General features: G+C 43.2%; 4 protein-coding genes and 1 long non-coding RNA gene across 16 annotated transcripts in view; 4 read left to right on the forward strand and 1 right to left on the reverse strand.

Annotated features, from left to right (window-relative positions):
- Window positions 1-27,427: 27,427 nt before the first annotated feature.
- Window positions 27,428-125,988, forward strand: LOC129706360 (plasma membrane calcium-transporting ATPase 1-like). Of its 5 annotated transcripts, XM_055650618.1 has the most exons (22): window positions 27,428-27,924; window positions 67,868-68,266; window positions 90,061-90,258; window positions 94,303-94,560; window positions 96,100-96,225; window positions 100,040-100,153; window positions 102,468-102,506; window positions 104,111-104,269; window positions 105,702-105,916; window positions 106,879-107,121; window positions 107,528-107,769; window positions 110,901-111,132; window positions 112,933-113,112; window positions 113,197-113,284; window positions 115,244-115,350; window positions 115,526-115,717; window positions 119,471-119,684; window positions 121,330-121,541; window positions 121,637-121,744; window positions 122,404-122,586; window positions 122,817-122,903; window positions 124,796-125,988. In XM_055650618.1, the coding sequence occupies exons 2-22, from the start codon at window positions 68,065-68,067 to the stop codon at window positions 125,126-125,128; spliced, it is 3,732 nt and encodes a 1,243-aa protein (XP_055506593.1). In that variant the 5' UTR covers window positions 27,428-27,924; window positions 67,868-68,064; the 3' UTR covers window positions 125,129-125,988. The 5 variants fall into 5 exon arrangements, with proteins under 5 accessions (XP_055506593.1, XP_055506589.1, XP_055506590.1 ...); XM_055650614.1 differs by lacking the exon at window positions 122,817-122,903 and having other exon boundaries at window positions 27,435-27,924; XM_055650615.1 differs by lacking the exons at window positions 27,428-27,924; window positions 122,817-122,903 and adding an exon at window positions 28,724-28,932.
- Window positions 102,517-140,727, reverse strand: LOC129706362 (uncharacterized). The gene is made up of 3 exons (XR_008725042.1): window positions 140,117-140,727; window positions 108,316-108,454; window positions 102,517-103,099 (listed from the first exon to the last, which is right to left on the reverse strand). It is a non-coding gene; the product is annotated as an uncharacterized LOC129706362 (long non-coding RNA).
- Window positions 140,728-140,827: 100 nt separating this feature from the next.
- poc1b (POC1 centriolar protein B) lies at window positions 140,828-187,699 on the forward strand. Of its 8 annotated transcripts, none has more exons than XM_055650619.1 (12): window positions 140,828-140,987; window positions 142,842-142,926; window positions 146,798-146,969; window positions 148,722-148,901; window positions 151,471-151,578; window positions 152,205-152,320; window positions 153,718-153,851; window positions 155,339-155,407; window positions 158,896-159,048; window positions 163,286-163,372; window positions 177,124-177,333; window positions 187,006-187,699. In XM_055650619.1, exons 1-12 carry the CDS (start codon window positions 140,973-140,975, stop codon window positions 187,102-187,104), a joined length of 1,428 nt encoding a protein of 475 aa, XP_055506594.1. In that variant the 5' UTR covers window positions 140,828-140,972; the 3' UTR covers window positions 187,105-187,699. The 8 variants fall into 8 exon arrangements, with proteins under 8 accessions (XP_055506594.1, XP_055506598.1, XP_055506595.1 ...); XM_055650623.1 differs by having other exon boundaries at window positions 177,203-177,333; XM_055650620.1 differs by lacking the exon at window positions 187,006-187,699 and adding an exon at window positions 175,676-175,836 and having other exon boundaries at window positions 177,124-177,327.
- A 12,746-nt stretch (window positions 187,700-200,445) lies between these two features.
- On the forward strand, window positions 200,446-208,891 carry LOC129706363 (dual specificity protein phosphatase 6-like). The gene is made up of 3 exons (XM_055650627.1): window positions 200,446-201,508; window positions 202,817-203,245; window positions 207,369-208,891. Exons 1-3 carry the CDS (start codon window positions 201,118-201,120, stop codon window positions 207,674-207,676), a joined length of 1,128 nt encoding a protein of 375 aa, XP_055506602.1. The 5' UTR covers window positions 200,446-201,117; the 3' UTR covers window positions 207,677-208,891.
- A 78,783-nt stretch (window positions 208,892-287,674) lies between these two features.
- The window catches only part of stab2 (stabilin 2), a 109,387-nt gene continuing 108,703 nt past the window's right edge, over window positions 287,675-288,358 (forward strand). The window contains exon 1 of the mRNA XM_055650629.1: window positions 287,675-287,852. Coding sequence (XP_055506604.1) covers window positions 287,781-287,852 — 72 coding nt within the window. The 5' untranslated portion in view covers window positions 287,675-287,780. The remainder of the gene's footprint in view (window positions 287,853-288,358) is intronic.

The following is a 288,358-nucleotide window of genomic DNA, read 5'->3' on the forward strand; positions in this document are numbered from 1 at the left end:
CGCGAAACTCCTCCGTAAACACTGCTTGAAGAACGTAACTGCATTGTCCTGTCATGAGTGTCTTTAGTTAAAATATAATTTTTGTATTATAGGCTGTGATTATAGAGTCATAGGGCCACAAGGTCATACAGCGTGGAAACAATCCCTTCAACCGAATTTGCCTCCACCGACAACATGCCCCATCTACACCAATCCCATCTGCCTGTCGTCAAGTTGCAAAGGGTGTAGAAAAGATTTACCAGATGTTGCCAGGACTCGAAGGCCTGAGCTGGAGGGAGAGGTGGAGGACTTTATTCCATGGACTGCTGGAGGATGAGGGGTGATCATCCTCCTGTAGTATACAAGATCAGGAGAGAAATAGATCAGGTAAATGGACAGAGGAGGGGAATCGTGCACCAGTGGATATAGATTTAAAGTGAGGGGGGAAAGATTTAGTAGCAACCTGAAAAGTAACATTTTTACACAAAGCATGATGGGTGCATGGAACGAGCTGCCAGAGGAGGGAGTTGAGGCAGGTACTACCATAAGGTTTAAGAGATATTTGGACAGGTACATGGATTGGATTAGTTTAGAGGGTTATGGGCAAAGTGTGGGCAGGTGTGACTAGTGTAGTTGGTTGGCATGGGCAAGTTGGGCTGAAGGGTTTGTTTCCACGCTGTATGACGATGACTCTATGACTGTGCACCCATTTTGAGGGAGCGGGTGGAAATGGAAAAAGATGCACTCAATCCTCAGCAGGAAGGATCCTCTTATCTTGCCTGAAACATTTGAGATTTGATTGCAGCTGTTTACTGAAGATACACAACAACAAACCTGAGATAGGCTCACCTAATATTGTATTTCGCTTGCCAAAAAATGTTGCAGCTTTAGAGGCCACTGCACTTATTGTGGATCATTATTATCTTTGCAAATGTCTGTTAGCTCCCAGCCACAGATGTTTAATTTCATATTTGTGGCATTCAAGGCTTTGGTTTATCCTCCTGTTAAGCTCCTCAGAGGCCAGAGCTCATGACTGGCATATCAACATACCACACGGGCACCGAATCCTTCTCTGGGCTATCCCGGCTGCTAGTGGGAGTGGATTCCGATGCTATGGGCCTGCCTCGCTACGTAACCCACCATCCCACTATCCTTACCTCACACCCTTTTGTTTCCTTTTCATCTCCAGCCCTTGTCACTCACTCCACTCATCGGCCAAGCAACCCCCCCCCCCCCCCTCACCCGTAGCTACCGATCACTCGTAGAAACAAGGAACTGCAGATGCTGGTTTGTAATTTAAAAAAAGGGCACAAAGTGCTGGAGTAACTCAGCAATCCATGCGACATCTCTGGAGAACATGGAAAGGTGACGTTTCAGGTCGGGCCCTTTTGTGTATTAACCATCTTATGAGTCAATTTTGGTTGAGTCAATTCAAATAAAAATTAGGCAAACAGACTGCAGATGCTGGTTTGTAATTAAAAAAAAGGGCACAAAGTGCTGGAGTAACTCAGCAATCCATGCGACATCTCTGGAGAACATGGAAAGGTGACGTTTCAGGTCGGGACCCTTTCTCAGACTTCAGGGCGGGAGTCCGTGTCAAGAAAAGTCCCAACCCAAAATATCTTCACCCAAAGCACCTCAGATATGCAAATCCTACTCCATTCCAGGGTTTGGTTTGCACATTTTTCTTTCTCTTGTTCTCATAGTCACACAGCACAGAAACAGGTCCTTCAGCCCAACTTACCCACACTGACCAACATGCCCCATCTACACTAGTCCCTCCTGCCTACATTTGGCCCATACCCCTCTAAACCTATCCTATCCATTTACCTATCTAAATATTTCTTAAACATTGTGATAGTACCTGCCTCAACTACCTCCTCCGGCAGCTAGTTCCATATATCCACCACCTTTGTGTAAAAAAGTTACCCCTCAGGTTCCTATTAAATCTTTCTTCCCACACCTTAAACCTATATCTGTTCTTCCAAAGGTTTTTTTTTAATTGTCTTCACCTATGAGACGTACACGTTCGTCCTCTGTTTGGTCTGTTAACATTGGTAACTTGTCTGCAGAGCTGACAAACAGCAGACAGTGTAATGGGGCAGATAACATCACTAAAACAATCAGTCTTCAATTGTTGACACAAACCAAAGTTGGCCACATATAAGTGCAACTGCCCTCAATTCAAGCCAATCTTTCACATTTGTCTGTGTAGGAAACAACTGCAGATGCTGTTTTAAATCGAAGATAGACACAAAATGCTGGAGTAACTCAACGGGACAGGCAGCATCGGTGGAGAGAAGGAATGGGTCCTGCTCTCTCCCCCTTGCGTATGACAGAAGCCACTCCCCGATGCTACAGCCTAAAGTTCGTCGGACAACTTGTTCTATTTGATCTTATCCCAGAGACTCACAGCCAGCAACAACTTAGCCCAGTGGTCCTCCAGAGGATGCGGATCAACGCAGTCGGGACACAATCATATAAGTTTATGTATATGGGTTTAATCAGTAAAGCTTTTCATATTATCACTTTAGGTTTACAGGTGAGGGGGGGGGAAATATCTCCCGCAATAAGATTATCTCGCAGAGAATGAGTAACCCTCCCTATTTTTTCTGCAAGAAAATAGTGTGGTAGGCGCAAACTCGCGACCTTCAATCGCTGAACGTTTAAAAACGCTAAAAATCTTCCATTTTGAAAGCCGGGTATATGTCTGGTCCCATAAGACGGATAAGAGTTGGATATGGTTCAATCCAAAGGCAGGCAGGATGGGACTAGAGTGTAGACGGGAGGCAGGCAGGTGGGACTAGTGTAGACAGACATGTTGGTCGGTGTGGCAAGTTGGGCTGAAGGGCTTGTTTCCATGTAGTATGACTTTATGAGTCTATGACTCTTAAGCACTGACATGTTTGTTAGGGGATACAAGGAATGGTCAAGTCGTCAAGTCAAGTTTATTCGTCACATACACATACGAGATGTGCAGTGAAGTGAAAAGTGGCAATGCTCGTGGACTTTGTGCAAAAAAACAAACAAACAAACAAACTACAAACAGAATGGAACAGAATCACATTTTCTTTTACATATTAAATATTGTGGGCGGAAGGAAAAAGGGAAATTTAAAAAAAAAACAGTAGAGTGGTACAGTAAAGTTAGTCCCTGGTGAGATAGGAGTTTACAGTCCTAATGGCCTCTAGGAAGAAACTCCTTCTCAACCTCTCCGTTCTCACAGCATGGCAACGGAGGCGTTTGCTTGACCGTAGCATCTGGAACACTCCGTTGCAGGGGTGGAAGGGAAGGTGGTAGATGCTGGTTTACAAAAAATGCACAAGATGCTGGGGTAACTCAGCAGGCCAGGCAGCATTTGCGGATAGGTAATGTTTTAGGTCAGGACACTTCTTCAGACATTCTTTATTTTTTACTTATAATTCTGAATTTAAAAAATACTATAAAGCTGTATATTTGTTTTTAATTTTACTTTTAGAGATAATGTGGAAACAGGCCCTTTGGCCAATTAACCTACAAACCCACACGTCTTTGAGATGTGGTAAGAAACCAGAGCACCCGGAGAAAACCCAGGTGGTCACAGGGAGAACGTGCAAACTCCGCACAGACAGCACCCGAGGTCAGTATAAAACCCAGGTCTCTGAATGCTGCAAGGCAGCAACTCTACTGCTGCACCACTCAGCCCTATTGTTCCCTTTGTAACAGTTCAGTTTAGTTTACTTTAGTTTACTTTAGTTTACTTTAGTATAGTTTAGTTTAGTTTAGTTTAGTTTAGGATAGTAACGTTTAGTTTAGTTTATTGCCTCATATACCAAGGTGTGGTGAAAAGCTTTTTGTTGTGAGCTATCCAGTCAGCAGAAAGACTGTACATGATTACCATCGAGCCGTCCACAATGTACTTATGCGGAATTCAGCGAAAGATAAATGTTTCATTAAATGTTTAAAGTCCGGTAAAGTCCGATTAAAGATAGTCCTAGGGTCTCCAATTAGGTAGATAGTAGATCAGGACCACTCTCCAGTTGTTGGTAGGATGGTTGTATGGATGCACTGTGTCTTTATATTTGTATATTGTGTGCTGGAGTCCTTAACAGGAACAGTCTAGAGATAATAAAAAGCATGAACTCAGGATATACTGCTTGACAAATTAAACTTGTGTGTGGCTGCATGGCACATGATACAACATTTTCCACAGAACTTTGACCAATAAACAAAACAAATATTTGTCAATGTTTTAGCTTGGGTTGTGAATACCAAAGCCATGGTTATCTTATCTAAACTGCAACGTTCTCCTGACACTGGCAAGTGGCATGTTGGTACCTTTCTGCATCAAGAACAAGGGCGGCACAGTAACGCAGTGGTAGATTTGCTGCCTCACAGCACCAGAGATCCAGCTTTGATCCTGACCACAGGTGCTGTCTGTGCGGAGTTTGCACGTTCTCCCTGTGACCGCATGGGTTTTCTCCGGATGCTCCGGTTTCCTCCCACAATCCAAAGACCTGCAGGTTTGTAGGTTAATTGGCCTCTGTAAATTGCCCCTGGAGTTCACGGGGTGATCGCTAGTCAGAGCGGACTGGGTGAGCCAAAGGGCCTGTGTCCACGCTGTATCTCTAAACTAAACTAAACTAAAGTGTAGAAAAGAACTAGGGTCCGGGGTGATTGTTGGTTGGCACAGACATGGAGGGCTGAAGAGCCTGTTTCCACGCTGCATCTCTAAACTAAACTAGTCTGAGCTCAGATCATGTGATTATTTCCAAAGTCCGTGCCCTATCTCAGTTATCTCGATCTCTTGCAGAACTCTTAATGGGCTCAGATTGTAGCTCGCTGACCCATGTTTCCTGGCTGTGATGAGTTCAATCCGGCATGTAATCTCAGCTGACCCTTCAAAAGGGATGGAGAAGGGTGGCACGGTGTATATGGAATTACCGGGAACTGATTGTGGAAGATCAACCATGATCATATTGAATGGCCCACTCCTACACCTATTGTCTATGTATTTATGTATCTATGTATCTATAGCTATGTGAGAGGGGCAAAGTTTAAAGGAGATGTGCGGGGCAAGTTTTTAACACGGAGGGTTGTGGATCACGTGCAGGCAGAGGTGATTCGTTTAAGTTGGCAATGTGATTGGCACGGATATTGTGGGCTGGATGGCCTGTTCATGCGCTGTACTGTTCTACGTTCTATGTGCACACTTACTAAAGCTTTGCTCCCTGCCACAAGATAGCACTCTGAACAATGCCGCAATCCATCAGCACCACACTGGAATGTTTGTTGACACCCACAACACAGGATGTTGTTACTGCTTTTTGAAAAAATGAAACACACCCAAATGAACGGAGCCTTTTCGGAGAAGAAAAAAAGTTGTTGAGGATTAGTGAAAAGAGCTTCAGCGGTCCGTGTGTAGCTTCCTCAGTAAGACTATGGTAAATGGATCATTGGGAAATAAAATCAAGAATAAATAGCAGAGAAAGAGGCAAGACCCACAAGCAAGTGCAGCCTGGCTGGTTGACAAGAACGATTTTAAAACTTAGACAGTTAATGAGATAATAGAAGGGTAGGTGACAGCATTGCAAATTAAACACTGTCTGCTGCAAACAAGGAGCCTCATGAGTTCGACATCCTTTTCCGGCTTCATTCTTTCCATATTCCAAACAAAGCTGCTTGGCATCTTAATCTCACACAGCATCTCGCCCTATCTCTTCCCGGAATGAATGCCTCAGCCAATGGTTTAGATCTGAGCCCTCGTTGCCCTGGCACCGAGGCCCTCCAGGGGATATGGGGAGAAGGCAGGAACGGGGTACTGATTGGGGATGATCAGCCATGACCACATTGAATGGCGGTGTTGGCTTGAAGGGCCGAATGGCCTACTCCTGCACCTATTGTCTATTGTCTATTGTCTAATTAACCAATGTCTTTGGAGTGTGGGAGAAAGCCGACGATCTTGGAGAAAACCCATTCGGTCACGGAGAGAACGAACCAACTCTGTACAGACAGCACCCATAGTCGGGATCGAACCCGGGTCTCTGGTGCTGCACCACCATGCCGCTTTTAAATGTCCTTTGGTGCTGGAATTTAACGCTCGTTCTGCAGGTGTGGGCTTCCCCCAGTTGCTCTGGTTTCCTCCCATATAGCAAATGCATGCTGACATGTCAATTGACTACTGCAAATTATTTGTTGGTTTAGATGATATTGCAGAAAGACCTAAAAGGCAGCTGATGGGCCAAAGGTGAGAGAGAAAACCCTTTAATGTGGCGTCACAGGTAGATAGGGTGGTCAAAAAGGCTTTCGGCACATTGGCCTACATCAGGCAAAGTATTGAGTACAGAAGTTGGGACATCATGTTGCCGTTATACAAGATGTTGATGAGTTTAGGAGATAGTCAGGTCATTATCACGTTCCAGTCACGGGAGCTAGCTTTGTGCAGTTTGGATGTTGTAGGTGCTACCTTGCAACAGCAAACTGTTTATTGACTGTGAGATCAAGTACATGGATGCATTTGGACAAATATAGGGATACACCTGGGCAAGTACATGGGTAAGAAAGGTTTAGAGGTATTTGGACCAAACACTGGCAAGTGTGACATACAAATTGGGTCAATGTAGACTCGAAATGCTGGAGTAACTCAGCGGGACAGGCAGCATCTCTGGAGAGAAGAAATTGGTGAAGTTTCGGGTCGAGACCCTTCTTCAGTCTGATGTCAGGGGAGTGGGCGGGACAGAGATAGAATGTAGTCGGAGACAGTAAGACTGGTGGGAGAACTGGCAAAGGGGGAGGGGATGGAGAGAGACGGAAAGCAAGGGCTATTTGAAGTTAGAGAAGTCAATGTTCATCCTGCTGGGGTGTAAGCTACCCAAGCAAAATATGAGGCGCTGTTCTTCCAATTTGCGCTGGGCCTCACTCTGACAATGGAGGAGGCCCAGGACAGAAAGGTCAGGTTGGGAATGGGAAGGGCAGTTAAAGTGCTGAGCAACCAGGAGATCGGGTAGGTTAAGGCGGACTGAGCGGAGGTGTTCAGTGAAACGATCGCTGAGCCGCACTTCGTCTCGCCGATGTACAGAAGTTGACACCTGGAACAGCAGATATAGTAGATGAGGTTGGAGGAGATGCAAGTGAACCTCTGCCTCACCTGAAAAGACAGTCGGGGTCCTTAAATGGAGTCATGGGGGGAGGTAAATGGACAGGTGTTGCATCTCCTCCGTTGCAGGGGAATGTACCTGGGGAGGGGTGGTTTGGCTGGGAAGGGACGTGTTGACCTGGAATTTGTGGAGGGAACGGTCTCTGCGGAAAGCAGAAAGGGGTGGAGATGGGATGCTGTGGCCAGTAGTGGGATCCTGTTGGAGGTGGCAAAAGTGTTGGAGGATTATATGCTGTATGCGACGGCTGATGGGGTGGATCATGAGGACAAGGGGGATTCCTTGTTGCAAATGGGGGGAGGGGGAGTAAGAGCAGAGATGCGGGATATCATGGAGACCCAAGTGAGAGTTATAATGGAAGAGGGGAAGCCCCGTTTCCTAAAGAATGAGGACATTTCCAATGATCTAGTATGGAAAGCCTCATCCTGGGCGCAGATGGAGGAATTGGTAGTAGTGGATAGAGTCTTTACAGGAAGCAGGGTGGGAAGAAGTGTAGTCTAGATAGCTATGGAAATCAGTAGGTTTGTAGTAGATGTATAATTGGGGCATGTTGGTCGGTGTGGGTAGTTGGCCCATGTTGATGGGTATGGGGAAGTTGGGCCGAAGGCCTGTTTGTGTGCTGAATGAATCTATGACTCTATTAATGTTGAGGGTGAACTGTGGACACTACTCATCTACATAAACACTGATGATATTTTTTAGAAAAGATAAGCCTTCGGGTTGATTTAATAAGCTCCTTAAAATTATGAAAGGTGATGTAGAGTAGGTGTACAACTCATTCAGTTGCAGCTCAGCAGAAAGGCCACGTTGAATAACGTGGGTGGTGCAGGGTAGTGAATTATAAAGCTTTTCTCAACCTTTACTTTAGCATTGCACAAATACGCTGTGTTGCAAGATAAATGTGCATGTAATTACTGTTGATGTTGATTCACGCTGTTTGGGATACTGTTCTAAATACTGCCGTGACATTCTTCAGAGTTGCTAGCATGGTTATCAGGGGGACTATGCACTAATGAGCAGTGTGGGCTGGGTCATTGTGGGGTCACTGTTTGGTGTGATGCTTCTCTTTCCTCCAAACTTCTGCTGTCATCTCGCTTCATCTCACTGCGGCACATTGACACAGCTGGTAGAGCTGCCGCCTCACAGCGCCAGGGTCCCCAGTTCGATCCTGACTGCGGGTGCTGTCTGTACGGTGTTTGCACGTTCGGGCGTTCAATGGTTGAATGGTTCGCTGTCCTCTTCTACTGTCGTTATCACCAGATCCATGCTCCCGGTCTTTGGTCTTCGGGGGACGAGCAGGAGTCTGCTCGGCGGTCTCTCTCTTCCAGGTCGTGGTCCGCTGGGTTCTCCGAGCGGGGGCCGGCTCGGCGGCTTCACCTGTAGGCCGCGGTCCGTAGCGGTAAGCATGAGGAGGTGTCCAAAAGCTGGCGCCTGGCCTCAGCACGGTAGATGTCTGCTCGCCAGATTGCAACGGCACCTCCCTTGTCAGCCGTCTTATATGAACAGAGGGTTGTGCAATGAGAGGGAGTGAGATTGGAGTGGGTGAGGGGAGTAGAGAAGTCAAGATGGTTGGTGTCCACTGGCATGTCTTCTCCCCACCCTGCTATCTTGCTACCTCACCCTGCTCACATTAGTGGAAACATCCTCTCCACACCCACTCGATCCAGGCCTTTCACTGTTCGGGTAAGTTTTAATGAATAAACGTCCCGAACTACCTGATGCCCCGAGTACCTAAGGCTGGCATTACGAGCCACTACAAAATATCGACGGACTCGCTACGGACTCCTACGGACTGGCTACAGACATTCTCCGAGTTTGTATCAAGGGGAAAACTCGGGAGAATTCATGAGTAACTCGGGAAAGTGGGACAGGGGCTTAAAGTTCATCATTGTAAGTAAAGTTCTTGCAACTGATCTGATCATGATCAAAGATTAGTAGTGGGGAGCTCGAAGAATGCCGGTAGAAACAATTTGTATTGAAACTGTACACACAAAACAAGGATTCAATCGCACCAATACTGATTGATAAGATCAGCTGTCAGGTGGAACTGGTATTGCTGTTTCTGCTTTGTAACTTCCCATCAAAGTGGAATTTCCATCAACAAGAGATCATAGTTAACCAGTTACCGGGGCTATTTACACTTCAGCTCTCGTCATGATTCATGGCCCACTGAATCTCTCCTTCCCTTGATGACGAGTTGTTGACATGCCCCTGGGCCTGCAAAATCAAGTCTCACATATTTGATTGAGTTTTTTTGAAGGGGTGACCAAGAAGATTGATGAAATTTAGCGAAGGCCTTTGTCAAGGTGTGGCATGGTAGTTAGATGATATGGGATCCAAGGCGAGCAAGGAAATTGGACACAATTGATGGTAGGAGACAGGTTTAGGTTTAAGTTTAGGTTTATTATTATCATCACATGTAACGAGGTACAGTGAAAAGCTTTTTGTTGTGCGTGCTATCCCAACAGGGCCGCACAGTTGCTTAGCGGTAGAGTTGCTGCCTTACACTGCCAGACCCAGGTTCGATCCTGACCGCAGGTGCTATCTGTACGGAGTTTTTTACGTTCTCCCCCTGACCGTGTGGGTTTTCTTCGGGTGCTCCGGTTTCCTCCCACACTCCAAAGGCATACAAGCTTGTAGGTTACTTTCTTTCAGTAATATTGTAAATTGTGCCTAATGTGAAGTATAGTGCTGGTGCTCGGGGTGATGGCTGGTCAGCACATACTCAGTGGGCCAAAGGGCCTTTATCAGAGTGGGGGAACCAAGAGCCAGCGATCATAGGTTTAAGGTGAAGGGGGAAAGATTTTATAGAAGGGTGTATGGAACAGGCTGCCAGAGGAGGTAGTTGAGGCAGGGACTATCTCAATGTTTAAGAAATATTTAGATAGGTACATGGATAGGACAGGTTTACAAGGATAAAGGCCAAACGCAGGTAGGTGGGACTAGTGTAGATGGGACATGTTGGTCGGTGTGGGCTAGTTGGGCTGAAAGGCCTGTTTCCACGCTGTAGGACTCAATGACTTGAACATGAATGTATGTGACTTGGACAGTAAAAGAGGGTTGTCTACGTTGATGGGATCTTGATCATCTAGGCCAATGGAACAAAGGCAGATGGGTTTTAATTTTCATAAACACGTGGTAGGACATACCAGGGCAGGACTTGCACAGTAAATGGTAGGGCCCGGGGAACTGAGAAACCCATAGATGAAGGTAGATAGTTCCATGGAGGTGGTAGCCCAGGCAGATAGGATGGTGACAAAGATCTTAGGGTATTGAGCACAGGAGATAGGATGTTAAAACTGTACAAGATGTCGATAAGGCCTAATTTAGAATTCTGAGTACGATTCTGGATGCCTTGTTACAGGAAACATGTCGTTAATCTGGTGGAATTTTACAGAGGCCAATTAACCCGACAAACCCTCTTGGATGTGGGAGGAAACCAGAGCACCTGGTGGAAACCCACGTTCTCTAGAGATGCTGCAGACTTGCTGAGTTATTCCTGCACTTTGTGTTATTTTGAGATCAGGATCGAACCTGGGCCTCTGGCATTATGAGGCGACAGCTCTACCTACTGCCCCACTGTGCCGCCTCTAAATTTGTTAAATTTATCGTATCTACCTGTTCAAGTGGATGTAAAAGATTCATGTGTAGGAAGGATTCATGGTGTTCTTTAGTAAAAAACAGGCAATTTTTCCACTAGGCCTAGATGTGGTTTTTTATCCATTTAACATTTTTCCTTTGAGTGATAATAACCAAGGAAAATCACCTATCACTCATTGATAACTTCTACAAACACTCACATAACAGCCGTGTTCAAAGCCTCACAATCTACTCAGCTGCTCCCCTTAAACCATTCCACCTTCCCCCACCACCTCACCTCCCCAACTGCCTTGTCAGGCCGCTCATTGCCCAAAGACTTGGAGCAGAAGCGAGTATTCCGCAAACCCAATGGACTGCCAAATGCAATATGGATAGGAAAGGTTTAGAGGGATTGGGGCCAAATGTAGGCAAGTGGGACTAGTGTAGATGGGGCATGTTGGTCGGCATGGGCAAGTTGGGCTGAAAGGCCTGTTTCCGTGCTGTATGACTCTTTGACTACTCCATGAGCTTTGGGACATAGTGAGGACATTACAAGTTGTTCTACTGTAATAAATGAGCTATTTCCCTAACCTAATTAATTAGCAGAAAAATAAGTATCTTGTCGGCTTGTTAACATAGAGTACAGCCCGACCTCATTCTCCTCTCATGATCCCAAGAGGGAAGAAAGTTTTCATTTTAACCCTAATTAGTACAGCATTACTCACATTTCCCTGTGTGTATTTAAAGCAATGTACATCTAAATTATTCAATAACCCAATGATTATAATTTGCAGCAAGACTGGCCTTAACTACTAGAAGGTAGAAACAAGGAACTGCTGATGCTGGTTTATAACGAAGGACACAAAATGCTGGAGTAACTCGGTGGGTCAGGCAGCATCTCTGGAAAACATAGATAGGTGACGTTTCGGGGCGGGATCCTTCTTCCTTGATATTTCAGATTGTGACCATTCTTTGAAGAAGGGCTTCTTCCTGCAATGTTCTATGCTGTGTTATGCCTATGGATGCATGTACATGACGGTGTGCGTGTATGAGTATGTGTATGGATCTGCAATGTGCATGTGAACATATTTGTATGCATGTTTGTGTGCACCTGTATATCCTTCAAGTATCGTCATATTTGTGCGTGTGCGCGCATGGGTCTATGTGTCTATTTGTGCCTGTGTTTGTGTGTGTGTGTGCATGTGTATGTGTGTCTGTGTGTATCTGTGTGTGTCTGTGTGTGTGTATGTATGAGGGCGTATATGTGTCAATATGTGTGTGTGTACGTGTATATGTTTGTGTGTGTGCGTGTGTTTGTGTGTGTGTGCATGTCTGTTTCTGTGCATGCATACATGTGTGCGTGTTCATATGTATGTGAGTGTGCGTGCGTGTGTGTGTACATGCATATGTGTGTATGCGTATTTGCATACATGCGTGTGTCCGTATTAGGACATATTTAACCTTTAACCTAATATCTTTTCTCTCCTGTAGCTAACATGCATTAATCAATTCAGGCACCAACAATAACATTATTATTTAATGTCACCCAGCAAGTGTACAACTTTGCCATATAATCTGTTGCAGCCTTTACTGGAGCCTAGTGTGAAAATAAAACAGTGATAGGATATAGGCCATTCTGCCCCTCCAGCATCTTCTGCCATTCAATAAGATTCCATGTTCCATATTAGCCATGACACAGATGGAAACCATTTGGCCCATGGAATCTATACTAGCTCATAGACAAGCCACATTCCCTGCACTAAATTTCCCTGCAACCTAGTTTCTCTACATTCTCATCAAGTCCTCTAAGATTCCACCACTCATCTTACACAGTGGCCAAATAACTTACCAACTCGCACATTTCTGGGATGTGGGAACACCTAGGGGAAACCCATTCGGCCACCAGGAGAACGTGCAAACTCCTCACAGACAACAGAGGGCTTCGGATAGAACCCAGGTTGATGGAGCTATGAGGCAGAATCTACCCACTGCCCACCCTCCCCCCAACTATTTCCCTGCGGCTATGTTTAAAATCTCTCTGGCATATTAGATCAATCTCAATCCTGAGGAAATATAAGCCAAATTATACACCCAGTACATGTGATCTAAACAAGTTAAAAAGAAATTATTGGAGACAGTCGGTGATGTATTTTCTGGTAGACCAGATCCCCATTTGAAGCTTGGAGGCAAAAGAACACAGCAGTTAAATGCTGAAATAATGAACATTATATAAAATGATGAGCATCACAGATAGGATAGACAGCCAGAACCTTTTTCCCCGTTGGTGGGAATGTCCAACACTAGAGTGCGTAGCTATAAAGTGATAGGGGAAAAGTTGAATGGAGATGTGCGGAGCATGTTTTGTATGCAGAGGGTGGTGGGGGCTTGGGACGTATTGCCAGGGGTAGTGATGGATGCAGTTATAATAGTGGCGTTTAAGAAGATTTAGATAGATTTGCAGGAAATGGAGGGATATAAATCACTTGCATCAGATAAGATCAGTTCAGCTGGACATCATGTTCGGCACAAACATCATGGGTTGAAGCGTCACATCCTATGATGTACTGTTCTATATTCTACATTAACATTATTGCAACGTGTAACACAACATACTGATGAAGGGTTAATTAAACATGTCCTTTAATGTAGATCTTTCCACCACTTTATTTGGAACTGAACTTCCCACATCAGTTCTAAATTCCCCATTATAAAGGGTAATTTTCTCCCCATGCTCTTAGTGGGAACCTGATCAAAATGATTATAAGGATGTACAAAAGAAAATGATGTTCCGCATAACAAGTTTGATTTCCCAGTCTGAGCATAATGTTGTACAATTTCCCATGCAATGTTAGGTTATTTTGGTGCAAGTCCATGCTTTGGGAGTGAGTCAAACTCAAATCCTGCAGTGTCTAAGATATTTCATGCAGCAGACAAACTAAAAGTGCATTCCGCAATGATGCCAAGTTTAACTAAATCTCTGCCTGCACGTGATCCATGTTCCTATATTCCCCGCACTTTAAACACCACTATCATATCAGTCTCCACCACCACCCCCAGCAGCACGTTCCAGGCACCCACCCTCCGTGTACAACTACTTATAACCATATAACCATATAACAATTACAGCACAGAAACAGGCCATCTCGGCCCTACAAGTCCATGCCGAACACATTTTTTCCCCCTACTCCTCTACTTGCACCACACATTTCCTTTAAACTTAAAAAAAGACACAAGTGCTGGAATAACTCAGCGGGTCAGGTAGCATCTCTGGAGAACATGTATACGTGACATTTTGGGGCAGGTATTTTGAGGGTTTCAAGGCCCTTCTTGAAACCCTCCTTTAAACTTTGCCCCTCTCATCTTAAATCTATGCCTTCGAGTATAATCATCTCTCGTACTATACCTTTGAGAACTTTCCTAGCACAAAGGATAGTTTATTTAATAACAAGTGTTAAGAAATATAAATGACTTTGTGTTCAGGAACTGGAATGGTTTTTGTGGAGGGAATTATCATTTTTCATTTCAGCGTAACTAAGGAGTCATTTTAACAAAGTAAGTAATTTTGAATTTTTTTTGTAAGCTATCCCTACATTGGGTTATTCTTCAAAGATATTATTAATAACTCTCCTAACTTTTTTTTCACCACACCATCTACAATTTTAGAACATGCCATACTTTTCAATACAAATCAAACTCAATAGGCGGTATGGTGGCACAGCGGTAGAGCTACTGCTTTCCAGCGGCAGAGACCCAGGAGATTAGTTTAATTTGGTATCATGTTTGGTCCGGACATTGTGGGCTGAAGGGCCTGTTCCTGCTCTGTATTTTTCTATGTTCCACGTTTATTATTGTATGAATGTAATGCTGGTTTAAAAAATATAATCTGATATACCAGTTTTTATGTTAAGGAAGAATGGATTGAAAAGTTGTTATCTAGGGTTTGTTTAAGCAGGCATCATGTTCGACACAGACCTCACGGGGCAAAGAGCATCTTCTAGTGCTGTGCATCATTCTACGTTCTCTGGTAAACGGATAGTTAATTGTTTCATTAGGGCAGCGGATCATAGATGTTGACTGTTCATCACATATTGACAGGTCAGCCACTTGGTTTATGCTCAGCAGCTGACTGGAAAAAATTCTCGTGCCTTAACCACAAAGACGGCATCACTCAGACTTTGTCTACTTGGGCGAGTGTGCAGGCTGGAAACTTTAGGTTGGTGTTTTAATCTAAGATATTTTAGGCCTGAAGTCTTAAGACCTTACTTTGGCACCTTAGTCAAGCATAGCAGAATGGCTAATGTGGATTTAAAGCAACTTTGGCCTGCCTCTCGTCTTTTCCAGATTTCTCCTCGTACATTCAGTCTGAAGAAGGGTCCCGACCCGAAACTTCGCCTATCCATGTTCTCCAGAGGTGCTGTGTGACCTGCTGAGTTACTCCAGCACTCTGTAAACCAATAGTGGCTTTATTGTCAATGTTCCCTTTAAACCCATGATATTGAAGAAAGGCTTGTAGTGTGTGTCTAGAACCTGAGGATACCATCACACAGATTCCTTCTTCATGACCTCTAGACTTCTCAAAGAGGTTTACTGTCACCGAAAATGTCTTTGAGGGATATTCTTTGCATAAACGTTGAGATCGCAGTTGCTGATTAATGCATGATTTAAGTAATAAAGCTTGAGGAATTAATATTGCTGTGTCGCCCAGTCAGAATACCCTGCATTTCATTCAAATAGTGCCAGGGAATTTTCACATCTATTGGAAAGTGCAGAGGCCACAGTTTACTTCTCATCTATAAAGCAACACATCCCAAGTGAGTGCTTTCAGAGTACAAGTGAGTGCTTTCAGAGTACTGTTTGGAGTACAGCAGGGCTGCCACAGAGGCACAGCAGTAGAGTTGCTGCCTTACAACTCCAGAGACCCAGGGTCGAACCTGATTGCCGATGCTGCCTGTAAGGAGTTTGTACCTTCTCCAGGTGTGTTTTCTCTGGCTGATCCGGTTTCCTTTCCACACTCCAAAGACGTACAAGTTTGTAAGTTAATTGGTGTTGGTAAAATTGTCCCTAGTGTGTAGGATAGTGCTTGTGTACGGGGTGATCGCTGGTTGACGCAGACTCGGTGGGCCAAAGAGCCATTTTCTGCGCTGTATCTCTAAAGTCTACAGTCTAAAGTAACGAGTACCAGGCTCTCTAGAATCCACAGATTAAAATACATTTTCTCTTTAACATTGACCTGCCTTACTACAATTCATTGATTTAGTCATAGAGTCAAACAGCATGGAACCAGACCCTTCAGCCCAACTTGCCCATGCTGACTGAGATGCCCTGTCTACGCCAGCCCCACCAGTCTCGTTTGGCCCTTATCTTTCTAAACTTTCCTATCCATGTACCTGTCCAAACATCTTTTAAATGTAGTTACAGTACCTGCCCCAACGACCTCCTCTGGCGTCTCGTTCCATATATGGCTTGGAACCAGGCCCTTCGGCCCAACTTGCCCATGCCGACCAACATGCCCCTTGTACACTAATTAGTCCCACCTGCCTGCATTTGGCCCATATCCCTCTAAACTTGTCCTATCCATGTACCTGTCCAGATGTTTCTTAAACATTGCAACATTGTATAGGAAGGCACTGCAGATGTTGGTTTATACTAAAGATAGACACAAATGCTGGAGTAACTCAGTGGGTCAGGCAGAATCTCCGGAGAAAAAGAATGGGTGACGTTTCAAATTTGGACCCTTCTTCTGTCCTGTTCTATGTTCACTCTGGGTTCTCTCTTATATGTTCTATGTTCTATGATCTATAGCAGCACTCAGTCCCCATTGATCCAATAATAAACCACTACCAATACTAATGATCCCCGCTTCTACGGCAAGCTACCGACAACCGGCGACCCATTAGGACGTCCACCTACGACCACACCTACCACAACCTACCACAACCTACGACAACCTGCGACCACCCGTAGCAAACTACGACAAGGTAAGACAATTCAGCCGCTGCTGCCCGTCGCCGGTTGACGTTGGTAGTCACCAATGGATTTCACCAAAGTCAGCACCGGCGACAACCTACATCATCCAGTCAACAACCTACGAAAGCACCTAGGTCAGGAGAAGTCAAGCTATGCTCATTGGCATCAAGCCAACTGTGGCGGAAAAGTTTAAAACATTTCAAAATCCAGCGGCGACCAGAAAAACACTACAATTCTTTGGGCAACTGAGGAGACTACTCACGACCATACAGGCGTCACCCCCGGCGACCATGTGACGACAGCCTAGTCGCCTGTAATCGCCTAAATAATTGCCTAAGTGGGACAGGGGCATTAAACCTCTGCTTTAAATGCAACTCATGCCCCCAGAAACTGTAAATCTTAAGTAAGTTCCGTTGTAAAGTGCCCTAACATTCACAGAGGAGAGGACCAAGGCCTGATTCACAGTGGAGGAGACACAGTGGTGGACCAAGGCCTGACACAGTGGAGAATCACATTCCTTTTCATGTGATATGGGAATTTAGTGCTTGAATAATTTTCCAAGTAAAGGGCCATTAGTTGTCATTGTGTGATGGAAAAAAATGACGGATGAAGAGAGAGATCAAAACGTTAACATTTTGAGCTTATTTTGGTTTTGTGAACATTTTTGCTGAATTTGTACATTTATATAACTTCTGCAATTTTCATTCTTCCATTTTCTCACTGTCTCACTTTGCAATGGGTGATATTCGGTGGCAAAATGTTGCAACATTAAGAGAATAAAAATAAATAGTTCCAAATCTAACCAATGGAATAGCTCAGCTGTTTGCCCACTTGCCTCAGAATTATGAGTGCAGGTTCATGCCTGACTCCAATACTTGATAACATATATTAAAAGGACACTTCAATGTACTACACTTACTACAATGTACTACATGAGGACACTGAAGCTGGATCTCCGCAGGAGAATTTCCAAGGCTCAAAACCTTTGTCAAAGTGCTTCCCGAAATATGTCAAAAGTTGGATGCGAGCAGATGATCACACATTGTTCACTTTCAATCACAAATCACCAGAGACTGGGTTTCCCATGACAAGTGGCTCATCCGTCTCTCTACAGTTTTTATAAAGTCTGTACAGCATAAACCATGGAGTATTTTAATTGGATTCATAGAGTCATACAGCGTGGAAACAGGCCCTTCAGTCCAACTTGCCCACACCGACCAACATACCACATCTACACTAGTCCCACTTGTCAATGTTTGGCGCATATCCCCCGAATCCTATCCTATCCACGTACCATTAGACTTTAGACTTTGGAGATACGGTGTGGAAACGGACCCTTCGGCCCACCGAGTCCATGCCGACCAGCAATCTGCCTTTATGTACATTAACACTATCTTACTTGTTAGGGACAATTTACAATTTTTTACTGAAGCCAATTAACCTACAAACCTGCATGTCTTTGGAGTGTGAGAGGAAACCGGAACCCCCAGACATAACCTACGTGGTCATAGGGAGAACATGCAAACTCCGTACAGACAGCACCCATAGTCAGGATCGAACCCAGGTCTCTGGCGCTGTGAGGCAGCAACTGTTCCACTGCGCCACCGTGCCACACTAAATATGTCAAAACCTAGCTAAATGATTCTTAAACATTGTAATAATCCTTGCCTCAGCTACCTCCTCCAGCAACTTGTTCCATATACCTTCCACCCTTTGTGTGCAAAAGTTGCCCCTCAGGTTCCTGTTAAACCTTTCCCCTCTCTCACCTTCATCCAGACAAAATCCCCATATACCTCATTGAATGCAGTTAAAACATTAATAAGAGTCAAGTCCAGAGTGTTTTATCGCTATATGTCCCAAATAGAACAATGAAGTGCAGTGTATATATACACATACTCACAAGTACACACACACACTTATATATCTATATTACTAAAAGTCTGATCTTGACCGCTTTTGGCCCACTGTGCTGCGATTTCCAAGAGAACGCCACCACCTATGGCCGTCATTTTTGGCCACCTCGCTCAGAGCCCCCCTCCGCCATCCGGGACCGGAGGATTTTTCCCATCGATGAAACATCAGAGAGATATTAATGTTTTTTTTTAATTTGCCATTCTCTCTACTGCCCCCGCTGGCGGCAGGGGGATGGGACTATAAAACCCGGACGTGTAGTCCTTCACTCAGTCTCTGCCAGATCCAGGAAGCGAGAGGGTCACAGCTCTCTGAGCTGCGAATAACACTGAACGCACGTCTGCTCCACGGTGAGTCCCCTCGATGCGGTTATAAAGTGGCTGCTGCCCAATTGTTTGCCAGGCAATATTGGAATTGTTGGAGAGGTGGAATATTGCGTTGGTGACCAGCCCCCCTGTGTGATGCTGGGACCCATCGGATCCCACTTAGTCTAGTATATATATATATATATATACATAAACACATACTCAAAAAACACACAATGGTAGTGCAATAATAATAATAATAGTAGTCTATTGTAGTTCCATTGTTATTCCAAACAAAGTTTTATGCACTGTGGCAAATTACTCAGGGTTCCCTTAACAGCACATGCCTGAGTCCCACCTTTGATCTTAACATCAGTATTGAGTATAGTTGGGAGGTTATCTTGTAGTTATATAATGCCCCTATCCCACTTAGGAAACCTGAACGGAAACCTCTGGAGACTTTGCGCCCCACCCAAGGTTTCAGTGCGGTTCCCGGAGGTTTTTGTCAGTCTACCTGCTTCCACTACCTGCAACCTCCGGCAACCACCTGCAACCTCCGGGAACCGCACGGAAACCTTGGGTGGGGCGCAAAGTCTCCAGAGGTTTCTGTTCAGGTTTCCTAAGTGGGACAGGGGCATAAGTCGTTGGAGAGGCCGCAATTGGATTATTGCGTTCAGTATTGGTCACCATTTTATCGGGAAGATGTTGTCAAGCTGAACATGGTGCAGAGAAAGTTTATGAGGATGTTTCCAGGACTGTGGGAGGAAACCGGAGCACCTTGAGAAAACCTACACTGGTCACAGGGAGAATGTACAACCTCTGCATGGACAGCACCGGTAGTCAGGGTTGTACCCGGGTCTCCGGCACTATAGGCTGCAACTCTACCGCTGCACCACCGTGCCACCCTAGGGAGTGTTGGGGGAACTTTTGAGATGACAGCAAGGGTTGGAGGATTTTGGCTCATTGCCCTCCAAGGAAAATTAAATATACATTAAGGTCAGAATGATACGTGAATGCTAGGAGAAGTTCTGACATTCCGATGTCTCTGCTGTCTCTGCTCCATCAAATGGTGAAGATTGTAGGTTGAAATGGCTTTGAAGACATATCAGCCCATCAGCCCATCAGCCCGTCTGAAGAAGGGTTTCGGCCCGAAACGTTGCCTATTTCCTTCGCTCCATAGATGCTGCTGCACCCGCTGAGTTTCTCCAGCTTTTTTGTGTAACCTCAGCCCATCTCACCTGTTACCACCTATCACATGCCTTTGTCTTGCCCACACCTCTCTTCCAGCTTTCTCCTCCCTCTCCTCAACCAACCACCCGCCACCACCACACTTAACATGAAGAAGGGTCCAGACCCAAAACATTACCAATCCACGTTCTCCAGAGATGCTGCTGACTCGCTGAGTTACCCTAGCACTTTCTTAGTATGTTTCATTGGAAATCAGCATCTATAGTTCCTTGTATCTCTGGAGATATGATGTTATTTTACACCATCAGGTCAGAGACCATGGCTCATGTTCATGTGCAGGTACTCTAGTTGGGCATGGGAACGCCGCAGTCGTTTTTTTCACATTGGGTGAGATAAACAAGTGAGATAGATGGCCAACTTATTTGTTTTTGAGGTATTTGGTTATCAAGAATTGTTGTGCAGACAATTCTCTGCTCTTCAGATACATCTTCTCTGCAAGGTAATAGATGGGACATCCTGTTCGGCATGGGCCCGTTACCATGCTCTATGCTTCTGTGCCTCTAGAGAGTAATCTTTCAACCCACTTCTTGTCAAGAGTCCACCTAAATACCTGAAAAATAGATAGCGGTCCTGAGCTATCATCTACCTCATTGGAGACCCTTGGACTATCTTTAATCGGACTTGATCTGGCAATAAACATTATTCCCTTCATCCTGTATCTGTACACGTTGTACATCTTGATTGTACTCATATCTAGTCTTTCCGCTGACTTGTAACAAAAGGTTTTTCACAACACCTCGGTACATGTGACAATAAACTGAACTAGGACTCTACCTACACTACCCTTCAGGAAAGAGATTTCCAAAGAATTGACCTCCAGGAGAAAAGAAAATCACCCTATTTCTATCTTAAATTAACAATTCCTAATTCACAAAAGATTCCTTTAAATTAAACAAATTAACCAAGCAATCTGTAAAGCAACATGCTATATAACAATTCACATTAAGTAGATGTCACATTTGTTTTTCTTTAAGAGAAATAGTGACTCACTATACAAAAATAAATGACTATTCTCATGGATTTTAGCAAACTCAAGTAACATGCTTGCTGATAAGATCACTGCTGCCAACAAAGAGCAATTAAATTATAAACATTGAGTGTAAAGGAAAATAGGCTCTATCACACAGGAAATGTTTGATAAATAGATAGAACCATACAGAGCTAAGTTCAGTGCAGTAAATTTTGAGACAACAAAACAATCACACTAGTGGAAACATACATCAGCTGATATTCCGGGGCGATTTTTCCAACACTAATTGCCCTCAAATACATTACTTTTGTCTTCCTTAGCATGATTTCTCTTGCACGTGCAATTTAATGAGCTACTGCAGCCAAATCCAAAGATGTACAGGCTTGTAGGTTAATTGGCTTACCTACAAAAAATTGTAAATTGTCCCTAATGTGTAGTATAGTGTTCATGTACGACTTGATCACTGGTCGGCATGGACTCAGTGGGCCAAAGGAAGGAAGGAATACTTTATTGTCACATGCGACTAGGCACAGTGAGATTCTTTGCTTGCATACACAATGTATACAAATAGCAGCCACCTACGGCGGTGACAAAGATACAAAGCACGGAGGCTCCTCCTTTTGTCCCCCCCACCCCAACAGTTCTGCCACGCCGGGTCCTCCATTGTTCTTCCCCTCTCCCGACACGGCGGTACTGCACGCTCTCAATGACCGTTGACCGCGGGTCGACCACTGAGGCCCCATCGTCGCGAGACTTCACCGCCGCCGCCGCTTCACAACCGCCGATGGATCACTGCTGCTGACACCCCACTTCACGCCTCCACGGTGCCGACCCGAGCCCCAGCCGCGGGCTCCATCGGCCGCTCCGCCGACCCGCGAGGCCATGGCCGGACCCCGACCTGGGCTTCTATGCGGCAATCCGGGAGGCATCGAGACCACGGCGCTTCGATAAAGGCCTCTGGCCGCATTCCCAGTCCACAGCCGTGGCCCGTCAGGAAGCCTTTTCCGTGCTCTATCTCTAAACTGTAAAGTCTAAAGTCCATGCCCTTTAGTCTCTGATCTTTCCATTCTGGGAAAAAATGGTTCTGACTACCCACACTAAATATGCCTCATAATTTTATATATTTCTATCAAGTCTCCCATCAGCCTCCGACACTACAAAGAAAACATTCCAAATTTGTCCAACCACTCCTTAAAGCTAATGCCATCTAATTTAGATAGTATTCTGGTAAAGCTACGCCTCCTAGTCTTTCACCTTTCCACTCTGGGGAATATGCCTCGCATAATTTTATACTTCTACCAGGTCTCTCTCCCCTCAGCCTCTAATGCCATCTAATCTCGGTAGTATTCTAGTACATCAATTCTGCACCCTCTCCAAAGCATTTTGGGCAGGTTTTTTTTTACTTAAGTACAGACAGAATGGAATGGGGCAACGGATTGCAGGTCAGCTAATCCTCTAGGATGAAGCAATGTATCATTGAAGAGGCGGAATGCTTAGAACTGCATGTGTGGTCCACAGATCAGCGCAAAGTTAGGAATATTTGGTTGTCTATGTATGTCAAATATCTGCAGGACTGGAGAGTTGGGGGGGATTGAAGATTGGAAGTAGTTAAGGGCAATTAATATGAAATATTTTCCCAACAATTAGCTGCGTGAATTTAAAACCAGATGCTCGGCTTGAAAAATTAATCACATTAGCTGGGCTCAGGGGAGGAGTATTTTACAGTTACTTTCACATTGTGATAAGTGATGTGCTACTGATATCAACTCTGCTTGCCTGGGACATGCATAGTTGGCAGTTACCATGTCCCTAGGCTCTCCTCTCCCCATTCCCGGAAGTATGAATGTAAACTTGCTTGGTTTACTCAATCCTGCAGGGTTGTTTTTCTTCGGGTTTTTTCCCCCACTGACTTGCTTCAGTTGGTGTTAAGGTCTTCAGAGGTCAGTTGTTCTCCTCTCGTGGGGCTTCTGGTTCTGCAGTGTGTTATGGGTGGCAAGCCACTAGTGGGTTGAGGCAAGTAGTCCTGCTGCCTTGCTGTTCTAGTGACCTGGGTTCAAACCTGGCCTTATGTTCTGGTCTGTGTGGAGATTCCCCTGTTCTTTTTTTAGAGATACAATGGGAAAACAGGCCTTTCGACCCACCATATCCCTACTGACCAGCGATAACCCATATGCTCGGGGCCATTTACAGAACCCAAAGGCAAGGCTACTAGGCATAACCAAGGACGAGTCTCATCCCAGTCATTCCCTCTTCTGCCCTCTCCCATCAGGCAAGCGGTACAGAAGTGGGAAAACGTACACCTCCAAATTCAGGGACAGTTTCTTCCCAGCTGTTATCAGGCAACTGAACCATCCTATCAACAACCAGAGAGTAGTCACAAGCTACTATCTACCTCATTAGAGACCCTTGAACTATCTTTAATCGGACTTTATTGGACTTTATCTTCCACTAAACATTATTCCCTTTATCATGTACACTGTGGATGGCTCAATTGTAATCACATATTGTCTTTCCGCTGACTAGGCTAAACTAAACTTAACTACAAACCTGCACTTCTTTGGAATATGGGAGGAAACCGGAGCACATGGAGAAAACCCATGAGGTCACACGGAGAACGTACAAACTCAGCACAGACAGCTACCGTTGTAAGGATCAAACCCATCACTGGCGAAGTAAGGCAGCAACTCTACTGTTGTGCCACCCTTAGAAAATTCCACAGTTCAGGAAGCTTGGTAGCTCTCATTTCCTTCCACATCTAAATGACTTTGTATTTGTTTGAGTTGTTTGATACAGAACGGAAAGAGTCCATTCAGCCCACCGTCCACACTGACCATCGATCACCCTTTCATACTAATTCTATGTTATCTGTACCAAAGTACAGTGAAATTCAACTTTTCCATACAGTTCAATAAAAAAAATCTTAATTTACATTGGCACAACCATACTTAAGTACAAGTGTGCAACAACAGTACACGAAGGCTGCTACGTTTCCGATGCCATTTTGTGTGATTTTTAAGTCCAACATAGTTAATAATATAGATTCTTAACTTTGGCATGAAGGCCCATTTATTGGGTCGGAGTTCTCCCCGAAACTAGAGTCCTCTTGATCTTCTCTAGAGTCCCCTTGATCCTCTCCCTCCTTCTTCTTCTTTTCGTGTCCATCTTGTTACAAATGTTGACCTAAGTGTCATCGTCCATCCTGAAAAGGGCGCAAGCTTCCGGCGACAATCAGTGGAAGCCATCAATTGTCACAATAGATGATGGTGGTAGCAGAATTAGCTCAGGATACTTCCAGTTTCCAGCCCCGCGACGTGGATGCTTCTGCTATGGGGCCATCTCTCCCTTAAATGTTTTCCATTGTCACCTTCCTTACTTATCGGATTCCAACTCTAGTGGCCACTGTGTCTCTGCTCACCATGCTCCAGCCTCTGTATCCTTCTACACCTTTCTCTCCCCTCACCTGGTTCTGCTGCCTTCCTTTATTCCTTTTATTCCCCTGACTGCTTCCACCCATTTCCCACCTGCCTCTGCCTACCAACCCTATCCCTTCTCCTCTCCTACCGGCCTCCAACTGTCCATTATCCTTCATCCATAATACCCTAAGACATAGGAGCAGAATTAGGCCATTCAGTCTATCATGTCTAACCCACCATTCAATTATGGCTGATCTAGTCTTCCCTCTCAACCCCATTCTCCTGTCTTCAACCAGTAACCTTTGAAGCCCTTTCTAATCAAAAATCTAACAAAGTCCGCTTTAAAAATACCGAAGACTCAGACTCCATCATGGCAATCTCATCACCCTCTGGCTAAAGAAATTCCTTCTCCTTTTTTGGTCCATCTGTCACCTCTCAGTCCATCTCCCCCCTCCTCCTCCTCCTCTCCTCTCTCTACTGACCACCCTCCCTCTCCACTCACAATGCTGATGAAGAGTCTAGACCAAAACGTCAACAATTCCATTCTCGTTCCCCCTCCACAGGTGCTGAATGGCACGCTGAGTTCCTCCAGCAGTAAGTATTTTGCTCCAGACTACAGCATTTTCAGTCTCTTGTGAGTATCAGTGTTTTGTTTCAATGTTTGAAATATTTTAAACTGGTATATTTTATGTTATGTTGGTTTATATTGATCGGTTGAATGAGAGATACAACAAGGAAACAAGCCCTTCAGCCCACTGAAACTACGCTGACCGTCGATTTCACACTAGTTCTATGTTATCCCACTTTTACATCCACTGCCTACACAGTAGGGACAATTTACAGATGCTAATTAATCTACAAACTGCGGGAGGAAACCTGAGCACTAGGAGGAAATCCACCTTGTCACAGAGAAAACATACAAACTCCACGTAGACAGCACCTGAAGTCAGGATCAAACTGGGGTCTCTGGAGTGATGATTAAATTCTATTCGGATTTTTCATTTCAAAAATAATTTGTTTCATTTTTAAAATGAAAAATCCGAATAGAATTTAATTCATGGACTGCATATCAGTCCTGATTAGCATTACACATAATAGAAAACATTCACCTTTTGTTTTATTTGGAATGCAATATTAACATTCATTGTAACGTTTGGTGCAAAAGATCAAATGACTTAAAATAACAAATGTTCTTTGATAAAATGCATTGTGATTAAAAACATTTTCCAATACACAGTATAACACCTTTTTGCCGTTCATTGTGAGAGATGCCAAACAGGATAAAAAATGCTTCCTGATTTTCTTTGGAGGCGAAGATTCCAGACAATAGGGCAAAATGAGGAGCTCAAGATATTGCATTCCCAACAGATCCACCCACTGGCATAATCATTTATGGATTATTGACTTCTTCTCAAGAAGTATGACGAGAATGGAGAGAACATTAGCTCCGTGCAATATTGAAGTCAATGTAGTTTAGTTCATTTTATTGCCATGTGTGGTGTCATTAGCTTATTGTCAGAGGGTAGTTGAGGCCAGTTCATTGGCTATATTTAAGAGGGAGTTAAATGTGGCCCTTGTGGCCAAGAGGATCAGAGGGTATGGAGAGAAGGCAGGTACGGGATACTGAGTTGGATGATCAGCCATGATCATATTGAATTGCGGTACAGGCTCGAAGGGCCGAATGGCCTACTCCTGCACCTAATTTCTATGTTTCTATGTCAGGTACAGTGAAAATCATTTGTGGTATGCTAACCAGTCAGCAGAAAGACCATACGTGTTTACAATCGAGCCATCCAGTGTACACATACATAATAACGGGAATAATGTTTAGTGTAAGATAAAGTCCAGTAGAGTCCGATTAAAGAAAGTCAGAGGGTCTCCAGTGAGGTAGATGGTAGCTCAGGACCGCTCTCTAGTTGTTGTGCTGTCATAGTCATACTCTTTCAGCGTGAAAACAGGCCCTTCGGGCCCAACTTGCCCATACTGGCCAACATGTCCCATCCACACTGGCCCCACCTGCCTGCGTTTGAGCCATATCCCTGTAAACATGTCTTATCCATATTGATAGCCACCGTGAGGTATTTGGGGGATCGAATCTGGTCAAATTTAGGTAATACAAAATAATGGCAGCATTTTTTTTAATTTTAGAAATGACCCGCGATGGTGGCACGTTAGTGTGAAGCGAGCACTCCAACGTTAAAACACTTGGCCGCTGCTGAAAGCAAAATGCAAAATGCAACCCCGCGCACCGCGTGGTCTCGCCTGTCAATCATCTTGCCGAGCACGCGGCTCTCGGGGCGAGGGGGGAAGGGATGACGTCATGGAAAGAGTTACGTCATTCATCCCACCCCGTCCAGCGGCCCGACCAATGTCGGCGGGAGCTGCTCCCGGCCCCGCCTCCCGGCCGCTCCACGTTCCATCCGGGTGGCGGGGTGAGGGAGCGGGGGCGGGGCGGCCGGCACGTGACGCGGGTAGGTCGGCGGCGGGGCGATGGGGGGGAAGGGGAAGGACGGGCGGCCGCTCGGCGACTCACTGACTGACTGAGGGAACGAGTGAGTGAAGGGCGGGTTGGATTGGATCGGGGACTCCTTCATCCACCTGTTCGCGGCCGGAGGGGGTGGGGGTTGGGTGGAAATCAGTCTCCCTTCATACACAGAGGGAGAAGAGAGAGAGAGAGCACGACAACCGCCGCCTCGCCTCCCGCTTCCTCACACACACCGTGGGGGCTGAGGTTGGGCGCCCGCCTGGGCCATAGGGGCCTCGTATACCCTCCCCAGCCCCCACACCCCACGCACCAGAATACACTACCCCAACCCCTCAACACAGCCCTCACACAACCCCCCCCCCCCCCCCCCCCCCATCATCACACAAGCTTCCACCCACCTCAATACAATACCCCCACCCCCTCAACGCTACTCCTCACGCCATTCCCACCCCCTCAACACAAGCCCCACAACTCCACCCCACCCTTTTAACGCACTGTCTCCCACCCCCTCAATAAACTCTTCCCCTTCCCAACACGCGTGCCCTGCCCCTTCCAGACGCCCCCCCTCAACATTCTCCCCTTACCCCCTTCAATACACGTCCCCCACCCCATCTATTTCCCAGCCAGTGCTGCTCCTCCATCTCCCCCCCCCGCCCCCCTTCCTATTTCCAAGCTCAAGCCAGTGCTGCTCCTCCATCCATCCCTCCCTCCCGCATTCACAATGTGGCGCTGAAGCCGGACCTCGGGGCTCGATCTCACTTTGCAGGGGGGGAGGAGGTATCCCAAGCTTTCGTTCTGCCCCGGGGTCCGAGAGAGAAGGGGCAGGAAGAGGTGGATGTGGAGGGTCCGGGCTGGTGAAGTCGTGCCAGGAAGATTTCTTCCCTCCAGCCACTTTCTTTGCAGCGGGATTATCCACCAGGATTCTCTCCACCAGGTAAGCCGCAAATAGCTCTGTTTCTAAAGCAAGCATGCCATTTATTCTCTCCCCCTGTCCCTGGATTTGTACTGGGGGAGAGTTGGGATGCGTCCTCGGTGCTATTGCACCCGTGTCACCCATTGCATGTTCCATGTGCGCAATGTAGTTCTGCAGATCAGATAATTATATGTGCAGTTTATTTACTGGGTTTTGCAGATTATATCTTTATTCCTATTAACTTCAGATGTCATGTAAGCTATCTATCCCGGTTAATGTCCAAATACATTGCTGATTAAAGCCAAACATCCTTTGACCTTGAATGAAATTGGTTCAATTTGCACCCACCCGACTTGTTGTGATCTCTGAGCCCGTTTTGGGATTTAGCTCCATGTCCAGTCGCCACTTGTTGTAAGCGGGATAGAGGCATGAAGGCGATGGGAGGCGGGCGGGGGTTTCCCTCGCCTCACCTCGCGTGTCGTTTAATAAAACCAGTTCTGACTTCCATCTGATGGATCACTCATGGCAGCAACTGTACGCAAATGCATTCATCATAAGCTTTCAAAGATTGCTTTTCGTGTGTATAGTAAAATCAGTTGAATTGTGGTGTGCAGCCGAGGTGTTTTTTTAGAAAAGGCTTAGTCTGTGCATTCACAACTTTGTATCTTGAATCAGTTAAGTCTCGTGTTGCGATTTCTTCCTTCAGTGGGGCTGCCCCTCTGACCAACTTTACCCCCATGCCACCCCCCCCCCCCCCCCCCCCCCCCCCCCCCCCGCCCGGCGAAAGGCAACAGGCGGTATCCTTGTGATACCTGCACTGGTTTCGCATCCTCCTAATCATCCATCTTGTACCACCAACGTCTGTAATTATATCCGTATTTATAAGACGTAAGTTCCTTCATGAATCATCTCCGAGCAGGGCGAATGGCCCGATGTTAGTTCAGTACTGACGGCTAAATGTTGAGCTGTGTTGTGGCTGTGTTGTCCAAGTATTGGGTATCATTGATTCGTTATCGATCTTACTGTGCGGTAAGTATTTTACTGATATACGTTTCAGTTTTACCAGTTGTTTGGAAATATCCTTGATTAAGAACGGCATGGAATACGATGTCTATCTCTATTTTTTATTGTTAAAATGATTATACAATTGCTTGCATATCTAAAACACAATCCCGGGCTCTACGTAACCTTGAACAAGGCTATTTTTAAAATATATATGTACGGGGTTTTTTTTAAGTATGCTTTTATGTCTTGTTCCCGAGCGTGGAAAATGTGTTGTCGGTGATATCGACATTTCTAGACGCATTATGATTATAGCCCCACTTGCTGAGGAAGATGTGCCATCTAGAGAGTGGTGCCTGCATTTGTCATTTTCATGTACATGTAGTAATTTGTAAGTTTCTGGAGAAACGATGATTTTTTTTAAAAGTTGGAATCTATATACAGATTTTGTCTGTGTAATTGACTATTGACCATCCAAATCGATGAGTGAGGGAGTTAAGGACAAATGTGTCGGCATGTGGTATACAAATTCAATAAACTTGATATTTACTGGTGAGGCACATGGTCTTTTTTTTGATAAAATTAAACACCAGAGTCAGTAGTTGGATCCCATGACCAGTAACCTTTCGAGATCAGTTGGATTATTTTAAATCTTATTTTCTATTATTGGAATTTTTCCTCTCAAACGTCCACACCACTATTTTGCTGGAATTAGTCCACCATCAATCATTGATCGCACACAAGGACAATCTGATTCCAGAGAATGTCCATGTTCACTTGTAAATGCAAACAGTGTTGCTTCAGTCATGTAACTGTGCTACGATTACCGAAATAGATAAGGCTAAGTATTTTGTGCTGAATAAAGGATTTGGTATCACCAGGTCGTGATCTTTCTGTATTTAAATGCTTGATGTGCAAATTTGGCTTTCCAGCAACGGGTAAATTTGTTAAAAGCCATTGATTGTGCTTCAGGTTATTTAAATTAACTAGCATCTTATACGGGTGTTCCCTTGGACTAACTGTCATTCAGTAAAATTAATGAATGGTGCTAACTATGTCTCAACCTCAAATTCTCTTAGGAAATATTGGACTGCATGTTTGAATATGAATGATTTTCTGAACCAAATATAATGCTGCACTCTTTGCTTTTAGTTTATTCATTTATTTCTGTAAAAGTTTTACAAAGTGAGAATGTGTAGTTTGAACAAACAATATTCAGTTATAATTTGCATGAATTTCTAAATGCCTGTAATTCAACAATAACTCATTTTACCCTGGTTTGTGGCTTTTTCTCCCCTGAATCCATATTTTGATATTAATTACAAGTGTTTGGCATATAGATCTTGCATTGAAAACCACCTTGTTTATTTCAGTTATGTCCATATAAAGTAATGAAACTAAACTATGTAACCTTTTTTTATACTTCAGTTGTTTCAAACATTCTCTGAATTTCCTGACAATGCGTCTTAAATATGTTTAGCTTTTGTGACAGAACTGAAATCGGTTCATTTCAAGTCATCATATTAACGCACCCACTAATTTGAAAACTTGCTGTTTCCTTGAGGCCCATCCCTGCTAAAATTTACTGTTTTATTAAAAAGATATTTGGGTTCTGGTGGAAGAATTTGTATTCGTTCTGCATCTCAAGTAATTTATATTTCAATCACCAGCAGACTAGATTTCATAAATGTAAGTGTGAATTTGACTCTGTAACTGACAAAGGTGGACCATATGAAATTGTATAGTATGACACTAGTTCTGAAGATTGAGTTGAGTTTGTCACGTGTACTGAGGTACAGTGAAAAGCTTTTGTTGCATGCTAACCAGAAAACCAACAAAGGCTTTTCATTGTACACGTGACAATAAACTAAACTCAACTTTGATTAAGTTAATTCCCACAAAGTGAATGTACATGATGGCTATAAATCTCATCAAATTGTAACTTTTGCATACCTAAGGTCACCCCTAAATATCTAATAATATTTTAACTCTTAGAAAACCAAACTCGGTTAAATATGGTGTCAGAATTATAGCTAGAAAAACGAAATCCATTTCCAGAATATGACTTGATAGACTTCTTGAAATCAAAACTGAAGTGACAACAGACAATTGAATGAATACATTCATTAGCTACAGTGGACGGTTCACTTGTAGACTTATCCATTGAAAGGGCTAGAACTATTAGCTAAATCTGTAGACTAAACAGACTTGCCTTAAAATGTTAAATAATTGAGCTCCAGTGCAAAGATGTACCTTTATAAGGTGACTGTGCACTAACTCAAAATGTAATCACTTTTTCACAAATAAAAGTGAAAAAAACTAAGTATGAAATGCTGACTCACTAATTTTCCAATTCTGATTCTAGAATTGATGTATAAAAATTGAAGTGAAAGTCCAAACAGCGTTGTATAAAATCAAATTACAATCACAAGTACTTGGATCGGTTAACAAAAACATTTACTGTTTATGCAAAAGCTTTCAGTTTTTAAGTTTTAAGCCAGGGCAAGACTACCGAGATAAAGGAATGAGAAATAAAGTGCGAATTAGCCTTAAATGGTAGATACAGGTACCCAAGTAGTAGCAGAATTGAGCTAACAGAATTGGCAGATTTATTTCTAGGTACAGCAAAAAAAGTTTTTTTTGTATGTGCACTTTGTAGGAATTGGATACAATCTTTATTTTTCTTACTGGCAATTAATGTGTACAACTACAGAATGGGTTTGTTCCTTTATTCTATCCCAACAATATGCAATAGGTGGTTTTATGAACCATTGACATGACCAGAAAATATTTTAACTGAAGTGAAATGTTAAATTAATTAACTTTACATCCTCACGGTTCGAACAGCGAACTATTTGGAATTCAATCTTCCCACCACTGATTATTGGAACAATGAGTACAAACGTGGGGGCAAGAATGGTTCAACTCAACCTGTTGATGTCTCCACCTTGGTGAATGACACTAATGCCATTGGAAAGTCAGTAAGAATGAATGAGTGGTCTCTGAAATCTAGATGCTTGGTCTTATTCGTCATGCATGACTTTTGCTCAGTCTCTTGTTCTTCCATTTGAATTTTCTAGTAGTCATTATATAAATAAGCACCATTTCCCCAGTTTTGATGGATGTACAATGGAGGTAAAATAAAGCAAAAATTAAATTGCATTGCTGATGCCACGGACCAATCCATTCCAACAGCAGCCCTGCGGCACATGTATGATGAGTAATAATTTCTAGTAGTGAGTCAATTCCACTGGATACCTTAACTATCTTTATTCTTTCAGAAAATGGATGAGTTTCCAATTGTGCTCAAGACTAGATCATGTTGCTGATCAGATTTTGAACAAAGACTTTCTTCTTTCTCCTCACTCAACCCATCCCACAACAAACTTACGTTGTATATTGAATTCTGGCATTAAAAAAATGTCTAAATGTAAGACCATATGCACAGTGATTTACTTTCAATTAATGGTGTTTATTGTATATATAACTGATAGGGTCCATTGGTCTCAGCTTTTGGCCATTTTATTCCCTGTTTCTCGAACTACCCTGAAATGTGCTTTTAAAAATATCTCCACTTAACTCTTGCCTTTCTTGCCACTCTAAAGCTAAACATTACTAAAACAGGAATAATGCCTTGCACATCTTATTCAGGATAAGGCCTCAGTAACCCGTCTAATTCTTCCTCCATCTACTCACTAAATATCAGTGGATGATTGTGGAATTAACAATTAAAGAGTGTAATGCGAAATTTGTAAGTGGACTGTAGCTGAGCTGCCGAGTATTATGACTTGTGTCATGGGATAATGCTTCTTCTGCATTGTTCCAGTGACCCAAATTCGATTCTGACCTCTGGTGCTGTCTGTGTTTCACTATGCACTTTGGTTGGTTTTCTCCCACATTCGCAGGATGTGTTTTGGGTTAAGATCCAATGTGCTGGAAACTCATCGGGTCAGGCAGCATCTCTGGAGTGTTTGGGTCGGGACCCTTCAAGCTGAGGAAGGGTCCCAACCTGAAACGTCACATAGAAACATAGAAAATAGGTGCAGGAGTAGGCCATTTGGCCCTTCGAGCCTGCAACGCCATTCAATATGATCATGGCTGATCATCTAACTCGGTATCCTGTACCTGCCTTCTCTCCATACCCCGTGATCCCTTTAGCCACAAGGGCCACATCTAACTCCCTCTTAAATATAGCCAAGGAACTGGCCTCAACTACCTTATGTGGCAGAGAATTCCACAGATTCACCACTCTCTGTGTAAAACATGATTTTCTCATCTTGGTCCTAAAAGACTTCCCTCTTATCCTTAAACTGGGACCCCTTGTTCTGGACTTCCCCCAACATCGGGAATAATCTTCCTGCATCTAGCCTGTCCAACCCCTTAAGAATTTTGTGAGTTTCTATAAGATCCCCCCTCAATTTTCTAAATTCTAGCGAGTACAAGCCGAGTCTATCCAGTCTTTCTTCATATGAAAGTCCTGCCATCCCAGGAATCAGTCTGGTGAACCTTCTCTGTTCTCCCTCTATGGCAAGAATGTCTTTCCTCAGATTAGTAGACCAAAACTGTACGCAATACACCAGGTGTGGTCTCGCCGATTATGTTTTCCACGGATGTTGTCTGACCCGCTGACAGGAGAATCTGGAAAGTTGACGGGCATATGGTGGGGGGGGTGGTTTGTACATGAATGGCCAAGAATGCTCTGATAGTTAACATAAACTCAGCGGGCTGGATGGCGTGGTATGCTGTGAGAAACATAACATGAGTGAAAATTGGGAGGTTGTAGGTTGTGCATTTTCATCTTTTTTCCATGAACATTGTGGTAATTGAGGTGGCACTTTAAGTTGAAGAAAGGAAGTTAATCTTTGGATGTGGTTATTCCAGTCCAAATGACCTTCCGTATTATGAGGGGAACCTCTGAAACTGCAGCAGTCTAGATTTCTCTTGTGCGCAATGAAAGGTGGAGTCCACTTTCCATTTATAGCTAAACAAGCTGAACCGGAGATTCATGCTTTATCATCGTGATTTGTATTTTTAGTCCGTGGAAATTAACGAGCTGGCTCTAGAACGAACCACACCAGTATGTATGCCCAGGTGTAATGGAATTTCCATTTGGATAGTGCTTTCTTGGGACAATTAATTCAAATCATTCATGTTGACTACATGACAATTTCCAGTACCAATTTGCAGAAGTTTACAATGTTTCATATTAACATGTGGCTTTGAATTTTTTAAATGATCATATTTGAAAATATTTGCTCATAATGGTCTGCAGGTAGAGATGGATTTTGTGAAATGCATATTACACTATGGTCAGCTGCTTGGTTTTAGTTGTAATACTTCCCAATCTGAGGTGCCTGTGTAGTTGGGTGGCACTTTGTTTGCATTGTTTGCTCTTAGATGGTGAATACTGTGAAGTTACTTGAAGGCAAATCACCTATGTTGTGCTTAGTTTTAAATTTAATTTTAATACTGGTAAATACTTGCTCAAAGACATTGTTGGTGCCATTTTGGAAGAAACATTCTATGCTAACTATTTTGTGTTTCTATTTACGTGCCCGTTTTCAAATAGAATGGCTTTTAGACATGTTCCCGCCTTTTCTTGAATGCAATGAATCACTGATCAAGTCTGCAATTAGTTTGCATGTTGTCCAAAGAATCATGTTTGCAGATCTATAGATCAGGATGAGGCTTTAGGATATTGTCCTGCCAGCCACAACTATTCATCCTAATTCCACTTCGTTTACACGTTTTGTGGTTCATAGCCCTTTAGGTTACAGTAATCAAATGGATCTTTAATGAAATTAAAGATTCTGTCTTTACCAGTCATAGGGGTAGTGAATTCCATATCCCAGCGCTGAAATAATTTCTCTCCAATTCTCTCCACTAATTCATCCAGCAATTCATTCAAATGTGTGTCCCTAGTTATTGACCTTACCTTAGTTATTGAGAACCATCCTTTCAATAAATAAATATTTCTAGCCAATGTTGTCTTGTAGCAAGAATACTGCAGTCCTGGGAGCATCCTTGGAATTCTCCTCCTTATTAGCCTGGGTGTAATACGAGTAAAGAAGCTGCCTTGAGTGTGACATTCCCACTGTCTCGTGGAAATTGTTGGCCCGGGATGGCTTGAACTGGAGGTATTGCATTTAGGATGGCACTGAGAACCTCAAGTTTATTCATTCTAAACACACATTCTAAATTCCAGCAAAAGTGGTGGAAGAAGCACTAAACCATCCCAGTGAAGCCAGTAGATCCCACCTCAGAATTAGAATTCAAATGGAACTAAGTCTTTATTGACCTCAATGTTAGACATAAAATGCTGGAGTAACTCAGCGGAACAGGCAGCATCTCTGGAGAGAAGGAATGGGTAACGTTTATGATCGAGACCCTTCAGACAAAATTCAACAAGTCAGTGGAGATGTGGTTTGGCCTGATGCTGGGTCTTAACCCAAATCAAACAACCCTCCTTCCACCTCTATAGATGCCGCCCAACCTGCTGTGTTCTCCAGCATTTGAGGCCCTTCTTCAGACTGATGTCAGGGGAGTGCACGGCACGGAGATAAAATGTAGTCAGAGATAGTAAGACTGGTGGTAGAACTGGGAAGGGGGAGGGTATTGAGAGAGAGAGGGAAAGCAAGGGCTATTTGAAGTTAGAGAAGTCAATGTTCATTCTGGGAAATGTTCATATTGGAGGAGCAGCGCCTCGTATTTAGCTTGGGTAGCTTACACCCCACCCCGTAAGCTACCCAAGCTAAATATGAGGCGCTGCTCCTCCAATTTGTGCTGGGCCTCACTCTGACAATGGAGGAGGCCCAGGTCAGACTGGGAATGGGAGGGGGAGTTAAAGTGCTGAGCAACCGGGTGATCAGATAGGTTAAGGTGGACTGAGCGGAGGTGTTCAGCGAAATGATCGAGCCTGCGCTTGGTCTCACCGATGTACTGGAGTTGACACCTGGAACAGCGGATACAGTTGATGAGGTTGGAGGAGGTGCAAGTGAACCTCTGCCTCACCTGAATGGAGTCCATGGGGGAGGTAAAAGGACAGGTGTTGTATCTCCTGCGGTTGCAGGGGAAAGTACCTGGGGAGGAGGTGGTTTGGGTGGGAAGGGACGAGTTGACCAGGGAGTTGTGGAGGGAACGGTCTCTGCGGAAAGCAGAAAGCGATGGAGATGGGAAGATGTGGCCAGTGGTGGGATCCATCCCGTTGGAGGCGGTGAAAGTGTTGGAGGATTATATATGCTGTATGCAACGGCTGATGGGGTGGAAGGTGAGGATAAGGGGGACTCCTTGTTGCGAATGGGAGGAGGGGGAGCAAGAGCAGAGCTGCGGGATATCAAGGAGACCCTAGTGAGACCCTATTTATAATGGAAAAGGGGAACCCCCGTTTCCTAAAGAATGAGGACATCTCTGATGACCTGGTAGACACACAATGCTGGAGTAATTCAGGGGAACAGGCACAATCTCTGGAGATCTCAATGGATTGCCAAAGGAGAGTAATGCAGCGCTGTTTCTATAATCTGTCCTAATTAGTGCTTTTCACTTTTTTTTACCAATGCCTTCCTTCTCTATAATGACTAAAATTACTTTGGATACTCCACTCATTAGCCTACTGTCTTCAGGGGTAAATGGATATGGATTCCAGTGATCTACTACTACTTATTTTTAATTGTCACGTGTTTTCTATTGCCTTGTTTGGTATTTGAGATTCCCAAATCTCTACTTCTCCAGATTTTTTTTGATAGTTTTGACCACTGGTCTACAGCTTTCCCTGAGTACCAAACACAGTATCTGTAAATTACTTAATTGTTTCGCTACATTAAATCTAAGTCCTTATATTTCACCAAAGCTGAATTCTGCGGAAATTTTGGGTAAACAGCCTTGACAAACCTATTCTGTTGCTATGCTCTGCTTTCCTTTCCATTGCTGTCAAACTTGCCAGTTTGTCTGAACCCATGAGATTTTTTTAAACTGGTGTGGCAGATGAATCCTTTCCAAAGTCTTGTTGAAATCATGTTGACAACATCAAATATGTTACCCTCATTGGCCCTGTTGTTACTGAGTTCCGCTACCTTTTCACGGATCAAGGCTTCATGGCCACACCCATGTCCTCTACACAGGTAGGAGGAGCAGGAACGCTGACTAATCGATCAATGCTAAGAAATAGTACAATGCTATTGCTTCGCTAATCCAGATGAGTGAGCCATGGCAACAGTTTTCATGATCTGTTTTATTATTCCTTCTGCAATACTGCCTTATGTAGTACTGCTTTATTAATGGTTAATTTAACAAGATTTTTGTTGCATTTGCAATAGGTATTATAAGATCTAATTTGTTACAACTTCTTTGGTTTCAAAGAAGAAAATCCCTGGGATTTCAATTGTTCTTTTCAGGGCTGTGTATTAATGACTTATATTGGCTATGCTGTGGTTACTTTGGATCATACAAGCTGAAGGAAGGTATGTCTGTGAGACATTGTACACACAAAGAGAATATTAGTCGTCAAGTGAAAGTTTTGATTGGGTGCACCAAACCAGTTTCGGATATGGGCATGTTTGAATAATGTACAAAATGGCTTAATTGATGGGTTTTTTTTAGCTGGAAGTACTATATTGTTTAACATTTCTTGGCCCTGATGCAAGTGGGAATTGCTCTATATTCAGAATTCAGATGTCCTAACAATCAGTGAATTTGTTCCTCTTTTAATCTATAAAGGTAAAAACCATTTTAAACCAAATGTTGCTTCAGGCTCCTTGGCACTTTTGCGATGTTTTGGATTTAATGAGTTTTCACACAATGTAGATTATTGAAGATCATTAATTTCTGAATTACTTTAAAAATGAAACATTTAACAGTGTGCAGATCAGCATGCTGTGATTGGATCTGACCCATTGGTAGCTAATGCACCATTTGCTCTGAAGGCCAATTTTTATCAGTGCAAAATCTTGAGTGAATTAGATAACTCGCTGTTCCATTGGTGTCAGTAAAGATGAGTCGTAAAGCCAAATCTGCAGTTGCATGTTTGTCTCATCTGCTCATTAATAATTGAAATGGATCAGTCCATATCATATTATTTGATCCATCCACTCTAAATGTGCTTGACAATGAATGGAAAATGATTACACCAAAAACCAAAATGAACAAAACAACTTTGATTACTTTGTGATGACTGGCAGGGACCTAATGTTCAGTTAATTTTCTCTAGTTTAAAACAAAAATTATGATCTTGTGGTTAACTATTATTATAATCGTGTGGCATATTTCTGCCTAAAATTCTGTCATACTGAATGAGTGTCATGTTAGTTCAGAGCTCCAAATGCGTGTAGAGTTTCATGCAGTTTCCACTCATGTTTATTATATGAAATGCAAGCTCTGCTGTTTTGCCCAGGTCAAACATATTAGAATCCTTAGAACTGATAATATTTTGATCATTTAATTGAGGGGACGAGTAGTAAGAGCATTGGTAAAACAAGTGCTCCTAGATTAGTAAAGCAGGTTAGAGAACTTCTGACTGTGGCTAGATATTATGTAAATGATGTGGAAGTGCTCAGTGGTAACTCTGATTGATCAAAGTACATGGTTAATTTCTTTTACTGATGTATTTCACCTTGAGCTGAATACAAATACTTATTGCTCAATACTGAATTTTATTTTCTGATAGAGGTTTGTAATGTTTGAATATTTGATTTTTACTGGTTACATTCAATATGCAATATTGAATATTTGATTTTTACTGGTTATATGGAGTCAGATACAATTCAGTAATGCGCCCCTTTGCTCACCAAGTCCCCATTCACTGTCGTACTCATTTGCAGTGATCTTATTCCTTTTAAGTTTTCCCCACATTCTCTTCTGCTGTCTTCTCTCTGTTTTACTCAGAGTAGGAGAATCAAGAACCAGAGGACCTAGGTTTAAGGTAAGACGGGAAATATTTAATTGGAGCTTAAGGGGCAACTTTTTCACGGAGGTTGGTGGGTACATGGAACGAGCTAACAGGTGGTTGTTGAGGCAGGTACTATAACAACATTTAAAATACATTTGAGCAGGTACCAGGATAGGAAAGGTTGAGGGGGATATGGGCCAAACTTAGGCGAATGGGACCAGCTTAGAGGGGGCACATCGTTTGGCATGGGCTGAAGGGCCTACTTCCAGGCTCTAGGACTGCTACTTGGAGGAAATCCATTGGGTCACGGAGAACATTTTAACTCGGCACAGACAGTACCCAAGGTCTGGATTGATACTGGGTCTCCAGTGCTGTGAGGTAGTAACTGTACTAGCTACATCATTGTGCCTCCTTTGATTTTTAAATAGACCAAGTGGGACCAGTTGGGTCAGTGTCACACGGGAGGCACAATATTCCACCACTCACCCATAGCCCCCAACTGCGCAGGGTCGGCTCATTTCCCCTTATTCACCCTCTATGTTTTTAGATTTTAAAAAAATCCACTTGCACTTGCTGCCAGGAAAAAAAATCCAATTGCGCTTGCTCCCAGGACTCAGTGACCTGTGATTTGCAACATTGTTATGGGCAGGGCCAGCAATTGGATTTGGATTTTTACAGTGAGAAGTTAAGTGAAAAGTTAAATTTGTAAAGTTTAAAATGTGAATAACTTGTAAATTATACCATCAATCTGAACGAAACTTGATACCACACACCACAGGACAATGGTGAGCACTATCAATTCAATTCAACTTTAATGTCATCGCACAAATACAAGTATCAGTACAACGAAATGCAGTTTTGCGTCAGTCCGTAGTAGTTGTACATAAAGAAAACAAAAAAAATAGAAAGAGGGAAGATACAGAATAATCAAGAAATACAGAATAATTAAACAATTCTGTACCGTGTACCGTTTTGGCATAATTCAGGGCATGTCATCGTGTACCGTTTTGGCATAATTCAGGGCATGTCTCACACACGCACACAGACAGCCACGCATGCAAACAGACACACAAACAAACAAGATGAGAGTTTTAATAATATAAAGTAATATATAGATAAAATAAGATGGGGGTGGCAAACGAGTCAGATCAATAATAAACTATAGAGTAAGTAAATCCACAAGCCTCCACGACAATCTTATTTCCCCCTTTTTTCCATTTTGAAATTTAAATTCCAGAAATATCTTTACTCGGTGCGGACTGTTGTAAGTTGATGTTACTGAACCAGCAGACAATGTTCGGCAAATAGTGCAGTGGACATTTAAATGTTAATGTTTTGTGCTGATATTTGGTTTAGATGCTGAATTGGAAGTAGACTAATTTGTAGGTAGACACAAAATGCCTGAGTAACTCAGCGGGTGAGGCAGCATCTATGGAGAGAGGTAATTGGTGACGTTTCGAGTCGAGACCCTTCTTCAGACTAAAATAATTTGTGGTCGGTTTCGGCCAGAAAGTGGAATGTGTTACAAACTTGTAAAGTTTTTTGCAGAAAATTAGCAACATAGTTTGGAAATTGGATGTTCACAATCTGTTACTTGTGCATTTTATGTTTCAATTCTTGGGGTGATTCCATTAATGGCATTATTAGCACAATCAAATATTTTTGTTGCAATTTTTGTGATTTACGATTCTGTTCGCGCCTCCTTTGAAGTGGACGTCTAGGTTTGGCATTTTGCAGTGGTTTGATAGTCATAAATGTTTTTTGGTTTTTTTTCGCTTGTGTATCAGATCATCACATTGTGCTTACATTACTTGCGTTTCCTCATATATAGTACAGGCAGGAAATCTTGTTCTTGAATAGAATTAGAAATAAGCTAAAGTTCTGACATGTTTGTGTTCCATTTCAGATCATTGAGTTAAACTCCATGGCAAATTATCCATTATTGCTGACATTGCAGAAACTTTAAGTATAAAAACTGATGAGTTGCATTTGGAAAAGCACGGACTTATTGGGGATAATAAGTATAGCTTTGTGTAGAGAAGGTCCTGCTCAAATTAGATTTGCATTTTTCAAGTGAGAAAGACAATTGATGACGGTAGAGCAGTAGATATTATCTATATGGACTTGAGTGAAGCATTTGATAATTGGTCCAGAAGGCATAAAGGATCCATGGTCGTTTTCTTGCATATGGCGTGCACAGCCTAAAGTTGTAGGACAACTTGTTCTATTTGATCTTATTTGATTGTGCATACCAGGTTGATTGCATTTATTGAAATGCAGGGTGGACCACGTGAAGGTTGCAATCTCCCACCCCAAGGGATCCATGGTGAGTTGGTATATTGGATATAAAATTGGCTTGGTCATAGAAGACAGTAATTGTGGAGGGGTGTTTTTCTTATTGGAAGTCAGTGGCCATTGGTATTCTGCAAGTTTCTGCTGGGTCCTATGTTTGTAATATGTGATCTGCAAGAAAACGTAGGTGGTCTAATAAGCAACTTTGCAGATGACACAAAATTTGTGGAGTTGTGGATACTGAGAATGCTTATTGATGGATACAGCAGGATATAGAACAACAGGTGATTTGGATAGGGAAATGGTGGGTGGAGTTTAGATAAGAGAGAGAAAAAAACAGGCCTTTTGACCCTTCCGTGCTGACCCTCAATTCATTTACACTGATCCTACACCAATCTCATCACCTCTTCCCAGATTCTACCACTCAGCTACACGCTAGGGACAACCTTTTTAACAGAATTTGGACGTGTGAGATGACACATTTTGAGGTTGAATGCAAGAAGAAAGTATACAGTTGAACATCAGACCATTGATGTATGAAGAGATCTTGAAAGTGACCACAATAGTGGTTAGTGTGGTAATGAATGTGTACCGCATACTTGTCTTTATTGGTCGGGGCATTAATTATAAAATCCGAAGTCATTTTGCACCTGAATAAAACTGGTTAGGCCACATTTGCAGTGTTGTGTGCAGTTCTGGACACTAGGAAGAATATGAAAGCTTTGGAAAGGGTGTAAAATAGGTTTGCTAAATGTGGCCTGGATAAGAGAGTATAAGCTAAAGGAGATGTTGGACAAAGTCGGATCTTATTTGTCTGGATTGTCAGAGGCTGAGGGGGCGACCTAATTGAAGTGTATAAAATTGTAGCATAAATAGCAAAGATAGTAGGTCTTTTGCCAAAGTGGAAATGTCAAACTGGAGGGAATAGATTTAAGATTGGAGGAGGAAAGTTGAAAGCAGACTGCGAGACATAATGGTAGGCGCCTGGAACATGCTTTCAGGGGATGTGGTGGAAGCAGATACAATAGCAACATTTAAGAGGTACAGGTGCACAACCTTTTATCCGAAAGCCTTGGGACCAGACACTTGTCGGATTTCGGACATTTTCGGATTTCCGAATGGAAGATTTTTAGCGTAGATTAGGTAGGTAGCGCGGGCGGCTTGAAAAGTCTGGAGCGGCTGCCTCCTCCCCGGAGACTGGGGAATCATTGTAAATCATTGCATAAATGTTAGTCAGTTAGTTTGGAGGGATTTTATGTGGTGGTGGTGGTGGGGGATGGGGTAAAGGGGGAAACTTTGATTCTTAGTCCCCTACCTGGTCGGCGACTCCCAACATCGCGGAGCTGGGGGCTCCGTCCGGCCGCGGGCGGCGCCGGTTGGAGCTCCGACCCCGGCAACTCTACCCCTGGCTGCGAGACGCTCCAAATCCAGCGCCGCCCGCGGCCGGACGCCCGCAGCCCCAGCTCCGCGAATGTTGGGAGTCGGATGCCCGCAGCCCCAGCTCCGCGAATGTTGGGAGTCGGCGGCCACAGCGCTTAGTCCCCTACCTGGTTGGAGAGGCGGGGAGCGGTCATGCCTTACCGGGTCGCCGTGCAGTATGCTCCGCAGCGCTGTGGCCGGCAACTCCCAGCTGGGGCTGCGGGCGTCCAGCCGCGGGCGGCAGTGGATTTGGAGAGCTTCGCAGCCAGGGGTAGAGTTGCCGGGGTCGGAGCTACAACCGGCGCCGCCCGCGGCCGGACGCCTGCACCCCCAGCTGGGAGTTGCCGGCCACAGCGCTGCGGAGCTTACTGCACGGCGACCCGGTAAGGCATTGACCGCTCCCCGCCTCTCCAACCAGGTAGGGGACTAAGAATTAAAGTTTACCCCCTTCACCCCCCCTTCACATAAAAGCCCTCCAAACTAACTGACTAACATTTAAGCAATGATTTGCAGATGTTTAAGTGTCTCTCCGGTCTCCAGGGAGGAGGCAGCCGCTACAGTAGTACAGACCTGGGTTGACCGTGGGTCGTTTCGGGTCAAGTTTGGCGCCAAACTCGAGCTTTGGTGTGCAGACGACATCCTGGAAAAAATGGCCGGTTTTCGGAGTTTTTCGGTTTCCGGAACTCCGGATAAAAGGTTGTGCACCTGTATTGAGGAAGGCATGTGACCAGGCAAGGAATGGAGGAATACAGATCATACATAGGCAGATGATATTAGTTAGGTTGGCATCATGGTTGGCACACATGTTGAGCTGAAAGGCTCGTTCCAGTGCTGTATTGCCCATAGTTCTGTAAACCTCGAAGTAATCTTTAAAATTAGGACTCGGACAATTTTTCATCGGATTTTACTGCCTTGCACTAAACGTTATTCCCTTTATCCTGTATCTGTTCACTATGGACAGCTTGATTGTAGTCATGTGTAGTTTTTCTGCTGACTGGATAACAAGCAACAAAAAAAGCTTTTCACGTTATCTCGGTACACGTGACAATTAACTAAACTGAACTAGTAATTTTTGGGGCCCACTTCATTCAGTGGCAATATGTTGCATTTATGTTGAATAAAAGTACCTCTGTTTGTTCTCCAGATTTCTTATCCGTTAATTGATTAAGGTTTGCAATTTTACCATTCAAGGCAATGTTTTCTCAATGTGATTCCAGCACTCAACCACACTATCAACAATTCACAATGACTGATTAACTTACCCTTTTTTCAATGTGGAAGGAAACTCCACTACTCCAATCTGGGGAATACACACAGTCAAATGGCGAATGTGCACACTCCACAATGGAAGTGCCTGAAGTCAGGACCAAACAAGGATTACTGGATTTGTGAGGCAGCGACTCTACCCTTGTTCAGGATACAGCACTTGCATCATTTGTAAACAATAAAATTTCCTGTGGAAGGCACAGATGACAGATTAATGGGATTCAAAATCATGAACATTTCTTAGAGGACTAAAAGATTTAAAAACATTGTTTTATTGGTATCCTGTTGAACTAAACTATCCTAACGTTGTGTGTGACTTATTTAACTAAAGGTTGAATATGGAGCCACAAAGTGCCAATAGAAGTGGTTTAGTTAAGTTTATTTTATTGTCATGTGGGTGAAGTGAAACATTTTTGTAATTGAGGTTTTAGTGTTATTTTAACTCTAAACCAGACAACTTACTTGCACAAGACCTGGGACAGAATATGAAATCAGAAATTTAGTATTGAATCAAAATGTGGTGGGGAAAGAATATTATTCAATTTGTGGGAAGCTGATAAAAACTACGGTATGATGTATCTGGTGGAGTAGGCTCAATTCAGACCGGACAAGCAAGTTGAACAACTAGAGTTGTAGTAACTGTCAATATTAAATTATGAATCCCTCCTCAAAGCACATTCCCAAGGGACATTTATAAATCCCAGCCTGTCGAAGCCAAAGCAAAGTGCAGTGAATTGAACAATAAGGAGAGTGTTTGATTAGGATTGAACAGAGCTAACAAATATACATGAATATCCGTTTGGGTAAAACCAAGTTAAAATTAAGTTGTATTTGAATCTTAAATGGCATTTAGGAAATCTGAAATGTGTTAAATGAACTTGTAACAATATATTGGAATAAATCTAGGAGATTAAACTTCATAAACTGCACAAATTAAATGACAGAAAATAGTTTAGTGAAAGTAATTGTTAAAATAGAAGTGAAAAGCATCAGAGGATTTACTTTCCTGGAATGGACATTATGATACCAAGGAATAGATTACTTAAGTTTATTTCGCGTAAATGAGGTTAATCAGTAATTAGTCCTCTTGGGGTGATTCTCAAACTCAATGAGTAATTGTGATACGTCTGAATCTAAAGCCTTAAACTAAAAGATAATTTGTAAATTATCCACATTTGAACATATATCATCGGCTTGAAACATTAACGCTGCTTCTCTCTGTAGATGCTGCTTGACCTACTGCATATTTGTAGCACTTTGTTTTTGTTCAAGAAATAAAGTTTTTAAAAGCAACCTGTCATGATAGATTGGGGGAAAAGGATGAAAATTTGGCAGGCTAGAGCTATCAACATAAAGTAATTTATAATTCCCAATGAATGCATACATATTTCACTCAAACTCAATGAGATAGCATTTTCTACATTTGACTAAGCAAAGCGATGTGAGGATTACTGGAAGAGGCTTGCAATGTGGACAACTCCAGTAAACCAGGGGCTTGGGCTAATTTTGTAAACCAGTATGTCTATAAAAAATATAGCCTTAGAAACCAGCATGAAAAAATGTATAGAAATAGATTATTTACAATCACATTAGCTTTTGAAGTATGTGGGATTTATTAAAAGCTGATGCAAAAGTTTAAAAATAGCTTTGATGTTTTAAGTATTTCAAATTTTCATAGAGATGGAGAAACGACACCTGAAATTGGTTTCTGTACTTGGGATTTAATGAGGCAAGAACTGAGTGTAAATGTTACTTATAAAAAAGTATTAGAGAAACCAACCAAGAAACAACAGCATTCCCTGAGCGTGCTGGCCTGTGACCTGGAATTTTAAAAGGTAGTTGGTTGCAGAGATACTGAATGCATTTGTTGTCATGTTTCAATCTTAATTGAGGAACTGGAACTGGTGAATCTGGATGTTGTACTGTGTTTGAAGATGGGGGGAGGTGTGGTTGAAAAACCGGTTTACAGGTCTGACATGCTGGAATCTACTATTAAGGTTCATAAGGCATTTAAATCACGTTTGGCATGCTTTCATAGAGAGGAAATAGTTTTTTTGCAAAAATGGACAACCACGGGGGGAGCAAAAATGCATGCATGGGTGATTAAAAGGCAGTCATCTTGAGGCCGGTGGGAGAGGGTACCGGGGTCTGATCTACTTGCTGTGCCATCCAGGTTGGCTGCGGGAGGTGATCCTGGGGCACAAAGGAGGACGGGTGAGGAGAGGACGTCAGTTGCTTATTGTCCAAGAGAAAGACAATGGCTGGAGGCCTTGCTTGAATTGGGCACTGCTCATCACAACTAGAGCGTGTACTGGACTTAGAGAATAGCACCAAAACATGTATCTCTTGCATGAGGGCTCAGTAGACTACTTCCATACAACTGCTAATCGGGGATGATATGGCAAAACTCTACTGGACTGCTTGTAGGCAAAGAATTTCACTATGCATTTGCACTTTGCACGTGTGACAATAAAGCACCATTGAAGCATTGATTTTCGTCCACCGCAGAAGCTCATTAAGCCCACCAGTCTATGTTAGCTCTTGAACATTACCATCGGTTGCAGCCCCCTGTAATTTATTCTTTCTCATGTACCTCAATGATTTGGAATTTATATTAAGAATTACAAAGAACTGGGGGTGATGAAGTTATTTGGACTATGTGGAGCAATCTGGAAAAGAAAGTCGTTAACAGTTTAAATAGAGATGGATAAATTGAGTGGGTCAGAGGATAGATAAATCTGAGAAGATGCAGAGGTAGAAGAGGGAGTGGGCCATTCACTCCATCATGCCTGCTCTGCCATTTAGTAACAACATGGTTGATCTTCAGTGCTCCTTCAATTGCAAATTACAAATTTTCCACCTTTGGATGGGATCCCTAAATGAGATTATCACAGGTTCTTGTATAATTGGAGATGTATGTCTCTATGCTTGTCCTCTCATACTTCTGCAAACATATCATTTGCCTCCCAAATTGCTTGATCATCCATTTCACCACCAATTTCCATTCGGCACTCAAATTCACCTGGACCATTTCTGACATATCTCTACCATTTCTAGATCTCACCATCTCCATCGCAGGCAATAGACTACTGACCGACATCTACTACAGACCCACTGACTCCCATAGCTATCTGGACTATACTTCTTCCCACCCTGCTTCCTGTAAGAACTATCCCCTACTCCCAATTCCTCTGTCTACGCCGCATCTGCTCCCAGGATGAGGTGATCCAGACCAGGGCATTGGAGATGTCCTAATTGCTTAGGGAACGGGGATTCCCTCTTCTATTGTAGATGAGACTCTCAACAGTGTCTCCTCTATATCCCGCAGCTCCGCTCTTACTTCCCATCCCCTACTTGTAACAAGGACAGAGACCCCCTTGTCCTCGCCTTCCACCCCATCAGCCGTCACATGCAACATATAATCCTCCGACATTTTTGCCACCTCCAATGGGATCCTACCACTGGCCACATCTTCCCATCTCCACGCCTTTCTGCTTTCCGCAGAGATCGTTCCTTCCGTAACTCCCTGGCCAATTCGTCCCTTCCCACCCAAACCACTCCATCCCTGGGTACTTTCCCTTACAACCGCAGGAAATGCTACACTTGTCGCTTTACTTTTTCCCTCGACTCCATCCAAGGACCTAAGCAGTTTTTCCAGGTGAGGCAGAGATTCACCTGCACCTCCTCCAACCTCATCTACTGCATCCGCTGTTCCAGGTGTCAACTTCCCTACATCGGCAAGACCAAGTGCAGGCTCGGCGATCGCTTCGTCCAACACCTCCACTCACTTCGGCACTTCAACTCCCATCTAACATTCCGAATCTGACCTTTCTGTCCTGGACCTTCTCTATTGCCAGAGTGAGACCCAGCGCAAATTGGAGGAACAGCACCTCGTATTTCGCTTGGGTAGTTTACACCCCAGCGGTATGAACATTGACTTCTCTAATTTCAAATAGTCCTTGCTTTCTCCCTCCTTCCCTTCCACCATCCCAGGACTCCCACAAGCCTACTGTCTCCGCCTATTCCTTTCTTTTTCCCGCCCCCCCCCCCCCACTCCGACATCAGTCTGAAGAAGGGTCTCGGCCCGAAACGTCACCTATTCCTTCTCTCCTGCCTCACCTGCTGAGTTACTCCAGCATTTTTGTCTACCTTTGATTTTTCTAGCATCTGCATTTCTTTCTTAAACAGAAGCACCTTGTTCACTTTGCTATTTGTGTGGAAGTGCACACTGATCAACCTAAGCAGCACTACCTTTCAAACATACAAATTAGGAGCTGCAGCCCCCTTCCCTCCTCCAAAGAAAATCCATTGTATCAAAAGGGTGAGCAGCCCATATTCAAACATTGACGGGGAGTGGGAATATAACCAATCTAGTTCTAAAGTGGGCGACATTATGTTTCATCTGACTTGTCCATGCCCATATACTTGCCGATTCTTGGTGGGATGGATATGCAGAGGATTCAACCTTGGGCTGAAGATGCAGCTGGAACTAGGGGCCACCTATTTGATGTGATGAGATTTTCTTGGGGAGGTGGCAGGGGAGAGATGTTACTGCTACTAATTTGCACGTTAGTATTCACTTAGCCTGTCTGTGTATCCCTGGAGCTCTTCTGTATCCTTTCTACAATCCACCCTTCTTTATATCAGTAGCAAACTAGGATTATATTATGAAATAAAAATGTACTGCAAATGCTAGTTTACACCAAAGATAGACGTAAAATGCTGGAGTAACTCAGCGGGGCAGGCAGCATCTGGAGGGAAAATGGATAGGTAAATTTTGGGGTCGGGGTCTTTTGTCTGAAGATGGGTCACCTGAAACCTCGCCTATCCATTTTCTTCAGAGATGCGGCCTAACTCGCTGAGTTATTTCATTACTTTGTGTCTATCTTTAGGGTTTTATTACACTTATGTCATTCATTCAAAGCATTGAGGTTAATTGTGTAAAGCTGGAAGCCTAGCATCGATCACTGTAACACTCGTACAGCTAACTTTCTGACCTTCCTAGCCATTTATTCCCACGTTTTGTCAATAACTATTCACAAACCATGCCAATCCATTGCTCCCCCCACCCCATAGCAATCATTATGAAATGATTTAATTTTTTTTTTGCATGTTACCTCATAATGAAAGGCCAGGATAGAGTGGATTTGGAGAGGATGTTTCCACCAGTGGGAGAGTCTAGAACCAGAGGTCATAGCCTCAGAATTAAAGGACATTCCTTTAGGAAGGAGATGAGGAGGAATTTCTTTAGGATGGTGAATCTGTGTAATTCATTGCCACTGAATGCTGTGGAGGCCATCAATGGATATTTTTATGGCAGAGATAGGCAGACTCTTGATTAGTATGGATGACATGGGTTATGAGGAGAAGGCAGGAGATAGAAACATAGAAATTAGGTGCAGGAGTAGGCCATTCGGCCCTTCGAGCCTGCACCGCCATTCAATATGATCATGGCTGATCATCCAACTCAGTATCCCGTATCTGCCTTCTCTCCATACCCCCTGATCCCCTTAGCCACAAGGGCCACATCTAACTCCCTCTTAAATATAGCCAATGAACTTGCCTCAACTACCCTCTGTGGCAGAGAGTTCCAGAGATTCACCACTCTCTGCGTGAAAAAAGTTCTTCTCATCTCGGTTTTAAAGGATTTCCCCTTTATCCTTAAGCTGTGACCCCTTGTCCTGGACTTTCCCAACATCGGGAACAATCTTCCTGCATCTAGCCTGTCCAACCCCTTAAGAATTTTGTAAGTTTCTATAAGATCCCCTCTCAATCTTCTAAATTCTAGAGAGTATAAACCAAGTCTATCCAGTCTTTCTTCATAAGACAGTCCTGACATCCCAGGAATCAGTCTGGTGAACCGTCTCTGCACTCCCTCTATGGCAATAATGTCCTTCCTCAGATTTGGAGACCAAAACTGTACGCAATACTCCAGGTGTGGTCTCACCAAGACCCTGTACAACTGCAGTAGAACCTCTCTGCTCCTATACTCAAATCCTTTTGCAATGAAAGCTAACATACCATTCGCTTTCTTTACTGCCTGCTGCACCTGCATGCCTACCTTCAATGACTGGTGTACCATGACACCCAGGTCTCGCTGCATCTCCCCCTTTCCCAATCGGCGACCATTTAGATAATAGTCTGCTTTCCTGTTTTTGCCACCAAAATGGATAACCTCACATTTATCCACATTATACTGCATCTGCCAAACATTTGCCCACTCACCCAGCCTATCCAAGTCACCCTGCAGTCTCCTAGCATCCTCCTCACAGCTAACACTGCCCCCCAGCTTAGTGTCATCCGCAAACTTGGAGATATTGCCTTCAATTCCCTCATCCAGATCATTAATATATATTGTAAATAGCTGGGGTCCCAGTACTGAGCCTTGGGGTACCCCACTAGTCACTGCCTGCCATTGTGAAAAGGACCCGTTTACTCCTACTCTTTGCTTCCTGTTTGCCAGCCAGTTCTCTATCCACATCAATACTGAACCCCCAATGCCTTGTGCTTTAAGTTTGTATACTATGGAGATGGGGTTAGGAGGGACAGATAGATTAGCCCTGATTGAATGGCGGAGTGGACATGATGGGCAGAATGGCCTAATTCTGCTCCCATCACTTAAGAATTTACCAAAGAGCAGGTACACCACATCCATTGGTTAGCCCTACTCAATTCAACTGTTAACAACCTTAAAACCTGGTTATTATCATCATCATCATCGGCGGTCACTCAAAACGAGTATGACTGTCCTCTCCTCTCCATAGGGTTGTCTACTTGTGGGTCTGCAGATGTCTATAGAGGCCGATCCGTGTTCCACACACCTTGGTGCAATGTGGGCAGTGGAGACTGGTGGTGGTTAGTAGTTGTCGAGTCCCCTTCCCTCTCCTACGGTGCTGTTGCTTTGTCTCTGCGACATGGCGTAGTTCCATTTCGTGAAGTAAAGCTCCTTCCTGCACGGATTTCCTCCAGGAGCGCCTGTCCAGTGCAATGTGCTCCCAGTTGCTTGATGTGATGTGGAATTTCTTCAGACTGTTATTGATGTTGTCCTTGAAGCGTGTGTTTGGCCTGCCGGGGGCTCGCCGACCTTTCTTCAATTGAGAGTACGGGATTTGTTTAGGGAGACGTGTGTTGGACATGCGGATGACATGGCCAGTCCATCGAAGGTGGTGATGCTGGTCATGTTGGCTTCCTCCAAAACGCTGATGTTTGTGCGTTTGTCCTCCCAGCTGATCCTCATAAGGATCTTTGATGGTATTGTTCCAGAGCTCTCAGGCACCTGCTGTAGGTGGTCCATGACTCGGCTCCATAAAACAGGGTGGAGAGGACAACGGCTCTGTGGACCAGCAGTTTTGTTTGAGCCTTTTGGTCTCGATCTTCAAAGACTCTTTTCCTGAGTCTGGCATAGGCTCAGCTGGCACAACTCAGGCGATGGTTGACCTCAGAGTCAATGTCAGCTTTTGAGGAAAGAATGCTGCCAAGGTAGGGGAAGTGGTCAACGTTTTCAAGAGTGGTGTTGTCCACTTTTATAGTGGGCTGGGTAGACAGCTGTTTGGGTGGAGATTGATGTAGGACCTGGGTCTTCTTGATATTTAAGGCTAGGCCCATGGCTCTGTATGCCTTGGCAAAGGCATTCAGGATGCCCTGGAGGTCTTCTGCAGTGTGTACTGCAATGGTGCAGTTGTCCGCGTACTGAAGCTCCACGATGGCGGTGTTACTGACTTCACTCTTGGCCTTCAACCTATTAAGGTTGAAGAGCCCACTGCCAGTTCTGTAGAGGATTGGGATCCCCTGTGGCAGCTCTTCACCAATGAGGTGAAGTATGGCAGCAATGAAGGTGACAAACAGGGTGGGTGCGATGATGCATCCTTGTTTGACCCCTGTTTCCACAGTGAAGGGCTCGCTCAGAGCCGCAGTTGCTGAACACTGTGACCGACATCACCCTCACACATTTATCACTCCCTCATGAATAGATTCTACCCTTTCCCCCCCCCCCACTCGTATCAGGCCAGTTGGTCGATAGTTTATTTTCCTCTCTGTCCTTTAATCTGCTGCCCTCCAGCCATCCAATGTGGTGAACCATTCATGTTTGGAATTTTGGAAGATTGCAGTCAGTGCATCCATGATTGCACCGCTGTCACCCCCTATGTTTTCAGGGTGTAGTTCTTCAGGTCTTTGGCATTTATTGCCATTCAGCTTTTTCAATATTTTTTATTACTAACATTAATCCCAAACTGATTCAAATAAAGACCCTCCAAATGGAATAGCTCCCTCCCTCTGCCTGTTCCCCATAAATTGAAACTTGTTTCTTCCACATCAATCTTCGAGCTCCGTGTTCACTTCTCTGATATTTACTCTTTGTTTTGCATATATAATTTGGACAATAATCCAGAAGTGTTACCTTTGTGATTCACCATTTTAATTAGCACTGTGGCTGCTCAGTCCTTCAACAGAGCCACACTCAATGTAATGTATGACAGGAAGAATGGAAAAGCAAAATATGTTCAGGAGATATGATTAGCCTTGTACATCATTAACTTTCAGGTACTTTTGAAAGGATGATGTTCTCTGTTATAAGGTGTGAGGTTTCAGTAAATAATCCTGTTGTTAATGAATTGTTCAAGGTTTTGAAGCTAAACCTGGAGTATTGAGTGCATTTTTACTATTCTTAATGACAGATGGATATTTGCATCTCAGATGAGGTAATGAATGTTCACGAGATTGGTTCCTAGGTTGAGGCTTATGCTATGAGAAATAATTTGAACCAGACAATGCACTACCTTGAAGTCTGGAGAATTTATGCCATTAAAAATTAATTCCAAAATTTTTTAACCAAAGAGATGTTTCTTGCGACTGCAGAGCCCGGACTCAGCAGCTGGAATTAATACACTTATAATTATATTCTAAATGTATCCATGAAAACATTTAGAGCATCAGAAAATAGGAGCAAGAGTAGGCCACTTGCACCCTCAAGCCAGCTCTGCCATTTAACATGTTCATGGCTCATGTCCTCTTCCATGTCAGTTATCTAAAGGTTTCAATTCTCTGATCTTTCAGAATATGTTTCTGCTTTAATACCCCTAATGATGCAGCCTCCACAACCTTTTTCAGCAGGGATTTCCAGAGACTCTAAGAACAGAAATGTTTAGTTGAATTTATTATTGTCATGTGTACCAAGCTACAGTGAAAAGCTTTTTGTTGCGTGCTATCCAGTCAGCGAAAAGACTATACACGAGTACAATCAAGTTGTCCACAGTGCACAGATACAGGATAAAGGGTATAATCTTTAGTGCAAGATAAAATCCAATTAATGATTGGTCGAAAGTCTCCAATGAGGTAGATGGGAGGTCAGGACCGCTCTTTAGTTGGTGAGAGGTTGGTTCAGTTCACTGATAACAGCTGGGAAGGAACTGTCCCTGAATCTGCACGTATGTGTTTTCAAATGTCTGTACTTCTTGCCTGATGGGAAAGGGGAGAAGATGAAGTAACCAGGTTGAGAATGGTCCTTGATTATGCTAATGGCCTTGCCGAGGCAGCGTGAAGAGTCAATGGAAGGGACGTTGGTTTGTGTGATATTCGGGGCTACTTCCAAAACTCCCTGCAATTTTGTACGGTCTTGGGTAATTCCTGGCTGTGTGGATCGTAGCTCTATGCTAGCGTCGCATTCTATCTCGGGGTAGGGTCTTACTGGACTCCTGAGTGCATATCGATTGAACAGATTCCCTTATTGCATTTAGATTTATGTGCAATAAATTTGATAATATTCTACCTTTAAAAATGGGTGATTGGATATCAATGATGTCCCTAATATTGATGAGCGGTTTCTGCACATGTGGAGCTGGGGTTGGAAAGTATCACCAGCAGACCTAGTTTAGATTGCCAATTACACCTCAAGGGAAAATTGTATAAAAAATGTGTGGCAATGCAATGAACCTGGAAATGAGATTCAGATTGCTACTGCAAAGGCCTGCCTTGGACATGTGTCAGTTTCCCAGTACAGGTGCACAACCTTTTATCCGAAGTTCCAAATAACGAAAACCTCCGAATAGCGACATTTTTTCAGTCCTTGAAGAAAGGTCCTTGAAAACGTTCACCAAGGGCGGCCCGCAGAGGTGACAGCGGAACCTCCGGTCGGTCCTCGAAGAAAGGGGAACTAAATCCCCATTCATAAAAGAGAAGGTGAGGGTATATTGCGCGGGAGGGTTAATAATTGACAATCTGCTGCTGCCTGCCCGCTGAGTTAAAAAGTTCCCACGGTACACTCACGATACACAGTGGATCGTGAGTCGTGCATGAGAACTTTTTAACTCAGCGTGCAGGCAGCAGCAAATTGTCGCTCCCTTAAGTTTCACCCCACCTACACCCCTCTGCTTCCCGGCCATGTGTGTGACCCCTTCCCTCTCCTCTCCAGCTCCCCGCCCATTGCACCGGCGCGGGGGGTTTGCACTGTCTTCACGTCGGAGCTAGTGCCAGTCACCGGAGACGTCAGGACCAACGGGACACCGGCCCCCAGGCCCACTGCAAGCACGGAGATCCCAGAGACCCACAGCCAGCAGCAGCCCAGCCCCGCTCCAACTACAGAGGAACACGCTCCCCGTAGGGACCGAAGCTGATGGTGTGCAAGGTGCGTCTTGGTCTTGAGGTTGCGGATGAGGGGGCGCAGCTCAGGCTGTGACGTCTCCGGCCACCCCCTGTACAGAAGCTGAGACTGGGAACTGTGGGGTTGTTTGCAGTTGCAGAGGGAGGGGGCAAGGGCGGTACAGTTCCCAGTCTCAGCTCCATTCCAGGGGGGGGTGACCGGAGACGTCAGGACCAACGGGACACCGACTGCAAGCACGGAGATCCCAGAGACTCACAGCCAGCAGCAACTCTAGCCCAGCCCCGCTCCAACTTCAGAGGAACCCGGGTTGCGGATGAGGGGGCGCAGCTCGGGCTGTGGGCGAACTGCCACTTGTCGCTGTAGCGGCGCATCGGGGAGCGGGTTCCTGTTGGTCCTGATGTCTCCGGCCGTCCCCCTGGACAGGAGCTGAGAGACGTCAGGATCACCAGAAGCCGCTCCCCGATGCGCCGCTACAGCGACAAGTGGCAGTTCGCCCACAGCCCGAGCTGCGCCCCCTCATCGGGACACCAACCCCAGGCCCACTGCAAGCACGGAGATCCCAGAGACTCGCAGCCAGCAACAACTCTAGCCCAGCCCCGCTCCAACTCCAGAGGAACCCGGGTTGCGGATGAGGGGGCGCAGCTCGGGCTGTGGGCGAACTGCCACTTGTCGCCGTAGCGGCCCATCGGGGAGCGGATTCCTCTGGAGTTGGAGGGACAGGGAGACACAGCGGCTTTTGAGAATGGTGGGCAATCACTTCCAAAGTTCTGCCCACACAGTCAGTACACCTCTCCTACACTTGTCTCCCGCACTAAGATTATCTCACAGAGAATGATCCCAGCCTAACCCTCCCTATTCTCTCCTATTCTGCAAGAAAAAACTACATTGAAGACTCAAACTCGCGATCGAGTAACTGCCGGGATCGAGGCGCAAACTCGCAACCTTGCGGATATGAGCCGAGCACTCTACCACTGAGCCAGCCGTTAAAATCTACGCTAAAAATCTTCCATTTCGAAAGCCGAAAAATTCTGAATTACGAAAAGTGTCTGGTCCCAAGGCTTTCGGATAAAAGGTTGTGCACCTGTACATGCTTCTGAATATTTCTTTCCAGGTAAACCATACAAATGCTAATAGTTTTAACTTAAATTCCTTTGTAGATTTTCACCGGTGACTGATATAGCAACATGAATGCAATGTTTGCAGTATCTTCCACTGTGAAAACTGATGGAGACTATTAACTCTTTCAATTTTCTTGTTACCCTTAACTTTACCAACATTTTGTTTGTTGTTTAGATGGTAATGCTCATGTGGCCATTCTTCCTTTTTATATACTTAAGTATTTTCTGCTTATTTATTGTTAAGTTGCCCTCGTGGCTTATTTTCTGCCTTTTTTGTAATTTGCTGGATTTTGAATTAATTCCAATCTTCATGTTTACCACAAACTTTACTGGTTTCCCCAGGCTCTGAACATCCAGTCAAGTGATGATTAAAACCAGTTATTAATGCATTGATTTTTACACGTGCATTATATGTTGGTTTAGTTTGACGGTCTGACCAGTGTCTTTTTTTGCTCAACTTTCTAGGATCTGCAGTTTTTGCTCTTGTAGTTTTTACCTCCACCTAATTGGGCTAAACATCTGACCCTATAATGCATCTCACAACTAATTTCATAACATATTAACATTACTACCCACAAACTTTTCCTTCCTGCCTATCCTTCTAAGGCAAATATCACTGAATATTCTTGCAACCATTGATAACCAAAAATATCACCTTGCAACCATTTCTCCATAATGCCTGCCAGTTCATACATACCCTTTTATTGTTATTTGTGCCATAATTTAATCTTCATTACATTCTTTAGTCATTTTTGCCTCTTTTAAATCATAATCCATTTTGTATTATGGTCCTATTCCCCCATATTCTTGCGTCATAGATTTTCTATTCGACCTTAGCCTTCAGACGCCTGTAAGAATGGTTTATTTTCCATTGATGCAACTTCAATTCAAGAACTGTGCATGAAGGAACTGCAGATGCTGGTTTGCAGCAAAGATACACACAAAATGCTGGGTAGACAAAAATGCTGGAGAAACTCAGCGGGTGAGGCAGCATCTATGGAATGAAGGAAATAGGCAACGCTTCGGGTCGAGACCCTAATGAATGATGTTGAGACCCTTCTTTAGACTAAGACTCTCAGTCTGAAGAAGGTTCTCGACCCAAAGCATCGCCTATTTCCTTCGCTCCATAGATGCTGCCTCACCCGCTGAGTTTCTCCAGCATTTTTGTCTACCTTTGATTTTCATGCATTTACAATAGACAATAGGTGCAGGAGTAGGCCATTCGGCCCTTCAAGCCAGCACCGCCATTCAATATGATCATGGCTGATCATCCCGAATCAGTGCCCCGTTCCTGTCTTCTCCCCATATCCCCTGACTCCACTATCTTTAAGAGCCCTATCTAGCTCTCTTGAAAGTATCCAGAGAACTGGCCTCCACCGCCCTCTGAGGCAGAGAATTCCACAGACTCACAACTCTCTGTGAGAAAAAATGTTTCCTCGTCTCTGTTCTAAATGGCTTACCCCTTATTCTTAAACTGTGGCCCCTGGTTCTGGACTTCCTCAACGTCAAAGTCAAAGTATCCTTTATTGTCATTCAGACCTTTCGGTCTGAACGAAATTTTGTTGCCTTGCAGTCATACATATAACAAAACACACAATAAACAAAAAATTAACATCCACCACAGTGAGTTCACCAGCTACCTCCTCACTGTGATGGAAGGCAAAAGTCTTAAAGTCTTTGTCTCTTCCCTCCTTGCTCTCCCTCTGCGCTGAGGCGATCCAGAGGGAGAGTAACATAGAGAACATGTTTCCTGCCTCTAGCATGTCCAAACCCTTAACAATCTTATATGTTTCAATAAGATCCCCTTTCATCCTAAACTCTAGAGTGTACAAGCCCAGCCGTTCCATTCTCTCAGCATATGACAGTCCCGCCATCCCAGGAATTAACCTTGGAAACCTACACACCACTCCCTCAATAGCAAGAATGTCCTTCCTCAAATTAGGAGACCAAAACTGCACACAATACTCCAGGTGTGGTCTCACTAGGGCCCTGTACAACTACAGAAGGACCTCTTTGCTCCTATACTCGACTCCTCTTGTTATAAAGGCCCCCATGCCATTCGCTTTCTTCACTGCCTGCTGTACCTGCATTCTTACTTTCATAGACTCATGAACAAGGACCCCCAGATCCTGTTGTATTTCCCCTTTTCCCCACTTGATGCCATTTAGATAGTAATCTGCCTTCCTGTTTTTGATGCCAAAATGGATAACTTCACAGTTATCCACAATAAACTTATAACTTAATAAACAATATCTGCCATGTATCTACCCCATCCCCCAACCTGTCCAAGTCACCCTGCATTCTCATAGCATCCTCCTCACAGTTCACACTGTCACCCAGCTTTGTATCATCTGCAAATTTGCTAATGTTACTTTGAATCTCTTCATCCAAATCATTGATGTATATTGTAAATCTGCAGTTCCTTCTTAAACACAAAATGCTGGAGGAACAGGCAGCATCTCTGGATTGAAGGAATGGGTGATGTTTCGTGTCGAGGCCTATCTTCAGACTTAGAGTCTCAGTCTAAAGAAGGGTCTCGACACGAAACATCACCCATTCCTTCTATCCAGAGATGCTGCCTATCTTGCTGAGTTACTCCTGCATTTTGTGTCTATCTTAAATTCAAGAAGGTTCCGATGGCCTAAGCCTTGTATAGGTGAGTCTCCGCATGAAATAACATTCCGTTATCACACTTCCATTTAAGCTTTTCTAATCATGAGATGCAATGAAATTCTTGCCTTCCTCTTCCCCGTTTTTTCACAAATCTCTGGTTGCCACTTAATGTTGCTGTTCATTTGCATGCAGTATTACTACTGGGAGTAGGAATGAAAACAGTAGCTTCTGTGGTGCACCTGTCACGCACGTAATTATTTGAAACTGCATTTGAAAATGTCAAAGGTACTTGCTCGTCCAGCAAATAAGCAGCAAGAAGTGCAGACGGTTGAGGAAGTTGAGTCCATCCATCTGCAGTACATCTACAAAGTGAATTCTGCATATTACTGATGAGGGTCCCTTTTAGCTTATTAAAACAATTGATCGAATTCTCTGCCACAGAAGGTAGTTGAGGCCAGTTCATTGGCTATACTTAAGAGGGAGTTAGATGTGGCCCTTATGGCTAAAGGGATCAGGGGGTATGGAGAGAAGGCAGTTACAGGATACTGAGTTGGATGATCAGCCATGATCATATTGAATGGCGGTGCAGGCTCAAAGGGCCGAATGGCCTACTCCACCTATTTTCTATGTTTCTATGATGCAAACTTACAAAAGATTTGGACAGATCAAAGTATGGCGAAAACTAGCTCTCAAGTCTGAAACAAAAATGGAAATTCTATAATTTTTTATAAATTAACCACTATTGTTTATTTCAGCTATGCATGAAAATTAAGCTAAAATATATAGATCAGTCGTTGAATATAAATTGGCTTCTTAAATCTGGTTTGGAGCTCGAGGAAGAGGAGATGGGAAAGTGTATTTGTTTTTATTGATTGGTTACTTATCCCTTTCTGATATTTGTCAAATTTGATTCATAGAGCATTGATCTTATAATTTATTGGTCATTTCTTTGTATCCAATAATGTCAAGATTGGATCACTTTGGAGATTTACAACAGTTGAGAACTAAATGCAGTGCTCTAGACAAGTTTCGTAGTAAATGATGTCACAAAGAAAGTTAACACTATCTTGTCTCTGTGCTACCAATTTGAATTCATGCTTTTATAATTCACAGTAGACGGTAAATTAAGTGGTTTGTGCAATCTAATATCTGGTTTTGCGTTACTTGGTCAAACTGCAGCAGCTAAGCTAGAACAACTTGAATATCTCAATTATTTAAGATTTGCAATTCTATCTGACAGTTCAGATTTTAATACATTGAGTATAAATTTGCTTTAAAATCTCTCATGCAAACAATAATCTTGTTGAGTGGCCCAATTCCTATATCATTCTAGAACTGTTAGCACACAAAGAATAATTAACGTGGATCTAAATTTGGTGACAAGTTTATTTTGACAGGCTAGATGTTAAGATAGATGAACAGTTTTGTCAATGCCGAACACTTCGCCTTTGTCCTCTTCTTACTGAACATTGCATCTATTTAGTGACTTCCAATTTTAACAACTTTAAATAAAGGAAAGGGTTATTTGCTCATAAGTGTGGCCCATCTACCCAGGCTAAAAAGTGCATTATTCATGCCTTTGGGATCAATTTTGATAGTTGTAAATGATCCATTAAACCATTTCTAGAATAATACCGTATTTTTGCCTTGAAGCTTTTCCATTTTTCTTTGTCTTAAGGGTTGCAACATTGAACTGTAATTATAACCCAATGGACAATAGATTTTTCAGACCTTGGATACACTAATTAGGTTAACTTTTCTGAGATATACAAACTATAGACCTTCTCTTATAATGAAAGTGAGAATAAATTGCGCAGGAAAATAAATAGTTAAGTAATCTTAACTGAATTTGCTGAATTAAGATTGTTAACACTTTATACTTATTCTATGAATCTAGATTGGAAGAATCAATTTAGCATTCAATTTTTCAACATGTCAGATGCCAAGCATATATTTGCAACATGCTTGGAATTCTTGCTGGATTGCTTGTTAAGTGTTGATACATAGTACCAACAAAGTGTAACATGTGTTATCTGGCATTGAGTTCATGTTTGTACTTGAACCTTATTAGTGAAGGATAAATATAAATAATATTCCAGTCATGTAATCAAACCGTTCCTAGTAAATTATGTATTTAATTGTATGTTTCCATATTGAATGTTAATGCTCAAGCACTTTCCATTCAGACCATGTTACCTTCAGCAATAGGGTTACACTTATATAGCAGGTGGAGAAAAAAAATTGCAGATGCCGGAAATCTGAAACAAAAACGGAATGCTAGAAGCACTCGGGAGTTTCAGTAGTGGAGAGAAAAGCAGTGTTGAGGCCACAGATTAATGACCCTCTTTTAGAACATCGACTGTTTCTCTCTCCATTGCCACTTCACCAATATTTTTGTTTAATATATATTTGCCTTCTGTCTCCACAACATCATTATTGCATCAATTTAAATGTTGCATCAAGCTTTCAACTTTACCACCTTTCTATATATTGTTTTGTCTGTGCTCTAAATAATTAGATTGAGACCAAATACATTCAAATAAGTACAGTGCCCTCTATAATGTTTTGGACAAGGACCCATCATTTATTTAATTGCCTCTGTACACCACAATTTGAGATTTGTAATAAAATATATCACATGTGGTTAAAGTGCACATTGTCAGATTTTAATAAAGGTCATTTTTATACATTTTGGTTTCACCATGTAGAAATTATAGCAGTGTTTATACACGGTCCCCCCCATTTCAGGGCACCATAATGTTTGGGACATAACAATGTAATGTAAATGAAAGTAGTCATGTTTAGTATTTAGTTGCATATCCTTTGCATGCAATGACTGCTTGAAGTCTGCGATTCATGGACATCAGTTGCTGGGTATCTTCTCTGGTGATGCTCTGCCAGGACTGTATTGCAGCCATCTTTACAGAGGATGCCATCTCAACAGCACTTCACTCCGCCCTCTCCCACCTCGACAACAGAGACATTTACGTAAGAATGCTGTTCATCGATCATAGCTCAGCATTCAACACCATTATACCCTCTAAACTGATCACCAGACTCGGTAACTTGGGCATCGACCCCTCCCTCTGCAACTGGATACTGGACTTTCTAAGCAACAGACCCCAGTCTGTTAGGTTAGACAAGCACACCTCTTCAACCCTCACCCTGAACACCGGCGTTCCACAGGGCTGTGTGCTGAGCCCCCTCCTCTACTCCCTCTTCACCTACGACTGCACACCTGTACATGGTACTAACACCATCATCAAGTATGCAGATGATACAACGGTGATTGGCCTCATCAGCAACAACGATGAGCCGGCCTATAGGGAGGAGATCCAGCTCCTAGCAGTGTGGTGCGCTGACAACAACCTGGCCCTTAACTCCAAGAAGACCAAGGAGCTCATTGTAGACTTCAGGAAGTCTAGGGGCAGCACGCACACCCCCATCCACATCAACGGGACGGAGGTGGAATGTGTTTCCAGCTTCAGGTTCCTGGGGGTCAACATCTCCGATGACCTCTCTTGGACCCACAATACCTCAACTCTGGTCAAGAAGACTCACCAGCGTCTCTTCTTCCTGAGGAGACTGAAGAAGGTCCATCTGTCTCCTCAGATCCTGGTGAACTTCTACCGCTGCACCATCGAGAGCATCCTTACCAACTGTATCACAGTATGGTATGGCAACTGCTCTGTCTCTGACTGGAAAGCACTGCAGAGGGTGGTGAGAATTGCCCAACCCATCACCGGTTCCTCGCTCCCCTCCATTAAGTCTGTCTGCGGAGGGCGCTCAGCATTGCCAAGGACTGCTCTCACCCCAACCATGGACTGTTTACCCTCCTACCATCCGGGAGGCGCTACAGGTATCTCCGTTGCCGGTCCAGCAGGTCCAGGAACAGCTTCTTCCCTGCGGCTGTCACACTACTCAACAATGTACCTCGGTGACTGCCAATCACCACCCCCCCCCCCGGACACTCCTCCCACTTGAAACATAAGTCTATGACTGTATGCATGTAAATAGATTTATTTATTGAAATCATATTCTATGTCGCTCTTCCAGGGAGATGCTAACTGCATTTCGTTGTCTCTGTACTGTACACTGACAATGACAATTAAAGTCGAATCTGAATCTTTAGCTTATGCTTGTTTTGGGGGCTAGTTCCCTTCAGTTTTCTCTTTAGCATATAAAAGGCATGCTCAATTGGGTTCAGATCAGGCAATTGACTTGGCCACTCAAGAATTTACCATTTTTTAGCTTTGAAAAACTCCTTTGTTGCTTTATCAGTATGTTTGGGATCATTGGCTTGCTGTGGAATGAACTGCCGGCCAATGAGTTTTGAGGCATTTGTTTGAACTTGAGCAGATAGGGTGTGTCTACACACTTCAAAATTCATTATGCTACTACCATCAGCAGTTGTATCATCAATTAAGATATGTGAGCCAGTACCTTCAGCAGCCATACATGCCCAGGCCATAACCCCCCCACCACTGTCTGTCTCAAATGAGGTGGTATGCTCTGGATCTTGGGCAGTTCCTTCGCTACTCTATAGTTTGCTCTTGCCATCACTCTGATACAAGTTAAGTCATGTCCCAGATGTAAATTAAGTCCACAAGACCTTTTTTCCAGAACTGTGGTTGCTCTTTTAAGTACTTCTTGGCAAACTGTAACCTGGCCATCCTATTTTTGCGGCAAACCAGTAGTTTGCATCTTGCAGTGTTGCCTCTGTATTTCTGTTCATGAAGTCTTCTGCAGACAGTGGTCATTGGCAAATCCACACCTGACTCCTGAAGAGTGTTTCTGTCGGACAGGTGTTTGAGGATGTTTCTTTATTATAGAGAGAATTCTATTGTCATCAACTGTGGAGGAGTTCATTGGCCTGCCAGTCCCATTGCAATTAGTAAGCTCACCAGTGCTCTTTTTAATGATGTTCCAAACAGTTGATTTTGGTAAGCCTAAGGTTTGGCTGATGTCTCTAACAGTTTTATTCTTGTTTCTCAGTCTCATAATGGCTTATTTGACTTTCATTGGCACAACTTTTGTCCTCGTGTTGATAAACAACAATAAAGGTTTCCAAAGGTGATGGAAAGACTGGAGGAAAGACTAGGTGCTGCGAGCTCTCTTATACCCGCATTAAAGAGGCAATTAAACACACATGAGCAATTACAAACACCTATGAAGCCATGTGTCCCAAACGTAATGGTGCCTGAAATAGGGGGGACTATGTATAAACACAGCTGTAATTTCTTCATGGTGAAACCAAAATGTATAAAAATGGCCTTTATTGAAATCTGACAATGTGCACTTTAACCACATGTGTTTTTTTACTATTACAAATCTCAAATTGTGGACTACAGAGGCAAATAAATGATGGGCCTTTATCCCAAACATTATGGAGGGCACTGTAACTGGAACATGCTTTACGACAGCTGTAGAGTCCAAAATAGTGCTTGACGCCTTCCACAAGCAACTACCGGAGTTTATTTTAATAACCTAGTCTAATGCAAAACACATCAGTCCCATCAAATATGATGTAATCGCGTTTAATACTCATAATTGCATAACCATTTAAACTCTAATGTTTTCTTTCATTTGCATTATCATTTGAATGTTAAACCGGCTCACATAATATACAGAGTTCTGTAATTAATGTTTTTCTGTCCAATGCGGCTACCAGTTCAAAGTTGTGGTTTGCTATCACTGACTAGATAGAATTTCATTATTTTTAAATAGACCATGGAAAGAAATTAATCTCTCCTCTACTTAACTCCAGGCACTGACTGATTCCTGGTATAGGGCTTTTAATGTACCTAATATTGTGGACTGTGAAGTGGGCCTTTGTACAGCTACACTTAATCTTAAGGGTATTGCATTGAGGTGGGTTTATGATGGTCTGTGACTAAGCACTATTTTGGAAGAACTCTACCCCTGTCACATGGGGTATGCCTCAGCTGATGTGATGCATCAATCAGATTTAAATATAGCATGGCCCAGATGTAAATTAAGTCTTCCTGCTCTGGGAGTTGGATGCTCAATCATATTATTTGTGCATTGGTGTCAGTTTTTTTGTGAATATAGAGAATGATTTGCAAACAGTAAGCTCTTAGAAAGGGGAATAACCAGAATTTAAAACTATGTTGGTTAAGGGATAAACAGTTATGTCAAGCTGTGGATAGTTCTTTGCTGTTTGTGTGATCATGGGTGTAAAATGACGAGTAGATGGTTTCTCAATTTTATGCCACAACCAAGAGTGCAACACTCTCTCAGACGGCACTGGTATCTATCTGCCAATCTGGCAAGGGAGGAACTTGAACCTGCATCCTTTTCAGATGTTTCTGTTCATTAACTGATCTGAAGTGGAAATATTTTCTAAATATTTAAGGGTTTGTAGGGGAATTTTATTTTTCTCATCGATGACAAATGACAGGTTTAACTAGTTGATTTAGTTTGCTATTTCTGCCAAATAGCAGTCTTAGCGATACATTTTCAATGCCACATATCCAAGGGCTGAATGCCAGAAATATTCCAATGGTTAGAGGGTATTGAAGGGAAAATGTCCTTATTCCCTCAGAAATGCTCCAAATTGTGTTTATCGTTTTTTTCCTCGTCAAAAATTCTTCTCGTCGTGAACTGAAACTAACAAATATTGCAAAATCTATTCAGACAGGATGCATGAAGAAAATGTTTATTTAAGTCATTGACGTTTCTCTGATATAGATGTGTTTAAAGTGCAGTAAACACTTCAATTCCCCCGCAGTTAACACTATGGAATCTACCTGCTTTTCCTGTGACAGTTCAAAAGTGGGGCAGGAATGTAGGAAGTAAATAGCAGGATAGTCAAAGGAGTGTCAGTGGATGTGGTTTACCTGGATTTTCAGAAGGACTTTGATAAGATGCCGCACGTGATCCGTCTAAAGGAAATGAGACCCCATGATATTGATATTAACATGGATAGCAGGTTGATAGGGAAGGGGAAGATATTAACATGGTTAGCTGGAAGGCAGAAGGCAGAGAGTGGCAATAAAGGAAGCGTTTTCTGGTTGGCTGCCGGTGACTAGCGATGTTCCGCAGAGGTCGGTGCTGGGGTCGGTACTCTTGGTGGATATAAATGATTTAGATGAGGGAATTGAAGGTGGAGAAGTTTGCAGATGATGTGAAGATCAGTTGAGTGGCAGGTAGTATAGAGAAAGGAGTGTCTCTGCCGAAGGACCTGGACGGGTTGGGAGAGTGGGGTGAGAAGTGGCAGATGGAATACAGCATAGCAAAGTGTGGAGTCATGCATTTTGGGTAGCAGGAATAAAGCGTCGATTATTTTCAAAATGGGGAGAGAATTCAGAGGTGCAAAGGAACGGGAGTGCTGATGCAGGATTCCCAAAAAGTTAATTTGTAAGTTGAATCTGAAGTAAGGAAGGCGAATGCAATGCTAGCGTTTATTTCAATATCAAAATGGGGATGTAATGCTTAGGGGCCTGTCCCACTTGCCGATTTTTTTCGGCGACTGCCGGCATCATTGACTGACGTATCATGTCAGTGAAAAGTATGCAGCATGATGCAGCGTGACAACATATGATGCGGCGGTGAAGTGGTGTGACGACATATGACACGGCGTGATGGCGTATGATGCGCAGTGTTTTTTCAAGTGTGGCAACTACTTTTTTGTCGCCGCTGGATTTTGAAATCTTCAAAATCTTTTGGCGACACTGATATGACGCCGGCAAAATAGCCAAGTAGGACAGGCCGTTTAGGCTTTAAGGCACCGGTCGGACCGCATTTGGAATATTGTGAGCAGTTTTGGGCCCCATAGCTGAGGAAGGATGTGCTGGCATTGGAGGGGGTCCAGAGGTGGTTTACGAGAATGATCCCAGGTATGATAAGGTTAACATGTGATAAGCGTTTGATGGCACTGGCACTGGATTCACTGGAGTGTAGAAGGATAAGTGGGGACCTCATTGAAACGTACCAAACAGTGAAAGGCCTGGATAGAGTGGATGTGAAGACGATGTTTAGTGGGAGTGGGAGAGTTTAGGACAAAAGGGCACAGCCTCGGAATAAAAATAAATATCTTTAGAAAGGAGATGAAGAGGAGTTTCTCTAGTCAGAGGGTGGTGAATCTGTGGATTTCAAGATCCAAGTCGAAGGATATTTTTAAGGCAGAAGTTGACAAATTCTTGATTAATAAGGGTGTCGGAGGTTATGGGGTGAAGACAGGAGAATGGGGTTGCGAGGGAATGATAGATCAGCCGTGATTGAGTGGTGGACTAGACGATGGGCCAAATGGCCGTATTCTGCTCCTAGAACTTACGAACAAATTTAAATGAAAAAGAATGGCTGTGGGAAATATAGGCAAATACAAGTCCGTTCACATTTAATTGAAAATCAATAAAACTGCAGGTTCTGAAAATCTGAAATAAATGCTGGAAACAATACAATAGGATAAAACTTTATTCATTTCATTCCCGAAGGGAAATTGGTCTGCCAACAATCACAACACACAACAAGTTTTATTTTACACTTTAATTTGAATTTGTAGTATTTGATTTTTTGTTTTTGAAGGTTTAAGTTTCTGAATGTCAGTTACTGGAGTTATCTGAGCTCTTCAAGTTCTGACCCATAACTTTTTATACAACTGCTAACGTTTGTTCTGTATTTCTAGCTCTTCTGTTACTATTTTTTCCTTTCGTGGTCAATATTTGTGAGAGATTAAAAATTCTTCCAAAATTTAAAGTTGGAAATTCAGATTCATTCTGATATCATCTTCATCTAAGGAATTTATAAAATGCCGATAATTACAAAACCAACTATAACCATTTTTTATATTTTTAGGAATCCTACGCGAGTCAGATAATATTAACCATAATGAAAAAGATAGCTGAATCACTCAGTGGGTGAACTATTTCAAGTAATCAGGAACAAAGCTTGAAACATTGATTCCAGAGTTTTAACTGATTTGCTTCCTGCAGTTGATCCTTTTCAGTATTCAATATTAGTTATGGTTACTTGCCGTGCCAAAGGGCCCTGCAGTAACCACTATTTTTAGATCGGTCAAGTTTATTGTTGTATGCACAAAGATGGTGAGATGGAGGTACGATGATGAAAACCATGTTTTTGCAGCAGCGTCCTTGGCACAGACTCAAACGCACAAAACCAAATTGTATACATTGTACAACATTTCTTAATAAATTAAGATTTTTTTTAAACCTTTTTTCATGATTGAAATGATATCTAAATGGTTCAGTTAAAAGGAAGGATACCTTCCCAGTGGAAAATTAAGGCACACCCTTCTGTCACACTAAAATGCCCTCCAGATAAATGTATGCACAATCAGGAACAAGTGAACACCTGTCGGATATGTGTGGGGTAATGTGAAAAGAATGTTTTCAATATCTTATGCCTCCTAATTAAAGGACAGTTATGTTAACGCAGCCCTGCAAAGGTAGTTGTTGAGATGTGTTGAGTATTAAAATGCCCCTGAAAAGGAAATAGAACTTTAACTCAATAAAGGCATGTCCATGTGCAATTGGTTTTCAGATTTGCTTTTCACTCCTGCAAACCCCTTATCAAAACCTGAAGACATCATCCAGGTGATTTGATTGCTCAACATTTACCCTTTCCTTGACAGCCCCCTATGGATGGAAGGGCAAAATCGTTACTGACTTCTCAACTGATGGCTTGGTTGTTTAAAGGTCCAAAATATAATACTTTCACTTTCTCCCCAGCCTCTCCAAATTGCTGTGGTATTCTTGTGTGCAAATATTAATTAAATTTAACCTTTTTATTTTGTAGACTTCAATCAAAGGATTGTTAAAGTGAATGAACATGGAAACCAGTCATCGATCAAACACTGGAATTTTTTTCGGATAATGCAGTCTGTTTACTGATCAACTCTTACTGGAGGAATTGCATCTTCTGGAGTCCAACATTTGCCTGGATTATTGCAGCTTTCTTTTGAACCAAGATTTTGCATTTAAGGATTTTTAAAAATGGGTGACATGAATAATGCAGTAAAGTACCTTCCAAGCAAAACAACAGATGATCGCCAAAGTCAATCGTGTTTTGACTGTACTCTTGACGAGCTCCGTGATCTTATGGAACTGCGATCTATGGATGCTGTACAGAAAATAGAAGAGTGTTATGGAAATATGCAAGTATTTTGTGCAAAGTTGAAAACCTCACCTGTAGAAGGTAATCTTTTCCATTCTATATTCTGTGTTTCAAAGCCAGGTTTTCCCAGAATGGAGCTGAACAATTCAAAAATTAACATTATTTACTCAAGGCATTATTGCGCATATTTTATTTAACAACATTGGAATCCTGCTTTTAGATTTGCAGGTGGTATTTAGTGTAAAGACCAGAAAATGACTTGATTTGTAGATGTGTAGGAAGGAACTGCAGATGCTGGTTTACACTGAAGATAGACACAAATGCTGGAGTAACTCAGTGGGACAGGCAGCATCTCTGAGGAAAAGCAATCGGGGACATTTCAAGACACGACCTGAAATGTTAACTATTCCTTTTCTCCAGAGATGCTGCCTGACCTGCTAGGTAACTCCAGCATTTTGTCTATTTTTGGCTGTAATATATTTCATATCTATTTGATGTGAAGATTTTATTGACATAAATTCCCCGGGCGTGTTCATGAAAGTAGTTGTGGTAGGCAGCCATTCACTTGGATGATTTTTCAAATGTTGCTTTCATGGACAATTTTCTTCAGTGAAAATACAAAGCTGTAAATTATTCCTATCATAATTCTAAAGATTATCAAATGTGGAGTGAAGAATTGCATCTCCCTTTAGTGTAGTGTATTCTTTATATTGGTCACATTTAATTCTCAATCTAGTCATAAAACTGCATTTGTATCGCCAGTCCTTTGGCCCCTTAAACAGTAGTGAGACAGCTTATATACCAAAGGCAGAAATAACATCCTTTGAAAGTGATCTGTCCCTCCCTGCCTTACCATCGGTTAATCGCAGCCTTTGAAACTATGCTCATTTAAGTGTTTCCACTCTGTTCCATCATGAACACAACTGATTCTGGCCATTAATTTGAAGCATTAACATTATCTCTCCACAGATGTTGCTGACCTGCTGAACAATTACACATTTTCTGTTATGAGATGTCATGCATTTGCAAGATTTTACATTTACATTTATCTTGTTCTCCAAGGATTTATCGTTGTTTATCTCCCATTACCATCCCAAATGTTCACCTCCCTGCAGTCAATTGACTTTACCATCTAAAAGTGGTCAGTTTCCACATTAATGTTGACAATATTCATCTTTCAACATCTCCCACTTTCTAAATTACCAAAAGGCATGCTTGCAAATACTTGATGAGCAGGAATTATTCTGATCAAATTTGAGAAAATCAAAGTTGCCTTCAAATCTTGTCAGAATGTTTTTCTCCAGCCGCGAACAGCATCCCTTTGCCTGGTGTTTAAGACTTCCTGTTAAGTCTTAAACACTAACCTTGGGCCATGATGAAGATGGGTGTATTAAAAAAAGTAATCTTGGTAAGAATGTTAACATCAGGAAGCGTATATTAAGAGCAGAGTTAGCATGCTGTTGCAGCTAAGTGGCCTGCATTTGAGGTTTTCATCTCAAACCAGTTTCAAGCCAAGTCTTTAAAGATACAATGCAGAAACAGGCCCTTCAGTTCCCCCCCCCCCCCCCCCCCCCCCCCCCCCCCTCCCCCATCACCCTATATAATAGCACTATCCTACACACTAGGGACAATTTATAATTTTTACCTAAGCCAATCAACGTACAAACCTGTACATCTTTGGAATGTGGGGGAAGCCAGAGCACCTGGAGGAAACCCACGTTGTCACAGGGAGAACATACAAACTCCGTACTGACAATATCTCCAGTTGGGATCGAACCTGAGTCTCTGGTGCAGAAATGCAGCAACTCGACCACTGTGCCTCCCTGATTCATTCCAATTGTTTCTTCCTTTGGTTGTATGAGATTGTAGGTGGCATGATTAGTAAATTTGCAGATGATACTTAAATCAGATAACATATGTTCCGAAAACAAAACAATGGAATTCTTATTTGCAGCAGCAAAACAGGCCCGTAAACACAGTACTGATTAGGTTATATAAAAAGTTTAATTAATTAAAAACAACCCAAAAAAGCCTGAATGTCCCTAGTGTATCTAAGACAGTTTGTAGTTTAGTTAGTGTTTGATGGTTGTTGGGCAGAAGCTATTCCTGAACCTGGAGGTCATTGTGGTGTAGTGGCCTGGAAGAGTTTGTGTTATAAAATATACAGGATATAAAAACTGGGAAAATGGACAAGAAAATGGCAGATTAAATTTAACTCTGCCAAATGTGAAGTGGTGCATTTTGTGAAGTTAAACCAGAGCAGAATTGGGAAGTGGTGTTGAACAGACGAGGTCTGAGTGCATAATTCTCTGAAGGTGGCGACATAGACAGCATGGAGAGGAAGGAATGTGGCATGTTTGCCTTCATCAGCAGAAGTATTGAGTTGGGATGATATCTTTCAGTTGCACCAAATGCTGCACTTATGTATAATTCTGGTCACTACACTAGGAAATGGAAAGAAGTTAAGCAGAAAAGGTGCAGAAAAGATTTGCAAGTGTGTTGACTGGATTGGAGGGCTTCTTATTGAAAGAAATTGGATAGACTAGGTCTGTTTTCCTTGGAAACCAAGAAGGGGTTTCATGATCATGTTTTTGTATAATTGTTGCACAGTGTATTGGATCTCCTGGGAACTGGTCCATTGCCAAAATTCATCTGAGGTCCACTGCCTCCTGGATTGAGTACAGAGTGCCAATATCATTGAGCCTCTCCATTCTCAAGCTGGGCAATAAATATACCCATGTCACCTCACTACTTCCCCATCTCAGATTTTGCTAGGCTTTGCCTTGTGTTAAAGTTGAAAGATATTCTATGTTTAAGTGCCTCTGGCATTGAGGAAAAAACAAAACTAAAATTATAAATTTTAAGATATAAAACTTTGTAACAAAATTTAAATATCTTGATTTTAAATATCTGCGGAGCCCCTTAAAAATTCTATGCCTTTTCAGATATAGTGTAGGAGATGCAAGGAACTGCTGATGCTGGAATCTGGAGCAAAGCACAGTGCTGGAGGAACTCTGGGTCAGGCAGCATCTGTGGAGCAAATGGACAGGTGACGTTTTGGATTGGTGCCCTTCTTCAGGGTTGTGTGACAGGCTAGAGATGAAGAGGGGACAAAATGGTGTCAGATAAGGAAAGAAGATGAGTGAAATGTAAAGCCAGAGCGAAGGATATAGGTGGAAGGGGATGGGGTCGGTGGGGGGGAAATGGGAAGGTAGTGCAGGATCAGATAATGCTGGGGACACCAGTAACACTGAGGCTTCTGGGTAAAGCTCAACCATAGAGTATAATGACAGGTGGTGACAGATGGCCCTCCTGGCCTTGAATTGGATTCACGTGCGTTTGAGACACATTTCTGGTGGTAAAGCTGAGCACCAGCAGTATCCATAGGAACCAGCAGCCACAGCCAGGAAGAGTTAGCTCAGATTTCTGTTACCAACTTATCTGATATTATTTGATATTCAAATTTGTCTGTCTCTCTGCATCACAATGCATTTGATACTGCAAACTTGGAGCAGAGAGCTTTTGCAGTTTAATCTTTCAATGATCATCACATTTTCAATACTGTGTTGCACAGAAATTGTTGCATATATTTAGTTGGATCCATTTGACATTGGGGAAAGATTGCACAAGCTTAAGGGGTCTGAAACCCCCGAACTGCACTGAGGAAGACTTAAACTTAAACTATTCACAACTCAAAATTGTCTCTAGGAAATTAACAACAGGTCCTCTTCTCGTTATGGCAGGGTTCTGTTCCTGCGAACCGTTCATAATCTGGACCGATTGGAATCAGAAATATGGATGCAATTGTATTTTCAGGCAGCAGATGATGTTCTCAGTAGCCAGTGAAGCCTTCCAAACGCTCGCTCCTGTGTGTAGGCACTACATAGGTTGGCTGTTTGTATCCTGGGGAGGATCTGTACTCCCTGAGCACAAAAAACAGGGCCAATCTAATGTTGCTACTTGTCACCTCATCATAACATATCTGTTAGAATTATTATCGAGCAACCATTAACTTTGCTGTTCAATTTGAGCTCAGTCAAGGCTACTAAGCTGCACAGTTTGTTGCATGCTTTGTCCAAAAAAGTTGTATTCCCTAAATGAGATGAATGTAATTGTCCCTCAAACCACAATTTCACTTCAGTATGGCATCAAGGAGCCTGAGTAAAATGTCAAGTCTTGGAATTAAGAAGCACTCCCTCCAATGATGAGGTCACAAATTAGTGAAAAACAAGTTGGTTGTTTCATTCTCAAAATGCTGCAGGAGATCCTTTTATTATCGGTCGTCCCGTCTCAGATCGCTTTTGCAGGCCCCTGGATTACTCGTTTAATAACACAATCTCTTTACTGTTATCTGTGAAGCCAGACACCACTTTTAATGTGTAGGAAGGAACTTCAGATACTGGTTTAAACCAAAGATAGACACAAAAAGCTGTAGTAACTCAGCGGAAAGGCAGCATCTCTGGAGAGAAGGAATGGGTGACACTTCGGGTTGAGTCTGAAGAAGGTCTATCACCATTTTTAATGTGGTCTGTTGTTAAAGTTGGGCTTCATTCTTGTTCTACTTCTTCCCAGCCTGAATTCAAAATGGTATATTTTTAAACATAATCTGGTTGCTGCTTTGCAGAATTAAATTTTCCCCGGTAGCATTGTTCTGTCATCTCCTGTGCTTTCCTTCAATTTGTCATCTTACTTTTAAGATGTTCAATTTCAATTATTTGCATCCCTCATCTCCTGGCTTTCATCAGTGACCTAGATCTTTAAATTCCTAAAGTTTTAAGCCTTACCAAAAAACCTGTTTAGTTTTGAACGTTAATTTTATTTTTAATTTTATTTTTCACTGATTTTTTTAAATTTGCCTGCCAGTTAACCAATTTCCCCTGATGTTTCTAACCATTTTAACAGATAAAAAATGGTTACACAGCCTTTTGAAATTATTGGCAAAGTATTTATCATATGTGGGTATAAGAGACTAGAGTTTGAGTGAATGCAGAGACCCGTGTATTAGCTCGGCCATATTTAAAGCAAAACACTAAATTGAATTATTTCTTTATTCAGATGGAGGTTGATGGGCTTTAACTATAGGAAAACAAGAGGACTATCCCATTCATTCTGAAGATAGACACAAAATGCTGGAGTAACTCAGCGGGTCAGGCAGCATCTCTGGAGAAAAGGAATAGGTGACGTTTCGGGTTGAGACCCTTCATTAGACCTTTCATTCTGCGACACCTCGTACTAACTGGTGGTCACCTATTTCCTCTTTGTAGCAAATACAGAATGGGAACCCCATAGATCTGCAAAATGTAAAAGCTAAATTCTGGAGATTGTGGAAATCTAAAATTATTGAGCAGTTCAAGCAGGCTCTGTGGGCAGAGAAAGTTATTTCATCTCAAATGATATAGATATTTTAAATATATTGCCATAATTTGGAGACAAATTAATAGCATCAGTCATTGTATATTATTTCAGAGAGCAATGCACATTTATTGGGTATTGTGCTTATAGCAGGACAATTGATTAATCCGTTACTGGCGTTCAGTAACGTCTGATGGTGTTGCCTACAGGTGTGATATACAGCCACTTTTACTTGACGCTACCACTTAGTTAAATTTGCACCGATGGGCAGAATTGAGTATATCTGATCCATTGTAGAGTGTAACCTGCTCCCAGATTGCCTTCAATTTTCCTGCTATGATGGTTGAAACAGCTGCTTCTCATTACAGTTGTACCTTTTTGGAGGTTTTGGCCTGCTTGATTTTTGGTACAGTTCGTATCTCTTTCTGCTTTGGTAGCACAGGCTTGCAGTTCGTGTTAATTTTGCATCAGCCTTCCCCTGTTTAAAAGCCATTTTAAAGAATTTGTTTCCAGCCATCGGTCTTCCAGGTTCACTGACAGATTCACTCAGTTGTTTTCTCAGCAAACCAATAAGGTAATATTTTAGATTTACACCAATTTGTATGGATGGAGTTTAATTTTAATGTTCTAATCTGGAAGGACAAACCAGACAGCATAGCCACAGTAAATGCTACAGCTCTGGGGAGTGTTGTAAAACAGTCCTTGGAATACAATTGGGTCTAAAAAGTTTTGAGTCCTCGACTTCCTCATTCAAAACTGATGCAATTATTAAGAAAGCACATCAGCACCTCTACTTCCTGAGAAGATTACGGAGAGTCGGTTTGTCAAGGAGGACTCTCTCTAACTTCTACAGGTGCACAGTAGAGAGCATGCTGACCAGTTGCACCGTGGCATGGCTCGGCAACTTGAGCGCCCTGGAGAGGAAAAGACCTCAAAAAGTAGTAAACACTGCCTAGTCCATCATCGGCTCTGACCTCCCTTCTATCGAGGGTATCTATCGCAGTCGCTGCCTCAATTGAACAGAAATTTGTATATGTCATTTTTGGCCTTTTTAATTTGAATCCACTATTACATGTAGGTGATTAATCATTGTTTGAAACTGCACCAAAACTGTCATCTTCAGTGCCTTGGCACTAAATTTTGAAAGTAGAATAAATCATTTAATCTTCAATAAGTGTGGAAATTTGTAGACTGTCATGTTATTGCATGTCACAAATATTTAGTCACAAATATTTAATTGCATGAAAGGTGCTGATATATTCCTGGAGAAAATAATCCCTGATGTGTTGTAAAGCAATGCCTTTCTTGGTTTTCCAATCTGTTCTGGTCGCATTTTGGATAAGGTGGGTAGAAATCCTTCCATGGCCAGGTATGTAAATGTAGAAACAGGATATGTTCCTGTATTTTCAGGGGATTTGTGTGAATTGGACCATAGTCTTCATGAATACGTTGCTAAAGGTCTGTGTTTTCTGACTTGGATATTGGGAGATCTGCCACAAAGCTTTGGTTTTCCACTTACTATCTCAGGATCAACCCTGGCAAAGAATTGTGCTTTTATGCAATGGGGATGTCCAGGGCGAGATTTTTATAATGGAGCAAGATTTTTTTCCCCACAGGATGGTGGGGGCCTGAAAAGCATTGCCAATGGTGGTGGTAGTGGAAGCAGAAGCTTTTAAATAGGTACATGTATTTGCAGGGAAAGGAGGTACATGGATCACTTGCAGGCAAGTGAGATCAGTTCAGCTAAGCATCAAGTATGGTACAAACATGTGCTGTACTCTTCTATGTTCTATGTATGCAATGCAAAGAGAAAAATACTATAGTGGAAGAGCATCAGAGGTTTCCAGTTACAGAGTGCAAATTTAAAAAATGCTTCCAGTGACATCTACTCTTTCAGATGGCTTTTGCCTTGACAAATGCTGTTCTTTGGATCCAAAGTTGGATGCCTTTAAATACATAATTTTGTATAGTTCTACGTTCCACCATAAATATTATTGCATTTTAATTATTGCACATATACTGTCTGTGTTGTCATCTTTGTCACCAGCAAATTTGGATATGTGAGTTTCTATTCCATCACCTGGCAGAGTGCAGAATACATTTATGATGGTTAGAAACATAGAAAATAGGTGCAGGAGGAGGCCATTCGGCCCTTCGAGCCAGCACCGCCATTCATTGTGATCATGACTGATCATTCCCTATCAATAACCCGTGCCTGCCTTCTCCCCATATCCCTTGACTCCACTAGCCCCTAGAGCTCTATCTAACTCTCTCTTAAATCCATCCAGTGATTTGGCTTCCACTGCCCTCTGTGGCAGGGAATTCCATAAATTCACAACTCTCTGCGTGAAAAAGTTTTTTCTCACCTCGGTCTTAAACGACCTCCCCTTTATTCTATGACCGTAGCCCCTGGTTCTGGTCTCGCCCAACATTGGGAACATTTTTCCTGCATCTAGCTTGTCCAGTCCTTTTATAATCTTATATGTTTCTATAAGAATCCCCCTCATCCTTCTAAACTCCATGTTGCCCTGACTTGAGGGCCTGGTCTATAGGGAGAAGTTGGGATAGCTAGGATTTTATTCCCTGGTGAATAAGGGGTGATCTTATTGAGGTGTGTAAAATCATGAGGGGAATAGATAGGGTGAATACAGAGAGCAGAGTATTCGAAACATAGAAAATAAGTGCAGGAGTAGGCCATTTGGCCCTTTGAGCCAGCACCGCCATTCAATATGATCATGGCTCATTTGGCTCATAGTTCATGGATCATCCAAAATCAGCACCTCGTTCCTGCTTTTTCCCCATATCCCTTGATTCCTTAAACCTGAGCTAAATCTAACTCTCTCTTGAAAACGTCCAGTGAATTGGCCTCCACTGCCTTCTGTGGCAGAGAATTCCACAAATTTACAACTCTCTAGGTGTAAACGTTTTCCTCATCTCAGTCTTAAATGGCCTACCCCTTATTCTTAAACTGTGATCCCTGGTTCTGGACTCAACCAACATGGAGAACATGTTTCCTGCATCTAGCCTGTCCAAACCCTTAAGAATTTTATGTTTCTATAAGATTCCCTCGCATCCTTCTAAATTTGAGTGAATACAAACCTAGTCGACCCATTCTTTCATCATATGACAGTCCCGCCATCCCAGGAACTAACCTGGTGAACCTACGCTGCACTCCCTCAAAAACAAGAATGTCCTTCCTCAAATTAGGAGACCAAAACTGCACACAATACTCCATAGATGCTGCTGCACCCGCTGAGTTTCTTCAGCATTTGTATGTACCTTCGATTTTCCAGCATCTGCAGTTCCTTCTTGAACACAATACTCCAAGTTTGATCTCACCAGGGCCTTGTACAACTGCAGAATGACTCTATACTCAAATCCTCTTGCTATGAAGGCCAACATGCCATTAGCTTTCTTCACTACCTGATGTACCTGCATGCTTACTTTCAGTGACTGATGTACAAGGACACACGCGTCTCGTTGCACGTGCCGTCTTGTTCTTGCCACCAACATGGATAATCTCACATTTATCCACATTATACTGCATCTGCCATGCAGGGCCGGCCTTAAGCCAATTGGACCAATTGCTCCCAATTGGGCCCCGCGCCTAAGGGGGCCCCGCGCTCCCCGGGTGGAGGGGGGGAGAGTGAGTGGAGGGGGAAAAGAAAGAGGTAGACGGGGAGGGGGGTGTGAGGGGTGAATGGAGAAGGGGGAGGTGGATCATTCCATCACGGTCCAGGGGCAGCGCTCCAGCCCCACCAGTCGCCGTGCTTCACGCACACAGCTCCGGCTCCATCCCTCTCTCTCCCCAGGGAGACGCGGTGAACAATACCGGGAGGGCCGGGCCGGTGTTTGGAGTAACGTTTAGAAGCCTCGGCTCACACCCGCCCGCCCGGACCCCAGCATCCGCTCCCGCCACCAGCCCTCTCCCTCCCTCCCTTCTGTCCTTCCCTTCCCTCCCTCCCTTCCCTTCTTCCCTCCCTCCCCTCCTTCCTCTTCGCTTTTCCTTCTCTCCTTCCCTCCCTCCCTTCTTCTCTCCTTCCCTCCCTCCCTTCTTTCTCTACTTCCCTCCCTCCCTCTCTCCTCCTCCCTCCCTCCCTTCTCTCCTCCCTCCCTCCCTTCTCTCCTCCCTCCCTTCTCTCCTCCCTCCCTTCTCTCCTTCCTCCCATCTCTCCTTCCTCCCTTCTCTCCAAAGATCTCCACTATAGGATCTTTGCTTCTCTCCCTCCCTTCTCTCCTTTCCATACACAGACAACTAACACATACACAACTAACACACAAACACAACTAAGTTAGGATGGGGCTGAAGCCCAACATTTAATGCCTGGACTGGTTTTACACCAATGGTTATTGTTTTTCCAGGATCTAGTTAATTAAATTACTTTTTTTTTCCATTTCAGTTACTAAAACAAGTGGTATTGTAACCATGTACTTTTCAGAGGTGATCTACAATTTTGTTTGTTACTTGTAGGCTTACATGTGTGCAATTTAATATTAAAATGTAGCTTAGATCTGTTTGGTCCATTAACTCGCAGGCACTTTTTAAGCGCACATTTTTATTACTTTCAATTCTACCATGGAGATATAAATTCTATAATAGACTTTATTTCTATTTCTATGATTGTACAGACCTTGGCTGGGAACCTGGGGCTCACCAAAATTGTTCCCAATTGGGCCCCGCACCTCCTAAGGCCGGCCCTGCTGCCATGTATCTGCCCACTCACCCAACCTATCCAAGCAACCCTGCAGCCCCATAGTTTCCTCCTCGCAGCTCACACTGCCATCCAGCTTTGTCATCTGCAGACTAATTCCCTTGTCTAAATAGTTAATATATATTGTAAATAACTGGTGTCTGCGCACTGAGCCTTGCGGCACCCCACTAGTCACTGCTTTTTTTACCCAGAGTAGGGGAATAAAGAACTAGAGAACATAAGTTGAAGATGAGAGAGGAAAAATTTAATAGGGACCTGAGGGGCAATTTTTTCACACAGGGTGGTGGGTATATGGAACACCCTGTGTGGACAAAGTTGTCGCTCAGGTTCCTATTAAACCTTTCCTCTCTCACCTTTAACCTATGTCCTTTGGTTCTTGATTCCCGTACTCTGGGTAAAATATGGAATGAGCTACCTGAGGTGGTAGTTGAAGCAGGTACTGAAACAACATTTAAAAGACATTTGGACAGGTACATAGATTGGAAAGGCTTAGAGGCACATTGCCAAACGTGGGCAGGAGAGGATCTTGGTCGGCATTGGCAAGTTGGGTGGAAGGGCCTGTTTCCATGCTATATTGACTCTATAACTATATTAATAGATGGGTTCTGCAGGGCACCATTAATCAGATCTTAACAATGAATACCCTTTGTTATCTCTACTGATGTGGTCAATGATTTGTGTAATACCAACATTAGTTACTAATCTATTATGAGTAAACTTATCAAATGCATTTTCAAAAGTAGACAAAAATGCTGGAGAAACTCAGCGGGTGAGGCAGCATCTATGGAGCGAAGGAAATGGGCAATGTTTCGTGTCGAAACCCTTCTTCAGACTGATGTGAGTGTGGGGAGGGGCGGGTAGAAGAAAGGAAGAGGCGGAGACAGTGAGCTGAGGGAGCGCTGAGAAAGAGAGGAGAAAGCAGGGACTACCTGAAATTAGAGAAGTCAATGTTCATACCACTGGGGTGAAAACTGCCCAAGTGAAATATAAGGTACTGCTCCTCCAATTTACGGTGGTTCTCACTCTGGCCATGGAGGAAGCCCAGGACAGAAAGGTCGGATTCGGAATGGGAGGGGGAGTTGAAGTACTGAGCCACCGGAAGATCAGGTAGGTTAATGCGAACCGAGCGGAGGTGTTGGGTGAAGCGATCGTCAAGCCTACGCTTGGTCTCACCGATGTAGAGCAGCTGACACCTAGAGCAGCGGATGCAATAGATGAGGTTGGAGGAGGTGCAGGTGAACCTCTGCCGCACCTGGAAAGACTGCTTGGGTCCTTGAATGGAGTCGAGGGGGGGAGGTAAAGCGACAAGTGTAGCATTTCCTGCTGTTGCAACGGAAAGTGCCAGGAGAGGGCGTGGTTTGAGTGGGAAGGGACAAATTGAACAGGGAGTTACGGAGGGAGCGGTCCCTGCAGAAAGCAGACGGGAGGAGATGGGAAGATGTGGCCGGTGGTGGGATCCTGTTGGAGGTGACGAACATGTCGGAGGATTATTTGTGGTATGTGACGGCTGGTAGGGTGGAAGGTGAGGACAAGGGGGATTCTGCCCTTGTAACGAATGGGGGGATGGGGAGTGAGAGCAGAGTTACGGGGTGTAGAAGCAACCATGGTGAGAGCCTCATCTAGAGTAGAAGAGGGGAACCCCTGTTCCCTGAAGAATGAGGACATCTCCGATGCACTGGTTTGGAACACCTCCTCCTAGGTGCAGGAAAGTTGTTAAGGGCAAGGCGGAGGAGAGTGTCAGTACACTGGGATTGGTTGGTTCTGCGGTCGAGGAAGAAACGGAGGGCTGGTGGGGGATGGAGGTGTAGAGTGACTGGATATCCATGGTGAAGATGAGGGAATGGAGGCCTAGAAAACGGAAGTTATGGAGTAGAGTAAGAGCGTGTGAGGTGTCTTGAACATAGATAGGAAGGGATTTAACCAGGAGGGATAGGATGAAGTCGAGGTATGTGGAAATAAGTTTGGTAGGACGAACAGTGGGTCTGCTGGGACCGTCAGGTTTGTGGATTTTGGGAAGAAGGTAAATTTGTGTCTTGCGGGGCTGGGGAACGATGAGGTTGGAGGCTTGGGAGGGCAGGGAGCCGGAAGTGATGAAGTCAGTGATAGTGCTAGAGATGGTGGCCAGGTGCTCGTCTGCAGGGTCATGGTCCAAGGATAAGTAGGAGGAGGTGACTGAGAGTTGGCGTGTGCCTTGTACAGATCAACGTGCCAGACTACCACGGCACCTCCCTTGTACATAATAGCCAAAGGCGTTGCTGATTCACTGCTTTTATTTGTGCTTCAGTTCTTCAGGGCTTCAATTCTGCTTTACAAAACTATGCTGAAATGTATAATCTGAAAAATCCTAAGGTGTCCATTCATTCATTTATTTCTGAAGAGTCATCAATCCAAAACGTAATTGGATCTCTCCAAAGACCCTACCTGCATTGTGTAGTATTCACAGCATTGTGTACTTTTTTTTAATGTTTCCACCATTCACAGTATCTCACCTTTATGTTAAATATAAACTAACTTCCGAACAAAAGATGTTGGGCCTTCTGGAGTATAATTTCCTGTTTTCCCTTCCCCCTTGCTTTATATGGCAGTGATAATGCAGTTCTTCAGAGCGAGGACATCTGCGATGATGTCCATTTTCTTAAATCCTGATGTGAGAATCTAGGAATATCAATTTATACGGCTGCTATTATACTCGTATTTTGTTTTGCATTTGTTACCTTTGGCGTGCCCTGTCCTTGATTTAGTATTTTTAATGTCGTACATACTATTCTTTCAATTTTAATTTTGCTCATCATTGGCAATTTCTTTGCATTCTCTGTTTGTGATTCTTGCCTACCTACCTTATCTGTTGTTCTTGGGATATCTTCCTGTTGCCAGAATGTGGTGCTAGTTTTCACTTTTGCCTCTGGTTTTGATTTGCCAATCCTTGACTTTTACTTATTTGTGGCTTTTTTTTAAGCAAGATATTGACTCTTGCACAAATGCTGGCTTTGAAAATTCTTCTCAAACATAAGAAATAAACGTGTGGTAAACCATTCAGCCCCTTATACCTTTAGCACCTTTCATTAAGATCATGGCTGATCATTTGTCTGCTTATCACACCAATTCACTAATCTTTGATTCCACTAATATTTTTTTTTTAATCTATCAATCTGTCTTGAGTATGCTCATTGAGCATATGCTCATTTCTGCTCATCTGCTATGAGCAGAAATCCCAAGTATTCACTACCATTGATATGAAGGTAGTCAGTCGTCTTATCTGTCTTGAATGGCTAATCCAGGGCTGGGGAACCTTTTCATGTTGGAATGCCGCATTAAGTTAGCTGCAATCTAATAAGGCCGCATCGAAGAAACTTCAATTAGATATACTTCAAAATGTACATTATTTTGTAAAAATCTAACTACTATGTACTAACTTCAAGAAAATGAAAAAAATATTAATTCTAAAGTTAACTAACCTTTTAATGACTTTGTTGTGACTGCTTTCTAGAGTCGCATTAGAACTAAATCATGAGTTAATAGGTGTTAAAATAGCCCTCATGACTTACTAATGTTTTAATTGTGACCGTCAGTCGGGGAGGATTATTTGTTGAATCTTTTACTCTTTGGTATTTTAAATACATTCATTTTAAGATTAAAATAAAAAATAATAAGATGAATAAAAACATTACTAAAAATAAAAGGATTTGTTCTACAAAATTTGGATTCATTCAAGGGGCCGCACTTAATGGCCGTAGAGGTTTACAAAATTGTGAAGGGGCATAGATAAGGTGAATAGTTGGTCCTTTTCCCTGTGTAGTAGAGTGTAAAATTTATGGTGAGGGTAAAAATGTAAAGGGTCCTTGAGAAACAACTTATTCAAAGAAGATGATGGGTATATAAAATGAGCTACCAGAGGAAGTGGAAGGGGCAGTTAGAATAGCAATGTTTAAAGGACATTTGGGCGTGTACATGGATAGGAATGGTTTTGAGGAATGTGGGCACATGGGGCTTACGTAGATAGGTAATTTGGTCAGCTTCGACAAGTTGGTCCAAAGGTCCTGTTTCCGTGTTGTATAACTCTGAAATCTAGATGACCCAGTCAAGGAAAATGTCACCACATCTTCCTGTAAAAATGTTAAGTTTTCATAAGATCGCATCCACCAAACACTCGATAAAGCTGCTCTACCTATATCTCTGCACATAAGACAAACCTACCATCCCCATTCAGTGAACCTTTGTGACACACTCTTTCATGCTTGTATCCTTCCCCGAGTTGGGAGACCAGGCACGTACACAATTTTAGAAATGATTTCCTAAGGGCAATATATAATTTGAACAGATTTGTGCATTTATAGATTTCCCACATACATGCCTTGAACATTGATCATCATGCACTTGTATTACATTAATGAATAGATTATTGTGTTTTGAATCTGCTATTAATTCTAATTTGGCTCATTTTCAAATATGGGACGTTGCGGAAAACAGCATCTCTGAAGAGAATGAATGGGTGATGTTTTGGGTTAAAACTGAAGACTGAAGAAGGGTCTTGACCTGAAACGTCACCCATTCCTTCCCACCAGAGATGCTGCCTGTCCCGCTGAGTTACTCCAGTATTTTGTTTCTATCATCGATTTAAACCAGCATCTGCATTTCCTTCCTACACATGTTGCAGAAAACTCCTTAGTACAAAAGTTCTGTTTTCTGCTTATCCCAATGTGATACATGTTCTTTACATCTGGATTTGTAAATTTTGCCATGCTCCTGAGCTTGTCATGGGCTGGTACTTCCAGTAGCCATAAAACCTATTTTAATTATCTTCCCTTAAATTCTACGATCTACCTATTCTCTCCCTCATGACTAAGGCCACTACTCTTCACTACTGAAGAAGGGACCCAACTCAAAAGTCATCTATCCATATTTTCCAGAGATGACGCACAAACTACTGAATTACTCCAGCATTTTCTATCTCTCTTTATTATAAACCAGCATCTGCAGTTCCTTTTACTACTGTTCATTATGCTCTTGCTAATGGCCCTGTACCACTGTACGAGTTCATTCAAGAACTTTTTTCACACAGAGAGTGGTGAATCTCTGGAACTCTCTGCCACAGAGGGTAGTTGAGGCCAGTTCATTGGCTATATTTAAGAGGGAGTTAGATGTGGTCCTTGTGGCTAAGGGGATCAGGGGGTATGGAGAGAAGGCAGGTACGGGATACTGAGTTGGATGATCAGCCATGATCATATTGAATGGCGGTGCAGGCTCGAAGGGCCGAATGGCCTACTCCTGCACCTAATTTCTATGTTTCTAAGAGTTCTCCTGAGTTTGCACTGATTCGAACTCGGAGATTTACGGTAATGGCCACTCGTAGGTACTCGGGGCTCTCGTGGACATTTTTCAACATGTTGAAAAATCTTCACGGGTCTTCCCGAGCTTACCGCGTTTCCCTGCCGTTAGCGTTACGGGCCGCTAAGAGACGTCCCAAGCTCAGACGTACCCACTAAGTACATTCTACATGCTTCCACGAGTTTGATTTTTTTTAAATTCGGGAGAGCTCTTGAATGAGCTCGTACAGTGGGTCAGCCCCATTAGTATTCGTGGAGGTGTTTAAAATTTGTTTTAGTTAATTTCTGTTCCTTCCTATCTTGAGCCATATCTCAGTAAAATACACCAAATTTTATATTTCAAGATGACATTGCTTTTATAAAGTACACGTCATTTTGCAAAACTTCGATATGTCTCCTGATTAAATTTTGCATCTTCTGGTTTACCTTTCTGGGTCCACCAGGCCAGTCCCCTCAGGATCCTGAGAATGAGGTAGAAAAGTGCTGTAATGGGATGATTTCTAAAGGTTGATGTCAATAACAGACCTATAAAATGATGGGTAGACAAAAACAGTCAACCATCAAACGCCCACACCACCCAATGCGGACGGTGGAAGAAGTCGCTGCCAACCTGGGTAAAGTCACAAAATATTTTCTGTCCTAGATGCAAAGAACTCATTTTGGCAAATGCCAGTAGACCACGCATCCTCCATGTTAACCACAATCGCGACGCCCTTCGGACGCTACCGTTTTTAACGAATGACATTTGCCATCAATTCAGCCAGTGAGGTATTCCAGCGTACTATGGAACAACTCTTTGATAACTACGCATGTTACATAATTGTAGACGACATCCTGGCCACTGGACGCAATGTACAAGAACATGACTCAAACCTGAAACAGGTCTTGGATCATGGCAGAGAGATAAATTTCAAACTCAACCCTCTCAAATGCAGGTTCCGGGGTTGACAAAGTAACTTATGTGGGCCACGTGTTCACCAACAACGGGCTTAAACCAGACCCGTCTAAAACCATTGCCATCAATGAATTGCCAGCACCTACGGACGTAACTGCTCTGCAACGACTCTTAGGCATTGTAAACTATCTTGGGAAATTCATCCCAAACATCAGTGAGCTATCTGTCTCGTGGCGACAACTGACCCGCAAGGAAACGCACTGGTCCTGGCACCAACACCAGCAGAGGGCATTTGAAACCCTCAAAAACAACTAATTTCTAGCGCTCCAACCCTTGTATACTTTGATGCCAAATTACGCGTCACCCTTACCTGTGATGCCTCCCAGTATGGACTGGGCACTGCTTGTCTACAAGACAACGGAAAGGGCTCCAGACCAGTTGCCTATGCCTCCCGTACCATGATTGACACTGAACAGCGCTACGCTCAAATCGAAAAGGAGCTACTCACAGTAACCTTTGCCAGCAAGAAATTCATGGACTATATCTTTGGCAACCCGATCACAATCAAAACCGATCACCAGCTCCTAGTCGGTATCCTCAGTAAGCAGATCCACACGGCACCAGCGCGCTTACAACGCATGATGATGGAACTGCAGAGATATGACATCAGACTAACCTACAAACGTGGTAAGGACATGCACTTAGCTAACACCCTCTCACGGGCACCTCGCCCAACCTGTGAAAAATACCTATCTGATGATGTGCATGAAGGGTACACGGTTGTGATGGTCTCCTGCCTCCCATCTGCCGGTTTAGACATCTTAGTGTCACAAACAGCTGCAGGGACTTCCGGCGGCGTCATGGAGAATTAAGGCGCGGCATTGAGCTTCTCCCCCGTAAAAAATTGTAAAAGCCGTTTTAAGTCAGCACCGATTTTAAAAAAACTCACCGAAGTTGCCTGGTGTTGTATAAGGGTGATATCATCAGAAGAAGACGTGAAAATCGGGGAGATTAATGGTGAAATCGGGTGTTTAAATGAGTTTAAATGAGCAGAGATAATCGTTCAAGGGCGCCGTGGCTGGCCAGACAAACAGCACCACCTGCCATAAGCTGTCCAACAATTTTCCCCAGTCCGTGCTGAACTGGTCATTCAGGATGGCGTGATAATGAAAGGACACAAGGCAGTCATCCCGAAGTCTCTTCACAGCAAGTACTTCGACATTGTCCATGGGGGCCATCCCGCTGCAGAAATAACTCTTCAACATGCGAAAGGAATGCTGTTCTGGCCAGACATGGCTAACTACATTCTAGAAAAGGTTGCTGCCTGTCTGATCTGCAATAGCTTGATCCCGCACCAACAGAAGCAACCACTCGTCTCGCACCTCACGCCGGACTTACCCTGGTCCACAGCAGCAGCTGACATCTTTGAGTGATGCGGCAAACAATACGTGGTTCTAGTTGAATCCTACTCAGGATGGTTTGAAATCGACCTGCTCAGAAGCCTGACCACAGCCATGATCATTCAGTCTTCTCTGTCCTCAGAGCCCCCCTAAAGCTACTCAGATAATGGACCTCAGTTTTCCAGTCTGCTCTTCAGGAATTTCACGAAAAGTTGGGACATTTACCGCATCACCAGTAGCCCCGAGTACCAGCAGTCCAACGGCCTGGCTGAGCGCACGTTAAAAGTGCAAAGAAACTAATGGAACGCTCATATAGGGCCGGCTCTGATGTTTATCTCGACTTACTCAACCTTTGGAACATCGTCCGTGATTATAGAAAAATAGAAACATAGAAATTAGGTGCAGGAGTAGGCCATTCGGCCCTTCGTGCCTGCACCGCCATTCAATATGATCATGGCTGATCATCCAACTCAGTATCCCGTACCTGTCTTCTCTCCATACCCTCTGATCCCTCCCGGCCACAAGGGCCACATCTGACTCCCTCTTAAATATAGCCGATGAACTGGCCTCAACCACCCTCTGTGGCAGAGAGTTCCAGAGATTCACCACTCTCTGTGTGAAAAAAGTTCTCCTCATCTCGGTTTTAAAGGATTTCCCCCTTATCCTTAAGTTGTGACCCCTTGTCCTGGACTTCCCCAACATCGGGAACAATCTTCCTGCATCTAGCCTGTCCAACCCCTTAAGAATTTTATAAGTTTCTATAAGAAATCTGTTTCTATAAGAAATCATCTCCTAGGATCTGCAGCCAAACGGCTCATGTCGCGGCGAATCCGCTCCACTCTGCCTTTGGCCAAGCAACTACCAGATCTACAAGTTAGTGCACCGTCAGTTATCCAATCCCAGCTCCAACGCCGCCGCATCATACAAAGAAAATACTATGATAAAACCAGCTCTCCGCTTCAACTGCTCAACAAGGGACAGGTCGTTCGCTTGCGGCCACTCCATGGTTATGACTGCCTCGGAGTCATTCTGGGGTCCACTGCGGAACCACGCTCGTACTTGGTCAGTATGGTCAACGGCATTTATCGGCGAACCCGCCAACACCTCCTTCCAGTTAATGAACCAGCACCTCCACGTCCCTACCTTGACCAGCCTGCCGGTCTCCCCTCACGCTCTGCGAATGCTGCTCCAGCGATTCCTCTGCCGGTGCCAGCACCATCCCTGCCTTCCCCGGTGCCCCAATCTCCACCGGTGTCTTCTCCGCATTCACCTGATATGAGACTTGTTTCCCCAGTGAAGGATGAGGTGTCTGCTGGAGGTTATTATCGTACACGTGCAGGTCGTGTCTGCAAGCCAAACCCGCTAATTGGAAAATTTACTGGCTATACCTGAACTGTGCATGGCCTGTTTAGTTTATGTGCTCTCATATGCAGTAAAATAATAAACGCCGCATCTATGCTTGTGTTTCATATTTACTCCCCTGACCACCATTTTCTTCTTTAAGAGAAAGGATGTAGATTGACCTTTATTAACCCTTATTAATTCATGCCATTTATAACCTTCACTACACAAATATGCATGCCACCTTTTACAGAGTATTACGGTACTCACACAAAGACTCCCTCGCTCGGGGCCAGTTGATAAGCGAGACGCAAGCAGCAACTGACTGTTGAAATGCTCTAGTGTACTCGATGAAATAAAGTTGGACTTTATCATGAATGTGTTTTTATTCATTGGGCCACCAATAAACAACAGTGGGCTTGTGGGAGAGCTGGGAAGGGGAGGGGAAGGAGGGAGAAAGCAAGGACTATCTGAAATTGTAGGTCAATGTTCATATTGCTGAGGTGTAAACTACCCAAGCGACATATGAGGTGCTGTTCCTCCACTTTGTGCTGGGCTTCACTCTGGCAATGGAGGAGGCCCAGGACAGAAGATTCGGAATGGGAGGAGGAATTGAAGTGCTGAGCCACCGAGAGATCAGGTTGGTTATTGCGAACTGAGCAGAGGTGTTGGACGAAGCGATCGCCAAGCCTACACTTGGCCTCGCCGATGTAGAGAAGTTGACACCTGGAACAGTGGATAGATACAGTAGAGGTTGGAGGAAGTGCAGGCGAATCTCTGCCTTGCCTGGAAAGATTGCCTGGATCTTTGGATGGAGTCGAGGGGGGAGATAAAGGGACAAGTGTAGCATTTCCTGTGGTTGCAAGGGAAAGTACCTGGGGAGGGGGTGGTTTGGGTGGGAAGGGACGAATTGACCATTTGATATATTTGTTTGAGTGTGATGAGTCAATCAAAATGGTATATTTATTTGAGTGTGAGGAGTCTTTCATGGCCTGGCTGTGATGTCCTTTCCTGTCTTAATTGTTGGGATAATCTATTGACCAGCTTCCTTTGTATGCCCACAGATTTCCATGTGTAGTTTGGCAATTCTTTCTCTCATCTTGCTTCCCAGTCCACCAGCTTCTCCATCTCATTTGCCCTGATGAGGTGGGTTTATGCTCCATGGGTATTGCCAGATTTGCTGATGATTTCCAATATTTTCTTCTTTTTTTTTGCCAACCTCTGCAATTTTTTTCTTGTGGGAGATTTTGGCAAGAGTACGAAGTTCTTCACTTAATTCATGCTGCTTTTGATCCTGTTTTTGGGTTAAGAAGCATTTGTTTGTGGATGGAGTTGTGACATCCGACTGAAAGTGAATATTTTCAATCTATCACTTTTCTTGTGAACCTTAGACCAATTTTTTTAATTGAACTCTGGATGTTAAGATATGCTCGGAAATATAAAGCTACTTATAACAAATGTCAGGTTTCAAAAATTTGGGAGAGCCATGTTGATTACAAAAGAGAAAACTGTTGGCAGAGAACATTTGAGAAATGTAGTGTTGGCATAATACCAAAGTGTAGACATTTGCACAGAAAATGGGTAGTACATAGAGGATTGGGACTTAAGGACAAACATTGGAACATCTAAGAATGCTGAGTTTTGTACCTTACGACCAGGAAAAATGGTGTTCTCAAAGTAATAGTGAAGGAGATAACAGAGACGTTAGATATGTGAACAATTCATGGTATGGAGCTATTAGAGCTGGTTAATTGTTGGCTGATCTGAGAGTAGTAGAGTCACCAGGATCAAATGGGATGCATCTGATGGTGCTGAGGGAAATATGGAAGGAAATGACAGGTTACTGGCATTTATCTTTATGCTGTTTGGCGAAAGGGGTATGGTGCTAGAGGATTGGACTGTGGTGAATGTTATTCCCGTGGTCGAAAGATGGAGACTGGGTAAGCCCAACATCACCAGACCAGACAATGCCATCTTGTGGGGGAAAGCTTTCAATAGTCACCTGGAGGAAAATGATTTGGTTAAACAAAACCAGACTTGATTTTAAGGTAAACTGTGTTTGATAACCTTTTTCTAGGTAAGGTATAGAGTGGAGGATGAAGCACTGGATGCGATGGCCATGGATTTCCAGAGAGCTTGTGATGAGGGCTGTGTAAAAATAATTGAAGCAAGCTGGATAAAAGGGATATCAATAGAATGGATAGGAAGTTGGCTAATTAACAGTCAACAGAGATGAATGGTTGTTTGTCAGGCTGGAGGATGGCATTTAGCGGCATTCTTAAGATGTTTTGACATGTAGTGATAACCGAGACTTTGGGGGTGTGTCCAAGCCACAATCTAAATTTGCAGATGAGGCAAAACCTGCTAATGCTATTTGCAAAGTGATAAATTGAAGCAAGATATAAATAAACTGGTAGATTGAGCAGATTTGTTGCAGATGGAAGCTTAACATGAGTGTAAACTGATGCATTTTGACAGGTAGAATAAAAGGCAAAAAGGGATAATGTTCTAAAAGAAGTGGGAGAAGAGGGACTAGGTGTATGGTACAAAGTCATCGAGAGTAACAGGGTAGAATGAGAAAATGGTTAACAAGGCTCTATGGCATAGAAGACTACAGCCCAGATCTATACTGATCATCAACTACTCATTCATACTATTTCCAGTTTTGCAGCACTTAGCCCGTAGGTTGCTCTGCCTTATGCTGCTGTGTAAAATATTTCTCCTTATGTAGTTTGTCAGGTCAAAATTGCACCTTTCCAATGTTCATTTTAATGGTGGCTTGATGTTGTTGATTGTTCCAGGAGAATGTGTGAAACGTTACCCACTTATATTTTCTTCTCTTTCTCCACAGGGTTATCTGGTGATCCTGCAGATCTCAGCAGAAGGCATCAAGCTTTTGGGGAAAATTTTATACCACCTAAAAAACCAAAAACTTTTCTTCAGCTAGTATGGGAAGCTCTACAAGACGTCACCTTAATTATTTTAGAAATTGCAGCCATAATATCGCTAGGCCTTTCTTTCTATAATCCTCCTGGAGGGAAGAATGCAGGCAAGTATTTAAACTGTTTTAACAATTTGCAACTAAAATATTAATAACAAATAGTAGTGCAGTGATAGGGCTTCTGCCTCGCAGTGCCAGAGACCTGGGTTGATCCTGACTATGGGTGCTGTCTGTGCGTAGTTTTCACATTCTCCCTGTCACCACGTAAGTTTTCTCTGGGTGCTCCCACATTCCAAAGACATGCAGGTTTGGAGATGAATTGGCTTCTGTAAATTGCCCCTAGCATGTAGGATGTGAAAGTGGGATAACAGGACTAATGTGAATAGGTGATCGATGGTCAGCATGGTGGGTCGAAGGGCCTGTTTCCACGCTGTATCACCAAAATTAAAACAAAACTATATGATGTCTTCGCTGACTCTTTAACCCGATATTTTGTGTTCCAGAAAGAAACTGAATTTCTGGATTAACCATCAGAATACCTCGGTATATTTTGAGTACCATGTTCTAAATGCAAAAAATTGATGCAGATAATGAATTAGCTCAGTAATCTGCTCCCAACAGTTCTGCTGAATGCTCAAGTGTTAACATTAACTGGAGATATTTGTGCAGAGAGAGGGAAGAAAAAACGTTTTGGAAAATTATCCGGTATTATTGCATGTGTTAAATGAGCCCGTACTGATTTTGTGTTTCTCAATTTGCAAATTGACTTTTTGTTGAAAATCACTTTCAAATTAGCATTGTGCTCGAGCCATCCATTATCTGAAAGAATGTTTTAAAGGACGAAAGGATGTCTTTAGGAAATAAGTAGTTCTAAATGTCCAACAGATTTTAAATGTCTTAATATTATTTACGGTCTTATACCATCACTTTATTTTGGGAGCATGTCATAAAATATCCAGGTAAACAGAATTAGGATTAAATTACTAGGAAGTACTGCAAATAATAATCACTAGGCAATAATCTAATAGATGTTATATTGACTTTACTTATTAAACTTAGGCATTTATGAGCACATTTGCAGACCAACGATAACCAAACAACACTTTATATTCATTCTTAGGATGTGTGCAATGATGATGCTAATATTTTATAACCCATCCATAATTACCTGTGAAACTAAGTAATAATAGTCCACTTGAAGGTGAAGATGTTTCCTTATTCGTGGTCTGCAAATCTATTTGTAAATACCTTTTCAAGTTTAATGTCATTTTAACAGTTATTTAATTATTACCTTGTGATTAACCTTTGCATCTTATGTATTTGTTTAAGATAAATATGTGTATGACACATAACCTGAGTGTTCAAGTACAATATTTAAAAGAAATTTGGACAGATACTTTGATTGAAAATAATTGGAATATACAGCATGGAAACAAGCCATTCAGCACACCGAGTCCATGCCGACCGTTAATACCCCTTCATACTAATTCTATGTTATCGCACATTCACACCCACATACTCGGAGCAATTTACAGAGGCCAATTAACCAACAAACTTGCACGTTTTTGGGATGTGGGAGGAAACTGGAGCACCCGGAGGAAGCACGCACCATGCTCATTTTATGTTATCCCACATTCGCATCCACTCCCAACACTTGGAGCAATTTACAGAGGCCAATTAATCTACAAACTCGCACGCCTTTGGAATGTGGGAGGAAACTGGAGCACCTGGAGGAAACCCACAGGTTCACGGGGAGAACATGCAAACTTCACACAGACAGCACTCAGTCAGGATCGAACCCAGGTCTCTGATACTGTGAGGCCGCAGTTCTATCAGCAGTGCCACTGTGCAATCCCTAACTTGGATAGGAAAGGTGTAGACTGATACAGGCCTAAGTCGGGTAAATGGGATTAGAATAAATAGGCATTATGGCTGGCATAGACGCTGGGCAGAAAGGGCCCCTTTGGTGTTGTATGATTCTCTGAATGCCTCAACAATACTTCCTGGCTAAGGAGTGGATTGCGATCTGAAAATAGGCAATGCCGGAGTAACTCAGCAGGTCAGGTAGCATCTCTCTAGAACGCGTGTCGGTGATGTTCTGGGTCGGGACCGTTCTTCAGACTAATTGTAGGGGTGTGAAGAAAGTTAGAAGAAAGGGGCAGGACAAAACCTGGCAAATAATAAATGGATACTTGTAAAGGGAGAGGAGGACGGATGAGAGACATATGGTTAGACAAAAGTCAGCGATGAAAAGATAGAAGATGTTAGACAATAGGATTGAAGAGCTGCAAATTGTGAAGCTAGAGGGAGAATATAGGTGGAAGGGTGTGGGGTACAGGTGGAGAGGGGGGGAGAAGGGAAGTGGGTGGTTTTGTAGTTATTTAAAAATAGAGAATTCAATGTTCATACCGTTGGGTTGTAAGCTACCCAAGCGGAATATGAGGTGCTACTCCTACAGTTTGCTTATGGCCTCACTTTAGCGGAAGGCGCAAAGGGGTGGGGATGGGAAGATGTGACTGGTGGTGGGATCATATCGGTGATGGAAATGGCAGTTCGATGTGGAGGCAGCTGGGGTGAAAAGTGAGAACGGGTGAACACTATCCATGTTCATCAGGAGGCGGGGATGGGGGGAGCAGAGAGCTCCTGAAGAGTCACAACCCAAAGAGTCACCTATCCATGTTCTCCAGAGATGCTACCTGACCTGGTGAGTTACTCCAGCACTGTCTTTTGTAAATCACGTCTGCAGTTCCTTGTTCACATTCTGGAATGAGATCTGAAAGCATATTCCTGGGCTGGAATCAAACGTTGCACTGTACAAGTGGAGGGATGTGATCTTGGATTTGGCTTTGAGAAATGAATGATACTTTGAAAGTTGAAATTTGAACACCTTGCAAGATTTGCACATTAGTCCTCTTGGTGGCCAACAGTTCTACATTGAGTTCTTGGTAGTTGAAAAGCATGACAGGAGATGGTACTCACAAATAATGATGAACACCTCCAATAGTTTGTCATTACTTGCCTTATGTCAAGAGGTGGAGGAGGCTTCCAGGGTGATTGCCCTCCTGATAAACACGATTGACAAATCTAGTCACTATTGGATCTAAAGATATTCATACAGTCCTAAAAATTAACATTGAGGTTCAATCAACCGAGAAGAAAGCCTGAAAGAAGTTGTTCTCGCGAATGGGTGGTGTTTTGGAGCAGACTTTCAACAATCCCCTTGGGAAAATGGGTCATATTGTTTAACTTTGCATGTGTTGCTAAATTTAATCAGGATTCATATTTTTGGTGCCATGGTCTTCAGTGTGATTTCCGAAATATTTCATAATTCAGTGTTTTCTGTGCCGGGTTGAATATCCTCTTGCTGATCTTCCTGTAATCTTGGTTATTTCCTGCTTGGTAATTAATATATCTTGGTTAAAAATGACTGCTTGCAATTTTTTTTATTTGCTCGAGGTAATTGAGCATAAAAATGATATACAGTTCAAATTAAATTATCAAGTGTGCCAAGGAAATTGAGCTGTACTGCCTATTACCAAATTCTGCATTAAAAAAAAAAGTTTTTTGTATTGATTGAGTGATTGAAAGATACAGCATGGACACAGGCCCTTCGGCTCACTGTCTTATCGATTGCCCACTCGCAATAGTTCTGTTATCCCACTCTTGCATTCACTCACACAACGGACAATTTAGAGTCAAATTTATTTAATTCTTTTGTACCGAAACAGAACAATGAAATTCTTACTTGCAGTAGCACAACAGGTTTGTAAACACAATTAACCTACAAACCCGCATATCTTCGGGATGTGGGAGGAAACTGGGGTACTCAGAAGAAAACTATGCAGTCACGGGAAGAACGTGCGAACTCCACAGACACAGCGACCAAGGTTAGGATTGAACCTGTTTCTCTGGAGTTGTGAGACAGCAGCTCTACCAACGGTGTTATCTAATCATTGATTTAACTAATGTCATTAAGATAGTATTTGTTAGAAGCTCCGCTGTGTATTAATATTGTTAAATTGTCGAGCTCAAGTTTGTGATAGAAATGCAGTCGACTATCAATTGATTTTATTCATGCTTGTAGATTCTGCCATGTTTGTATCTTGTGCATGTGTAATCTATGCTTATGTATTGCTTATGTTCTTTCTGCAGCTTGTGGTAAAGTTACACATGATCATGATGATGACCATGAATCGCAAGCTGGTTGGATCGAAGGAGTTGCCATTCTTGTTTCTGTTATTTGTGTGGTGCTGGTTACAGCTTTCAATGACTGGAGTAAGGAAAAACAATTTAGAGGTCTACAAAACAGGATAGAGCAGGAGCAGAAATTCTCAGTGATAAGAGGTGGCCAAGTTATCCAGATACCTGTGGCAGAACTGGTGGTTGGTGACATTGCTCAAATTAAATATGGTAATTAAAGTTCTTACTTTTTACTTTAAAATATGAGGTTAAATTAAGAAATGATATTTACCAGAAACTATGTTGTATTGAGTCTGTCACCCGCTGCTTATATCTGTCACTGCTTATATCTGTCATTATTGTTTGTCATCCTAGTTTAGTTCATTGTTATGTGTACCAATGCACAGTGAAAAGATTTTTGTTGCGTGCTATCCAGTCAGCAGAAAGACTATATATGATTACAATCAAGCCGTCCACAGTGTACAGATACACGATAATAAGAATAACGTTTAGTGCAAGATAAAGTCCAGTACAGTACAATTAAAAGATAGACCCAGGGTCTCCAATGAGTTCGCTCAGGACTTCTCTGCCTTATATGTATGGCTGTAATAAAATAAAGGGAGCTGAATAGGTTGCAATTTGAAGATTCTCGTGCATTCATTAGTGTTAAAAATAAATCCCAATAACAGTCAAGGGACAATGGGACTTAAAATAATTCCTACCGGCAAAAAACTCAAGTACCAGGCAAGATCTATTGCCCTGGACCCCTGCCTGGTGATCTTAAAGGAAGTGGATGCATTGGTTGTAATTTATTAAAGTTCCCTGGAGTCTGGAAAGGTATCAGAAGATTATAGCTGCAAATGTAACACCATGAGAGGAGGAAGGCAGGAAGCAAGGAACTGATGAATCCACTATTCTGGAGGTAAAAATCGAGATGTTTAGAAAATTATAACACCCAAAATCAGCATGGTTTTATGACATGGTTTTATGACAAATTAGCTAGAGTTTAAGGATGTAACAAACGGAGTGGAAAAGAGGTGCAAGCTGATGTAGTGTTTGAAATTTCCAGAAAACATTAGATCAGGTGCTACTAACAGTTGCAGCACAGGATAAGGGTGTGCCAGGTTGGAGTGGATATATGTATTCTGATAGGTGAGCCCTCGGTTCAAATTGGTCTAATGTCTGATTCATTCATTCGTAGGTCTGGGAATAAAATTAGGTGAAATAAACTTCCATTCAATGCACAAGACTACTATGCAATTATTGTAACCTTCGTGCAACGTTTGATTTGTAGAGCACATTTAATGATTATAATGAAAAGGATGCTATGTATCTATGTTGGTTAACATTGGCCAGCTGCCTCATTGGAACTACAGTGAAAACCTTGACTTGGAAAAGTTAATATTTCCAGATGAAATTCTAATCCTCATAGGCTACTAAACATATGATATGACTGCCTTGTTTGCTTCAACTCCGACCACCCTAATTTGTCAATCTCATGCTCACAAAATGCAATCCAAGTCTTCAAAATTTCTCTGCTGCTGTTGCACGTGCAGATGACCATGTTAGCATATGGTTGCAGACTGTAGGAAAACAAATGGATTGCTTGTGCTAACATTTTAAATTCTCATTTTTATTTTGTCTGCAAAGTAACATCAAATTTGATATGTATTGGAGAATTGGGGAACATTGTAATGGGCTGAACATGAATTGTAATAGATGGTTAAATGATGAACTAAAACTAGAAGTTTGTGGCTTTCTGCATTTCAGGTGACCTCTTACCTGCTGATGGTATACTTATTCATGGAAATGATCTAAAGATAGATGAAAGCTCGCTTACTGGAGAGTCTGACCATGTGAAGAAACGCCTAGACAGAGACCCGATGCTGTTGTCTGGTAAGAAGATATACCATCCGGCTTTTGGTAGGCTGGGAAATCATCTCTTATCATGGTAGACCACAGTTAGAACTAACTAATCATTTGTCTAATCTAACATATTAATTGAGAACTGAGTTACAAAATAGCTTTTTGAAGAGAGACACAAAATGTTGGGGTAACTCAGCGGGTTAGGCAGCATCTCTAGAGAAAATGGAGAGGTGACGTTTCGGGTCGGGACCCTTTTGACTGGTTGAGAAACGCTGCTCTAGGAACTAGTATTTCAAAGGGAACAATGGCGCCCACAGAGGTTGGGCCAAGAGATTATGAGCCAATTGTTGATTTAGTGACAATGTCATTATATGGCACCTGCATGTACTGTATAATACAAAGCAGAAACTAAACTGCTGGAGAACTCAGCGAGTTGGGCAGCATCTATAGAGGTGGAAGGAGGGTTGTTTGATTTTGGTTAAGACCCTGCATCAGGACAAACCACATCACCCATTCATTCTCTCCAGAGATGCTGCCTGTCCTGCTGAGTTATTCCAGCTTTTTGTGTCAATATGTTGTTGAATTTCTCCATCAGTTTGTTTCCTTGCTCCAGATTTGCAACATCGGCAGTCTTTTGTCTGGTTAATACAGCTTTTACTGTATTCTTTTGGAAAGGGGACCATTAACTTAGGAAGAGGTGTTTACTGTTATTGAGATAGCATAGCTATGACAGAAATATCCTTATGTACTGGATAAGTATTAAACTGTGCTGGTTCACTAGGATTCTCTGCTCCAAGAAAAATAAGGTGGTTTGAGAGTGCCATGACAACCTAAAGAAACCATTAAAGGATGAAGTGACACTCTCCTGATTTAGTTGAAAAGTAAATGCTTGGGTATTTAATAAACTATCTACAAGAAATAAATGGAGACAACATTGCTCAATTGGAAAAGGCCAAAGTGGAGTAACCAGAAACTATTGGATGGAAATGCTGACGAATAAAACGGTCCAGCAAAATGTAAATTTTAGGATGTATTAGACCAAGTGGGACCTTTGGACCGCGTTCCCCAAAGCAATATTTCACCACTCACCCTGTTCCCCCAACGTAACCCGTTACCCCAACGCAATATTCCACCACTCACTCATAGCCCCCAACTGCGCAGGTGCGGCTGATTTTCCCTCATCCCCCAGCACTCCATCCCCCTCCTCTTCACCATCCCTCTTTTTAAACTAAAAAAAACCAATTCCACTTCACCTGCCCCTGCCAGTTACAATGTTACAAATGACAGGACTCGCTGTCCTGTAATTTGTAACATTGTAACGGGCAAGGGCAGCAAGTGGAATTGGAGTTTTTACAGTGAAAAGGTTTTTTTTAAGTTCAAAATGTGAATAACGTAAAATAAAACATCAATTTGAACAAAACGTTGATACACCACACCACAGGACAATGGTGAGTAAGGTGGTCCAAAAATTTTAGCGCTATTGTGTACCGTTTTGGTGTAATTTCAGGATCACACTCATCACACAGACAGACAAACAGACAGAATCACAGACATAATAACAAGATGAGAGTTTTAGTAAGACAGAAGACCCTCAACAGACAGACCTTGCCCTTGGTGACTGAGTGTTTCAGTTAAGCATAAAATGCAGCAAAGACATTTGGAAAGCAGAGGAGAAAATTTATAGAAAAACAAGCACATTTAGAGTTGAGTGGGAGAAAATTTGAAGGGAAATTGCAGGATATAGTTATTATTGTGATGATCTCATTTATTTGGATTTGTGTCTGCATGCCTTCACTAAATGTGATCGGTTATTTTTTAAAGCTGCAGCATTTAATTTTCTAATGCTTCCCAGCTGTGACTGCTCATAAAAGGGTGCCATTATATCAAAGATAGTTTAACTGCATTCCTCTTAATGTAGATATTTCCTTTCAGAGGCTCTGTAGTTCTCTATTTTGGAAAAATCTTTCTTCCATCGTCCTCTGGATTTCATCCCACCTGTTAGCTGAGGCAACACTTGTTCATGGAGTAAAATAATGTTGATTTATTCTGCTCCTTCAATCCCTGCTGCTTGCCCTCCACGAGTATCCGACACTGCTGCACATTGTGGGCAAAAAATTATCGCTCTTGTAACAGATGTTCCAAGAATTTGTCATGCCAGGTGGCAGCATAGTTGGATCACTGACCTCAGCAGGAATAAGAATGAATTGAAGATTAAGGACTGCTTTGAGAAGAGAAGTTGAAAAAAAACCCCTACTTCCATTTGTTTCCATCTGTTGCTGGCCCTGATTTTTTTCTGGGCGTTTCCCACCTCAGTCTTCACCCCCCACCCCCACACACACTGTCTGTCTGAAGAAGGGTTCCGACTCGAAAAGTCACCTGCTCTTTTTCTCCAAAGATGTTGCTTGACCCGCTGAGTTGATCTAGCACTTTATGTCTAGTTCAGTTTTGTATTAGTACTTGATAAGAGCAGTCTTCAGAAATAAAGCAAATGCATGGAAGCAAGGAATGAAATTGGGAACTTTATTGGGAACTCGAGGGTTGACATGGACATCCCAGGCTCCAATAATCTACGCTACACACTGGAGCCAGTTTAACGATGAAATGGAGATACTAAATTTTCAAAATTCCTTGAAAGCAAGAAATTGCAAGGTGGTGAACATTCTACCCTGTTCAAAAAAAAAAAGAAGGCTAAGACGGGTAATTACAGACCAATTAGCCTAATCAAAATTGTTTTAAAAATAGTAGGACACCGATTAATGGCCTAATTGTGTGGGCAATTATAGGCAGTTAAAAAGTGTTTTGATAATGGAATAAGTAAGTCAATTTCCGGACGATTTGATGACAAAGTGGATTGATGGAGCGGGAGCATGAAAAAGAGTTCATCAGTTTTAATTGCTGAATGGTTAAAAATTATTGAATTTTGGAACCGGATGGTGGACTGAGTGGTTTTTGGATTTGCGATCTCTGACTTCTGTAAATTTTGAGAAGTGTATGCTGCATACACTTCTCAAAATGTACAGAACAATAAAAGAAAGTGAGCTAACAAAGGTATGTTCTAGAGCAAATTTGAGGATAACAATGTCAACTATGATAGTGTTTCTTTACTTTGCACCATCCTCTAGTGTGCCCTTTACCACAGTCTAAATAACTACTACCTGTTCGAACACAAACATTATTTGATCTTTTCTATAGCTTTTTCGTTTTGAAATCTTAAATTAAATGTCCTATGTTCAAGTTTGGGGTAAAATAATTAATCTGTAAGAATGTACTTAATCTTGTAGTTTGATCCCTTTACACTTGCTGTTCTGCTTTTCAATAATGAATATGCATTGTAAGTGCAATTAGAAGTTTATACAAAACTTAACGACCCAAAATGTCGTCATCTCCAGAGATGCTGCCTGACCCGCTCAGTTACTCCAGCACTTTGTTTTGGTAAACCAGCATCTACAGTCTCGCGGCTCCACTTAACATCCTGTACCTCAACATGCCTTTTCTCATCAAACGATATTTGTGATGTTTACTATTATTCCTTTCAAAATGTAGTCCAATAGTTGTATTCAATTTGTGCATGGTTCATGTTTCTCATGAGCATTTGCCTCTATCAGCATGACATTAGTTTCATAGTTATCTATATGTTGGCTTAACTAGACAGAATTATCCTGTCAGCAGTAGCTGAATCCTGCAGTCCTGCACAGTTCGGAACTAGGGGAATTGATTTCTGCATTCAGCTCATTGTATTAAGCAGGGACCTCTGAGTTTGTTGCAACTATTTAATATGTGGTAATAGATTTGCATGAATCTATCTTTGTACTAATGGGTGGTTCTAACTAGGGTCTATTTTCAGGTACCCATGTAATGGAAGGATCCGGGCGAATGGTGGTCACAGCAGTTGGTGTGAACTCTCAAACTGGAATCATTGTCACCTTGCTAGGGAGTGGAGACGAGGAAGAGAAGAAAAGTAAGTGCACTGATTGCTCTGCAACTGTTAATTGGGCATCAGGTTAACAGGGTACTCTAATGTACATATTTTGGATGTGATGTTTAACTTTTAAAAGATGTTTTTTAGTTGCAACATGTTGCTGAGGCATTTTATCAGTGCTGAGGGACAAAACAAATATTTAACTCCAAATGCTAAGCCTGTCAACTCTGATTCAAAAGCACTAATTCTGTACTTTGGCTGTTCTCCACATTAGTCAGGCAATCACAGTACAGATAAGTGCTGGAGGCCTGACGGTAAGGTGAATAAATTCGGGGGCAAGGATATGTACGTATGACAGGGATGTTAGTGCTGTTGCAGAAACCTGGTTAAGGAAGGGACAGAATTAGCAGCTTAATGTTCCAGGGTATAGGTTCTGCAGGTGAGATTTAAAAGAGGTGCAGGTAAAAGAGGGAGGGGGAGTTGCTGTACTAATTTAGGAGAACATCATGACTGTCATTTGATATAACATTACTGAAGAATTGTCCAGTGGGGCTGTAGGGATGGAGCTGAGAAATAAAAAGGATGATCAGGTTTTTGGGCGTGTACTACAAGCACCCAAATAGCCAATGAGAATTAGAACACACATACCGGGACATTGCAGACAGCAACAAGACTATTAGGATGTCATAAATGGGAATTTTAACATTAAACTGCCAGTCCTTTCCGTCTTTCAGCCAAGTGGTAACTATCACTTTATAGCAGAACTATTTGTATATTTTTGTTGGTTAGTTCTGTTCCATTCTGTTTTGTAGTTTTTTTTTGTTGCACAATCCGCAAGCATTCCCACTTTTCATTTCACTGCACATCTCGTATGTGTATGTGACGAATAAACTTGACTTGACTTGAGTGGTGTACTTTAGGCATGGTGATGCATTTGTTTACAGATCAAGCTCCTGAAAGTCTACATTAGCAGCACTTCTACATGAAATGCATATTCCTCTTAGAAACGCACACACTCGGTGATTTGAGCCCAGGTGTAATTATGGAGATACACCCGGACTAAATTCTTCACAATTTTCTCCAACCAAAATAGCTGAATACGTTCACAGTGGATTCTGATTGGCATTTGAATTATAGAGGAGTCACTGGATATGGGGTGAGATTGGGAATGTGTTGAAGCCAAGAATGGATCAGTCATATCTCATTGAATGGCAGAGTGAGCTTCAGTAGCTGATGCCCAGCGGCAGTTGATTATATTTTCATATGTCTATTCTTCCAATAATCAAAGGCGGCACAGTGGCACAGCTGGTGGAGCTGCTGCCTCGCAGTGCCAGAGGCCCTGATCTTGTGGTGGCTGTGTGGCGTTTGTTCATTCTCCCTGTGACTGAGTGGGTTTCCTCTGGGTGTTCTGGTTTCCTCCCACATCCCAAAGACATGCGGGTTTGTAGATTAATTGGCTTCTGTAATTTCGTCTTGGTGTACAGGAGTGATAGTGTGATCGATGGTTGGCAACGACCTGGTGGGGCGAAGGGCCTGTTTCTACGTTGTATATCTAAACTGAAACACTAAAGAGAGATTGCCTCATAATGGGGTTAGCCATGCATGAATTGACTACATGATACTGGGCCTAATTCAATACTTCAGGGGTTCCCAACCTTTTTTTGTCCTGTTTACCCCTGGCAACTTTAATAGCACATAACAATGTTATTTCATTTATTTGTGAACAACTAATGATGAACAGATACCAGAACCAAACATAATCAATCAGTCAATGAGAAAAAAAATGTACAAACCCAGAATCAACAAATGGAAACCTTGCAATACTTTATTTGTCTTTAAAATTGCTGAGGTTGTGGGAGATATTTCTAATTGCTTTATTTCCCCTTTTACTGCAAGGCTACTGAAACAGCATTATAGAGGTTACTAAAGACCATTTAGCTGAATTTGGAAAAATCTGACTTCCTGCTTCTGTCAGCCTTTTTCCTTCCCCACCTTCCAAACATTAGTTCAGACTTTGGCTGCATTTGTCCTTGCAAGCAATATGCGAATGGTAGGGAAGTAGTAATTGACTATTAATAAGTAGAGCTTTCAAATTTTATGTGCAAACACAATTATTTATTCAGGCCTATATCAACATCTCAATTTTTTTAAATAATTGGAGCTAGGAAATGGGTAATTGGCCTCAATTTGAATACGTTGTTTTGCAAGGATGAATACATATATGATATTCCATTAACTTTCAGGATAAATAGTAAATATTTAGTATTTCATTTCCTATTTAACACAATTAAATAACTTATTGAATAAGTCAATGTATAAATGGAGTTAATACCTTTCGGTTGTTTTCACTTAGATAAAAAGCAAGACCGAACGGTGGAAAATCGAAACAAAGGTAAACATTAAATTATCATTTTAATATTTGTTTAAGTGCACCAGGATACAATGAGAGCCAGACTTGGCATGTTAATGTGGAACATTATTTATGATAGTTTTTTCAGGAACATGTTCATGTGGCAAAATGGATCAAAGTTTGTACCATGACATTTAAAAGAAATACTGTCCACCAGTTCACATGATATTGTTTTATTTAGAATGTTCCTCTCCTGACGTCTAATTTAGGCAAATACAAAGTGTGCTTCCCACATATTCCCAGATGGGAATTTCAGAGTACCAAGTTGGAACAACTTGTGTTTCATTGGAGTTATTATTCCTGTTATGTTTAGCCATAGGTCCTCTTGTCAATGCTGCGACCTTACTTCCTCCTCTTCCCTTGAACCTCTCCCTCCCACCATCCTATGTAAGATCTCCTCCTTTGTTCTTCAGCCCTAAGATATTTACTCACCTGCCCTGTCCAGCAGCACCTGCCTCGCCTGAGAATGCAGAGCTAGAGTGATAGCTGGTCATCCCGAGGCCCACATAGGATGGAGATACATTTGTTAACACGTAGAATTCTGATGTATTTGTGATCCAGATGGCTCAGCGCGCCTAAATCCAAAGAAGGGCAACATTTTGAGTTCTGTTATTCATTTACAGGTCTTTCATTGATCTTTGCATCGATTTAACAGAAGTTTTTGTTGGGATTTAGTCTCGTGTTACAGTTATGTACCATCCAACTGTAGAATCTTAATGTGCCAAAACAAAGCCATTAACTTTGTGCCCAAGTTTTACATCTTTCTGGATAATACTGTAAATGCCCTCATCTTCAAGTTCTTGATCTTTAAAAAAAGTTATGAAATCTGCCATCACCTGTGTATCAGGTGAAGCATTCTGAATTCTTGCGATTTAAGATTTCTCATTTTGACCTAGCTCTTATTCCATTTATTTTTGACCTGGCATTTTGCCATTGATTTCAAGGAAATTTTTCTAGTCTCTCCACTGTGCCAAGACTTGCACTACATCATGTTTTAACATTTTGTGTTCCAAGGAGAGCTGCCCATTACCAAGCTCCCCTCTTAATTTGTGCTGCTCCAATCTGTCTTAGACTCAGCAATAGCAGAGTTCAAGATAGTGTGCTTTTGAAAATTAATGAAACTAGTCATGAAAATGAGAGAGAAAATGCACATTGCCTGTGTGCATGGATGTATTTAGCTGTTATTTCACCACATGGTCTCACTAGCCAAGGGCATTATTGGAATGCCATCATCAGATGGAGTGCCATGGTTCATTAATACCTTTCAAGACTAGTAAAGGCTGTTATTGGTTAACAGACCATGTTTGTCAGGAGATAGACACAAAAAGCTGGAATAACTCAGCAGGACAGGCATCATCTCTGGAGGGAAACAATGGGTGATGTTTCGGGCCGGGACTGAAGAGGGGTCACGACCCGAGACGTCACTCATTCCTTCTCTCCAGAGATGGTGCCTGTCCTGCTGAGTTACTCCAACTTTTTGTGTCTTGCTTCAGTTTAAACCAGCATCTGCAGTTGCTTCCTACACATGTTGGTCAAGAGGTTCAATGATTTATTTCAGGAATGGAATCTTCATGTTTTTTTTTCAGCTAAAGCTCAGGATGGGGCAGCTATGGAAATGCAGCCTTTGAAAAGTGATGAAACGTGTGATAATGGAAGTGAAAAAAGTAAAAAAAATCTACCCAAAAAAGAGAAGTCTGTACTTCAAGGAAAGCTAACAAAACTGGCAGTTCAAATAGGGAAAGCTGGTATGACAATTGTCTTCTATTTTAAAATCGCAAGTTTTATTCTAATTTTGTACAGAATTATTTGGGTTGTGATTCAAGTTGTCTGAAATGTCTTAACCTGAAATGTCTTAACCTGAAATACATGGGAACATTTTTACTTTTTTGGGGCGGGTTAACACATGTTGAACTGATTGCAGAATTTAGTTTAAAATTCAGTCGATTATTCATGAATACACATGATTTTTAGTGAATGGAATTAGTACAGCAGTGACTCTTTAGTTTGGCGTTACAGCATGGAAACAGGCCCTTTGGCCCATTGAGTCGATACCAACCACTGATCACCCATTCACACTAGTTCTATGTCATTTCACATTCTCATCCATTCCCTACACACTAGGGCAATTTAGAGGACAATTCACCTACAAACCTGCATTTCTCTGGGATGTACGAAAAAACTGGAGCACCCGGAGGAAACCCACGCGGTCACAGGGATAACATCCAAATTTCACACGGACATCACTCGAGGTCATGGTGAAACCAGAATTTTTGGCACTGAGGCAGTAGCTCTACCAGCTGTGCCATTGTGCCGTGACAAATGGTGACTCTTTCAATTCCAGCAGCCACATGTCATAATACCGGAGTTAATCTATTTGCATTCTTACCTCAATTACTGGTGAAGTCTGTTTCCTCGGCAGGGCTGGGGCTCGGCATTAGAACTAATTAGAAGATAGCTATTTAAAGGACAACAGCATTGCTCTCAGTTCGCATGCAACTCCTTGCTATTAAACGTATCCCTAATAAAAAGTGCATAATAACAGCAGCCCAAGGAAGAGCCCTGACCCAATATGTCACCTATTCATTTTCTCCAGAGTTGCTGCCTGACCCGTTGAATCATTCCAGTCTTTTGTGTCCATCTTTGGTAGAAACCAGTATCTGCATTCCCTTTTTATTATGTGATAAAAAGTGGGTTGTTGCATTCAATTTAATGTTAATTTTCATGCACACGTATCCCAATCCTCGAAGATCCCTGGAGAACTCTCCTTTCAGCACTATAAAGTATTTTTCCATGCAGCAGCATGATCCTATCTTTAATATCCACACCCCAGCCCCTTCCCATGGCATCATTCTGTACAATGGTAGGCAATGCCAAAACCTTCCCTTTGATCTTGCCGCCCCTCTCTGCTCTTCACAATATCCAGCTCCACTGCGTCAAGTTGGAATTAATTTACTTGTATTTCTGAGCATAATGTATTCACTGCTCGATGCAATTTTCCCCAAACACTGGTAAAATTTCAGATTTTCCATCGCTGCTATATTTTGCCTGTATAGAAATGTTGACTGTTATTTTTGCACATAGTGGTTATAAAGTTTAACATGCATGAACACAGCAGCGCCGCACATTACAGCGTGTTTATAATTTGTGTTGTAACCCACTTCTATTTTTCTTTCTTAGGATTGGTGATGTCTGCTATGACCGTTATAATTCTTGTTCTGTTTTTTGTGATTGATACGTTTTGGATTCAGCACGTCCCTTGGTTGACTGAGTGCACACCAATTTACATCCAGTATTTAGTAAAATTTTTCATAATTGGTGTTACTGTCCTGGTTGTGGCAGTACCAGAAGGTCTCCCCCTTGCAGTTACTATCTCTCTGGCATATTCAGTAAAGGTAAGCTGTATATCTATACCTTAGGTTGCTTGATTTAAATGTGCACATATGGTTTTCTCTCTCCCCCCCCCCACCCTCCTATATTTATTGTTGTGACTATACCTATCTGATCCATTGTCAACCATGTTGTCTACTGCAAGCTTCAAGTGTGATTAATCCAGGAATTATTTGATTGAGCAACAATCGTTGGTTTCTGTTCTAGCCTAACCTGTCCAGGCATGGAAGGAAAATCTTTCTTTAAAGCAAATTTTCATTTATAGTGTCATTTCTTAGCTGTGAAGGCCAAGCCAATGGGCATTTTCAAAGCTGAGATTGATAGGTTCTTGATTAGTAAGGACATCAAAGGTTACAGGGAAATGGAAATGGGATTGAGAGGGAAAGAAAGATCAGCCATAATTGAATGGTGGAGCAGACTCAATGTGGAAAAATGACATAATTCTGCTGCCATGTCTTATGATCTTATGAAATCTCAATTGGTCAGTGTATTTCCACAAACCTTAATGTTTTAGTACAAGTCATCATGGAATCTGAGTGCCTTTTTTTCTTGGTCAAATCTAATCGCATCTTGTGTGTTGGGCTATATGCATTTTGGAATTGTCTGCATTTTGAATCCTTGAGACGTAGCTTTGCACCCCATTTAACGATGCAATCCACACCAGTGAAGATAGGAAAATGCAGAGCTGAGTGAGCTGCAGAAGGTTCTTTAAGTATATTCAGGACTGAAATTGAGATTTTCTTTTAGATGACTGGAAAAGAATGGAATGGGCCGCAGGGAAAGTGGAGTTGAGGTAAATCATTAGCCAGACTCGGGATCCTGTTTTTATGTGGTATTAATCCAAATTTGTTTAAGGTGTAAATTACACCTGAGCAGACTTGTTCCTTGAAGATAACCATGAATTTAAGTATCAATTTGTACATTTTCTTGCATATGGATCATAATAAATATAAATCTCTCAATACAGAAAATGATGAAAGATAATAACTTGGTCAGACATCTGGATGCCTGTGAAACCATGGGGAATGCAACAGCTATATGTTCAGACAAAACTGGTACCCTTACAATGAACAGAATGACCGTGGTTCAAGCACATATTGCGGGCGAATACCACAAGACAATTCCAAATCCAGAGACTCTTCCTGAAAATGTTTTGGACAAGCTTATTGTAGGAATAGCTGTGAACTCTGCTTATACTACCAAGATACTGGTATGTTGATACTGGCATATCTTACAACTATCACTTTAAGTGTAAAATATTAACCACTTAAATTAATGCCATGAATGTGCTTTCCCAAAGATCTAGTGCTTTATTGAATAGTACAATCTTGTTTTCAAATCTTTGTATTTAAATTTCACGAAATTTCAGCCTAGTGGAACTTGAATTAATATTCTTTAAATTAGTTATCCAGTTGGGGGATTAATGTTCCAGCCCAAGAGCAAATATTCAATGATTTGCAGGAAATGTAAATTGCATTCTGTAACTGTTTAATACATGCGCTTAAATTTTTATTCTGGTGCATCATGTAACATTTGTGCACATGTTAATTAACTTAACTTGGATCAAACCCTTTCAAATTGAATACATCAAATGTATTATTGATCTAACTTCACAGCCATCCGAGAAAGAAGGTGGCTTGCCACGTCACATTGGCAATAAGACGGAATGTGCCTTGTTACAATTTGTATTGCAATTGAAGAAAGACTACCAGATAATTCGAAATGAAGTTCCAGAAGAGAAAATGTTCAAAGTCTATACCTTCAATTCTGCACGGAAATCCATGAGTACAGTGCTGAAGAATCCTGATGGTGGTTTTCAAATGTTCAGCAAGGGTGCCTCTGAAATTGTACTTAAAAAGTAGGTAAAAGAAGGTACTATAAGTGTGTGTCTATAATTGATGTTAGAAAATAGAACAGTGCGGTACAAGGGCAGGCCCTGAACAAGAACGTGCCAGACATGATGCCAGGACCATCTCTTATATATCTGCACATAATCCATATCCCTCCATTCCCTGCCTATCCAAAAGCCTCTTAAATGCCACTATCGGTTCTGCCTCACCAAGCACTCCCAGCAGTGTGTTCCAGGCACTCGACAAATGTGTTTTAAAAATAATTTGCCCTGCACATCTCCTTTAAATTTTGTCCCTCTCACCTTAAAGATATGCCCTTTAGTATTTCATTTTTCCATATTATTGAATTTCTGGAGGAAACTTGAATAAAACGGTGATCAAGGAATAATTTAAACTGCCATTTACAATGTAAAATTGAGAGCTAATCCAAGATATGCAAACTATATATAAGACACTGCCTCTATAAAATATATAAGACACTGCCTCTAAACCACTGTGGGCCACTCTCATTCCATTTCCTTCATACATAATTCAATAAAGCACCAATAACCTACTTTGGCTATTTGGAAGACCTGATAGTTTGGCATCTGGTTCACCAGATAATTGTCATTCCATTCTCACAAGACCCTCAGCTTCCCAATTCCTTATGATCGCTGGGATCACTAGTGCATTTGTTAATCCGCCGTCCAACATCTATACAAAAAAAATGGTTGGAGTATTAATAGAAATATCATAAAATAGTCTAGACAATTTCTTGATTCAGAATTAAGGTCCCAAGTAAGCAAATTAGTCAAGGTTTGCTGCAATCATTTATATTTCTGCAATTGATATGTTTTTGTGAAGAACATGATTCATTCAGCCTTGTGCAGCAAGTTAACTACGTTAACTGATGATTGTTTGCTGTACCGTCCAATTAAGTCAACTGATGATGAAGATGCTCTCCAAAAGGATCTCGATACTATGGTCGAGTGGTCACAACAATGGGGCATGCAGTTCAACCCTTCCAAATGTGAAACCATGCGTGTCACCAGAATGAGGAATCCAGGCGTCACATCCTACAACATACTCGGTGTCACCCTTGAAGAATCCAAACAAACCAAGTATCTTGGCATCAAATTTCAAAATGATCTACGTTGGAATTGTCAGACTCATCATGCAACAGTGAAAGCAACAGGTGTCCTAAACTTCCTGAGGCACAACTTTCATCATTGTTCAGCTTCTGTCAAGGAGAAGCTGTATTTCACCCTCGTTCGACCTCATTTGGACTACGCAGTTGCAGCTTGGGACCCATACACAGATAAAAACATTTCATCCATCGAACGTGTCCAAAGACAGGCCGCTCGATTTGTTACTAACACCTATGAGAGAGAAGCGAGTGTCACCAAACTTCTGAATTCTCTGAGGTGGAACCCTTTCCAAGACAGACGTGAAGCTCACCGTTTGACCTGTTTTTACAAAATGTTAAATGGTCAGCTAGATATAGATCACAAGACCTACACCAACCCCAAACCAATTAGGAGCAGACGAGGGCATTCGATCCAATTTGTGATCCCAGCTACAAAGACAGATGTGTACAGTAATTTGTTCTTCCCACAAACAATTAAAGCATGGAATAATCTCCACCAAACTATAGTTACCCAACCAGATGCAACTAAATTTAAAGTAGCACTTTCTTCCCAATAACCCTTTCTGGCTTAATTCCTCCCTTCACCACCTCCAGTTTAAATTCCAGTTGGAATATTTTGGAGGACCAAGTAACCAAGAACCAAGAACTAGAATATCTTCAAATCAACCTTCTCTCTCCAAACCAAATATTCATAATTTTGTCAGATTGTCTTTTAAACAATTGAAGTATGAACCTAAAGACATTTTGAAACCTTAACTTTACAAACTGAGATGGCTGTACATTTGGGGAAAACCCCAAGGTGTCCAGCTGTTTAATACAAAGGCCAGACTTAAATTGAGTTTCAAGAAAATCAACACTTTGGAGATGTTGAGCAGAACAAAGTACAGGAGGAACCCAACGGGTCAGGCAGCATCTGAGGACGGAATGGAAAGGTGACATTTTGGGTAGGGATTCTACAGACTAAATGTAGTAGGGGGAGAAAGAGGTGGTGGTGGGACAAAGCCTGGCAAACGATAAGAAGATGTAGGTGAGGGAGAGGTGGATTGGCAGATGGGTGGAATAAGTAACCTGTAAGCTAGAGGTGAAAAGTCGACAAATGGGTGTCGGGTAGGGAGCTAAGAAAAATGAAATGTAAAGTCGGTGTGAGGGATATAGGTGAAAGGGGATGGATAGGGAGTGGGAAGAGGTGGGGGATAAAAGGGATGGGAGATGAGTATACAAAGGAGGAAAAAGGGCAGGGTGACTAGGGAGGCAGGAGATGGTGGGAGAAATGGGTTGCACATTATATTCCAATTATAAAAAATGCTTAAATGTACAATTCCCATGGGTTCTTTCAATAAAATACATGCAGATTTTGGAATTTGGAATATTTAGTGGAGCCCTCTGGCCTGGCGTGACTACTGATTCTCCAAAGAATGGTTTCCTTTCACTGGTATTGGACATTGCAAAATAAGTTTTTAAAATGCAGTCTCCTAATGTCTTTCCACACTTTAACTGTATCTCAATTTTTGCACCTGCTTCAGACAGTGTTGCTAATTATTTCCAGATCATCCACTGATTGCTGTGCATTGATCCCAAGCTCCCAAATTTAACGTCCATTTCATACTGACTGTTTTCTTTCAGCCATTTCATGGGAATATGGGGGAGAGATGCGAGGGATTGTCATATGCATTAGAATTGCGCACAAAATACATTATTGTACATCACAGGTTATTCTATTCAAACTTTTAACTTGCAGAACTAAATTCCATCTTGCTTATTCTTGAAAAAATAACTCTTTTAAATTGCAAATCTTTATGAAATTGCTTAATATTCTTACTTTTTTTGCATATGAACTCTTTATGCACGAATACGGGATAAATAATATGTTAAACTTTTACTAATCTGCGTGAGAACAGTGGCATTTTCTGAACATTAATATATGGCTTAGACATAATCGTACAAGATCAGAATGGGCATCTTTCTGTTGGCTGTGGTAAAAAAATGTTTTTAAATTATACCAATTTCTGCCAGATGTTCTAAAATTCTCGATGAAATGGGTGAAGTCAAAGCTTTAAAGTCCCACGAACGTGACAATTTAATTAAGGATGTAATAGAACCAATGGCCTCTGAGGGATTGCGCACCATCTGCTTAGCATTTAGAGAATTTGACGATTCTCCTACGGATTGGGATAACGAAAATGATATACTTTCTGGCCTCACTTGTATTGCTGTAGTTGGCATTGAAGATCCCGTAAGACCAGAGGTAGGTGAACTGTAAACGTGTTTAACGTAATGCAGGCTGTATGGGGTATAAACACGTCTTTTTGAGAGGAGGGAATTACCCAAATGTTGACTTTGAAAATATGCTCTATATAAATAATATCAATTCTTTCAATATTGAGACGAGCAGAATTAATGTCTGATATTATATCCAGTAATTTCCATTATTTGATCTTAATTTTCTCAATGATCTACAGTTCAACGTGGAAAGATTTGAACTTTAACTTGGCACACTTTTCGTCTAGATCCTTTTTGCTTCAATGGCAAAATAAAAGCTATAAGTATAACATTTGAACCACTGTGCTATGTGATACAAGTGTAAGAAGCTGATCATAAAATGGTGAAACGAGCATTATTTTATTCTCATGTACATGTAAAAGAACATGAATTTATGCTTATTTGGTTGGGTTATTGCAGTGTTTTCTAAAAATGTCGCCTCCACAGACATGACGCAAACTAATTTGCAGATAGCAATCTTTTGAAGGATTTTTTTAACTTAATCTGTACTTGGGTGTGTTTCTTTAAATTTTCTTCAATGATGATTAAAATATTCATTATCAATTTTTTAATGTAAAATTTGGACTTGAAAGATTGTATTTTCAACAGAATAAGGAGGCAGTGCTAATTATGAATTGAAACTAAGTAAAGATGCGTGCAGAAAGTTTGAATATTGAAACTACATTTTCCTAATAAAAGTTTGATTATTAAACATGCCTGATCACAGCAACGTAATATCCTGAAAATAAACCAAAGGAAAATTAATGAACAGCCTGATAAAGCCTGACAGCTGAATCAGAGGCCTGACCATGTTGGAAAAACCTGTTCTCTTTATTGTAAATGGGCAATTCCCTGCACCTGTCCTCTAATTGCCCCATTCAGCATCAGACCATTGAGCTTAGTCATGCAGCTCATCCTATTTCTGCAATGAATCTGTCTTTCTCTTTATTTAATTCAATGCATGCACATTTTGAAGTACGACAAAAATTAGCCGCTCTTGCCACTGTCGAGTAAAGGCTGAATGTTATTGATTACACTATATCTGCTATTGTTGGTAGCATTACTTTGAAACGGGCTTCTCTAAAAATGTATTTGTGCCACTGTCAGTAATAGACCGAGGACCTTTTACATCCTCTGTACACAAGACTATAACTTTACTATGAAAATTTAATGCAAGTGCATGAATGACTTGAGGAATAAATGTTTCTCATTAAGAATTGATCTTCGGGAAGTATTCAAGGGATATAGTTCCCGAAGATCATTGCTCACTATTGACCTCTGTAAGATTGAGTATTGCACAAGGTGCTGATGTAACTCGTTACATACCTTGAGATTGGAATTTCAGCCCTTACCAGTGGAATAGGTGTTGAGTTCCCAATGGGTTAAATGGACACAAGTAATGTGATGGAAATTATTTTTGGGCCTATATCGCTGCAGCATGGTGGCACAGCAGTAGAGTTGCTGCCTTACAGTGCCAGAGACCTGGGTTCACTCCTGACTATGGGTGCTGTCTGTACAGATTTTGTATTCTCCCTGTGACTGCATGGGGTTTTTTCTGGGTGCCCCAGTTTCCTTCCACAGATTTACAGGTTTGTAGGTTAACTGGTTATGGTAAGAATTGTAAATTGTCCCTAGTATGTAATGTGTGCTAGTGTAACGGGGATCGTTGGTCGGCGCGGACTCGGTGGGCCGAAGGGCCTGTTCTCTGTATCTCTAAACTAAAATGACTCGAGTAAAGTGTGAAGTTAAGCTTCGAGTTGAAGTCATTGATTCGTCCTGCCTGCAGGTTCCAGATGCCATTAAGCAATGCCAGAGTGCTGGTATCACAGTGCGGATGGTTACCGGTGACAACATTAACACGGCTCGTGCAATTGCTACAAAATGCGGCATTTTACAAGCGGGCGATGACTTTCTGTGTTTGGAGGGTAAACAGTTCAACAAACGCATTCGCAATGCAAAAGGAGAGGTACACAATCAATGAAATAAGTGTTAAAGTGTCTTATTCACTTGATGTTGATATTACAAAATAGCAAATACTTAATCATTTCAGATTGAGCAAGAACGGATAGACAGAATCTGGCCCAGGCTGCGTGTCCTTGCAAGATCATCACCCACCGATAAACATACTTTAGTCAAAGGTAAATCAAACATTGCAGGTTCTACATTTTCCTGTGGATATTGTTAATAGGTGAGCATTGTGGTTCTGAATGAGAAGGTAGATATTTGAGACGGTGTATATTCTTATTTAGCACATTTGCTTCAATTGGCATGAGGTCCAGCAACAACCTGTAATTTTATTGCGCATTTTATTGTTCATAAACGTTTATTGGTATTTCACTGTGCACTGGTGGTTATGGTAGCATTTAAGGTGCTTTTAAACAATCTTCAGGGATCTGATTTGTAGGAAGGTTAAATTTTATGGAGGGAATCCTGGGCAGTCAATAATAACAGAAGGAACAGCTGTCAGTGGTCAAGTCCTGTAATGGGGTGAACTTGTGAATAGGATGGTTATTTTGGGACTTAGAAACAAATGCCAGTTCCGGATGGTGAGGGTTTCTGGGAGCTTCTCAAAATAAGCTACAGGTTTCCCAAATGAAAGTGCACCAGGACGTTAAGTGAGTCAAACATGAGCCTAAAGCATTGGCTCCAGTATTTGGTGGAGGAGTATTGAGAAGTGGCACTAAAACTGTGTGGGTTAGAAAACCGATGAAGTAAATTGAAAACATTAAAGCAGGGGCTGGTTTCTACAGCTGGAGCAAAATGAGGAAACAATGAGATGTGGTAGCTTGGGTGTTGATGGAAGAGTTCTGAAAAATGGTTTGTGCAACAATGAAAAGGAAGTTAAAAAACAGCAAGGCGGAAGTCATTCGACAGTAAGAAAGAAAAGAGGATGACAATAGTTTTCCATTGCTTTAATGTAGACTGAAACCATTCCCAAATATGGAGAGAATAATCACTTACTTTCCCAGCTGCATATGTGGGAATGAGATATCCTCATTTTAAATAAAAAATAGAATATTCTCTGGTCAAGAAGCATCTGGAGAGAGAAAATAATTTTCATTTCAAGTCAAAAATATTCATGAAGAAGCATTAGAAGTCTGATTATAGAGGAGGGTGAATGGTGAAGAAAACAATGTGACAGGATGGAGACCAAAAGGCAGTGTTTAAGGCTTGTTCATTGCTGCTGATCTGAGAAAATGAGAGGACCTTGGCCAAAAGGTCATCAAATTCCTTTAGTATTCCATTGTGCAGAGAATATACTGAACTGCTGAACATGTGAATAGATTTAGATTTGCTTACATGCGCAGAGATCCTCCTAGTTTCCATGCATTTAATAACAAGACTGCCACCTGGTGCAAATTATACCATATAAACAATTGTAAATGTAATGACAGCTAACTAAAAGGCAAAGTCATGTGATCTAAAGGGCATAAGTAGAACTGTCAAATGCAGTTTTAAAATTTTCAATCCTGGGCTTTGGCTAATTGATCCATTTGAGGGACGACTACCATCATTTGATGAATGGGCAAGCGTCGTTAATGTCATTTTTTCTTTAACCAATAATTTTCCTTTTATGGTGCAGTTTTTATTCACTGTTTCATACATACATGTAAACAATTTTCCAGTGCTACAGGAAAATATCAAGACATTTAATTGTTCAGAAATAATAGCTATTGAAAATAGATAGCTTTCTTGTTTTTTGTTTAATCGTAACTTAATTTTTTTAACTTTTAAAACTGAGGTACAGCTGTATGTTGTCCAAAAAAGGCCATGTAGTCATAGAATTTGAGCCCATTCAACTTTGCCTGGTTGCTAATTGAATTGCTAATGGAAATCAAAACTTAAAACACTAATTCGTAAACCTGTTTCATGGGGAACAAATCAAACATGTCGAACTCAGGATGGGATGTTGCTGAGGCTGGGAGTGAAAAGTTTTAGACAAATTATTCAAACTGATGCTTAGTCTGCTTAAGATGGATGTATAAACAGAAAATGCTGGGACCTTTCAAGTCGTACAGCATCTACTGAAGATCCTTTATCAGAACTGACGACAGCATCTTCAAAAGAAATTAATATTTTTTTATTTTCACTTCAAGGCATTATTGATAGTACTGTGATGGAACGAAGGCAGGTTGTAGCAGTCACAGGTGATGGTACTAATGATGGGCCAGCGTTGAAAAAAGCTGATGTTGGATTTGCCATGGTATGTTCTTAAAACAAAACGTGCATTATAGCTGTGTTTTGGACCTTTAAATTAATCTTGGATATTGTAAAATGTAAGAATGCAATACTTTAAAAACTCAATGGATTTCTTCATGCAATGTGTTCCTCATCACAGCATATAACTAGTTATTTTAGCTGTTACTTTCTCCCCCCAGGGTATTGCTGGAACAGATGTGGCCAAAGAAGCCTCAGATATTATTCTAACCGATGATAACTTCACAAGCATTGTCAAAGCAGTAATGTGGGGCAGAAACGTGTATGACAGTATTTCAAAGTTTCTCCAGTTCCAGCTAACTGTCAATGTTGTGGCAGTGATTGTGGCATTCACTGGTGCTTGTATTACACAGGTATGTGGGGAAAAGCAAATATGCAAATATACTGCAAACCTTTCAAGACTGTTAAAGATTGAAGGCCCTAGAGATTGTACTTAGTTTGTCTGTGGTAATAGATTTTCAATTAATTCAATTAATGGTTTGTCTTGTAAATATTTGTACTCAGTATTAACTGGACAGCATGAGAACCATGACTAATAAGCACATGTCACTCACTGAGCAGGTCTCCACCATTCTTCCCCAGTCTGATTCCATCTGAAAATCAGCCCTTCCACCTGGATCCACCTAATTCCTGCCTTGCCCACAACTCCATATACTGCCCATCTACCCTGTATTATTTCAGTCCAGATGAAGGAGTCAACACAAAATGTTGACTGTCCATTTCCCACCACAGATGCTGACTGACCCACTGAGTTAATCCAGCAGTTTGTTATCCTTGTTTATGCCCAATCTGTGTAAATATAGCAATTCCAAATGTCCTGTAAATCCGGCAATGAGACACTAAATATGTATCAATAACAAGAGACACAATACTAAGCAAATTATCCTGACCTGAATAAAGGGCTTAAGCTAGGCTGGCCTGACCTGACCCAAATCTGAATGTTTTATCAGAGGCACAGCTGACACATTGTCAGAGTTGCACAGCATAGAAGCAGGCCCTTTGGCCTGGTGCTTATATGCCAACCATAATTTATATCTATATTAAACCCATTTACTTGGATTAATTCCATATCTCATTTGACATGCTTGCCTTCATTGGGAAGAATATGGAACACAAAAGTTGGGACATGTGCAACGTTGTTAGTGAGACCAAACTTGGAAGTACAGGTGCACAACCTTTTATTCGAAAGCCTTGGGACCAGACACTTTTCGTAATTCGGAATTTTTCGGCTTTCGGAATGGAAGATTTTTAGCGTAGATTTTAACGGCTGGCTCAGTGGTAGAGTGCTCGGCTCATATCCGCAAGGTCGCGAGTTTACGTCTCAATCCCGGCAGTTACTCGATCGCGAGTTTGAGTCTTCAATGTAGTTTTTTCTTGCAGAATAGGGAGGGTTAGGCTGGGATCATTCTCTGCGAGATGATCTTAGTGCGGGAGACAAGTGTAGGAGAGGTGTACTGACTGTGTGGGCAGAACTTTGGAAGTGATTGCCCACCATTCTCAAAAGCCGCTGTGTCTCCCTGTCCCTCCAACTCCAGAGGAATCCGCTCCCCGACGGGCCGCTACGGCGACAAGTGACAGTTCGCCCACAGCCCGAGCTGCGCCACCCCAAGAACAAGACGTACCTTGCACACCATCAGCTTCTGCCCCTAGGGGGAGCGTGTTCCTCTGGAGTTGGAGCGGGGCTGGGCTGGAGTTGCTGATCTGGGATCTCCGTGCTTGCAGTGGGCCTGGGGGTCGGTGTCCCGATGAGGGGGGCGCAGCTCGGGCTGTGGGCGAACTGCCATTTGGCGCCGTAGCGGCCCATCGGGGAGCGGCTTCTGGTAGTCCTGACGTCTCTCAGCTCCTGTCCAGGGGGGTGGCCGGAGACGTCAGGACCAACAGGAACCCGCTCCCCGATGGGCCGCTACAGCGACAAGTGGCGGTTCGCCCACAGCCCGAGCTGCGCCCCCTCATCCGCAACCCGGGTTCCTCTGGAGTTGGAGCGGGGCTGGGCTAGAGTTGCTGCTGGCTGTGAGTCTCTGGGATCTCCGTGCTTGCAGTCGGTGTCCCGTTGGTCCTGACGTCTCCGGCCACCCCCCTGGACAGGAGCTGAACTGGGAACTGTACCGCCCTTGCCCCCTCCCTCTGCAACTGCAATCAACCCCACTCTCCTGCAAGGGCGGTACAGTTCCCAGTCTCAGCTCCTGTACAGGGGGTTGGCCGGAGACGTCACAGCCCGAGCTGCGCCCCCTCATCCGCAACCCCAAGAACAAGACGTACCTTGCACACCATCAGCTTCTGGAGTTGGAACGGGACTGGGCTGCTGCTGGCTGTGGGTCTCTGGGATCTCCGTGCTTGCAGTGGGCCTGGCAGTCGGTGTCCCGTTGGTCCTGATGTCTCCGGTGACTGGCACTGACCTGCTGGCATCGCCGACGTGAAAACAGTGCAAAGCCCCCGCGCCGGTGCAATGGGCGGGGAGCTGGAGAGGGGAGGGAAGGGGTCACACATATGGCCGGGAAGCAGAGGGGTGTAGGTGGGGTGAAATTGAAGGGAGCAACAATCTGCTTCTGCCTGCCCACTGAGTTAAAAAGTTCCTACGCAAGACTCACGATACACTGTGTATCGTAAGTCTACCGTGGGAACTTTTTAACTCAGCGGGCAGGCAGCAGCAGATTGTCAATTATTAACCCTCCCACACAATATACCCTCACCTTCTCTTTTATGAATGGGGATTTAGTTCCCCTTTCTTCGAGGACCGACCGGTTCCACTGTCACCTCTGCAGGCCGCCCTCGGTGAACGTCTTCAAGGACCGAAAAAATGTCCGCTATTCGGAGCTTTTCGTTATTTGGAATTTCGGATAAAAGGTTGTGCACCTGTACTGTGTGCATTTTTGGTCCCCTGCTATAAGAAGGTTATCATTAGGTTGGAAAAAGTGCAGAAGAGATTTACCTGGATGATACCTGGACTTAGACATAAAATGCTGGACTAACTCAGCGGATCAGGCAGTATCTCTGGAGAAAAGGAATAGGTGACATTTTGGTTTGGAACCCTTCTTCCTTTTCTTTTTTTCCAGACCTATTCCTTTTCTCCAGAGATACCAGTCTGAAGAAGGGAGGTACACAAAATTGCTGGAGAAACTCAGCGGGTGCAGCAGCATCTATGGAGCGAAGGAAATAGGCAACGTTTCGGGCCGAAACCCTTCTTCAGACTGATGGGGGGGGGGGGGGGGGGGAAAGGAAGGAAAAAGGGAGGAGGAAGAGCCCGAGGGCGGGGGGATGGGAGGAGACAGATCGAGGGTTAAGGAAGGGGAGGAGACAGCAAGGGCTAGCAAAATTGGGAGAATTCAACGTTAATGCCACCAGGACGCAAGCTACCCAGGTGGAATATGAGGTGCTGTTCCTCCAATTTCCGGAGTTGCTCACTCTGGCAATGGAGGAGACCCAGGACAGAGAGGTCGGATTGGGAATGGGAGGGGGAGTTGAAGTGCTGAGCCACCGGGAGTTCAAGTAGGTTATTGCGGACTGAGCGGAGGTGTTCGGCAAAACGATCGCCCAACCTCCGCTTAGTCTCCCCGTCTGAAGAAGGGTTCTGACCTGAAACATTACCTTTTCTCCAGAGATGCTGCCTGACCTGCTGGGTTATCCAGCATTTTGTGTCTATATTTGGTATAAACCAGCATCTGCTGTTCCTTTCTACACATGTTACTTGGATTTGTGGGCTAGTGTTGTTGGGAGAAGTTGAATAGGATGGAACTTTTTTTCTTTGGAGCGTTAAAGGCTGAGTTGTGACATTATGGAGGCTAAAGTGAATGCCAAGTTCCTTTCAACAGAGATGGGGATTCTAAAACTTGACGACATTGGCAATAATAGGAGAGATTTAATGGGTACCTTGGGCAACTTTTTCATTCAGCAGGTAGTCAATATCTGTGATTAGTTGCCAGCTGCAAGATAAAGCACTAAACATTACAACCGTTATCTTGTATCTGTACACTGGACAGTTTGGTGGGAATCTTTTTTCTGATTGGATTGCCTGCAAAAATAGCTTTTCCCTGTACCTGTGTACACATGAAACATTTGTTTGTTCTCTATTTCACCTGATGTAAATTTTAATGCTTGGCTTTTTTTAGGATTCTCCTTTGAAGGCTGTGCAGATGCTTTGGGTAAATCTAATCATGGACACACTTGCATCACTTGCTTTGGCCACTGAACCTCCCACAGAAGCTCTATTACTACGGAAGCCTTATGGCAGAAATAAACCACTCATCTCCCGTACCATGATGAAAAATATATTTGGTCATGCCATCTACCAACTTGTTATTGTGTTTACACTCTTGTTTGCTGGTAAGCAAAGGGCATTAAACCTTAAGTCTATGTTTAGAATACGTCACTTGTTGCATTTTGATTAGAAAATAGTTCCAACTGAAATTGCATCTGGGTTTAATATCTAAACTTGCTAAAAAGCAATGTATTACTTGTCTGCATCATGTTTTAACTGCCTGATTGGTACAGAAATAGTACTCTGTGACTGTAAGATGACAAATTAATGATGGCATGTTAGTGATGGTAACTACAAGGTCTGAACTTCCAGACCTCCTTGGATTTGAGAAGATTATAGGGTAGTAACTAATTCTAGGGCAAATATAAAAAATACGAAATGTTGGGCAATTAGCCAAATATTTATGGGGAAATCTGTAGAACCTGAAAATGGTAACTAGACTCAATAGTAAAGGTTTTGAGGCAAGTTGTATATGACAAAACTTGTAAAAAGTTAAGGCTTTGACTAGCAAAGCAGATAAGGGATGGTGAGAATGTGGAATACCTGAAATGGCTCAAAGGATTTGATACAATGACATTAAGATGTCATATTACTGCCCATTGGATTGTAGGTAATGGTGTTAATCAAAGATTGATTAACCATAAGGCAAAAGTTAAAGCCGCCATTTTCAGGTTAGTGCATTCTATTTATTTTATTTAGTAGATTGTCACAAACATTGATGTTTGGGCCTCGGCTACTTAGGATCTTTATCGATCATTTAGTTGTGGGAGGCAGATGCAATATATCAAAGTGTGCTATCAATACAAAGATTGTTGACAAAGGAACTGAGAGGATAAAGCAAAGGAATGATAGTTAATTATAGTACAGCTAATGCAGCTGCCCAAGCTTCAGTGATTTGGGTTCAGTCATGGGCATGGAGTTTGCATGTCCTGCATATGACTGACTTTCTCTCTGGTTTCCTCTCATCCCAAAATGCAACATTGGAGAATAAACTGGCCATTGTAAATTGTCGTTCTATGCTGCATGGCAATGAAGGACAGGGAATTGTGGATGAGTTATGTGGGTAAATGAGCAATTATCCACTAAATGAGAAACAAAAGTAGTTTTTTTAAATATTGTTAAATATCACAAATCAGGGATTTGACTGTTCTTGGGCTTGCACAGATCATGGAAAATTAACACGCAGCTTGGGAAAACAATTTAAAAGACATATTGTATGTTATTTACTGGTATACACCTTTGTTTCAGCTGTATCTGAAGTCAATGTACATCAAAGGACAGATTGCAACAAAGCATTGCAATAGATTTTGGAGATAGAGATTGGAATGAGAAGCAATCCTATTTAAACAATTCTTTGAGTTTAACAGGGTAGATTCTATGTTTAGCCATTTAGGACCAAAATCAGATGTTTAGGATTACAGATGCTTAATATATTTAAATCTAATCTGTTTTGGGTCATCAAGTAACATGGGGATAGGGTGAGGAAAGTGGTGTGAAACTAAATCAGCCATCTTACTTGAACGATGCATCAAGCTAGATAATTGTATAGTCTATTTCATTTACGATGTACCTGCTTCATTGCAGCTGTCAACATTCTCCTCCTCTGGTCATCTAGTTCATCTTACAGTTGAATGATTTTGTTATATTGTTTGGTTTGCAAATAGTGGCATCTTCAAAGAAAACATTTCAAATATGACTTTTTTGATTCAGGGGAGAAAATATTTGATATTGACAGTGGAAGAAATGCTCCTCTTCAGGCTCCCCCATCAGAACACTATACAATTGTATTTAATACATTTGTTTTGATGCAATTGTTTAATGAAGTGAACGCTCGCAAAATTCATGGTGAAAGGAATGTTTTTAATGGAATTTTCAAAAACCCAATATTTTGTAGCATTGTACTGGGAACATTTTTGGTACAGGTAAGTTCGTTAGTTATGACCACCTAATTCTTGTTTCATCAGCTTCTGAATTTTGGACTGTAAGTTTACATTTTAAATCCATGATTTTTTTCCAGATCCTAATTGTTCAATTTGGTGGGAAGCCATTTAGTTGCACTGAACTATCGATTGATCAGTGGTTATGGTGTGTTTTTCTAGGAATGGGAACACTTCTCTGGGGACAGGTAAGCATTCTGATTTTGGAACAGTTCTTTATTTACCATTGCCTTTACAAAATATGGCGGCGTGCTGTGACAACATCTTGCCAGCAGCACAACAGGACAGGATCAAATGTAAGAATTCTAAAATTATTTGGCACTATATTGGGGTATCTTATTTATTGGCGTTGTTTTTTTGTCTATTATGCTATCTATTGAGTACCGTGTTTAGACCTGTTGTGCCGCTGCAAGTAAGAATTTCATTGTTCCATTTTGGTACATATGACAATTAAACATTTGACCTGTCGTTTAGTTTAGAGTTACAGCATGGAGATAGGCCCTTCGGCCCACTTAATCCCTGTTCACTAGCACTATCCTGTACACTAGAACTATCCTACACACTAGGGACAATTTACAGTTTACAAAAAAGAAATTAACCTACAAACCCACACGTCTTTGGAGTGTGGTAGGAAATCAGAACACCCGGAAAAAAACTCACAGGGAGAACGTACAAACTCCAAACAGACAGCACCCGTAGTCTCTGGCAAGGTAGCAGCTCTACTGCTGCGCCACTGTGTCTCCCTGCTTCTAGTTTAGGAGTAGATTTTGATGTGTTATTAATAGCAAGTGAACATCAAGCTGCTGAGTTTTTTTGTTTGAGATGAATGTAAGTATTCCTGTTGCAGATGATTGCTACAATTCCAACAAGTCGATTAAAGTTCCTTAAAGAAGCTGGCCTTGGCACACAAAAGGAAGAGATTCCAGAGGAAGAACTGGAAGAGGATATTGAAGAAATTGACCATGCAGAGAGAGAACTGCGTCATGGTCAAATTTTGTGGTTTAGAGGTCTGAACAGAATACAGACTCAGGTATGAATGCCATGATTAAATCATTCTTTTTCGATATTGGAAAAGACATGGGCAGACCACCCCAGATATTTTGCTTATTAACTACAACTCTGCAACTATCCTGTAAAACACTTTTAGTTATAATTTCTGCTCTTATATATTATAGATCGGATGGTTTTCTCTTTCTGCCTTTCTCTCTCTTCTCTCTCTCTTTCAATGAACAAGCTGTCACAATCTCTGGTTCCTTGCAGATGGATGTAGTGAATGCTTTCCAGACTGGAACTTCCTTTCAGGGAGCTCTAAGGCGGCAGCCTTCCATCGCCAGCCAGCACCACGATGTAACAAATGTTTCTACCCCTACACATGTAGTGTTTACAGCTGCCACTACTGCTTCTACTACTGTGGGGTGTGAGTTAGTTTCTTAGTGCATGAAATTAACATTTCCTGAACCACGTGCCTAACGTTTCTCATTTTTCCTGTAGTACCCTCCAAACTTCATTGTTTCAGTCTGTTCATGCAGCTTTTCTTAACATGATCACCAAATCTTAAGGGTTTATTTTTTTTAAGTCGAGAATCTTAAACAAAAGCATACTTATGAAACTTGAGAATGTATACCTGCCACATTTCCATTCAGTTAGATTTCTTCAGGAAAAGATTCAAATGTGCCTGTGTAAATGTTTTGAGTATAAGCCCATATTTGGAGACTCTAGTAACACCTCAGCAAAGTATAAAGTGACGTTTCTTTGACAGTTCTATAAATCTACTCTTGAAGGGTTTTAATCTCTGCAGCTAAATTACATCTGATTTAAATCTGGAGTGTGGCCATTGCTTTCTTTTTCTAGGATTACTTATTTCTGTTACAGAGCAAGAGGGCCAAACTGACATCTTTTTCTGTATCTTTTTATAGCGTTTGATGTGTCTTCCATTATGAAACCCGACTCCTCTAGTTTGTTCCATGTACCTTATGTGCCTGTTGTTAAAATAACGTTAACACAATGGAAAAGCTTCAAATTTACATAAGCTCATGGCGATAAAGCGCTAACAATTGTACATTACTGGATCTGTAATACTTCAGTTTAACATCAGATTGGCCATATTCTTGATTGCATTGACAATTTGAGGTGTCTGGTTGCTTGTGCTTTCTTCCACCTTAGCTTAACGTTCCACCTAACTGTTAAACAATATTGTTCCAAGAAGAAAGAGACTAAAATGAATTTGTAGCAGTAAAATGAGAGCGTCTCTGAACTCTGCGGGTCGGGCAGGATTTGGGAGGGAACCGTTTAGTCAACATTTTGGGGTGAGACTCTTACTGGATGGACTATGCAGCCCATTACTGCCCCCTGCCCATTTCCCTCTACAAATGCATCCTGACACTGAGTTCCTCCAGCTGCTCTCTTATTAATGCTTAAATTGCTTTTATGTTGGCCATTTTTAAAAAAAAATCTCCAGGTCCAATAGGTTAAGAATAGCAGTAGCAGAAAGTAACCATCTTTGCTCCCGTCAAGGAAAATGTGCCTGGAATAATGTGCCTTCGTACTTAAATGCTATCTAATGGAAATGTGTGGTCTTGATGCTTTCCTCAGTGGTATGTTCAAGATCAGAATTCATTGCCAAATATGTACAAAGAATATTGTCATATTTTAATGTCTGTAAAGTTTGTGTCCTTTTGTCTTATCCTCTGATCATATTACTTTCAATACAACATTTAGCAGGTTTAAAATTTGAGCAAATAGTCTTGGGCATATGCTTAAACACTTACACAGGTTGCTACTTAGGGTTTTTGCATGTCTCATTTTCTTAATGCTGTGTTTATCTTAGGCTTGGCTTTTTATTCATAATCAGTGGCATCCTAATCCCACGCATGAGGTGATCCTGTTTTGTAGCTCATATTTGTGCATTTTAAAACATTTTTGGTCTTCAAAATGAGGTGTGTGAATCTTTGGACCAATAAGTATTGATGTATTAACTGCTTTGTTTGTATTTTATGGTACATTGGCTTAAATCCTTTCAACAAGGTGACATGCTTTTTCAAGATTTATTTATTGCTCTAAAATGGCTTCCCAGTTTTTTCTAGTTCAAGCTTCCACTGCATACTGCACGATACAGATTTCACGTGTGTTGCTATGTAACTGTGGATTTCAACTGACAATGCACCTTAATCATATTTTGGCACGTCAAAACCATCCACGTGTTTTTTGAAATGACTGACACGGTGCATTTTGTCTTGCAGCTCAGAGTGGTGAATGCATTCCGTAGTTCTTTGTACGAAGGATTAGAGAAACCAGAAAGTCGCAGCTCAATCCACAACTTTATGACCCATCCAGAATTTCGAATAGACGATTCTGACACACAGATCCCTCTTATTGATGATAGTGATACTGAAGACGGAACACAGAAACAACCTGATAGCTCTCCTAAATTATCTATCAGCTCTCCTAAATTATCTATCAATGAAAACAACAATGCTGTTGACAGTGGGATCCATCTTACAATAGACACAAGCAAGTCTGCTACCTCTTCAACCCCAGGGAGTCCACTACATAGTCTGGAAACGTCTCTCTAGTGCGAATTGAATGTTAATATAAACGGTCTAGTGAGTTACAGGAAAAAAAACTGGTTCCTTTTACACTGTGTGATTGACAAGATATTCTTGTCTTGGACTTCAGCAGAAGACACACCGAGAATGTAGATACTTTTAAGCTTTCTGCCAGACTATGGGTGCTTTTGGAATTCAAGTGACGCACAAACCTGGTATAAAAATGACTTGCTTTGAGGATTTGTTCTGTTACAGAAGGATAAAAAAAAAAAAATCAACTTTAAGAATTGTCCTGAGAGTGTGTTAGCTGAACATTTAGTTTCTCTTGATTTCTGGATGGTGTTTATTTTGCCCTGGCTCATTGAATCTTTAATTTCTGCTACTTGGCTGTTAATATTTTGAATTATTTATGTTCTAAAATGATGCAGTTCTGTTTACAAGGTTTGTAGATACTTTTGTTTCTGTTTGTAGGTAGAAGGCTTCCTGACATATGATGCAGAGAAACTAATCCTTAATACTACTGTATTTTCAGGAAAAGGGTGTTTCTATTGAAACTGTACTAAATATGCCTGTGATTTACTTTGTTAAATACTGTAGATAAGAAAAGCTAATACTTGTAGCCAAATAGATAACACTACTAAAACAATGCTGAAATATTGTAACAGTTATGGCCCCTTTCCCAGTGCAGCCCCCCAATATTTACAAGGATTTTTCAATGATTGTTTCAGAATCTAGTTTCTCAGTTTTTGAGAAATTAACTGCATAAAGAATCTTTCCTTTCAAATAAGTAAGGGTGAAATGTCAATTGGAAAAATACATCCATGTATAATGAGATGCTTCAGAGTATTTGTCAGCTCATCAAATGGATTAAATCAAATGCATCATTATCTTTGTCTGTGTTTGTCCTTGGATATTAGCTTAAACTTGGTGAGATACGAACAGGATTTTATTTCCCTAGAAAGTTTTAGGCACTTTCCTTCAGCATAAGGGAGGGCTGTTTGAATAGTGTGTACTATATTATCTTCAACTTTTATGATTTTAAATAACCCTCTCATTTAAAAAATAATCAAAATGTTGTAAAACCCAACGCTGCATCATGCAATGTACCAGGATAATTGATTTCTAAGAGTAGATAACTCCCTTCTACATCATGGTTTCAATTGATAAAGATTGACATGGAAGTAATCTAATATGGCGCATTTGTGATGCATACAACTTTTTTCCCCAAAGATGTGGGTGCGATAATTGGCAAGAGCACATAACTGCAGCGTACCTGGGGCAGGAAATAATTCCAAACTACTTTGTTGCTGTCTTGTTCGTTAGTGTAATTATTTCCTCGAATCCCCCACTCATTCAATATTATACTTTTAACAGATCTAATTTAGTACAATTTTAATCTGTAAAAAAAATATTTGCAGCAATGGGTTTTTGGGGTGGGTGGGGGAGGTTGGCTGTGGGGGAAAATGATATGTACAGCTGGATTTTCTGTTGCGAATTTCACATTTCCTGTGTCCAAACTACTTTTAAGATTTTTTTTAAATTATGGAGTATTGAAAAGAAAAGGTTGAGTGAAATAGTGTCTGATTTTTGACATTTACAGTAATTTATATTACTAATGCCAACAGTGTAAATTTTAGAACCAAATCATTAAATGTTTAAAGAAATACTAACAATAATGTCATATTTTCCTTGTGTCAGATGTTTTTAGTCTGTGTATCCAAGGAGCAGAGATACAATGTTTGCAATAGAATCTTTAGGTAATTGACCACAGGGATAATTTCCTTATTTAAACAAATTCTCTATTCCCTGTGGCTGTCGTGAAAATGTTATCCTTGTATAATATTTATTTCAGTAATTAAATGGTGACTGGATAAGAGTTTGTTAACCACAAATCAAGACTTAAATCAAGACAACTGTACATATTTTATCTCGAACAACAAGAAGATCTTGACTTTGTGATGAATGGTGAACATTGTGTAGTTATATTCAAAAGTTGCTAATTAATTGACAGGACAATTCCCCCTACCCAACATCTCCCTGCTTAATTATTTATAATGACTCCTGATCCAGCTATATTCCTTAAAATCTGTCCTGCCTTGCTACCTCTATGCTCTAAAATTCCTAAACTACTGATTCGCTATGTGTTCCATAAACAGATCTGTTGTGGCTTAAACCTTTGCTCACCTGTCCTAATATTTGCATGCCTTCAAGTCTAACTTTTCCTGAAAAGCACCGGGGGAATTTTGCTCAACCACATTAAAAGCGTTCTAAAAATGTCTGTTAATTGTCCCTCTCTTATTTAATTGGATAATGTTGTTCATTTGTTCGAAACAATTATATTAGTTACTATTTTTAAATGGTCTATTTAAACAGTCATGTGCTCAAATTGTTGCCTGTATTATTCATTACATTCTTCGTTGCAGCAATACTTTTATCTGAGGCGTTCAACGGATGTCCAGTTCGGGCTTAGCATAAGATCCATGAAAAGTGTTATGTGCGGGGGGGGGGGGGGAGGAGAAGTAGATAGCATCCCATTTCCCATATGTGGTTCTCAATTTGATGTGCAAAGGAATACACCAAAGATTACAGAGGGCACATGGGGCTTTAATGATATTTTGGATAGAAAGTTTACACGGTATAGTCAACATTGGCTAGTGAGCTTTTACCAGTCCTGACGACAGCTCCAACCTAAAAATACAGACGACCTGTGCTTTGGAGGGTAGGTTATTTGCATTGTTACAAAAATGATCTGCACTGTCAGCTTGTGCCTCGTGAGTTGAAAAAATATTAGTTTTGTTTATTTACTTTTGCAAAATCTGTGAACAAATGTTATTGTCTCTTATATTGGATATTGATTTGTGAAGTTTGTGTGGGAGAATTTCCAAGACCCGAACAGCAGTAATTTGGTATGCCTGTTGTGGCCCGTGAAATAATCAGACATTTCTTGGGGGTGAAGCATATTTCAGCATGAATTAATGAGGCTTTCAAATAAATTGAGAATATTCTATAAAATAGCACCGCACTTCAAAATTAAATGACAGTAAAATGCTTGGGACAACCTTGCAACAATGCTAAATGTGTAACTGCACGGAGCACAAATATTCAACTATCCTGTACAAGTTGCTCTTCTGATGGTTCTGGTTAGTCTGAGTGAAAGTGGAACATTTGTTTAAATGTCTAAAACCTGGCATTCTTGAATGAGAGGCAGTTGATTGTGATATTCTAATGGTAGAAAAACTACAATATCTGAAGATCGGTTTTAAGATTTTCCATAAGTAAATTGGGCATTATTGCCAACAAAGCACTAATTCAGGCTTTGTCACGTTGACACCAAGTTATGTAATTCATCTGCAGGTACTAGTTAATAGATCATTAGTAATGTCACTTTATGTAGAGTAAAAGTTTACAGTTATTTTCAACCACTTTAAAAGTGGAAAATTGTCCTACATTATGGCATAACTGTAAATTAACATTGTACACAATATAGAACCAATAAATATCATAGCAGCAAAAATCGGAACTCTTGTTCATAAAATCCCCACAAAAAATTGAAGGTATTGTCAGGAAATGTTGTACCACATGATCTAGATTGCACATCTTTAAAATCCATCTTAATGATCAGCTACATTATCATTAATAAAGCACAGTTGTGGCTATGAGCTGGCAATGAAACTAAGAACAACTCATTGCCTGATCCAGCTGTTTTAATTATACATTGTAATTGCAGCCTCACAGATATAAACAAAGCTGAATACTATAGGTTTTAAGAAATTGCTTTCAATTGGTCAAATTCCAAAGAAAAGTCGGCATTTTTTGAAGGCATTATTTGGTTTGGAGAAACTTATCAAGCACGCGTTGCAGGTACAGGGTACTTAGAATGTGTAGATTTTTGAAATGCATGTTACTTTAACGGTATAGTTTAAACATTCATATCTGCGATTATGAATTTGCATACTCTTATGGTGGGACATTCAATGTTTCAACTGTTATTCCTAAATGCCCTTAGTGTGTCCTTAAAAAAAAAAAAAAAAAGGCGGTGACATAGAAACACAGGAAATAGGTGCAGGAGTATATGATTCGGCCCTTCGAGCCAGCACCGCCATTCAATATGATCATCCAAAATCAGTACCCCGTTCGTTTTTTTTCCCCAACATGCCTTGATTCCCTAAGCCCTAAGAGCTAAATCTAACTCTCTCTTGAAAACATCCAGTGAATTGGCCTCCAATGCCTTCTTGTGGCAGAGAATTCAACAGATTCACAACTCTGTGTGAAAATTTTTTTCTTCATCTCAGTCCTAAATGGCCTACCCCTTATTCTTAAACTGTGACCCCTGGTTCCGTACTCCCCCAACATCAAGAACATTTTCCTGCATCTAGCCTGTCCAAACCTCTAAGAATTTTATGTTTCTATTAGTTTTCTTCTCATCCTTCTAAATTCCAGTGAATACATGCCCAGTCGACCCGTTCTTTCATAATGTCAGTCCCACCATCCCGGGAATTAACCTGGTGAACCTACGCTGCACTCCCTCAATAACAATAATGTCCTTCCTCAAATCGGGAGTCCAAAATTGCGCACAATACTCCAGGTGCGGTCTCACCAGTGCCATGTACAACTGCAGTAAGACCTTGCTCCTAAACTCAAATCCTCTCGCAATGAAGGCTTTCTTCACTGCCTGCTGTACCTCCATGCTTATTTTCAGTGACTGATGTACAAGGACACCTAGGTCTCGTTGCACCTCCCCTTCTCCTAATCTGACACCATTCAAATAATAATCTGCCTTCCTGGTCTTGCAACCAAAGTGGATAACCTCACATTTATCCACGTTATACTGCATCTGCCATGCTTCTGCCCACTTACTCAACCTATCCAGCCTCATAGCATTCTCCTCGCAGCTCACACTGCCACCCAACTTTGTGTCATCCGCAAACTTAGAGATGTTACATTTAATTCCCTTGTCCAAATTGTTAATATATATTGTAAATAACTGGGGTCCCAGCACTGAACCTTGCCGCACCCCACTAGTCACTGCCTGCCATTTTGAAAAGGACCCGTTAATTCCTACTCTTTGCTTCCAGTCTGCCAACTAGTTATCTATGTCATTCCACTACACCCAATACCATATGCTCTAATTTTGCACACTAATCTCTTGTGTGGGACCTTGTCAAAGGCTTTTTGAAAGTCCAGATACACCACATCCCCTGGCTCTCCCTTATCCATTCTACTTGTTACATCCTCAAAAAATTCCAAAAGATTAATCAAGCATGATTTCTCCTTCATAAATCCATGCTGACTTTGACCAATCCTGTCGCTGCTTTCCAAATGCGCTGCTATAACATCTTTAATAATCGACTTCAACATCTTCCCCACTACCAATGTCAGGCTAACTGGTCTATAATTCCCTGTTTTCTCTCCCTCCTTTCTTTAAAAAGTGGAATTACATTGGCTACTCCATACCCTCCAGTCCACAAGAACTGATTCGGAATCGAGAGAACATTGAAAAATGATCACCAATGTATTCATGATTTTTAGGACCACCTCCTTGAGTACTCTGGAATTTTTTTTTTTTTTTTTTTTTTTTTTTTTTTATTTTTATTAGAAGTACGGTAAATTACAATTCTACACAACACATATATCTTGATACATTTTTTATACCGCTTCATTTTTTTTTTTTTTAGAGCTTTAAGAAAAAAAGTAGAAGTTAGGAAAGTAAAGAAAGTGCAAGAGAATCGTGCAGTGCGAGAGTGTAAGGAAAAGAAAGCCCCTTAGGAAAGAAGTTAGAGAAGGAAGTAAAGTGAGAAAATAGACCCTAGAAAGAAAAGAAGGAGAAAGTAGAAACAATCGCTCTATTATAACATTAAACTCCGCAGAGAGGGGACTACCAACCAAGTCTGTTTTTGTTATTTTACCTCCCGTTACCAGGTCCTGATTCCGCTTATTTATATATTTGGTTTTTTTTTAGATTACTATTGCACCTCATACTTGTAATAGGTCCAGAAACATAGACCACGTCTTTTGAAATTGGTCTGCTTTACCTGCTAGGAGGAATCTCATCTCTTCCAGGTGTAATGTTTCAAACATATTTGATATCCACATTTTTATTGTTGGTGTCGGCGCATTTTTCCAGAATTTAAGTATAAGCTTTTTTCCCATTATTAGCCCGTAATTAAATAAATTCTTCTGAAACACGTTTAATTCAGGGTTATCTTCCGATATTCCGAAGATAATCCATTCTGGTTTTGGTACCAGTTTTATTTTGATCAACTTTGAAAAAATATCAAATATTTCATACCAGAATTTTTGGATTTTTGTACAAAAAACAAAAGAGTGCGCTATGGTAGCTTCTTGACATAGGCATTTATCACAGATTGGTGAAACATTAGGGAAGATTTTATTTAATTTAGTTTTTGAATAATATAATCTATGTAATGTTTTAAATTGGATGAGCGTATGCCGTACGTTGATCGAACATTTATGCACCTGTAGTAAATGATTATCCCAGGTCCCTTTTGAGATTTTTATAGCTAATTCTTGTTCCCAATCTTTTCTAATTCCATCTGTTGTGGGTATTTCTATGTTTAAAATGATGTTATATAAGTACGATATTAAATTAGCTGATTCCGCCTTGGTCTTCATTGCTTCATCCAATAAGTCGGAAGCCATATTATGATAGTCTTTTGTGTATTTTTTCAAATAATCACAGATTTGAAGATATTTAAAATATTGGTTATTTTTCAAATTATATTTCAGTTGTAGTTGTTGAAATGACAGTAAATTCCCTAATTCATACAGATCTTCGAGCGTTTTAATTCCCATTCTTTCCCATTGTATAAATGATTTGTCTATGATTGATGGTTTAAACGATGGATTATTGACTATTGGTATTAAAAGAGATAGGTTTCTTAATTTTAGAGTCTGTTTTATTTGTTTCCATGTTCTTATTGTGTTATGTATAATTGGATTTTTATTATAATTTTTATTATTCAAATTTGTTGGTGAGAGGATGATCGCTCCTATATTACTCGGGGAGCAGTCCCCTTTTTCCATTACCATCCAGTCCGCCTGCTGTGCAGAATTGTCCAGCAGGTGAATCATATTTTTAATATTTACTGCCCAGTTATAATACATAAAATTAGGGAGCGCTAGACCCCCAGCTCTTTTCGTTTATTAAGGTGTGCTATTTGTATTCTATGGGATTTATAATCCCATATAAAATTTGTAATGTCTGAGTCCAATTTTTTGAAAAACTTTTTTGGGAGGTATATAGGTATTGATTGAAATAGGTATAGAATTTGTGGTAAGAAAACCATTTTAATAGCATTTATTCTGCCTATTAAGGACATCGGAAGTGTTTTCCAGAATTTAATCAGATTATTCAATTTCTTGAGTAAAGGATTATAATTGGCTTTAAACATATCCTGGTAATTTCTAGTAATTTCAATTCCCAAATATTTGAATTTTTCTGTGGCTATTTTAAAGGGAAATTTCCGAAGCTGTGTTGAGTCTTTTTGTTTTATCGACATAATTTCACTTTTGTTCCAATTTATTCTATATCCTGAAAAGGATCCAAAGTCCTCTATTAAGTTTAATATGTTTGGTATACTAATTTGTGGTTTTGTGATGTACAGTAGTACATCATCGGCATATAGGGATATTTTATTCTTTGAGTATTTTGTATTATAACCATAAATATCCGGATGAGTTCTTATTTTTTCAGCAAGGGGTTCAATTATCAAAGCAAATAGCAGCGGTGATAATGAGCATCCTTGTCTATTGCCCCTTGATAGTTCAAATTTCGAGGATAAGATATTATTATTTAATATTCTAGCCGTAGGTTTGTTATATAATAGTTTTATCCATGCGATAAAGTTTTCTCCCAATTGGAATTTTTGCAATACTTTAATCATATAATCCCATTCTACTTGATCAAACGCTTTTTCTGCATCCAGTGAGATAATAGATAACTCTTGGTCGTGAGGTTTATGTGAGTGCATTATGTTAAGCAAACGTCTCAAATTATTAAATGAATGTCTCTTAGGTATAAATCCTGTTTGATCTCCATTTATTAATCTACTAACGTACCTGCTTAATCTACTGGCTAGTGTTTTCGCTATTATTTTTTGATCCTGAGTACTCTGGAATGCAGACCATCAGGCCCTGGGGATTTATCTGCCTTCAGTCCCAACAGTTTGCCTTGCATCATTTTCTGACTAATGTGAATTCCCTTCAGTTCCTCCCTCCCATCCTCGGTCCCCTAGTATTTCCAGGAGATTGTTTGAGTCTTCCTTAGTGAAGACAGAACCAACGTACTCGTTTAACTGTTCCGCCATGTCCTTGTTTCCCAATATAAATCCACTTGTCTCTGACTGTAAGGGACTTACATTCGTCTTCACTGATCTTTTCCTTTTTACATACTTAAAGAAACGTTTACAGTCAGTTTTTATATTCCCTGCAAGCTTGCTTTCGTGCTCTTTCCCCCCCCCCCCCCCCCCCCCCCCCCCCCCCCCCCACCCCCCCCCCCCCCCCCCCCCACCTCTCTTAATTAACCCCTTTGTCCTCCTCTGTGGAGTTCTAAATTTCTCCCAGTCCTCTGGTTTGCCGCTTCCATCCAATTTGTATGCCTCTTCCTTGGCTTTAACACTATCCGTGACTTCCTTCGTCAGCCACGGTTGAGCCTCCCAGTTTTATTTTTCACCAGACAGGGATGAATAATTTCTGGAGTGCATCCATGCGGCCTTTAAATCTGTGCCATTGTATCTCCACTATCAACCCTTTAAATATAATTTGCCAGTCTTTCCTAATCAATTCCCGTCTCATACCTTCAAAGTCTCCTTTATTCAAGTTCAGGACCCTCGTCTCTGAATTAACTGTGTCACTCTCCATCTGAATGCAGAATTCCACCATATTATGGTCACTGTTGCCCAAGGGGCCTGGCACAACAAGATCGCTAACTAATCCTTCCTCATTACACAATACATAGTCTAGGAGGGCCTGCCCTCTAGTCAGTTCCTCTATATTCTAGTCAGTTCCTCTACGTTTTGGTTTTAAAACCCATCCTGTATACATTCCAGGAAATCCACCTCAGCACTTTTACCAATTTGGTTCGCTAAATCTATATGTAGATTGAAGTCAATGCTGCTGTTTATTTATCAAAATAAAATAAGGCCATTTTGGATATGAGTGTGCTGAATCTTAAATTCTCTACTCTGCAAGGCTATGGAAGTTCATCCATTGACTATATTCAGATCAATAGATTTTGGGGTATTGAAGGAAACATTGAATAAGGGGAAAAGGACAGGTTAAGCTAAAAGATCAAGATATTACTGAACAACCAAATCCTCTTATTTTGCACTCTGATTTTTATCCTTTGAAGTAGAAAATGTCCATTCTTAGGTCTTGCAACAGTGTTCAGTTTCAGACCAAAGAAAATTCAACTTATCATTTGTTTTTGTTCACAGGATATAGATCTTCACAGGAAAGCCAAGGCATCCATTTCTATCCGACCAAAAATTACCCTAAAATGAATTGTTTGCTGAGCCACTTAAGAGGGGAAAAAAAACAGAACACTGTCAGAGGTCAGGCAACATCTGTGGAGGCTAAAGCTTAAGTCAACCCAAGATGCCGCATCACTAATTTAATGCTTCACTTCGTCCTTTGAATTAAATTCCATCTGCCATTCCCTTTGCACACTTTCTTAGCTGAGTTTTATCTTGTTGTAACCTCCATTGGCCACTATAGTCATGGAGTGATACATTGTGGAAACAGGCCCTTCGGCCCAACTTGCCCACACTGGTCAACAGGTCCCAGCTACACTAGTCCCACCTGTCTTGCACTTGGTTCATATCCCTCCAAACCTGTCCTATCCATATACCTGTCTAACTGTTTCTTGAACGTTGGGATAGTCCCAGCCTCAACTACCTAAGTTGGCAGCTTGTTCCATACACTCACATTGTGTGAAAAAGTTACCCCTCAGATTCCTATTAAATCTTTTCCCCTTCACCTCGAACGTATGTCCTCTGGTCCTCAATTCCCCTACTCTGGGCAAGAGACTCTGCATCTACCCAATCTTTTCCTCTCATGATTTTGTACATCTCTTATTAGATTTCTCCTCATCCTCCTGCGCTCCAAGGAATAGAGACCCAGCCTACTCAACATCTCCCTGTAGCTCAGACCCTCTCTAGTCCTGGCAACATCCTCGTAAATGTTCTCTGATCCCTTTCAAGCTTGACAACTGTGACACTAATTTCTGATATTACCAGCAAAAACCTGCTAATTATGACACCTACATTTCTATACAAATCATATACAACCTTATGGCACACCATCGATCATAGCCTCCAATCTGAAAACAACCCTTCACTACCGTGCTCTGCTTCCTATCATCAAACTAATTTTGTCTCAAAAAAAAACTTGAAATCAAATTTGAAACCGTTTCCCATATACAAAACCGTGCCAGCTTTCTCTAATTGCTCCTTGCCATTATAAATGTAAAGAAATCCTCAGGGTCTATTCCAATAACTTTCTCATCACTGATGCAAGGCTCTGAAAAATCAGTTTGGGAAGGTGATTTAAGATGACATGGGAGTAAAATATAAAGCCATTGTGGATGGAGCACGGATATTCCGTAAAAAGGCTGTCCGCATCTGCTATTCCCACACCACCCTGTCTTGGCCTTCGTTGTTATAAAGAGACCAGGTGTAAATTGGAAGAACATCTCATTCTGCTTGAGTAGCAAACAATCCAAAAACATTGAATTCTCTCTCTCGCACATATGTATATCCACCTATTTTATTTCTTTTGTTCAGCTTTCCCTTCCCCCTCCCTCCACTGTGTTCTATCTGCCCATTCTCCATCTGGTCTCACCCACTAAGACTAATGTATACTGGAAATCTTTCATATAAATTTATCATTAAAAAAATCTCCAGACTTACGAGTGGTGTGTGGAAAAGTAAGTTTTCTATCATTATGCTATTGAGATGTATATTTTGGCGAATAGTAAAATATCCTGACAGCTTACACCCACTCCCTTTCAATAGGATATTGTCAATTTGCTGAGGCTGATTATGTCCAATTAACAGCGAACAATTATGCCATTCCTTGGCTTGCATCTGAGTAAAATGTAATTCAAAACCCACGTATGGTTTGCAATTTTTTTAATAAATTTAAAAAAAAAAAATTTTTAATAAATTTTGATTCGGAGGCATTTTCTTTCTGTATGAAAACCCACTTGAGAACCACGGGCGATTTTAAAATTTTACAGCCAGATTTATCGCTACTGAAACTTTTTAGATGCCAAAGGAATCAAGAAAAAACACAAATAATACCTTACTGTTGTTGAAATGCAGTGAGCAAACGCGATAATTCCCTATATTTTAAATCTCGATATCTGCACGGCCAATGTTTGGCTGTTGTTGTCCCTTCAGCTCTTGCTTCTATCTACCATAATTTCTCCTCACTTTTGGAATTCTTAAGAAGGATAAATGTCTCTCATGCTTATCCCAATTTCCATAATTACAGTGCAAAAATTGACCATTTTGGCGGGTTTTAAAGGGATCGCTACGCTGGAAACTGGTCAGTGCTTACCTACAGTTCATCGCGTGTACTCCAGTTGGTGTGGCGTAGCACCAGTACAGGTCACGGGTCATGGCGCGACTGCCGTGCAACCTCCCTATTCTTAAACTGTGACCCCTGGTTCTGGATTCCCCCAACGTGGGAAACATTTATCCTGCATCCAGCCTGTCCAATCCTTTAATAATATAATACGTTTTCCATAAGATTCCCTCTCATCCTTCTAAATTCCAGTGAATAGGGGGGGTTGCACGTAAGGTGACTGGGTCATAGGCTTGATGCACGGAGCCGCTCAATCCACCTGGAGGACATCGCAGCTTCCGGTATATGTTGTTAATACACGAGACGTGTACTTTCCTACCTGTTAAAAACTACAAAAATGTAGAATGTTTGCACTGTAAAAAATTGTGGAAATCGGGGTAAGCGTAAGAGACATGTACCCAACTTCAGAATTCCAAAAGTGAAGCGAAATGAAGGTAAAGAGAAGTGACAACAACAGCTAAAGTGCTTGGCAAACATTGGGCGTGCAGATATCGAAATTGAAAATATTGGGAATTATCGTGTTTGCTCACTGCATTTCATCAACAGTGAGACATTATTTGTGTTTTTCTTGATATTTTTCTTTGTTATCTAAAATGTCTCGGAAGTGATAAATCTGGCTGTAAATTTTGCTTCAGAGGCATTTTGTTTTTGTAAGTAAACCCACTTGAGAACCACAGGCGATTTTAAAATTTTACAGCCAAATTTATCACTACTGAAACTTTTTAGATGCCAAAGGAATCAAGAAAAAACACAAATAATGCCTTACTGTTGATGAAATGCAGTGAGCAAACAGCCAATGTTCGCCAAGCACTTTGGCTGTTGTCCCTTCAGCTCTCGCTTTTATATACTGTCATTTCTCCTCACTTTTGGAATTCTGAAGTAGGCTAAAATTGACTATTTCGGCGGGTTTTAACGAGCCAGCTACGCTCAATGGTCAGTACTTACCTGCAGTTCATCACGTGTACTCCGGTTGGCATAGCGTAGCAACAGTATGGGTCATGGGTCGTGACCCGACTGCCGTGCAACCTCCCTATACAAGCCCAGTCGACCCATTCTTTCATCATATGTCAGTCCCGCTATCCAGGGAACTAACCTGGTGAACCTAAGCTGCACTCCCTCAAGCAAGAATGTCCTTCCTCAAATTAGGAGACCAAAACTGCACACAATATGGGGGGTAGCACATAAGGTCACTGGGTCATAGGGCTTGACGCACGGAGCCGCCAATCCATCTGGAGGACATCCGTAACTTCCGGTATTTGTTATTAATGCAAGAAACGCATACTTTCCTACCTGTTAAATGCCAAGATCTTGAATATTTGCGCTGTAAAAAATTGTGGAAGTCGGGGTAAGTGTGAGAGACATGTACCCAACTTCAGAATTCCAAAAGTGAAGCGAAATTAAGGTAAAGAGAAGCGAGAACTGAAGGGACTACAACAGCTAAAGTGCTTGGCGAACATTGGCCGTGCAGATATCGGAATTGAAAATATTGGGAATTATCGCGTTTGCTCACTGCATTTCATCAACAGTAAAGCATTATTTGTGTTTTTTCTTGATTTCTTTGGTATCTAAAAAGTCTCAGAAGTGATAAATCTGGCTGTAAATGTTGCCTCAGAGGCGTTTTCTTTGTGCATGTAAAAACCCATTTGAGAACCATGGGCGATTTTAAAATTTTACAGCCAGATTTATCACTTCTGAAACTTTTTAGATGCCAAAGGAATCAAGAAAAAACACAAATAATGCCTTACTGTTGATGAAATGCAGTGAGCAAACGGCCAATGTTCGCCAAGCACTCTGTCTGTTGTTGTCCCTTTAGCTCTCACTTCTATCTACCGTCATTTCTCCTCACTTTTGGAATTCTGAAGTAGGCTAAATGTCTGTCACGCTTATCCCGATTTCCATAATTATTTACAGCGCAAAAATTGACAATTTTGGCGGGTTTTAACGGGCCCGCTACGCTGGAATCAATGGTAAGCAAAGATTAAAGGGGAGCTCCTCTATAATCTTTGATGGTAAGTGCCTACCTGCAGTTCATCGCGTGTACTGCACTTGGAGTAGCGTAGCAACAGTACGGGTCATGGGTCGTGACCCAACTGCTGTGAAACCTCCCTATAGGGTGATTTCACGAAAGGTCACTGGAGCGTAGATCCGCACCCACGTGACCGAAAATCTCAAGTGGAGGACATGCTATACATCCAGTACATGTTAGTGAATGGGAAAACACGCACTTTCCCACCCGTTAAAAACATCGAAAACGGCCAGTTTTTGAGCTGCAATTTACTGTGCCAGTCGGGGTGACCATGAGGCACAGCTACCTAGATTTTCAGTCCAAAAAAAAGATAGAAACTAAGGTAAATTAAAGAGGGAGCTGAAGGTGCCAATCCAGCGGAAGTGAACAGCGGACATTTGCCGTGGAGATTTAAAGGTCCAAAATATCAGGAATTATCGCGTTTGCTCGCTGAATTTCATCAATAAAGATAAAAAAGTCAATAATGCCTTACTTTTGATGAAATGCAGCGAGCAAACGTGATAATTCCCGATATTTTGGATCTTTAAATCTCCACGGCAAATGTCCGATAAGCATTTCCGCTGGATTTGCACCTTCAGCTCCCTCTTGAATTTACCTTAGTTTCTATCTTTTTTTAGGACTGTAAATTTAGGTAGCTGTGCCTCACGGTCACCCCAACTGGCACAGTAAATTGCAGCTCAAAAACTGGCCGTTTTCGATGTTTTTAACGGGTGTGAAAGTGCGTGTTTTCCCATTCACTAACATGTGCCGGATGTATAGCATGTCCTCCACTTGAGATTTTCGGTCACGTGGGTGCGGATCTACGCTCCAGTGACCTTTCGTGAAATCACCCTATTCTCCAGGTGTGGTCTCACCAGGGTCCTGTATGCCATTTGGGTTCTTCACTGCCTGCTGTACACCTCCCTTTTTCTTAATCTGACACAATTCAGACAATCTGCCGCCTTGATTGTGGACAGCAAGCAAAACAAGATTATCACTAGAGCTCCCGATGGTGCCGCGTTTTAATTGGCGAGAGCAAGCGTTGACTAGTCGCCCGTTTTGCCGAGCACTCAAGACCTGCTAGATCCCCGTTGTTAATCGTTCACAGTTCACTTTTGACGCCTGACTCCAGCTGAGTTACTCCAGCACTTTGTCTTTTTTTGTAAACCAGCAAATACAATTTCTTGTGTCAAGAACTTTACTGCATCTCGGTGCACACAATAAGAAATCAATATCCATTCATCCCCCCCCTCCCCTATGAAGCCAATCATGTTTTCTCAGTTCTGAAGATGGACCTCGGAACTGAAACCGGCAATGACCAATGGCCGATTGTTTGGAACATTTTCTGCCTCTAAACATGCTAGGAACCAGTTTTACCATGCTAGAAAACAATTTCCGCTTACCATCGGGGATAGGGCAGCGCCCCGTATTAAAGTAGACACAAAATGCTAGAGAGTAACTCCGCAGAACAGACAGCATCTCTGGAGAGGAGTGAGTGACATTTCGTGGCGCGACCTTCAGAATTATTAAAGAGATGTATTTTGTTTTAATCGTTCAAGTATGTCCTCCAGTTCAAAATGCATGGGGGAAATAAATTGGCAACACCGACGGTGAAATTGTTGACGTCCTGTTTTTTTTCATTTCAATTTTCCAGTCTTCCAGTAATGTGCCGGCCGAGAGTCAATGGCCGATGCCCAATCCCAGCGGTCCCTGCGAGCGGGAAGGTGTTCTATCGAACCTGCTGGACTGCGGTAGATGATGTCCCGCATCTCTGCGGATTGACTTCCTAGAAGTTATTTTAATCGTGTTTGCTGTTTTGTCAGACAGCAGCGTCTGATTTTAATAGCCCCTTCTCTCCGACGATGGCTGGTTTGCTGAACCCATCTTTTGTTTGCAAAGTTCCCCCTGCGAATGTTTGACGAGGGACCTCGGCGACCTTCCGTGGATTATCCTGAGCTGGGAGCCAGTGCGCAGGCGTGCCTTGCAGCCGCCTGCCCAACCAAAGATCTTTGTGCCCAACTGCTCCGCGGTTTGAATCTGAGCGGCGGCCGCACGCGCGCTATGTGATGGATGTGGGGGGGTCAGGCGGCGCATGCGCACGGGCCGCCGATGGGACAAGTCCTCACCAAGATGGCGAGCGCTCGGCGGAGGAGGTGAAGGAGAAGGAGAAGGAGAGCGAGTGCGGCTGACACCGCGAGTTCGAGACGGGCTGAGGACTTATTAAACTCACTCTCACCCTTACCGCACCCTTTGAATGACATGGCCTGTGCCCTGGTAAGGATGAAAGAAACAGAAAATTCAGGATCGGAGCCTTCATGACAGCAATAGTGGGGCCATTCTGCCCATCGAACCGCGACTGGCCCACTGTTTTGCTGCCTTTCCATCAGCCTTGTCGGGTTTTTGCCACCTGAGTCTTTCTCAATTCCACATTCAATTCCTCATTGATATCCCCAACATACATTCGCGCAAGGTAGATGCTGCACGATCAATAAAAAGTTTGATTAGGATTTCAAAGCGTCTTTGCTTGTGCTGGTGAAGATGGCAGATTTCCTTCTTTGTGGAACATCAACCAGATTTGTTTTTGCAACAAGTTGGTTGTTAATTTTTTTTTAATTTAAAATTTAATGTTAATTTTGGAAATATGAAATGAATAGGAAAAATGCTGGGAACTTACACCTGGAAGAGAAACAGTTAATGTTTAAGGGCCCGCCTGACCACCCTTTTGCAGCTGGAAGAGAAACGGTTAATGTTTAAGGGTCAATAATTATATAATTTAAATAATCCAGCTTGTGTGTTTGGTTCAGTGTTTGTGTACTGATTCTGTAACTTAAGCATTCTGTGGTTAGTGGATTGCTCCACATAGATGTCCACATAGGTGTCCATATAGATGTCAGGAGACTGTATTCATGAAGTTCACTCTTAATGTTGGATGTACAAAGGTGACAGGAATGGAATAGATTCCTTGATACCCCTGCGGTCAAGTCCTTAAAGCTCACCCATTGAACTTTATGATTAAATATCCTACATAGCACTTCTGATTTCAAAATATTTATTATTTCTTGTGATATAAATTCTACTGGCAAGAACATCAATTATTAATCCTCCATGATCTCCCTTGAATGATTTGCTAAGTCATTTTAAAAAGCATCCGAATTTGAGACAACCAAGTTGTTATTGGTCTGGAGGTTTTAAAGCAACAATCCAATGTTTTTTTAAGCCACAATTGAGTGGCCATGGCATAATAATTACTGATTACTATCTTTTCAATTTTCCAAGTTTATTTAATTCCCCATCTGTTGTGTTGATATTTTAATTTGTACCTAAGATCATTAATTGCACTGCTGGGCTCATAATCCTATTAATGTAGCCACGATAGGGTACCCATTTGGCTTTACCTGTCAAGGGAACTTATTAGTAATTGACAGGAAGGACCATGTAAAATATACGATTAAATATGTTATTTCCCAATGTATCAGTCATGTGGCATGAGACGTGTTAAAGAAGGCGAAAATGTTATGCATAGGCCGAAAACGGTGAACATACTCAACATGTCAGACAACAGCAATGGAAAGAGAAGCTGTTACTATTTCTTAGAAAAAAGACACTTAAGTGCTGGAGTAACTCAGTGGGTCAGGCATTAGTTCTGGAGAATATGGATAGGTGACATTTTGGCTCGGGACACCTTCTCCAGAGAAACCCGACTTCATCTGTTCTCAAGAGAGGCTACCTGACCTGCTGAGTTACTCCAGCACGTGTTTTTTTTGTTAAGCAGCATCTGCAGTTCCTTTCGTATTAATTTTTCTAATTATTGACTTCATTGGATATTGTGTTCATGTTTGTAGAATAGGTACTGGTTATTATGCATAAAAATAAACTTTCAGATGCTCATATTTCACACGTAGATGATTTATTTGGAGATATACGGAACTGCAGATACTGAAACCTTGAATAAAATCCAAAGTGCTGGAGGAACAGCTAGTCAGCCAGCATCCGGGCAGATTTTGTTTCAGGTCTGGACGCTTCTTCAGACTGATTGGAATAGAGAGGGAGAAAGCTGGAAAAGAAAGGTGGGGTGGGGCAATGAAAATTGATAATCGAATAAGGCATATTTGTGTTTTAATATCCTAGGATGATCCAAGCTTAGAGCACAACTTTAAAGGTCATAAAGATGTAGTTACAAGTGTTGATTTTAATCCAAACAACAAACAACTGGGTAAGTAAGTATTGGACATTTTGTTTTATATTTGAAATTTCATTGCATACTTCACTGTGAAACATATTGATGGTTGTTTGCATTTTTGGGTTTCCTTGACTATTTTGAAAAATGTTGTTACCCCCCGACCCATGACTTCTCTGTATTCAAATGATGTTTAACATATCAATGATTTTGATTGCTTTTGTATATTATTGTGGTGCTCAGTAATCTATTTTTTTGGTGGACAATTTGACATTTGACATGTTGCTTCTTTGCTTCTGCCTTACCCCAATTTTTAAATCAGACTTATGATCACCCTCCAAACCTCAGCCTTCATTACCCTGCCAATTCTAAATGAGAAGTAGTTTAAATGCTTAATTTATTTAAAGTTGCTATACTGTCAAATACATTTGAACATTTTCTATAACTTCATTATGTTTCACAGTGAACTATGCAATGAAATTGCTAGTTTGCATGAAGCTCACAGAGTAAACAATATAATTACAGTAATAAAAAAAACATCAATAAATAAAATAAAGTGCAAAACAGCAGAATGGTGCGAGGAAATTACTCTCTATTGCTATTGTGCTGCGCCTCTTCCCTTCTGCCTTGCCCCAATTTTTAAATCAGACTTTTGATCACCCCTCCTAACTTCAGCCTCCGAAACAATTATTCGTAATCTAATTGCAATTATGTATTAGTGGCATTGAACCTTAGTCAGCAAAGCAAATAAATGTATATACTGATGAAAATTACATTAATGGTTAGTAAACGTAATTGTATTCTATTTTTAATGGTCTGCCAAAGAGCAATAGTAAATGGAGCATATTGTTTTTAGTTTTTTTTTAAATAATACATTATTAGTCTGGTTGCCAACAAAGTAATGGATAACAGTGCATAACAAGAAATGATTCACAAAATGTTAATGTCATTTTCTTTTTCTAATTCCTTGACCGTTTTATTATTTGGCTACTGCTCATAGAAAATACTTCAGTGAGTGGTTACATTGCAGGATGAGTTGAAAACAAAGTTCAAAGAACAACATTTTGAGGATGGTTTTGGTAGTGAGACATAAAATATTGAGAGAAAAATCATACCAAATGGCAAGGTAGAGAAATGTTGGGGGTATCCAGAACCAAGGGCCACACAGAGAGTTGTGAGTGTGTGGAATTCTCTGTCTCAGAGGCCAGTGGAGGCTGGTTCTCTGGATGCTTTAAAGAGAGAGTTCAATAGAGCTCATAGGGATAGCAGAGTTAAGGGATATGGAGAGAAGGCAGGAACGGGGTACTAATTGTGAATGATCAGCCATGATCACGTTGAATGGCGGTGCTGGCTCGAAGGGCCGAATGGCCTACTCCTGCACCTATTGTCTATTGTCTATCAATATAATTTGATGCCTGAAAAAAGAATATGTGGTCTTAGCACAATCAATTCTGGAAAAGTCCTCTTTGTTAATATCTGGAGACCAATACATAAGTTGGGAGTGGAAACTAGGAACTGCAGAATGTCACCTATCCATGTTCTCCTGAGATGCTGCCTATTACCACAGAGACTCCAGCACTCTGTAACTGCATAAATTGAGAGAACTGCTCCACCTAATGGTCAAGCTGCAGCTTCATAGAGTTTTTGTGCAGGAAAGAACTGCAGATGCAGGTTTAATTCAAAGGTAGACACAAAATGCTGGAGTAACTCAGCAGGACAGGCAGCATCTCTGGAGAGAAGGAATGGGTGACGTTTCGGGTCGAGACCCTTCTTCAGACTTAAACATCGCCCATTCTTTCTCTCCAGAGATGCTGTCTGTCCCGCTGAGTTACTCCAGCATTTTGTGTCTAGCTTCATAGAGTTGAATGTACTCCAATTTCCTTCACCATCCACTGATGCATGCAGCCAGATTTAAGAGATGCTTTAACATAGGTTGGAATTATTCTGGGAATCCCAATTGCACATCATTCCTGGTTCCTTTATTGTCGCCAGTTCTAAATCTTGGACTTGCTCCTTCTCCCATGCATTGTGAGAATAACCTCATTGGAAGAACAGCAATGACTCACTAACAACTTCTCAGGAGTTAGTTAACTGCATATATATATATATATATATATATCCAAATCATTCTGGGCTTGTACCTATTTTAGAATTGTGCACTCAATTTGCATTTCTCAGCATTAAATTTTATCTGACTATTTCACTAGACTGTGCATATCTTCTTAACTGTTCACTACACATACAAGTTTTAGACATCTGTAGACACTTCATTATACGTTTCTCCCAGTCCAAAAAAAATCAGCCTGACGAAGGGTCACAACCAGAAACGTCACCTGTCCACAGCCTGCTGAGTTCTTGCACTTTGTATCTTGTTTATAAACCATCTTCTGCGGTTCCTTGTTTCTCCAAAAATCTATATATCTCCCGTTCACTATACAATTCTCTATCCATGCTGTTGGAATCTCTTTTACCATATGGGCTTCCATCTTAATTGTAAACCTGTTATGTGGCATTTTACTAAAAGCCTTTTTAAGTTCCACACATACCTCTGTTATTTTATGAGAAACCTCTATCAACTTTTAACAAATCTGTACTGGCTTTCTCTGATCAATTTCTGCACTTGTCCAAGTGTCTGCTCATTCTAATGTATAATAAATTAAACAACACCTAAACAACACCTCTCATATCCTTCAGCACTACATATGAATTATTGTAGAAAGGGTCAGAGAGGAACATATTTGTGCCTTTCACAATCTTGGGATGTTGCACTGCGAGTAAGAACCAACACATTTTTTCGATATGTGGTCACTATTATGTATTATGCCATTGTGCATACAAAATTAAAAATTCCCTTTAAATAAATGGCACAATCTATAATAAATTGTGATAACACTTCTATTCTACCTAAAGCCTGAAAATTATCAAGTTCATCTGATGTAGCATGTGATTGGGCAAAATATCGTCGAGCCTTTGGGTGTTTTGCAGAATAAGGCCAAGGAAAATACTTAGCAAACGAGTATCATGTCTTGCTGGGAATCATTATACTTTCTGTAATTAATATAATAAATACAGTAATAAATTGTAAGACTTATTAACGAGGACTTGAATTGCCTTTTAAAACACTTTTGATCTATTATATCAAGCACTCAAAGTAATTCACTCATCCATAAAATATACAAAAGAGGTGCAGAGATTTTCTTTGTACCATTTCGCCTTTAAAAAATTCTGTCATTTTAAAGGGGTTTTTGTACATTTTTCTTCTGCATTGAAAAAACGCAACTGCATTGTGTGTAAAGGATATACAAATTTCTCCGCAAGCATTTTTCACCTATTTTCATCAGTACATTCCACTCAATTGATTATTTCTAACTGTTTAAATGGATGTTTAATCTATTTTTGTGGTCATCTCTCTGTGAACTAGACTAATATGAGACTGTCCTAGTCTAGTTATATGTTTGCTCAATCCTGCTGTAGAGGAAGTGGGCATACTGTTGTAGCATTCTGAACAGAATTTGTGAGGTTTTGTTTTTGCAATTAGATAAAAGACAGCATAAATTATTTCCTACAATAACAAAATGCTCAAATTGTTTAGCTGAAACTGTGATTGATTATAAGGAGTCATATCAAAAATCATGAAATACTAATCTTGTTATAAAAAAGAACGTGATGGAACAACTCAGCAGATCAGGCAGCATCTGTGGTGAGAGTGAAACAGTTAACATTTAAGCTTGATGACCTGTAAACAGAACAATCGGATGAAAAGATTTGATCTGAATTGTTTAACTGTTTGTTTGTCTGAGGATGTTGCCTGACCTGCAAGGTACTTCTAACATTTTCTTATTTCACATTTCCAGTTTCTTAAGTTTTTGCTCTTCTAATATTGATTTTTTAAAATATTTTTCTGAAGCAACTACCTCATTTGATAAGCACCTTATGATATGGAACTTGAAACCTCAAACTCGAGCCTACCGATTTACAGGACACAGGGATGTTGTGATGTGCGTCCAGTTCTCTCCATCAGGTCACCTGGTGGCATCTGCTTCACGAGATAAGACTGTTAGACTCTGGACTCCAAATATGTGAGTAGAGTTACTGATCCTTTATTTAATAATGTGGTACAAATGCATTTTAGGTTGTAGTTATTTTTTTTACATATAAATAGCAGATTTCCCCAGGTATTGTTCATGGCAAGTTATAGGTAACACTTCTAAACTGAAATACTGTAAAGTGGAATGTTTTCAAACTTTCAAAAGAGTGGATCTCAAGGCATTGCTTGGTGTTCCTTATCTCTCAGGCTTTATTTTTCACTTTGCTTGCCTCTTATTTGTACTTGAATTCATTTTTATAGAATGTAGACATTGTTGACAAGGTTGGCATTTATTGCAACTTCCTTATCACCCTCGAAAGTGGCACATTTGAAATCCTTCAGTTCTATTGCAAGGAGTCTCTTGCTTGGAAAAGATACAAATTAACTTGAACCAGATGCACTCATCGGCCTTCATGATCTTCTGCCAGAAGAGGTTAAAGATGGGTGGTAGTCGGTTGGACAGATTATCTTATTTTTCAGATATTGCAAGAAGGAAGATGGTATGTAGATTAAAGGGGAACTTGTAAGTGCTAATGTTGCTCTGTGCCTGCTGCCCTTCTCCTTCTTGGTGGTAGAAGTTTTGTTTTTGGGAAACGTTGTGGGCAGTGGTGCCCAATATTCATGCATTAATAGACAGTATAAAGTGCAGACACTGTGTGGAGGGATTGAATGTTTAGATTGTATGAGAGTGAAGTTGATGCTTCATCCTTTATGGAATTTAACTTATTGAATGTTATTAGAGTTGCCATTATTTTATGTGTGATATCACTCGTCAGTGGATAGATTCCCCTGCCTTCCCCAACACCCCCCTTCCCCAACATCCCCCCCCCCCCCCCCCCCCCCCCCCCCACACCCACATCATTACTGCCAGCTACATATTGTCTGCATTTTTACCAGGGTTCCTTGATGCTATATTTAGTGAAATGCCAAAAATCAGGGTTGAACATACGAACAAATGGGACTTGCTGCTTGCTCATCTCAGATATGTGCCTCTTTTTTTCCTCTCTGATTTCACTTTCCTCTCCCTGTGTCCCTCTTAGTTCTATGGGAGCAATGAATCGAGCATTGAATCGAATCACATTGGATCACATTTGGTGTAAATACTCGATTTCTGTTCACTGTACATTAATGTCATGTCAATACTGATAAAACATGTTTTCCAATCGCTTTGTAATGTTCATAACTAATTATTTTAAAGTAATGCCTAGATCCTCTTTAATAAGTGTTTGCTTTTGACATGGTTATGCTGGCTTATCCTTGCAAGTCAGTCCTGCTGCCTGATCCACTGACTTACTGCAGTATTTTCTGTAAACCAGCATCTGCAGTTCTTTGTGACTATTGTTAAGTTTTCATGTCAGTACAAGTTAGTACACATCTCTCTATATTCCTGATACTTATTACATTATAAGAGTTGAAAGAATGATAAATTGTCATATAAGTATTCTAATTAATATTACAGCTATGTTTAGATCATGAACCTTCATTTAGTTATAAAAGGCACAAAATGTTATTTTATTGTGAAAATATTTATCCACATTGTACATAAATGTTTTGAATATGAAAATAATAAATTGAAGTAATAGTAGTCATTTCCTCAAGTATAATAGCAGATGTTTTCTTTTTTTTTAATGTTTTAGTCATTGACTTGACATTTGCCCAAATTGAAAACAGTTTTGACTTTCCTACATTATTGGGTTGTTCGACTTTAGAAAACACTGAAGTGATTTTGATATTGTTTGTTTAGTAAAGGTGCATCAACTGCATTCACAGCCCACAGTGCCACAGTTCGCAGTGTGAACTTTTCCAGCGATGGGAATTTCCTGGTTACAGCAGCCGATGACAAATCAGTAAAGGTGTGGAATGCTCATCAGCAGCGGTTTTTGTTGTCCTTTAAAGAGCACAATAACTGGGTGCGATGTGCAAGGTATGTTTCTGTCAAATAATGGCTGACCTAGTGAGCTTTACATGGATAATATTGAAAATTGTTCATAACCTAGTTTGGTAGAGGTCCACCACCGATTTTCCGGCAACCCTTTGTTCCAGAGCAATTCTGGATTACCCGTTTTGCCAGACCAACAGAGATCACGGAGACCAAGAGGAGCCGGAACGGTTCGCCTAGGCTGCCGAGGGCCCGAGATGCCGGCCAGCAAAGTTGGCCTCGGTAATCGACTATGCGAACAGATCTGGCTGCTCTGGTTGGGCCCGAGACCCAGCCGCAGGGGCCAAATTCAACCCACCAAACGGCCACGGAAGTCCCAATTAGGTTGAGATTGGCCGCCTCACCCAGCCTAGGCACCACATTAGGCTCCCATGGAGTAATATGAGCATTGAACACTAGATGGCACTTGCTTTTTCGATCTCATTTTCTAATTAGCTTAATTAATTAATGTGCAACTTTTGGCACTGACGAGTTATGACTTCCTTCTCAATTATATGTTATCTAAATCTTTGCTAAATTTCAAGTTGTTCCCAGACACGGGTCACGAAATTCTAGACACCTTTTCGATGCTCGGCCCACAACTGGAATGTGCAGTAGAATGCTCAACTAAGTGCAATGCAATGTCCCTAATGTTTACAGAGTTGTGTCCATTTTTTCTTCCCTTCATAATATTTTAGTTATTCCATTTCCTAAACAAGAATCTAGCATGTTACTAACTGGTATGAAAATTGTGCATTTGTTTTATTAGTATTTTTAACTTGGAGGTTAACTGAACATAAAGTTCTTCAAGAATGTAACAAATAACCATATAACATATAACAATTACAGCACGGAAACAGGCCATCTCGACCCTTCTAGTCCGTGCCGAACACATAATCTCCCCTAGTCCCATATACCTGCGCTCAGACCATAACCCTCCATTCCCTTCCCATCCATATAACTATCCAATTTATTTTTAAATGATAAAAACGAACCTGCCTCCCCCACCTTCACTGGAAGCTCATTCCACACAGCTACCACTCCTGAGTAAAGAAGTTCGCCCTCATGTTACCCCTAAACTTCTGTCCCTTAATTCTCAAGCCATGTCCCCTGTTTGAATCTTCCCTACTCTCAGTGGGAAAAGCTTTTCCACGTCAACTCTGTCTATCCTCTCATCATTTTAAAAACCTCTATCAAGTCCCCCCTTAACCTTCTGCGCTCCAAAGAATAAAGCCCTAACTTGTTCAACCTTTCTCTGTAACTTAGTTGCTGAAACCCAGGCAACATTCTAGTAAATCTCCTCTGTACTCTCTCTATTTTGTTGACATCCTTCCTATAATTAGGCATCCAAAATTGTACACCATACTCCAGAATTGGCCTCACCAATGCCTTGTACAATTTTAACATTACATCCCAACTTCTATACTCAATGCTCTGATTTATAAAGGCCAACACACCAAAAGCTTTCTTTACCACCCTATCTACATAAGATTCCACTTTCAGGGAACTGTGCACAGTTATTCCCAGATCCCTCTGTTCACCTACATTCTTCAATTCCCTACCATTTACCATGTACGTCCTATTTTGATTTGTCCTGCCAAGATGTAGCACCTCACACTTATCAGCATTAAACACCATCTGCCATCTTTCAGCCCACTCTTCCAACTGACATAAATCTCTCTGTAGACTTTGAAAATCTACTTCATTACCCACAACCCCACCTATCTTAGTATCATCTGCATACTTACTAATCCAATTTACCACACCATCATCCAGATCATTGATGTACATGACAAACAACAGTGGACCCAACACAGATCCCTGTGGCACCCCACTCGTCACTGGCCTCCAACCTGACAAACAACCATCCACCATTACTCTCTGGCAAGTCCCATTCAGCCACTGTTGAATCCATCTTGCTACTCCACCATTAATACCCAACCATTGAACCTTCTTAACCAACCTTCCATGAGGTTGCCAGAGAATTGCCAGAGGGGCACCTGAAGATGTAGATGTTTGAATTTCCAGGTGCAACGTCATGGAGGTTTATAAAGTCCTTGCTCTATTCTCCAGTAAATCTCTGCTGAACTGTTATGCACTTCAAGTTTTATATTTGTATGGTTTATGCTATGCAAACTTGGTACATCAATTTTATTCAATATTTCTTTGGTGACGAGTTAACATTCTTTAGACTTTAGAGATACAGCATGGAAACAGACCCTTCGACCGGCCAAGTCCGCACCAACCAGTGATCACCAGTGTACACTAGCACTACCACTTTGGAGTGTGGGAGGAAACTCAAGCTCCCAGAGAAAACCCAAGCAGTCACATGGAGGATGTACAAAATCCATACAGATAACAGCGGTAGTTGGGGTTGAACTTGGGTCTCTGGCGCTGTTAGGCAGAAATTCTACCAATGTGCTGCTGCACCAGCAATTCTTGTAAGCAAGTGTTGTTAAATGTTTAATTGTCTAAAGAGACCCACATTTAGTGGTATTCAAGTGTAGAAGTTATTGTACATTTTTTAAACAATTACTAAATTCTGATTGCATTTCAAATGCATTATTTTGAGCAGGTTCTCCCCAGATGGAAGGCTTATAGTTTCCTGTAGTGATGACAGAACTATTAAGATCTGGGACACAGTAAGCAGAGAATGTATCAATACTTTTACAAGTCATGGAGGGTACGTTTATATTCTTTTATACTCAAGTATTTCCATATAGTTTCGTTTTGAGAGATGCATTGGATATCTCATGGCATTACTTGCAAATACCTGATTTTAATGTTCAGCTGCTTGCCTTGCTTTGCTCATTAAACCACTGTGTAGGAAGGAATGGCAGATGCTGCTTTTTACCGAAGATAGACACAAAATGCTGGAGTACCTCAGCGGGACAGTCAACATCGCTGGAGAAAAAGAATAGGTGACATCTCCAGTTGGAAAAGTACCGACACGAAATGTCACCTATGCTGCCTGACCCGCTGAGTTGCTCAAGCATTTTGTACCTATTTTCTCATCAAACCACTGTTGTAACTGAGCAAAACCAGGTAATTGGACCTATTTTGCAGTTGATCCATGTATGATGGAGAATTATTTGTTCTTTTTGGACTCCAGGTTAAAGTACTGATGTTTCATAAAATGCTTTTTATTCTGTCTTGGTAACACTTCCAACATGATTATATCTAGCTGTCCATCCATAATACTTGCAGTATTTTGATACTGCTAGTAAGGAGCCAAACTCTTGCTATTTACTGCATTATGCTTGCCTGTTTACTAATATTCAAAATATTGTGCTATTTACTTTAACCTAGGTTTGCAAACTTTGTGGACTTTAACCCCAGTGGCACATGTGTAGCTTCAGCAGGAACTGATAATACTGTGCAACTTTGGGATATCCGGATAAGCAAACTTCTACAACACTATAAAGGTGATTAATTGATGCGCTTAGTTGGTTTTACAGAACTTTTATGTGAATATTTTAAAAATATGAATCTTATGTTTGTAGCATTTGCGACTAAATTGTTTGCATCTGGGTTCACACATTTCTGAGTGCTTTGTTGCAGAGGTGTTAATAAAATGATGAATGTATGCGATTATAAATCAGTTTAATATCCTTTAAATAATTATCTCCATATATTGCAGTTACTGATCAAATCTAAGTCAGATTTCCATTGAGAAGTTTTCAGGATCTTTTTATTGCCAGTTTCATTTCCTTGTGTTATTATTTGTTTTAACACCATTTTCTTCTGTCCAGCATCTTTACTCTCTGTACATCCTCTGCACATACACTCTATCTAGGCCTTCCAAGGGCTCCAAACTACTACTATTTATAGTTTGTATGAGTGTTTATGTAAAGTGAGTAATGTGAGGGGGAGGTGGGGAAGAATTCCAGCAGAAATGACAAGAAGGATGTCTGCATGTGAGGCAGAGAATGGAAAAGGCAGATGGGAGGGATCATTCTGAAAGAATGGGAGACAGATTATCACGGTAATTTTGGCCTAACCTTCAAGGTTTTATGGCAAAGTTTAATGTTGTAGCATCAGTGAATGTACTATATTAAAATGAATAATTTGGTCAATAGCACCTTGCTGCTTGCTGTTGGTTGTTGAACATTAAAAATAGCTCAAACGTGCTCTTCAAGTTGAAGCTCGCGTATACCAACTAAGGTACAGTAAAATTTGAGTTACCATACTAAGTGAAAAGAACACAATACACACATAAAATAAATTTAACATAAACATCCACTACAGTGGAATCAACATTCCTCACTGTGATGGAAGGCAATAAAGTTCAGTCATCTTCCTCTTTGGTCACCCGTGGTCGGGGCCTTGAACCCTCCGCACTTGCCGTTGCCGATGGTCCAATGTGCAAGCCCTCTCGTCAGGATGATTGAAACTCTTATATTGAGAAATAAGAGATCTTTGAGATTCCAAAGGAGTTAAAAATCTTTTAAAAGATAATTGCATCATTAAGTAACATGCCAAGTAAAACCAAAACAGCATTATTTTTGATTTTATATTAAAGAGTAATTAATGAATCATTACGTATATGTTTAAAAACTCCTAACTACTCCCAATTTTTGCAATTGCATTATACAATAGGGGTTAGAAGGGTTGCTACTAGATACTGTGCATCTAGTAATGCATCTGGTCGCAGAGGTATATTAAAGATGTCGGTAAATGGAAAGCCGCCTGGGACAAATGCAGAAATATGTGCTAAAATATATTGAGATGCAGATGTATTGAAAAAAATTGTAGCCATTGACTTATTCAAAAAGTTCACCAAAGCACTTCAAATTATACTGACCGTCACTTTTCCAAACAGTCCACAGTGCTTCAGTGAACTGCTTATCTTTCCATCCTTCTGGTAACTACCTTATTACTGCATCCAGTGACTGTACTCTCAAGATCATGGATTTATTGGAAGGACGACTATTTTACACACTCCACGGACACCAGGTAAAAATAATGATACGTGTAAAGATGCAACCTTTTTCAATGACCTATTGCAGTTCTTCAGTTTCTAAGCAATGTGTTGCTTATTTAGTTTTAACTTAATTGTGTTAACTGTTAAATCAAACTCGTCATTTATTGTATGAATCATTAATCAATGGAAAGGTTGTGTCGTGCAGTTACAAGAACGCTGTGTAGAATTTGTACGAAGTGCAAATTTACACATTATTGTGCACATTAGTGGGCACCTTGTGTGGAGGGCCAGTGGATTTTTATGCCTGGCTCCTGTAATAAGAAAGTGGTACATGCCTTTGTGCACGATGAATCTTATATGCACAGAAATCCATAGAGGGAAAGAAATAGATCACATGTGGGAGACAATTGAGAGGCATCCAGTCAGGAGCACGTCAGGAATGAGGACAAGGGCATTCAAATAGGGGTGTTGTGACGTAAGTGATTTTATCATGTATTGCAAAGATATAAAGAGGTGCATAGGGACGGACGGACTGGACTATATGTGCAAACGTGCACCAGCAAATAGAATGTGACTATAGGATAAAATTAATGGTTCTATCTTAATGCACATGGCATTCATAACAGGAGAGATATCAGTGGCGCAGTAGTAGAGTTGCTGCCCAGTGCCAGAAACCCAGGTTTGACCCTAACTATGGGTTTTGTATTATTTTGTGGAAGGACATTCCTCCTATTGAGGGAGTGCAGCATAGGTTTACAAGGTTAATTCCCATATGGCGGGACTGTCATATGCTGAGAGAATGGAGTGGCTGGGCTTGTATACTCTGGAGTTTAGAAGGATGAGATAGAATCTTATTGAAACATATAAGATTATTAAGGGTTTGGACATGCTAGAGGCAGAAAACATGTTCCCGATGTTGGGGGAGTCTAGAACCAGGGGCCACAGTTTAAGATAAGGGTTAAGCCATTTAGAACGGAGATGATGAAACACTTTTTCATACAGAGAGTTGTAGTCTGTGGAATTCCCTGCCTCAGAGGGAGATGGAGGTCGGTTCTCTGGATACTTTCAAGAGAGAGCTAGATAGGGCTCTTAAAAATAGCGAAGTCAGGGGATATGTGGAGAAGGCAGGAACGGGATACTGATTGGGGATGATCAGCCATGATCACATTGAATGGCTGTGCTGGGTCGAAGAGCAGAATGGCCTCCTCCTGCACCTATTACCTATTGTCTGTCTGTACAGAGTTTGTACGTTCTCCCCTTGACCGTGTGGGTTTTCTCGGGGTACTCTCATTTCCTCCCACGTTCCAAAGACGTACAGGTTTGTAGGTTAGTTGGCTTTGTTAAAATTGTAAATTGTCCCTAGTGTGTGGGATAAAACTGATGTATGGGGTGATCGCTGGTCGGCCCGGACTCAAAGGGCCTGTTTCTGCACTTTATCTCTAAAGTCTAAAATAAAGTCCAAAGAGTAGACTTATTTGCAAATTATGCATTCATCCTAACAAATAATTTTTTTTTGTAGGGTCCTGTAATTGCAGTGGCATTTTCTAGGCAAGGCGAATATTTTGCTTCTGGTGGAAGTGATGCACAGGTTTGACACTTTGTTTCCTGTAACTAATAATTGCCCTTATTTCAGAAGTATTATAATTATCTGATATCTGCCTTTCATTTCCTGTGCACATTAACTTTACTTCCTTTCTCACGGTGAGTGATGGTTAATAAGGTTTGTTGCTAATCTGTTAAGACACTGACATTCCCGTCCATTGGTTGAAGGAAAATTGAGCGGTTCTCAGCAAGAAGTCCCAAGCAGGAATTAGCCTAGGTCTGTCAGCATTTCACAACGTCTGCTTGTAATGCTGACTGGCAAGAATGCAACAAAATAGCTTTTCACTATACCTCGGTACACTTGACAATAAACCAAACTAAACTAATACGCTGTCATAGTTAAAAACTTATGGATTCAGTTGTTGTGCTTTAAAATGTTGCAAACTTCTGTATGTTTAGTTGTATTGTTTGTAGCTTCCATTTCAAAATAATGTAAACTACCTGAAACGTCCCTCTAAATCCATTGCCCCCAACTCTCAGACCTGTTTGTCTCCATTGAATTAAATGCATTTATCTTTTCCAGATAGTATTTCATGAGGCCCCAGTGACACAGCAAGCTGCTACTTCACAGCTCCCGAAACCCAGGTTTAATTCTGACCTCAGTTGTCATTTAGGAAGTTTAGTTTAATCACATTCTCTCTGTGACCATGTGGGGTTTCCTCTAGTGCTCGACTCCCATTCCACACCCTGCACAGATTAATAGTTTAGTTGCCCTGTGTAAATTTTCTAATATGTAAGTGGGTGGTAGAATCTCGGAGGGAGTTGAATGAAATGTGGGGAGAATGAAATAGGATTAGTGTCGGTAGACACAAAATGCTGGAATAACTCAGCGGGGCAGGCAGCATCTGTGGAGAGAAAAAGACACTGAGTTACTCCAGCATTTTGTGTCGACCTTCGATTTAAACCAGCATCTGCAATTCTTTCCTATACTAGGATTAGTTTAAATTGGCAGCTTGATGTCAGCACTGATGCAAAGGGCTGTTTCCATGTTGTATGTCCAACAAAATGAAATGTTCAAGGAGTCTGTGATAACATTGTAAATTGAATCATTAGTTGACAAAGCAGTACAAAACGCACACCAATTACATGAAAATCAAATGAACTGCAGACGTGGAAATCTAAATCAAGAAGAGAAATTACTAGAAATACTCTGAAAGTCAGGCTGTATTTGAGGGATTAGAAACAGAGTGAGCATTTTCAAGTTGGAGACCTTTCATCGCAACACTAATGGTAGGAGCTCCAGTTGTGACCAGTGAAGTCTTTTGCCCATAACTCTGAAATCCATGGTACTCATGGGCAGAAATCTTGGGGGGGGGGCTATCCCATTTCCCCCCCTCCCCCCATGTTTTGAGAGGTGGGGGGCAATCCCCCCCCCCCCCATGTTTTATGAATCGCGTTGCAGCAAAACCTTCTCCACAGCCTCCAAAGTCAGCCAGCTCCAAGATGGTAAATTCACAGGCTCTGCGATCGGAGCCCTCAAAGTCGATTCCAGTTGGAAGCTGCCAGCTCCTAGAATCTAGCAGCCCAGGACTAGCTGCAGTTCCCAGGTCAGCTTGCCCCGGGACTGGCTTCCCACACTCCAAAGACTTGTAGGTTAAGTGCTTCAGTAAATTGTAAATTGTCTCTAGTGTGTCGGAAGGTGCTAGTGAAAATGAAATGAAATGAAATGATTCAATTTATTGTCATTGTCAGGTACGCAGAGACAACTGCATTTTTGCCCCGGGACACAGGGCGTCGCTGCCCACACTGCCGCCAACAGACTTGTAGGTGGGTTAAGTGCTTCAGTACGAATTGTCCAAATTCGAACCTCTAGTGTGTCAGGATGGTGCCCATTGTGTACAGGGTGATTGATTGATGATCGGCGCAGAAACAGTGGACCAAAGGACCTGCAGTTCCCAGGTCACCTGCGCGCCCGGGTCGGCTCGCCTGCCCTGGGACTGGCTGTAGCGTCCAGGTCGGCTGGCAGGTCTGGCTGTAGCGCCCAGGTCTGCTGCGTGCCCCGGGACTGGCTGTAGAGCCCAGGTCAGCTCACCTGTCCTAGGACTGGCTGTAGCGACCAGGTCGGCTGGTAAGTCTGGCTGTAGTGCCCAGGTCGCGAATACCGGATGATTTTGGGTTACGGGCTGGATCCGGCCCAGGGGCCGTAGGTTGCAGACCCCTGTCCTAGATGTCGGGCCCCCATGTTTTTAAAGCGATTTCCACCCATGATGGTACTTGTAACATTTACTCTTGATTAAACCAAATCTGATACTTCAAAGCTAGTTGCAGGACTTTACTGTGGGCCTCATTTGTTGCATTCCTACAGGGAATATGGTTGAACAATATCTCTTTAGCTGATCAGGGGGTAAGAAGAGTGGCAGTCTTCAGTTGTCGCATTTTCTAAGCCATATGACAAGCTTACTAAAGTTTTTGCTCCACAGCTGACTTTATCATTTCAAAATGTTACGAAGGGGCAGCACAGTGGCGCAAATGTAGAGTTGGTGCCTGATAGCACCAGTGACCCAGGTTTGATCCAGACTATAGGTGCTGTCTGTATGGAGTTTGTACGTTCTCCCTGCAACAACATCGGTTTTCTCTGGGTGCTCTGGTTTCCTCCCACACTCCAAAGGCGTACAGGTTTGTACGTTAATTGGCTTTGGTAAAATTTAAATTGTGCATAGTTTGTAGTATAGTGCTAACATACAGGATGATCGCTGGTTGGTGCAATCCCGGTGGGTCAAAGGCCCTGTTTCCGCACTGTATCCCTAAATTTGAATTCTGAATTAGAATGGAGGGAACACAAAGATCTGCCAAAAAAGATTAGCTAACTTTGCTGCCCTTTGCTATTAAAAGTGGCATTTTCTGCAACGGGTGGCTCTACCAGCAGAGGGCAGAACATTCCAATGAGTGCAAACTCTTGAAATGCAACTGTATATACATAATTTATTTGGGCTATGAGTTGTGGGAAATCTAAAGCTAATGAAATCCCATGTTCAGTGCACTAAATGTCAGAAATATTAAGGCAGGATGTGGAGAGGTCTAAAACGGGGGAAGGAACTGCAGGTTCATTGACCACACCAAGATATAGAATTCTAAATTGGTGAGAGTAGATTTTGATGTGCTGACGGGAACTAACTGAAGATTAGTTGAAATACTGTTTAAACTTCTACCTTCATGTGGTTAAGTTTTTAATTAAGTTGTACACACAATTTATTTCCAGTATCATCTAAATACACCTACACACATTTTGGTTATTGATTTCTTCTTTGTTTTTGTCACTCGTCAGGGTTAGTCAAGGTTCAGTCCAAGCTACTTGCAGAACATCTTAATGTCACATACAGCTGTACCCAGTTGTAATCCCATGATTTCTTAGTATCCTCCAATGTCTTCTCATTACTTTTTCCTAATTTTATTTTCTGATTTGTTTTATTTTCCTAAACTTTAAACCAGTTGTTGTTTGCATTACATTCTGCCAGCAGTTTCTTTGTTTTGCAGGTATTGGTATGGAAGACACATTTTGATAGTATTCCTTACACAGAAGCCTTGAAACGCAATATTATGAGAACAAATCCTGATCCCCCTCCTCACATTACTGACATTCACCCAAGAATTCCTCACCGGCATACTACCAGATCTCAAACTATACAGGTGATTATATAATATTGTCAGTCACAGAGAGACATTTAAAGAAATAAAACTGTATGAACCTAATTAATGTAGGCATTGACTTTCTGAGACACTGTGCATCGACACTCGTAGAGTCATACAGAAACAGAAGATAGACATAATAGATAGATAGATAGATAGATAGAGTAACTGAGTGGGTTAGACAGCATCTCTAGAGGAAAGGAATAGGTGATGCTTTGGGCGGGAACCCTTCCCTAGTCTGAAGAATGTTTCCGACCTGAAACATCACCTATTCTATTTCTATAGAGATGCTGCCTGAGTTGCTCCAGCATTTTGCATCTATCTTGGTGTAAAACCAGCATCTACAGATCCTTCATACACAACACATGAACAGATCGTTCAGCCCAATTTGTCCATGTCGAACACTTTTTATAGCCGCTAGTCCCATTTGCTTGTGTGGGGCCCATATCCCTTTAAATCTTTTATGTACCTGTCTAAATTTCTTTTAAACGTGTCCAGTGTACCCACCTCTACAACTTGCTCAGGCTTCCTATTTCACACCTATGAAATATGGAGTGAGATATGTTATGTTTAAAGCAGACAGCCAAGCTGTAAGAAAGTACCTTTACAATGAATGGTAGGGTCCTGCGGGTGTTTTCGACCAGAGGGATCTAGGAGTACATAGGTCCCGAAGGTGGCATCACAGGTAGATAGGATGGTCAAGAACATGTTTGGAGTCTCGAGCTTTCATCAGTCAGGATATTGAGCATAGAAGTTGGGACGTTAGGTTACAGTTGTACAAGATGTTGGTGAGGCCACATTTGGAATGCTATATTCAGTTTTGGTCACCATGCTATTGGAAGTACGTAATTAAGCTGGAAAGAGTGCAGAGAAGATTTATAAGGATATTCCCAGAACTTGAGGGTCTGAGCTATAGGGAGAGATTGGGTAAACTAGTATTTTATTCCTTGGAGCTCAAGAGGCCGAGAGGTGATCTTATAGAAATGTGTAAAATAATGGGGAAAATAGATAGGATGAATGCACAGAATCTTTTACCCAGAGTGGAGGAATCAAGAATCAGAGGACATAGATTTATGGTGAGAGAGGAAAGGTTTAAACGACAAAGGCAAAACGGTTATAATGGGTGACTTCAATTTACATATAGATTGGGTGAATCAAATTGGCAGGGGTGCTGAGGAAGAGGATTTCTTGGAATGTATGCGGGATAGTTATCTAAATCAACGTGTAGAGGAACCAACGAGAGAGCAGGCTATTTTAGACTGGGTATTGAGTAATGAGGAAGGGTTAGTTAGCAGTCTTGTTGTACGTGCCCCCTTGGGCAAGAGTGACCATAATATGGTTGAGTTCTTCATTAGGATGGAGAGTGACATTGTTAATTCAGAAACAATGGTTCTAAACTTAAAGAAAGGTAACTTTGAGGGTATGAGACGTGAATTGGCCAAGATTGACTGGCAATTAATTCTAAAAGGGTTGACGGTGGATATGCAATGGAAGACATTTAAAGACTGCATGGATGAACTACAAAAATTGTTCATCCCAGTTTGGCAAAAGAATAAATCAGGGAAGGTAGTGCATCCGTGGATAACAAGGGAAATCAGGGATAGTATCAAAGCGAAGGATGATGCGTACAAATTAGCCATAAAAAGCAGCAAACCAGAGGACTGGGAGAAATTCAGAGACCAGCAGAGGAGGACAAAGGGCTTAATTAGGAAAGGAAAAATAGATTATGAAAGAAAACTGGCAGGGAACATAAAAACTGACTGCAAAAGTTTTTATAGATATGTGAAAAGAAAGAGATTAGTTAAAACAAATGTAGGTCCCTTGCAGTCAGAAACAGGTGAGTTGATCATGGGGAACAAGGATATGGCGGACCAATTGAATAACTACTTTGGTTCCGTCTTCACTAAGGAAGACATAAATAATCTGCCGGAAATAGCAGGGGACCGCGGGTCAAAGGAGTTGGAGGAATTGAGTGAAATCCAGGTTAGTCGGGAAGTGGTGTTGGGTAAATTGAATGGATTAAAGGCCGATAAATCCCCAGGGCCAGATAGGCTGCATCCCAGAGTACTTAAGGAAGTAGCTCCAGAAATAGTGGATGCATTAGTAATAATCTTTCAAAACTCTTTAGATTCTGGAGTAGTTCCTGAGGATCGGCGGGTAGCAAATGTAACCCCACTTTTTAAGAAGGGAGGGAGAGAGAAAACGGGGAATTACAGACCAGTTAGTCTGACATCGGTAGTGGGGAAACTGCTAGAGTCAGTTATTAAAGATGGGATAGTAGCACATTTGGAAAGTGGTGAAATCATTGGACAAAGTCAGCATAGATTTACGAAAGGTAAATCATGTCTGACGAATCTTATAGAATTTTTCAAGGATGTAACTAGTAGCGTGGATAGGGGAGAACCAGTGGATGTGGTGTATCTGGACTTCCAGAAGGCTTTCGACAAGGTCCCACATAAGAGATTAGTATACAAACTTAAAGCACACGGCATTGGGGTTCAGTATTGATGTGGATAGAGAACTGGCTGGCAAACAGGAAGCAAAGAGTAGGTGTAAACGGGTCCTTTTCACAATGGCGGGCAGTGACTAGTGGGGTACCGCAAGGCTCAGTGCTGGGACCCCGGCTATTTACAATATATATTAATGATCTGGATGAGGGAATTGAAGGCAATATCTCCAAGTTTGCGGATGACACTAAGTTGGGGGGCAGTGTTAGCTGTGAGGAGGATGCTAGGAGACTGCAAGGTGACTTGGATAGGCTGGGTGAGTGGGCAAATGTTTGGCAGATGCAGTATAATGTGGACAAATGTGAGGTTATCCATTTTGGTGGCAAAAACAGGAAAGCAGACTATTATCTAAATGGTGGCCGATTAGGAAAAGGGGAGATGCAGCGAGACCTGGGTGTCATGGTACACCAGTCATTGAAAGTGGGCATGCAGGTGCAGCAGGCAGTGAAGAAAGCGAATGGTATGTTAGCTTTCATAGCAAAAGGATTTGAGTATAGAGCAGGGAGGTTCTACTGCAGTTGTATAGGGTCTTGGTGAGACCACACCTGGAGTATTGCATACAGTTTTGGTCTCCAAATCTGAGGAAGGACATTATTGCCATAGAGGGAGTGCAGAGAAGGTTCACCAGACTGATTCCTGGGATGTCAGGACTGTCTTATGAAGAAAGACTGGATAGACTTGGTTTATACTCTCTAGAATTTAGGAGATTGAGAGGGGATCTTATAGAAACTTACAAAATTCTTGAGGGGGTTGGGCAGGCTAGATGCAGGAAGATTGTTCCCGATGTTGGGGAAGTCCAGGACAAGGGGTCACAGCTTAAGGATAAGGGGGAAATCCTTTAAAACCGAGATGAGAAAAACTTTTTTCACACAGAGAGTGGTGAATCTCTGAAACTCTCTGCCACAGAGGGTAGTTGAGACCAGTTCATTGGCTATATTTAAGAGGGAGTTAGATGTGGCCCTTGTGGCTAAGGGGATCAGAGGGTATGGAGAGAAGGCAGGTACGGGATGCTGAGTTGGATGATCAGCCATGATCATATTGAATGGTGGTGCAGGCTCGAAGGGCCGAATGGCCTACTCCTGCACCTAATTTCTATGTTTCTATGTTTATTAGGAGGGCGTCCTTTTCACGGATAGGGTGGTGGGTATATGGAATGAGCTACCAGAGGAGGTAGTTGAGGCAGATACTATAACATACTGATGAAAATAGTATATTAATGAAATTTAGACAGGGTCATTGAAAGAAAAGGTTTGGTGGAATATGGGCCAAACACTGCCAAGTGGGACTAGCATAGATTGGTTATTTTGCTCAGCATGGGCAAACTCGGCCGAAGGGCCTGTTTCTGTGCTCTACGACTCTATAGATGCCATCCATTGTAACAACAAGTACCAGTCAAGAACCTACACTTTCAATTATCATTCTTAGACAGTCCAGCCTACTCAGTAACATGTATAAGACAATTAAAATAGCTAATAAACGTTACGAGAGACCTTAGTAGTAGAGTTTATGTAAAGATTTCTGTGGGGAGCGGAGCGATAGGGATCATGTACAGATCGGTTTATCTTGCATTATATTCACCATAGACATTGTGTACCCATGGGCCTGTTGTTTTACTGTATGTTCTAAAAAGCAACCATACTTGCAAACTTTGTTTTGTTTGTTTGTGACATTCTGGCAAATCTTCTGTAACTGGAGTGTTTTTGTCAATTTTGGCATATTCAACTGGCCAGATCAATCCCAGGACTGATGTAGCTGACATGCAGACATCCAATCCTCTGGTGATGGACGTTGGAGCAGGCTTTGTCTCTAATCACCAGGTGAGTATGTGATTCCACATGTGAACCTTTTAATGTATTTGGGAGGTGATAAATGGAAGTCCAGATTCAACTGTTACATAAACATAGGTTTACATTTTGAGTAAAATATTCCTTTTTATTGTTTTCAGTCAGTTATTTTCAGACACTAGGTTTTTATAGCCAAGCTAGTCCCATTTGGCTCGCCTTGCTATAGAAGGACATCATTAAGCTGGAGTGCAGAGAAGATTTACAAGGATATTGTCAGAACTTGTAGGGTCTGAGCTGCAGGGAGAGGCTGATCAGGCTAGAACGTTATTCCTTGGAGCGCTGTAGATGAGGGGTGATCTTGTAGAGGTGTACAAAATCATGAGAGAAATTGATTGGGTAAATGCACGGAGTCTTTTGCCCAGAGAAGGGGAATCGAGAACCAGAGGACATAGGTTTAAGGTGAAGGGAGAAATATCCAATCGGAATCTGAGGAGTAATTTTTTTACACAAAGGGTGATAAGTATGGAATGAGCTGCCAGAGGAGCTAGTTGAGGTAGGATGGCTTAGATGGTTATGGGCCAAGCACAAGCAGGTAGGACAAGTGTAGATGGGGCATGTTGGTCGGCATGTGCAAGTTGGGCCAAAGGGATTGTTTTCACGCTGTATGACTGACTAAATGGGAGTCCACATTCTGTTACATAAGCATAGGTTTACATTTTTAGTAAAATATTCCATCTCGTAATTAATTTTTATTGATTTGTAAGTTATTTGAGCCTTCTCAGATGATTATGTCCAAAGGTGGTCTATATGTTTTCAGAGACACAGTCAATAAATTTGAGCTTTTGGGCAGTACAACAAAGTTCCATTAATTTAACAGTTTTGTCTCGACAAATGTCCTTGACTCTGCTGGAAAACTAAAAGCAGCTTTGAGCTTCCAAAGGCAATGTTAAGGACAAGCTTATACAAAGACCGTGCAAAAGAGGGACAAGAGCAATAGAATCCTTGTGATTCTGATTCACTATGGTATCCAATTCCATTACTTAAAATAACGTTTTTTTGTGGGTCGGTCTGTGACATGAGGGCTCGAAAAAGAGCTGGAAAACCCATCTGTTCAATAAGTTGGGCTTCACTATTCGTAGTTGTTGTAATTTTCTATTTAAATGTCCCGGCAGTCATTGGGTTCCTGGAGATAATATTTCTGAAAAAATAAAAACATTTTTGTCTGGAAAGATTAAGGTTTAAGAAAATGTTCCCAATCTAATATTTAGGATAAAAATAGTACTTCTGTCATCTCAGTGGAAAAAAAAATTATCAGATCCATAAATTTTACACAGTGCCTCAAGTATCAAAAGATCACTTGTATCATTGCATGTGTCACCTGAAACGTCCAATATATGCACTAGAATTTTTACAATACATTCATCTAACTGAAATATGCTTGCCATCTTGTAAAACGCTGCAGATTATGACTGCTAGTATTTGTAACATTCCAAAATCAACAATAGTAAAGCTTCCATCAATGACCATGTTGAGAAACATTAACCATGTTTTATAAAACATCTATACCAATGCACATGGCAGAAAGGCAGATGGATATCCCTGCCTGAAGTAAGTTGTTATGGACTGCAGTCTGGTAGTGCAGTAGTTGAGGCAGGCATAAACTAGACACAAGGAAAGATATCACAAGAAGAAATTAAAGTGCTGGAGTAACTCAGCAGGTCAGGCAGCATTTCTAGTGAACTTTAGGTTCTGCGATGTCACCTATCCACGGGGTAGAATGTATAAAGTAAATGCTAGGCACTAAGTTGATATCATACTCACCACCAGAGGAGATGAGGTATCAAGTGTGATTAATATGTATAAGGACATTTAGACAGGCATTTAGATAAGCAAGCAAAGAAGAATATGGTTCTAATGCAGGCAATTGAGATGTGATATTGTGGGCTGCAGGGCCATTTCTGAGCAGTACAACTCTGACTATGGCAGATGAAGATTTTGTTATAGGTTGTATTTTTGGCAGGGTAATACTATACTTTGGTACAATTCAGCATTCTTTCAAACCTTTGCATTTGAAGGCACAAATACATCCTCTAACCAATTAATTATTTTCAGCAAAACACAAAGTGCTGGAGGAACTCAGCAGATCAGATGGCACCTGCTGTTGGAATGGATAGGTGATATTTCATTAGTCTGAAGAAGGCTCCCATCCCACAATGTCACTTACCCATTCCCTTCACAGATGCTGCCTTCTCCGCTGAGTTTTAACTGTGTTTTGCTCAAGATTGCAGCATCTCCAGTTCCTTGCATCTCATTTTTTTAATTAATACATTTTACATGGAACATCTACCAGCTGTGTGATTTTACAGTTGCGCAGCGAGGGAGAGAGGGGAGGGGGTGGAATGGAGGGGGGTGTTGGAGGAGGGGAGAGGGGGGTGGAAGAGAGGGGGTGTAGGGGGGGGAGGAGTGCAGGGGGGGGGGGGCAGAGGGGGGGAGAGGGGGGAGGTAGAGAGAGGGGGGAAAGGGAAAGGGGAGAGAGAGAGGAGGGGGTAGATAGGAGTGCAGTAGAGAGGGGGGAGGGGGAGGGGAGGGAAGAGTGAGGGGTTTTGGAGTAGGTGAGAAGGGAGGTGGGAGAGAGGGGGGGGTGGAGGGGGTGAGGGGGGGAGGGGAGAGAGAGAGGGGGAGAGAGAGAGGAGGTGGTGAGAGGGAGAGGGAAGAGAGAAGAGGGGGGGGAGGAAGTTATGCGGGGTGGGCAGTTATGGGGGGGGGGGGGGCAGCTGGGCTGTGGCCGCACTCGGATGTCTCAGCATCTCTCAGGTTGGCCGTCGGATAGTGAGTTATGCAGGTAGGGAGGGACAGTTAAGTGGGAGGGGGAGGAAGTTATGGGGGGGGGGGGGGGTGCGGCTGCACTCGGGTGCTGGTCGGCATCTCTCGGGTTGGCCGTCAGATTGCGAGTTATAGCCTATGGGGGGGGGGGTTGGGGGGCGGAAGTAACTCAGCCCTCGGGTGGTGAGGGCTGTTGGTGGAGCGGGATGTGAACGCCCCTCTCTCTTTCTCTGCCTCTGGGAGGGGTAGAGGGTAGAGGCAGCAGCTACCGAAGTCGTAGAGCACAAGCCTCCCCATCAGGAATCTGGCCCGAGGTAGGCTGCGGGCGTCGTTGACCAGAGCGAGGCCCACAGCGTTCTGAGGACTGTGAAAAACAGCGGTGGGCCAGCAGTGCACTCACCAGCGTAACAGACGATTGGACGGGGGAGATGGAGAGTATTCAAAAGCAAGCCAGTGACCTCCCGTGACCTCAGGAAACCTCAGGACCTGCAGAACTTGCTCGTTCTTTCAGCAATAACGACCGCCTCCGTCATGTTGTTGAACTTCAAGAAGCCCAGCGGAGTGTGCTGGACGACTTGATTACGTGTTCATGGGCTTCAATCTACGTAACTGGCTGCCCATTGAAAAGACTGCGCAGCTGGTCGCGAGGATCAAAGGCATTGTGACGTCATGCAACAGTTATATTTTAAAACAATTTTAGTTATCAACTAATATCAACGGGACTGAGGTGGAGCGCGTCTCCAGCTATAAATTCCTCGGAGTGCATATCTCGGAGGACTTGTCCTGGTCCCTCAACACCTCCAAGCTGATCAAAAAGGCACAGCAGCGCCTTTACTTCCTTAGGAGGCTCAAGAAAGCCCACCTGTCCCCCCAGATCCTGACCAACTTTTACCGCTGTACCATAGAGAGTATCCTGACCACCTGCTTCACGGTATGGTACAGCAGCTGCACTGCTGCGGACAGGAAGGCACTACAACGGGTGGTGAAAACCGCGCAGCACATCATCGGTGCCCCGCTCCCTGCCATGGATGCCCTCCACCGAAAACGGTGTCTGAGACGGGCTGGGAAGATCATCAAAGACCCCTCACACCCCAACCATGGACTGTTTGCCCTCCTCCCATCAGGGAGGCGGTACAGGAGCCTCAGGTCACGTACCAGCAGGATGAGGAAAAGCTTCTATAACAACACAATCACACTGCTGAACTCGCAGTCCCGACGATAGATTTCTCTGGTCCCTCCGTCCCCCTTTGTTTAATCATTCTGTATTTCCTGATTATTCTGTATCTTCTCTCTTTCTATTTTTTTCTTGTTTTTTCTCTTTATGTACAACTACTATGGACTGACGCAAAACTGCATTTCGTTGTACTGATACTTGTATTCGTGCGCTGACATTAAAGTTGAATTGAATTGAATTGAATTAAAAACTCGGGAAATAATTAACCACATTTTCAGATGAGGAGATTTTTTAATTCACGAGGGAAATCTCTACCGGAATATGTAAAAATGTCTCCGTTACCGCGTTGGGTTTTGGGGGAGATGTGGCTGACAACCGAACAAACAAACAAACAATCGAAGAGAGTTTTATATATTATATAATATGATAATCATCAATTTTTTTTAACATATGATATGCTTCTGGATTTAATTGATCAATCTTACAAGATACAAAATACATTTATCTTAAGTGGAGTACTGAAATTGCAGCCTAACTGCTTTCTCTGAGGGGGGACCGAGCAAACTCAAGATAGATTCAAAGTGTTGGAGTAACTCAGAGGATCAGGCAGCATTCCTGGAGAAAAAGGATGGGTGACGCTTCGGATGGGAACCCTTCTTCAACTTCACCCATCTGCTTTCTTCAGAGTTGCTGCCTGACCCCCTGTTACTCCAGCACTTTGTGTGTCTATCTTCGGTATAAACCAGCATCTGCAGTTCCTTCCTACACATTTTGTCTGCTCCTAATCAAACTAATTTGTCCAAGCCTATTTTGTAATTTTGCCCTCGTCCTTTAGATGGTGCCATTAGATTACAGACTCAACCATTCACTGGTTAGAATTTTCCTTTTAGCAAATGTCTGTAACTTTATGCTTTGATGTTTTCATTGCTTCTTGCTTGGCTTAATTTTATAAAGTTCAGATAATATCTTAATCTCGGGCAGCTGGTTAAATATCCATATAACAGAGCAGTAAGCTTATTTGCAGTTTCATTAAATTTACAGAACAGGGACTGTAACTTGTAACTTCCTGCTCAATATTGTGCAAACCTATTAACAACATTTTACCATTGAACAAGGTAATGTTTAACAACAAACAATTAAGGGATACGATATCCAAAAGTGCTAACTATTTATTGTTAGCCCTATCCAACATTCACTGCAACCACCCTGACCATGTGTAGTTAAAGAAACAAATCAAGTTAAAGGAAAATGCTTTTAATGTAATGCAAATACTTATTGAGCCTACAATATTTACAGTTCTTTCACTCTGCATTGCACCACAGTTTATAGTTGATGGCATATCTTCCTGCAGATACCCAATCCATCATATTTGGTCGTTTGTCCAAAATTAAATGTATTTCTGAACTCTAAAAATAATTCTAAAATTATTTTTACTATTGGAAATTTAAGTTTAACTCCAAACTGATAAAATTAAAAATTAGCAATAACAAGGAACTGCAGATGCTGGTTTATATTAAAGAAATACTCAGATTCGATGCTGGTGCTCTTTGTACAGAGTTTGTACATTCTCCCTGTGTACAAGTGTAGGTTTTCTCTGGGTACTCCAGATTCCTCCCACACCCCAAAGACATACAGGTTTCTAGGTTAACTGGTTTCGGTAAAAATTTGTAAATTGTCACAAGTGTGTAGGATAGTGTTAGTGTACAGGGTGATTGCTGATTGCACGGACCCAGTGGGCCGAAGGGCCTGTTTCCAAGCTGTATATCTAAAGTAAAGTCTAAAGACGCAAAGTGCTGGTGTAACTCAGCAGGTCAGGCTGTATCTCTGGAGAACTTGGAGGTGACGTTTCAGGATGTCTGAGGAAGGGTCTCGAATAAAGATTTCCCTTGAGTCCCAGTAAAAATCTGTTCACATGAGAATCCACAAGACCAATGGGGGGAAGACTGGTGACCTTTTGGAAATATACCACATGGATGTTTGTTGTATTAAATGAAGCAACCTGGGGTGCTTTGTCAGTGTTGTTTACAGTTTATTATTGAAGTAAATTAAAGGGAGCTTCATAGTGAAACTCCACCTGTGGGGTAGCTGCTTGCTAAAACTGATTCCCAAAATCTGAAGTCATGCCTTTTTACCCAAATTGTTGCCTCCTTGTAAGGTTTGCCGAGGTTCAAAAATAGTTGTGGGCTGAAGGAGCTGTTTCCAGAGGGCTAATATGGACATTGTGGGCCAAATGGATTCTTGGGTTGGCAGCTCAGTCACTCAAGCCTGTTTTGCTGGCAGCTCACTCACTCACGGCAAGTGTGCTTCTGGGTTTTTTAGTCCCTCCCACCAGAAGGGGCGTGGCCATCATGGCGTGATTGACAGGAGAGAGAGTTTCAACATTCTTTAAACACTAATAACTCTTATTTTTAATCGATGGGAATAATCCTCTTGTCCTGTGCAGTAGAGGGGGACTCTGAGTAAGATGGCCAAAACTCACAGCCGTAAGTGGCAGCATTTTTTCTAAAATCAATATACAGAACAACTGGAAGTGGTCAAGATCTGACTTTTAGTAATATAGATTTAGGTTATAGCGGACCAAGGCGTCCTTTTGTGGTGGTGATTGGAGGTCAGCACAGTATGGACAGTGGAAATACGGCGGGAAGAGAGCGAGCAGTAAAACGCTCGTGAAGACCATTGCATTGGGCAGGGTCTGCAGCGGCTGCTTCAAAGCGAGGTCCCGGGGCTTTTGTTGCTCCGACCTCTACTTCCGCCAGGTTACCCAATGAGCTGCCGCCACATGGCAAGCTTCTGATTGTGGTGCGGAAAGAGCGAGCAGCATGAAGGGGGCATGAGTGCTGAGCATGTCGCTAATGCGCCGCGTGTGTGGACGGGAGCTCTATGGCTCCCCAGCCTATGAATTCCCATTGATTTAACCCCCTCCATGCCACTCTTCTTCCCACCCAGCCGTCGGTTAAACTAATTAATATTTAGCCCCATACTCGATTATAGTGAACAATCGCCAATAATGGACACCAGTCCCTACATGGTCACTGAGAATTGTGGACGCAGCCCAGACGATCCTACAAACCAACCTCCCTTCCATTGACTTCATCTGTACTTCACGCTGCATTGGCAAGGCCATCAGCATAACCAAGGAGAGTCTCACCCTCTTCCCTCTTCTCTCTCCCAACATTCAAGAGGTACAGAAGTATGAATATGCCCACCTCCAGTTTCTTCCCAGCTGTTATCAGGCAACTGAGCTATCCTAGACAACTAGACAGTGATCCTGAACTATCTCTCATTGGAGACTCACAGACAATCTTTGCTGGACTTTATCTTAAACTAAACTATATTCCCTTTATTATAGTCTGAAGAAGGGTTTCGGCCCGAAGCGTTGCCTATTTCCTTCGCTCCATAGATGCTGCTGCACCCGCTGAGTTTCCCCAGCTTTTTTGTGTACCTTCCCTTTATTATAGCTCGTTTGTAATCATGTATAGTCTTTTCATTGACTGGTTAGCACGCAAGAAAAGTTTTTTACTGTACCTCGATACACATGATGATAAGCTAAACTAAATTGATGAAGAGTCTCGACCCGAAACGTCGCCCATTCCTTCTCTCGAGAGATGCTGCCTGACCCACTGATAATCCAGCATTTTGTGTCTACCATAAGCTAAGCTAATCTATGCACGGTTATAGCGAGGGTTTACTGTATATACCTCAGGTGTACTGATAAGCAGAAGGGATTTTTTATGGAAAAATGTCAAAATGAATTTCTGATATTTCCATTTAAATATACAGCATTCTTCAAGTGGTCTGCACTTCATACTTTGATGTTAAATTCAGCATCACTACTTTGCAAGACACTCAGTTTGTATGTGTCAGCTTTTCCTCGTTTTTTTGAAAATATCGTTCTTTTGTAATTTCCTTCTCGTGTGACCTGAAACCTTAACTTTAAGTTCTCCATTTTTTTCTGTTAATGCAGATGTAACATTTGTTTCAAGAGTACCATTATTTGCAGGTTTCTTGCGCACTCATTTCAGTGGGGGAGGGGAAACATTTAATTCTGATGCCTGCAGTTATTGCACAGATTTCTCTTGCTGTGTGGAAATCCAAGCGCAGATCAAGTTGCTGAAATGTATTTCTGCTCCTTCATTTCCTTTAGGTACCAGCTACCCCTGACCTCGGATCTGAGTAATCACAAATAGCCTTCATTAGAATCTATAATAGCAACTTATTCGACCTCGAGATACCCAGTCAGTGTCACTTCTCCCCATAGCTGATGTGAGGCATTCGAAGAATGCGCAATAAGTCCTCAGCTACACAGTCTGCGGCAACTGTTCCTTCCTCTCTTCCTGTTTTAAAAGTGACTTCCTTTCGGGAGAAATGTACCCCAAGGTATGCGGCTGCAGACTTTCCACACAGGAAATGGTATCTATATGGTGCTGACAGCAGTGTGTTTTTGTCACTTGGTCTGCTTAGCCTATAATGAGCTTCCTGATGACATAAAAGATGATTTACTAATCTTAAATACCATTTCCATGACAACTGGTTTTTAAGAGTTTTTCAGAAGCTACTAAAGTTAACACCTAACAGTTGTTCAGCACATCATTGAGTGGCTTTTTTGTGTGTGTGTTATTAGATTCACAAAGCTACCACTGCTTTTTGGATGTTTATTTGGACCCTCAGTAGAGTCCCAGAGTCGTACAGCAGGGAAACAGGCCCTTCAGCCCAATTTACCCAGGCCGACCAACATGCCCCATCTACACGGGACTCACCTGCCCACGTTTGCTCCATATCCCTCTCAACCTGTCCTATCCATGTACCTGTCCAAGTGTTTCTTAAATGTTAAAAGTAGTGGTTAAAAAAAAATACCCTCTGAATAATGAATTAAAGTATGTTATTTTGGTGGGATGGTACTGCTGTGTTACATACCAAGGATTAATTAGCAGGTTTACACTCTAAATCATTGAATGATTAAATTATATGCATACGGACTTGCATTTTGAAAGAGATGTCAGCTATTACAAAAGGTAGTTTTTAATCTGCCTTTTAGAAACCTTTCATATAACTACGCAGAATATTAAAACTCAAGCCTACCTTCTTGATTTTAATTATATTTAATGACACACAGGTGAAGTCGAATCAAGTGAAAGTTTTAATTTTATCAGAGTAGGAATATAAGAAGGTTTACTGTCTCGAGCCATTGGGAAAAAGATTATTAAAAAGTAAATTTTAAATCATTAGTTTGAAGGAGGGAAATGTATTCGGTATGCAGGTAATTATAGAAAAATGCCATACTGACTTTTTCAAGAGCTGTTGCAATATTTCCATGCATTTCTCAAATGTTTCACTCATGAAGTATACTGCCCCTTACTATTTCTGTCTACTTTTGGCTTGATAAGAATTTCTGCAATTTTTGAACATGCATCCTTCCTGTGCCGTTATTTTTAGTGTCAGTTTCTGCTCGAGTGTTTCCAACTGGGGTGATTCTCACCTTTGACGTCTTTCATCTTTCACTGAAAGTAGTGTCTTAATCTTGACACTTTAGAGTGATATAACTTTGGGTTGGTTGTTCTTTCAGTTCAAAGACTAAAAAAAACTGCAACAATATCTGCTTTCTTGGGCAGTGATTTCTTCCCATGGTTCTTCTAAAGTATAAATCTAAAGCAAAACTTTTTGCACTAATTGTAAAATAACTTATTCATTCATCAACCTATTTTTTGTTAAAGGGTCAGCACAATTCTGTGCATTTAATGAATATTTAATTCATTTGCAACAAGTGAGCTTAACGAGAGAAAGGCCACTGTTTTGTTGTTACTGTGGGAACATATTTTAGACAAGAACAATCATTTCCGCTGCTTCTTAACAGGATAATTTATTGAACATTGAGATTTCTTTTGACAGGTGATGGTTTTTCCTGGCTCTTAATCCTCACCATTTCTATTTATATGTGTAGAATCAGAGAAATTTAAGATCTAGAAGGAGATTATTCAGGCCATGTGAGCTGAAAAAGGGCTATCCGGCTGAAACCCATCTCCCAACTCTGTAGAGCTTGGCACGTTAAACTTTACTGGAGATACTGCATGGAAACAGGCCCTTTGGCCCACAGAGTCGATGCCGACTAGCATCACCAATACACTAACACTATCCCTCACACCAGGGACAATTTACAATTTTATCAAAGCCAATTAACCGACAAACCTCTATGTCTAGAGTGTGGGAGGAAACCGGAGCAGCCAGAGAAAGCCCACGCTTTCATAGGGAGAACGTACAAATTCTGTACAGCTCCCGTAGTCAGGATTGAACCCAGGTTGCTGGCACTGTAAGGCAGCAACTCTGCCACTGTGCCACAAAGTATGACGTTTTTAACCACTCAGAGGTAGTAGATTTTTGGAATTCACTACCACGGAAAACTGGGGGCTCATAATAAAGATTTTTTTGAGATATCAGGGTTTGAGTTTAGTTAATTGTCACGTGAAAAGCTTTTGTTGCATGCTAGCCAGTCAGTGGAAAGGTAATACATGATTACAATCTGTTCAGGGTTGTTCTCTAGTTGTTGGTAGGATCGTTTAGTTGCCTGAGGAAGAAATTGTCTGTGAATCTGGAGGTGTATGTTTTCACAATTCTATACATTTTGCCTGATGCAAGAGGGGAGAAGAGAGAGTGGCCATGGTGCGACTTGTCCATGATTCTGCTGATGGCCTTTCCGAGGCAGCGTGAAGTGTAGATGGAGCTATTGGGTTGCAGAGTTAGTGCAAGAGTGAAAAATCAGTCAATGTTATTTAATAGTATTTCACTTGGGTAGCTTACAACCCAGCAGTATGAATTCTCTAATTTTAAGTAACTTCATCTTACCCTCCCTTCTCCCCTCCCTCCTTGTCCCCTTCCTCCACCCTAGTCGTGTTACTAGTTCCACAGTCCTCCACATTGTTTCTCCTGCGATCACACCTTCACTAGCCAACAATGGACCTACCAGGCACCGCCCTACCTGAGATCATTTGCGATTAGCCCTGATCTGGTCCTGGTCTTTTCTCACCTCTAGCTCTTCTCCCCCCCCCACACTCCCCACTTTCAACCTGAAGAAAGGTCCCGACCCAAAACGTCACCCTTTTTCTCCGGAGATGCTGCCTGACCTGTTACTGTAGCACTTTGTGTCTATCACTGGGAATATCAGCATCACTATTAAAACTGAAAGAGAATTCTAATAAAATTGCAAAGTCTAATGTGCCAAGAGCATTTTCCTGCATAAAATGTCCTTTGTGCTATCCTGGTTTATTGCCTGGCTGCTGAACTGTGTACAGTGGATGATGCTTAATTATTGTTTCAGAAGCACAAGTTACTGTGTCACTACCACACAGTGAGATTCATCTTTTATGCCTGACAGGAAACAATATTAATCAATTACTGAGAGATCACCGTGATATCATATTTACAGAAGCTACCAGTTTAATTTCCTGCATGACATCCGGCTGGTAATACTGTGGTAATAGCTTCCTGTGTTGATACATCAAGCATGCTTTGTGTCTTGTTTTTCTCCTTTTCTGACTCGCAAGCAATCCCACAAAGTCTACCAGCTATGACTGTGTTTGGCTTAGTTATGTGCCTTAGCTTTCTTAGCATTAAAGGAATACCTTCACATTATTTTTAGTTTAGAGATATTGTGTGGAAACAGGCCCTTTGGCCCGCCGAGTCCGTGCCAACCAGCGATCCTCACACACTAACACTATCCTACACACACTAGGGACAATTTACAATTTTACCGAGCTAACCAGCCTACACACCTGTATGTGTACGTAGTGTGGGAGGAAACCGGATATCCTGGAGAAAACCCACGGAGAGAACATACAAACTCCTTACAGACATAGTTGGGATCAAACCCAGGTCTCTGGTGCTGTAAGGCAGAAACTCTACGCTGTGCCATCATGCCGCCCCAATTTATTTGCCACAGAGTTGGTACATAGGAGATTTTAATAACCTTCCAAATTATTCATGAACACCTTTACCAGGACATTTCTCTGAGATATTCACATATTGTAATGTGACACTGATACAAGAATTTGAAATAAGCAGAAATATCAATCCAATTTTGAACCTGGAGTGAATTGTATACAGTATGCTCTCTCTGCAGTATGTATTCCTGGGCATTTTGATCTAAAGGCCAGCATGGGCGATGCAGTGGTTCAGTTGCTGCCCCAAAATGGGCTCTTACAACTTGCCTGCAATAAGTACAAAGAATCCTTGTACACCAGATAGTTTTTATGCAGTAAACCGATCTCTTTTTAAACCTAGTCATAGAATGAGATACAAATGTGTTGTAAATATAAATAGAATTTTATGGAGCTGATTTTTTTTTTCAGGAAGGCACTGGCACAGCGCTGCTGCCTTACAGCGCCAGAGACCCAGGTTCAATTCTGACTGTGGGTGCTGTCTGTACAGAGTTTGAACGTTCTCTCTGTGACCACGTGGGTTTTCTCCGGGTGCTCTGGTTTCCTCCCACACTCCAAAGACGTGCAGGATTGTAGGTAAAATTGCAAATTGTCTCTTGTGTGTAGGATAGTGCTTGTGTACATGGCGATCACAGGGCGGCATGAACTCGGTGCGCTGAAAGGACTGTTTCGGTGCAGTATCTCAACAGTAAAAATATAGTAAAAAGCTAGTCGAGCTGTTGCCTCACAGTGTCAGACACCTGGGTTCGACCCTGACCTCAGGTGCTGTCTGTGTGGAGTTTGCATGTTTTATTTAATTTAGTTTAGAGATATAGCATGGAAACAGCCCCTTTGGCCCACCGAGTCCCCGCCGATTAGTGATCCCCGCACAGTGACACATTCCTACACACATTAGGGACAATTTACAATTTTATAGAAGCCAATTAACCTACAACTTGCACATTTTTGGAATGTCGGAGGAGACGGGAACAACCGGAGAAAACCAACACGGTCACAGGGAGAACGTACAAACTCAGTACAGACAGCACCCGTAGATAGAATCAAACCCAGGTACCTGGCGCTGTAAGGTAGCAGCTCTACCGCTGCCCCACTGTGCTGTCCATTTTTTGTTGGCTGGGGATATTAAATTTATTTCTGCCTGGTATAAATTCTATTCTTGTCACATTATTAAACACTCAAATAGATAAACATAACATCAGGCAAATCATGAACGGAGGCTCAGTAATTCCTTCCCCAGATTGTCTCATCCCTAAAACTGGCTCTTGCAACTTGCCTGCTATAAGTACAAAGAAACCTTGTACACCAGATAGTTTTTATGCAATAAACAGATCTCTTTTTAAACCTATCCACTGGATGAGATACAGATGTGTTGCAAATGTAAGTAGAATTTTTCAGGAGCTTTTCATGGAATGAAACGGAAGGACTCAATCTGCCAAAGAGGTTTGCTAACTTTACTGCCCTTTGCTATTTACACCAGCGTGGGTTTTCTACAGATGCTCCGGTTTCCTCCCACACTCCAATTACATACAGGTTTGTAGGTTAATTCACTTCGAGAAAAAATTGTAAATTGCTCCTAGTTTGTGTAGGATAGTGTTAGTATACGGGATGATCGTTGGGCGGCGCGGACCTGTTTCCGCGCTGTGTCTCTAAACTAAACTAAAGCTACAAAGTTTTCTATGCATACTGTGAGCTTTGTTGCTCAGTTTCCTCCTTCGCCACATTTCATTCAGTTGCGAAAATTGTTTGATGTGGTTTGAATGTGGACATCATACAAGAAGACAAATGCTTTGGCGTACATTGCACTGCAGTGTAGGAATGATGTTTTCCTTGTCTTTTCCCCCCCTGTCAACTCATTGCAGTCAAGACCGGTGGAAACAAACTGGGGTTCTCTTTCAACGGACCAGGTGCACAGATCTATTGATCCTCCTTTGATTCCAGCTAGCTCGCATAGAATGTGCCCTGCTAACAGTGAACCCGCAAGCCACTCTCAGGGGAACAACATGGGTGTCTCGTCAGAACTCACCCGAACATTGGGGCACATTGTAGACCAGCTGGACATTTTAACCCAGGTGAGTCAATGTACTGTTGAAAAGGTCAACTTCGGACTGTTTGGAAAATGTCTAATATTTACATGTTGTATTTGTGGATAACTTTTGATGCTTAATTGTTCAAGTACATCAAATCAAAGGGTCATGCAGCATGGAAACAGGCCCTTCTAAACTTCGGCCCAGCTTGCCCACGCCAACCAACTTGCCCCATCTACACTAATCCCACCTGCCTGCGTTTAGCCCATATCCATCTAAACCTATCCTATCCATGTGCCTGTTCAAAAATTTTGTAAATGTTGTGATAGTACCAGCCTTAACTACCTCCTCCGGCAAATGGTTCCATATCACCCATTGTGAATGTGGAGTAATAGAAGAGAAATAAAAAAAGTTGCCCATCAGGGTTACCATTAAATCTCCCCCTTCACCTTTAAACCTGTGTCCTCTGGTTCTTGATTTCCCTACTTTGTGCATTTACCCTATCTATTCCTTCAATTATATTATACACCTTTATAAGATCACCCCTCATCTTCCTGCACTCCAAGGAATAGAATCCCAGCCTGCTCAACCTCTCCTGTATAACGCCCTTGAGTCTAAGCAACATCCTCGTAAATCTTCCCTTGCCAGCTGCTCTTTTGTGGAGGATAGAAGTGATGATTTGATATTCGGTAGTGGGGATTTTGGTGAGGAGATACATGGAATTGATGAAAGAAGACAAAGTGCAGGAGTAGCGCAGAGGGTCAGGCAGCATCTCAGGAGAACAAGGATCGGTGATGTTTCGGATCGGGACCCTTCAATAGATTGATAGGTGGATCTGAGATGTCACCTTTCCATATTCCCCTGAGGGCCTATACAGTATAGATACTCTATGATGTAACTCTGATCTAAACAAAACAATCCAGAACATTTTTGTAGTCCTATGTTGCAAATGACCATGACTACCATCCTGAATTGTTGCCAATTGGAAATTATGATTTATTGGATATGTGCAAGTACTCTTGACAGCAAGGGACATGCTAGATTAAACTTTTGTTTAATCTAGAAATTGTTTCCCTTTTCGAATGAGTGAATGAATGAATTTAATTTAGTTTATTATTGTCATGTGTACCGAGGTACACGGAAAAGCTTTTGTTGTATGCTATCCATTCAGCAGAAAGAGTATACATGATTACAATCAAGCCATCCATAGTGTACAGATACAGGACGATGGATATAAGGTTTACTGCAAAGATAAAGTCGATTAACGATCGTACAAAGGTCTCCAATGAGGTAGATGGAAGGTTACGACCACTCTAGCCGGTGAGAAGACGGTTCAGTTGTCCGATAATGGCTGGGTAGAAACAGTCCCTAAATCTGGAGGTGTGCGTTTTCAAACTTTTGGACCTCTTGCCTGATGGGAGAGGGGAGATGAGTGAGAGACTCGTCTTTGATTATACTAGTGGTGAGGCCGTGTCAGGTGAAGGTGGAATCAATGGAAGGGAGGTTAGTTTGCGTGATGGTCTGTGCTATGTCCATAATTTTCTGCAATTTCTTTGTGGTCTTGGATGGAGCTGTTCCCAAACCATGCGGTGATGCATTCTGATAAAATAAGTATGTAAATTCCCTTTGCTAAATTGACCCCTTCCACACCCTCCTCCCCTTCCATCCAATCCCTCTATCCCCTCTTCTATTTTTCCACATCCCTACCATTCCTCCTTCTACCTGACCCCTCTCCTCATCCTGTGTATTCTATAGGAGCCCTCCCCATTCCTATTTAAATACTTTTGCACGCCACACTTTTCAGTTTTTTATTTGTAAAAAAATTTGAAAACCATGTATCATTTTCCTTCCACTTCACAATTATGCAACACTTTGTGTTGGTCTATCACATAAAATCCCAATAAAATACATTTACGTTTGTGGTTGTAACGTGACAAAATGTGGAAAAGTTCAAGGGGTATGAAAACTTTTGCACCCACTGTATGTAAATGTAGGAAAAGTCCATCCAGCAGCGTATAAAAGCAGCGTTCTATCTAGGGATGTAGTGGACACACAATGGAAAACACATGCCTGCACGAGACACAAAAAATGAAAATACTGGAAGCAATCAGCAGGTCAAGCCATGTCTGTGGGGAGGGGAACATAGTTAAGGACTCTTCATTAGAGCTGGAAAAGTGAGAAAACAAATGTGTTCCACGCTGTAGAAGTAGGAAAGCTGGAGAGAACAGAAATAATATCAGCTCATCCGCAAGTTGTCAAGGTAGTTTGTATAGATTCATCCAGCACAGAATAAGGCCAGTCGGCCTGCACCTAACTCAGATCCCGACACATCCTTCTTATTCAAGTGCCTTTTAAATGTTGCAATTGTATCCACATTTACCACTTCCTTTGACAGCTCGTTCCATGTCGCACCACCCTCTGTGTGAAAGGGTTGCCTCATTAGCCTCTTTTTAATCTTTCCCCTCTCACCTTAAACCTAATTCTAGATTTCCCTACCCTAAGAAATAAATGACTGCTAGTAATTACTGCTACTTCAAGAGTGTTTATTGTCATATGCCACAAAACAGAACAATGACATTCTTACTTGCAACAGCACAACATATATGTAAACATAGTAATCTGTAAACACCTCGAAGTTGTGGTGTTTGATAGTCTGATGGCTGTAGGGAGGAAGCTGCTCCTGAACTTGGACATTGCAGTTTTCACGCTTCAATATCTGCTTCCTGATGGTGGGAGTGAAATCAGAGTGGTGTGGCCAGTGGTGTGGGTCTCTGAAGATGCTGGCTGCCTTTTTGAGGCAACGACTCTTGGAGATCCTTTCAATGGTGGGGAGGTCAGTATCCGTGATGGACTGGGCAGTGTTCACCACCTTTTGCAATCTTCTTCGTTCCTGGGCATTCGAGTTGCCAAACTAAGTCATGATGCAACCAGTCAATATACTCTCTACTGCCCCTACTGCCACTCATGGTTATGTATACTTCTGTAAGGTAACTCCTCAGCCTCTTATGTCCATGGAACTTTCATCAGGGAAAGGTGGCTGTAAGCTCGGGGTTGTTCGTGCAGACTGATTGCTGAACAAAGCAGTCACCTCATCTGTGCTGTTCTCCAATGCAAAGGACACCACATAGTGAGTAATGACTAGAATTGTAAATGAAATACCATTTCACCTGCAAGGACTATTGGAGTCTCTTGTCTCTATAATCCAACGGTATTTTTAACGGCATAAACTTTCATTTGATTAACCTGGTTTGAATTTAAACTCCCTGGTCCCTGAAGATGCATTTCAATAAAGGGACTAAAATAGGTTTAGTTTTAGAAATCCAATTATTAATTAGTTGAGTTTATTAAGACACTGAGGTACAGTGAAAAGCTTTTGTTTCGTGCTAGCCAGTCAGCAGAAAGACTATACATGATTACAATCAAGTCATCCACAGTGTACAGAAACATGAGAAAGGGAATAATGTTCAGTGCAAGATCAAGTCCAGTAATGTCCAATTAAAAATCGCCCAGATGTCTATAATGAGGTAGATAGCAGCTCAGGACTGCTCTCTGGTTGTTGGTAGAATAGAAACATAGAAAATAGGTGCAGGAGGAGGCCAATCGGCCCTTCATTGTGATCATGGCTGATCATCCCCAATCAATAACCCGTGGCCTGCCTTCTCCCCATATCCCTTGATTCCACTGGGCCCTAGAGCTCTATCTAACTCTCTCTTTTTAATCCATCCAGTGACTTGCCCTCTGTGGCAGGGAATTCCACAAATTCACAACTCTCTGGGTGAAAATGTTTTTTCTCACCTCAGTCTTAAATGGTTTCCCCTTTATTCTAAGACTGTGGCCCCTGGTTCTGGACTCGCCCAACATTGGGAAAATGTTTCCTACATCTAGCTTGTCCAGTCCTTTTATAATTTTATATGTTTCTATAAGATCCCCCCTCGATGGCTAGATGGTTCAGTTGCCTGATAACAACTGGGAAGATACTGTCCCTGAATCGGGAGGTGTACGTTTTCACACTCCAATACCTCTTGAGAAAGTTTGATTGTTACGCAAAAACAAAAAAACTGCAGATCCTGAAATGCTTAGCAACACTCAAAGTGCTGGAGGAACTCAGAGGGTCAGGCAACATCTGTGGAAGGAATGGGCAGGTGAAAGTTTGGGTCAGAACACAAACCTGCGAGTCCTGCTGAAAGCTTCATGGTTTTTCTTTTGGATTTTCAGCAGCAGCAGGTATTTGCAACAGATTTTTTCGTTTGTAATTTTGCAAAAGAGAAAGGAGGATTGATGAATGAATCCAGCAGCAACCAAGGGTTTCGGCCCGAAACGTTGCCTATTTCCTTCGCTCCATAGATGCTGCCGCACCAGCTGAGTTTCTCCAGCACTTTTGTCTACCTTCGATTTTCCAGCATCTGCAGTTCCTTCTTAAATATTCACAGAGGCTGGCTAGGGAATGAAGTAGGTGATTTTTTTTCCCCATGGTTAAAGAGTTGATAATTGGTGAGGAAGTTTCCTGTGGGAGTTTCTTATTGCATCTAAAAACCTGATAATTGGCAAAGCTGTTCCTTCAGTGATTAGCTGCAGATCTGTAAACCAAAATGTTGTCTAGCGCATTGCATTGCTAATTAAATTGTGTTGCAACAGTGTGTCTTTTATTGAAATTATTGGAGTTTAACAAAGTAGGCAAATATGGCTTGGCCTACCATTAAGTTTTCATGCGATCTTACCGATGTGTTTTACAAACTACCTACGGAAATCTGGATAACCTGCTAGTTGGTTTCAAGATCAGTGGAAAATTGGCATTGGGTCAAAGTTTCAATCAAAATTGCAGAAGGAAAAGGAAAATATTCTCCTCTCTATCTCTAAACTTCTTGGGCATTCCCTCAGGATTCGCAATGAGTAAAACTGACCACATTCTAATCTTGTACACATCAGAAAATATCATCGTGAAAATTCCAGTGTGTGGTTTCCTGCTTCTGTTGTACCTTTGCACAAGTTAGATTGATTTTTTTCCTCCTACCAAAATGTGATTAGTAAAGCATAAGGATCATTAGATAGACACAAAGTGCTGGAGTAACTCAGTGGGTCAGGCAGCATCGCTGTAGAAAAGGAATAGGTGACATTTCAGGTCGGAACCCTTCTTCAGACTGCAAGACAGTCCAGTGTGGGGGGGGGAGGGTGGGGGACTAGAGATGCGAAAAGACCAGAATAAAACATGACCGGACCTCAGGAAGGGTGGAGTCCACAATGGCCCATTGTGGTGGGGAGGGGGAAGGTGGGAAGGTGTACATGGGGTACTAGGATGCGATCAGTGGAACTAGTAGCCCCTGTCGTTAGCTGAGGTCATCTGTTGCTAGCCCTGTGTTGTTTTGGCCTTTTCTTGCCTCCAGTTTCTCCACCACACCCTCCTCCTCACCTCCAGTCTGAAGAAGTGTTCCGACCCAAAACATCACCTATTCCTTTTCTCCATGGATGCTGCCTGACCCGCTGAGTTACTACAGCTCTTTGTGTCTTTCTTTGGTATAAACCTCTGTCTGCAGTTCCTTCCTGATATAGTTCTGCCAATGCTCTGCTTATTGTTCCTTAAATGTATTTCAGAGGAACTTATCAAAAATTCTGGTGGTCAGTGTAACTGTAGCAGCTAACTGGGAAACTAGATTAATACACTGTGGAAAGAAGTCCTCTGGCCCAACTCGTCCATACCAACCATGCTTTATAACTGACCTGGTCCCATCTACTTGCATTTGACCCATATCCTTTTAAACCTGTCCTCTCTCTGTTCCCATTTGAGCGTTATTTAAACATCGCCATTGAAAGCCTCTTCAGCTTTCTCTGGCCGCTTGTTTCATATATGCACTGCCATCTGTGTGAAGTAATTGTCCCTCCGTCTTCCTCTCTAACCTTAAACCTACGCTCTCTAGTTTTGGACTCTTCTAACCTGGGGAAAAGATTGTGACCGTTCACCTTATCTATACCTTTCATGATTGTGCATACCACTGTAAGGTCACCCTTCGGCCTCCTATACCCCAGGAGAAAATCCCAACCTATCCAGCCACACCTTATAACTCAAGCCCTCGAGTCCTGATAATCCAGATTCAGGGACAGTTTCTTCCCGGCTGTCATCAGGCAACTTAACCATCCTATCAACAATTAGAGAGCAGTCTTGAGCTACCATCTACCTCATCAGAGATGCTCAGAGTATCTTTAGTTGGACTTTACTGGACTTTATCTTACACAATACGTTATTCCCTTTATCCTGTATCTGTACACTGTGGGCCGCTCAATTGTAATCATAGTCTTTCCGCTGACTGGATAACACACAACAAAAAGCTTATCACTGTACCTCAGTGATTATAAACTAAACTAAAACTGATCACCCTGGTAAATCATTGCTGTGCCCTTTCCATCTTAATGACATAATTCCTATAGTTAGGTGATCAGAATTGTGCACACCACACCAAGTTTGGTCTCACCAATGTCTTGCATATCTACTAACTAAAATAAAACAAAGAAATAGCATTATAAAACAAGGCACTATGGTTTTTTCCCCCCATTCAGTTGAAATCTAGATTGTTATATTTAGTTTTTAGCATTTAAGTTTTGGAAAGATGTCAAACAATACTTTTAAGTGTTTGTAGAATTGGTCTTCTAAGGTGGACCAGGTTTGAATGAGTTAAATTATTTAGAGAGACCTGGAGTGTTCTCTTTGAAAAAGAGCAGGCGAAAACTAGATGGAGGTGTTTAAAAATCACAAATAGTTCAGATGGAGTAAAAAGGGAGAAACTATTCCAAGCGACAGGAAGCTAGATCATCAGAGGGGCTAACATGAAGGTAATTCATAAAAGAGTCAAAGCCAGCATAAGGAAACATTTGTTTTTACACAGCAAGATGAAGACTCTGCCTGAAAGAGTGATGAAAGCAGCTTCAGTAATAACTTGCATAAGAGAATTAAATCAACATTTGAAGGGAGACAATTTAATTCTTTCTCTTCTGTTGAGAAAGAAGAGAGGAGTGGGAAGCATTAACTTGCATCAAAGAGGCAGGACGTGTGGGTGTGGCAGCCTAGGATTGAATGAAATATCCTTTGCCGCTGACTCATTGAAACTTTTATCTGCTTTAAAGACAAAGTAGGTGGCTGCACTTGGACTATCTAGTTTTCAACATCTGTCAAAGATTTTAGGACTATTATGTTGCAGGGTTTATTTCTCAGAGTATAGGTTCACAGCCGATGCTGAAAACACTGCTGGTCAGAACACAAGGCTTTCACTTTCCTTTAGAATTATTGAGTCAAGCCATGAAGAGGCAGCTGCAATATTTTGTCCACATTACTCAGGGGGGGTCAAGAAAACCAATGGAGTGACAGTGAGATAACCAGCATGCCTTGTTCAAGGATTCCTGAACTTGTCAGCACTGGTAATTAGAATGTAGCTCCAATCATATGGCCAATTTTACCCTGCGATCTCAAGATTCCTGGCTTTCATTAAATGCTTAATTAGACCACCAAGGTATGACTGAGAAACCTTTGTGGCAAAACGTATTGCCGAATATTAAGCCTATTCAGTTTAGAAGGAAGGGGGACCTCATTGAAACATACCGAATAGTGAAAGGCTTGAATAGAGTGGAGAAGATTTTTCCACTAGTGGGAGAGTCTATGACTCGAGGTCATAGTCTCAGAATTAAAGGACGTTCCTTTAGGAAGGAGATGACGAGGAATTTCTTTAGTCTGGGGGTCTATAATCTGTGGAATTCTTTGCCACAAAAGGCTGTGGAGGCCCTCTATGGATAGTTTTAAGACAGAGATAGATAGATTCTTGATTAGTATGTGTGTTGGGTTATGGGGAGAAGGCAGAAGAAAGGGATTAGGAGGAAGAGATAGGTCAGCTATGATTGAATGGCGGAGTAGACTTGATGGGCCGAATGGCCTAATTCTGCTTCTACCACCTACGACCTTATTAAGGCATGTGTTGACATAGGGAATATTCCATGGTATTTGGAAAGGAGAAGTTAAGAAAACTTCCACTGAGCCATTGGGCGGAATGGTGGCGCAACTGTATTGTTGCTCCCTTACGGAGGCTGAGACCAGGTTTGACCTTGACTATGAGTGCTGTCTGTACCTTCCGTTTGTTCTCCCCGTGACCATATGGGTTTTCTACAGATGCTCCAGTTTCCTCTTGCACTCCAAAGACGTACAGGTTTTTACATTAATTGGCTTTGGTTAAATTGTCCCTAGCGTATAGGAGAGTGCTAGTGTGATCATTGGTTGGCGCAGTCTTGGGGGGGCCCAAGGACCTGTTTGCACGCCGTATCTCTAAGATGTAACCACCCAATAGAAGGAACCAGTGTTGCTCAGCCGGGTCGGCGTGGGGAAATTGGGTCACAGGCAGGGCCGGATTAAGATCCATAGAGGCCCTAAGCACTTAAAAGATTTTGATGCCCCCATATATGTGTAATTCAAAATATAAACAATAATAAACTATAAAATAATTTTTTATTTTTCAAACATGAAACAAAACTAACAGTAAGATGGAAAATAATGTTTCTTTTTGTATACTTCTACTTTATTTATATTTGAAAAGTATTATACTTCCGATCATATAAACCACTTTGAATATTATTTTAGCAAGTTTAAAGTGATTTCTATTGCGCGGTAAACCATTTTCCATTTCTGTGGTGCCCCTCTTCCCTTGATGCCCTCAGCACGTGCTTATTTTGCTTAATGGTTAATCCAGCCCTGGCCACAGGGCATGATTCCGTGCTGTATGACACATAGGAGTGATAAATGAATGGGATACGGCAAGCTGGAACACAGCTGAATTTCCAAAAACTGGTTGGAGAAGATGATTGTGAAGGTAGTGGTGAAGCCACATCTCGGTGTATCCGGCTGCCCATTGATCTACCCATGAAGTTGTACTGCATGCTAGCTTTCATTTTGCTTCGTAACTCTTACACATCTCCTCTCTCCGATCTTGTAGTCTCTACAATCTAGTGCATTTTTAACAGCAGTAACTTTCATTTGATTAATCTGTCTTGAATTTAAACTCCCTGGTCCCCGTAGATGCATTACAATAATGGGACTAAAATAAATTAAGGTGAAAATCTAATTAAGAAGGTTCCATTGTTACACAGCGACACAAAGGCTGAAATCCTGAGGAGCAAGTGCTGGAGCACCTCAGCAGATCAGACATCATCAGTGCTGTCCATCTCCCTTCACAGATGCTGCCTGACCCACTGAGTTCCTCCAGCACTTTGTGTTTTGCTCAAGGTCCATTGTTATACTGATTTTGTTTTCATCTTTATGTAAACACTTGAGGAACTCGGTGGCGCAGCAATAGAGTTGCTGTATTAGGGCGCCAGAGAACCGGGTTTGATCCTGACTATGGGTGCTGATTGTGCAGAGTTTGCTTGTTCTCCCTGTGACCGTGTGGGTTTTCTCCCGGTGCTCCAGTTTCCTCCCACACTCCAAAGACGTATAGTTTTTTATGTTAATTGGCTTTGGTAAAATTGTAAATTGTCCCTAGTGCATAGGATGGTGTTAGTGTACGGGGTGATCGCTGGTCAGCGTGGATTCGGTGTGCCGAAGGGCCTGTTTCCGCACTCTGAATAAATTCCTTCTAAAATTGGATGATATGAATCCTCTGCCTTTCTCACACCCAAAGTAGGCACCACCACCTTATCCTCTTCTACACTAAACTGTGCAAATAACTAATTATTACATTTTGTTTCCAGACTGTATCGATCTTAGAACAGCGTCTAACATTGACTGAAGACAAACTCCAGGAGTGTCTAGACAACAAAAAGACTGCGCTGCAAGAAAGGCCACCATAGTTAAAGTTAAAAGTTGCAAGCGATCTACATTTTGAGCCGCCTGACTTTCTATTTTAAGTAAGACTTCAACATCAAGTTTTTCCATACTTACGTGGATTCCACGTGGGAGACTATTGGATCCTGGCACTGAGAGAGTGAAACAGCTTCTACCAAACCTTTATACCAATTAATTAACCTGTTTGATATCCGTGTCCATAATGCTTTGTAATTTTGATTTAAACTGAATATATGGAGTGAATTGAAGACTTGAGTGCTTCTCAATCATGACTTTTCCTTCTCAGTATTGATCACCTCCTCCATATGGAGAATACAAAACTATTTGTTGTCTCATATAATGCACGCAAGACTCCATATTCTGATGCACATAATCAAGGAGAAATCTAAAGTGCACCTGAGTGTAAATAATTTTCCATATGTTTCTACACAACTACTTGAAAAATTCATTTTGAAATTTTATGTATTGATTTGTAAGTCAAATTAATGAAAGATTTTGTATTAAGTGTCATAAGCTAGTGGTGTTTCCGTAAAACACTTCCTTTTTATGCGACTTTTATAATAAAAATGTGCTATCGTGAAATACATTTCCAGAGAAGCAGAGGTTTTTGTTTGGGAAATTTTCACTGGTGTTTGAATTGCTGTTAATTGACATAAGATCATTGGTTGCATTGCACCTTTTTTTCATTCTCGAGGCTAAAATTGTGAGTTCCTGTCATACTCCGACCATCAGTACACAGAAGTCCAGTCTTAACGTCCCAGTGCAGCACGGTAAGATATGTGCAGAAAGGAACTGCAGATGCTGGTATATACGAAAATAGACACAAAGTGCTGGAGTAACTCAGCGAGTCAGGCAGCATCTCGAGAAAAAGGATGGGTGATGTTTCAGGTCGGGCCCCTTCTTCAGATATCTTTCAGTTGCGACGTTAAACTGGAGATTCATCTGCTGCCTCAGTTGTTATAAAGGATTTCATGGTGATGCTCAAAAAAAGATTAGGGAAGTGATTACCAATGTTCTTGGCCACTGTTATCCCTCAGCGAAAACAAAGGACGATTAATTACTTATTGTGGAGCAATGGAGAAAGAAAGAACACATTGTTTTTTGTTTCAGAGAAACAGCGTGGAAACAAGCCTTTCGGCCCACCGAATCTACGCCAACCATCATTCACCTGTACACTAGTTCTATATTATCACACTTTTGCATCCTACACACTATGGGTAATTTTACAGAAGCCTATAAACCTGAACGTCTTTGGAGTGTGGGAGGGAACCGGAGCACCTGGAGAAAACCCACGCGGTCACAAGGAGAACGTAATAACTCTGTACAGACAGCACCCATAGTCAGAATTGAACCCGGGTCACTGTTGCTGTAAGGCAGCAACTACTGCTGCTCCACTGTGCCACCCCATTTAGACACACCGATATATGGATCATGTACAGGCAGGTAAGAGTTAGCCTTGGCATCATGCTCGGTACTTACGTTGTGGGCCAAAGGGCCTGCTCCTGTGCTGTACTTTGTTCTATTTCACACAAACGACTTGTCTTAACACACCGGGTTTTACTGAACATAGCTGCCAAGATAGGGGCAGAAGCTGAAAACCTGAAACAAAGTTCAGAAAATCGTCAAAACGATTAGCTGCTCTCAGAGGGAGGAGCTGAGTGAACGGTTTGGGTGTGGATTCTCAAGTCGCCACTGTCCTGACGTGCTCTGATCGTTAACTGCAAAAACCACAATCTGTTTGCTTTAACAGTAATTCGCCATGTCATGTTACAATGGAAAAATGGACACACAAATGCAAATGATGCTTGCAACAAGTCAACACTGTGATATGATAACGGCAGTAAATGGAATCTAGGGAAATCATTTTGCTGTTCCTCATTTTTCATCAAGCTTTGCAATCCATGACTAAAACGTCCCAGTATATTGACCCAGTAAATGTGCTGTTGTTGTAATGTCGAATCTATTTGTGATGTCAAGACCCAGAAAACTTAAATTCCTGTAATGTGCACACTTGTTTGATGCCTGCCTGTAATGCGGGCTCTAACCCATCATCTTTCTAAACCCATGATAGACACAAAATGCTGGAGTAACTCAGCGGGTCAGGCAGCATCTCTGGAGAAAAGGAATAGGTGACGTTTTGTTTCTAAACCTATTTCTGCGTGTTAGAACACGAAGAGCAGGAATTTCCTTTCTCCACTCACCAGCTTATGCATTTCCACCCACTGAAAGAGGTGGTCAGGAAATTGCAGAATTGATGGGGATTGGGAAAATGGGATGTGTATCGTTGAATTATTATTATGTGGCCTCTGTTGGAACAGCAAAACAGATAATCCCGCAAGGCTCTGGAACCAATGGTGCTGGAAAATCAGTGGTGGACCCGTAACGTTAATGGGGCCTTTTCTAAATTTATTTACAGTGGCAAGTTGCTGTTAAGATGCACACTTCCACTACATCTTGAACTCAGTCTGATAGTCCAGTTACTTCATGTGACAATCTGAACTCATGACCAGGCTAGGGAGGCCATGAATAAAACTCGCTGCTATTCATTAACGCGGAGGTTTAGCTTGCACATTATTGGTTCGAAGTTTATGGTCTTAAAGGTTGCATAAAATCTGATCCTAATTAGTGCTCCAAAGTAATACATTGATTTTTGTGTAGCTCCATTGGACCTAGAGTATACTTTTCAATGATAAATGTATCCAAAACATCTTTTAAAGTTGATAGACGCAAAGTGCTGGAGTAATTCAGCGGGTCAGGTAGAAACTCTGGAGAAAAAGGGTTGGTGATGTTTCGGGTCAGGACTCTTCAGACTGAATTCAACGCTCATACCACTAGTTTCTAAGCTACCCAAGCGAAATATGAGGTGCTATTCCTCCAATTTGCATGGGGCCTCACTCTGACGAATGAGGAGGCCCAGGAAAGAAAGGTCAATTTGGGAAGGGGAAGGGGAGTTAACATGTTTAGCAACTGGGAGATCCACTAGGCCTTGGTGGAACAACCACAAGTGTGCGGCGAAACGCTTAATCTCGTTGATGTACAGGAGCCCACCTCGGGAACACCGGATGCGATAGAAGAAGTTAGAGGAGATGCACGTGATCCTCTGTCACACATGAAAAGGCTGTCGGGGTCCCAGGATGGAGATGTGGGAGGAGGTATAAGGACAGGTGTTGTATCTCCTGCGGTTGCAGAGGGATTAGTTTAATTGTCATCCAGATTCTATCATTCTCCTGCAACTCGCCTTGAACCCACTGCAATTCTTTAGGTGAAGTTAGCACATTGTCGGCTGTGGAGTGTCAGCATATTGATGCAGCAACACCAATATGATCCAAGGTCAGGATTCAATGATACTTTATTGTCATGTGCCCAGGTACAGTTTTGCATAAAATCCGGTAACATATTCGTAGGTTCTTGGACCAAATTAGGCCATTCACCCCATCAAGTCTTCCCTGCCATTTAACCATGGCTAATCTATCTTCCCCTCTCAACTTCATTCTCCTGCCTTCTCCACATAATGCCTGATACCTTTACTTAAGCATGAATCTGTCAATCTGTGTCATAAAAATACCCAATGACTTGGCCCCAACAGCCGTCTGTGGCAATGAATTCCACAGAATCTCCACCCTCTGAGTAAAGAAATTACTCCTCATCACCTTTCTGAAGGTACATATTTTTATTCTGAGGCTGTGCCCTCTGGTCCTAGACTCTACAGCTAGTGGAAACATCCTCTCCACATCCACTGTATCCAAGCCTTTCACTATCGTACAGTATACAAAAAGTCGCCAGATATCTGGTGCCGACAGTTACAAAAGATTCATTGATGCGGCTAACCAGGCCTGGTGCTGCATGTGTCCATATGCGGCCGGCCCTTCCACCATGTCCCCCCCTTTGTTCTCGGCGGCCCCCTCAACAGGCCCCACCTTCATTCTCAGTGTCCCCTCCGCCTGACCCCCCGTCCTCAGCGGACCCCCGTTGGGTCCCCCCTTTGTCCTCTGCGCGCTTTGTACAAATCTACTGCGCTCGGTAAAACGACACACACAAGGCAGGGTGCAGCAGTGATGGAATGTTTAAGGTGTGCACAGGATGACAGGCAAGAGCACTGCATGGAACTGGGGCGTGTAATTGATATGAGGGCAGTCTCACCATTGAGTTTAAGTAGTAAGAGAGAAAGAATTTAAATTCATCCAGTGTCTTGTAATTTCATTGTCCTATCAGGGACACATGACAATAAAACCCTCTTGAACTCTTAATTCTTTCCCAATAAGTTCATAGGTGAGGATTTACCTTTCGATGTATGGTCATTTTTTTATGGCATGGCTAAATATAACAATTATCTGCGCACGGACTGGTTCAGCAATCAATAACAAAGTAAATCGTATCCTGACTAAGGGTGCTGCCTGTCTGAATTTTGTCCGTTCTCCCTGTGACCTGCACGGGTTTTTTCCAGGTACTCTGGTTTCCTCCCTCTGTACTACAATGACATACACGTTTGAGGGCTAATTGGCTTGGTAACATTGTAAACTGTCCCTAGTGTGTAGGATAGTGTTAGTGTATGGGGACCGCTGATCGGCACACACTCGGCGGGCCGAGGGGCCTGTTTCCCTTCCGCCCACATTGCCCATGCCTTCCATTTAGCCCATTTCCACCAACTACATTTGCCTACATATTGGCGCAGCAGTAGAGTTGCTGCCTTGCACCGCCAGAGATCTGGGTTCGATCCTGACGTCGGGTGCTGTTTGTACGGAGTTTGTACATTCTTCGTGACCGCGTGGGTTTTCCCCGGTTGTCTACTCCGTTTCCCTCCCACATACCAAAGATGTGTTTGTTTGTAGATTCTTGGCTTCTGTAATCTTCCCTAGTGTGTAGAGGGTGGATGAGAAAGTGGGATAACATAGGATCTAGTGTGCGGGCGATTGGTAGTCGGGGGGTGGGCTGATGGGCCTGTTTCCACACTGCATCTCTGAAGTCAACTAGACTGTACCTTGTCTATTCATGTGCCTATACAAACGTCTCTTAAACACGATGATTGTATCTGATTCCACCACCTCCTCTGGCAGCTTGTTCCGGTTCTCAGTGAAAATTTCCCAGGTGAAAAATTCCCAAGTACAATGGACCTGAGGTTGGTGAATACCGCAAAGAATATAACCTTGCCTTCATTTGTACAGGAGAGGCACAACATCAAAGAGTACCTGGGACACTTCAAAGGGAATGTCCGTTGTGAATGAAAGAACCTTCTTTCTCTATCTCCTTCATCTTGTCAGGAATTCAAAATATTCTGCAGGTTATTTCACCAACAATGGTTACCCAGTTCTTTGATCAGCAGAACCTGTTTACTGTTTCCTGATTGCAGTTGAACAATTTAATTCAAGCATTTCCCTCAGTCTCTCTTGCCTAGACTCTTCTATGGTGCATTTGCAAACTCGGTGCTTGAATTTAATGCCGGTTGGGCTGAGAAATGGGGATGAAACATTTTGAGTCATAAAGTCATTGAGCACGGAAACAGACTCTTTGGCCCATCTCATCCATGCCGACCATCTAGGCTAATCCCATTTAAATCAATATCCTCTGGTTCTTGTGTAGGAAGGAACTGCAGATGCTGCTGGTTTATACCAGAGTCTGAAGAAGGATTCCGATTCAAAACATGGTCAGTGCATTTCCTCTGCTGAGTTTTTCCAGCACTTTGTGTCTTTTTTTGTAAACCTGCATCTGCAGTTCCTTGTGTCCCCTGGATATTGAAGATAGACACAAAAAAGTGGAGTAACAGTGGGACAGGCAGCATCTCTGGCGAGAAAGATTGGGTGACGTTTCTGGTCGAGACCCTGATGGTTCCACTCATGGTAGTCTAAAAGGAGGGGACATAATAACATGATCCCATGCTGGATATTGAGGTGCTCAGAAACCTCCTCCTGCAGAAGCAGTAAAACCCTGGAACTCTCTACTCCAGTCTGCAAATGTTCTGAGAACCAGCACCAACGAGATGGGCTGAATGGCCATCTCTTGGGTCATGTTGAATATTAATTGCATGAAAATCGTAGAGCCAATTGGGGGAAGCACTGGAATGATGAAATCTGGAGCTGACGAAGGTGGGGCATAGTTTCAGCAACAGAGCAGCACGCAGGTGAAGCTGGTGGAGCTGCTGCCTCATGACGCCAGAGACCAAGGTTCGATCCTGACCTCGAGTGCTGTCTGTGCGGAGTTTGCACGTTCGCCCTGTGACCACATGTGTTTCCTCTTGGTGCTCCACTTCCCCCACCCCTCACATCCCATAGATGTGTGGGATTGTAGGTTAATTGGCTTCTGTAAATTTTCCCTAGAGTGCAGGAAGTGGATGAGAAAGTGGGATAACATAGACTAGTGTGAACAGGTGGTTGATGGGCCGAATAGTCTGTTTCTACGCTGTATCTCTAAACTAAACTGAATTAAACTGAACTGCTCTCCCCTCTCCCCTTCATTTCCACTGGTCGCATCCTTGTTGTATCCCTCTTGTTATCACACCTTGCCCAGCCAACAATCAGCCATTATGGAATCTGCCCATAACCAGTTACCGGTTGCCAGCCTGGTTTGTTCTGGCCTTTCTTCACCTCCAGTTTATTCCATCCCCTCCCCCCACCTCTACTTTCCGACCCAAAACGCCACCTGTCCGTGTTCTACAGAGATGCTGCCTGATCAGCTGAGTTACTCCAGCGTTTTGTGACCATCTTTGGTATAAACCAGCATCTGCAGTTCCTTCCTTGCCATGGCATTTCATTTGCTGGGTGATCTTACTGAAAGATGTAAGGTCCACATGCCTGGGTGGACATGTCTACGCCAGTGAAGGGACCTTGAACATGGTAAAGGGGGAGAGAATTCCTGTGGGAGAGAATAAATCCTTGGATTTCTCTGCCCCAGAGAGTTGTGGAGCTGAGATGAGTTGTGGAGCTGAGATTAGTAGTCATATAGTCTTACAGCGTAGAAACGGGCCATTCGGCCCAATTTGCCCACACCGGCCAACATGCCCCATCTACACCTGCCCTGCCTGCCTGCCTGCGTTTGGGTCATTGCATCCCTCTAAATTTGTCCTATCCATGTACCTCCCTAATTGTTTCCTAAACGCTGCGATTGTACCTTAGTTTCTACTTACTTTAGTGATAATGTGGAAATAGGCCCTTTGGCCCACCGAGTCCACACCGACCATCGATAACCCTGTACCCACCCAACACGCTAGGAGGTGATTTACAGAAGTCACTTAACTTACAAACTATCTTCGGTATAAACCAGCATCTGCAGTTCTTTGTTTCTACCCAGGAGGAGACTCTCGAAGAAAACCCACGAATTCACAGGGCGAATGTACAAACTCCGTGCAGACAGCATCCGTAGTCAGAATCGAACCCGGGTCTCTGGAGCTATGAGGCAGCAACTCTACCACTGCGCCACGGTGTCGCCCCAGTTCGTTGCATCTACAGAAGACATTGCCGTTTGTTTTGGTGAGTGTAAATTCAAACACCTCCAGGGACGTGGCAGAACACACAAGTTAAACGTCCTGCGCTTTAATCCGCCAGAAGGATGATATCCTGGCAAGTTTCGTTTGAACTTGTTTACACACAGATCCCTCCCCTAACACAACCCTGACTATTGGAAGGGATGGTCGTCACCTATCCCCTTTCTCCGGGGATGCTGCCTGACCCCGCTGAGTTACTCCAGCACTTTGCGTCTATCTTCGGTATAAACCAGCATCTGCAGTTCTTTGTTTCTACCCAGTCAAATGATTATAAAGTTACACAAAAATGCTGGAGAAACTCAGCGGGTGCAGCATCATCTATGGAGCGAAGGAAATAGGCAACGTTTCGTCCCGAAACGTTGCCTATTTCCTTCGCTCCATAGATGCTGCTGCACCCGCTGAGTTTCTCCAGCATTTATGTGTAACTTCGATTTTCCAGCATCTGCAGTTCCTTCTTAAACACAAATGATTAAAGTTCCTTGTCTTTCATGCTTTCTAACCGCTTTGAACCACACCGCAGCGGGAAGTGGCGCAGCTTTGTGCTTGTGTGTTCGTTAAAAAACAAAACAATCTTATCCTCCCAAAATATAACAGGTCTCCCTTAGAGCTAGTATGGAGTTTGTGGAACATGGGCTGTCGCGTGGAATCAAGAACTCCCATCTCCAATCGAATTTGTGTTGTTCGCTTTAATAGATTTTTGACGCGAGCCTTTGGATGTTGAAGACTGTTTAATGAAAAGACAATTTGGTATTAAACTAACTAGTGTGCGATCAGAGTCCATTTTGTCCCAGCCTTCGATGATATCTGCTACAGGATTTAACAGCATTAGGCGAACTGAAAACAAACGTATACCACAAACAGAGTTTTCTGGAACTATACATGATAAGCGATTCACCGTGTCCCAGGTGGGGAGCATCGATATTCGCCGGTTGTTGTATCATTTAGAGTGTGGAAACAGGCCCTTCGGCCCAACTCGCCCACACCGGCCAACAATGTCCCAGCTACCTTAGTCCCACTTGCCTGCATTATAATTAGGTTAAACGTACAGGGTCCATGGACATGTATCCAACGGAACTGGCACTTCCTCAGGCAATATTAGTTACAGTATTGCTACAGATACAGATCTGTTACAGATGCAAAATTAAGATTTACTACACCGGACACACACACACACACACACACACACACACACACACACACACACACACAATCTGTGTGCAATTGAATTCTAAAGTGTAAGGTGACAGAAGGCACCTTACACTAGAATCAAACCGACTAAAGGTTGATGCAAACAAAAAGTGTAGGAAGGAACTGCAGATGCTGATTTACACCAAAGATAGACACAGAATGTTGGAGTAACTCAGCGGGACAGGCAGCATCTGTGGAGAAAGGGATTAGGTGAGGTTTCGGATCGAAACCTTTTTCCATCTGAGTCAGGGAAGAGGGAAACTAGAGGTAGGAAAAGATTCAGAACAAATCAGAGCCGGCACCGATGACCAAGGAAAGGTGGAGCCCACAATGGTCCATTGTTGTCTGCGGAAGAGGTGATAACGAAGGGATACAATGATGCGAACATTGGAACTAGTAGGCCAACTATGGTGGAGGAGGGGGAGGAGAGAGGGAATGCAGGGGTTACTTAAAATTAGAGAATACAACCGCTGGATTGTAAAGTGCCCAAGCGAAATACAGTGTCCTCCATAATGTTTGGGACAAAGACCCATTATTTATTTATTTGCATCTGTACTCCACAATTTGAGAGTTGTAATAGAAAAAAACATATGTGGTTAAAGTGCGCATTTTCAGATTTTAATAAAGGCAATTTTTATACATTTTGGTTTCACCATGTAGAAATTACAGCTGTGTTTATACATAGTCCCCCATTTCAGGGCACCATAATGTTTGGGACACATGGCTTCACAGACATTTGTAATTGCTCAGGTGTGTTCAATTGCCTCCTTAATGTAGGTATAAGAGCGTTCTCAGCACCTCATTTTTCCTCCAGTCAACCCTTGGGCTTACCAAGATCAACTGTAGGAATAAAGAGAGCACTGGTAATCTTACTAATCGCAAAGGGACTGGCAGGCCAAGGAAGACCTCCACAGTTGATAGAAGAATTGTCTCTGTAATAAAGAAAAAACCCAAACACCTGTCCGACAGATCAGAAACACTCTTCAAGAGTCAGGTGTGGATTTGTCAATGACCATTGTCTGCAGAAGACTTCATGAACAGAAATACAGAGACTACACTGCAAGATGCAAACCACTGGTTTGCAAAAATAGGTTGGCCAGGTTACAGTTTGCCAGGAAGTATTTAAAAGAGCAACCACAGTTCTGGAAAAACGTATTGTGCACAAATGAGATGACGATTACCTTATATCAGAGTGATGGCAAGAGCAAAGTATGGAAGAGAGAAGGAACTGCCCAAGATCCAAAGCGCACCACCTCATCTGTGAAACACAGTGGTGGGGGTATTATGGCCTGGGCATGTATGGCTGCTGAAGGTACGGCTCACTTATCTTCATTGGTGATACAACTGCTGATGGTAGTAGCATAATGAAATCTGAAATGTATAGACACATCCTATCTGCTCAAATTCAAACAAATGCCTCAAAACTAATTTGCCGGCAGTTCATTCTACAGGAAGACAATGATCCAAAACATAGTTAAAACAACAAAGGGGGTTTTCAAAGCTAAACAATGGTCAGTTCTTGAGTGGCAAAGTCAATCACTGGATCTTAACCCAATTGAGCATGCCTGAAGAGAAAACTGAAGGGTACTAGCCCCCAAAACAAGCATAAGCTAAAGATGGCTGCAATACAGGCCTGGCAGAGCATCACCAGAGAAGATACCCAGCAACTGGTGATGTCCATGAATCACAGACTTCAAGGTCATTGCATGCAAAGGATATGCAACAAAATACTAAACATAACTACTTTCATTTCCATGACATTGCTGTGTCCCAAACATTATGGCGTCCTGAAATGGGGGGACAATGTATAAACACTGCTGTAATTTCTACATGGTGAAACCAAAATGTATAAAAATGGCCTTTATTAAAAACTGACAATGTGCACTTTAACCACATGTGATTTTTTTCTATTACAAATCTCAAATTGTGGAGTACAGACGCAAATAAATAAATGATGGGTCTTTTCCCCAAACATTATGGAGGTATGAGGCGCTGTTCCTCCAATTCGCGTGTGGCCTCGCTCTGACAGTGGAGGAGGCCCAGGACAGAAAGGTCAGTGTGGGAATGGGAAGGGGAGTTCAAATGTTTGGCAACCGGGAGATCGCGAAGGCATCCGGCCTTAACTTCCTTGCTGTAATCCCATCTCTGTGAAGCCACACCCTCCAACTCCACTGAGACCAAAAAGCAATCTGAAGCTTCCATTTATCACAACCCATTGATAATGTCTTCCCGAATATCTTAACATGCCAATGTAATTGCTGCCTTTTCTTCAAGACGCGAAGCCTTGTGTATTTCCAACTGACTTGATAAGGACGAGTAAAATAAATCTTCCTGGTTTCAGTAGAGCGATTTTTAAAAGGAATATCGTTTGAATTATTCTTTATGTTTTTTTAACCTCTGAGTTAATACTATAATACTACACCATTACATGCCACACGGGACCACACACACACAGACATACACACACATGCACACACACACACACGCACATACACATTAACACGCACACACAGACGCTGAGAATCCATGGATTTGCCAGGATTCTTCACATTGGAGAAAAATACACCAAACTACTGTCACACGGAGGTCCCAACATTTCTTTGGGTTTTATTTAGAGTCAACAATTAATTGTTATTTGCTTGTAACATATCTCGGGTTATGTGGACTAAAGGCTGTCGGATATAAGGGACGCAAGGGGAACCACTTGCTTTCCACACAACGCCAATAAGCCAGACAAAACAAGCTTGTCATTCAGTATTACGCTGAGAATTTCACCGCAAGGATCAGGTAATATATGATACCGTCCAACAACTCCCTTTAATGTCAATTTTTTTTAAAGCGCCGTGCATTGTCATTGTTAAAAATAAGATATTTTAAAATTGCATTTGGAAAAGAAAACTTCGTTCTGGTCAAGAACCTACCTAGAAAACCAGTGCGTTCTCGTCCAGCTCCCCCCTCGCTGTACAACCCTGCACTAAAGTGATTAGCAGGTCCGAATGACACTTACATGTATGACAATTCAGTGTGTTTCAAATATCTTTTTACACCAACGTGTAATGCACGAAAACAGTTTCAATGCATCACACAGCAGCGATTTAAAAACGGGATCGGCGTGTTTTTTCGATTATATTTCGCCTTTGGAATCGAATCGAACTCTTAACAATGAAAAGGGAGTACTATGAACATCACCTCTCGGGCGTATAAAACACAATGAATGTTCATTTTCCAAATATTTAGGGCTACGTTTATAAATAATAAGATTCTCGCATCTAGTCTTGAAAATAAATAGTGATTTATACATGTGTGTGAGATGGTGGGGGAGGGGTCGGGGCAGTCGGTGCAACGGGAGCTCAATGCAGCGAAATCCTTCAATGGTTTTTTTTTTAAAGATCCCCATTCAAAAAAAAGGACGCCGTGCGGATTCAGGAGAAGAAAGCACGCTGGCGTTTCCTGTCAAAACAGTATCGCGGGCACCACCGTGGGCTAACGCTCTTAACCGCCGTCAATTAATTTGCATTGATCATGATCATGATGTCCGCAGTTATGTAATTAACAGCGAGGAAGTCCCCCCGTGTGAGAGACAATGTTATTTGCATCAATTGAATGTTATTGAATGTTTTTTTTAATCAATGTGCCAATTCATATTTTTTTTGTTTTGTTTATTATTGTCACATGTACCGAGGTCCAGTGAAAAGCTTTTGTTTGCGCGCTACCCAGCCAAAGAAAAGACTATACGTGATTACAATCAAAAGGACACAAAGTGATGGAATAACTCAGCAGGTCAGGCAGCGTCTCTGGATAACATAGATAGGTGACGTTTCGGGTCTAGATCCTTCTCTGGAGATGTTGCCTGATCCGGTGAGTTACTCCAGCACGCTGAGTCCTTTTCTGTATTGACCAGCATCCGCAGTTCCTTGTAGACACAAAGGGCAATCTGAAGAAACAAAGAAAACCCGGTCTGAAGAAGGGTCCCGACCCGAAACATCACCGACCCTTTCCACCCACAGATGCTGCCTGACCCGCTGAGTTACTCCTGCACTCTGTGTCCCTTTGTGTATTAACCAGCACCTACAGTTCTTTTTTCTACATGAATGAAATCAAGCCGCCCATAAATTCATAAACACTACAGAAGAATTAGGCCGTTCGGCCCATCGAGTCTACCCCGCCATTCAATAATGAGTGATCTATCTCTACCTCCCAACCCTATTCCCTTGCCTTCTCCCCATAACCCTGGACATCCTTACTTGACAAGGATCTTGTCAACAGTGAACAGATAAAGGGGACAGCATTTAGTACAAGGATATAAAGTTGAAAATGTTGCTTAAATGTTGCCTACATGTTTGCTCCCTCTTTTGCCCTCTTTCTTTCTTTCTTTCTTTCTTTCTTTCTCTCTCTCTCTCTCTCTCTCTCTCTCCTACTCCGTCCCCTCCCCTCCTGAGTGAGTGGGGCTTTTTGAGAGCAAGGGATCGAGAGAACGGAAATTCCTGCATCCAATTAAGGAAAACAAATCCTCCCCTCTCTCTCTCTCTCTCTCTCTCTCCCCTTTGTGAATGGCATTTCCACAGCTCGTTTGCATACACACACTCCAATCCGGGTCGTCACCCCGGCAACGCGGTGACGACAGAAGACAAGGGCGAGGACTGATTGGCCGGTGCAATGTATCCATCTGCGGTGGGCGGGGCGAGGCGGCGGGTTGTTTCTATTGAAGAAAAGCGGCGCGGCGGCTGCGGGCCGAGCGTCGCGGCGCCAGCCAGGGTCATTGAGAAAAACACAGGCAGCCAGCAGCGCCCTGCCATTCACATCTCGCAGCCCATAGATGCAACCCGCCTCGCTCTTTCTTGAGGGAAATACAATTTTCTTTTAAAGACAATTTTTTTTTTTTGCAGCTGAAAATCAATTTGCTTTTAAGTAGAACATTTCTACAATTTAGGTTTTATTTCAAAGTAGGGAAGCAGACTAATTTTGCAATTGTTTTAAGGACGATTTTTGTTCAGCTGATAATTAATTTTTCTTTGCTTTGAAGCAGAACATTTTTTGCAATTTCGGTCTTATTTGCAAAGTAGGGAATTGGATTCAATTTTGCAATTATTTTAAAGCCGATTTTTGTGCAGATGAAAATTGATTTTGCCTTTTTTCTTGGCTTTAATTTGCAAAGTAGAATTTGTTTTACAATTTAGGGTTTATTTGCAAAATAGGGAATTGGACTCATTTTTAGCAATTCAGGTTTAATTTGCAAAGTAGGGAAGGAAGGTTGTTTGTGGTAGGGGAGGTATCTAGTTTATTCCATTGATAAAGTCGACAGGTTGGCGGCGGCTGTTTTGCTTCAGCTGATGATCGTTCAGTGATTTCTGCCCCCATGTTAGAGAAATTTCCCTGTTGCCCGGAAATGGCGATCTGCAAGGCGGCGGGCTGGCTCCACGACCAGCTGGTGCGGGGCAGCGACAGCCTGCTGCTGATGGACTGCCGTGCCCATGAGCTGTACGAGTCCTCGCACATCGAGGCGGCCATCAGCGTAGCCATCCCGGGCCTGATGTTAAGAAGGCTGAGGAAAGGGAACTTCCCCGTCAAGTCCCTCATCTCCAACCACGAAGACAAGGAACGCTTCGCTCGCCGCTGCAAGACCGACATCATCCTCCTGTACGACGAGAACTCGGCGGAGTGGAACGAAAACCTCTACACCACCTCCGTGCTCGGCCTCCTACTGAGAAAGTTAAGGGACGAAGGTTGCAAAGTGTTTTGCTTGGAAGGTAAAAATATCCTCTGCACCAACCGTATGCTGGAATATAATTTTGTTTTATTTAATAGCTGAAAAAAAAAGAATGCTTTTTATTCAAAAAGTAGAATCATTATAGCCGTTTTCAGCTCTGAAAACTTGGCCCTCTTTTGAAAGAGAAATTGGGCTAATTTTCCAGGCACTTGGCGACCTTGTAGATTAATGCACTTTACGTTGTGAGTAAATCTGTGTTGACTGTTACATGTAAATCCTGATTGTATCCTTACCCCAAATAGATGAAATTGTGTGTATTATTCCCGGAAATGGGAAATCTATTGTGCATTGAGGGAGTTAGGTAGAGCTCTTAGGGCTAGCTGAATCGAGGATGGGGAGAAGGCAGGAACGGGGATACAGATTGTGGATGATCATCCACGATCACATTGAATGGCGGTGCTGGCTCGAAGGGCCGAATGGCCTACTCCTGCACCTATTGTCTATGTATCTATGTAACGTACAATGCAATAAAATGTACTAGAGGGAGGGGAGGAAGTAGAGATTGTTTCTACAAATTAGTGGAGCTTTGATTGGGGGTTTAAAAAAGACCAGCAACTTTTTAACTGGGCATTGGATACATATTGTAAAGAAAACACTTTTATCAAGTGGAGAGTGCAAGGGGCTAGTACAGTAGGAAGAGGGCAGATGGCCCCAAAGAGTGCTCTATATTCAATGGTTCATCAATGGTGCTTTATTGTCACTTGCATGGTGTGTAAACGCACAGTGAAATTATTTTCTTACAAACAGTTCAGTATCACCATACCACCCCAATTAGCAAGTGTACAGCAATAGTCTTTAAGAAGGAACTGCAGATGCTGGAAAATCGAAAAATGCTGGAGAAACTCAGCGGGTGCAGCAGCATCTATGGAGCGAAGGAAATAGGCAACGTTGCCTATTTCCTTTGCTCCATTGATGCTGCTGCACCCGCTGAGTTTCTCCAGCTTTTTTGTGTACCTTCGTACAGAAATAGTCTACTGAGCCCGCATGCAAGAGGTGACATGTTTGCTGCCATTTTCCAAATCCAGTCTACACTGGATACACTGTCAAGGAAAGATTATCATGTGGAGAGTGGAAGGGGCTAGTATGGCAGTTAGAGGGTGATTGGCCTCCGTGCTTAATTATTTGATACATATTGTAAAGAAAACATTAGAAAATGGAGAGTGAAAGGGCTAGTACAGCGGAAATGGGGCAAATAGCCTCAAAGGTGTTTAATTGTGTGTGCTGAGCAGTTCTGAGGCAGCGGGCTGGTTGTAACGCGGCTGTTGCTGTGTGTTGTTTGTGTCCACAGGTGGATTCAGTAAGTTCCAGGCGGAGTATCCAGCACACTGTGAGACCAACCTGGAGAGCCTGTGTTGCAGTATCTCCCCCACCGTGCCCGTCCTCGGACTCGGCGGCCTCCGCATCAGCTCCGACTCCTCCGACATCGAGTCGGACGCACCGAGCAGCGCCACCGAGTGCGAAGGTAGTCCTCTGTCCAACAATCACCAGCCTCCCTTCCCGGTCGAGATCTTGCCCTACCTGTACCTAGGCTGCGCCAAGGACTCCACCAACCTCGACGCTCTGGAGGAACACGGGATCAAGTATATCCTCAACGTCACTCCCAACCTCCCCAACCTGTTTGAGAACGCAGGCGAATTTAAATACAAGCAAATCCCCATCTCCGACCACTGGAGTCAGAACCTGTCCCAATTCTTCCCAGAAGCAATTGCCTTCATAGGTAAGAAACCCTGTTAGAAATCTCTCCAACCAGTTGCTTTCTCCGCGATTGTCAATCTTGTATGTCTGGGCAGGGACTGCAGATGCTCGTTTACACAGAAGATAGTTCAAGTTCAAGTTGCATTTATTGTCACATGCACCGTTTGGTACAGTGAGATTTGATAAACACAAAATGCTGGAGTAACTCAGCGAGTCTGGCAGCATCTCTGGAGCGCAGAGAGCCAATGTTTCGAGTCTGGACCCTGTTTCGTTTTCCGCAGATGCTGCCTGACCTGCTGTGTGTTTTCACAGTTTAGTGTTCTTACTTAAGATATACAGCATCGGCAATTTTTGGTTTGATTTTAATTGGGTGGGTAAGGATGGTTTATAATTCTACTTCTGTGCAGCAATGTGGGTTGCAATGTATAAAGCTTGTATAGTGGGTACGTGTAGATGTAACTAGGCGATCTCCCAGTTGCCAATAGCTTTAACTCACCTTCCCATTTCCACACTGACCTTTCTGTCCAGGGCCTCCTCCACTGTCAGAATGAGGCCAAATGCAAATTGGCCTCATTTATTTGCTTGGGCAGCTTTCAACCCAGAAGTGTGATATTGATTTCTCTAACTTCAAATAACCCTTGCATTTCCCCCTCTTTTTCTCCCCCCCCCCCCCCATCCTAGTCGTCAACTAGTTTCACTGTCGTACTGTTGACTGTGTAACTCTCTACCACCTTCCCCACAGCCAACAGTGAATGAAAGACCAACAGTGAATGGCCATTGTGTGTGGGCTCCACCTTCATCGTCATTGCTTTTGCATATCTTTCATTCGTTTGTTACTATGTACCTTCTATATCTCTCGTTTCCCTCTCTCCTGACTCTCTGTCTGAAGAAGGGTCTCGCCCCAAAACATCACCTATTCCTTTTCTCCAGAAATGCTGCCTGACCCGCTGAGTTGTTCCAGCTTTTAGTGTCGTACCTAGATGTTTATATTGTTGGGCCATACTAATGACAACAATTCACAGTTTGTAATAAGAACAAGTAACCCTTTGCTAACCCAAACAAAACACGTTTGATTTTCCACAACTCTTGTCATTACTAAAGAAAAGGGAAATTGGAATAAGCTTGTACCGGAATTCTGGGAAGGGTGTAGCATATCCTTTATGTTGTGTCAAAATGTTCCCATTTGGCATTCAGTGATTGGAGTGTATCTGCACAAACTGTGGGAATTAGTCTGATTTAGAGATAGTGTGGAAACAGGCTCTTTAACCCACTGAGCTGCACCAAACAGCCCTGTACACTGCCACTATCTCACACACTAGGGACAGTTTACCTTTATTTTTACCAAAGCCAATTAACCTACAAACCCGCACGTCTTTGGGGTGTGGGAGGAAACTGGAGCGCCCGAGAAAAACCCACGCAGGTCACCGGGAGAACGTCCAAACTCCGTTCAGACAACACCCGTAGTCAGGATCGAACACTGGTCCCTGGCGCTGTGAGGCAGCAACTCTACCGCTGTGCTGCCCATACTTGTGGACTTGAAATATACAAAATACTCCACTGTGTCCTATTCTGGTGGTCCCCCCCCCCATTAACTTGAAAGGTGGCACACAACATAAAGGATGCGTTTTAATATATCAATATATCTCAGTGATATCTTCTGTTATTGTGACCCAATTTTCAGCCATCAAAATTTAACATCCACAATGGCATAAACCAGGCCAGAAAATAAATGAGCTTGCATTTAATTGCACAGCTCAAATGTACCCTGTTCTGAGTGTTTAGTTTATATATTCAGCAAGGAAGCAGGCCCTTCGGCCCTCTTAGTCCTGGCAGACCAGCGATCCCTGCACACTAGGGACAATTTACAATTTTACCAAAAGCCAATTAACCTACAAACCTGTAAATCTTTGGAGTGTGGGAGGAAACCGGAGAACCCGAGGGAAAACCCACGCAGGTGACGGGGAGAATGTACAGACTCTGCCCGGTCATAACCCGTAGTCAGGATCAAACTCTTAACACTGTGCCACCCATTTTGAATGGTGAGATCTTAAGCAATTTTGTTTTGACAAAAATATGGCTGGCAGACCAAATGGATTGCAATCGATAGCATTAAACAAGTTCTAAAAGGATCTCCGCAGTTTTATGTGCAGACAGCATAGTTATAGTTTTAACCAGAACCAATGTAATTACAATCCCCGAGGCGCGTCCTGCCGTTTAGGGCTAATTTGAGTCGGGGCGGAAGGAATTTCGGCTAGAAGCCACAGAGAAACTAATCTAAAGGCATTGTAATGCATTTCCTCCGACAAAGGAAACCATTTTCAGGCAATGTTGACATCCTGTTCCTGTTAATGGGCCTTGTCCCCTGTGACTCTCTCTCCTGAAGCGTCTGAATGCCTCTATTGTGAGGACAGGCGCAACTGTTGGGAGAATAAGTTAATAAACTCTAGAGGCAGAGAGTGCTCGACACAGAAGACATTCACTGCCATCTTGCAAACTTTCTATTGAAAGGTTTGCGCACAGACATCTGAGCAGTGGAAACTAAATGCACTTTTTGTTTTGTCGGCAGTAACCCACACAAAACCGCAAGAGGATTCCACATACATTTTTCAAAGTTGCAGTGTGACCTTTGCAGTCACTGGCTTTCCAAGGCAGTGCTTCACATTTCACTGTTTGTGAAATTATTTTATTTTTGCAAGGCATTTCCTAACCAACCTGAACGTAAATTATGCTGAAGATAGACACAAAGTGCTGGAGTCAGGAAGCCTCTCTGGAGAAAAGGAATAGGTGACGTTTCGGGTTCTTCTTCTACTTCAAACCCATAAATGATGCTGTTAGTGGGCCAAAATTCAGAGTTACAACGGCCTCATTGGAGACCCTCAGATCATCTTTAATTGGACTTTACTGGTCACCAAACCTTTGTCCCTTTATCCTGTATCTGTACACTGTGGGCAGCTTGATTGTAATCGCACGTGGTCTATTTGCGGATAGACACAAAATGCTGGAGTAACTCAGCGGGACATGCATCATTGCTGGAGAGAAGAAATGGGTGATGTTTCGGGTTGAGACCCTTCTTCAGACTCTGGTATATTTGCGGACTGAACAGCACGCAACAAGAAAGCTTTTCACTGTACCTCGGCATACTTAACAATAGACTAAACTAAATTACAAGTCTGAAGAAGGGTCACCTATCCACGTTCTCCAGAGACTCTGCCTGACCCGCTGAGTTACTCCAACACAGCTTCTTTCTTTGTAAACCATCATCAGCAGTTCCTCGTTTCTATAAGTTACTAGTATTGTGACGTGTCTGTGAAGCTGAGACTTAAGTGGAAGTTTTGATTGAGAGGCGGGAGAAGGGGGAAGAGCTGAAGTAAATGTGAATTAAAATGTAGCCTCAATAGCTGTGGGAGCACATGTTTTTGCAAATCCTCTGGAATTGTTAAGGATTACGTGTATTTTCGTTAAATACACTGAATTACTGTGAAAAGATAGACACAAAATGCTGGAGTTACTCAGTGGGTCAGGCAGCATCTCTGGAGAAAGTAGATAGGTGGCGTTTCGGATCGGGACATCTTTGGGATGTGGAAAGAAACCAGAATGGTTGGTGGAAAGCCCTGCTGTCACAGGGAGAATGTACAAACTCCGCACTCAGCCGGCACTCCAGGTCAGGATCGAACCCATGTCTCTGGTGCTGAGGCAATGGCTCTACCAGCTGCGCCACTGTCGCGTTATCAAACATAATTAACGTGACTTGTTTTGCACGGGCGGTACAGTGGCAGCACTGCTCTACAGCGTTAAAGACCCGGGTTCGAACCTGACTGCAGTTGCTGTCTGTACCGAGTTTCTACGTTCTCCCTGGGACCTCGTGGGTTTTCTCTGGGTGCTCCGGTTTCCTCCCACACTCCAAAGACGTTCAGGTTTGAAGGTTAATTGGCTTCTGTAAATGACCCGTAGTGTGTAGGATAGTGTTAGTGTACAAGGTTGGTCGCTGGTTGGCACCTACTCGATGGGCCGAAGGGCTGTATCTGCGCGGTATCTTTGAAGTGTGATGAAGTGAATGTTTTGAAGCTTTGTTGGACCCGCTGGAGTCGTCTATGCTGTGACTGCCGCTGACCTTGTCTTTGTGTTTCTCTTTGATTCTTCCTCAGATGAAGCTCGTAACCAGAGCTGCGGTGTGTTGGTGCACTGCCTGGCCGGCATCAGCCGCTCGGTCACCGTGACCGTGGCTTACCTGATGCAGAAGCTCAACCTGTCCATGAACGACGCCTACGACATCGTGAAGATGAAGAAATCCAACATTTCCCCCAACTTCAACTTCATGGGGCAGCTGCTGGACTTTGAACGAACCCTGGGCCTCAGCAGCCCCTGTGACAACCGGGTGACCGCTCAGCCCCTCTACTTCAGCACTCCCACCAACCACAATGTCTTCCAGCTCGACGCACTGCAATCCACTTGACCCACAAGCTAAAAGCCCATGGGTGAAACCGGGCAGGAAAAATTTTAACAGTCGGATCACTGACACATGAAGGGATCGGACTGGCTCTGGTAAAGACAACTGATCTTGACCAAGCAGCCTGTTGTGAAAGAGGGCGCACCCCCCTGACATTTGACTTTGAGGCCATCGATGGTTCACAAAGTTGGTTGGAAAAGTGCAGTGGCTGAAAGCTTTGCAGTCTTACGAGAGGACAAAAGGGCAAGTCGGGCGTAGCCCTTGTGCCCCTGACCCCTGCCCTCTTCTCCCGTCCTACTCACAGCTAGATATATGTCTTCATTGAAGGCTTTGTTGATTCAAGCTGGTAGGATAAAAGTCTTTTTTAAAAAAAGCTTTTGGAGAGTTCTGAAACTGGCCACACTCTTTGTTTTTTTTTGTGTGTACTCGTGACCCTATCGAGTATCTCGCAGCATGTTTCTGTATATATTGTCTATACAAATCCAGTTTCACAACCAAATGTCGGCTGAGATACTGATTTAGGATGGAGTGTTTAATATTAGAGAGAGTAACTTCTTTGTGAGGTATCTGGTTGAATTGAATCCATTTCACATGCTGACTAGTGGACTGGAAAACCGAAGTGTATAAATAAGTATTACCAATGTTATGTTTTGACTGATTACTAGGACAGTATACGCCAAAAAAACATTTTCTTTATGACTGTTCTGCATTGATATGCTCCTATCTATCTATCTATATCTATCTATGTGAGAGTGTAATTTAAAACTGCATCTTGATAAGCCCCTTATATTTTGTCTATTCTAAACTGAGGGCCTTGGTTATGTGTGTGTGTGTGAGTGTACATAGTGTTGGTGTTTTCTTGCTTCCGAATGAATAGACTGTTCTTTGGTTACGGGGGGTGGGGGCAGAGTATTTCTTGGGATTTTAATTTGTAATTTTGGACAATGCGCAAGTCATACAGTGTGTTACCTCTGTGCAGACTCTTCAGGGAAATTAATCGTGAATGCAATGGATTTTTTTTCCCCTAAGTCTGTATTTAAAACTGGAAAGCCAATACTGTATGTACACAATGCACTTGCTGTAGTTTGGTAGCCAGTGAGAAACTGTCGCCGATTTCATTGTCACGAGAGGCTTAATGTGAAATGGGGATTTATTCTAAGAATGATTGATTGTATTATTATACTAAGTTATTAATAAATAACTATTTTGCCTATATAGAAACTCACACAAGTCTTGGCCATTATTTGATGAGCCATCTCCATGGATATATATGGTGGGTGCATGAACAAATGCAGAGGAGGTAGTTGAGACAGGTACCATAAGAGAATTTAAAATACTTTTTTTTAACATTTCCAAAACTAAACCTTCAGAATAAAACCTCTTCAGATGTTTTCAGTGTCTATACATTCATTAGTGACGTATTGGGTACGTATTCGGTAATGTTCACAACTGTGCTTAAACCAAAGATAGACACACAATGTTGAACTAACTCAGCGGATCAGGCAGCATCTCTGGAGAAAAGGGAAACGTGACATTTTGGGTTTGAATCCTTCAGACTGTCCCCGTTCCAGGCGTACGTGGCCCCATCCCCCAACTGTATCCTTTTTTTGTTGTTGTTGAAAACGGACTGAAAGGAAGGGTCAATGTAAACAGGGGTATGTGTACTGCTTTGCTTCCTGAAGTCGATCACTATCTTCTGTGTCTTGCTGACATTGAGAAAAAGGTTGTTGTTCTGACACCAGGTCACGAGCTTCTCAATCTCCTTCCTGTATTCAGTCTTATCATTATTTGATATCCGGCCCACAATGGTGGTGCGAATTTGTAAATTGAATTAGGTTTGTACGTGGCTGCACAGTCGTGGATGTACAAGGGGTAAATAAAGGGGGCTGAGAAAACAACCTTCTCTGGAGCACCAGTGTTGAGGATCCCCTCACGTAGCCCCTTGGAGTGATATCCCTTCCCTTGTGAGAGGGCTGTCCCCACCGGACTTGATGTGCGGCACCTGAACGACCCTAGACTGTGGTCCTGGACAGATGCATGCATAGGAAATGTTTAGAGGAATACGAGCCAAATGCAAGCAAATGGGATTAGCTTGGATGGGGCATCTTGGTCAACATGGGCAAGTTGGGCCAAAGGGCTTGTTTCTGTACAGTATAACTATGACATATCTCCAGGGATATGTGAAATTGCACAGGTATAAGGAAGCTTCAATGGTTAGAAACTAACAGCAGTAACAGTAAAGTCTGAGTAAGGGTCCCAACTTCGGTGACCAGTTTGGGGAAGTGGATGTGGGCTGGCTTGTACGATGTGGCATGTGTCAGCGTCCACTGCCGCAGGTTCTTGTGCGCCTGTTTGAGGAAGTGGCTCCTATTTTTAAACTAAGGATTGCAAATGAAAGGGGAAGACCAGGGCATGGGTGAGAGGAGACAACGGCAAAGCAGGAAGATTCTCACAGCTGACTTTATCCTGCACTAAACGTTATTCCCTTTATCCTGTGTCTGTACAATGGGCGGCTCGATTGCAATCATGTATAGCCTTTCTGCTGACTGGATAGCGCACAATAAAGAGATCTTCACTGTAACTTGGTACACGTGACAATAAAACTAAATATCAGGCAGAGAGCCGGAGATCTGTACAGCACTGAATATAATCCTCCAGTCCATCCAATTTGTCCCGTCTCTCTCTTGTAGCTTAGTATAGATATAGAGTGGAAACAGGTCCTTTGTCCCACCAAATCCATGCCACCCAGCGATCACCCGTACACTAGTAGTATCCTACATACCAGGCACAGTTTGCAGAGGCCGATTAACCTTCAAAGCTGCACGTCTTTGGGATGTGGGAGGAAACTGGAGCACCCGGAGGAAACCCATGCAGTCACGGGGAGAACGTACAAACTCCACACAGACAGCACACGTAGTCAGGATTGAACCTGGGTGTCTGCCGCTGTGAGGCATCAACTCTACTGCTGTACCACCCTATAGTCTTTCTGGATGGCATCCAACAAAAAGCATCACAATGTACCTCTGTACGCGTGACAATAAACCAAACTAAAGATCAGGCCGGGAGTTTGAGGACAACAGCATCGCTCGAGCAGAGTTTGTGGTGACGTCTATGATGAGAGCTGGGGCCTCCCGACAACACAGGAAACTCATTCAAGCCTGCAGTCATGCACGCCGACTCACACAAGTGCATCCTCACAAATGGAGACATGCATGCAAATGTATTCGCACGCACACATGCAGTTCTTGCACCAGTTGACACATACAGATGATGGGCATATACAAACACCAAGACACAGACCAACACAGAGAGACATGTGGGCATGCACATACATACATGCAGATATACCAACAGATATACACACATGCCACATACAGACACACACCTATATGCATACAGACATACACTAACACACACACACACAGCCACACTCTACATACAGACACATACACACGGACACACCCCACATACAGACACATACTGCACACTCACCCCACATAGATACATACACACAGGTACGCACACAGACACATACACACAAAGACACTGAGATACAGTTACATGGACCCACAGACGTGTGCACACATTGATACACAGACATACATACACATACAGTTAAACACACACACAGAGATACACGGACAATACACGCATTTTTTGCCCCCTCCCTCTACTTTCAGTTTGAAGAAAGGTTCCGACTCAAAACGTCACCTGCTGTTTGTCTCCAGAGATGCTGCCTGGCCCGCTGAGTTACTCCAGCATTTTGTGTCTATCTTCGGTACACACACAAAAACAAACACAGATTGATGCACAAAAAGAGAGTGACCGAGACACAAATATACACCTTTGCCCTCATGGTCATGAGACACATGCACCAACACAGGATGTAAACTAACCAACAAAAGCCAGTTTATGATGAATATATGATGCCATCTCTCTGTACTTTAAGGTCTTAGCTCTCAGGCGTATTCATCATCACATGCATCATCCGCCAGTGGTTAAACAAGGCCACTGGTTGATCTGGAGGTTCAGACTTACAAGTGTCTACAGATTTCCAATGGTAGACATTAGCACTTTATGAAATGCCTTCACCAGTTAAATGCAGTAGCCTTAAAGAGACAGGCCACAATAAACACCTTCAGCCCACCCTTCACCACTATGCCACGTGTAGTTTACTTTAGAGATACAGCATGGAAACAGGCCCTTCGTTCAACTGAATCCGTGCCGACCAGCGATCACCCTGCACACTAGCACTATCCTACACACTCGGGACAATTTAAGGGCCTGCCCCACGATGCGAGTTCACCCAAGAGCTCTCCCCGAGTTTAAAAAAATCAAGCTCGTGGTACCTCATCACGAGCATTTTTTTTACTCTGGGAAATATTTCACACTGTTGAAAAAACTTCACGAGTTTCCTTGTTTCCCCGAGTACCTGCCGTTAGCATTACGAACCGCTACGAGACATCCACGAGCTCCGACGTACCCGCTACGTACATTCTACGTAATTACCACAAGTTTTCTTTTTTTTTAACTCGGGAGAGCTCTTGGGCAAACTCATATCGTGGGACAGGGCCTTTACAATTTTTACCAAAGTGAATTAACCTACAAACCTGTACGTCTTTGGAGTGTGGGAGGAAGCCGGAGCACCCAGAAAAACCCATGTGGTCGCAGGGAGAACGTGCAAACTCTGAACAGACCGCACCCATAGTCAGGATCGAACCCGGGTCTCTGGCGCTGTGAGGCAGCAACTCTACCGCTGCGCCACCGTGCCACAAACAAGCTTGTTAACAATTCACCCAAAGTGCAGTTTCCTGCTGTTTACACTTGTGTGAAATTATCTTTTTGTTTAAGTTTAATGCTAATAAGTGTGAGCTGCTACATCTTGGCAGGACAAATCAAAATAGGATGTACATGGTAAATGGTAGTGAATTGAGGAATGCAGTTGAGCAGAGGGATCTAGGAATAACTGGGCCCAGTTCCCTGAAGGTGGAATCTCATGTAGATAGGGTGGTAAAGAAAGCTTTTGGTGTGCTAGCCTTTATAAATCAGAGCATTGAGTATAGAAGTTGGGATGTAATGTTAAAATTGTACAAGGCATTGGTGAGGCCAATTCTGGAGTATGGTGTACAATTTTGGTCACCTAATTAAAGGAAGGATGTCAACAAAATAGAGAGAGTACAGAGGAGATTTACTAGGATGTTGCCTGGGTTTCAGCAACTAAGTTACAGAGAAAGGTTGAACAAGTTAGGTCTTTATTCTTTGGAGCGCAGAAGGTTAAGGGGGGACTTGATAGAGGTCTTTGATGAGAGGGATAGACAGAGTTGATGTGGATCAGCTTTTCCCCACTGAGAGTAGGGAAGATTCAAACAAGAGGACATGACTTGAGAATTAAGGGACAGAAGTTTAGGGGTAACATGAGGGGGAACTTCTCTACTCAGAGAGTGGTAGCTGTGTGGAATGAGCTTCCAGTGGAGGTGGTGGAGGCAGGTTCGATTTTATCATTTAAAAATAAATTGGATAGGTATATGGACGGGAAAGGAATGGAGGGTTATGGTCTGAGTGCAGGTAGATGGGACTAGGGGAGAACAAGTGTTCGGCACGGACTAGAAGGGCCGAGATGGCCTGTTTCCATGCTGTAATTGTTATATGGTTATATCTGCGTTGGCACTTTCAATTACATTCTTGAAATGGAGAGGATGGTCCTTAAGGAAACAGGAGAACAAAGGAGGTCCCTTGATACGGGTTAATACACCGTGCTCGGGTTAATACACCGTGCTTGGTAACACAAGGTTTTGCATTTTTATAGCACCTTTAATTCAAACAAAAGTATTCCAAGGCTTGTCATGGAAGTTTAATGAAAGAAACTTTGATGACGTGCCACATGAAAAGATATTAGACCAGCTGGCCTACAGCTTAGTGCGAGTGGTAGGTTTTAAGAGGAATCTTAACAGAGAACCGTGAAGGTTTAGAGAGGAAATTGCAGAAATTAAGCCTTTGGCAGCTGATGGCAATGCAGGAACTAGAGCGATTAAATTTAGAGATGAAATAGAGGCTGATTTGAGGTGGAAACAAGGACCGTCAGATGCCTGTAAATACAAAACTGGGCACAAAGTGCTGGAGTAACTCAGCGAATCAGGCAGCATCATCCGAGAGTGTACTTTAGTTTAGAGATACAGCGCGGAAACAGGCCCTATGGCCCACCGGTCCATGCCGACCAACGATCACCCCGTTACACTAGCACTATCAGACACACTAGGAACACATTATAATCTTTACCAATGCCAATTAACCTACAAGCCTGTACTTCTTTGGAATGTGGGAGGAAACTGGAGCACCGGGAGAAACCCCAGTCACGTAGCCAGCATCTTCAGTGCCCACATCGGATTCTTCATGAGGCAAACAAACGCAACAATGCATCAGTGACAGCATTTTCTTTTGAGCTGCTGTACTCAATGCTGTAGTCGTACTGTGACTGGGGAACTGCCCAGCGCTGCATCCTCGAGGCTGCCATTGTAGGTATTGCTGACCGAGGACCAAGAATAGTGAGAAGTGGCTTATGTGCAGTAACCAGGGTGAATTTCCTGCCCAACAGATACTGATGGAACTTCTTAATCCCAAAGATGATACCAAGAGCTTCTTTCTTGATTTGTGCATAATTACGCTCACTCTTGGTAAGTGTGTGTGGTGCAAATGCTACAGGCTTTATTGTCCATGTTCCATTACATGTGAAATCACAGCTCCTACCCCACAAAGAAATGCATCACAAGCTAACTCGTGATTTGTATGGAAGTAAACAAGTAGTGTATCACTGGTCAAACTTTTCTTACATGCATCATAAGCATTTTGTTGCTCTTTGGACCATTCCCATTTTTTATCCTTTTTCAACAACTAGTGAAGCGGAGCAAGCTTTGTTGTTAACTCGGGTAAGAAGCGCGAGTAATACAGTACCATACCCAGGAAGGAGCAGAGTTGAGACACATTCTCAGGGCTGCCAACTCACATGCATTGAGCGTGAGAGTCACGCATTTCACAAAATTCTCACGCTCTCACGCTGATCACAAATTTCTCATGCTCAAAAATCTGCAGGTGCTGGAAGTTCAAAATACAGCAAAAATTATTTTAGAGGCGAGTAAAAACCATGAGGGGAATATGTAAGGTGAATGCATAGTCTTTATCCCGGGATATGTGATTCAAGAATTAGAGGGCTTTGATTTAAAGCAGGGCTGTCATACTACCGGCCCACGGGATGATTTGGAGGAAAAAAAAAGTAGTTTAGTTTCTCCCCTGCAGATGGTGTGATGGGTAAGACATGGCGGTGGTCCCAGCACTGACCCCCCCTCCACCTCCACCCGAGGCACCGCTCACACCTCCCACCCTCACTTCCGGCGGCTCTGTGTCCGTCGGATGCCCTGTCCACACCGCATGGAGTTTTAACCCCAGCCCGGAGCCAGGTGAGCATCTCCAGAACCGCGGGGATGAATCTCGGGTTAAGGCTCAGCTCTGATGCCCAACCCCCCCCCTCCCCGGACCACAGCTGGACACAAAGCACCTAGGCCGGCCCACATTCCCATGGGGTGGGGGGGAAGAGACGTGGGGGGGCCAAGTCTCCGGATGTTGTTGCCGCTTCACTGACACACCCACACACTGGCACAGACAAGGTTTAAAGGGATATGGGCCAAATGAGGATAAATGGGACTAGTTTAGAAAGGGCATTATGATCTGCATGGTCAAGTTGGGATGAAGGGCCTGTTTCCATGCTGTAAGACTATGACACACTGTAGAAAGGGTGCAATTGCTCTGGAGAGGATCCAGGAGCAATTTATGAAGATGTTGGCAAAGCTGGAATTGGTTTTCACTTTGAAGAAAGATTTGATAACTGGGATTGTATTCTCTGCAGCAACAGAGGTGAAGAAAATACTTAGTTGAGGTGAATAATAATATGAGAATAGGACCCGTTTCGCTTAACAAAGAGAGTTGGAAGGAACTGCAGATGGTGGTTTAAACTGAAGATAGACACTAAAAACGAGAAAAACTCAGCAGGACAGGCAGCATCTGTGGAGAGAAAGAATGGGTGATGTTTCAGGTCGAGACCTTTAGACTGAAGAAGTTGAAAATCAGCCATAAAACACAGTGACTGGAGATGGGTGTTATCCAACTAAGGGCAGAAATCAGAATCATGTGTTCATCTTTATTGACGTGGCACCATAATAAATATATTACAGAAAAAATAATTTCATGGGGTGGCACAGTAGTAGAGTTGCTGCCTTACTATCACATGGGTTTTCTCTGGATATTCCGGTTTCTCCCACTTCCAAAAGAAGTGCAGGTTTGTAGGTTAATTGGCTTCTGTAAATTGTCCCTTGTGTGTAGGATAGATTGCTGGTCGGTATGGACTTGGTGGGCTGAATGGCGTGCGTGTGTGTGTATATATATATATATATATCTCTTAATTTCATTGAACCATATACGATTGAATATGTGGCATTATTTTTGTCTTGTTTCTATAGTCAAAGGGGGAGGTCGATTGATTGATATATATACACATATATACACATACATATATACATATAATGTAATTTAGCCTAACCTTATTCATACCTAATCCAAATTAAAGCATAAATGGTGCATTCAAGTGTAAGTTAAAAGACTCGCTACAGTATGCATCAGATTGCACAATTTCAAGCTGAAAAATGCAAAAGCTCCCTCCAGTGAGAGTGAGGACACCCCCCTCCCAAACCCTCCCCCCCCCCCCTCGGTCGCTACACTCCCTCTCAATTTCTCACTCTCAACTCTCACCCACTGTTGGCAGCCATGCATTCTGTGGCGTGCCTGCGTTTGCTATAGCTTCAATCTTTCCGTCACTGGTTTTAGTCCATGTTGATCCACTTTCAAACACAGATATGCACATTTGCTTCTTTTCAATTTTATATTGTAATCATCTAGCCGCTTCAACACTTCACTGAGTATCTCCAGATTCTCCTCAGTAACAGTCACAATCAGCAAGTCATCTTGATTGCTCAAACAATGTGATGTTCCTTGCAGAATCTTGTCCATCTTGGACAATCTTGGAAGATTTTTGGTGCCGACTTCACACCATAGGGAATACAGCCCATGTGTGTGTTTACCGTGAGGTACTGCTGGCTCTTACGATCAACATTTAGGTGAGCATATGCATGTGGCATTAGATCTAGCTTAGAGACTACCTTGGAACCAACATGTTCAGCATATAAATCTTGTGAGGTTGGTAGTGGATACTGTTTCTACTGCCTGGTTGATGGTCACGTTGTAGTATCCACACAATCTCACTGTGTTGTCCGCTTTGTAGCCCAATCACTGAGATCCGTTTTAACCAGTACACCATTTTGTTCCAACTTTTTGATTTCAGCTTCCTACAGTGGACAGGTTCCACATCGGGTCGAATTCTGAAGTGTGCTTGCTCACCCTTTATGCTACTGTAGCTGTCATTGAACATAGCATGATGTTTCTGCAACAACTGATCCAGTTGCGTTTGTGCTTTGACTTGGAATACTGATCCCCAATCCAGTTTCAGTAAGCGCAGCCAAATTTTGCCCATCAACGTTGGCTTATTGACATAACTCGCGACAACTTTTGGCAAGTTCAAAGTCTTGCCTTTGTGTTGTACATCACAAACTATCTCTCCACATGCCTCCAACACTTCTCCAGCTTTCAGCTGAATGTTTGTTTCTGTGATAGGCATATTGCTAAACTTGGATTCATTGGTGTCTTTGCTTATAATCGTGCAAACAGCAGTGGTATCAAAGCACATAGTGAAGTATTTATTGTTCTCTTTGACCTTTGTCTGAAAGTCTTCCTTTCCAGACCCACCGTTCGTAGTATAGATGCTGTACAGTCCAAGTTCATTATTTTCCGACTGTTATTCAAGGTTGTGAATCCCACGCATTTGGTTTTGTTGAGTCTTTTGTTTGGCTTTGTCCTGTGATGGTGCTCTATGCTGATGCAATATGGCCTTTCCGATGACAGTTCTAGCTCAGAGTCATTGAACTGGCACTTATTTGCTTTGTGTTGACCATTGCATCAATAGCACGTCTCTGCACTTTTCCCAGAACTTTGCTGTGAAGGCCTTTCCCCCCCTTGTCTTGACATGCTTGTGTTTTGGAACTGCCTTTGTGCGAGTATGCACAGTGTATTTTTGCAAAAGAAAGAACACCCACACGGGCAACAACGTGTACTGAAAACCTGTGCTTTTTTCTATCTTACTTGAAGAACTCCATAGTGAACACACAGGTATTGTAGCAATGAAAGTCTACAGCCAGAGGTTGCATGTATTGGCCAGGATTGGACAATGACATAGAAGCAATGCAAACAAATGTAGCACCTGTCAGAGTTGTAGAAGTAGGCCTGCCCAAACCCCTTTGCAAACATGGTCTTGGCCTACTCGACCTTTTCAGAGGGATCATGTGAATTTTTGTGAACAAGGGAATAATAATGTTCTTGTTTTGGTAGATAGTCACTCAAAGTGGATTGAGGTGGTATATATGGGTACAAACACAACAGAAAGAACCACAGATTCATTGTGGTCTATCTTTGTGTGTCATGGATTACCTGAAGAGCTTGTCTCTGGCAATGGCCCCCCAATCTGATGCTGCATTGTTCCAAACTTTCATGAAGCTAAATGGTATGAAGCATACCTTAGTGCCGACTTACCATCCGGCATCTAACGGTGCAGCTGAAAGGTCAGTCAGGATAGTCAGAGCTCTCAAGAAACAAGTTCGTGAAGGGAATTCAAAATTCAGTATGTCGCAATGGCTGGCTAGTTTCTTACTGAAATATCGTACCACGCCACAATTGACCACAGGGTATATGCCAGCTGAACTTGTCATGAAATGAACTCAGAAGTAGACTGCGTTTGGTTCTAACTAACATATCTCCGAAAGTGGAATGCAAACAAACCGATCAGAAATGTCATTATGGTGGAAGTCAAAAAGAACCTAGGTTCATCACAGATGATCAGGTCTGTATTCTCAGCCCCCTCTTACAAAACAAACAAATGGAGGTGGGAACAGTAGTTGAAGTGTGTGTGGTACCAGGAGGTACTTGTTTAAAATTGTAGTGTGTGTTAGAAGAGTGTATACAAACCATATGATCCCAGGTAGTGATGAACTGATACAAGAGCACAGTATTGATGAAGATGCAGATCTGCCAGACTTTGGTATTATTCCAAGTTCAGATGTAAGAGCATATTCTCCAAAGAAAGTAGAGACAAAGATAAATGATCCCGACTCTCCTTTAGAACTACCAACCCGGCACTCCCTCTAAACCACTCAGGAGATCAGAGAGAGTGCGTAAACCAGTCATCAGATCAACAGGGTTGCCAACATTGGGTGAGAGTTGGGAGTGAGAAATTGTGAGAGACCAAGCCAGAGGGAGCGAAGCCCCCCTCACACTGGTATAGAGTGTTTGCTGTTTCAGCTTGAACTTGTGCAATCTGGTGCATACTGTAGTGAGTCTTTTAACTTACCCTTAGATCCTCTGTCCTCCAGTACTTCTGGGAGATTGTTTGTGTCTTTCTTAGTGACTGATCCAAAGTACCTATTCAACTCTTCTGCCATTTCCTTGTTCCCCATAATAATTTCAACCCCGTCTGCCTTCAAGGGACCGACATTTGACTTTGCTACTCTTTTTCCCTTAACATAACTAAAGAAGCTTTTACTGTCCTTCTTTATATTCCTGGCCAGCTTCCTTCCCCTCGTACTTCATCTTTCCGGCCCGTATTGCCCGTTTTGTTTCCTTCTGTTGTCGTATGAAAGTTTCCCAATCCTCTGGCTTCCGGCTACTCTTTGCTGTGTTATACATCTTTTCTTTTAGTTTTATTCTATCCCTAACTTCTCTTGTCAGCCACAGTTGCCTCCTACTCCCCTTAGAATCTTTCTTCCTTTTTGGAATGAAATGATCCTGCATCTTCCAGATTATGCCCAGAATTTCCTGCCATTGCTGTTCCACTGTCATTCCTGCTGGATCCCTTTCCAGCTCCTCCCTCATGCCTTCATAGTCCCCTCTGTTCCACTGCATCGCCGACACTTCCGATTTAACCTTCTCCTTCTCAAATTGCAGATCAAAACTAATCATATTATGATCGCTATCTCCAAGCAGTTCTCTTTATCAAATCTTGTTCATTGGACAACACTAAATCCAGAATTGCCTTTTCACTGGTCGGCTCCATTACAAGCTGCTCTAAGAATCCATCTCGGAGGTACTCTACAAACTCTCTTTCTTGGGGTCCTGAACCAACCTGAATTTCCCAGTCTACCTGCACATTGAAATCCCCATCACCACAGTGGCAATACCTTTGTTACACGCCAGTTTTAACTCCTGCTGCAACTTACACCCTACATCCGGGCTACTATTTGGGGGTCATCAATTAGTGTCATCTTGCCTTTGCAATTCCTCGCAACTCAATCCACAGTGACTCGTTGCCTCTGTCTTCCCTCGCAATTAGGGGTTTGAATTCCATCAAGCCTAACCAGCAGAGCTATCATCCCCCCTTCCCCCTGCCCCTCCTCCTCTGATCCCCTCAGGGCCTATCTAACTCCTTCTATAGGATAGCCAATGAACTGTATACCCCTGCAGATATTAAGTTCCCATGCCTGATCCTCCTATCCCCCCCCCCCACCCCCCCCCCCCCCCCCCCCCCCCCCCCCCCCCCCCTATTATTTTTAAAAACCACCCGTCTCTTGCCTAAATCCCCCCCACAATGTCAGTTATACTACCATCCCTCCAACTGAGCCTCAAGCACCATCTACTTTCATATTCTTATACTTTGCGCATTCATGGAATATACATAACCATTTTTTCAGCATTCCTAAAGTCACGCTTACGCATTCTCTTCTTTCACATCGATCCCTATTACTTTGCCCGATTTTCTGCACCCTGTCCCCTTGAGGCATTTTCTGCAGCTGTCCGTGACATCCTGGATCACCATCACCGGAGGCAAACCCGTTCCTCGAAACCCGTTTGTTGCGCAGAATCCCCTGTCCATACCCCTCACAATGGAGTCTCCAACTTGTGAGCTATCTTTGTCGGCCCGTTACGTATTCTGCATTCCGTCATTAAACTATCCCAACCTTTACTGAACCTGTTCATAAGAGGTCCCTTTCCATGTTTCCTTCCGTTTTGACTATCCATTTAACAATCATACTGTAGGACCCTCCCCCTCAGTTTCTCAGATGAACCCGAGGTCATCCACTTGCTTCTTCAGTTCCCCAACACGGCCCTTCAGGAGCTCTACCTGGATGCACTTCTCACATTTGTAGCAGCCAGAGGCACCAGCGATGTCCTTGACCTCCCACATACTGCAAGCATTACACCGAATCAGCTTGCTTGACATCTCCTTCCTTCGTCTCTCCCGCTCCAGCATTTGGTGTGGCAACCTCCCTCAGCCTCCTCGTCGAAGACTCGCAGCAAAAGACTTGCGCCTTTCTCACAGGGCACTTCCCTCGACAGGGCCACACCCAGACACAACCGTACCCCTTGAGCAAGTCATGCTTATATCAGATGCTAAATTGCCTAATTTACCAATCTTCCAATCTAATTATTCAGCCAATCCCCACACTCACCCCTAACCTTCCTCTGATGAGCTTGGAAGTATGAGCTTTGTCCAACACTCAAAGACTGTTAAAGTGCTGTTTGGCCACTTTTTAAACCTGCACTCAAGACTCACCAAGTCCAGCCAACGGTCGTTCTCACTGCTGCTCTCCAGCTTTTTGCGTAGCCTCCTCTCCTCAGCCTCCTCGCCGAAGACTCTCAAGCCAAAGTCATACTTAACTCACAAGGCCTCTGCCGCTCCCTTAGAGCAGCCTTGCTTATATTGACTGATAAATTGCCTAATTTACCAATTTACAAACCAAATTCCTCAGTTTAAAAATGTTTTTCACCTGTGACGTACTCATCTTTCCCACGGGTTTCAGCCAATCAGCTCTTCTCCTTGCTTCTCTTTGTTGCTGCTTGTCCAAGATCCACGTAAGCTCTGGGCTAATTCTGGCTGGTTTTTTTGCGCTCTTTTCAAACTGTTTTCCCCCTCTGACTCACCTATGACTCACCTTTCCCACAGGCTTCAGCCAATCAGCTCTTCTTCCTGCTTCTCTTTGTTGCTGCTTGTCCAAGATCCACATAAGCTCTGGGCTTATAATGTCCCTGTCCCATTTAGGAAACCTGAACGGAAACCTCTGGAGACTTTGCGCCCCACCCAAGGTTTCCGGAGGTTTTTGTCAGTCTCCCTACCTGCTTCCACTACCTGCAACCTCTGGCAACAACCTGCAACCTCCGGGAACCGCACAGAAACCTTGGGTGGGGCATAAAGTCTCCAGAGGTTTCCCTTCAGGTTTCCTAAGTGGGACAGGGACATTAAGCTCAAACCTATTACGTTCAAGTCCATAGGTGCTTATCTAATGCAGTAATCTTTTATGGGGCACTTCACGGACCAAATTTTGTATAGCATAATTTGCTACATCCGTTGGCTTCCTTGTTATCTAACATGATAGTTACTTTGTCAAAGAAATTATCAATTAGCTGAACACAATTTCTCATCCATAAAATTATACTCGCTCAGCTGCATAAGTATTCTGTTACTATTTCTTTCATTTTCCTAACAAACTGTCCTGAAGTCATTTTCACCCTCAATACTTTCAGTATTTTGCTGTCTTCCTTTCAGCTGGGACTTTTCCGAAATGCAAAGTCCAATAACTATATATTTAAGCAATAATATTCTATTTAATGTGATCTTGTGAGTACATAATATTTTCTGTGGTATTCATAACACAACAATGATGAAAAAGATCTTTGTTTTGATTGCACCTACCAACATGCATACATTATCATATTAAAATTAATATGTACTGAGGGCAAATTTTTGTTCCAATGCTCCCCATTCCCAATTACTTTTACATTGAAATCCAAGTGAAGTTTAAATGGCATCAGAAAAATAAAACCTCCGGAATGGATGATATTCATTACATGGTTGGTAGTTTCAGCACAATTACTATATTAAACTTTGAATCTGCAGATGTCCTGGTTCAAGCTAAAACTAAAGACAAATAATAACCTCCTCACACATTCCCCTGGAAGTATCTCTGTCACTCCTTTAAAATATGCCCCTTCTTTGAACAAGCTCTTGTTGCATCTGAATCAGTTTCCATCTGATTACACTCCTTGAGGATGTTCATCTGCGTGTTCAATGAATAAAACAATGAGATTGGGGACATTTCTGGACTGCTGGACATTGGGGGGGGGGATTAGAAATAGTCAGTGAGGTAACAAACATAATAGTTGTATTATGCATGTAAATTGTAAATTGTCCCTAGTGCATGTAGGATAGTGTTAGCGTGCGGAGATCGCTGGTCGGCACAGACCTGGTGGGTCGAATGGCCAGTTACTGCGCTGTATCTCTCAACTAAACTAAACTAAACTTTGTCCGGAACAAAAAATATATGCAGAGCAAGAACTGTGGAAAAGTTCTCCCGACATTTTCCCCGGCTATATATATATATTAATCAGCGTTGTATTTGGTATGGTTCACAGAAATATCATTCTATCCGGCACTCTTGCCACTGATGTGGCTCCCTGGGGTGATATCCCTTCCCATGTTTGAGGGGGGTCCCCACCGGAATCTGCCACTCAATGTCCAGCAGCGGAAGTCTAGGGCCCTAGACTGTGGTCCTCCCGCACAGAGCCTTGGCGTTGGCTGCACCGAGCTTCAGTGCGTCCCTCAGCACGTTCTCCTGCAGTCTGGAGCAGGCCCGTCGGCAACTTTCCCCGATGGACATCCCGCTCTGCTGGGAGGTCAACAAGTTTCAGGCCGACCAAAGAGGCCTCAGACTATTTATCTCCCATTCAGCGATTGTTCAAAGTGCTGAACAGAGGGCAGTCTTGTCTGAAGAAGGCTTTTAAGGATGGAGGCAGAGTGCAATCATTATAAAGTGACAAATTACGCCAAATACTTCAAACTGACAACCTTAAATGATTATCCTGAAAATGTCCCTTCAGTCTCACTGCTCCTTAGCCTCTGCTATTCAATCGCTTCTGACCCACCGTTGCCCTTTCCCCCACCCTTATCCACTCTAATTCTCTAGTTAACTGCCTCCAAACCATTACAGCCCTTTTCCTCAATTGCTCCAAGCTGTTTAATGACTTTATAGGCCAGAGGAGAGGGTGAGTGAACCCGGCCTTAATTGCCGTTTGTTGTCCAGTAGTTTCAAGAGTTACAGCTTCAGACACCAAGGGTGTAGCCAGACTGACTTTAGCCCGAGGTCGGGAGCATACAAGAGCCTGGCTCCATCAACCCATAACTGTAAGTAGTGGGCAAATGGAGGCTGTCTCCACTTTGAGCTGCCAAAGCTGCAGAGGTTATACGAGGCCATCAGTCATTACAAAAAACGGCAGAGCACTAATCACTACTGACAGGCCATTTAATGGATAACATTTTAAAACCAATTTGGAAAATTCCCATCTAGCGAGGGAATAAAATGCACAAAAGCGCTTCATATTGGTGGAGGGGGCATCTGTGAAGTGGTGTACAAGAACACCACAGTGGGCGGTACAGTGGCGCAGTTGGTAGAGCTGCTGCCTCATAGTGCCAGGTTCGACTCAAAATGGAACCTGCTCATTCCCTCCACAGATGCTGCCTGTCCCGCTGAGTTCCTACTTTGTGTTTTGTCCACAATTCCAGCATCTGCAGTTCCTTTTTCCCTCAATTCTCATATTAAAACATCTTAGATGGAACATTTACCAGCTCTGACAAATTACAGCAGGGTTTGCGATCCTGATCCGGGATTCTGTATATGGGGAGTTTGCAAGTTCTCCCTGCGACTGCGTTAGGTTTCCTCCAGGTGCTCCGGTTTCCTCCCACATCCCAAAGGTGGTGGGTTTGTGGGGTTAAATGGCCCTCTGCAAAATTATCCCTGGTGTGTAGGGAGTGGATGACTGTGAAAGTGGGATAACACAGAACTAACGTGAATGGGCGATTGATGGTTGTCGAGGACTGGATGGGCCGAAGCCCCTGTTTCCCGGCTGTGTATTTCAATCAATCCCTCTAGTATGTAGGGTGTGGATGAGAAAATGGGTTAGCAAGTGGGAGAGTTTAGAGATACCACACAGAAACAGTCCCTTCGGCCCACAGAGTCTGCGCTGACCAGCGATACCCGTACACTAGCACTATTATCCTGCACACAAGGGACAATTTACAATTTTTTTTTCGGAACCCAATTAACCGACAAACTCGCACATCTTTGGGATGTGGTGAGAAAACCCACGCGGTCAGGGGGAGAATGTACAAACTCCGTACAGACAGCACCTGTAGTCAGGATCGAACCTGGGTCTCTATTGCTGTGCCACCGTGATCCAAGATGCCCCTAGTGGGACATCGTAATCAGCATGGATGGGCCGAATCTGTACGGTATGATTTCATGTCTCTATCTATCTCTGTGCTAAGTCACTGGACCGGAAGCTCCATTTTAATATAAGCATCATTTAGATTTTCTAGAGCTCCAAGGAACTTTCTGATGTGAGGCTTTGCGGGGTTGGAAGGTGAAAGTTGTTATTGTTTTGTCCTGGGTCTAATGCCCAGACTCATAAAGCCAGCAACGTTACTCCAACATTAGCTCTCACTTTCAATACAAGGAAACAGAACCTTTCCCCTGTGCCCCAGGGTGTGGCTGCCATCACTGGAGACTTCATGCTGTCGTCTTTTCTAACGAAGGAACGTTGTTGCTTTTACTAAGTGACTTTAGACTTTGGACTTTAGATACAGCATGGAAACAGGCCCTTTGGCCCACCATGTCTGCGTAACCAATGATCACCCAGTACACTAGCACATTCTTACACACTAGGGATAATTCATAATTTTACCAAAACCATTTAACCTACACACCTTCATGTCTTTGCACATCCCCAATCCTTTCCACTCGTCACTTTAATTTCATGTTTCGTGTATTCTGTATTTTATGGCAGATCAATTTCCCTCCTGGGAAAAAATAAAATTCTATCGTATCATATTGTCTTTGGAGTGTGGGAGGAAACCGGAGAAACCCATGTGATCACAGGAAAAAGGTCCAAACTCCATACAGACTGTGCAATGGGAGATAGTTACAGGTTGGGGTGAAACGGTAGAGGACGTGGTTGATAGGTTAATGTTCCCAAAGAGTTGGCACTAATTCACCAAGCCAGCTGACATCTTCCTGGCTTACACCATTTTGCTGGTTGTGACACAGGGGACAGAGAAAAGGGAGCAATTGGGGGAAAGGGAGTTTGTGAGTTGGTCTCTTAATTTAATTCACGTTGACTTGTTCTGAGTCCCTCATTGGTTTTACCAAGGGTTGGTTTATAATTACAGTTCCTAGTTTTGGATTCACCAAGAGTGGAAAGTAGAGGAGAGTGGGTGGATGGAGGCAGCGAAGATGGAGGCGATGGGTGAGGAGTGAGGCCAGCAAGAGAGGAGAGGGAGCCGGGGTCTGGTTGACCGTGGACTCGAGGTCGGCTGTGGGAACAAAGGCGGAAGGGCGAGGAGAGGTATGTGGCATCCAAGGAAGGAGATGGCTGGAGGCCCTGCAACAGCCTGGGGCTCGCCTGGAACCGGCTCCGCTCATGACAACTACTCCGCGGACTTTGAAAATGGCACAAAAACATGGCGCCTCTTGCATGCGGGCTCAGTGGACTGTTTCTGTACACTTACTAATCGAGGATCGGGAGTATGGCAGTACTCTACAGCACTGTTTGCATGGAAAATAATTTAGCGCTATGCACGTGACAATAAAGGCTCCATTGAACCATTGATTTACTCTGCTTTTGATGTTAAATCCTTCATTTGGTCACCACGCAACAATCTCATTTGAAAGGAATTCTGTCCTGTTCTGTCTTACCTCATTCATTTAATCTACTTCTTAATCAATTCAATGGGATTCCTTAAGATAAAGCAAGTTCCGCCCTTGTCTAATATAAACAATGCTTGGGACAAGTAAGATACGAAGAAGGGTCTCGACCCAAAACGTCACCCATTCCTTCCATCCAGTGATGCTGCCTGTCCCGCTGAGTTACTCCAGCATTTAGTATCTATCTAGGACAGACTTCTGAGCTGCTGCGTTTAATGCTGTGTTTCCTGGCCAGGATCGTCCGTGGGTCACTAGAGCTGTGAGGCAGCAGAATTTTCCTTCACGTCACTGTAAAAGGAGCTCTTTGGTCTTCCCGAAACTTGTTGGTCACCAAGCGGAGCGAGATGTCCGTCGGGGAACGTTGCGACTGGCCCGCTCCAGACTGCGGGAGTACGTGCTGAGGGATGCTGGGGGGAGGACCACAGTCTAGGGTCCTTCCGCTGCTGGACATTGGGAGGCAGGGTGTGGTGGAGACGCCCCTCAAACAAGGGAAGGGCTATCACCCCACGGGGCCACAGGTGTGGCAAGGGTGCTTGGTGTAAGGATAGTTGGTGAACACTACCGAATATAACCTCAACAAATGAGCAAACGCTGAGAATGTGGGGAGAGGTTTTGCTCTGTTCTAGTTTTGTATAGATTTCAGTTAATTCGGAACACAGTTTACTTTCGGAAAAAAACCCAGTAAACCTGTCCAGTACCAGCGGGCCGACAGGTTCTGACATTTGGTTTGTGCGCTTGGCCAATGTTATGAAGCCACCATGCAGGATTGCCACCCAGCGCCTCGAAATCCTAATCCCGCCTAATCCCGCCTAATCCCGCATTTCCTATGATTCCTGGGGAGATTGCAGGGAAACAATCCAGTGCAGCATTGTCACGTCTTGTCAAGAAGGGGCTCTTCCCACATTGTATGAATCTATCAAAGAGAGACACTAAAAGCTGGAGTAGCTCAGTGGGACAGGCAGCATCTCTGGGTGATGTTTCGGGTCGAGACCCTTCTTCGGACTGAAGGAATGGGTGATGTTTCGGGTCGAGACCCTTCTTCAGACGGGGAATGAATCTAGCAATGTTTACAGTCATACAGTGCTGATACAGTGCTGCCTATAAATGCTTCTGAGTTAACTACCTTTGCGTCAGCAGCAGCATTTTGAGGCGAGATTCACTGCCCTTTCCGTGAAGAAGTACTTCCTGGCAGCATTCTTGAATTAAAAAAAGGACACTGTTTTCTAAATGGGGAGATAAATCAGAAATCGGAGGTGCGAAGGGGCTTGGGAGTGCTGCTGCAGGATTCCCAAAATATTAATTTGCAAGTCGAATCAGTGGTAAGGAATGCAAACACAATGCTAGCATTTATTTCGAGAGCAGTAGAATATAAATCAGGAATGTAATGCTGAGGCTTTATAAGGCATGGGTCAGATCGCATTTAGAGTTTTGTGAGATGTTTTGGGGCCACATATCTGAGGAAGGATGTGCTGGCATTGGAGAGGATCCAGAGGAGGTTTACGAGAATGATCCCAGGAATGATTGGGTTAACATATGTTGCGTGTTTGTTGACACTGGGCCAGTACTCGTTGGAGTTTAGAAGGATGGAAGGGGTGCCTCATTGAAACGTGCCAAATAGTGAAAGGCTTGGAAAGGGTGGGTGTGGAGAGGATGGTTCCACTAGTGGGAGAGTCTAGGATCAGAGGACACAACCTCAGAATAAAAGGATGTTCCTTTAGGAAGGAGATGAGGGGAAATTTCTTTAGCCAGAGGGTGGTGAATCTGTGGAATTCATTGCCGCAGAAGGCTGTGGAGGCCAAGTCAATGGATATTTTTAAAGCAGATATTGATAGTTTCTTGATTAATACTGGTGTCAGGGGTTATGGGGAGAAGGCAGGATTTGAGAGGGAGAGATGGATAGATCAGCCATGATTGAATGGCAGAGTAGACCATGGGCCGAATAGCCTAATTTTGCTCTGAAAACTCATGAACACAGGAACAAAGTGCTGGAGTAACAGGCAGCGTATCTGGAGCACATGGAGAGGTGGTGCCTCAGGTCCCTCCTTCAGATTGAAGCGTCACCTATGAGTCTGAAGAGAAAAGGTAGAGTTGCTGCCTCACAATGCCAGAGACATATGCTAGATCCTGACTATGAGTGCTGTCTGTGTGGAGTTTGCATTTTGTCTCCGTGACGACGTGGAGTTCCTCTGGGTGCTCCTGTTTCCTCCCACATCCCAAAGATGGGCAGATTTGTAGGTTAATTGGCCCTCTGTAAATTGTAAACGGATGAAAGTTGGATAACATAGGACTGGTGTGAACGGGTGATTGGTGTGGACTCGGTGAGCCGAAGGGTTTGTTTCGGTGCTGTAGCTCTGAACTAAACTAAACTAAACTAAAAGTGGGTCCCAAGCTGAAATGTCACCGTGTTCGCCAGAGATTCTGCCTGACCCACTGAGTTACTCCAGCACTTTGTCTCCAGCACTTTGTAAACCAGCATCTGCAGTTTAGTTTAGTTTGGTGATACAATGCAGAAGCAGGCCCTTCAGCCCACCAAATCTTCACTGACCAGTGATCCCCACACACTAACACTATCTTGGGACAATTTACAATTTTACCGAGCCAATTAGCCTACATACCTGTACATCTTTGGAGTGTAGGAGAAAACTGGAGCGCCCGGAGAAAATCCACGCAGGTCACAGGGAGAACGTACAAACTCCATACAGATAGCACCTGTAGTCAGGGTCAAACCGGGATCTCTGGCTCTGTAAGGCAACAACTCGACCACTACACCACCATGCTGCCATGTTGCTTAGATCGACATCATCCTTGAATAGCCCGACTCCAGTCTTAAGGTGATGTACTTTCACTCTGAACTCCCCGCCAGCCAGCGGAAGTAGTTAATCTCCATCAACACTTGAAATCCTTCAATCACGTAAACATCTCAATTAGATTACTCATAATCTTCCACAGCCCAGGGAACACACGTCTGGCTTGTGTAACCTGCCCTCACTCTTCAATGCTTCAGTCCCTGTTACATTCTGTAAGTTTTACACAATCTCACACTACAAACCCACGACCAACGCATCATGGAGTCACAAGGAACTGCAAGTGCTGGATTCTTGAGCTGAACGCAAAGTGTTGGAGGAACTCAGCGGGTCAGGCAGCATCAGTGGAGGAAATGGGCAGGCAATGTTTCAGGTCAGGACCTTTTTTTGTTGCATCCTTATTGAAATGAAGTGATCAGAGTGGCACAGTGGCACAGGGGTAGTGTAGCCAGAGACCCGGGTTCAATCCTGACTACGGGTGCTGTCTGTACAGAGTTTGTACGTCCTCCCCGTGAACGTGTGGGTTTTCTCCAGGTGCACTGGTTTCCTCCCACACTCCAAAGGTGTACAGTTTAGTAGGTTTATCGGCTTTGGTAAAAAATTGTAAATTATCCCTAGTGTGGAAGAAAGTGCTGCTGTTTGGCGTGGACTCGGTGGGCCAAAGGGCCTGTTTCTGCACTGTATCTCTAAAGTCTAAAACTCGAGGCAATACTTGATATGGGCTTCAATGGATTATATCTTTTGACTGTAACAAAAATATCCCAAGAAGATTATCCCACAATGATTCTATGGCAATTGGAGCCAATTCTCCAGCTGTTAACAGGTAACTGAACTGTCCTCTCATCAGCTAGAGTGTGGTCCTGACCTCCCATCTACCTCATTGGAGACTTATGAACTATCTTTAATTGGACTTTATTGGACTTCAATGTTATATCTTGGACTCAATGTTGTGCCCTCTATCCTTTATCTGCGTGCTATGGGCAGTTTTTTGCATTCATGTATAGTCTTTTCTCTGACTGGATAGCACGCAAATGAAAGCTTTTCACTGTAGCTCGGTACATGTGACAATAATAAACTGGACTAAACAAAACTAATATCCTACAAGATGTTTAATTGGTCGTGGAGCAGTTTGGAATGGAGCGACTATCCTACACACTCTAGGGACAATTTACAATTTTACCAAGCCAAATAACTCACAAACCTGTACATCTTTGGAGTGTGGGAGGAAACCGGAGCACCCGGACAGGCAGCACCTGTAGTCAGGATCAAACCCAGGTCTCTGGCGCTGTAAGGCAGCAACTCTACCGCTGCGCCACCGTGCCACATATAGCGTGATTTGTTAATGGCTTGAATTGGTATCGCCCTTCCTTAGATACACAACTCTCAGCTGGAGAACATAATAGAAATAACTCCTCTAACCGTGTCTGATCTACCGCGGGGCTGAGTGCGTGGGTTTCAACAAAAGAATCAGTGCTCGCTATCAGCTAAATGCAACATTGGAAGAGGCTTTTATCTCTTGGCTCCCCTGCTGATCTCTAAAAATAGTGTCGCCTGATGTCTCAGAGGAGACCTTGTCAACCATGGGGCTGATTTGCTGGATAGGCTGCAGGTAACCTCCAGTGCTGTATCGTCCATGTAGGTCGGCAATAGAGAATCAGAGAGTCAGTCAGCACAGAAACAGACCCTTCGGCCCAGCGAACCTGTGCCAGCCATCAAGCTGCAATTTAAACTGAAGCTACACTAGAGAATTTTATTGTACCTACATTCTCACCACCAGAATCTACTATGAAGGTAGACACAAAATGCTGCAGTAACCCAGCAGGGCAGGCAGCATCTCTGGAGTGAAGGAATGGGTGGCATTTCAGGTCGAGACCTTTCTACAGACTCACTGTGACCGCGTGGGTTTTTTCCAGGTGCTCCAGTTTCCTCCCACATTCCAAAGATGTGCAGTTTTGTAGGTTAATTAGCTTCTGTAAATTGTCCCTAGCGTGCAGGATAGAACTAGTGTGAATGGGTAATCATAAGTACATGTTACTGGAGTAGAATTAGGCCATTCGGCCCATTGAGTCTACCCCACCATTCAATCATGGCTGATCTATCTTTCCCTCTCAACCCCATTATTCTGCCTTCTCCACATAGCCCCTGACATCATTACTAATGGAGGGTCGGCATGGGCTCGCTGGGCCGAAGGGTCTGTTTCCATGCTGTCTCTCTAAACTAAGCTGAACTAAACTAAAATCCAAACACTACTGAGTATGACACTATTGAATGAACAGACGCTATGAGTTTTTCATGGTTTTTGTTTTATATCTATTTTTTATTGTGATTAAGTTTATTTTGACAAAAAAACAAGATGAAGGGTACATAGCCAGCCTGTCTCTGACAATTTCAGGAGTCACGTTGGCTTAGACTACTGATTTGTTACAATCAGCAGGGTGTGAGATTACGCAGACCCGTACACAGGCAATACTCCCCCATCCCCTGCACTTCCTGCCTGCTGACAGGTTAAAATAATACTGCCTCAGTCTCTGGACAACATGACAAGGAACTCAGAAAGTTTCGCAACAGCCAAATTATTGCCAACAGTCCCACAGACTCCCGTCCTTGAATCACAGGTTTCATTTCCTTTCCAAAGGGACCCAGTGGCAAGTAAATAAGTGATTAGCCAGAGCAAATATTTAACGTCTGTGCAAATCATCAGCATAATTTGGAGCGAGAACAAGCAGCCAGAAAACTCAGCAACCTGCACCTTTAGGAATTACTTGCTTGCTAAGAAATGAGTGACTGATGCTAAGGTTCAGGCTGGTTTGGCTGCATTACAGCCCCACGCTCCTGATCTTTGGTCACACGGGACGGAGGGGGGAGGGTCGGTCCGTGGCGGGAGGGGAAGGTTAGGGGGTGGTCGGTTTGCTCCCGGGCCCGGCCAAGATGGCCATTCACGGGTCCAGGCAGCGGGCAGTGGAGGGTTGTGCCTGAGTCGACTGCCGGCCCCTCTTCCGGCCCTACATCCGTGCCCGCTTATACCGGGAGAGGGAACATGCGGTGTCCAAGGGGAATCTGGAGGCCTGTGAACGCCGGTCGCCATGGGGGGTTGAGTGCATTGTTTATACATAATATAGTTTTATATATATACACACACACACACACACACACACAACACGCACACACACACACACAACACACACACACACGCACACAGATAGAAACACAGACAGACACACACAGATATAGACAGAGACACACACGCACACACACGCACATACACACACACACATGCACACACGCACGCACACACACACGCACGCACACGCACACACACACACATATGTGTGTGTATGTGTGTGTGTGTGTAGGAAGGAACTACAGGTGCTGATTTAAATGGAAGGTAGACACAATATGCTGGAGTAACTCAGCGGGACAGCCAGCATCTCTGGAGAGAAGGAATGGGTGACGTTTTGTGTCGAAAAATATATATATATATAGATATTCTACATAGTACTCTGTAAACAATATAATAAAGAAGAAAATAAAGTTCTGTCTATACTGAACTGTTTTCTCTTCTTTATTTTATTGTTTACAGAGTACCATGGGTATAGTACCATTATATTACAGAGTATATTACAGCTTACATATTCTGTTGTGCTGCTGCAAGTACGAATGTCATTGTTCAGTTTGGGACATTTGACAATAAAACACTTGATCTTTCTTGTACTTGTAACTGTGATTATTTGAATAGAAGCTCCTTGTTGTGGTCCTGACAATGTTGTCATTTGATGGTTGGTGTTTTGCAAACTGCCTGAATAGCTGTTTTGATTAACGCGGTACTTTGTAAACTGTGAATGTGTAATAAAAGCTCTTTGTTAAGAAGGGAAAAAAAATAGTTTGGTCTTGGAATCTGTTGGGAACTTTACTCTGGGGTGGTCTCAGTCTCCACCCTCACCCCTGACCTTATCAGGGGCGAGGGTCATCTTCTCTGAGTGGCAATAACAACACAGCGAGGTGCTCTGTAGACTGGATGGTCCAGATGTGACTCCGCATGCCCCAGGGAAGTGTACTGGAGCCAAGGTTTTTCACTGTGCTTGTCATTAGCTTAGATCAAGGAGATGATAGACCCGTTGGGTGATACAAAGAGTGAGTGCAGAGAGCAGAAAGTGGCAAAGGGATATTGGTAGAGTAAATGAGCGGAAGACAGAGCATTTACGAATTTCATTATAGGCTAAAGATAGATGTAAAACGGCGGAGTAACTCAGCGGCTCAGGCAGTATCTCTGGATAGAAGGAATAGGCGATGTTTTGGGTCGAGACCCTTCCTCAGAATCAGGGAAGAGGGAAACTAGAGATGTGAAAAGGTTCACGTTCACAAGTTATAGGAGCAGAATTAGGCCATTCTGCCCATCACGTCCACTCTGCCATTTACACATGGCTGATCTATCTTTCCCTCTCAACCCCATTCTCCTGCCTTCTTTCCATAACCCCTGACAACCAATAAGAATAATACTAATCAAGAATTTATCAATCCCCACCTTAAAAATATCCATTGACTTGGCCTCCACAGCCTTCTGAAGCAATGATTCCCCAGATTCACCACCCTCTGACTAAAGAAATTTGTCCCTGTCTCCATTCTAAAGGTACATCCTTTTATTCTGAGGCTATGGCAAGGTACATAGAAACATAGAAAATAGGTGCAGGAGTAGGCCATTCGGCCCTCCGAGCCTGCACCGCCATTCAATATGAACATGGCTGATCATCCAATTCAGTATCATGTACCTGCCTTCTCTCCATACCCGCTGATCCCTTTAGTCACAAGGGCCACATCTAACTCCCTCTTAAATATAGCCAATGAACTGGCCTCAACTACATTTTGTGGCAGAGAATTCCAGAGATTCACCACTCTCTGTGTGAAAAATGTTTTTCTCATCCCGGTCCTAAAAGATTTCCCCCTTATCCTTAAACTGTGACCCCTTGTTCTGGTACAAAGAACACACGAAAGAAAGATATGAAAAGAACAAATCAAAGCCAGCAATGATGATCAAGGAAAGGTGGAGCCCACAATGGTCCATTGTGGGCTGTGGAAAAGATGAAAACGAGTAGATACAAACAGTGAAATTAAGCCGGACGACAATGAAACTAGTAGGATGACTGGGGGGGGGGGGGGGGGGGGGGGGGGGGGGGGGGGGGGGGTGAGGGACGGAGAGAGAGGAAATGCAAGGGTTACTTGAAGTTAGATAAATCAATATTCATTCAGCTGGTTTGTAATCTGTCCTAGTGAAAGCAGTAGGATGTTCAACATTTGGAGCGGACCAGTAAGATCTCGACTGATCTGAATCATGGTCTTAACTGCACCTCCATTTCTACACAGTCCTGTGATCATATGTAGGAGAGGTGTACGACAGTGATGAACTCGGACCCTGCCACAGGTTAAAGGTTAAAGGTTAAAAGCTGCCTGTCCAGCTGAGTTACTCCAGTATTTTGAGCCTATCGCCAGGTTAAAGGCAGGTTGGGCGAATGGGCAACCGGAACTTAATGAGGGAAAGTGTCAGTTCGTGCGGAGAGCGGAATCATCAGGTGGATTATTATCCAAATGGAGAAAGATTGCAAATGAGTGCGGCATAGTAGCGCAGTGGGTAGTGCCGCTACCTCACAGCGCCAGTGACCCGGGTTCGATACTGGCCTCAGGTGCTGTCTGTGTGTGGAGTTTGCACGTTCTCCATGTGGGATTACCTCCGGGTGCTCCAGTTCCCTCCTCCATCCCAAGGACGTGCGGGTTTATACGTTGATTGGCCCTCTGTAAATTGCCCCCTGGTGTTTAGGAAGTGGATGAGAAAGTGGGATAACATAGAACTGGTGTGAATGGGTGATCACTGGTCGCCGTGGATTCAGTGGGCTGAAGGGCCTGTTTCCATGCTGTATCTATCAATTAAATTCATTCAATTCAATTCAATCAATGAACAATGTATTTCATCCCCTAGCAGGTGATCGGTGGTTGGCGTGGTCGATGGGCTGAAGGGCCCGTTTCCATGCTTGGGAACCATTCGAAATATCAGCCCAAAGTCACCACTTCATCTGAACCACATTATTGACATTTTGCGGATCACACTGTATATAGTATTTGGTACCCGTCACCTATAGCTTAACAGTGCCTGCACTTGTGAAGCACTTAATCGGGATGCCCTGAATTTGTGGAAGTCATAACAGAAATGGAAGTTCTCTGCATTATAGTAGTCCACCCTTGTTTGTACAGGGACTTGTGGGAGAGTCCAGGATCAGAGGCCATAGCCTCAGAATAAAAGGACGTACCTTTAGCAAGGAGATGACAATGAATTTCTTTAGCCAGATGGTGGTGAAACTGTGGAGTTCATTGCCACAGACGGCCGTGGAGGCCAAGTCAGATGGGAGAGGGAAGAAGAGGGAGTGACTGAGGTGAGACTGGTCCTTAATTATGCAGGTGGACTTGCCAAGGCAGCGTGAAGTGTAGATGGAGTCAATGGAAGGGAGGTTGGTTTGTGTGATGATCTGGGCTGCGTCCACAACTCTCAGTAATTTCTTGCAGTCTTGGATGAACTGTTCCCAAACCATGCTGTGATGCACCAGCATCTGCTGTTCTTTATTTCTACTAAATGAATGATGTTCCTGGTATCAGGATAGACACAAAATGCTGAAGTGACTCAATGGATCAGGCAGCATCTCTGGAGAAAAAGGATGGGAGATGTTTCGGGTCGGGACCCTTCGTCTGCAGAAGAACGTCACCCTTCCTTTCTCTCCAGAGATGCTACCTGACCCACTGAGTTACTCCAGCACTTTGTGTCCATCCTCTCTATAAACCAGCATCTGCAGTTCTTTGTTTCTACCTCTTGGTATCAAGAGTCCCTTGTCTATTGCAGATCAAAATCTTGAGAGTAAAGGGCCTGTCCCATGAGCATGTGACCTGCATGCGGCAAGCGCGACCAAACCGGAAGCGGGGGCCACGCGGGGGTCGCATGGAGGTCGAGTGATCCCCGTACAGGGCCTGTCCCACTAGCATGCGCCTGCATGCAGCGAGCGCGACCAAACCGGAAGTGGGGGCTGCGCGGAGGTCGAGTGAGTGACGTGAAGTTCGAGCGAAGTCTGCGGGAAGTTCGCGAGTGACGTACAGCGTCAAGACGCTGCGTACGGCGTCAAGACGCTGCGCACGCCCGTCGAGGCGGTGCGTACGGCGTTGAGGCAGCTGCGGACCGGCAGGCCATTGCCGCGCAGAATTTTTGAACACAGTCAGTTTTTCGGAGCCCCGGGCGATGTCGGGACCAGCTCCGCACAACTCCATACGACTCTGGCGATCGAAGTGGGACCGGCCCCGCGAGGCCGTACGGCTCAAGCGACTGCGTTAGGTCACGCTTGCCGCATGGAGTCGCATGCTCGTGGGACGGGCCCTTTAAGGTGATTATTTTTCCTTCACAGGGCATTTTAGAGCAACCCTTCACATGCGCTGCCTGAACCCAGTGCAGACGGCACCAGATAGTTGCACAGGACCATGAGGCAAGAGCTGTATTCGTAACGGGTTGGAATAAATCCTTCACTCTGCACCTTAACACTTAGTGTGGCAACTCAGGCTCAAATAATTCCTTCCTCTGCAATGTCAGCAGAAATGTAATTAACATACAAAGTCCTAAACAGCTTGGCTTCAAAAGTAACTGTCAAATATTTTTCTATTTGTCTAGCTCTTCAAATAGTCAGGCGCCACGCAGGGTTGCCCAGTGAACTAAAGCAAACAGTTAAGTGTTAATGAGTAACTCGGGGCCATTTTCCACTTTAATAACCTTCACGTATCCGAATCCGTCCCAAAGTTCAAACACCTTTTTAATGGTCCGTCTCCAGACTTTTTTTCCACTTGTCTCTCATCATATCCTGTGGCCCAGGGGGCCAGTAAACCACACGTCCCAGATAGGCCGGCAAGTGCAGGGTTGATGGTCACAGAGCTACACCGCGTGAAAACAAGTCTTACGGCCCAAAGGTAGACACAAAAAGCTGGAGTAACTCGACGGGACAGGCAGCATCTCTAGAGAAAAGGAATGGGTGACTTTGTGGGTCGAGACCCATCTTGGCCCAACCTGTCCATCCATGCCGACCAAGTTGGCATTCTGGGTTAGTCTTAGAACATAGAACAAAGAGAGCTGCTGCGTCACAGCACCAGAGACCCGGGTTCGATCCCGACTACGGGTGCTGTCTGTACAGAGTTTGTATGTTCTCCCTGTGACCACGTGATTTTCCCTGGGTGCTACGATTTCTCACCCCTACACATTTCTGCTCCCTGCACACTACCAGGCAATTTACAGAGGCCAATTAACTTGCAAACCTCCATGTCTTTGGGACTTGGGAGGAAACCAAGGCACCTGGGGGACGCCCACAAGATCACAGGGAGAACATGCAAACTCCACACAGACAGCACCCAAGGTCAGGATCGAACCCAGGTCTCTGGCGCTGTGAGGCAGCGGCTCTATTATTCCTTACGTTCCTTTTAAGGAATATTTCCTTTCCACTTATTAAACTCAACTATCTTACTCTCTAACATAAGACCATCAGACATAGGAACAGAATAAGGCCATTCAGCCCATTGAGTGTACTCTGCCATTCAATCATGGCTGATCTATCTTTCCCTCTCCTGCCTTCTCCCCATAACCGTTGAGGCCCTTCTAAATCAAGAACCTATCAACCTCTGCCTTAAAAACACCCATTGACTTGGCCTCCACAGCCACTTGTGGCGATGAATTCCACAGATTCACCACCCTCCGATGAAGAAATTCATCCTCACCTCCATTTTGAACCTATGATTTGAAGGTAGGTCCTTTTATAATGAGGATGAGCCAACTCTGTGGATTGTCACCTTGCCGTGGTGGAGAAGCTTGTGTGGTCCTGAGATCCTGAGAGCTATGCCATCTGGAGCTATGTTCCTGGTAGGGTCACCCATGGTGGTAAGGTTGAGGGGGAGGTCTCTGACAAAGAGCAATCCAACCAAGACCTCAACGGTGGAACAGGCGGAGGATGATGGCTGACTTTAGTGGAGCGTTACAACGGCTGGGAAGGCGGATGAAGGCTGCAGCAGAAAAGGGTCTCCGGTCGTCTTGGATTCCATGCCACTGGATTCTGACCCAGATATGTCAAGGACCGTGTGTTGGCTGTCTGTGCACCAGTCTCCCCACGTTAAACAAAGTCACACACAGGCATCCTCCATGAGAGGACAGTCATACTCGTTTCGAGTGACCGCCGATGTGCCCACTGGTCCTAGACTCTCCCACTTGAGGCAGTACAGCGTAGGTTCACGAGGTTAAACCCCGGGATGGCGGGACTGTCATATGAGGAAAGAATGGAAAGACTGGGCTTGTATTCACTGGAATTTAGAAGGATGAGAGGATACTTATAAAAATGTATAAAATTATAAAAGGACTGGACAAGCTAGATGCAAGAAAAATGTTCCCAATGATGGAGGAGACCAGAACCAGGGTCCACGGTCTAAGAATAAAGGGGAGTCCATTTAAAACTGAAATGAGAAAAAAACGTTTTCACCCAGAGAGTTGTGAATTTGTGGAATTCTCTACCACTGAAGGCACTAGAGGCCAATTCACTGGATGAATTTAAAAGAGAGCTAGATATAGCTCTAGGGGCTAGCGGAATCAAGGGATATGGGGAGAAGGCAGGCACGGGTTACTGATTGTGGATGATCAGCCATGATCACAATGAATGGCGTTGCAGGCTCGAAGGGCCAAATGGCCTCTCCTGCACCTATCTTCTATGTTTCTATGTTAGTGAAAACATCCTTTCCACATTCAAACATTGAACGCTTGAATTTCAACTTGGCTTGAAGCGTTGTGCACGAAGAATTCTAATGCATTGACAGAATGTACACACTCGTAGGGTGACTCTAAAGTGTCAAATGACTAACACTGGGAAACTAAAATAGCTCTCGAACACGATGCCATCCAAGAAACACAATGCATGAATCATCAGTGTAAACAGACCTAAAAGAGAGTGAATGCTTAGGCAAGGCTCTGGGTTGAGTTAATCTTTCTACACTCATTTTATTTCAATTGAATCATTCACTTTTGGCTGGAAATTGAATGGATAAAGAATTTAAGTTTAGTTTAGATTAGTTTAGAGATACGGAGCAGATACAGGCCCTCCAGCCCACCAAGTCAACGCCAACCAGCGATCACCCCGCACACTAGCACTATCCTGCACAAACTAGGGACAATTTACAATTTTTACCCAAGCCATTTAACCTACAAACCTGCATGTCTTCAGAGTGTGGGAGTCAACTGGAGCACCCCGGGAAAACCCACACGGTCACGGGGAGAAGGTACAAACTGCGTATAGACACCACCCTTAGTCAGGTTTGAACCTTTGTCTTTGGCGCCGTAAGGCAGCAACTCTACTGCTGCGCCACTCAAGAATGTGGGTAATTTCCTGATTATAGCAATATTTTCCAAGACAGACTTATGTGTTAACATCTGATATTTTCTCATATAGTCAGACTCTTTACAAGCAAAACACAAAGTGCTGGAGGAACTCAGTGGATCAGGGCAGCATCTGTAGAGGGAATGAACAGGTGACATTTTGGGTTGGGACCCTTCTGCAGACTGCTAGTTTTGTTTAGTTCAGTCTAATTTGATTTGATTTGATTTTACTTTAGTTTAGTTTAGTTTATTATTGACACATGTACTGAGGTACAGTGAAAAGCTTTAGTTTGCATGCTATCCAGTCAAATAAAGATTATACGTGCTTACAATCAAGCCGTCCACAGTGCACAGATAATTGATAAATGGTGTAACATTTAGTTCAAGATCAAGATAAAGTCCAATTAAGGAAAGTTCAATGAGGTAGATGAGAGGTTGTGGACCGCTCTCTAGCTGATGAGAGGACCATTCAGTTGCCTGATAACAGCTAGGAAGAAACTGTCCCTGAATCTAGAGGTGTGTGTTTTCACACCTCTGTCCCTCTTGCCTGATGGGAGAGGGGAGAAGAGGGAGTGTTGCTGCTGTACAAACTACTGCTGTTTCTTTGTCTGTAAAGAAACCTCCTTTAGTCTGAAGAAGGGTCTCGACCCGAAACGTCACCCATTCCTTCCATCCAGAGATGTTGCCTGGCCCACTGACTTACTCCAGCTTTTTATGTTGATCTGCTGCTTCTTTGCCGTTGGGTTAGATAATGCAGGATGTTCAAAGTGTCATGTTACAGAGAGCATCTTTTTATTTTAAGCTGCTGGAGCAGTTTGCTTATAAGTTCATTTCACAAGTACTGATGACTTCCAGCTCTAATGAATCTAATTCACACTCTAAATAAGCCATTTGAAAACTAAAGTTAAAAATAAGCTTCCACAAATCAGTTGGCATGTCGAAAAAAAATCCCACTTTGCAGACAAATTGTTTCAATGTCAAAACATTAGTTTATTTTACGTAGTATTTTACAGAAGTGGAGGATAATAATTCACATCAATCCTCGCTGGGAAATGTTCTTAAAGCGCTAATATACTGGTAGAATGTTATCAAAGAACTCACTAATAAATAGATACTACTGATGCAGTCCCTTGAATGAGAACCTATGCTGTGCTTCTGAACTGGATGAAACTTAGTCTGAAAGGTGGCTTGGTGGCACAGCGTTAGAGTTGCTGCCTCACTGCGCCAGAGACCCGGGTTCGATCCTGACTACGGGTGCAGTGCTGTACCATGCTGCGATGCATCCCAATAAAATGCTTTGTACGGCACATCTGTAGAAGGTGGTGAGGGTTCTTGGGGATGTGCCTAACTTCATAAGCCTTCTAAAGAAGTAGAGGCATTGATTGGTGTGCTTTCTTAGAAACATAGAAACATAGAAAATAGGTGCACGTTTTCTCCATTCTGCCCTTCGAGCCTGCACTGCCATTCAATATGATCATGGCTGGTCATCCAACAGTATCCCATCCCTGCCTTCTCTCCATATCCCCTGATCCCTTTAGCCACAAGAGCCACATCTAACTCCCTCTTAAATATAGCCAATGAACTGGCCTCAACTACCTTATGTGGCAGAGAATTCCACAGATTCACCACTCTCTGTGTAATTCTTGGCCAATTGCTTGAATTTAGCTGGACCAGGACAAATTGCTGGTGAAATTTATTCCTAAGAACGTGAAGCTTTCAACCATCTCTACTTCGGTACCATCAATGTATACCAGGGTATGTGTACTACTTCACTTCCTGAAGTCGATTCCAATCTTGTTTGTTTTGCTGACATTGAGGTAAAGGTTGTTGGCTTAGCACCAGGTTATGAGACAATAACAACAATAAATTTAAAGTCGAATATTGCTTAACCAAGGGTGGAACGGTGGAGCAGCGATAGAGTTGCTGCCTCACAGCGCCAGAGGCAAGGGTTCAATCCTGACTACCGGTTCTATCTGTGCGGAATTTGCACGTTCTCCCTGTGATCGCAAGGTTTTTCTCCAGGTGCCTTGGTTTCCTCCCACACTCTATAGATGGACAGGTTTGTAGGTTAATTTTACTTCGGAGTCACGTGAGTGACTACGTGAATAACCCCGCCAGGACGCATGCGTGTCATATCGCTACACGCATTGCGAAACGTCAGACGCGGTGGAAGGACGTTCCCCCGCGGCGGCAGTTTAAAAGCCGCTAATTGCAGGTAAGCGTTTACTCTGCGGTCTTTTTTGTTCCCATTTCCAACTACGGGTAGGAAAATGGAGAAAACAAAGGAGACAAGGGCTGCGACAAAGCTGGAGAGGGAGGACCGCGGAGTAGCAGGAAGCCAGCTACAGCCAGCGGCACTTGGATCACCCATAGAGGGATCAGCTGTGCCCAATGTGGCCTCCGCACCGGCCAAATTCACGCGGCCGGGCGGCAAGGCTAGACACAAAACTAACAAGGTCGTGGACTCAGAGGAGTCCGACTTTGAACCACCGCGGGCGGCCAGCGACCGAGAGCGCTGGACCCGAATGGAGCGGTGTGTGGAGCATTTGCTCCAATGTGACAGACTCCGGGATATGGAGTCGGGTCACTGTGGGCCCTATGGTAAACCCACAGCAGTACCTTTTCAAGGGCTGCACAGTGCTTCTACCTCATCAGAGGGGAGCACTGCGAGTCAGTGCTGGGCTGACCTGGAAGAGGGGGCCGCAGAAGAAAAGACAAGTGTGCATGGGGTGCAGGAACAAGAGAACTTACTGGACATGGTGGCCAATTTTATACAGCCGGAACAGACTGGACAAAATCTGGAGCCAAAGCTTGCTGCCAGTATAGACTACATGTCTTTAAACCAGTTACAAGAGCAGGCTGTACTGGACACCACAGGAAGAAACCTGGCATATCTCTGAACGTTCCAATAGTTAACAACTGTATATGGAAACACATTGGAACAGGAGTCAGGAGCATGGATGTAAAATTGCAAAAAGTACTGAAATTACTGACCGCAGGGATAACAGCATTTGCCCGTACAGTGGACGACAGGGAAATGTCCCAGGACCAACAAGATGCACTGGCACTATTCTGCAACACCCAGCATGAAATAAATAACATCAGGAAAAGTGCCATTCAACCCACACTGAACCCAAAATTCGCGGGACTTTGCAAACCTGGGACCACAAAACCACCCATACTCTTGTTCGGAGGCAACCTATCGAAGCAGGTAAAAGAGCTCGATGAGGAAGCCAAAACCTTGGGGTTAATAAAAGGAACACCAACAAAAACCCACTACAGCCAAAGACAGCATCCCTACGCACCCACCAGCAGAACTGGTGAAAGCTCAAAGGCGCGGCATTTCAAACATGAGCATGGAGGTTGGGGGGAGACTACACTGGTTTTTGAATGCATGGAGCATATTAACAACCGATACTTACATCTTAAGCAGTATCCAAGGATATACAATAGAGTTTATACACAAGTACAGCCCTCCAGTTCAACATATACTGAACCGAGTGTTTGTGCTCTCTGATAAAGAAAAGTCACAAGCTGAACTGGAGCGGCTCTACATAAAAGGTGTAATTGAGAAAACTCAACACGAACCATTAGAATTTGTGTCCAATATTTTTACCAAAATCAAAAAAGATGGTGGTTGTCGCATCATCATCGATCTAACAAAATTGAATACATTTGTACAATATATTCACTTTAAAATGGAAACCTTTGTTACTGCTAAACAATTAATGTCCAAAGGTTACTTCATGGCCAGCATTGATTTAAAAGATGCTTACTATACAGTGCCTAAACGAGGTGACCACAGATGTTGCTTAAATTTCAACTGGATGGGCCAACCCTGGCAGTATAAAGCACTGCCAAATGGGCTATTATCAGCCCCCAGGCTGTTCACAAAATTTTTAAAACCGGCCCTAGCATTTCTACGTAAACGTAAACACATGGTTATGGCATATTTAGATGACATACTCATTGTGGGCAAAACTTTGGAATTGGCCATATAGACTGTAACAGCCACAAAACAGCTATTTGAAAAACTGGGATTTATCATCCATCCAGTTAAATCTAAACTAACGCCGTCCACCACTATGGATTATTTGGGGTTCACCATTGACTCAGTTCACATGATGGTGACACTACCTAAAGGAAAGGCTAGAGATTTAATAGATGCTTGCAATAACCACATTGACATCAGAAAACCATCCATCAGATTAGTAGCAAAAGTAATTGGTAAAATAGTGGCTGCTTTCCCAGCCACACAATTTGGACCTCTACATTACCAAAACTTACAGAGAGCAAAAATACAAGCGCTCAAAATTAATGCAGGTCACTTTGACAGACATATGAGACTACCAATCTAAGCCAAAACGGAACTAATATGGTGGATAGACAACATTTGGTTTTGTTCAAACCCAATCATTGTCAGTAACCCTTCTATGGTACTACAATCTGATGCCAGTGCACTTGGGTGGGGAGCCACCAATACCATCACCAGCTGTGGAGGGAGATGGACTGCACAGGAGGCATCTTTCTTACTCACACTGGGCATAAACTACTTGGAAGTGTTGGGTGCATTCCATGGCCTAAAGTCACATTGTACGGGGTCATATCACCAGCATGTTCGACTACAAATAGACATGGTAGCATACATTAACCACATGGGTGGAAACAAATCGATATCATGTGACAATCTGGCTAACTCAATTTGGCAATGGTGCATCCAAAGAGATATTTGGATATCAGCCACTTACCTACCAGGGAGGCTAAATTTAGTGGCAAACACCAGGTCACGCAAATTTAATGAAAACACTGAATGGATGTTGAACAAAATAGTATTTGCTGATATTACAGCAAAATATGGAACACCAGATATCGATCTATTCGCATCCAGACTAAACAACCAGATACCAAACTATGTTTCATGGGAACCAGACCCTGGGGCAGCAGCGACAGATGCATTTTCGCTGCATTGGGGGAAATTGTTTATTTACGCATTCCCTCCTTTCTGCCTCATCAGTCGGGTATTAAGGAAAATACAACAAGACTCTGCGTCTGGTATTTTGGTAGTACCCGATTGGCCTACACAACCATGGTTCCCAGTGGTACAAAACATGGTGTTAGAACCATGTATTACCATCCCACATAGACCAGACTTATTGCTACATCCCGTAACAGGGGATAGCCACCCATGCCATAAATATTTGAACCTATTAATTTGTAGAGTTTAAAAACACCACTTCTACAACTGGGACTAACGGACCGAACAGCGAACATGATCTCGGCGGCCCAAAGCCAATCGACTAAAAAACAGTATCTGGTCTACATCAGGAAGTGGGAAATGTACTGCCATAAAAACAACATCACCAACAGAAACATGAACATCCCGTCTGTTCTGGAATACCTGGCAGGCCTCCACTATGTTGAGGGGCTCAGTTACAGTGCCATCAACAGCGCCAGAAGTGCCCTGTCGACTTACCTATGGCAAGGGACAGAGCGTTACTCTGTAGGGACTCACCCACTGGTAACAAAGCTCATGAGGGGAATTTTTAATACTAATCCCCCAAAAACCAGGTACTCTCAAATTTGGGATGTAAGCATTGTCCTGAAGATGCTCAGAAACTGGTCTCCAGCATCAGCTCTGTCCCTACACAGACTGACTTTAAAAACAGTTATGTTAATGGCATTAGTCACGGCACAGAGGGTACAGTCACTGCATAAACTCAGACTGGACAACATGACTTCCTCATCTGAATATTACGTTCCACATCTACGAGCTAGTAAAGCAGAACAGACAGGGATCAGCAGGCCTCAATATACTATTTAGGTCATACCCTACAGATGACCGTCTCTGTATAGTTAGACACCTGTCATTATACATAGAGAAAACTAAAATCCTAAGAGGCAATGAGAAGGGACTTCTGATCAGCCACAAGCAACCTCACAAAAGAGTGACGGTCCAGACCATTTCAAGATGGCTGAAACAGGTGCTTACACAGGCTGGGGTGGATACTAACATTTTAAAATCTCATTCCACCAGGGCTGCAGCTACATCGGCAGCAATACAATTGGATGTGCCCATGGACCAAGTCCTCGAAGCAGCAGGATGGTCAGGGGAACGAACATTCCAATTATTTTACAATAAACCAGTAATGAAAACTGGAACATTTGCAGAAATTTTTTTAAGTTCTGTAAATTAATTCAAACCCATAAAAGGGTCATAATTTGTATTAATAAATTTTATGATTTCAATATCGAATTCATGTCCGAATTATGTTAACACTATTCCTCCTACAGTCAAGGCAGATGTGATGCATGGACTCGTTTCCACGGCATGAAATCACAGAGCTTTAAAATCTTCACGTGACTCCGAAGTAAAATAGTAAGAGTAAACGAGAACTTACCAGTTTGACGTTGGATCTGTATTTTATGAGGAGTTACGATGAGGGATTACGTGCCCCCCGCTCCCACCCTTGATCATATACTTAGCTGGTATCTCTTCTCTAATCTTACTATGTTTAGTCATTACTGTTGTCTGTGATTTCACACCGCTGCTTTGAAGAATGACACGCATGCGTCGTGGCGGGGTTCTTCACGTAATCCCTCATCGTAACTCCTCATAAAATACAGATCAAACTTCAAACTGGTAAGTTCTCATTTAATCTTACTATTTAGCTTCGGTTTAGAAAAATTGTAAATTGTCCCTAGTGTGTAGGATAGTGCTAGCAGTATCGCTGATCGGCACAGACTCTGTGATCCGACTGAGGAGGTGGTTCCACGCTGTATCTCTCAACTAAAAAGAAGGCAATAGAGGTGAGCAATTTGAAAATGAGAATGAGAATTATGTTCTAAACCACATTTGTAAAATGTGTCTCCCAACAGTTACAGCACATTCTGGTGAAAAGGGCTGTTTGGCTTATTCTAATTTGAGAAAGTTAACTACTGTAATTTCCTACAAGTTGATCACACTTCCCTTTTTGAACATTTCCAGTACTCTCATGAAACAGATTGTTAAAGTTCCTGTGCCTTCAAGGCTATATATAAGAAATGTATAGTTGCAGTTCCTTCTGTGGTTCAAGATCGCAAAGTCTGCAGCAAATCCAAAATACCATCTGTGAGAATAGATGTTTGTAGCTTCCATTTAACACTTTATTCTCAAGAACGCACTATCAACAGGGTAATACTCTCGCCCGACAACACTTGTGCTCGGTCCGCCAAGATCTACTGGATCTCCCCATTGCCAACCATCTTAACTCCCCTTCCCGTTCCCACACCGACCTTTCTGTCCTGGGCCTCCTCCATTTCCAGAGTGAGGCCAGGGGCGGAAAACCCGTTTTTAGCACTGGATTGAGCCTCCGAAGCCTCGCGCGTGTGTGTGAGTGTGCGCATACGCGCGTGGCCGCCAAAAAATTGTGTCCCCCCATGCCCTCCATGTTTTGATAGCGAGTTCCACTCTTGAGTGAGGCCACAAGTAAACTGGAGGAAGGGCACCTCATATTTGGCTTGGGCAGCTTACAACCTGTACTGTGGCCTTACGGCACAGCGGTAGAGTTGCTGCCTTACAACGCCAGAGACCCAGGTTCGATCCTGCCTATGGGTGCTCTCGGTTTTCTCGGGTTGCTTCGGTTTCCTCCCACACTCCAGATTTGTAGGTTAATTGGCACTGGTATAAAATTGTAAATTGTTCCTCGTATGTAGGATAGTGCTAGTGTATGGGGACCGCTGTTTGGCCTGGATTCAGTGGGCTGAAGGTTCTGTTTCCATGGTACACAAAAATGCTGGAGAAACTCAGCGGGTGCAGCAGCATCTATGGAGCGAAGGAAATTCCTTGTGTACCTCCGATTTTCCAGCATCTGCAGTTCCTTCTTAAACACAAGGTTCTGTTTTCATGTTGCATCTCTAAAGTAAACCCCATGGTATGAACATTGATTTCTCCAATTTTAGGTAACTACAAAACCCTGCCCCTTCTTTGCCCCTCCTGAATATTTCCCACTACCCCCTCCTTCTCCTGTGCCTCACCTGGATCTGCCTATTTCCCCCCACTCCCGCTCCTTCCACCTACATTCTTTCCTCTAGCTTCACAATTCACAACTTTCAATCCATTTGTCTCACATGTTCTGTCTTTTCATCTCTAGCCTTTTGTTTCTGGCCCTTATTAAAGATAGTCCAAAGGTACTATACCGAGGTACAGTGAAAAGCTTCTTTGTCGCGCTATCCAGTCAGCGAAAAGACTATACATGATTACAATCGAGCCGTACACAGAGTATAGATACAGGATAAAGTGAATAGCGTTGAGTGCAACATATAACATTGATGGCTGAAAAAGTCCAATTAAAGATAGTTTCGGGTCACCTTGCTTTTTTCCAGAGATGCTGCCTGACCAGCTTTTTGTGTCTATCTTCGGTTTAAACCAGCATCTGCAGTTCCTTCCTTACACATCCTGTCCCGCTGAGTTACTCCAGGGTTTTGTGTCTATCTGCCGCCTGACCTGCTGAGTTACTCCAATATTTTGGATCCATCTTCGGTTGGCAGTTCCTTCCTGCGAATTGAAGCACAGGTTTGTTCTAATCTAAGATTCTGGGGCTGAATATTCTGCCCCGGCACCCCAGACGCTGGATGAACGTGTTAGTCAGTGAGCCATAGCTAGCTACTGCAACAAAGCACATCTCTGAACGCTCTTGCCAAGTGCGCGGGGAGCATTGTTTTAGGATGCGTAATGTTTGATTTTTAACGTGAAGTCTTGTCGAGAACATTGGAAGGGGCTGTCAAGTTCTTGGGTGCACATAAGGAGGCATCAAAGATTTTTACTGTCAAGTCTCAAATCACATCTGCTGTTGATCTTTAATGGAACACCTTGGTGTAAAATCTAACACTGGTCTAAAACCAAAAAGGAATTAATATTGTATTCACTTTCTGAAGCAACTTTGAAAATCTTTTCGAGCCCATGTTCCAGTAAATATTATCCACGATGACTTCATCTGGTCTGATTGAATTGATGGCTCTAAGAAAATGATTTTAATATCAATTAAGCAGACATTAAAACTAAATTACTACTGCAGCACTGTCTCCAATTGTAATTGCCATAATAGATTTGGGGCCTAAATCAGTCACCAATCCACTGGAAAACTGCCCAGCTTTATTAGTGCATGCACCATTGGGTTTTGCTGTCTGTGGGATCTTGCTGTGTGAATATTGGCTTCTACCCTGAGTTACACAGAGGGGGAAGGAGGGGTGGGATAGTGTGGGAAATGTGCATGCAATGGGGGGGGGGGGGGGGGGGGGGGGGGGGGGGGGGGGGGGGGGGGGGGGCAGAGGGTCACGGGAAAGAGAGAGAGAGAGGCAGGAAGGATGTGTCTCCATGATGTTAAAAACACTTGGTTTTGCTCAATAGCAAATAATGTGTCTGTGAAATTTGGTTAATATGAGTAAGGCTTTCTTTGACTGTCACCCCTTGCCTTGGGTGTTTTTAAAATAATATATTCAAGAGCCAAAAGAGTCAAGAGTGGGTGGCACAGTGGCGCAGCAGTAGAGTTGTTTTGGCTTTTTAAATGTTTTTATAAATTAAACTTTTTTAAATGTTGCCTGAACTATCTCCTCTGGCAGCTCCATTACAAATACCCACCAGGGTGGCACTGGGGCGCAGGGGTAGAGTTGCTGCCTTACAGCGCCAGAGACCTGGGTTCAATTCTGACTATGGGTGCTGTCTGTGGGGAGTTTGTACGTTCTCCCTGTGACCGTGTGGGTTTCCTCCGGGTGCTCCGGTTTCCTCCAGCACACCAAAGGTTAATTGGCTTTTGGTGAAATTGTAACTTGACCCTAGCGTGTAAGATGGTGCGAGTGTACAGGGTGATCACTGTTTGGCACGGGTTTGGTGGGCCGAAGGCCCTATTTAAGGCCTAAAACTCAATTTTCTATCCAGTTGGCTAGTTCTCTCTGGATCCAAGCAATAGCGAAAAAATAAATAAATAAACAAACATTAATAGTGCAAAGACAGATATAATGCCCACGTCTATGTACTTCGGAGTTTATTTACAGATTGTAGTGTTTTGTTGCCTGATGGCTGTTCCTGAGCCTGGATGTTACAGTTTTCAGGCTCCTGTACTTTCTTCATGATGGCAGGAGTGATATGAGAGTGTGGCCAGTGTGGTGTGAGTCTCTGATGATGCTGGCTCACTGTTTGAGTAGATCCAACTTAAAACAAAACAGAACGGTGTCACATTGACACTATAAGAACTTCCTTGACATTTTAAACACTTGGACAGCCTCAGATCCTATTGATGTCACCTGAGGTGAATGCCAAACCCTTCCCCCCTTCTCCCCACTGAATCCGCTCCCTGTGGTTTCCAGCCAAAGGATATCAGTAGTTTCAAACTGAACCACTAATGACTCAGCTTGCATCTGTAAATTCAATGAGGCTTCAAGTCTTAATGAGAAGAAGTCCCTGCCATGGCAAATGGTTACAATGATACAGGCGGCTGAAATAATGGCCTTCACAGCAAGAGACTTTTAATGCTTCAAGTTAGGACACCCATGGATTTCAAAGCTCCTCTCAGCAAGACCGGTGCCATTTGTGAAGCTTTGACTTTTGACATTTCTGGAATGGAGAACATTATGTTTATTCAATCCTATTTCTGTCCTATAACCCATCGAGCCATGGAGACATGCGGCTTCAAACAAGACCTTCAGCCCAACATGCCCACACTGACCAATATGTCCATCCACACAAGTTCCAACTGCCTGCATTTGGCTCATATCCCTCTAAACCTTTCCTATCCATGTATCTAAATGTGTCATAAACGTTGCGATAGTACCTGCCTCTGCTACCTCCTCCGGCAGCTTGTTCCATACACCCACCACACATTGTGTGAAAAAGTTACCTCTCAGGTTCCTATTAAATCTTTCCCCATCACCTTAAACCTGTGTCCTCTGGTTCTTGATTCCCCTACTCTGGAGAAGAGACTCTGTATATCTAATCGATCTATTCCTCTCACTTGCCAAGCTTTATCCCACCCAACCTCTCTTCCAGCTTTCTTCCCTCTGCCCCCACCACAATCAGCCTGATGAAGGGTCCCAACCCGAAACGTCACCTGTCCCTGTTCTTCAGAGATGCTGCCTGACCCGTTGAACTACTCCAGCATATTTTGTCCTTTCCCGATCTGCGTATCTCTCCAGAGATGTTGCTTGACCCGCTGAGTTCCGGCAGCACTTTGTTCTTTTGTACTTTATTCTTTCTAACTCTTCTGTCCAGTCTTGGTGTCATATGTTATGGATGGTGTCAATTATATCCCTCTAACTTATAGAATCATAGATAGTCACCGACTCACACGGCATGGAAACAGGCCCTTTGGCCCAACTTGCCCGTGCCAACCAAGGTGCTCCATCTACACTAGTCCCACCTGCCCGCATTTGGCCCACATCCCTCTTTCCAATCCATGTAAGGAGAAATCTGGAGAGAAGAACAAGGAGTGATGTTTCGGGTCGGGACCCTTCTTCAGTCTGAGAGTCAGGGAAAAGGGGAACGAGAGATATAGATGGTGATATAGGGAGATACAGAACAAATTAATGAAAAAATAACGATGACAAAGGAAACAGGCCATTGTTAGCTCTGGGCTAGGTGAAAACGAGTTACAGAAACTTGCAACTCACCAAGCCGACTGTGAAACCTGTATAACAACTAGGGTGGGGAGAGACGGAGGGAAAGGGGATGCAAGGGTTGCTTGAAGTTAGAGAAATCAATGTTCATACCGCTGGGTTGTAAGTTACCCAAATAAAATATGAGGTGCTGTTCCACCAATTTGCATTTGGTCTCACTCTGTCAATGGAGGAGGCTCAAGTATGGGAATGGGAAGGGGAGTTCAAGTGTTTCGCTACTGGGAGATCACGTTGGCCTGAGTGGACTGAGTGAAGGTGTTCAATGAAACAATTGTCCAATCTATGTTTGGCTTAGTTTGGAGTGTGGGAGGATACTGACGTCACAGGAGAAAACACACGTGGTCACAGGGAGAATGTGAAAACTCTGTACAGGGAGGACACAGAGTCAGGATCGAACACGAGTCCCTGACGCTGTAAGGCAGCAACTCTACCGCTGCTTCACCGTGCCACCCTAAACATGAATAGGTCACGTGCCATCGGCCGACCAAGATGCCCCATCTGTACTAGTCCAACCTGTCTGCATTTTACCCTTCTACACCTTTCCTATCCATGTACTTGTGCACTTGTTATTGTACCTGGTTCAACTACCTCCTCTGGCAGCTCATTCCATATACCCGCCACCCTCTGTGTGAAAAAGTTTCCCCTTAGATTTCTATTCAATCTTTTCCCTCTCATCTTAAACCTATATCTCCTGGTTCATAATTAACCTTCTCTGGGTAAAAAAATTCTGAGCATTTTTCCCGATTCCCCTCACGATGTTATACACATCTATAAGATCACTCCTTATCCTCCTGTGCTCCGAGGAATAGAATCCTAGCCTGCCTAACCTCTTCTGACAGCTTGGATAATAACCTGCTAATAAACTTAACAGAGAGAGATAAATCTGAGGATTAACAATGGCACAACTGTTCCCTCTGATTCATCGTGGTAGATGGTGCCATTCTGGAAGTCATAGTTTATTGTTAGACATCAAGGACCCTTGTGGGATGTCATTGCTCACTGAATATTAATGTTCTGCATGTGTGATGAAATTCCAGAGATGATGCAGTTAGCAGGTGATGCATCATCCCAAAGCAAACCTGGAAAGTCATGAAACCATCACATAAGTCTGAAATACTTTGTGTATTAATCAACGTTCCTAATACATCCACGGAATTAACCTCAAGCTTTCATCCGTCATTTCGCCCACAAGTGTTTTGCTGGGTTTGCAGTGCGGTGTTAACCACATTGGCTTGAGGGTGCTACTGCAGAGCAAGGGTCTGTGAAATGAATAGACAGTGACAAGAAGAAATCTGTAAAGAAATGAAAGGAGATTTTTTTTTAAAACCTCACCAAAATAGCAAGTCATTTCCGATCTTGGCATAGCATAAAACAATATGTTATTATTGATGCCCAGAAAAAAAATGTTCAGCTTAAATTGCCATATGTAAAGTGGTTGGGTTATTTGCATCTGTGGCCTCTCTTTATATCTCTCCCATGTACAGTTAATACTTTGGTTTAATTTAGATATACAGCACGGAAACAGGCCCTTCGGCCCACTGCCGACACCTCGTACACTAGCACTATCCTACACACTACGGGCAATTAACAACCTTTACCAAAGCCAAACCTCCAGGTCTTTGGAATGTGGGGAGAAACTGGAGCATCCAGGCTGCCCGGGGAAAACCCACGTGGTTGCAGGAAGAACGTACACACTCTGTACAGACAGCAACCTTTGTCAGGATCAAATCCAGGTCTCTGGCACTGTAAGGTAGCAACTCTACCCGCTGTGCTACTGTGTCACCATCCCACTTCCGGTATGCTTTTTAACACAATTAGTCTGGGAAGAAAATAAATTTGCGTTACAATTTTACATCACGAACCCCCTGCTGAACCCTCTGCAGTTTGCACATCGGGTCAATAGATCTTTGGATGATGCAGTCAACCTGGGCCTGCACTTCATCCTCCAGCACCTAGACCGCCTGGGGACCTATGCGAGGATTTTGTTTGTTGATTTTAGCTCTGCATTCAACACCATTGTGCCAGAGCTACTACACTCCAAACTTTCCGAGTTGACTGTGCCTGAACCCCTCTGTCGGCGGATCACCAGCTTCCTGACAGACAGGAAGCAGCATGTGAGGCTGGGAAAGCTCCCCTCTCCTCTACTTTCTCTACACCAATGACTGCACCTCCACTGACTCCTTTGTCAAGCTTCTCAAGTTTGCGGACGACACAACCCTGATCCAGGATGGGGAAAAATCTGCTTACAAACAGGATTTGACACAGTTGGTGTCCTGGTGCCATCGCAACAACCTGGAGCTCAATGCTCTTAAGACAGTGGAATTGATAGTAGACTTTAGGAGAGCTCACCCTCCACTCACCCCACTCACCATCAACAGTCACATCTGTGGAGTATTTTAAGTTCCTGGGAACCATCATCTCCAAGGACCTTAAGTGGGGGGGGTGCACCATCGACTCCACGGTCAAAAAGGCCCAAGAGTGGATGTACTTCCTGCGGCAGCTGAGGAAACACAATCTGTCACAGGCAATGATGGTTCAATTCTATACGCTCATCGTATAGTCTGTCCTCACCTTCTCCATCATGGTCTGGTTTGGCTCAGCCACCAAGCACGACACCCGGAGGCTGCAGCGAATCGTCCGATCAGCTGAGAAGGTTATTGGCTACCCAATGGAGAGCAACCTTCCCTCCATTGACGAACTGTACACTGCAAAGGCCAGTAAGATCATCTCTGTCCCCTCTCACCCTGGCCACTATGATTCTTTGAATCACTTCCCTCTGGAAGGTGACTCTGAGCTGTCAAACTGCCACAGCCAGACATAAAAACAGCTTTTTTTCCACACAATAACCAAAAATCTGTAGCCTCCTTTTGCTCTGGTATTTTATTTAATTCACTTGTTTAATCAATAATGTTTTATTATTAATGTTTAATGTTTTATGTATCATTCCTAACTGTCACTGTTTGCCATGTTGTCACTTGCGGGCGGAGCACCAAGACAAATTCCTTGTATGTGAATACGTGGCCAATAAACCTATTAATTCATTTATTCATTCATTCAATTTTCTAAACATGATATCGATTAAAAGGTTAAAAATAGTGGAGAAACAAAAGGTCCACATTTCCTTCCAAATCCTCACCTCCCAGCATGGAAACAGGCCTTTCGGCCCAACTTGCCCACACCAGTCAACTTTCCCATCTACACTGTGTTTGGCTCATATCCCTCTAAACCTGTCCTAGCCATGGACCTGCTTAAATGTTTCTTAAACATTGCGATAATACCTGCCTCAACTACTTCCTCCGGCAGCTCGATCCGTACACCCATCATCTACGTCCGCGCTGTACACTAGCACTATCCTACACACCAGGGGCAATTTACAATTTTTACGGAAGTCAATTAACCTACCAACCTGTACATCCTTGGAGTGTGGGAGGAAACTGGAGCACCCAGAGAAAACCCACACGGTCACAGGGAAGAAAATGTAGAAACTCCATACAGACAGCACTCATAGTCTGGATTGAACCTGGGTCTCTGGCGCTGTAAGGCAGCAACTCCACTGCACAAATGGTTCAATGATACTAACAACCACTGATGTTTGTTATACTATTCTTATACCAATGTAAAGCACTTTGGCCAACGAGAGTTGTTTTTTAAATGTGCTATATAAATAAAAGTGACTTGACTTGAAGTGACTTGACTTTATTGTCACATGTACCGAGGTACATTGAAATTCACTTTTGTATAGAGTACAGTACAGGTTTCACTCTACATACGCACTTAGTTACATCTTACATAAGCATGTTAGCTTCTGGTACCATTTGGAGAAGCCTGGGTTTCTCCAGGTGGTGGTGTATGAATTCAAGGGGTGTTTTGTTGGTTTAATGAGGATCGGATCCAAATTCTCCCATTTGGCGTTGGCGCACATCTGAGGAACTACATTACCCGTGGGAACCCTTGACTCATTAACACAGAGTGACTCCTGCGCGATCATCTGGTGGATGTAGAGCCCTACACAAATGTGTGAAACACTGGCTGTTGAAAGACAGCGAAGGCAGAATGATGGATTATCACTGGGAAAGAACCAACCATCCTTCGATGATGCTAGAATTAGTCAAGATGGTTCACAAGTTCAAACATTGTGGAACCAATTCAGTCATTTTACATCTGATTAATGGTCATCAGAAGTGATTATTTGTTAAGTGTCATTTGGGGAAATATGATCATAATATGACAATTTTGCACTCACTTTGAGATTGACAAGGTTTAATCCAAAAATAAATTCTATATTTAATTAAAGACATTTCAATGGTTCAATGTCTAAGAAAGAACTGCAATGCTGGAAAAATCGAAGGTAGACAAAAATGCTGGAGAAACTCAGTGGGTGAGCAGCATCTATGGAGAAGGGTCTCGACCCGAGGCGTCGCCTATTCCTTCTCTCCATAGATGCTGCCTCACCCGCTGAGTTTCTCCGGCATTTTTGTCTACCTTCAATGGTTCAATGGTTCTTTTATTATCATGTGTACCAAGGTACAGTGAATTTCTTGGTGTAGGAAGAAACTGCAGATGCTGTTTTAAACCCAAGATGGACACAAAAAGTTGGAGTAACTCAGCAGGACAGGCAACATATCTGGAGAGAAGGAATGGGTGATGTTTGGGGTCGAGACCCTTCTTCAAACTAGTCTGATTTTATTGTTCTAAATAGGTACAATCCCAGATTAAATTCAGTCTATTTATTCATGTGTGTATATATTTATACAATGGTATATGGACACATTGATCTGTTTTGTAGTAAATGCCTACTATGTTCTGTGTGCTGAAGCAAAGCCTGAATTTCATTGTCCTATCAGGGACACATGACAATAAACTCACTTGAACTTGAACTTGAACTTGAATGCATTGAAACAGCTGACTGGGTCCATGTACAAGAGTCGCCAGGTTGTGGCGCCATTTCTACAGTCCCAGCTACAGCTGGCCATAAAGGCCCGTTGCAGCCGTCGCCTCCGTCCGGATCCTCCCGCGAACCGTCATCCCTCTCCTCGCCCGGCCACCTTCACCCTTCGTGCCCTGGGGATGGGGGGGGCTCTATTTATTTGCACAATAATTGAGAGATGGGTTGCTTAATGTAGATTAGGAAACTAGTTATTAGGGTGCTGGAGGTCAGTGGAGGAAGTGCTGCCAAGAGAACAAAAGGACCCGGTGTGGGGTGCCAGCGAGACAAGGAGTGACCATTGAGACTACATTGATCACTTTGTTACCTTGTCCGCACCCTATGTGTGGCGACTCTTTACATATTTGTGTGTGGTATGCAAAACAAAGAATTTCACTGTGGCACGTTACATGTGATAATGAAGTAGCATTCATTCATTCATTTATTTATTTCATTCATATCTACTGTATCACTATATAGATAGTTGATAAGGTAGATCTTGAAGAGTACACATAGTACTGGGAAACATACTACACTGGAAAAGTGATTCATCTATGAAATTTAGGTTAAGGTAGATTAAAAAATTAAAGGAAGATTGCGAAGAACAGGAATAGTTGGCTAATTCAAAGCTTCAGAAACAGTCAAAGATGATCAGACAAAGAAGGAAAAATATGGTATGTATAAACCAGCAAAAATATACAAGGAGATCGTAAGGTTACCTCCAAGTATAGACAGGCGAGCCAAAGGTCCTGACCCGAAATGTCACCAATCCCCATTCTCCAGGGATGCTGCCTGACCTGCTGAGTTACTCCAGCACTTTGTGTCCTTTTGGTGGGAAAGGAAGTTGCAAAAGGAATGCGGAACATTTGCAAAAAGAAGCATTACATTCAAATGAGTGGGCAGAAAGATTTCAAATCGTGTATTATGAGGGGAAATGTGAGAGATTATGCTTTGATAAGGAAATACTGTATAAATAAGCGGCCTATTAATTAAGCAATATGAGTTGGTGTGTAGGTAGAACTGTGAGTTCTTTGTTTGCAAGTAATTAAAATGGCAAATTAAACATTAGCCTTCATTGCATAGTGAGTAAGTACCGGACTAAAGAAATCTTGATTCAATATTTAAGGGGTGATGGTGAGAACATGAATGGTGTACTGCATATGGTTTTAAACTTTGGGCTTTAGATGGTCGTGATACTGCATGGAAACAGGCCCTTTGGCCCATCGGGTCCATGCCAACTAGCGATCACCCATTCACTAGTTCTATCCTGCACACTAGGGACAATTTTACCGAAGACAAATAACCTACAAACCTGCACGTCTTTGGATTGTTGGAGGGAACCGGAGCACCCCGAAGAAACCTACACGGTCACAGGGAGAGCGTGCAAACACTGCACAGACAGCACCCGTAGTCAGGATCAAACCGGGTTCTCTGGCACTGTGAGGCAGCAACTCTACCGCTGCACCACTGTGTCGTGAAAGAGGTTGAAGGAGGGGCAGGAATGGGCATGAGAATGAGAATGTCTATGATTCATAGACCTCTGAGAGTATTCCTTGCCTGTGCTAAATCACTCTTTATTCTGAGACCATGGGCTCCAGTTCTAGCTTTACTTATGGGACAAACCATCAAGACCCATCAAAATTCCCCAAGATCAACTCTCACTCTCCAGAGATTGTGTGCGCAAACCATTCAATCTTTCCACAAAACACAAAGTGTTGGAGGAACTCAGCGGGCCAAGCAGTGGCTGGGGAAGGAATGGACAGGCGACGTTTTGGGTCGGGACTTTTCTTCAGACTCAAGAATGGTCCCAATTGGAAATGTTGCCAGTCTATTCGCTCCCCAGATGCTGCCTGACCTGCTGAAATCTCCAGCACTTTGTGTTTTGAACAAAATACCACCATCTGCAGTTTCTTCTGTCTCCACTCAGTCTTTCTTTGCATAATCCTTCCTCATGCTCTCCTTATTCAAGGACATATTAGCCTTAGGGACGGGTCCAATTAGATTGTGCCTCTTAGATGAGTCCTATAGTGAAGGGCTGATCCAATGACATTTATTCTGTTGTCCGATCATGCCAACTCCCTTTATGCATCGACTTTGGAGGGATTGTTGTCATAGTCATCGAGTGATTGTGTCATAGAATCACAGAGTTAGTGAGTCAGAGAGTCATAGAGTCATGCAGTGCAGAAACAGGCCCTTTGGCCAAGCTTGCCAATGACGACCAAGATGACCCATCTACGCCGGTCCCATCTGCCCACATTTGACCCATATCCCTCCAAACGTTTCCTATCCTTGCACCTGTCCAAATGCCTTTTTAAAAGTTGTTATAGTATCTGCCTCTGGCAGCTCGTTCCAAATACCGACCAGGGCAGCACAGTGGTGCAGGTTTAGAGTTGCTGCCTTACAGCGCCAGATACCCGGGTTCCATCCTGGATTACGGATTCTGTCTGTACGGCGTTTGTATGTTCGCATGGGTTTTAAAGGGACAAAGGACATTTATTGTCACATACACCAATTGGTGCAGTGAAATTTGAGTTACCATGCAGCACACAAATACGATAAACACAACACTATAGAATTTAAAATAAAACATAAAAACATTCCCCCCACAGCGGAATCAACGTTTCCCACTGTGAGGGAAGGCACCAAAGTTCAGTCATCTTCCTCTGTTCACCTGTGGTCGGGGCCTATTGAGGCTTCCGCAGTCGCCGCAACGGCGGCCCGATGTTTCGAACGGAAGAACACTCTCAGTGGTTTGTAGTTTCCAAATCGGACGCTTCCTACGGGTGCTTCAGTTTCCTCCCACACTCCAAAGGCGTACAGGTTTGTAGGTTAACTGGCTTCTGTAAATTGTAAAAATTGTCCCTAGTGTGTAGGATAGTGCTTGTGGACGGGGTTGTTGCTGGTTGGCGGGGATTCAGTTGGCTAAAAAATGTCTCTGTGTGTAAAAGTTGACCCTTAGGTTCATATTAAATCTTTCCCCTCTCACCGTAAATCTATATCCTCTAGTCTTGATTCCACTACCTTACGTAAAAGACTGTGCCCTCATGATTTTACACACCTTTATTAGATCATCCCTCAGCCTCATGCACTACAAAGAATAAAGTCCTAGCCTGTCCAATCCAAACACCACTTTCTAGAATTAGAATCACTTTGTATACATAAGAAACTGCAGTTGCTGGAATCCTGAGCAAAATGCAAAGTGCTGGAGTAATTCAGCAGGTCAGCCACTATCTCTGGAGAACAAGGATAGGCGACATTTCAGTTCAGGACCTTGGATCGGCCTGCAGGTATCATATTCGGCACAGCTGAAGGGCCTGACCTGTGCTGTGTTCTCGATGTCCTGTGTTCCTAATCTCTCAAAACCCTCAACAGCCTACATCAGTATTGAATATAGAAGTTGGGAGGTTATGTTGCAGTCATATAAGACGTTGGTGAGGCCGCATTTAGAGTATTGTGTTCAGTTCTGGGCGCCATGTTATTGGAAAGATGTTGTTAAGTTGGAAAGGGCACAGAGAAGATTTACAAGGATGTTGCCTGGATTCGAGGGCCTGAGCTATAGGGAGAGGTTGAGTAGGCTAGGGCTGTATTCATTGGTGTGAGGAGGATGAGGGGTGATCTTATATGAGGGGTGTATAAAATCATGAGAGGAATAGATTGGGTAGATGCACGGAGTCCCTTGCTCAGAGTAGGGGAATCATGAATCAGAGGACATGCAATTAAGGTGAGGGGAGGGGGGGGGGGAGATTTAATAGGAACCGGAGGGGTAACTTTTTCCACACAAAGAGTGTTGGGTGTATGGAATAAGCTGCCAGAGAAGGTGGTTGTGGCTGGGACTATTGCAACATTTAAGAAACATTTGGACACGTACATAGATAGGACAGGTTTAGAGCGATATGGGTCAAAGGCAGGCAGGTGGGAGTAGAGTAGAGGGGACATGTTGATCAGTGTTGGCAAGTTGGACCAAAAGGCCTGTATCCACTGCCTAACTCTCTGACTCTATAACTACTGGCAACACAGTGCAGGAAATCTCTGATAGGCTTTAAATTGAGTCTTCATTCACAGAGATTTACCGCAGCAATGTGTGTTTTCAGTAAATGTCAATATATGTCAACATCTAATGTGTTGTGCTATTGATAACTCTTGCTAGATATCACTCTATTAGGAAAGGAGAGTTGTAAATAGGACTGTTATTTATAGCCTATACTAAAACTATTGTCATAGCTCATTCAACAAAGCAATTTGATACAATGATCATGTGAAGTGCTGTTCCTGCAGGCATTATACATCTTACACGTGTAGCTAACACTGAATAGGGTGCGGGATGATTTGTACAACAAACCGTGATGCATTTATGAAAACAGCTTCCATGAAATTGTCAATTAGTTTTTAATCAGCAAACTTTTATGTCAGACATCAAGCTTCTGAAAGTGCTTGTATTTATGTGGAGACTTACCATGTCACTTAGGATATTTCAGACACTTCACAGCTAATGATTTGCTATATAAAATGCATTAACTGTAATGGCATATTATATAAATGCAGGCGTTAATTCACCTAGTCCGTGCCGAAGGTAATACACGTTTCTTTATGATCACAGCTAGCTTATAAGATCTTGTTCTTTAATTTTTTTTCCATTTGGTACAGATTTTTGTTTAGTTTTGGTTTAGTTTTAGTTTAGAGATACAGGGTGGAAACAGGCCCTTTGGCCCACCAGGTCCCTGCCGACAAACGGTCCCCCATACACTGGTCTGTGCTATCTATGTTCCGTATCCCATACACAATAGTGGTAACTTACAGAAGCCAATTAACTCACAAACCCACACGTCTTTAGGATGTAGGAGGAAACTGGAGCACTCGGAAAAAACCCACGCGGTCATCGGGAGAACGTGCAGACTCCATTTAGACAGCACCTGTAGTCAGGATCGAACTTGGGTCACTGGTGCTGTAAGGCAGCAGCTCTACTGCTGCACCACTCTGCTGCCCCGCATACTTTAGGTTAAGGTTTAAATGTATTATTCTCATATGTACTGAGGATAGTTGTTTGCGTGCTGTTCAATTATTATATTATTATACAAGGAGACAATCACTGCCTGATACAGAGCGTACGTGTGCGTGATTTTGGGATGTGGGAGGGAAACACGGGCTGTCACAAGGAGGATCCACAACAGGGAGAAAGTACAAACTCCACACAGACAGCACCTGAGGTCAGGATCGAACCCGGGTCTCTGGTTCAGCTTGATTTTTTTTCCCCCTACCACCCTCCTGCATTGTTAGCTTTATTGGTCACTGCAAATTACCAGATAATTTAAATTAATATGCTGAAATAAAAGATTTAAAGGAGAGAGTTGATGGGGACGTGTGTCGGGGTAACAGGGCGAATAATTTGTTCGTGGATATGATTCACTCAGCGGATCAGGCAGCACCTCTAGAGAAGACGGATAGGTGACGTTTCGTGTCCCTCTCATATCGACAGGAGGTAGTTGACTTCAAGATGGTGAGCCAAGTTACCTAACATGGCTGATCGCAAAGCCCACACTTATCCCCGTGACTCATCTGTGTAGGTTATCTCATAAAGAGTGTATTCCAGAGCAGGTGAACGGAACTGAACTGCAGAAATGAGCACAGAATTACATCAAATTCCTTCGCCTGTTCAGCCCATCAACATAGATTTACATAGCTGATTAAAACCTTCCCTTTCATCCACATCTCGAAAGTGTCATCTAATGTAGCAAAGAGCACATTCTCGCTGCATTATGAGTCAGCCTACAGATTCATTTTCCTCCCCCTCACCTACTGTAATTGTCTCACTGCCAGAATTCAATTTATTTTTTGTTCACTGTCTGGAAATAGAAAGGTCGCAAAACTGAAGCTGCACCATAAATAAAGAATGGATCGTGACTGGCACTGAACACCAACGCACGATTTATTCTTGTGCAGTTAAACGAGTGCATATTTTCAACTACATTCATGTATGGAGATTCCAATCTTATAGAACAGTACAGCACAGGAACAGACCCCTTCAGCCCGTAATGTCCGTGATGCTTCATGCATTACACATAGCAAACACAACACTACTGCACGGAAGCAGGCCCTTCCGCCCATAATGTTTACTTTCCAAATAAAATGCAAACTAATCTCCTCCATCTGCATGTGATTCATTTCCTGCATATCTATCTGCCTATCCAAATGCCTCTAGACTTTAGATTTAATGTTTTAATGATCCACAGCAGAAACAGGCTCTTTGGCCCACCGAGTCCGTGTTGACCAGCATTTACCCCAGACAATAGCATTATTCTACGCACTAGGGACAATTTACAATATTGAACAAAGCCAATTAACCTACAAACCTGTACGTCTTTGGAGTGTGGGAGAAAACTGGAGCACCCGGAGACAACCCATGAGGTCACAGGGAGAACGTGCAAACTCTGTACAGACAGCACCTGTGGTCAGGTCTCTGGCGCTACAAGGCAGCAATTCTACCACTGCAGCTCTGTGCTGCTCAAAGGCCACCTTCGACCTGCTTCCAATATCACCCCTGGCACTGTGTTCCAGGCACACACAACTCTGTGTAGAAAAACCTGCCCCGCACATCTCCTTTAAACTTTGCCCCTTAAAGTTGTGTTCTCTTGTCTTTGCAATTCCATCCTGGGAGAAAGGTTCTGACTGTTTACATTGTTTTTCGGTCAGTTTTTTCACAAACGTATATCATCAAACAGATTCAAAGAATGAATATATTTGCCACCTTGTGGGTAATACTAATCTTTCAATTCTTATACAATTTGGACGTAAGGCAATTGGTTGATAGATGAGAGGGCAGCTGAGCGGAACATTTCCATGCAGAGTGTAATAGGTTTCAGAACTCACTGAAATTATTGGCATTGATAATGGTTTACTAAGGTCACATGTAATGGGATAAGTGAAAAGCTTTTGTTTGCATGTTATCCAGTCAAATCATATTATAAGGTAGACACAAAATACTGGAGTAACTCAGCGGGACAGGCAGCATCTCTGGAGAGAAGGAATGGGTGATGTTTCGGGTCCAGACCTCACCCGCCTCAACCCGAAACGTCACCCATTCCTTCTCTCCAGAGACGCTGCCTGTCCTGCTGAGTTACTCTAGCATTTTGTGTCTACCTTTGATTTAAACCAGCATCTGCAGTTCTTTCCTACACAAATCATACTATATATGTGTACAATCAAGCGAACAGTACAATAGGTAGGACAACAGAATCAAGAGTGTTTAATTGTCTTATGTACCAAAAACAGAATGATAAGTCTGAAGTAGGGTCTTGACCTGAAACGTCACTTATTACTTTTCTCCAGAGATGCTGCCTGACCAGCTGAGTAACTCCAGCATTTTGTGTCCATCTATAATGAAAATCCAGCAGCAGCATAACCCATGTATAACACAACAAACAAACAAAAAGTTTAATAAACTAAAAAACAATATTAATGCAAAGTAAAAGCTCGTAGCCTCTAGTGCAAACTAAACGTTTGTAGTTTAGGTGAATAGAGGGGATGTGGAGAGGATGTTTCCAATAATGGAGCGGCATGGTGGCGCAGCGGTAGAGCTGCATCCTTACAGTGCCAGAGAGCCAGGTTCGATCTGTCTACGAGTGCTGACGAGTGCTGACTGTGCGGAGTTTGCATGTTCCAGCATCTGCAGTTTCTCCAATACTGGTGTAGTGTGACTGCTTTGTGCACCACGTAGAGAGCGCATACAGATCCCCATCCAGTCTACTCCGACAAGCCTGTTCCAAACTCATGGGCCCCATTATCTAGAACAGCAATGGGAGCTGGAGCACAGCTACACTTCGACTTGCAGGTGCCTCTCCGCATCACGCAGCATCCAAACTTAGAATGTCATGAAATTCTGGACCTCAATATCCAGCAACATTGTGAGAGCACTTTCACCAGAATGTCTGCTGTGCTTCATGAAGATGGCTCTTCTCAAGAGCGATTAGGGCAAGCTAAGGTGGACAGGGAGTAGAGTTGGTGATTAACCATGATCCTATAGAATGGTGGAAAGAGGCGCAAGTAGTAGTCACTTGTAGAGACAAACAGCACAGAAATGGACCCTTTGGCCCAGCTTGTCCATGCTGACCAAGATGCCCCATCTACACTAGTTGTACCTGCCCATGTTTGGCCCATATCCCTCTAAACCTTTCCTACCAATGTACCTGTCCAAATTTCTCTGGCAGCTCATTCGATATACCCAAGACATCAGACTTTGTCGAAGAACCTGATGCACTACAATGCTGAGAACTATGTCCTGCACTATGCATCTTCCCCTTTGCTCTACCTATTGTACTTGAGTTTGACTTGATTGCATTTATGTATAGCATATGTGATCTGATTGGAGAACATGCAAAACAAAGCTTTTCACTGAACCTCAGTACACATGACAATAATGAACTTAACCTTAATTCTGTGGCAATAACAAGGAAGAGATCCTATTCCCGATGAATACCCCTGACTCCACGAGATACCTGAGCTGTAATGGATACATCAACAGTTTGTGAGTGGCGCAGTGGTGGAGTTGCTGCCTCACAGTGCCAGGGACACGGATTCGATCATGACTACGGGTGGTGTTTGTTCGTTCTTTCTGTACAGTGTAGGTTTTCTCCTGGTGCTCCGGTTTCCTCCCACATTCCGAAGGCAGTCAGGATCGAACCGGTGTTTCTAGCGCTGTAAGGCGGCAACTATAACGTGCACCACCGTAACAGGCTACACAGCAGAATTATATCCAAAGCTGGAAATGGCGGTGGGCCCTAAAGAGCAAAAACAAGTTTTAAAAAGCAAAGCTCCTATTAATTTTATGGATGATGATGCATATGACAGCATTAAATTATTTCCCACTTTGGACGAGTCTCTCCTGTCTCCTAGGAAATGCTGGGTACTGTAGTAAGTCCCCGGCACCTTGGCTTTCAGGCAGATTGTTCATTCAAGAGCGACGGGGAGGTGTTTATGAATGGCTGAGAAAGCGAGAGCGCAGTTGTTGCTGGGCAGATTACGTGCTGTGGGTATCAGGATCAATGCTTTACTGAGAACCGCTCTTCTGCATTTTAATTTGACAATTAGACGCACTCTTGCCCTGAATAGGGCAATGGAGAACCAGAGGGCATAGGTTTAAGGTGAATGGGGTGGGGAGATTTTATAGAAATCTGAAGGGTAGCATTTTCACACAAAGGGTGGTGGGTGTATGAAACGAGCTGTCGGGGGAGGTAGTTGAGGCGGGGACAATCGCAATTAGACGGGTACATGGATAGGACACAAAAATGCTGGAGAAACTCAGCGGGTGCAGCAGCATCTATGGGGCGAAGGAGATAGGTAACGTTTCGGGCTGAAACCCTTGGCGAAACGCTGCATATCTCCTTCGCTCCATAGATGCTGCTGCACCCACTGAGTTTCTCCAGTATTTTTGTGAACCTTCGATTTTCCAGCATCTGCAGTTCCATCTTAAACACAGGTACATGGATAGGACAGCTTTACAGGGATATGGGCAAAACGCCGGCAAGTGGGTCTAGTGTAGATGGGGCATGTTGGTCGGTGTTGTAAAGTTGGGCCGAATGGCCCGCCGTATGTCTCTAATTAAAAACAATCTATATTTCTGAAATGTATTAATTCTCCACCTCTTTTAAAATACAATTGGTTTAATTGTGGTCAGAATTGACATTGTCCTTTTAAAATATATATATTTGAAATTGTATCATTATTCTTTAATGCATCATTAGGATGGACTGCTGGATACTGTTTGTGACTCCTTCCCGCCAACACGGAACCTTATCAATGGGCACGGACTGTCCAATCCGCGTTCTCTGGGGCTCTGCAATTTCACGCACTCCCGGGCTTCATTGATAAAAAAAAAAGTATCCAATCAGGGCCACGTGACCAAAGCAATTGCAATACTGTCCAGCCTAGGTCTACAGGGAGTAACACTGCCGCTCTAAATCCTTTGCACCTTCCCGTGTATTTCATTTTTTGTAGGAGGTCTTGGACCAGAAGGTATGTTTTTAACTGCCTGTGCAGTCGGCTCTAAACGCGGCACATAGAAGAAAAAAGAACTGCATATGCTGGAAATCTGTAAAAAAAAACAAAGCGTGTTAAAAACAGGTCTGACCTCCCTTCTATTGACTCCCTCTACACTTCACTCTACGATTCCTAAAACATAAAGACCACAAACTAATTGCAGAAAAAAAAAATCAAATAAAAATTCCAAATATGCAATCCTGAAAAATGTTATTCTAATATTAAATACAATACCTGTAATGGTGATTTAGCAATGAGAATCTAGAATTCACCCACCCACCATCACCCAACCGATTTATTTAACAAAGTGATGGAGCAACTCAGCGGGCCATGCAGCATCTGCGGAGGAAATTGATAGGCAACATTTTGGGGTTGGGATCCTTCTTCAGACAACTTACTGGTTTACACGCAAACTGGAGGAACAGAATCTCAAATTCTGCCGGGGCAGCTTACAACCCAACAGTATGAACAATGAAGGTACACAAAAATGCTGGAGAAACTCAGCGGGTGCAGCAGCATCTATGGAGCGAAGGAAATAGGCGACGTTTCGGCCCGAAACGTCGCCTATTTCCTTCGCTCCATAGATGCTGCTGCACCTGCTGAGTTTCTCCAGCATTTTTGTGTACCTTCGATCTTCCAGCATCTGCAGTTTCTTCTTGAACAGTATGAACAATGAATTCTCCAATTTGAAGTAACCTCTTAACAACCCCCCTCCACCATAATCCAGTATGTCTCACCCCGGTCATTCCCTATTCCCCCCCCTCTCCCATCTGGCAAGAGGTACAGAATTCTGAAAATGCACACCACCAGATTCAGGGTCATTTACTTCCCAGCTGTTATCAGGTAACTGAACCAATCGACCAACAACTAGAGAGCAGTGCTGACCTCCCATCTACCTCACTGGAGACCCTCGGACTATCTTTGATCAGACTTTACTGGACTTTATCTTGCACTAAATGTTATTCATATTATTCCCATATACATGTATCGGTGGACTGCTTCGATTGTAGCCATGTATTGTATTTCCAGATACAAGGTACAAGATACAATACATTTATTTGTCACATGTAGCAATTGGTACAGTGAAATGTGTGGCCACCATACAGCCATACGAATAATAAAGATCACAGAACACGATAGTCTTTAACACAGACATCCCCACACAGCGGGATCAAAGTTTCCCACTGTGAGGGAAGTTCCAAAATTCAGTCATCCTCCTCTGTTGTCCTCCCGTGGTCGGGGGGCTCCCGAACCCCCCACTGTCACCGCTACAGGCGGCCCGATGTTCAGGCCCGCTCGCCGGGGTGACTGAAGTTCGACGCCGGGGCTGGAGGACATCCTCAGCTGTTTGGACATCCGAATCGGCCACCTCCTACCGGAGTCCGCGGCTCCCGAAGCCCACAGGCCGCGCTGGGCGGAGATTCAACGCTAGCGGCCCCCGGCAAAGAGCCCCAGGACTCCGGGGAATATTGAAGTCAGCACCGCCCGCGATGGAAGCTCTACGAACCACAGCTCCCCGATGTTGAAGCAGCAGGCCCAACACTCCAGAGCTTCAACGGCGATCCAGGTATTGCATCGCCCGCTCCGTGATGTATCCAGCGCTGCGCCGCCGCTGCTGAAGCTTTGGTCCGGTCCCCGGCAGGAAAGGCTGCTCCAATCCAGGTGGTAGGCCGCGAGGAGGGGGACGAGGACGCGACTTGGAGAATAGTCGCGTCCTCGCCAGGAAGTGACTTGGAAACGGTTTCCCCCTTACCCTACCCCCCTCCCCCACATTGAAAAGCTAGAGTAACTAAAGAAACATACTTTTAAAACTAAACAGTGACTGGTTATCACTCAATGAAAGCTTTTCACTGTACCTTGGTGCATGTGACAATAAACTAAACTACTGTACTGTGTAGACCTGCCTGATCTGCTGAGTGTATCCAGCATTTACAGCATAGTTTGAGATTGACAATAAAACATAGGCCAGCACTCTGTGTCTTTTGTTTACTGTCTCAAGACAAAGGCTTCATCGTAACTGGGGAATTGAAAGTTTTAGTGTAGAAACAAGGAACACAAAATGCTGGAGTAACTCAGGCAGCATCTCTGGAGAGAAGGAATGGGTGATGTTTCGGGTCGAGACCCTTCTTCAGAAGATGCTGGATTACCAAAATAAAGACACAAAGTGTTGGAGTAACTTAATAGGTCAGGCAGCATCTCTGGAGGACATGGATAAGTGATGTTTCTTATCCATGATGCTTCTTCGGACTGATTGTAAGGGGAGGGGTCGGGGGGGGGGGGGGGGGGGGGGGGGGGGGGGGGAGTGGGGACGAGAGAAAGCTGTGAGAGAGGAAGGGTTGGACAAAGTATGGCACGTGATAGGTGAACACAGGTGGGTGATTTTGATAGGCAGATGGTTGGAACAAAGGCCTGACATTTAAACAGAAGGTGTGAGATAGGATTGAAGAGTTGTCAATTGTGAAGCCAGAGGAAGGAACGGTGGAGGGAACATGGGGGGGAGGGAAAAAATAGGTGCGAGTGCCATTAAGGCACGGGGGAGGTGGAATGGATGAAAGGAAGGAGGGTTAGGGAGAAAAGGGATGGTGGGAGTAGTTGGGATAATCTAAGATTGGAGAATTCAATGATCATACCACTGCGTTGTAAGCTACCCAAGTGGAATATGAGGTACCGTTCCTCCAGTTTGTGTGCGGCTTGCCAATGGTGGAGGCCCAGGACAGAAAGGTCAGTGCGGGAATGGGAAGGGGAGTTAAAATGGTTAGCAACCAGGAGATCCAGTAGGCCTTGGCGGACCGAGCGCAAGTGTTCAGCGAGCCGGTCACCGATTCAAATGGATCTTCATAACAAAATGCAGCACTTTGAATTACTTTTAATGTAAGAAACACCTTTTGCTGACTATTTGTTGGAAGAGTAATGAAGGAGGAGAGAAGCGGGGATCTGACTGTGTATATTGTGCAGGGAAAACATCATGCGGCACAGTGGTGCAGAGGTAGAGTTGCTGCCTCACAGCACCAGAGAATTGGGTTCGATCCTGACTACAGGTGCTGTCTGTGTGCTGAGTTTATACGTTCTCCCTGTGACCGCGTGGGTTTTCTATGGGAGCTCCGGTTTTCACCCACACTCCAAAGATGTGCAGGTTTGTAGGTTAATTGGCTGCTGTGGAATGTCCTTTGTGTGTAGGATAGAACTAGTGTACAGATTGATAATTTCATAAGTTATAAGAGCAGAATTAGGCAATTTGGCCCATCAAGCCTATTCTGCCATTCTCTCAAGCCCATCAAGTCTATCTTTCTCTCTCAACCCCATTCTCCTGCCTTCCTCCCATAACCTCTGACATTTATACTAATCAAGAATCTTATCAATCTGGCCGTTGGTTGGCACAGACTCTGTGGGCCGAAGGACCTATTTCTTCACTGTATCTCTAAACTAAGGTGGGCGAGGTGGGCATTATCTGTTGTTTAAAACCCCCTTGGGGTTAGTCTGAATCTAAACTAAAACTAAAGGATATTGAAGAGCAGAACATAGACTTTCACCTGCAATCTGTCACACGTCTCAGCTCTTCCCTGCAATAGTCTGACTCACATCTTCACAGCTGCTCGTGGGAGCATTATACAATAGAGAATTGACAGAATAGACAGAATTGGAGTAATCCTGTCATTTGAATTACAAAAAGGTACAAAGGTTTGGAATCTAACCAAGAGGGGAAAATAAATTACAGCGCCATGGTGCCTCAGTACAAAGCCACTGATGTCATAGAGTCATAGTTACATAGCATGGGAACTGGCCCTTCGGCCCATTCGGCCAAGATTAGATTAGAGATGTAGCACGGAAACCGGCCCACCGTGTCCACGCTGACCAATGATCACTAGTGTGCACTAGCTCTATCCTACACATTCGGGGCAATTTACAGAAGCCTATTAACCTACAAACCTGCACGTCTTTGCAATTGTGGGAGGAAACTGGAGCACCCAGAGAAAACCCATGCGATCACAGGGAGAACATACAAACTCCGTACAGACAGCACCCCTAGTCAGGATCGAACCCGGGTCTGTGGCTCAGTGAAGCAGCAGCTAGACTGAGTTAATCCCATTTACCTTCGATTTGGCTATAACCCTCCACTCATCTATCCATATACCTATCTAAATGCCTTTTAAATGGTGTAATAAGCGAGTTCGGTATTCCGAAAAATGCAAGGAATCATGGGATTTACAAAGGTCATTCGATTTAAAGAAAAAACGAATGAAGCGCTGGCTGTACAAATATTTAATCCAAGGAACGGGGGTGCCAGGTGGGGTGCAACAGCGAGAGAGAGAGGGAGCAGATGCCAGTGGGAGACAGGGGAGAGCGAGCACACAGACCGGCGCCTCACCCGCAGCCAGGATCAAGCACTGGTCACTGGCGCCACAAGTGCTGCCGAACCACCACTGGACCATCCCCGACTCTGTCCCTCCCTGTCTCCCACTCGCATCTGTCCCCTCTCTCTTGCTGTTACACCCTGCTCTCCCGCTACCTGGCTCCGGCTCGGCTCTGCCTGTCCCGCTGGGTTGGCCGGCAGCCCTGCACTGGCGGTGGTGGCCTCGGACTTGCAGCCGCCACCACCCCGCCAGCCTAGGGCCACCCCGGACCCCACCGGACAGGGACAGGACACCCGGGAGTGGACGGGGATGGCCCAGCAACAACTCAACAGCGCCGGAAACCTGGGCCTGACCCCGACCACGAATGAAACGCAAGCCTGCACACAACGCAGCACCACAGTTGTTGAGAATGTTTATAGCGAGTGACCTATGACCTGGGCATGCACAGTTGGAATACCGAACTCGCTTATTGTACCCACTTTAACAGCTTCCTCTGGCAGCTCATTCCGTATACTCACCACCCTGGCAATGTACAGATTGGATTTGGAATCTAATTTGATTTTCCCAGGGCAATACAGGAGGAACACCCTTTCATATGAGATATTATTAGGGCAGCACAGTGTCGTCGAGCTGCTGCCTTATAGTGCCAGAGACCTGGGTTCGATCCACAATACGGGTCCGCGCCGATCACCCGTACATTAGCATTATCCTACACACTAGGGGCAATTTACAATTTTTACCGAAGCCAATTAACCCGCAAACCTGTACGTCTTTGGAATGTGGGAGGAAACCGAAGAGCTCGGCAGCTTTGACCACCCCTGGCCGCGGAGTTTGAACCGGCCGGTTCGCGGAGCACGGTTGAGCCGCGGGACTTACTTACCATCACCCGGTGGGGTCACAACATCGGAGGCCTGGATCGCCTCAGCGCAGAGGGAGAACAAGGAGGGAAGGGACAAAGACTTTAAGACTTTTGCCTTCCATCACAGTGAGGAGGTGCCTGGTGAACTCACTGTAGTGGATATTAAATTTGTGTTTATTGTGTCTTTTTTGTTATTTTTATTATATGTATTCAGACCTAAAGGAATACCGAACTCTAATACCGAACCTAAAGGTCTGAATGACAATAAAGGATACTTTGACTTTGACTTTGACTTTGAAAACCCACGCGGTCATGGGGAGAACATACAAACTCTGTACAGAGCAAAGATGGATCTTTGGTACAGACAGCACCCGTGGTCAGGATCGAATGCAGGTCTCTATAAGGCAGCAACTCTACCGCTTCAACCACTGCGTTAACACTAAATGTGCTAACCTCAATGATACCTCTTGTTAAAATGCATAAAGTTCAATCCAGACAGGCAAACACAACCTTCACATTGCAGATCCATGCTGACAATCCCTTGACTCGTCCGTACCTTGTTAAATGTTGAACAATATTGTTCCTCAGAATTCACTCTGAGAATTTTCCCACCAGTGGTTGTTACCAGACGAGCCAATAATTATGTGTAGGAAGGAACTGCAGATGCTGGTTTAAACTGAAGATAATGCTGGAGTAACTCTGCAAGACGGGCAGCATCTCTGGAGAGAAGGAGTGGGTGATATTTCAGTCTGATGAAGGGTCTCGACCGGAAACATCACCCATTCCTTCTCTCCAGAGTTGCTGCCTGTCCCGCTGAGTTACTCCAGCTTCTTGTGTCTATTTCTAGCTAGTAAATACTTGGTACATCCCTTTCATCCTTAAATGTCACTCTTCCAATTCTTCAGCACCAAATCAATATCTTGATCAATTGTGTTTGTGATGCTGGCCAAGCCTGTGGTATGAATAAGTAAATAAATACCGGTGATTCGTTTAGTGTAGTTATTTTATTGTCACATGTACTGAGGTACAGTGGGAAGCTTTTATCGCGTACTAACTAGTCAGGGGAGAGTCTAAACATGACTATTTTATACAATACAGGAACCGTGCAAAAAATTCAGCTGACTTTCTCGGTGGCTATACAAACATTCAATATTGTTTACACAAATTAAACAAATTTATCCCCCACCCTTGCCACTCATGCGGCCCACTGGCGTGGAATCCCTTCCCTTATTTTTGAGGGGCGTCTCCACCACAACCTGCCCCCCATGTTCAGCAGCGGAAGGACCTTAGATTAGACTGTGGTCCTCCTCCACCAAGCCTGTCCAGATACATGATAACGGGAAAATCTTTTAGTGCAAGATAAAGTCCGGTAAAGTCCTATTTAAGATAGTCTGAGGGTATCCAGTGAGATATGCAGTAGCCCAGGACTGGTCTCTAGTTGTTGATAGGATGGTTCCCCGTTGCCTGATAACAGCTGGGAAGAAACTGTCCCTGAATCTGGAGGTGTGCGTTTCCACGCTTCTGTACCTCTTGTCTGATGGGAGAGGGGAGAAAAGAGAGTGACCAGGGTGAAACCGGTCCTTAATTATGCTGGTGGCCTTGCCGAGGCAGCGTGAAGTGTAGATGGAGTCAATGGGAGGGAGGTTGGTTTGTGTGATGGTCTGGGCTGGGTCCATTTTCTCGGCAATTTCTTGCAGTATTTGATGGATCTGTCCCCAAACCGTGCCGTGATGCATCACGATAAAATGCATTCCAGGGCGCATCTGTAGAAATTGGTGAGAGATGTTGGGGGGACATGCCGAACTTTATATTGTCAGCACGCATCAAAAAAAGCTGTTCCCCGCACCTCGGTATACGTGACAATAAACACAACTCAAACTGCGGCAGCATTTCCTGGCAACCGCCACGATTTGCTGATGAACATTTTAATGACACGGCTCCTGCGTTGAAACAAGACGCTCCGTGGCGGGTCAGGGGAAGTGGCAAAGAAACCTCAAACACTGCTGCATCATTAACAGAACAAAGGGCCGCTCGCATTTTGGCGCGGTGCCATTTGTGCACCTCTGTTGCCCGGCCTCGGTGGAAGCATGAATGAGCCAGCGAGAGCTTTGTTTCCTGCGCGTGTGCTTAAATAAACACACAATGCATGAAAGCAATTAGTATTTGCTGCAAACACGGTTCATGTTTAGCCTTTGCTGTCATGGAAAGAAGAAAGCCTCCCACGTGACAGTGTGAGCTCCTGCCATGAATGGTTGCCGGCTAAACCTGATGCCATTCACATATCGCCCGTGCACTTGCATATGAATGGACAAGCATGCTGCCCGTGATTGGCTGCTTGCTGGAGCTCTGCCTGTGTGTCTCTCTCTCTTCTCTCTGTGTCGCTTCTCTCTCTCTCTCTCTCTCCCTCTCTCTCTCTTCTCTCATGCTTTCTTTCTCCCTTTTTCTTCCCCTCTCCTCTCAACCCTATCCCCCTGCCCCTCTCTCCTTCTCACCCTCACCCTCTCCCCCTCTTTGCCACTCCTCTCTCTCACTCCTCTCTCCCTCTCCCCTACCCCTCTCCCCATCCCTCTCCTCTCCCTCTCTCTCTCTCCTCTCTCCTCTTCTCTCTCCCCTCTTCTCTCTCTCTCTATCCTTTCTCCCTATCCTCTCTCTCACTGTTTCTCTCTCTCTCCCATTCACCTGCTCATCCTATTCAACATGAAACATGCCCTGACCCCAGTTATATCTGCGAGGGTTCCGTCCTCACTGACACACATGCAACAATGGAGACTGCCCTGTCAGGAATGATAAAGCAAAATGCAAAAACGGGTCACTGGATGGGTGAAACTAGCCTCCTAGGCAACAGTCTCTCTCTCTCTCCTCTCTCCCTTCCTCTCTCCCTCTCTCCCCTCTCCCTCTCTCCTCTCTTCCTCTCTCCCTCTCTCCTCTCTTTCTCTCTCTCCTCTCTTTCTCTCTCTCCTCTCTCCTCCCTCTCTCTGCTCTCCTCCCTCTCTCTGCTCTCCCTCTCTTGTGCCAGGTTACCTCAGTCAATTAGATTTAGCTCTTAGGGCTAAATAAATCATGGGATATGGGGACAATGCAAGAATGGGGTGCTGATTTTAGATGATCTGCCATGACAATATTGAATGGGGCTGCTGGCTCGAAGGGTGGAATGGCTTACTCCTGCACCTATTTTTCTATGTTTACAGTTGTCGCGTTTTAGAGCTGGTTTCGGCCATTTGCAGATTCAGCTAAGTATCGTGCTATTTCTGTGAATCATTCACTGTCAGAATTGTGCACGGTTACCTCAGTCAGGAGACACGCTTCAGTGAGCTGCATTCGGACTGTGGGAGCTGCATTTTGTGAATGAACGGTATCTGGCTTTGTGAATCAGGCAGAGTGAATGAAGGCACAAAGAGGTGGTCGAGAGGCATTGCAGCATGCTGATAAACTGCAGCTGATCCAGTAGCTTTCAACAAAGCAACAATGCCTAAAGCGAGTGCAGAGGTGCCCTCATTGACTCCCTAAGTACCTACTTTACATTTTAAAAGTATTTTCTACGCGGTATGTGCTCTTCAGCCCAACTTGCTCATGCCGACCAACATGTCCCATCTACACCATTCCCACCTGCCTGCGTTTGGCTCATATCCCTCGAAACCTGTCCTATCCATGTTCCTGTCTAAATGTTTATTAACCATTGCCCCAACTATCCATGAGGACCAAGATGCCACACCTAAGCTCATCCCATTTCCCCACCTTTGGCCCAAGTCTCCCTAAACCTTTCCTATCCATGTACCTGTCCAAGTGTCTTTTACTTTGTTGCAGTTCATGATGGGACAAGGTGTCCAACCCAGGAATGAGTGAATTCAACCTCTTCTAGACTGCCTCCAATGCCTATCTATCTAAGGGGGCCAGATCTGTGCACAGTACTCCAGGTGTGGCCTCAGCAACATCCTATAGAATTGCTTCTCTATTTTTAAACTCCAACCCCAAGTGAAAGAAGGTCAATGCGCTACTTCCTTTTCTAGCTTCTTGCTGCACCTGCATGCTAACCTTTTGTGTTTTGTGCCCAGTAATATTTAAACCGTTCTGTAAAGCGTTAGTGTTCTGATATAGTTTATTGGGACTATTGATAGAGGTTATTGCTATAGCTTGGAAAAAGTGGCCATCGGCCCACCTATCGCCATGCCGACCATCGATCACCGGTACACACTAGTTCTAGACTATCCCACTTTCTCTCCCTACGCACGAGGGGCGTTTTTTACAGCGGGCCAATTAACCCACAAACCTGCCCGTCTTTGGGGTGTGGGTGGAAACCGAAGTACCCAAGGGGGAAACCCATGAGGTCACAGGGAGAACATGCAAACTCCACACAGCCAACACCTGGGATGAGTATCGAATCCAGGTGCAGATGGGGGTTTACCAGAATGCTGCCCGGATTTGAGGGTATTAGCTACAAGTAGAATTTAAACAAACTTGGATTGTTTTATCTGGAGCACCGGAGGTTGAGGAGAGACGCAATAGATGTATATCAAATATAGACAGGGAATGGAAATATCAAAGACTAGAGGGCATAACTTTAAGGTCGGAGGGGGAAGGTTTAAAGGAAATGTGTGGGGCTGGTTTTTCACACAGTATTTGGTATCTGGAATGCACTGCCTGGGGTGGTGGTGGAGGCAGATACGATGATGGCATTTATGTTACGTAGGGAATGGAGGGATATGGATCACAGGCAGGCAGATGAGATTAGCTTATCTTGGCATCATGTTCGGCACAGTCATTGTGGGCTGAAGGGCCTGTTCCCCAGCTGTACCATGTTCATTGAGGTCTCACCCTCTGCCCTCTTTTGAAATAGCACCGTCCTTCTGAGAGCAGGGGTGGGGGGCGACACAGTGGCGCGGCAGTAGAGTTGCTGCCTTACAGCGCCGAAGACCCAGGTTCGATCCTGACTACGGGTGCTGCCTGTACGCAGTTTGTACTTTCTCCCTGTGACCGCGTGGGTTATCTCCGGGTACACGAATTTCCGCCCACACTCCAAAGACGTAAAGGTTTGTAAATTGTAAATCGTCCCTAGTGTGTAGGATAGTGCTAGTTTACGGGGTGACCGCTGGGTCGGTGCCGACTCGGTGGGCCGAAGGGCCTGTTTCCACGCTGTATCTCTAAAGTCTGGAGAATGGGTCGGAACTCATTGCCACTTCACAACCAAAAGATCCCACCTAAAGCAGTGTCTCACACAGGAGCATCAGCCTAGATCTTTACTGGTGTGAGGCTTGAACCCACATCCTTGACGCAGGGACATGAAGTGTGACAAACTGGACCACAGCTGACACTTAGCAGGGGCGTAATCTCAAACTATTTTTAACACAGCAGCAGCCCACAGTCTGTGGAAAGAACAGCGATGAACGCATTATGACCTAATTACCTCTGCCTTCTTCTCCGTCTAGACTGGATGAGCAATTGAAAACAATCTAGCCCCTAGACCCATTGCAGTTAGAGTGAGATACAAAATGTGAACACAAACTGGTGCCTCGCCTTCTCTACCTGTTTTAAGTCAGGCTTTAGTTTATACCCAGCGCGAGTTCAACATCGTTAACGTTCAGTTACAGATGCAAATAATTCACTTGTTATTTAGTGTATCTAATAACGTGCTGAAATAGATTTACATCAGCTCAGACAAAATGTGCAGGAAGGAACTGCAGATGCTGGTTTAAATCAAAGGCAGACACAAAAAGAGCTGGAGTAACTCAGCGGGTCAGGCAGCATCTCCGGAGAAAAGGAACAGGTGACATCTGAAGAAGGGTCTCAACTCGGAGTGTCACCTTTTCCTTCTCTCCAAACATGTGTCCTGACCCGTTGAGTTACTCCAGCCTTTTGTGTCTGCCTTCTGTTGCATCAACTCAGAGTTGGGTCTACAAGTCGACACAGGTTGGCACAGTGGAGCAACGGTACAATAGCTGCCTCACAGCACCATTGACATGGGTTTGATCCTGACTACTAGCACTGTCTGCACGGAGTTTGCACATTCTCTCAATTGACCTCATGAGTTTCCTCCGGAAATTCTGTAAATTGTCCCTAGGGCATAGGATAGAACTAGTGTATGGGTGATCGCTGATTAGCGTGGACTCGGTGGGCCGAAGGGCTTGTTTCCACGTTGGATCTCTAAATTAAAACTAACCAAAAGTTGAATTAGCCCTCAGGTCCCTATTATATCTTTCTCCCTTCACCTTGAACCTTTGCCCTCTGGTTCTCTATTCCTTTACTCTGGGCAAGAGACTCTGTGTGTTTACCCGATCTATTCCTCTCATGATCTTATACACCTCTATAAGATCACCCCTCATCCTCCTGCGCTCCAAGGAATAGAGTTCCTGGCCTGCGCAACTCTCCCTGTAGCTCAGGCCCTCGAGTCCTGGCAATTATTCGGTACATCGGTGCAGCTACTCGGAATACCTGTTTCTATAGCAACCAAGTTGGGTCACATCAGCGCACATGACACACAACGAGCCAATCGTTTTACACGTAGGGGGCTTCTAAGCAATGTCATCACTATACACATGTTGGATGTGGCATCATTGGGTTAGGCCTGTTGTCTTTGTACCTGATCTAGCTGAGTGTGCTGGGACTTTCCAAACTGAATAGTGAATATTTTGTCTGTGTTCTGAATAACTGCACAATAGTGAAAGGCCTGGATAGAGTGGATGTGGAGAGGATGTTTCCACTAGTGGGAGAGTCTAGGACCAGAGGACAGAGCCTCAGAATAAAAGGATGTACTCTTAGGAAGGGGATGAGGAGGAATTTCTTTCGTCAGAGGGTGGTGAATCTGTGGAATTCATTGCCACAACAGCTGTGGAGGCCACGTCGATGGGCATATTTAAGGCAGAGATTGATAGATTCTTGATTAGTAAGGTTGTCAGGGACTATGGGGAGAAGGCAGAAGAATGGGGTTGAGAGGGAGAGATAGATCAGCCATGATTGAATGGCTGCACAGACTTGATAGGCCGAATGGCCTAATTCTGTCCTTACAACATGACCTTTCCTGTCCATTGAACCTCAATGATGTTCCAGTCCGTTACAGTCAGCACTACTTAAAATCTTAACTTCAGAGAAAAAGAATCAACTACGTTTCTATAGCACCTTTCTATAAGTGCTGGAGGAACTCAGTGAGTTAGGCAGCGTCTGTGGAGGGAATGGACAGAAGGGGACAGTGGCACAGCAGTAGAGTTGCTGCCTTACAGTGCCAGAGACCCGAGTTCGATCATAACTATAGTTTGTATGGAGTTCACACGTTCTCCCTGTGACCACGTGGGTTTTCTCCGGGTGCTCCGGTTTCCTCCCACTCTTCAAAGACGTACAGGCTTGTAGGTTAATTTGGCTTCAGTAAAAATTGTAAATTGTCCCTCGGGTGTAGAATATGGGGATCGCTGGTTGGGTTTGGTCTAGGTGGGCCGGCAGGGCCTGTTTCCACGCTGCAGCTCTCAACTAAAAACTAACAACTAAATTAAACAGATGACCAATGAAGAAACTATCCCTGAATCTGGAGGTGTGCATTTTCACACTTCTGTACCTCTTGTCTGATGGGAGAGGGGAGAAGGGGGAATGACTGTTCCTTGGTTATGCTGGTGGCCTTGCAGAGGCAGCGTGAAGTGCACACCTACACTTCAGTTCTTATTAATGGTTTGGACTCAATAGTAAACAGCTCGAGGCCAGGTCCAGGGCCAGAAAATTAATTAATTAGGAAGGTTGATTGATAAGCCTTCTTCCTTCTGTAACATTTATGACATAACCTCAGAGAGTAAGCACAAAGTCCCGCTGAGAAGATGTATGAGAGGACTGCTGGACATAGCGAGTGCTTGCTTGCACAAATGTCCCCACAACTGATTTATTGCGTTGCTACTTGAAGAATGAAAGCAATTAAATCTCGGTGGTTGGGTTCTCTATTTAATGAACTACCATTTGAGCACACTTTGATTGAGTATAGAGAAAAAGAAGGACCCCCGACCCAAAACATCGTCTGTCCAGTCCCTCCCCAGTTGCTGCCTGACCCACTGAGTTTCTCAAGCACTTACAGTCAAACAGCACAGAAACAGGCCCTTCGGTCCAACTTACCCATGCTAACCAAGATGCCCCATCTACACTAATCCCACCTACCCGCGTTTGGCCCTAATCCCTCTAAACCTTTCCTACCCGTGTACTTGTCTAAATGTATTTTATTGTTGTTATGGTTACTGCCTCAACTGCCTCCTCTGATAGCTCGTTCTGTATACTGTGTGATAATGTTACCTATCGAGATCCTTTTAAATCTTTCACCTCTTACCATAAACTTCTGTTCCCTGGTTCTTAATTCCACTCCTCATCTACACTCTATATCCCCCCTCATGACCTCTGTCAGTCACCCCAAAGCAAGTAAATAAAGTTGAAATCCCAATAAATGTATTATTTGTAGCAAAGAATAATTTCACCAATTCTGTGAGCAATATTAAGCTTATGGTTACCACCTGGTGGTACGATTCAGAACTGCAGGACATTGCAGTGGTGCAGCTGGCAGTATACCTGCTGCCTCACAGCGCCAGAGACCCCGGTTCGATCCTGACCTCGGGCGCTGTCTGTGTGTTGAGTTTGTAACCATCTCCCTGTGACCGTGTAGGTTTTCACCAGATTCACTGGTTTCCCTCCCACATTCCAAAGACTTGCAGTTTTGTAGCTTAAATGTGTTTTGAACATTGAATTCTCCCAATTTTGTTAGTCCTTGCTGTCTCCTCCCCTTCCTCAGCCCCCCAGCTGTCTCCTCCCATCCCCCAGCCTTCGAGCTCCTCCTCCTTTTTCCTTTCTTCTCCCCGCCCCCCCCATCCCCCATCAGTCTGAAGAAGGGTTTCAGCCCAAAACGTTGCCTATTTCCTTCGCTCCATAGACGCTGCTGCACCACTGAGTTTCTCCCAGCTCAATTTTTTGTGTACCTTCGATTTTCTTCAGCATCTGCAGTTCCTTCTCTAAACAAAGTGCTGGAGAGTACGCAACCTCAGGTGGGTCAGGCAGGCATCTCCTGGAGAAAAAGAGACACCCAAAATGCTGGAGGATAACTCACTGCGGGCCAGCCTATCCAAGTCACCTTGCAGCATCCGCAAATGGAGATATTGCCTTCAATTCCCTCATGGATTATATATATTGTAAATAGCTGGGGTCCCAGCACTGAGCCTTGCGGTACCCCACTAGTCAACTGCCTGCCATTGTGAAAAGGACCGTTTACTCTACTCTTTGCTTCCTGTTTGCCAGCCTTAATGCCGGGTGCGAATGGGTGACGTTTCTGACCCGAAACATCAACATTCCTTTTTCTCCAAAGACGCGGCCCGACTGCCTGAGTTACTCCAGCACTTTGTGTCTCTTGGATATAAACCAGCAGTTCTTTGTTTCTACTTGCCAGAGGAGGTAGTTGAGGCAGGTACTATAACAACAATTAAAAGACACTTGGAGAGGTACATGGATATGAAAGATGTAGAGGGACACAGGCTATGGTCTAAATCAGCATCTGCAGTTGTCTTGCTTCAACATCTTGTCGGAGTCTGCATTTAGTTTGATCATTCCTCTGTCTGCCTTTGGTCTCTGGCACCATCTCTTGGTTCTTCGGCGTAACTAATTCTTGAATCCGAGGGTCGGCAATTTCCTCTTGTCCATTCCCATTAACTGTGAAGCCCATCAACACCATTCCTTCCAGACCCAGTTTCAGACCCGATTGCAAAGGTTAGAACGTAGAAGAGTACTGATGTAGAAACAAGAAGGTTCTCGACCCGAAACGTCACCTATTCCTTTTCTCCAGAGATGCTGTCTGTCTGACCCGCTGAGTTACTCCTGATTTTTGTGTTTATCACCAAGAAACTTGAGTTTGGTTTACACAGAAAAACACAAAGTTGATGTAGTGACTCAGCGGGTAAGGCAGCATCTCTGGAGGACATGGATAGGTGACGTTTCAGGTCGGGACCCTTCTTCAGACTGTGTGTGGGTGGGATGGAAGAAAGCTGGGAAAGAGGAGGACAATGTCTCCCAGCCCCTCCCCCACCCCCTGACCCCACTACAATCAGTCTGAAACTAGGTCCCGACCCCAATTGTCATCTATCCATGTTCTCCAGAGAAGCAGCCCGACCCGCTGAGTTACTCCAGCATTTTGTGGCCAATTCTGTCCTGTACAGTTTGACATTTTAACGTTCTATGTTCAAATTAATTAAAGTATTAATAGAGATTTTTTAAATGAATATACCTATTAATTTATATAAATATATATATATTTTAATCCATTTTGCCTATTCCTTTCAGGTTGACATTGAAATTAATGGGGCCTCGTTTTAAACCTGGCATTAAGCAGAAGGCATGAACTGTAACCAGCCATTCAGCTCCACACAACCGATAATGACACAGAAGGTGACCATTCAGCCCTTCAGGTCAGTATGTTTCCTATCCCCTCTCTCCTTCTTTCCCCGGTATCCTGCAGTTTATTGCCCCCCCCCCCACAAGTCCCCATCAACTCTCCTTTAAATCTTCTATTTTATCCCATTATCCCATTAGTGACCAATAAAGCTGACAATGAAGGAGAGCAGTAGGGAAAATAAAAAGATCAGGAGAGGGTAGAAGGCTGCACCAGAGATCCAGGTTCAACCCTAAACTCAGGCACTTTCCGTGTGGAATTTGTATGTTCTCCCTGTGACTGCATCGGTTTCCTCTGGGTGCTCCAGTTTCCACCCACATCCCAAAGACGTGCAGTTTTGTAGGTTTATTGGCTTCTGTAAAGATTACCCCTGGTGTGTAGGGAGTGGATTAGAAAGTGGGATAACACAGAACTAATGTGAACGGGTGATTGATGGTCGGCATGAACATGGTGGGCCGAAGGGCCTGTTTCCATGCTGTATCTCTAAACTCTAAACTTGTCCCAGGAGCTGTTGGCTAAGGGGAATATGAGCTGTGCCAATAGCATTAATCGTGGGAAGCTGTATACCACCAGGGGGCGCCGCACGATTGGCAGCCCCGCCAACAGTCTGTCTGTTTTTCAGTCTTTTTTTAGTGCGTTTTAAAAGTCTGTGTAAATGGTCTCCGGTTTGGTTTATGTGGGGTGAGGGGGAGGGGAAACCTTTTTTTTCAGTTTCTTACCTTGCCGGAGATGCGATTGTTTTAGATACATAGAAACATAGAAAATAGGTGCAGGAGTAGGCCATTCGGCCCTTCGAGCCTGCACCGCAATTCAATATGATCATGGCTGATTTCATGGTCTAGATCATGGTTTTCCGTGTCATATCTCCGGTCGCTCTGCGGCCTAACATTGATGGTGCTGGAGGCCTCCTCGGACTGATTTTGAGCCCCACCGCGGGGCGTGGACTTAACATCGGAGTCGTTCCAACCGCGGCCTGCGAACTTTACATCGAGAGCTCGCAGTCTCGGGAGAGGCCGAGTCGGGAGCTCCAACGACGATGAGGCTCGACCAGCCCCGACGCAGGGTTTGATCGCCCGACGCAGGGGAGCTGACATCCCCCCGATGCAGGAGCTGAGGGCCAAAACGTTGCCGACTACGGGAGTCAAGTTCGTTCCTCCAGCAATCTGTATTTTGCCCAAGATTCTGGCATCTGCACTTTCTTGTGGCTTCACTCTCAAGTCAAGTCATGTCTATTGTTATATACACGGGTGCGGTGAGGTACAGGTACAATGAAAATCCTGCTTGCAGCAGCATCACAGGCTCGTAGATTCATACAACGGACATAAATAATACATCATTCAAACATAAATTCTACAAGACAGTGAAAAAAAAAAAGATGTGCATCCCCTTCTGAATCAGAAGAATGTGGGTTCAATCCTCACTCCAAACATTTCTTCAAAGCTTGGCTGCTGCAATTTTATATTATAATGTTACTTTTAGAACATAGAACAGTACAGCACAAGAACATGCCCTTTGGCCCACAATAGCCATGCTAAACATGATGCCGATCTATAGGAGGCGCTGTCTCAGAAAGACAGCAAGCATCAGGAACCCACACCACGCTGGCCACGCTCTCATTTCACTCCTGCCGCCGGGAAGGAAACCGTGTGCTCCGTAACATAGATTGTGGGTTGAAGGCTGTTTCCATATTGTTTCTCTAAACCAGTGGTTCTTAACCATTTTGGCACCAGTAAGCGCCTATGCGAACAAAATATTGTATGTGGTATGTACCTTTGTTAGGTTCCTAATCATGGGCTCAACAAATTGATATGTTATTTGTGTCACCGTCATGACCCCTAGCAAAGCACCAAACGACCCCCATAGGGGGGTCACGACCCCCAGGTTAAGAACCACTGATCTAATCTAAACTCTGAAAAGTCAAGTCGTCAAGTCAAGTTTATTTGTCACATACACATACGAGATGTGAAGTGAAATGAAAGTGGTAATGCTCGTGGACTTTTGTGCAAAAGACAAACAACCAAACAAACTATAAACACAATCATAACACACATATTCTTTTACATAATAAATAATGGAAGGAAAAACGTTCAGTAGAGTTAGTCCCTGGTGAGATAGGTGTTTACAGTCCAAATGGCCTCTGGGAAGAAACTCCTTCTCAACCTCTCCGTTCTCACCGCATGGCAACGGAGGCGTTTGCGAAGGAACCTTGGTTTGATGTCCCATTTGAAAGACAAGATTTTCAACAGAGCAACACTCCTTCTGTGGCCAACTGTGGCCAGCATAGATGTTTCTGCTCACGCTTATGGGTTGAGTCCTGATCTTGTGACCTTCTGGCTAAGAAGAAAGAGTGTATTACAAAATATTAGATGGGTTCATGGAGAGGACAGGTTTAGAAGGATATGGGCCAAATGCAGGCAGGTGGGACTAGTGTAGATGGGACATGTTGGCTGGTGTGGGCAAGTAGGGCTGAAGGGCCTGTTTCCATGCTGGATGACTCTATGGCGCTAAGAGTTCTGCAGCAGCAAAGTGATATCCTTCCTCCCCTTAACCTGTATCTCCTAGAGTCATACAGCGTGGAAACAGGCCCTTTGGCCCAATTTGCCCACACCGACCAACGTATCCCATCTACACTAGTCCCACCTGCCTGCATTTGGCTCATATCCCTCTAAACCTGTCCTATACATGTACCTGTCTAAATTTCTTAAATGTTGCGATATTACCTGCATTAACTACTTCAACTACTATGGCTGCATGGTAACTCATTTCAGTACCTTAATTGGTGAATGTGACTAATAAATGTCACAGCAGCTCGTTCAATTCACCCACCACCCTTTATGTGATAACGATACCCCACATGTTCCTATTAAATCTTTTCTCCCTCACCTTAAACCTACAGTATGTCCACTGGTTATTTGATTCCCCTACTCTGGGTAAGAGACTCTGTACGTCTACCCAATCTATTCCTCTCATGATTTTGTATACCCCTCACCCTCCTGCGCTCCAAGGAGTAGGAGTCCTACCATGCTCAACCTTTCCCTATAAGTTAGGCCCTCGACCTCTGGCAACATCCTTGTAAATCTTCTCTGCACCGTTTCTAGCTTTCCAATAACATGGTGCCCAAAACTGAACACAATACTCTAAATGCGGCCTCACCAACGACTTATATAAGTGCAACATGACCTCCCAACCTCTATACAGGTGCACAACCTTTTATCCGACGATCCAAATAACGAAAACCTCCGAATAGCGACATTTTTTCGGTCCTTGAAGAAAGGTCCTTGAAAACGTTCACCGAGGGCGGCCCGCAGAGGTGACAGCGGAACCTCCGGTCGGTCCTCGAAGAAAGGGGAACTAAATCCCCATTCATAAAAGAGGTGAGGGTATATTGCGCGGGAGGGTTAATAATTGACAATATGCTGCTACCTGCCCGCTGAGTTAAAAAGTTTCCACGGTAGACACGATACACAGTGTATCGTGAGTCTTGCGTGGGAACTTTTTAACTCAGCGTGCAGGCAGCAACAAATTGTCGCTCCCTTCAGTTTCACCCCACCTACACCCCTCTGCTTCCCGGCCATGTGTGTGACCCCTTCCCTCCCCTCTCCAGCTCCCCGCTCATTGCACCGGCGCGGGGGCTTTGCACTGTCTTCACGTCGGCGATTCTAGCAGCACAGTGCAGTCACCGGGAGACGTCAGGACCAACGGGACAACGACCCCTAGGCCCCACCGCAAGCACGGAGATCCCAGAGACCCACAGCCAGCAGCAGCCCAGCCCCGTTCCAACTCCAGAGGAAAACTGCAAACTGGCCGGAGACGTCAGGACCACCAGAGGCCGCTCCCCGATGGGCCGCTACGGCGACAAGTGGCAGTTCGCCCACAGTCCGAGCTGCGCCCCCTCTCATGGGACACCGACCCCCAGGCCCACTGCAAGCACGGAGATCCCAGATCAGCAACTCCAGCCCAGCCCCGTTCCAACTTCAGAGGAACACGCAGTGTATGGGCAGAAGCTGATAGTGTGGAAGGTACTTCTTGTTCTTGGGGTCGCGCAGCTCGGGCTGTGGGCGAACTGCCACTTGTCGCCGTAGCGGCCCATTGGGGAGCGGATTCCTCTGGAGTTGGAGGGGGAGGGGGTATTGTGCTGTTTGATCGCCCCCTACTATCCCAGGGACAGGGAGACAGGACGTTCACCGAGGGCGGCCCGCAGAGGTGACAGCGGAACCTCCGGTCGGTCCTCGAAGAAAGAGGAACTAAATCCCCATTCATAACAGAGAAGGTGAGAGTATATTGCGCGGGAGGGTTAATAATTGACAATCTGCTGCTACCTGCCCGCTGAGTTAAAAAGTTCCCACGGTAGACACGATACACAGTGTATCGTGAGTCTTGCGTGGGAACTTTTAAACTCAGCGTGCAGGCAGCAGCAGATTGTCGCTCCCTTCAATTTCACCCCACCTACACCCCTCTGCTTCCCGGCCATGTGTGTGACCCCTTCCCTCCCCTCTCCAGCACCCCGCTCATTGCACCGGCATGGGGGCTTTGTACTGTCTTCACGACGGCGATGGCTGCAGGTCAGTGCAGTCACCGGAGACGTCAGGACCAATTGGACGTCGACCACCAGGCCCACCGCAAGCACAGAGATCCCAGAGACCCACAGCCAGCAGCCCAGCCCAGCCCAGCCCCGCTCCAACTTCTTCTGCCGGGATCAAGGCGCAAACTCGCGACCTTGCGGATATGAGCCGAGCACTCTACCACTGAGCCAGCCATTAAAATCTACGCAAAAAAATTTCCATTCCGAAGACCGACAAATTCTGAATTATGAAAGGTGTCTGGTCCCAAGGCTTTCGGATAAAAGGTTGTGCACCTGTACCTCTATACTCAACTTTTATACTCAATGGCCATAAAATGCTGGAGTAACTCAGCGGGTCAGGCAGTAACTCTGGAGAAAAGGAATAGGTGGCGTTTCAGGTTAAAACCCTTCTTCAGGCTGAAAGTAGAGGTTTATAGGCGAATTGGCGTCTGTGAATTGCCCCTAGTGTGTAGGATGGGATAACTTAGAATTAGTGTGCAGGGGATTGTATGGGTGATCGTTGGTCAGCGGGGTCTCGGTGGGCTGAAGGGCCTGCTTCCACATTGTATCTCTAAACTAAACTAAACCAAATAACTTCGATAGTAATAAATAATTTTAGTCAATAACTGTGGTGAACTGTGTGGTATCCCCTCTTCAGTCTGACGTATGGTCTCAACCCGAAACGTCACCTGTTATTTTTCTCCAGCGATGCTGCCTGTCCCACTGAGTTACTCCACCATTTTGCATCTATCTTCGGTGTAAACCAGCATCTGCAGTTCCTTCCTGCACATTCTATACTCAATATTCTGACTGATCTGCCTCGCATTTCCCTGAGGTCACCAGTTTACTGAAGTGCCCGCAATAGGAAATCCATCCATTTTCAGGCCACTGTTACAAAACAGCGTTTACGTTTGAGCCACGCCGGGGAAAAAAAGCTGCCGAGGAAGGCGAGATGCCTGCCTTGCATTTTCCCCCAACCTGTTGACAGCCATCGAACGTCCTGTGACTTGAGATAGCAAGTTTTGCTCGTGATGGAGGGACAATCCAGGAAATGGAGGGGGCGGAGGATGGGAGAACGGACTCTAAAATGTCAAGGAGATGGGAAGTGAGAAACTACTCTGGACACTGCAGAGGAAGCTCACTGAGGAATGTCGTCCCACTTTTAAAAGGGAGAGCTGAGATAGACTGCAGATTGTAAGATTCTGGGAATACTACGCAGCGAGATGAAACGCCAACACATCATAAGTCTGCAGATGATGTTACTGGCAGCTTGCGTGGCTGACACCCTGCTCCAGGTACGTTTTAGTTTTTGTGAGGACAGACCCACTATTTATTCCTGTCCGAATAAGGGTCTCGACCCGAAACGTCACCTATTCCTTCTCTCCAGAGATTTTGTCTTAACACAGTTTATGGCTCTGTCAGCTGCCAAAAAAACCATGATTAATAAATAATTTTAGTCATGTACCCAGTGAACTGTGTGGTATCCCCTCTGCTTCTGACGTATGGTCCCAACCCGAAACGTCACCTGTTATTTTTCTCCAGCTCAGGCGCTCTCTGTGTTCCAGTTTGCTTTCTCACCATTTTGCGTCTATCTTGGTGTAAACCAGCATCTGCAGTTCCTTCCTGCACTTCTATACTCAATATTCTGACTGATCTGCCTCGCATTTCCCCTGAGGGTCACCAGTTTACTGAAGTGCCCGCAATAGGAAATCCATCCATTTTTCAGGCCACTGTTACAAACAAGCGTTTTACGTTTACATGAGATGCCTGCCTTGCATTTTCCCCCAACCTGTTGACAGCC

This window comes from Leucoraja erinacea, chromosome 19 (genome assembly GCF_028641065.1).
Source record: "Leucoraja erinacea ecotype New England chromosome 19, Leri_hhj_1, whole genome shotgun sequence".
In the NCBI taxonomy this organism is placed as follows: domain Eukaryota; kingdom Metazoa; phylum Chordata; class Chondrichthyes; order Rajiformes; family Rajidae; genus Leucoraja; species Leucoraja erinaceus.

Bases quoted from the DNA above. Each gene is read 5' to 3' on its own strand.
- LOC129706360 (XM_055650618.1), top strand. From the start codon at position 68,065: ATGGGTGACATGAATAATGCAGTAAAGTACCTTCCAAGCAAAACAACA. The intron at 115,351-115,525 runs GTATGTTCTTAA...TTCTCCCCCCAG, and splicing joins CTGATGTTGGATTTGCCATG to GGTATTGCTGGAACAGATGT. The intron at 122,904-124,795 runs GTAACAAATGTT...TTTGTCTTGCAG, and splicing joins TCGCCAGCCAGCACCACGAT to CTCAGAGTGGTGAATGCATT.
- poc1b (XM_055650619.1), top strand. The intron at 146,970-148,721 runs GTGAGTAGAGTT...TTGTTTGTTTAG, and splicing joins AGACTCTGGACTCCAAATAT to TAAAGGTGCATCAACTGCAT. The intron at 177,334-187,005 runs GTGAGTCAATGT...TTTTGTTTCCAG, and splicing joins AGCTGGACATTTTAACCCAG to ACTGTATCGATCTTAGAACA.
- LOC129706363 (XM_055650627.1), top strand. From the start codon at position 201,118: ATGTTAGAGAAATTTCCCTGTTGCCCGGAAATGGCGATCTGCAAGGCG. The intron at 201,509-202,816 runs GTAAAAATATCC...TTGTGTCCACAG, and splicing joins CAAAGTGTTTTGCTTGGAAG to GTGGATTCAGTAAGTTCCAG. The intron at 203,246-207,368 runs GTAAGAAACCCT...ATTCTTCCTCAG, and splicing joins AGAAGCAATTGCCTTCATAG to ATGAAGCTCGTAACCAGAGC.